This window comes from Lissotriton vulgaris, chromosome 7, assembly GCF_964263255.1.
Source record: "Lissotriton vulgaris chromosome 7, aLisVul1.2, whole genome shotgun sequence".
NCBI classification, from domain to species: Eukaryota; Metazoa; Chordata; class Amphibia; order Caudata; family Salamandridae; genus Lissotriton; species Lissotriton vulgaris.
The window spans coordinates 1,200,832,011-1,201,120,368 of NC_141695.1; the positions used below are offsets into that span (position 1 = coordinate 1,200,832,011).

Genomic DNA, 288,358 nt, shown 5'->3' on the forward strand with positions numbered 1-288,358 from the left:
GAACGACCAAGTAGGCGTCCTTGAGATCCAGTCTCACCATCCAATCCCGAGGGAGGAGCACGTCTCGAAGGAGGTGGATCCCCTCCATCTTGAAGTGACGGTAGACCAACCACCCATTGAACTCTTTGAGATTGATCACAGGCCTCTTGCCCCCATCCGTCTTGTCTACTAAGAAGACGTTGCTGAGGAACCCATGTGGGTGGCGCGTTGCTAGACGGATGGCTCCCTTGCACAGCAAGTCCGAGACCTCTCCGTCTATCAATCGCGCGTCGGATTCTGAAAAAACCATCGGGCGCGGGGGCCTCGCCTGAGTTGGCTGGTCGTAAAACTCGATATGGAAACCTCTTACAGTTTGCAAAACCCAAGCATCGGCAGTGAGCAATTCCCACTCCCCGTAAAAGCTTGCCAGCCGCCCCCCAATCGGAACCTGATCCAAGCAAAGCACACTTACCGGGGGCATTTCCCTGTCCAGAGTTCTTCTTGAACCCTCTGCCACCGAAACGTTGTCCCCTGGTGGGGTAGAAGTTGGTGTAGTTGGCCGAGGTCTGGTATTGACCTCTTCCGGAGCCTTGTCCCTTGTTGTTGGTCTGCTGACCACGGCCGATCGCGCGGCCCCTACCGCGACCGGCCCCTCCAGAGAAACGCTGGTGGAACACCCTCTTGATGCTAGACTGGGCCTTGTCCAGCGACGTGAACGTATTCACAAACTTGCCCAGCTCGCGGATGAAGGGCTCGCCGAAGAGGCCACCCTGGGCCACAGCACCCGCCTCCGATGAGGCCAGGTCCCCCAGCTTCGGATCCAGCTTGATCAGGAGCGAACGCCGCCTCTCAGTGGACAGGGCACAGTTGGCGTTGCCCAGGAACACGATCACCCTCTGGGCCCAATTCGAGAGCACCTCCGGTGATATGGCGGTGCCATTCGCTCGAGCCTCCTCCGCCATGTCGAGGATCTTCGTGGCGGGCCCGACAGCATCCAACAATTTGTCCTGGCAGGCCCGCCAGGACCGGTCAATCCATTTCCTGGGGTCCTTCATAAACTTCGCCAAGAAGGTGGCCATCTTGGGGTCCAATTCCGGCGTCATGGCCACTTTCCCTTCCAAAGTTGGCCGAGGGCACTCCCCACGTAGGCAACCCCTCGCCTCCTTTCCTAGGGGCTTGCGCAGTCTGCCCGCAACAAACTTCGCCACCGTCTCCCCCGGAGCCCAGGCCGCGGATCGGGGGTGGACAATCTCGTCCGGGTCCAGCATGCCCGACTCATCCCGGGGCATCTCCTTGGCCGAAGGCGCCGGGAGCCAAGAGCGGGTCGACTCCCCGTCGTCATCCGTGTCCGGAGAGTCGTAGATCGGGGAGGCGGGCGCCGTAGTCACGTCGCCCGAAGTACCAGGGTCCACCAAGGGTGCAGGGGGCACCGCCGTCGCTTTAGCCAGGAAGGCGTCACGAAGACGCTCGAAAGCGCCCCTGTCCACGCCTTGAGCCTCCGATGAGGGCCCCTCCTTACAAGGCCTCTTCGGGGCGGGTGGCAACCCGCTGGACGTCCCCAGGAGTTCGGGGGACGGAGGTACATGCGCCGCTGCCAGCTTCGCGCACTCTTCCACGATGCGGGCGGAAAGGCGGTCTTCCATGGGCCCTACCACCTCCGTCACGCAGCGATAGATGGAATTGTCCACCGCCTGATAAAACTCGTCATCCTGCAGATAGGGGCAGGGTTCTTCGTCGTATTCCCCTTCCATCTCGGAACCAAGGGCAAATGCGGAGCACCCAAGAGGGCGGCAACCGAGAAAGTTCTCGAATGTGGGCAGGCCAAGAGGCTGCGATCACGTTTTGGGCCAACTGACGTGGCAGGTGGGCTGCACCAACCCCCAAGCGCGCAGACCCTCCTCGCCGGGACCGGGTCCACGTACCCCTCAAGCGCGCTAGGCCACACTCGGGTAAAGGTGCACAAAGGCCACCCGAAGGTGATTCACGCGGTCAGAGCCGCTATACAGACCCCAGCGGGCGTCAAAGTGGGTAAATTACAGACCCGGGTCACCAGGTGTCAGAGGGATACGCGAGGGCTGGCCCCTGCGCAAGCAGACTCCACGGCGCGGCCCCTGGCACTGCGGAGGCGCGCCGAAGGGTCGGCGAGACGACAGGCCGCCCCCTTGCGGTCTATGTACACACCGCACACAAGTGGGAATAAAGTCGCGTAGGAACGAAGAACGTTCCCGCAACTGGGGACTCTGTAAGGGAATAAACCATGCAATGAGTCCCCCAAATGATCGTACACAAGACAATCAATCACAATGAAAAAGGGAAAAATATAGGAAAGCACTTATCTGGCTGCGGGAGCAGCGAAGAAAGAGGAGGAAGATGATGAGAAGTCCGGTTATATAGTGATGATGGACAGTGTGAAAGGACTATGGACTATTGTTATGCAAAGAGACTCTTGGGAGTTGTTGTTTGATTTGTCGAACATTACGTCAATGCTTTATGTTTAAAGCATTTTTGTTCTTATTATATCTTTTCCTAAGCTGCTGTGGAGACTTTATGTTAATAAAGCGAAGGAAGATATAGCATAATCTGAAGCCTCCGGTCCTGACATAGAATCCAGTACTGTGCTCCTGGGGCCAGCACTGGGGCTCAACATAAAACAGGTAAGTAAATACGTTTCAGTATTTCATATGATTCTTAAAGAATATTTCTAGTTTTCAAAAGTAGACACTGAAGAAATTTCATAGAATAGCAGACAATGGATTCCTCTGGAGAAAATACAAGTTACTAGTAAACCCGCTAGGGATTACTTTTGCCGTTCAGTATTTGGCTACAGGGTGCAGTACTGACTCCTCTCCTGATCACAGGTGAGTATTTCGGAATTCGGATGATTTTATATGAATATTTTTTGTTTTTAAAAGTAGACACTTAGAAGATTTTTCGAGTCAAACCAGTCAATGTTATTCAATGACAGGTACGTGAGTTACCGGGTTCCTGGTGAGTACTCGACTGGTGAAGTTGGGGTTCTGGGCATAGACTCATGGGTCCCCCAGTGTCAGGTAGGTACAGTTGGTTCACCCTCAGAGGCGCTGGGGTGGCCGGGTGCAGAGGTAGTTAGGCCCAATGTTATCCAATGGGGAACAGGGGGCCGCCGGTTGGTGGCTGCTGGCTAGCAGGCTAGGCGGCTGTGGGAGCTGGGGACCTAGCAACTCACCCAGGATGTGCATTGTTGCAGGCCCAGGAGAGCGGGGGTCTCTCCACCCAGGGATTTAGCAACATGTCTGCTGTGTGGCAGCCTCTGCAGCCACATAGCCCAGACGTGGACTGTAGGTTAGGTTTTCAGGGGGCATCTCTAAGATGCCTTCTGGTGAATTTTACATTAAATCCCACACTGGCATCAGTGCTGGTTTAAGTGCTGAGAAGTATGGTACCAAACTTGTCAGTCTTCATTGTAGCCATTATGATGCTGTGGAGTTCGTAATGACAACCTCCCAGCACCATATACTCTTAATGGCATCACTGCACTTACAGTGCCCAGGAATGACCCTGGGTACTATAGGGGCATAGGGCTTTGGAACCTGTGCCCACACCTCTGGCATAGGGCACCCAGCTAGAGGGGTGGCTGAAGTATGCCAGGGCAGTGGGTTCTGTGGGCATGGCACACAGGGATGTGTGCCATGTCGACTCTGTGTTTAGTTTTGTACTTAAACACTCAGCCTGCAAAGGCAGTGTGTGGGTGTCAGGGTACCGGGCCCCTGAGGGTGGCACAATAAGTGCTGTAGTTCTCAGGGGTCTTCTCTGGTCACCATGCCCTGGGTACTTAGGGTACCATTTACTAGGGGCTGATTGGTGGCCAGAGATGCCAATTGGGTTTTGTTTCACTACAGTACAGTACGTGTGGCTCCTGTGGCAGGGGAGCCACAATGAGCTGTCCGAATTCCATGAATGGTTAAATTTGAAACATCAGGACATAAAATTTTCTATAGACTCTAGCTGTGTGAAGATGACATTCCTTGATGTTGAAATAACGTGTGCTGAAGGCCAACTAAATTCTTCCCTTTACAAGAAACAAACTGATAAAAACACCATCCTCCATTATAAAAGTTTGCATCCCAGGAACTTGAGGGCCAACCTGCCGTATGGGCAACTTCTTCGCATAAGAAGAAATTGCTCAGAGGTAGGGCAGTATGACCAACATGCACAGAAATTTTGTGATGAAATGACCCAAAGAGGATATCCGAGGAAGTTATTAAAACATTCCTATAAGAGGGCACGCTACACTCCACGAGAATGCCTACTTGAAGCCAAAGAAAAACGTGAGCTTGAAAATATGGTGTGTGTCACCACATTTTGTCCAGACACCCACAAAATAAGACAAATGGTTCTCAAGAACTGGCATCTTCTAGAAGAACTGGAAGTGCCTTTCCCTCGTCCTATATTCGCATATAGGAAGAATCAAAACATTGGCCAGCAGATTGTCCGAGCGGACATCTTGTTGCCCAAACCCAAGAACGATCTTTTGTCACAATGGGGAATGAAACCTGTAGAAGGACATCATAGATGTGGAAATTGCGTGGCGTGTGACGCCACGATCGAAGGAAAAGTGTTTCAACATGCGAACGTCACTTGGAAACATGAAGGCTTTTCCAACTGTAGGACTAGAAACGTAGTGTATGCCATTGTGTGCCCCTGTCTTAAAATCTATGTTGGCAAGACGAACCAACAAGTAAACGCACGAATGACCCAACACAGATCACGCCTAAAAAATAAGGTCTTAACTGCGCCTCTGGTACAGCATTTCACGGAAAACAAGGATGGAGAACATGACTTTAAGTGGACTGTACTGTTTAGTGTAAATCAATCAAAACACTCGACAGAAATAGAGCAAGTCTTGTTGAAAAAGGAGCATATCTAATCTTAAAATTTAACAGTACCCAGACTGGGTTGAATTCATTATCTTAAGTATCAAGACTCTAATTCATTCTTAACTGCCGACATCCAGACCGATTGCAATGTATATAACTACATTGACCAGAATGCATCTCTATGATTGACTATATGGGAGGGACCCAACATGGCCGCCACGTAGACAGCTTGTTTGCAATTCCGCTTTGTTGCAGAAACCGACAGGTGAGAGAACGCTCTTGTAAGGAAAGTATCAAACGCGAGTGAAGTTTTCGGCTTAAACTAATGAGGCTGCGCTTTTATACAGGAAAGCCGCGTTATTATGAACCGCTGGTGAAAACAGCGTGTTGAGGGGAAAAAGTGTCCAGCAAAAGAAGCTTGGCGCCCGGCATGAAGTTATTGAGGTACGTTGCTCTTTAAGGGCTATTGATAGAGACATGCCGCAATTGAAATTGAGTACTAAGGGCCGTTTCCGATTATTATTCCAGATCGGGCTGAATGCTACACATCAAGACTAGAAGCCTTAACACATGCCCATTTTCAAAAGAGGTAGGAACATGAGGACCTTGGGCCTCAAGAAACTCTCTGACCTATTCAAGATTGAGAAAGGTAAGTAATTTTTTCCTATTTGCACATTAGGAGATCCCTCCCCCCAAAAAAACAAAATGGAGTATGTCTCGTTAATACAAAAAGAAGTGGACCCGCGGGACCGCCCGTCCAAGATAACAGGTATTTTTAAGCTAAGATGTGACATCTATAGATAAAGGGTTTTTGTAGAAATAGAGAATTCTATTAAATAAATTCCCTTCTTCTATATTCCATGGACAGACAACCCAAAACGACAGAGCCCTGATGAGAATCTGGCAATTGCTAATACCGGATTCGAAACGCGTCGGCATAAAGAAAGGAGAAAAGGATTGCATTGATTGTGACTTTGATTAAATATCTTAAAGTCATATTTGACCTTTCTTTTAGCAAGACTTTGCTCATTTTTTTGTGGTTTTTTTGTTGAACTCTTACTACTTGACAATTATCTTGCAAAGAATAATTATTTGTGGATAAAAGGTAGTGAGTTACAGAAGAAGATTGTATCTATTGTGCATATATGTATAATGTGAAATTGTGTTGTATATATGTGTAAATGTGTATTTAATGTACAGTGGTCTTTCTCATTCATGAAAATTGAAAGTAGTATTCTGATAATATAAATTCAGAGGGGTAAAAATAAACATACCCAACAAACATAAGACTAGGATTGGTTTGTTTCTCTCAGCCTTGGAGATAAAAAGTTAAGTGTGGGGGCAGCAACTTGTTTATGTGTATGTAAGGCAGAAAGCACACACACTTGGAACTGCTAACCAGCGCTTAAGTGTCCAACGTCCTACAACTACTCATTTAACAACAGCAAATAGGCTAGGGGGAAGGTGAAAATGTTTGGGATGACCCTGCAAGCAGGGCCAAGTCCAACACATATACACCCAGTCACACACCCACTTGGACACTGAAACACCCACTCATATACCTACTCAGACACTCCTACACCTATTCATAGACCCAGCCATACACTCTCACACTCATTCACCAACCAACTCAAACACTCACACACCCACTCAGAGACCCACTGAGACACTAACTCACATACCTACTTGGGCACTCTTACACCTACTCAAAGTCCCACTCAGAGACTTTCACATCCACTCACTTACCCACTGAGACATTTCCACACCCACTCACTCAGACACTCGCACCCGCTCAGACACTCTCATTCCCACTCACTGACCCACTCAAAGATTCACATACCCACACACAAACCCACTCAAAGACTCACACGCCCACTTACAGGACCAGACATCCACTCACACTCACTTGTACACCCATTGTCACACATACCCACAAAACCACTTACATTTCCACTCACAGACCCATACAGCTACTCACACCCCCATACAGCCACTCACAGACCTATACAGACACTCACACACCCACATAAGCACTTACACACTCACAGACACATACAGCCACCCACAAAACCACTTGCACACCCACTCACTGACCCATACAGTCACTCACAGACCCAAACAGCCACTCATAAACCCACTCACATAACCACTCACACACCCACTCACAGACCCATACAGCTACTCATACACCAACTCACTGACCCACAAAGCACTCACACACTCACTCCCATACCTAAAGCTACTCCCACATCTACTCATACACCCATACAGACACACACACACTCATAGACTCATACAGACACACACACCCACTCACAGAGCCATACAGCTACTCACACACCCACTCACTGATCCATACAGCCACACACACCTGCCCACAGATCCTTTCAGCCACTTACACGCCCACTCAGACCTATACAGCCTCTCACAAACCTACTCACACACCCACACAACCACTCAGAGACTCATACAGCCACTCATACACCCACTCACAGGCCCACAAAACCACTCACACATCCACTCACAGACCCATACAGCCACTCACACACCCCCTCACAGACCCATACAGCCACTCACACACCCACTCATATACCTATACAGACACTCCCACTCATATACCCATACAGGCATACAGGCACGCCCACTCATACAGAGACTCGCACACCGACTCATAGACCCATACAACCACTCACACACAAACTCGTTGATCCATACAACCTCTCACCCCCCACAAAACCACTCACACACTAACCCACAGGACCATACAGCCACTCACACATCTAATCACAGCCCCATACAGCCACTCACATACCCACTAACAGACCCATACAGCCCCCCACACACACTCACTGACCTATACAGCCACTCACACACCCAATCTCGAAGGTTAGAGGTAGGAAATACAATTTTAAAAACCTTCAAAATTAAAGAAAAAAACAAAGGTTACAGGGACGTTATAGTTAGAAAATAACACTCCAAAAACATAAATTCACAGAGAAAATCACAGAGAAAAAGAAAGGTTACAGAAATGTTATTGTCCGGAAATAAAATTTTAATAGCCTTAGAAATTCACAGAAAAACTTAAGGTCACAAGGACATTATAGTTAGGCTCAGATTTCACTCATACAAAACCATAGAAATTCAGCAGTTATAGTTACCTGAGATAACTATAACGTATGTCCCCACAATGCACTGCTTATGACCTCACATATTACATCACTCATGATATGGTCAGTGACATCACTGATGATATCATCCAGTGATTGTGAGTGTTTTCTAAATGTTTGAGTGTTAAACATATATATTAAGGTACTACAAAAGTTAAATTAGTATACTGTGGGGGATATTCTCAAGAACATGCGATAATCGTCGCCAAAATCGGTTAACGCAATGTTTCCTATCACCGTCTATCGTGGGAAAATAACTCTCTGTTAACGTCCTATTCACAACATGGCAGTAACATGCGATATTTTCCTGATATCGCGTCAATTGTCTGCGATAAAGCACCGGAAGAGCAATAAAAATCTAAAACCCAACGTGAAAAAAGTTGCGATAGGCCCAACCGCGATAAAATAATCTGCGATAAGCTGCACCAGGCCTGCAATTCACGCACGTCAGGCGGGGGAAAATCACTATAAAAGTAGGAAAAAAATACAAACGAAAGCAAAACAACTGCGAAGCACAATGGAGGTAGCCGGAGCAAGTACAGAGGACAACCAGAACCCCACAAGCCCCATGGAGGACCAGCCTGGGGCCTTAGGGTTAGGGAAGGGCAAGGACAAGAAGAAGAGGAAGACACAGTTCAGTGCGCAGGAAAACAGGATCCTGATAACGGATGTGATAGAACACCATCAACTACTGTTAGTCACCTCCACTGTGTCATTGGCAACAAAAAATGGAATATGCCAGTCCATCGTGGACAAGGTGAATGCAGTCGGAGTGCTGAGGAGGACAGTGTAAGAGGTCAAGGACGCTGGAATGATGTGAAGCGTAAAACCAAGCAGAAACCCGCGAACAACCAGAAGGCAGCAATGCAGACTGGAGGTGGGAGTCCAGCGCCACAGGAGGAGCTGGATGAGATGGAGGAAATGGTGTCCACATTCATCAGTGTGGAGATGGTGGCAGGAGTTGGGGCACCGGCACTGCTCAACATGACCTGACACAATAGCAAAAGGGTGAGTAAAGACCAGGGACTGGGGGGACGGGGGGAGATGGGCACAATTGCACACATGCACAATTAAGTATATCACAGTGCACACCCACAATGACTCTGGAGCATGTCTCTGATCCCCTTGGCACACTGCAGTACACCTAGAAATAGCAAGTAGGCTCCCGTCAACTATGTGCCCAGAAGGGGCCCTTTCCACACACCACCAATCTCACAACCAACCCATGCACATGTGTTAAACCCAGCAAAGTGGCGTGTCTATGAACAACACTGACAATGCAAGTGACACTGCATGACGAATAGCATTGCTGCAGTCAATATATCATTAAATGTTGCACGCCATGACACTGAGGTGGCTAAGTGTGGACCACATCTGTAAAGGAGCAGGTCACACTCTGTCACATCCATGTGCACAAACAACCCCTAACGTCAACAACACATCTGCTGACAAACCATGCCCCAGACTCCCAACTCCCACCAAGAGACCAATGTACCCAAGTATACAACATCTCAGCACTGTATAAGCACAGACGTCAAAGGCACACCGCATGAAAGGGATAAGGGACAGCAAATCAGAGCTGCAGGGGTGATTTTCCCAAAATGCAGCACACACACATAGCATGCAGAACACATCAACATTGACAACAATGTGGTACAAACCGCAACATGTCCACAACAAAACAGAGGACACAACTGGTGCCGCTTGTGTGTAGAAATTGGCCAATCACATTTGCCATAGCAGGGATATGTGGGTTAATAATGTACAAGTACAAACACACATCCATGATGTTGTCGAAATGTCCACTGTCCCGCATCAAATAGGCAGCTCCTCCCAAACAGTCACAATGTACCATGTCATGCAGTCTGTATGTAAACATGTACAATGCGTCAACATACATGTGAACACAATGGTAAACTGTATCTCCCTTTACATTGCAGAGGGAAAACCAAACACACCTTGCACAGACCACACAGTAGGCAGCACCCACCACCATGACTGCCTCCCAGGACTCCCACAAACAACACATGGCCTTCCAACACCATGTGTTGGGGTGCCAGGAGCAAATGGCTGACAGGTGCGGGTGGGGTTTGACCGCATGGCATCCAAACTAGATGCCATATGTGGGTGTCTAAGTCCCATCAGGGACCTCTCACAGTCCCTAACGGACACCCACAGTTCACTCCATGCACTCCAATGATCCATGGCTCACATTGCTGTAGTTCTGACTCGGAGACAAGAACAACTGTCTAGTCAGAGTGGCTCCAGCGATGTCACCCGGGAGTTGGGACACATGTGGAGGATCATGGAGAACATGGAGCGGACGCGGGCGGAAAGAGTGGCTGCCCCGGCTGCACATCAGTGAGAGGTAGCTGGGGGTTTCCATGCCCTGCAGACCCTCCTAATGGCATTGCAGCCACAAGGTCTGGCGCGGATGAATGCTGCTGATACCACTCCATTCAAATCTCCGCCCCATGGAGTGTCAGTGCCACACAGTGCGGCAGACATTCCACCTCCGGCCCCTGAGGTATCACTGCCACACAGTGCTGGAGACAGAACACCACCACCCACAGGACGGTGACTTTCAGTGCACTGAGATAGGGGCATCTTAAGTGCTGAGCAGGTGTGCAGCCTGCGATGACGCTCCGTCCTTGCGGTCCGGACTGGTAAGTATTTGTGTGAGCCCTGCTGGATCGCAGTGTAGGCCTGAGCCAGTGGGCAGCACGGGCCAACCGCCACGTGGTGTTGCCCTTGTGGTTCACAGAGTAAGTGGCACCTATAGAGCTGAGAGGGTGTGCAGCCTGCGATAATGCCGTGTGCACTGATATGATCTCTGCCATTGCGAAATCAAGACCCAGAATTATGTGTGTGACCTGGTGGCCGGCGGTGCGGGCTGCATGATGTGGAGGCTGCCAAGGTTGAGGGCCCCGGGCTTCGTGCTTGCACTGGAATGTGGTGGGCCGTCTTGGGTACACGCCGGTGGCGGAAGGTGAGCAGTGAGGCCTGGAGGCACAGGGGCGGGCAATCACCACTGGACGTCGGAAGGGGCTGGGGTGCAGCAGCCTGTGTGCGCAGGGGCGGACAAGCGTCAATGGCGTGTGCAATTATATGAACTCTGCCATTCATAAATCTGGACTCTGTTTCAGATAGGGGACCTGGTGGACTGCAGTGTATACCGGAACGTGTTTGGAGTCACACCGGTGGCAGCAGGTGAGCAGTTAGGCCTGGGTACGCAGTGTTGGCACTCTCCCTCTCCCTCTATTCCTATCACTGTCTCTCTCTCTCTCCCTTTCTCTATTCTCTCTCTTTCTCTCTCTCTTTCTCTCTCTCACCCTCTCTTCCATTCACACTCCCTCTCTCTTTCTGTCCTTTGATGAGCGCATGATACACCTTCCTATCTTGAATTTTGTCATACAGGCTGTGACTTACAGATTGTCCAGAATAGACCCGCCATGACTCTTCCAAATAGTTGATTTGAGTTTGAATAAATGATGGTTCTCCTTTTACTGACCACACATGAATGTTTTTTTTTTTGTTGTTGTTTTTTTTGGAAGACCTTTATTGTACATTATTCATATACACAGCGGTGTGCCTACAACCCACTGGTAGGGCCGGCCGCAATCAGTGTACCATACGAGACATATGAGCCTGATATCATACGCCAGTAGCACAAGTACATGAACCAGAAAAGTACAGCTCACGAAGGCACCACAGTTGATCTAAATGCAATGTTCATAGCACACCCGTAAATTGTGGCTGTATCGCCCCCATGTGATCTTGGTCTAATTTTCAAGTTTTGCAGAAATAAAGGCAAGCAACAACAAACCTCAACCCCCCCCCACCCTTCTGATCCTGGTCCCAGTGAACAGTCCGAGTCCGGTAGGCATAGTGTGAAAGAGGCAGCCGATTCAACAGATGTCTAGAAGATCAGCACCAGGGTAGGCAACCTGTACTCATACTCCGCAGCCGGTCATAAGCCATAGTGGGGCTCTGCAAGGCAGCCATGCCACGCCAATCCTTTATAGCCCACGTTAAACCCCCTACTAGCTCCACAGTGCAGACACTCCACACAAGTCAGTCATGTCTCCCGCTCTCAGGTACCACTCAGGCAGATCCACCCTCTCCTTCTGACAGAGCATCAGTCGCACTCCTTTCGCTGTCAGTGTCAGCTATGGACAGCATATAGAGCGTAAACGGAGCCCACACGTCCCCCGGGCGAGATTCCGCTGGCAGTCCCTCATAGTAACAATTCAGTTGGTCCCTGCAGTAAGCCATATCATTCAGCCATAGCTGCACATCAGGCGCTCTCCTCCCGCCCCATCCCATAGCAACCCTTCTTTTAGCTAATTGAAGCGCCAGTACCACCAGCCGTCGCGACGGCGCTGCCACACCAGAAGCAATTCCCAAAAGACATAGGCGCACATCCAGCTTCACTTCAGTCGACGTCATGACAGTCAGCCTTTCAGTCACCTCCTTCCAGAAGTCATAGACACGCGAGCATCCCCAGGCCAGGTGCACAAAGTCAGCGTCCTCAGTACCGCACCGGACACACTGAGCAGTAGACCGAAGACCATATCGAACCAGTTGAACCGGTGTGTAATACCACTGTTGTAGAAACTTATAATGCAGAAGGCGGAAATTGCCGTTGATCACATACCCCCCGGTCATAGCACAACATTCGGTCCATTCGTCATCACTCAATGGTTCTGGGAGACTCCTATCCCACCGCGCCCTAGCCAGGACCGCACCCCCTCCTTCATCTTACTGCGCAGCTTTATATAGTTTAGATAGTAATTTAGTCCTGTCCTTAGCCGTGTAGAGCAATTGTAAGGCCCCGAGTGCCAACGGCTCCCCGGGTACATCGGATATAAATCACGCACGGCAGCCCGAAGCCTGACATAAACAAAGGTAGACATAGCAGCATTTGTCGAACGGGCTGTCATCGCCTGGGAGGAGAGAAACGACGCTCCTGGAAAGAGGTCCCCCATTGTTTGTAGCCCAGCTTCCCGCAGAACCTGTAATCCTCCGATCTCGCCCGACACGGAAATAGCCGAGTGATAAAGTAGTGGCATAGCCGGGGCGTATAACGGCAACCTGGCAGCTCGTTTACCCAGGCTCTCCCATGCGGTCGCTGTGAGTCGCACAGTATCAATCTCCCCCCTTTCAAACACCGAGTGTTCGTTGACAATCATGGCCCTCAGTGGATACGGCAGAACCGCACTCGCCTCTAGTGCTACGTGCGGGGTATACGGTGGAGCATTCATCCAGTAAATCGCGAAGTGTGCTTGCGCGCAAAGATAATAAAGCCTCATGTCCGGCAGGGCGAACCCTCCCAGTTCATATGGCTTGATCAGCACCTCCCAAGTTACCCGTGGCTTCTTGCCGGCCCAGGTGAGAGATATCAAAAGGGACCGCAGCCTTGCAAAGAAATGCGATTTCAGCGGGACAGGAATGTTCGTAAAAAGATAAAGACATTTCGGCAGCACTACCATTTTTATCAAGGATACGCGATCCGCCAGGGTCAGTGGAAGCCGAGACCATCGCGCCACCTGGTCCTCCAAGTTAGAGACGGCAACGCCATAGTTGGCCTGTATGACTTCCTGACAATCCCTATGTACCCAGATGCCCAGATATCGAACCGACTCTGTCGCCCATTCCAGCGGGAATTCCAATGGAACCCGGTGCGTTGCATCCGTGAGAGGTAACACTACGGATTTGTCCCAATTTATGGTCAGTCCAGATTGGCGACCAAACTTAATGAATTCTCGGAGAATGTTTTCTAGATGGAGCACCGGGTCCCTGACATATAGGACCATGTCATCAGCATACATTGACACAGCCAACGATCTAAGAGGGAACTTCAGCGCTGCTTCCGCATACCTCTGCCGCAAGATACAGGCCAACGGCTCCATCATGATGGCAAAAAGCAGGGGCGAGAGAGGGCAACCCTGCCTCGTCCCCCTCTGAATCGGAAATGAGGAGGAGACGTGACCGTTGACTCTAACTCTCGCCGTGGGCGCAGTATACAACAGGGCAATCAGCGACGTGAAAAAGAAAGGCACCCCCATCCGGTGTAGGACAGCCAACATATACTTCCATGCTACTGAATCAAAGGCCTTGGCGGCATCAAGCATGACTGCCACTGCAGCCAGTTCTGGTTTAAGGAGATGTAGCACAGCAAACAGCGACCTCAGATTGTGAGTGGTGGACCTGAGGGGGATAAATCCCGATTGATCCGACAGCACCATAGCCGGCAGGAGTAAACGCAATCTCGTGGCTAACACTTTGGCAATTATTTTAACATCAGTGTTCATGAGTGAAAGGGGACGGTACGAATCGCACTTGTTCGGAGGTTTCCCTGGTTTAGGCAGTGCTACCAATAGCGCCTCTCTCATAGTCGCTGGAAGCCGTCTGCACTCAAACGCTTCCTCCAAGACCATTGCTAAGTGCGGAATCAACAAATCTGCATACGTTTTATAGAATTCGGAGGGCAAGCCATCCGTGCCAGCCGCCTTCCCATTCGGGAGAGCTGCTATTGCATCCCTAAACTCCGCCTCAGTAACATGATGCATTAGGAATTTCTGTTGACCCCTGGAAAGCCACACCAGCGCCACGTCCTCCAAATACCGATTCACGTCCTCCTCATCCGCCATGTCCCTGTGCTCATAGAGCTGTGCATAATGTTTCGAAAAGCAGGCGAGTATACCATCCGTTGTAGTCACCACGGTCCCCTGATCCTCAATCTCTAATACCGTGCAGTGGCGTGCCCAAGGGTCCCTAATCCGATCCGCAAGCCCCTTTCCTGGCCTACCCCCTTCTCCATAATACCTGGCTGTAGCACGTTTGGACAGGAATTTCACCACACATGAATGTTAATTGTTGTAATTGTGCGACATCAGGTGAATTGTTTTGTTCATGATTTCGTAAAGTTGATGTAACATATCTTTGTCCGGTGGGGGTGCCGGGGGGGGGCGGGCCCTGGGTGTGATGGCAGTGGATGTTGTGGCCCTCTTGGGTGTCCGAGCTGCATGATCAGTAGATCCATGGCATCTGTTGTTCTTCAGGTGTGGCTCTGGGCTGGGCTCCCTTTTATGGTGCAGGTTGTCGTCCGACTTTACACCAGGTAAGAGCAGGTGTTAAATACTTGCTGCTAACGCACCTTATCGCATGTTTTGGGATCTTACCGCCAATCTGGCTGGTGGTTGAGAATGTTGCGGAGTGGTGTTGTCGCGACTTTTTCCATGGAAATGCCGACTTTACAACTCATTAGCGATAGTTTCTGGGGTCATCTGTGGCGATGTTTTTTGCGGCTGCTATCGCGGGGAAAACTGGTGATATGGGCTGTTAGCACCAGCTTGTGAATGAGGAGATACATTTATTGCGACTTTGACTGCGATAAAGTGCCGATAATTTGGCGATAGTTCTTTGAGAATATGCCCCAAAAGGTACAGATCCCACTTCTCCCATTACACCTGAGGCAGTGATTTTAATTGCGCTGAATACGAGCGGAATACGAGCTGATTTTAACATTGCTTTTATATTGTTGTGCTTTATCTTCTGCTGACTTTTAGCACTGTACTTCATCTGCTGATTACTAGCTGTTTTATTCTGTGTCTCCCATCGTTGCACTTTGCACTTTTCTTGCTCTCCGTGGCACCTGAGGCGGAAAGCCGGGTGACCCTAGGCCTTCTCTGCACTATTTTAACTTTCATTCTATCACTCACCTAGGTTTGCGCCGGGTTGCTTCGCTTACACTGTCCTCACCCATTCAGCCGATGAGGTGCTGAAGGGCACTCTGGGACCTGTAGGCCGCGCATTTCCTCAGCGGACATCTTGGGGGTAGGCAGGCTCGCGGGGCTGCAGACTAGTGGTGCTGCCTCTCGCCGGCCAGCGGCGCCTTATAACTAGGTGCCCTCCTCTTGGCGCAGCGGACGCGCCTAAGGAGCGCCAAAGGAAAGCCCGTCTGCGCCCGTCAGCGTCCCGGAGGCGAACGGGCGCGGGTCGGGCTGGGCTATCAGGCAAGGATGATTAAATACATGCAGGAGGAGCTTCTTGCCCTGAGGGACCACAGTAACAACTGTCTCACGGTCTTTCCCAAACCTCCCAAGGGTAACAGGCGCTGCCCTGGTTGCAGCTGGCTACCTGGTATGGGCGTCATTTCTTCTTCTAAGCCCATTACCAACAAGAGTAACTGCCTACTACTTAACACTAGGTCCTTGGGGAAGCATGCTCTGGATGTTTATAATCTACTGACAGACATAAAACCCTCATGTCTTTTTCTGACTGAAACCTGGCTGGGAGAGGGCTCGGGACCAGATATTGCTACTGCAATCCCCCCCAGCCACGTGATCTTCAGGAAAGACAGAGCCACTGGGAGGGGGGGCAGGGTCACCATGGCGGTTGACAGGCGCATGGCCTGTTCAGTCATACTCACGGACAACATTCAGGGTTGCGAGACTCTGTGCTTCTCGCTCTCCCTGTCGTCACACCAATCATGCATAGGGCTCTTGGTCTACAGACCTCTGGGCCCGCTGGGCTCCTTTTACGAAGAGATCCACTCTGTAATATCCACGCTCTGTCTTAGATCAAAACATTGTCTCCTCTTAGGAGATTTTAATATTCATATGGACACTGTGGATGCCCCAGACAGCATCAAGCTGAATGACATAACCTCTTCATTAGGGCTCACTCCTTATCTCCTGGCCCATATGCATAGTAAAGGTTACATTTTAGACAAAGTATTTTCCACGATCCCTATTGACCTGTCCTCCCTTGTACCGGTTCTTTGGTCTGACCACTATTTAGCGGAATTTCAGATCACTCATGTCAAGAAGGGCTCCTCCAATGGGCATGTCCGCCAAGCCCAAGATGTCAGAGCGTTCCATAGGGTTTTGCCTGCCATGTTGACTCAGGCCCTTTGAATCCACCCATGCCAGCTGACAGGGTTGCTGGAGACGGACCTCGAGCACCTGCAGATCTGGCTTACCCAACGATTAGATGAATTGGCTCCTCCCCGGGCCCATCGGACCAATTCCGCGAAAGCATCCGGCCCCTGGTTTTCCTCTGCACTTGCTGAAAAGCGGCGGCAATGTAAAAAAGCCGAAAGAGCATGGCGCAGGCACTATGACTCTAGTTCTAAGGAAGCCTATAGAGAGTTCATTAGAGAATACCACCACGCCATTACCGCAGGTAAAAAGTCTTATTTGGCAAAAAGAATCGAAGCAGCCTCCAACTCCTGCAAAGAAATCTTTAGGGTAGTAAAGGATTTCATCTCCCCTTCCTGGTGTACCCCCAGGACCTTGCACTCTGAGCTCTGGATCACCGAGCTTGCCAACTTTTTCGCCAATAAAATAAAAGACCATACAGGCCTCTTTCACTGCAGCCGGTGTGGCCGGAGCACAGGAAGTGCCCTTGCCCCTTTCGCTCTCGAACCCTGAAGGCCCGCTCTTTGGGACTTTCCACCGCTTACCCTTCAGGCCTCCCTGGACCTTCTTTCTAAATTAAAATCTGGCTCCCCTTTAGACCCCTGCCTCGCTAAACTCCTCGCTCAGGTGGCACCTGTGCTAAATCCCTTAATTAATCCGCTGTTTAACCTCTCCCTTAGCACAGGGGTGGTCCCTCAGCCGTGGAAACCGGCCCTGATTTTGCCTCTCCTAAAAAAAAACAACCTAGACCCCAAGGTCCATGCAAATTACAGACCTATTTCCCACCTACCAGCACTTGCGAAAGCGTGGAGAAGCATGCTCATCTCACTCTCGCTAACTTTCTTGACACACACGATATTCTTCACCAGTCGCAGTCCGGGTTTCGTTCCAACTTGAGCACTGAAACAGCTTTGCTTGAAGTCACTGAGGCCATCAAGGAAACACTGGACTGTGGAGGTAAAGCCATGTTGGTAATGCTTGATCTCTCGGCGGCCTTCAACACCGTCCCCCATGACTGTCTCCTTTTTAGACTCCGGGAGATCGGCCTGAGGGGGTCGGTGTTTAGTTGGTTCAAGTCCTTTCTAGATAATCGCCAACAAACGATCTGGGCTCCTCCTTTCTGTGCCACAATGCCGCCACTGGAGGTGGGAGTTCCTTGGGGCTCTATTCTGAGCCCAACTCTCTTTAACATCTATATGACCCCTTTGGCGGCACTGGCAGAGGCGCACGGTGCTCAGATTGTGTACGCTGATGATACCCAGCTCCTGTTCACGTGCGACAGAGACTCCGACTTTGATGGTGTGAACATCAGGGGTCGCCTTGAGACTGTTTTCAACTGGTTTGGTCAGAACAGCCTCAAGTACAACTCCAAGTCGGAAGTGCTCTTCTTCGGCTGCCCCTCGGACCCCAGGTGGAAAGACTGGTGGCCTGCAGCCATGTTTCCCCCCGCCAGCGACTCTGTGGTTGCAAACAATTTGGGAATACAGATCGACAACAGCCTCTCTCTCAAACCCCAGGTTCTGCGCTTGGCTGGCAAATGTTTTGCCATCCTAAAGATGAGTAGGAAATTTCTGCCCCTACTGTCACTGGACCATAGAAGAGTAACGGTACAGGCCCTGATAGGCTCGCGCCTCGATTACTCTAATGTGTTGTATCTGGGCCTTCCCGAGTTCCTCTTGGCATGCCTGCAAGTCGTCCAGAACTCTGCGGCACGTGCCATTTTCGGCCTCAACAGGAGAGCCAGTGCCAGTGATCTGCTCAAAACTCTTCACTGGCTCCCAATCAGAAAGCGTATTGTGTTCAAGACGCTAACAATGGCATTTAAAGCACTGCATGGCGTGGGCGCCAGGTATCTCCGGAAACGGATGATGTTCTATCTACCTTCCAGATCACTTAGATTTTCCACTCAGGCCTTGGCCGTTTTTCCTGCGATTCTGCGCGCTCGGTGATGTGGATGCTCTTTTAAACGCCTCGCACTGCAGCTGTGGAACGCTCTACCTCTGTCCCTCAGAACTAACGGTAATCTGCTGGCTTTTAGGAAAAAATCTTAAAACTCTGCTTTTTGTTCAGTAGGTGCCTTTTCTCGCCCCCCATTCTGTGCCTGTGAGGATCCTAAGCGCCGGGACACTCCTCGGAGTAGCTGAGCGCTATAGAAATCCCTCAATAACATAACATAACAGGGATGTTATAGTTAGGCTCAGGTTTCACTCGGTCAAAACCATGGGAATTCAGCAGTTATAGTTACCCGAGCTAACTATAACGTATGCCCTCGCAATGCACTGCTATGTCTTTTTGTTTAAATCTTTTTATTAACATTTTTCACATTTTCAGCATACAACTAGAACAATGCCTATAGACTATGGGTAGTTGTTTGCAAATGTTACATTATCCAGTACTCATCTGCAAAGAAAGGAACAGATGAGTTGTACAACAGAGGCTAAAAGGAGTCTCATGACCTATGTTCCCTCTAATTGTTTTCCTCTGTGTGCGGCAGTGGAGGGTCTCTGTGCGCTGCAACCATGGCTATATGCACCAGGCACCATACCGCGCTTTTGTGCAGTGCCAAATGTCACTCCAAACGTTTACTTAAAAAAGTTAAAAGACGGTACATTACTTGCAAATACATTTAAACAAAACACAGAACAAGTCACAGTAGGGCAGCCTATTCAAGGGAGTTCCTCAAATACTAAAATAGATGCTTTCATCTTATTTTGCAAAATAGTTCAAGAAACGCATGCCTTCGCCCAAGTAGCTCAGTATTGGCAGACCGCAGACCTTTACTATTTCATCTTTTTCATGTAATTCAGATACAAATTCATGCTGCCTATCTTCTCCAGATGGAACTGACGTGCTGTTTTTAGAAATAAGGCCAAAATACTGAGAAACGATAGAGGAATCTGAACTAATACCGTAGTCAAAAAGGCAGAGACTGCTATACTGCAAGAACATTCGATTACTCGCACAGAAAGATTGCAGAGGTGAATCTCGAATGGGGAGAAGTCAATTACTCCCTTCAGTGCATCACATAGTGTGAAGCAATAACTGCCCAATGCTGTATAGCCAGTGATATTTCTGATTTTTATATATTTACCGCATCTTCATTGCTTTGATTTTGTTCACAAGAAAGTGTCACTCTTAGGCTTTGAATGATTGTCATCATAAGTACATTGAAATTATGAAAATGTCACACGTAAGCAATCTGAAACCTTGGCAGCTATGCTCACTTTTCTAAGAAAAGAGTACAGCAAGTTTAAAAACAGGGCATGTGCTTTCAGAATACATTGCAAGTACAAGCTGTGTTTTTAAACTTGCTGTACTCTTTTGTTAGTAAAGTGCGGTGCGGGGCAGATGGTGTGCTTTTCTTTAAGTATTCATGTTAATTGCAGTTGTGATTAACATGAATACTTAAACAAAAGCCCACAATCCTCCGCAGCCGCGCTTTACTAACTAAAGAGCACAGTAAGATTAAAAACACAGCGTGGGATTTCAGAAAGTACACACTGTGTTTTTAAACTTGCTCTACTCTTTTGTTATTGACAGGGTTGCCTCGGCTGCCCTTCTTGTTCAAAGGGACAATTATGCGGGTTTTCACAAACAAATTCTGTAGGAGCTTTTTAATTGGAACTCACACTAGTCCACTTGTTAGCTTCTCTTCTCACCTGCCTCACTACTTTGTGCTAGAGATTGTTGCTGCATTTCCAAGGCCAATGACAGAGTTCTGGGACTAGACTGCCTGTTTTGTGGGAAAAAGATAAGCCCAGCATAACAGTGTACCAAAAAAACACGCCCTCACTCTAGCATTGAAGTTTTACCGCCTAACAAAGCCAGTGTGCTTTAAACATGGGTATTAAAATATTCTCTGAAAGGGAAAATAACGTAAGTTTTGGGCTACCAATTGGGTCTCCAAAAATAATTGAAAGCTTGCATGCACTAGACCTCACCCTGAAATCTCACCAACCATATTAGTGCAAAAAACTAAGAGGTATGTTTGCTCTTGAGGCCACACAAATACTCAGCTGGAACATCTCAGGAATAATCCCTAAAACAGAAGATCTATTCTAGCAACCTTTCGTCAAGCAGAATGATATCTGCTGCTTCCAAGGAACCTGGGCTATGTCATAAATCTCAGTGGATGGGTTTGTGGAACAGTACATCCCAGCAGTTAATCCAAAAAATACAGGCCCGCGGATGGGCAGGTTAGTAATTTGGGTCACCACGAAGCTTTATTACACAGCCCAACAACACATTGTGGTGATCACTCCTTTAAATATCCAGTATGTCAGGCTAACTAGGGTCTCGATACTAGCAGAAGAACTAGGGGCCAGATGTAGGTAAAATAGACTTATCGATTTTTAATTACCGAAAATTACCGAATTTTACCGATTCAGTAATTAAGAATCGGTAAATCTGAGGGGTGGATATGTAGGTATTCCAGATGTGCTGGAATAACGAATCGGAAAAATTCGGTATTTACCGATTCGGTAAATACCGAATCGGTAATGCCCATTCATTCCTATGGGCTTTGAGGAGTGCTGGAAAAGAAAGCAAGATCTCTCTTGCATTGCATCACTACTCAACCAAGGACAAGATTAACTTTTGTCAAACTCAGAACAAAATATGAAAAGCTAACAGTGGCAAAAAACATCAAACTTATTAGAGAATGTGGGATGAACTCATGCAGGCAGATAGAAATCCAGAGAGATTCTAGGAACCCATATCCCATTGCTTGAGAGGATATGGAAATCTCCAGGGGTCATATATAGGTGCACACTAATTAGCCAACAATTTGAAACAGCTATGTGCAGTGAGCAAAGGGGAACAAACCCCCCTCCCCCACCAAAACTTGCTAAGCAAAATAAGAAGATGGCAGGAGCATCAATTTGATCATCCTACTGCTGGAGGTAGAACTAGCTATTGCGATTCAAAAGCTGAATACAAATTCTAATTTAGCCCCAGCAGACCTCTAGCAAGTAGAACCTACAGTATGGCGATTGCCTGATTAAGGTGTTCAGTGCAGCACTGGCAACCAGCGCCTTACCATGCTTGTGGCAAAAATGTGCCGTTACTAAAGCCATTTTCCTACCTCTGAGGCTAAGGTGTAAAAACACAGCGTGTACTTTCTGAAAGTACACTCTGTGTTTCTAAACTTGCTGTGCTCTTTAGTTAGTAAAGCGCGGTGATGGGCAAATAGTGGGTTTTTCTTTAAGTATTCACAGTCCTGTCAAGACTAACGCATTTCAGTGTGGTGCTCCACATCACGGCACTGAAATGCATTGTCACGCATATTCGCGTATGGCAACTACCACTGTGAAGCTTGTGCAAGGAACTAGAGTGTGTTGGATTTGGCAGCTCGCATTTTGTAGCTGCGGAGTGGTGCTCTGTTCCAGCAGGCTTGGGGTGCTGCTGGCAGGCTCACAGTGCTACAATGTATCAGCAGGTTTGATTCCGCTGCGCTGCTCTGAGTCAGACAACCTGACTTCAGGGCCAAGCCCAGCCTGGTTGTGATCCAATTGGCTAGTGGCGCCACGGGGGGTAAGGGTGTCATGTCCTGCTGGCAGAGCGCTGTGGGAAATTTGTGAAGAAGGCGCAGGGGCTCACCGGTTTGCAGGCGGCAAATGGCTCTCAGCGTTGCTCTGTGCACCGTGAAATAATTAGCCAACTCTTGTGTTTCTGGGATAAGAAGAGGTAATGTGTGTGAAGGGTACCGTGTTCATATCCACCCACTTCTTCACAGTACTTTTACTTTTTGTCTGTAAGTTGTACTAGTTCATAGTGTACGCCAAGAAATAATGGTGTAATTTCTGGTATTTATAGGTTTCTCTTGTCTTCATTGCTCGATTTTGCTTACAATAAAGTGTCACTCAGTTGTTGAAATGTCACTCATAATTACACTGAGATTATAAAATGTTACACATGGCAATCTGAATCCTTGGCAGCTATGTATTCTGTTAATCATAGCCTCTTCACGAGCTGTGATTAACATGAATACTTAAGCAAAAGTCCAAAATCTTCCCCGCACCGCACTTGACTAACAAAAGAGTAGAGCAAGTTCAAAAACACAGCGTGTTCTTTCAGAAAGTACATGCTGTATTTTTAAACTTGTTCTACTCTTTGGTTAGTAAAGCACGGTGTGGGGAAGACTGTGGGCTTTTGTTTTAGTATTTGTGTTAATCACAGATTCTTCACGAGCTGTGATTAACATGAATACTTCAGCAAAAGCCCACAGTCTTCCCTGCACCGTACTTTACTAACAAAAGAGTAGAGCAAGTTTAAAAACACAGCGTGTTACATGCTGTGTTTTTAAACGTGCTCTACTCTTTTGTTAGTAAAGTGCGGTGCAGGCAAGACTGTGGGCTTTTGTTGAAGTATTCATGTTAATCACAGCTCATGAAGGGGCTGTGATTAACACGAATACTTAAACAAAAGCCTACAGTCTTACCCGCACAGCGCCGCGCCAAAATATTCAGCAAGTGCCCCAAGCCACCTTACCTGCACTACTGCTGGCAAAAAAGAGCTTTTCGCGCCGCTCAATTTTTAAAGCGGTGGCGCAAATTCTTTTTTGGGATGTCCTGTGTGTGCTCGCTCCAAACACAGGAGTGCGCGCTCACAGGAAGAGAGGTGCGCGCACGCACATTAGTGGGAACAGTGCTCATGACAGCGCCTGCATAGACGGCGTAGCGGTGCCTAAGAAATTTACCACTGGACGGGTTGTGGACATTTCAGACATGGTGCATCTTAGGCCAAACTGTGGATATAGGGGACAAGAAAAGGAGGACAACTTAAGCCAAGGAGGGCCAAGGGAGTCGCATGAGACCTGCTGCCATGCCTATTATGACCGGGGAGCCAGCCCTATCCGGGCCCAATGACCTCGACAACGACGTACTATTGGAACACATTGCCCCTGAAGCTGCACTCACATTCATGGACGAGTAACTACGTTCCAGCAGCCACATCGGATTGTCACCCACAGCATAGGTCCCAACACCTTGTTGCATCTTGGGGAATGCTCACATATCCCACCACAACAGTTGACATGTCTGCCTTTGCTGGACTCAGAATGCATGTACGTGGAACTACGCATGTGTATCCACACCTGTGCACGGTGATGCAGTTCCCTGGGCGGAGTACCACAGCGTTGTTTGGCAACATTCCTAATTCGAACATACTGCTGGGGGAAAGTACACACATGGCAATATAGCACGACATGTGACCCTGTCAGACCCTTTCACCTGATCACTGTCAGCAGAGCAGACAATCGGCGCAGTCCGGTGGTACAGCACTATGCAGATCCCATGAGCTGTGAGTTGTGTCCCCTCACACGGGGCAATGAGCAGACGCCAAATATCACATGACTCGTCCAGCAAGGCAAGGTGGGCTGAGACCGTTGCCATCGGCAATGGTTTGTGTACATTTAGCTTTCCCGTTTCTTGCACCTCGACATGTTCCCCTGCTGCGTGTAAGTGTATTAGGCATTTCCCTGCATGTTGTGGCCATTGCCTTGTCTGTACTGACACGCATATGCCAATAAAGTCTACGCAACTTCACCAGTGTCCAATTGTGATGAGTGTTGATGAGATTGACAAATTGTGTGCCTCAATGAACATTGTCCCCACACAGGGAGGGACGGACTGACGCATGTACAATGGGGTTGGGTCCCTTTTGACAGCTACACCTCTGTGAGCCAGACATTGTGTTTGGGATATTTGCTGCCAGACCTGTGCACTTTCTTGAATTCAGCAATATGAGTATGGTGTCCAACCTCTGGCCATGTGGAGCAATGTTATACATCACAACAGACTGTGTCCACACAGATGTGTGTGCGTAGATATACGAAGTGACGTTCTGTTGTCACATGTGATGGAAGACACCACTTCTGACCTGCTACCAATTTCGTCATTTCTGCACACATCCCTATTTAACACATGGACGTGTGCCTACGTTGGGGGGGTTGCGAGATTGTTGCAATGAGGCCACAGCTAGTTCACACCTTCACAGTCATCTAATTGGCTATATGGCTCAGGGCCAAACATGCGCATTGATGTCATTTACCAGGGTGTACCTTCTTGTGCAATAAATGTCCCTACATTCATCCATACTTTCATACTTGAGTGAACATAGACATGACACATCTGTGTGATTTTGAATGTTTTATTCACATTATGGTGAATGCTGGAGCTGGAGCTGTACATGGCCATGCCAAGCCCACATTACATGGTAGCCCAGTGGTGGGCCAACCAGAGTCCTTTGGGGATTGAATAGTGAATTCCAATCCAATCCAAAATTCTTTATTTCGGCCATCAAGGCCATAAAAGATACAAAGACATTTAAAAATCATTCCATGATTTCACAGTTACAGAGAGATTTTTACAAGGAAATATGCACAGCCCATAAAACACAACGATTTACATTATATAGTTAAAATCCACATTTACAAAATACTAGATAGTAAAAATACCTCCTCCAGTTTCACCCTAGCTAGGCAAAAATTTTCGTCTTACCGTCCACATAGCTAGCAGGTACTTGGAGACTGCAAAAACAATAGAGCTTGAAGTGCTAGTTTTTAGGATTCTGAAGGACTGTAAACATTTTTTGAAGCCTAAGTTTTTGCATAGTGGTGCCAACCAATACTTCCTAGATCTGCTATATGCGGGGCAAAAGAAAAGCACTTGGATTTCATCCTCCACACTTCCACTGCAACCTGGGCAAGCTTTATCATATGAAGCAGACCATTTGCATGCAAAAGCTTTAAGGGGCAAGGTACCATACCTCCATTGAATAAAAAGCTTTCTTGCAATTGTAGGAAAAACAATGTGAATTGGAAGAGGGAGAGTGCAGTCTGCAGCAGGATTGCTGTGTAATTGGTAACCAGTGAAGACATCTCAGTCCATGTCATGGTCCAGGTGAAGGTCGCAGAATGTTCTTGGAGTCTTTGGGAGGTGTTGTCCCAGGGCATGATGCATAGGGCTGAACAAGACAGTGACAGACCATATGGGGGGGTTGGATGCTACTACCTCCTTCCTCGCACAGTAATTACCATCCAGGTCTTATTCCTCGGACACATCTTCTGTGTCCGGTGTGTATGGTGTGTGTGCCACTGACTCATCAGGGTGCGAAGGTGATAGGGCTGCATCACTGTGTGCTACTGACACCTCAGGGGTCGGATATGTGTGTGTCGAAGTTCCCGCAGCAGTTATATGGGACAGGCTCAGTGGTAGCAATGGCAAGATGAGGAACTGCAAGGCATGGAAGATCCCAGCTACATCTCGCTGGTTTTCAGCCGTGGCAGTCATACTTCCAGCCTGCATGTGCTCCATGGTCTCCATTGTCCTGCGCATCTGTGCCAACTCTATGCTGTCATCGCTGGTGCCTGTCTGACTAGACAATTCTTGTATCCGAGTAATGGCCCCAGCGATGTCAGCCAAGGATAGTCAGGGAGCATGGTGCGGACAGTGGGTGTCCGTTAGGGACTGTGAAGTGGTCCCTGATGGGACTCAGACACCTACGTATGGCATCAAGTTTGGTTGCCACGAGCTCAAAACCCACCTGCAGCTGATCAGCCATCTCCTCCTGGCAACCCAACACATGGTGGTGGAATTCCATGTGTTGTTCAGGGGGGTCCTAAGAGACAGCCGTGGTGGTGTGTTTCCTGCTGTGTGGTCTGTGCAGGAGGTGGGGTCACCTTGAGGCAGCTTTGCTGCCCTGCTCCTGGGAGTGGGGTGCGGAAGCTGTCCATTAGCCATTGGAGGGTGTTTGGAGGGTGTCTGAGCATATGTGCAGGTTGTCCTCTTCATCGTCACTGATTAGTTTTGTGGTCTGCTCTGTAGTAGGTGTTGATTGTCCCTCTGCAATGTAAAAGGGGGGGATGCAGGTTAACCGAGTGTCCCATGTATGCTGACACATTGTAGATGTTTACATACAGACTGCATGACAATGTACATTGTGACTGTTTTGGTGGAGCTGGCTATTTGATGGCAGACAGTGGAAATTTTTACTACATGACGGATGTGTTGTTGTATTCGTACATTATCATCTCACAGTGTCATGCAATGCCAGATGTGAGTGGACAGTTACTACGCACAAGCGGAACCTGTTGTGTCCTCTGTCCTGTGGTGTAGGGGTTGCACTTTGTACCACATTGCCGTCAGTGTTGATGTACTGTGATTGCCATGTGTGTGTGCTGCATTGTGGGAGAGTCACCCCTGCAGCTCTGATTTCGTGGACCCTTATCCCTTTGAGGCGTTGTGCCTTTGAATTATGTGCTTTTTGGGGGCTGGAATGTTTGCGACTTGGGTCATTTGTGGTCCTGGACAGATTTTGTGCTCTGGTGCATTGTTTGTCTGCTGTAGTGTAATGGCCGTCATGGGTTGTAGGTGCACATGGATGTGTCAGAGTGTGACCTGCTCCTTTATGGATGTGATCCACACTGTGATCCACCTCAATGTAGAATCGTGCACCATGTCAATTATTTTGACAGCAGCCATGCTCTTGGTCATGCAGTGTCACTTGCATAGTTAGTGTGGCTCACACAGACGCTGCTTTTCTGGATTCTGCACATGTGCATGGGTAGGTTGTGTCAATGGTGATATGGAGGGGGCCTATATGTGCACATTGTGGACGGGCCCTACTTGGTATTTCTATGTGTGCTGCAGTGTTCCAAGGGTATCAGGGACATGTTCCACTATCATTGTGCGTGTGCTACACATGATTGTGCATGTGTGCCATTGTGCCCATCTCCCCCCGTCTCCCCAGTACCTGGTCATTACTCGCCCTGTTGCTCTTGGGTCCGGTTATAAAAAGCTGTGTCCAGAACCCCAACTCCTGCCACCGTCTCCACGCAGATGACTGTGAACACCATTTCCTCCAGCTCATCCAGCTCCTCCTGTGATGCAGGACTCCAACCTCCAGTCGCCTTTGTTAATGTTAATGTTAATGTTAGGCTGCATTTATAAAGCACACTGACACCGGAGGTTTCCTGGCGCTGAGATTGAAATTGGGGCAGGAGAAAAGAGCTAATGAGAGTTTGAAAAGAGCCAGGTCTTTAAGCCTTTTCTGAAGCTCAGCAAGGTGTCAGAGGTTTTAATGTGTAGGGGGATGGAGTTCCACAGCTTGGGTGCCAGGAAGCTGAATCTCCGGCCGCCCAATTTTTTTAACTTGATCACTGGGGAGGTGAGAAGATGAAGGTGGGCAGAGCGGAGGTTGCGGGTCGGACGGTGAGGGTTGATGAGGGATTTCAGGAAGGTCGGGCATTTGGTATGCTGTGCTTTGTAGGTTAGGCATCCAATTTTGAAGGCAGCCCTTTGCTCAATGGGCAGCCAGTGCAGCTTGGCCAGGAGAGGTCTAGCAGATTGCCATTTGGGGACTTTACAGATGAGTCTTGCTGCCTGGTTCTGCACCTTCTGGAGGCGGTGAAGCAGGGACCTGGAAAGGCCCCAGTAAAGGGAGTTGGAGAAGTCAAGACGGGAGAGAACAAGGGAGATGACAATTTGCACCAAGGCCTCGTGAGAGAGCAGGTGAGTAATTTTCCGGATTTTGCGAAGCTGGAACATACTAGCAGAGATCATGGCTCCAACGTGGGTTTTCAGGGAGAGATCTTTATCAATGGTGACGCCCAGACTTTTTACTGAACTCGAAGGAGTAGGGGCAATGCCCAGTTCAGCTGGCCAGAATTGGGGTCCCCAGTAGGCAGAACTAGAGCAAGGCAGGAGGAGTTCTGTTTTTTCCGGATTTAGTTTAAGCTGATTAGATATCATCCATTGTTGGATGTGCAGCATTACAGCCTGGAAATTGGATGTCGCATCCGGGGTGTCTAAGGGAAAGATGATCTGCATATCATCTGCATAGTTGAGGACAGTGCAGTTCCAGTTGCTTAGTGACTGAATTAGCGGGCGAAGATACAGATTGAAGAGTAGAGGTGAAAGGGAGGATCCCTGAGGGACTCCGCAGGTGGTGGGTACCTGAGTTGCAGTGAAGGGGCCTAGGTGGACTGTTTGCACTCTGCCAGAAAGGAAGGACTTAATCCAATCCTGTGCAGGGCCCTGGATGCCTGCTTGTCCGACACGGTGGAGTAGGATGTCATGGTCCACCGTGTCGAACGCGGCCGAGAGGTCCAGAAGGATTAGTGCCTGGGGGGACCCTCTATCGGCATTCTCCCGAAGAGTATCGAAGACTTTTAGAATGACTGCCTCGGTAGAGTGGGCTGGCCTGAAACCTGCCTGGTTAGGTTCCAAGAAGCCGGAGCTCTCAATGAACGCTGACAGACAGGTTGTGACATGGGCCTCCAGTAGTTTAGAAGAATAGGGTAAAAGGGAGATAGGCCTATAATTGGCTGGGTTAGCAGGGTCAGCTCCAGCTTTCTTTAGAAGGGGAACCAATATGGCCTGTTTGAACGCAGAGGGAACCGTGCCAGTGCTTAGGGAAGTGTTTAAGAGAGGGAGAATACTGTCTGGTAGAGCTGAGAAGACTGCCCTGAGGACCGAGGGGGGACAGCAGTCCTCGGGAGAGCCTGATTTAATGCGGGTTGTGAGCTCAGTGAGAGTGCTGGGAGTGATAGCTGGGAACTGGGTGAAGATGGAAGGGTTGAGGGGGGAGGGGTCAGGGCAACTAGGGGGAATGGACGAGGAGATGGCGTTCTTAATGTCAGCGATTTTCTGAACGAAATAGGTGTTGAGCGCATTACAAGTATCTTGGGTTGGAGCCTGGGTGGGAAGAATTCTTTGGTCAGAGGAGAAGTCATTCATGATTTTAAAGATTTCTTTAGATTTGTTAGAGGCTGAGTTGATTCTTTCGGAGATATGTGAGGCCTTAGCTTTTATGATAGCACTATTGTATTCATTACGGGCTTTCACATACTCCGCGCTGTTCTCTGTGGAGTAACCCCGTCTCCATTTGCGTTCGAGGAGGCGCAGCTTTGATTTATGGGTTTTGAGTTCCTCAGAAAACCAGCGGTGGGAGTTGCCACACCTCGTGTGAGCGAAGCTGGTGAGAGGGGCGAATTTGTCGCTGGCCGCTAGCAGCCAGGTGGAGATTATGCCTTCCATAGAGTCGGTACCGGATGTTGGATAGATGGTAGGGCAAGTGTTGGCTGCAAAGTCAAGGAATCCCTGGGCGTCATAGGAATTCCATTTGCGGCATTGTCCACCAGGAAGGGTAGGGGCCTTAATGCTCCCTTTAATAGTGATGGTAACCTCTATCAGATAGTGATCTGACCAGAGACAGGGGGAGATGTTGGGGCGGGACAGGGCAAGGTTATGGGTCCAGACGTGGTCTAGAATATGGCCTTTGGACTGTGTCGGTGAGGTAATGTGCTGGGTAAGGTTCAAGCTGGTCAGGGTTTCAAAAAGCTCCATAGCATGATGCCCCGCAAGATCACTGTCGTACCAATAGTTAAAGTCCCCAAATATGGCGATTCTGGAGTTATGCGTGAGCAGGTCAGCTACCTGTTCACTCAAAGATAGAGGAAAAGATGGCATCGACAGAGGGGGACGATAGAGTAGTACTAGTGCAAGTGCACCACCAGCGGTTTCCAGTGTAATGACTATGTTGTCAGTCCCAGGTAGAGTAAGTGAGGCAGAGGTGAGAAATCTGAACTCTTTACGGATAATAGCCGCTACTCCGCCTCCAGGGCGGTTCAGAGGGCGGTTGACGTTAAGAATATAGTAGTCTGGAAAGAGGGCAGCTAAGATGTCAGGATGGGAGTCTGAGGTAAGCCAAGTTTCGGTGAGTAGCAATACATCAGGTCTATCCGTGGTAAGCAGGAGGAATAAGTCGAGCTGATGTTTCACCATGGAGCGAGTATTTAGATAGAGTACTCGGAGGTGGGAGTCAGAGCTTAGCACCCGTGGGGGCAATGTGGGATGGGGGTGACTGATACTATGGTCAGGTCGGGTGTGAGGACGCGAGGGATGTTTAGAGATATCGAGGAACGCTGCGCGTTCAGTCGCATCTGGTGGGACCGGGGGGGGGGGTGGGAAACTGCAGTTCCCTGAGTGCAGTTGCGGAGTAGGTGATAAGTTGGCCAGGGGTCCTGGCCCCTGGGCCCGGGCGGGCACGGACGGGCGAAGACGGGCTTGCCTTTGGCGCGCCTTCGGCGCGCCGCCGGCGCGCCCGCTGCGCCCGTCCGCTGCGCCTCCGGGGAATAGACTCCATTTTTGTAGTGGGCGGGGGCGGGAGGGTGGGAGGGGCCTAGCGCTCAACTGGTGTCCCTGTCCCAGCTCCTCACGCAAGATGGCGACCCTCCAGGCAGCGTCCAATCGGCTGCTGGAGGTAGAGTCAGGCAACAGCTACTAGTTCTAGCCGTCCTGGAATACCTAGCAAGTTCCGCTTTTGGGGAGCTAATGAACCGCTGAAGCTGCGGTATTGTAAGAGCTGATCAGGGGCACAAGAGTCAGTGACTCGGGCAGAAAGTACAAACAATTTTGCTGCCTTCCTGTTGGTGGCGAGTTTCTGTTTGGCCTGGCTTTGCACATCTTGCCAGTGCCTCTTGACCTCCTCGACACTCCGACTGCATTGCCGTTGTTGACGATGGTCTGTCATATTTCCGTTTGTGTTGCCAGTGCCGCAGTGGCGGTGACGAACAGTTAGTAGTGTTTTGTCACCTCCATGACAATGATCCGGTCTTCCTGCAGACTGAACCCCATTTTCCTCTTCTCCTTGCCCTTGGCTGAACACGGGGTTCCTGGCTGGTCCTCTGTGGGGCTTGTGGGGTTCAGGTTGTCCTCTGCACTAGGTCCGGGTGCATCCATGGTGCTACGCAGTTTGCTTTGGTTTTGGTGTATTTTTTTTGTTGCTTTTATAGTTCATTTGCCCGCATGACTCGTGGGAATTGCAGGCCTGTCACTGTTTGTCACTGATTTTTGTATCGCGATTTGTGGCATCGCAACTTATTGGGCATTTGTGTTTCGCATTTGTTGTGCGTCTCGTTGATTTTTATGCGATCATTTAGCGCGTTATCCTGCTACTGTGTTATTTTCTTGTGATAGACTGCGATATGCAAAGTTGGGTTAGGCTAAATTTGCGATGTTTATCACACCTTGTGAGTATGCTCCCTTGTCTTTTTCAGTAAATATATATAGATATATTAGGGGTGTGTGGTAAACTCCGCTCGCCGGCAGAGTGCAGACTTTTTTTCACTCTACGCTCCGCTTTGAGCACGAAGTTCTGCAAAAACTAAGCCAACGCTGGTGGAGTGGAGTTTATCAGTGCGTACTGCTCATTAACACTTTTACAGTGTGTGAATAAAAATATACCTGGTTATCATTGTACTTTAGTGGCAAAAATAAATATTTCTGATGTCGCTTAGTCTTCTCTCAAGTGCAAACTAGGTACCTCATCCAAACACAGGAAAGGAGTGGAAGTGCGTTGGGAAAAGAAATATATAGGTCTTAGATTCATTTCTTTTACGTTATACTTGGACGCTTGCAGAGGAAGCAGCCTGGATCCAGTTTACTTTCATGTGGCCTCTCTGCTCAGTGGTGGCCTACTTGTCTGCGCACTATCAACCACCCGAGCTGGTCAGCGAGGCCAATGAAGGTGCATTTAACGACCAGTGTGTGCATGGCCACAGAAGTGATTCACAGAGTGTGAGCTTCTGCTACACAAAGCTTTCTATACTGCTCTTCTTCTTTTTCCCCATGTAATCATGGAGGATCTAGCTGCACTTCCACGTACTATTTCCTATTTGACTTGTTTTGAAAAAGGACACTATGGGGCATATTATCAAGGGGGTTTATCTCTGCTTTTTTGGCTTTAAAAGCCAAGAAAACGGAGATAAAATTATCTCCCTATTACCTAGCTGTCGCTAACACCAGTTTGCGACATCTAGTAGGAGATATCGACCATCTTGGGCCCCGCTTTGCATGTCAGTGATATTTATCACTAATGACATGCAAAGTGGGCGTGCCAAGATGTTAGTGACTGGAAACAGTCGCTAACATCGCTATCTCCTATTACCAACTTTTAGAGATATTTGCGCTAAGTGCGAATATCTCCAAAAGCTAACACCGGCCCTGAGCAGTTCTTAGCCATGTTATCCATTGGGAGGTGGATAACATGGCTAAGAGCATTAGCTCGGTAATGCATGAATATCGCTGACTTTACAGTGATATTCATGCATTGCGGCCGATTTTTATCGCATTTGCGATAAACCTTGGTAATACCAAGGTTTATCTGCGATAAAAATTGCTGCAGGTCGGCGATACATTTTTGTCTCTAACCAAGCAATAGCGATAATTATCGCTATTGCTTGGCAATATGCCCCCTATGTTTTAAACTGACAACAGCTTCAGACATTTAAGCAAATTTTAATTTTGTTGTTTTCTTTTCTCAGCTTTATGTAGGTGTTATTGATTTCACACTGTTTTGCTACTGGCGGGGTGGGGGGGTCCCACTCTGCACCGAAGCAGTAGCTGTGCTGCTCCGAATAACTTTTATTTTGCCTCTTGTTTTATTCTGTCTTTGGCGCTCAGGTTACTTTGCAACCACCCAGGAAGGTCAGCACTGCCCAAGTAGGTGCATTTAAGTCTTAAGGCCACTGTGCAGCTAGCTGCTTGTTTCTTTGGAAGTCCGCTTGCGAATGTCCACCCTTTGACTGCAGATTATGGAAAACAGGGTTAAACCCACTAATGTCAAAGGGACCTGGGTAATTACTGGTACAAAGGGAAGGGGTCCCAGACAAAAAACAAAATATTGCAAACTGATATCATTAATACATGATTAATTCAAGGAGCAAAGCTAGTGAATGCAAACAAGTTTTATTCAGATTTGCATGATTTCCTTTCACTGGTTAGAGTTCATAATACATTTGATTATATACATGACAAATTTGTATTAAATGTACGTGCCCACATTCACAGCAGGGGGGGGGAGTGAAGGAAGTGTCAAGGACAGGGTGGGGTCAAGGGATAGTCAGATTCATTCAGTGGCAAGTATTAATCGCTATTTGGAGACTAAGTACATGTGGTCCTTTTAGCCAAAAGGCCACACCATAAGGCTCTTAGAGAGTCCAACATATAACTGATGCACAAAGGAGAGGTGTGGCTCACTGGTTAGAGGCGGCAGACCCGAGTGCAGAGAACGGCCCGGGACCAGGGTTCGATTCCCGACGCGGCAGGGTCTTGGACCAGGATCAGCGGACTGATAATTCTCGCATCGGTGCCTACTCCGACCAGGGAGCACACTCGGCAACTCTGGGCATTAGCTTGCCTCATCTCCACAACGGCCCCACACAAACGCCGGGGATGCCTGGTTTCACCTTGGAGACCCCCAGGAGGGACTATCTCACAGGGAAAGCCAGGACGGGTTCCCCAGCGGTCTATAGCGCTACGAGGCCTCCGGGTAGCAGTGCGCTTTACAAGACACAACAATTTACAATTTACAAAACCAAACTCCACTTCAGCCGTTAAGGTCTTGCTTGGGGTAGGAGATTGGTCGCGATTGTGTAGTCGACGTTTTGACCCGGATTATAGGTAGGAAAGTAGTCCTTACAAGGCGGGTCTTCTTCAGGACAAAGGAGTTGTGGGTGGGCATTCTCCTGGGGAGTAATTAAAAGGAAATCAATTAACACACACCCATCCTGTTATTTATTACAAGGAGGGCGGAATTGGAGAGAGCAATTGAGCAATTAAAAACGTGCTGTCAAAGCTTTTGTCACGAACTACGTTTATGCAGTGTGAAACACAGAAATACAGAAGACCTGTATTAGTTACGATAGGCTCGTTACACTTGATAATTTGGGACAGAGGGTTGTATCTACACTCCACAGTACAGACGTTATCTGTCCTCATGTATTGGCATTTTGGCCAAAATACAGCCCAGGTCACCCTAGGTTAAGATCAAATCAAGAAGTTGGGATCAATTCAGGTGCTCATGGCAATGGTAGATTCCCTACTACTGAACCCCCTCACTGTGGAGATTAGATTGATACAACATTGCTACTGCCGGCCTATAAATACACAACTTCGAAGGAGCTCCCCCATATTCTATGAAAAAAGGCATACCTATAGGTTCTGAAGTTCCTCAAAGCTTCTTGTCAGTGGAGACCAAGATCCTTAGCGCTAGTATATTCCGTCACCTTAGAATTTAGGAAAAGGCAATAATCATTGACGCACTAGTACATAGGGTCTTGAATGTAGAGTAAGACGGTATCAAGCTTACCACTATTATTTGATTCTGTTACAGACAGAATGGATCAATTTTATACGGCACTCATGCAAGTACTCCAATAACTGGTGCTATTCAGTTCAGATTTGTTAGGAACGAATGGGATACGTCTGTGCGTTGGAAACATGAAAATTAGAAATTTAAAAAAAATGTGAAAAAGATAATGGTATTATGGCCCGGGTTTCAATAAGGCACGATTTCAGAGAATTGAGGGAGGGCTTACCACTAATATTCAATTATTTGGCAAACAGAGTGGATCTATTTCATACACGACTCATTAGGGTGCTCCGCTATTTATTACTGGCCATTTTCAAGTATAAGCAACAGTTGTATTATGCCTGTACATCATTTCTTCTGTTTAATTTGGGAACTTGGTCCCTTTATGTTTAATGAAGTAAATTTCAATATACCTCCTGCTAATGAATTTTGGACACAATTATGGCTTGTGAAATACAATGCCTATAAGAATGGGCGTTACTTTCATTAAATACTCCTAGTGGCTGGATAGTTCCCATATAGGACTTTTGCTCGCAACAACTACATGAAGTCCATTCCTGTGGAGAACACTATATAATTTTAGACAGGCTAAAAATGGTTTCGACTATTGAACCTATGCTCGTGTCTATCCCCACAAAATAGATATACTCGGTTCACTCGGACCAACATGAATCGCGTGGCACGAGTCTTTCTTCGACTTTCATTTCGATCTGGGCTGTAGCTCCACCCCCTTAAAACAAACCAGGAAGCAAGCTTGGCTACGCTGTTTGTGGCTGAACGTTGTGGACCTGAAGACTTCGGATTTTTTCCGGTTACGCTCTGAACTCGTCTAAGGTAAATCGTGCCTCGCATTTTGAGTAAACGCGGCATGCAGCAACCGACGATTTAAACTTAGTGGTTCCTTTATTGTCTTTCAGGGGCCCCTGTCTAATACACACGATCGACTCTCCCTCCTGATAATGTTGAAATATTGGCGGTAAGCCTCATTTAACGCATTGTGACTGTTTTGGGTTAAGTGTGGGGAATTATGGCATCATTTCTAATCATTGCCCTTCTCTTCATTTCCGAAGCAACAAAATGTAAAGAATCACCCCTGAAAACCTAGCGGTAGACACCATATGAATCCTCCATGATTAGAGGTATGTTCTTCTAGAATGAATCCGCAACCAGGCCCTGTCCCAAACCTTCCAACTTTGTGCCATATCAGGTGCTTGCACTAATTTTTAAGATCCTTTTCCTATTTGTGTTTCCTGTGTACAGGCATAATACAACTGTTGCTTATACTTGAAAATGGCCAGTAATAGATAGCGGAGCACCCTAATGAGTCGTGTATGAAATAGATCCACTCTGTTTGCCAAATAATTGAATATTAGTGGTAAGCCCTCCCTCAATTCTCTGAAATCGTGCCTTATTGAAACCCGGGCCATGATACCATTATCTTTTTCAAATTTTTTTTTTAATTTCTCATTTTCATGTTTCCCACGCACAGACGTATCCCATTCGTTCCTAACAAATCTGAACTGAATAGCACCAGTTATTGGAGTACTTGCATGAGTGCCGTATAAAATTGATCCATTCTGTCTGTAACAGAATCAAATAATAGTGGTAAGCTTGATACCGTCTTACTCTACATTCAAGACCCTATGTACTAGTGCGTCAATGATTATTGCCTTTTCCTAAATTCTAAGGTGACGGAATATACAACCGCTAAGGATCTTGGTCTCCACTGACAAGAAGCTTTGAGGAACTTCAGAACCTATAGGTATGCCTTTCTCATAGTATATGGGGGAGCTCCTTCCAAGTTGTGTATTTATAGGCCGCCAATAGCAACGTTGTGTCAATCTAATCTCCACAGTGAGGGGGTTCAGTAGTAGGGAATCTACCATTGCCATGAGCACCTGAATTGATCCCAACTTCTTGATTTTATCTTAACCTAGGGTGACCTGGGCTGTATTTTGGCCAACATGCCAATACATGAGGACAGATAATGTCTGTACTGTGGAGTGTAGATACAACCCTCTGTCCCAAATTATCAAGTGTAACGAGCCTATCGTAACTAATACAGGTCTTCTGTATTTCTGTGTTTCACACTGCATAAACGTAGTTTGTGACAAAAGCTTTGACAGCACGTTTTTAATTGCTCAATTGCTCTCTCCAATTCCTCCCTTCTTGTAATAAATAACAGGATGGGTGTGTGTTAATTGATTTCCTTTTAATTACTCCCCAGGAGGTTGCCCACCCACAACTCCTTTGTCCTGAAGAAGACCCGCCTTGTAAGGACTACTTTCCTACCTATAATCCGGGTCGAAACGTCGACTACACAATTGCGATCAATCTCCTACCCCAAGCAAGACCTTAACGGCTGAAGCGGAGTTTGGTTTTGTGCATCAGTTATATGTTGAACTCTCTAAGAGCCTTATGGTGTGGCCTTTTGGCTAAAAGGACCACATGTACTTAGTCTCCAAATTGCGATTAATACTTGCCACTGAATGAATCTGACTATCCCTTGACCCCACCCTGTCCTTGACACTTCCTTCACTTCCCCCCTCCCTGTTGTGAATGTGGGCACGTACATTTAATACAAATTTGTCAAGTATATAATCAAATGTATTATGAACTCTAACCAGTGAAAGGAAATCATGCAAATCTGAATAAAACTTGTTTGCATTCACTAGCTTTGCTCCTTGAATTAATCATGTATTAATGATATAAGTTTGCAATATTTAGTTTTTTGTCTGGGACCCCTTCCCTTTGTACCACCCTTTGACTGCAGCACTAGATGAACCCCTGATTGTTTTACCCAACAGATGTTTTTATAGGCGCCAATCACTCCTCCGTCTATAATGCTACCACTAGCCTACCAGTACCAAGCATACAGGGGGGCTCTCACGAACACATGGACTCCCTCCTCCTGGGGCTCACCATCTCATTACCCCGTGCCCAGCTGCTTTATACAGAAACTGATTTAATTTATTCTCCAGCAACTAGGGTATGGAAATTTGAATCCTCTCTAGCAGCTTGTCCCCTCTTCATTTCAAATCGAAGTTAACTCCGACGCCTCTGTCTCGTCAGATTCTTTTCTTAAACATATTTTGAATGGGAAAAAACATTGGGGCATATTATCAAGAAAGAGCGTTAAAATTGGTGCCAATTTTCCTGGTACTAGCCCTGGTAGTGGCCAAAAGGGATGTAGCCAGGAAATGGAGAGCACCAGACACACCGCAGATAGAGGAGTGGAGGAGGGGTATGGACCTCTACATGGCAGCCGAAAGGGTCACGTACAAATCCAGAGGGTGGCCAAAGAAGTTCCGAAAAGTGTGGGGAAAATGGCGACAGTATCATGGACTAGATGGAGGGCTATAGGGGGTCGCAAACGTTTGCACGTATGATTCCCATGGGGGGTATGGGCATCTGGGACCAGGAGACACTCCTGAAGTGGACTTGGAGGACTGTAATGGCTGAACACTTGGAAGATGGTATTTGGGTCCTGAATCATGAGGGGGGTGGAAAGGGTGGGGCGGGAGGACTGTGGGAGTGTGGCTCAACGTTGACATGCTTGTTGCATGTTTTTTCTTGCTGCAAAAACAATAAAAATGTATTTTTTTTAAAAGAAAGGGCGTTAAAATGATCGCTGCTTTAGCGGCAGGAAACTGCAGCTAAAGTGGCGATAATGGGCTTGACAATATGCCCTTGTGAATTCCCATAGAAGCCCATGTTCACATGGGAATTCTCTAGGGCATATTATCAAGCCCATTATCGCAGCTTTAGGGGCAGTTTCCTGCGGCTAAAGCAGCGATAATTTTAACTCCGTTCTTGATAATATGCCCCATTCAGGGCTCGAGTCTGTGTACCAAGCGGGTGGACGGCGCCCCCCCACTTATTTTACCGGGTGGACGCCGTCCCCCCTGCCAAACAGCTGGACTTCACTCTTTGGCCTCTCTGGGACGAGGCGCTCTGAGCTCACAGCACGCTGCTCACTTGCTGACTTCTCAGATGCAATCGCATCTAAGGGGTGATCGAGGGGAGGCAATGAGCCCGATGTTGCAAGCCACCTTTCGTGACTTCACTTCCTGTCGTGACGTCACTTCCGGTGACAGCGTCCCCCCCCCACTTATTTTTAGGTCTCGGCCTGCAAAAGACTGCACACATGCGCAGTCGAGCTGGCGGGATTTAATGAGATTCAGTAAGTTTCATTAGCGAGGTTAAGCCCCGCCCTTCTTTTCCATTGGCTGGCGTCACCGTTCAAGCTAAACGGTGGCCAGCCATTGGGGAAGAAGTCCTAGTGACGTTCTTCTTTCTCTTTTAGCCCCATCCCTTTCAGACTGGGTGCCTTGACTTACTTCTGTGGTAAAAGCTTTCTTATCTTCTTTATGGGCCCATCTTTTTCGCCCCATAAAGAAGATAAGAAAGCTTTTACCACAGCAGCAAGTCATGCCGAGCCCGTCCAAGTGGGACAGCTCTAAAAGAGAAAAGACTGTGACAAAACCACCTAGGATATTTGCTTTTATATAAGGGTTCACTGCTGGTCGGGACAATGGGAAAAGCTGTAGTGACAGAATTGTACATCAAATTGGGTGATATATGCATGCAGTTGGGCGCGTAAAGTCTGTTTTTTTCACTCCTGTTATTTAAGGTTATTTTAGGTTGTATACTCGTGAGCGTGTGGTGCGCGTGGGGCTCGAGCCACCCTCCCTTTGCCCACGTAGGTCCCGCGGCCGTTGGCTTCTTGTTATTGTAATGGGTCTAAAGCTTCAACTCTCCCAGACCATTGCTCTCAACTCCGCCTCATTCGTTCCGTCCAGCCCCTATTCGCTGTCACTTTTACCTCAGGCACAAGGCGGCAGCAACTTCCCTAGAGAAGAGAGAGCAACAGGCAGAGGCAGCTCGGCTGCAGCAACAGGTCCCCCCTTAACGTGATCTGATGGAGTGCAGCCCGGAGCGGGGTGCCTGTTCCCATCTGAGGGAGCCCGGGCGGCGGGTGCGAGCCACTTGGGGACCTTGCCAGGCCCCGCGTTGCTGCCCCCGCCGCTGGGGTGCTCCCCTGGGCTGTGGAAGCAGACGGGCACCTTCCGCCTGAGCGAAAAGTTTGCGCTATTGCTGGTGTTCAGCGCCTTTGCGACACACTGCTTCGGCGCGCTTTTCTTTCTGCCGGACTCTTCCAAGCTGTTGAGCGGGGTCTTCTTCCAGCGCGCCCCGGATCCTGGCGCCCCGCCGCCGCCTCCCCCTACTGCCGCGGGCGACCTGGAGGAGTGGCTGGTCCGTATCCGAGAGGAGCACGCCCGAGCGCTGAGGGAGGCACAGGATACTCTGCAGCGGGCCCCCGCAGACATCCGTCGCGACAAGGAGCGGCTGGCCGCCGGCGTGGGGGAGCTGCAGATGGTGGACAGTGAACCCCCCCAAGGGGATCATCTTTAAACCGCCCGTGGGGGCCGCCAGGGGACAGCCGGACGATCCCAGAGTGCGGGACAAGAGGAACAAAGTGCGGGAGGTGAGTGACCTGGAAACATCACCTGGGGCTGATCATTGGGCGAGTGACAGTTCTGGTCAGCGAGGCTTCAATCCTAATGTTACACTCCTCCTTAGTCTCACAGGACCTTTGCGCTTGTAAAGCAACCTACAACTGTCTCTCCCAAGAGTCATCGAAGTGCAGTGAAAGTTCAGCATGCCCAAGCCACTCGCCCTTGAGAGCCTGCCTGTCTTTGACTACTCTTACTTTGCCTCCTTTGTAGTCTTCAGTCCGCCACGCCGTTGCCCCCCTTCCCTCTTTTGTTTTTAAATCTGGCTGCCTGTCACAGGGCCGTTTGGGTTTTCTGGAGATCCCTCTTAATTGTAAACCACAGGGTAGCCTCAGTTATGCTAACATGTAAACATCCTGAAAACACCAAATGAAGACGAGGAGGACTAAGCAGCCTACACCCCGCCAGTACATAAATCGTATATCACATGCAATTAGGGTGCCTATCAAGTAAATCAAATGTGTGGAGATGCCCCTGTCCTGCATTCAGAGTGAATACATGAGCGGGCATCTCCATACATCCAATTTACTTAATAGGCATCCTACTCGCATGTGATATATGAACATGTGTGCATCCAACAGATGCAGTTTGCGGTTGCGCTTTGTGTGTGCTTTTTTGTGACAAGGAGAGCAACGTAAGTTTATCGGTTACGTTTTAGCTTAATTGTAAATGATACCTTCTGAATGGCTTGTTTGATGCATGTGGTTTGCCAAGCACGCTTGATAGTGTGCTTTAGTCACACGTGTGTTGGGGGGCAGCCACGCTCCTATACATTTTCATAGCTAAGCCCTAGCACAAGATGCCCATCCTCTGCATACCCAGACTGCTCTTATGTCCCATCATACCAGCTGTTCGTCCACTGTTATGGGCGGAGTCCCGGCTTCCCGCACCGCTAACTGTTCTGTGTTGCTCTTGGTTACATTAACACCTTAACTGCGGCGGTTTTTCCGCCGCGTTGCGGGCGTTCTAAAGGGTGGGCGGGGCTTCATCGGCCGTTGGCCGACGGCAGCACTGAGGAGAGAGTGCTTCCGTCGGCCAACGGCCGACGGGAGCACGGAAGGGGCTATAAGCCTGTTCCCTATCGCCACCAGTCTTTTGAGCTGCCAAGACGAACGTGGTCCTTTCATATGCTCATGGCGCATGGGGTGCTCATATCTGTCAATTGCACGTTTCCTGTGTTTACCCCAGGCAGTGGTACTACTCACTCTCTACTACACACTACTACTCTACTACACACTCTCTACTACACACTCTCTACTACTCAATCTCTACTACTCAATCTCTACTACTCAATCTCTACTACTCAATCTCTACTACACACTACTACACACTACTAAACACTCTCTACTAATCTACAACTCAATCTCTACTACTCACTGTACTACTCTCTACTACACACTCTCTAACACTCACTCTCTACACACACTCTCTACTACACAATCTCTACTACTCACTCTACTACTATTTACTACACACCCTCTACTACTCTACTACACAATATCTATTACTCACTCTACTACTCTCTGCTACACACTCTACTACACTCTCTACTACACAGTCACTACTCTACTACACACTCTCTACTATTCTCTACTACTCACTCTATACTACACACTCTACTACAGACTCTACTCTCTACTACACACACTCTCTACTACACACACTCTCTACTACACACACACTCTACTACACACACTCTACTACACAATCTCTACTACTCACTCTACTATCTACTACACACTCTACTACACTCACTACTACACAGTCACTACTCTACTACCACTCTCTACTATTCTCTACTACTCACTCTATACTACACACTCTACTCTACTACTCACTCTATACTACACACTCTACTACTCTGCTACTCAATCTCTACTACTCACTCTACTACTCCCTACTACACGCTCAACTACACACTCTCTACTACTCACTCTCTACTACTCACTCTATTACACACTCTCTACTACACACTCTCTACTACTCATGCTACTACGCTCTACTTCACGCTCTCCACTACACACTCTCTACTACACACTCTTACGAGACATGAGGGCAAAAGGTCATGAAGAGGGGTCAGGCTTTCGGCCGAGATTTGACCCCCAACATCCCTCCTTCCAAAACAAAAGCTTCTGAAGCTACCACTAATGCCCTGGGGAGTATGTAAAAAATAAATACCCATGAAACGCAGCATCGCCTCCCCTCCAGATATGAGCTGGAAACCCACATCCCAGAACGCACACCTGCAGTGTGAGAGAAAGCAGTGGTTATTAGAGGCAGCAGTGTGAGAGACAGCATTGTGTGTAAAAAAGACAGCAGTGTGAGAAACAGCATGTTTGTGAGAGAGACAGCAGTGTGAGAAACAGCATATGTGTGTTCTAAGGAGAGACAGCAGTGTGAGAGAGACAGCAGCGTGAGAGAGACAGCAGTTTGAGAGACATTTTAATTATGTTTTGGTTTTTGAAACATAAATAAAACGCATTGTTATTTGCAATGTCAATAGCTCAAACTCGCGTAAATACGTGACCTATTGTATTACAAATGCAATAGGTCTCGCATTTGCGAGAGATTAAGCTATTGGCATTGAAAATGACAATGTCATTTATTTATCTGTTTTCAAAACGAACACATAAATAATAATTGTGTCATTTACAATGCCAATAGCTCAAACTTTTGCAAAGGTGAGACCGTTGCATTGTAAATGCTTGTTTTAGGACTTGTGCCCTGGCCTCATTGTTTCTGAAAACCCGCCTGTGATGCCTAGCAACAGGGCTCTGCTTTTCTGCTCAACGGCGGTGTGATTTGTGTTTTTATTTCCGTATTTGTGGCTTTACATCAGCTGGTGTGTTTTTCTTCAATGAATGCATCACTGAGCTTTAAAAATGCAGATGACCCACTTTCGCCCTTTAAAAGTTTGCATGCTTTTTTCAGGGCACACGCTCCCCCAAGGTTGACAGTGATGAGCGTGGCGCTGGCACGTTTGTTCCTTTCGCATTTGTCCCAACCTTTCACTGTGGCCGCTGACTGAAAGGTGAGCCTACTCCTCCTGCAGGAACAGCGATGATTTTGCAAAACAGATTATGCTGAAGCGTCATCGGGATGTCCCGTGCCCCCAAGGCCCAGGGCAGTGACACGAGGCTCTCTGCAGTGCCAGCCTCCCTGTCCAGAACTGTTGATACTTTATTCAATTGTACTTTTATATAGTGCCTTGCACGCAAAAGACATAAAAGTGCTTTGTACTCGGGTCAAATTGTGGATATATTGTATAGTTTGAGTTTCAATGACGGGGCTTTAAGTGAGGAAGGGTCCTTCCAGGTCAACGAGACAGCAGTAGTTAAAACAAACTTTAAAACGGGTCGATAGGGGGCCCTATGTTCAAAGTATGACTGGTTGAGCAAAACTCAGCCCGCTCGGGGAACTTCGCCATAGTGGCGTTTTTTGGGCACTTTGCGGAGCTTAGCATAGCGCAACTCTGCGAACTCCGCCCAGGCCTAATTTATATCTATATAAACACATACATACACACATACATACACACATACCTTAAATTAGCTTACCTTCCGTTGTAAATGTATTGCGTTGTAAAGGCATTGTGTGGTAAAGGCATTTCGTGGCAATGCCTGCGGTGTAAAAGCTGTTTGCCAAAAATCTGTTGACGAAGACTAGAAAGAGAGTTTAGTAGTTGTAGAACAGGAACACACTTCTCACACCTAAATGAAAGGACAACATGTGTAGATTAACATATGTAACCGATTACACCACAACTAGTAATCGACTCAAAAAACGAATCAACAGAAATTGGTTGTACTAAGTTCCCAAGACCCTACTTTAGAAAAGCTGTTCTTTCAAAAGGGGCAAAAACATCAGCATTCACTTGGTAAAATAAAAAAATAAAAACATGTCCTGATCGCTACTGAATCTAATACAGATGCGTGGTGACTGACACCGGTCATTGTATGGTGTGCTAATATACAGTCAACACCAAGGGGAAGATTTACAAACATTTTGCGCCATGTTTGTGTCAAAAAAGTGATGCAAAACGGCGCAAAATCTTTTTTTCCTAATTAACTTTCCAGCGCTAAACTTGTTTAGTGCTCGAAATAACGTAAAAGTAATAAGAAGCAACGCATAGCTCTGCTTTGAATTACTTTGCACCGTGGAGGCGTGCCAAGGGTGGGGCATGGGCGTTCCCATGCACCCACCCAAGGTTTCTCACGCTAAACCCAATTTACTAACAAGAAGAAAAGATTGTTGCCTTCTCTCAAGAATAGAAACAATGTTATCCTGAGCACTCTATAAACAACTTGGTCCAAAATATGGAGAAGGTTCAGGTGGGTGCCCTCGCCGTCGCACGTAGCCCAACGTGCCTTAGAAACAGACAGGTGATGAGGATAGAGGCCTAACCTCGAGACTGGGCACTCAATTCACAAAGAAAAGCGATGCTTTTTCTTAGAAGTTCATACGTTTTTATTCAATTCTTCTGAATTTCAATTGTGCATCTTTTCAAACGTCATATTGTATACTTCATCAACATAATAATCGTCTTATGTCGAATTTTGTCAATGCATAAATCCACTTGATAACAACACCCAATGCATTTCGGGTCATAACAGAACATGACCCTTCGTCAGGGGTCTGCAATAAATGAAGATCAAACAGGACCAAAGTTAGTCACTCACAGGGATAATCAACTGAAAAGCTACGTGCCATACATGAAAACGGAAGGTTGAAACAAATGGTGATGGATAGTAAAATTGCCAACGTCCCAGAGGAAAGTCATAGCTGAGTTTAAAAACGAAACATTAATCTATCTATGAGCGAGAAGCCGCTCCACCTCAGTATTGAAAAGAAAACAGAAGTTCTACCGGTAACCTACAATAACGCATATCGAGCGATAAAGCCATAAACACTTACGAGAAAATAAACGCGTTCGCGCTTCCGTGGATTCAAAGGTTTGAGCACAAACTAACAACAATGAATCTAATAGGGTGTGGACTCGATCACATGACCGCGACCACAGCCAATGAGGTAGTGGTTCCCCGGTCACGTGAGGAGGGTATAAAGGCTTCAAAACAAATAGCGCAAAGTTACAGCAACCGAGTGAAAACAAGAGGCAAAATAAACAGCAAAATAAAGCATAATGGAATGCGCTCAAAAAATTCAAATATATGATTAAATTGGTTCAACAACAAATACAGGCATAAATACGCCAAATTTGCATAGCAACAGGTAAAATGGGATCAGGAAATAGCAAAAAGCAATGCTTTTGTTAAATGTCTTATAAGACCCACAAGTGTTCAATACGATCATTTAAACCCACGGGGTGGCTAGAATTAAGTTTTTTAATCCAATGAAACTCAGCTTTAAGTCTTTGTTTCATGGGATCCATGTCAGGACGCTGATGGATAACCTCAACAACCATGAATTTAAGTTGGGATACTTGATGATTCATTTCTTTCCAGTGAGAAGCCACTGATGACTTGAGGTTATTAAGCCTAATGTTACTTTTGTGTTCCATGATGCGGACTTTCAATTTCCGTTCCGTTTGTCCGATGTATACCTTACCACAAGGGCATTTGATGAGATATATACAATTCGCAGTATCACACGTGCTTGAGTGATGTAGTTCAATGGGAAAACCCTTGGTGGGGTGCATCAATGTATTGCCGCTGATTACGTTGTTGCAGTGTGTGCAATTAAAACATTTGGACATTCCTTTCCATGTTTTCTTCTCCATGACAGGAGTATTGAGCAGTTCTTTCAGATTTTTAGATCTTTGATATGCAAACGTGATGCGCTCATTATATAGATCCTTTAGATCAGGTTCTGACTGTACCAAATGCCAATGCTTATTGATGGCTCTTTTGATCTTTACCGAGTCGGATGAATATTTAAGTACACATACGGTTTTCTCTGTAGTTTGTTTGGTTTTGGAAAACAATAAATCAATCCTTTTCATTTTGTCAACTTTCATCATGGCTTGTATGAGAATATCATTGGGATATCCCCTCTGTTTATACCTTACAGTTTGTTGCGCAATGGACTCTCTGGCTTGATCTTCAGACAATGTGATTCTCTTGAGTCTTATGAATTGAGACACAGGCAAATGTTTTTACAATGACTCCGGGTGGAAACTTTGGAAGAGGAGACATGAGTTTCTGTCAGTAGGCTTATGGAACACTTTTGTGATGATTTCTTGGTTACATATAGTGATTTGCACATCTAGGTAGGATATACTGTCCTTGGAGATGGTGTGAGTGAACTTGATCCGTTCATTTAAGCAGTTAAGATTCTTGATGTTATCTTCCAATTTTTCTTTCGCTCCACACCAAATTAAAAAGATATCATCAATAAAACGCTTGAATATGATGAGACCTTCAGTCCAAGTTTCATTCATCAGGATGTTGTCCCTTTCGAACTTTTGCATGAAAGTATTAGCATATGAGGGGGCCCCCCCAAAGCCCATTGATGTGCCATTGATTTGATTGAAAAATCGTCCCTTCCATTCAAAATAACTATGATACAGGGAAAACTGCATCAATTTTAGTATCAGTATTCTCTGGTATTCCTCCAAATCGCTGTGTAATAGGCTCCATTCAAGCGCCTCAATACCTTCACTGTGCGGAATAGAGGTATACAGTGCCACCACGTCTATAGTGCATAACCAGTATGTCTTGCCTTGTGACAGGTTCACTTTGCCCAGCATGTTAAGAAAGTCAGTTGTGTCCCTGATGTATGTCTCACTCTTTTGGACGAGAGGTTGTAGGTATTTGTCCACAAATTTACCCACTGGTTCTGAGATTGATCCACAGGTCGAGACTATGGGTCTAAAGGGAGGTGTGATCGGGTCCTTATGTATCTTGGGCAACATGTAAAGTTGCGGTCTCCTTGGATATTTTAAATGGAAAAAAGCATGGGTTTTTTGACTTATCCATTTCATAGTTAAGGCATAATCCACAATGTGGTGAAGGACCTTTTGATACTCCAGTGTGGGGTCTGAGGTGAGAGGCAAAAAGATTCCTTGATCATTCACATGATTGTTTACACTGGAAGTGTAAAATTCCGTGTCCATGACTATAAGGGCACCGCCCTTGTCTGCTTTTTGAAAAGTTAAGTCTTTATCATAGTTCAAATTTTTAAGCGTGTTCCATTCTTTGGGATTCAAATTGTTTCTCTGAGGTTTATTGAAAGGAATTTTTTGAATATCCGCCATTACTGATCTTTCAAATGCCTCTAGGGTCTTGTGCGTGATAGGTGCGCAAAAGGTGCTAGGTGGTCTGAATTCGTGATCCCATGTTGGAATGTTTGTGGTTTGACTCACATCCTTGAAAAAATATCTTAATTTTAAGTTTCTGAAAAACTTGAACAGAGTGATTTCAGTCTCTCCAACGTTAGATCTGTAAGTAGGAACGAATGTGGTACCTTTATTCAATACTGCCAGCTGCATGTTGGTGAGTGGTTTAGAAGAAATATTAATCACTAAGTTATTTTCTGTACTTGACTCCGGGTTCGCCTGGCGATTTCTTCCTCTGTTTCTTTTTCTCTTAGCCCTTCTTGTTGTGACGTACCTGGTGGTTTGCCTGTGTCTCAATTCATAAGACTCAAGAGAATCACATCGTCTGAAGATCAAGCCAGAGAGTCCATTGCGCAACAAACTGTAAGGTATAAACAGAGGGGATATCCCAATGATATTCTCATACAAGCCATGATGAAAGTTGACAAAATGAAAAGGATTGATTTATTGTTTTCCAAAACCAAACAAACTACAGAGAAAACCGTATGTGTACTTAAATATTCATCCGACTCGGTAAAGATCAAAAGAGCCATCAATAAGCATTGGCATTTGGTACAGTCAGAACCTGATCTAAAGGATCTATATAATGAGCGCATCACGTTTGCATATCAAAGATCTAAAAATCTGAAAGAACTGCTCAATACTCCTGTCATGGAGAAGAAAACATGGAAAGGAATGTCCAAATGTTTTAATTGCACACACTGCAACAACGTAATCAGCGGCAATACATTGATGCACCCCACCAAGGGTTTTCCCATTGAACTACATCACTCAAGCACGTGTGATACTGCGAATTGTATATATCTCATCAAATGCCCTTGTGGTAAGGTATACATCGGACAAACGGAACGGAAATTGAAAGTCCGCATCACGGAACACAAAAGTAACATTAGGCTTAATAACCTCAAGTCATCAGTGGCTTCTCACTGGAAAGAAATGAATCATCAAGTATCCCAACTTAAATTCATGGTTGTTGAGGTTATCCATCAGCGTCCTGACATGGATCCCATGAAACAAAGACTTAAAGCTGAGTTTCATTGGATTAAAAAACTTAATTCTAGCCACCCCGTGGGTTTAAATGATCGTATTGAACACTCGTGGGTCTTATAAGACATTTAACAAAAGCATTGCTTTTTGCTATTTCCTGATCCCATTTTACCTGTTGCTATGCAAATTTGGCGTATTTATGCCTGTATTTGTTGTTGAACCAATTTAATCATATATTTGAATTTTTTGAGCGCATTCCATTATGCTTTATTTTGCTGTTTATTTTGCCTCTTGTTTTCACTCGGTTGCTGTAACTTTGCGCTATTTGTTTTGAAGCCTTTATACCCTCCTCACGTGACCGGGGAACCACTACCTCATTGGCTGTGGTCGCGGTCATGTGATCGAGTCCACACCCTATTAGATTTATTGTTGTTAGTTTGTGCTCAAACCTTTGAATCCACGGAAGCGCGAACGCGTTTATTTTCTCGTAAGTGTTTATGGCTTTATCGCTCGATATGCGTTATTGTAGGTTACCGGTAGAACTTCTGTTTTCTTTTCAATACTGAGGTGGAGCGGCTTCTCGCTCATAGATAGATTAATGTTTCGTTTTTAAACTCAGCTATGACTTTCCTCTGGGACGTTGGCAATTTTACTATCCATCACCATTTGTTTCAACCTTCCGTTTTCATGTATGGCACGTAGCTTTTCAGTTGATTATCCCTGTGAGTGACTAACTTTGGTCCTGTTTGATCTTCATTTATTGCAGACCCCTGACGAAGGGTCATGTTCTGTTATGACCCGAAATGCATTGGGTGTTGTTATCAAGTGGATTTATGCATTGACAAAATTCGACATAAGACGATTATTATGTTGATGAAGTATACAATATGACGTTTGAAAAGATGCACAATTGAAATTCAGAAGAATTGAATAAAAACGTATGAACTTCTAAGAAAAAGCATCGCTTTTCTTCTCTCAAGAATCCCTTGATCAAAGCCGACCTGCAGAAGGATTGCCAAACGGGCTGTACAAACGCTTTCAAATTTATTAATTTATTTATTTATTTTCTGACACTTATAGAGCGCGAACAATTACCCTTGGGTGTCTCGGCGCTAGACTGCAGTAATGTCATTCCTTAGAGGTGAGGATGCGGTGGGTGTACTGTATTATTGGTTGAATAACCACGTCTTCAGATTTTTTCTGAACTGTAAGAGCGATGGACTGGCTTTGATGTGGTATGGTAGGGTGTTCCAGATTTTGGGGACCGCAACTAGGAAGCGGCGGTCACCCCATGTGACTGTTCTGCTACGTGGGACCACTAATTGGTTAAGTGATGAAGATCGTAGCTTTCTGGCAGGACTGTAAGGTATTAGGTGATCTTTTAGGAAGCGAGGCCCCTGATCCTGCATTACCTTGTAGACTATGCACATAGCTTTAAACTTTATCCTGTTTTGGATAGACAACCAATGGTAGGACCTCAGAGTATCTGAGATGGGTGCGAATTTTGGTTTTTTGGACAGCAGGCGTGCGTCCGTGTTTTCCTAGGCCGTGTTTTCCTAGGCTCTGCAAGTAAAAATAAGTGCGTGCACGGAGACAAAGTGAAAAAAAAATGAGTTCGAGTATTGGAAAAAGGCTCTGCAAGTAACAATAAATGCACGCACGGAGACAAAGTGAAAATAAAGAATGGCAGCCGAAGCAAATACAAACAAGCAGCAATTGGCCACGGCCGCTTTCAAATGTGTTTTCCTACTGTTCCTCGGTGCTCTCGGCTTGTAAGCCAGCTGTGTTTACTGGCAACGAACACCTCCAAAATGATCACACGAGTTCATGTATTGGAAAAAGGCTCTGCAAGTAAAAATAAATGCACGCACGGAGACAAAGGGAAAAAAAAATGAGTTCGAGTATTGGAAAAAGGCTCTGCAAGTAAAAATAAATGCACGCACGGAGACAAAGTGAAAATAAAGAATGGCAGCCGAAGCAAATACAAACAAGCAGCAATTGGCCACGGCCTGCCTGCGAGGCTCAAAGTGTTAGAAGGCAGGTCTTGGGCAGAAAGGCTCTGCAAGTAAAAATAAATGCACGCACGGAGACAAAGTGAAAATAAAGAATGGCAGCCGAAGCAAATACAAACAAGCAGCAATTGGCCACGGCCTGCCTGCGAGGCTCAAAGTGTTAGAAGGCAGGTCTTGGGCAGAGGCAGAGTACTGACTTCGGAATGACTGTGAGGCGCATTGGTGTGAAGCACATCAAAGGGCTTCTCCTCCCCTAATTAGGTGAGGAGAAGCCGTTTCGGGAAACTGAAAGTACGGCCGGCCTGCGGCCGGCCATGAATAATTAGGGGAGGAGAAGCCCTTTGATGTGCTGGGCTGGCCCTGAATGCGCGTGCATGTTTAATCACGTGGTTCACGTGAACTACATGAAAACCGCGGGGCTGAAAGCCCTTTGGCTTGAAGATGTTTTCGCCACTTGAATTCTCGCTCCGCTCAATGCGCTTGCGCACATCGATAGGTCGCGAGACCTAAAAACAGTAGATTGGGTTTAGCGTGAGAAAACTGAGCCCTTTTCAAATAGGCGCGAGGAAGGAGAAATGCTTTCATTTCTCCTTCCTTTTCTGACTTTGCATACGTGCTGCACTGCGCAGCATGTATGCAAAAGTGGGAAAAGCTTTGCATTGTGCCTAGCATAGTATTTTGTACAGGTACAGGTATTTTGTACCAAGGGTACCCTTTCTGTACAAAACCTATGCTACACTCATGCACACACCCTAGCGCTGCGGCGCTAAGGTGACTGCATGGTGCACGCCAGCTGAAATCAGCGCCATTGCAAGGAAAGGGAAGGAGAGAGCCATATCTTTAAAAATATGGCCCTCTCCTGCTCCCACCCTGTCTAGCAACGCAGCGCAGCCTTGCGTGTGGCTGCGCTGCGTTGCGCGACTTATTTGTAAATCTCCCCTCAAGTCTGTTGTTCCCAATAACATTGTAAAGCAACTTACGGTTCACAGTAATTGTAAAACTACAACAAATGTGGTATACACAACATGGTGCTTCTGTAAAAATACTTATGCGACACAGTCTGTATTCAATTTTCAATTCTATTTTTCTTGTTACACTACATGTATTGCCTGTTATAGTATTCTTACAAGACATTGGGTATTTTTTCGAATAGTCCTATACCTCGTTAGTCAATTCCTCTTATAGCTTCATTTTCTGTATTCTGTATCTGTATCTTAAATAATTTCTAAACCTTCCTCTGCCATAATCCATACATTCACCACTTTCTTAGGCCACGAAAATTCTCCTCGGAGTTTTTTCCCCCACTTTCCATGACCTTCTGTGCTATTGGGGAACACGTGTTAAGGTGAGGCCACACGTGCTCCCTTTTCACTTCCCGTAATCTCTGCCTTTGCAGTGAATGGTGTACCGGTGCTCCAAGTATGGCTACATACCATCTCCACTAAGGTATGAGGCGCTCCCGCCTTTGGCGTGCTTTCTTCACTGCAGAGACGCTGACGGTTGCGCTTTAGGACGCGACCGAATACTTGCAAATGTGAGAAAATCCCACTACCATTCAGATTCTGAGTCTGTAGCCTTTTCTAGTTCTCTACGCGAGTGACGTATGCGCCGTCGTGTAATTTGTGATGAATGCCTTCACGTGGTTTCTGCTCGAATAATTGGTCAGTGAATGTTTCCCACATGCATACGGCGCCCAAGCTTTTTTTTTTTTTAGTCAAGTATTTTTTATTAAAGATAAAAGGGTAATAAACACTACAAAAAAATAAACAAATAATACCTTATTTAACAAAGTTGAACCTTAAATAGGTAAATGTGAATACGTGGTACCATAAAAAACAAACATGTTAATATGGAATATAAGTATAGCTATAAAATAGACCAAACATGAAGGAATATTAATGCATTAAAGGAGTTTTTTTTTAATAAAAGGGATAGGAGGCGAATTGAAGAAAGGGAAAAAGAGAAAGATATAAAAGAAGAAGGGGAAGAAGAAAGAAAACAAGAAAAATACTATTAGGGAGGAGATGAGTGTGAAGATAGGAAAGTAGTAAAAGGAAGCCAAAGTAAGTCAGATTTAATTTTTTGAGATAGAATATCAACTGTTTCTTCCTCTTCTCTATGTTCATCACAAACAAAGTTCCACCATACTATATTAGATAACTTACGAGTTGTCTTTCCAACATGCTAAAATAACGTTAAAAGCAAGAGCATTAAACAAGTCAAATAAGATAGGTCTTGAAGAGAGATTTTCAAAGCCAGTAGATCATATAGGTATTAGGTACCAATATGCGACCATCCACATTTACAGCACCAACCACACCATATTTATTGATATATTTGCAACAGTGTACTCCAGCATGTGCCACTGGCTACAAACCACCCCTTTACCACTCTCCTGCTGAATGGATGTGACTCATTTGCTACACTAGTTCTTTGTTAAACAATTGGATTTTTCACATTCCATATGACGTCGGTGAGTTAGCACAGATGCAGCACCCCCACTCTGAAAACTGTTCCAGCACAACTGGCAAACAGTTTGTTAAATTAGTAGACCTAGGACTGATGTAGTTTACTGCAAGGGCTATATTAACCACAATATTGCGTTTAAGTGAACATATCTTGTGACTGGGCACTTCTCCCCCACCCCAGGTGATATCCAGTTCAACAGCTTTTGTACTAAATTGAAATACTAATCTTGTCGAAAAAGGGAGCTGAAGAATACTTTCAGAAAAGCGATTGCCTAAGAGCACACGATTTGGCAAAATTGGAGTCTCTTTGTCCCACATTTCCAACGAGTCCACTATACCACTACTGGCATGGCAGTGATTCTGAAGGTAAGGCCTGTGCTTAATTTGAGCCGGTGGTTGCAGATGTGGCCCACAGCCTCTCATTTTTGGGGACCTGCACTTATTTTTCCTCATCCGACTTTGACTCAGAGAGAAAAACATAAATGGGGGAAAGAAGGAGGAAAGCAAATATGGATAAAGAATGATTTAAAAAAGCAGTGATGAAAACTAATATGAACAAGTAAAATAAAGGGGCCGAGGGCCTCAGAATTCTAGTTAGGAAGCATGAAATGGCATGGGCCACTTGACTGGCACTGGCCTTTGAAATTTCATACACTCAGTCTATGACTAATATTCTAAGGAACAAAGCTGAATGGTTCAGAGATGGCTGCAGCCTTGAGACAGCCATCTTGCAAATTACTGACAATGCTCTCTAACTCGTAGACAGTAGGGGCTTCTGTCTTCTAGTTCTACTGGTCCTTTTTGTGACTTTTGATACTGTCAGCCATGAAGCACTCCTTCACACCGTACTAAATTGCATGAGCTTCAACAGGATTGACCTAAATTGGTTTAAACTTTACACTGAGAACCGCGTGCAACTGATTAAAAATCAACTATGCCCTGTCGCACCAGATGCCATGTCTCAAGGGGCCGTGTAAGGCTCCATTCTAGGTCTGCATTGTTCAATCTATACCTCAAACTATAAGGTGATCTCATTAAGGACTCAGGGATTTCCTATCACCAACATGCGGAAGACACTCTGTTATACATGGAAGTATCTTTCCCTAATTATGTATCCAGACTTGACTGGATAAGAAACAAACCTGGATGACACTACACCATATTAAGTTAAATTCCCAAAAGACAGAATTCCTCTTCTCACCACAGGCTCCACACGTGACTGTCCAACTTGCAGTGTCCTACAGGTAACGTTCTAGTGTTCAGGATTATGTTTTACCTACACTCACCCATCACAGGCGTCACTGGTCAGGTGACCCTGCTAATAAAAGAGGCGGGCGCACATGCCCTCGGCCAGTTTCAGTTACTACACACCTTGTGTCTGTGTGATCATTCGCCCTGCATGAGGGCCTAGGGCTCTAAACCCTACACAAGTGTGGTTGGATTTAATGAAGATGCAAGGATTAGCATGTCCCATCCCCATTACTGACAATACCAAATCCTAGGTAGTACGAAGGCGAAGGCGAAGGCGAGCTGGAGCTCCTTTTTATCACGGAGACATGACTTAATGGCTCGTGCGCCCCTAGTATTGAACTTGCTGTTCCTAGAGGGTTTAAAATTGTTAGGGTGGACCGCCCGACGGGCAGGGGAGGTGGCTTAGCCATTATTCACAGAGAGGGATGGAGCCTTTCCACTGAACAGGCTGGTGGTTTGGCGGATGGAGAGGTGCTCCACTTCTCCCTGGTGATTAATCCTCACTTTACCCTGGGGGGGTCTCTAGTCTACAGACCACCAGGATATGCTGGCCCCTTTATTGAGTCACTGGAGGAGTGTATAGTGCCCAGAGTCTTGAGTTTTTCAAAGTACCTTCTACTGGGGGACCTTAACATCCACATGGAGGCCAATGATTCATCTATGGCCAGCCGTCTGGCAGAAATCTTGGAACTGGCCCAACTCAAACAATGGGTGGAAGGTCCGACTCATGTGGGGGGTCACTTACTCGACTTGGTCTGTTCCAACTTTCCCATTGTGGCACTTAGATCGGATAGAGTGACGTGGTCCGACCACAAACTGGTCCGTTTTGCCTGGCAGGTGGATGGACTCGATAGAGTGAGTACGGGTCCGGTCCTGGACCTCCCTCCAAAGATCAACATTGCCTCCTTTGAGCGAGCCTTAATTGAGTCCTGACCAATAATCAGCGGGGAGCTGGTAGAGGCGGTTAGTGGCTTTAATGGGTGGATGGAATGTGCGGTCAAAGAATCCACAAAGCCTAATGCCCCGTCCCGACCTCGCTGCATCCCTTCTCAGCCATGGTTTTCGCCCGATCTAAGGGATTTGAAACGTGGCTGTAAGAAATTAGAGCAGGCTTGGAGACGAGACTATCAGCCAGAGGCTAAAGCAATCCTGAGAACTGCCCAGAGGGAATATCATGCCGCCATCAGATTAGCTAAGGGCGGTTACTATGCTGGGAGGATTGCTAAAGCTAGTAACAATAGCCGTGAGATCTTTTCTATTGTCAAAAGCTTTTTATCCCCTGTGGCAGACTCACCACTGCTTCCCTCTTCCTCTCAATGGTGCGAGGAGCTATCCTGTTTTTTCAGTGAAAAAAATGAAAAAATTCAAAGGGATTTGCTCGCTGCCTTGCCCATAGGCAATATTCTGATGACTACTGCCTCTCAAACAGTCCACTGCCCCGCACAGCAGTTTCTGGATTTTTCAGTGGCAGAGGAGCCTGATGTCCAGGCTCTCCTTCAGTCCCTGAAATCGGGCTCACCTTCTGACCCTTGCCCTGCCCGGGTTCTCTCTGGAGTGGCGTCTACTGTATGTACTGAGGTCACCCAGATTGTGAACCTTTCACTGTCTTCTGCCACGGTTCCGGGATGCTGGAAGCAAGCTATGCTGCTCCCTTTACTGAAGAAGTCAGGGCTTGAGGCTACGGTACCAGGGAATTATCGTCCTATATCTTTGCTACCTGCCCTGGCGAAGATCTGTGAGAAGGTGGCTTTTCGCCAACTGGACAGCTTTATCGAAAAATCCAATGCCCTGCACCCGGCGCAGTCAGGGTTCAGAGCGGCCTTTAGCACAGAGACAGCTTTGGTGGAGGTGACGGAAGCCATTCGAGAGTGCTTGGATGGTGGCGGCAGAGCGGTCCTGATTCTCTTAGACCTCTCTGCCGCGTTCGATACCGTCCCCCATAATCTCCTCCTTGCTAGACTGTCTGAGATTGGCATTGGCGGCAGGGTACTGGCTTGGTTGTCATCCTTCCTTTCTGATAGGACGCAGCAAATATGGATGCCGCCGTTTGCCTCAAAGGCCAAACCACTCTGCACAGGGGTCCCTCAGGGCTCCACTTTGAGCCCGTTGATGTTTAACGCCTACATCACCCCTGTGATATACCTGGCCGAACAGCTTGGGGCTAAGGTCATCGGATACGCTGATGACACCCAGCTGCTCTTTACCTGGCCGGATGACCAGCTGGATACAACGGCTGTTCACCTCTGTCTTTCCTCGGTGTTTCATTGGCTGGCGATGGCCCAGCTTAAATGCAACGAGGATAAGTCAGAGGTCCTCTTCTATGGGTCCTTCCCCTCCAACTTTAAGAATGAGTTGTGGCCCCCTGATTTTCCTAGTCCCAAGGTGATGGGAGGCCCGGCTAAGAACCTCGGAATTTGGTTTGGAGAAGACCTCAGATTTGAGAACCATATCAAGAAGCTGTCAGGGACCTGTTTTGCTACGCTAAGGGCTTTAAGAAAATTCTTCCCTCTGCTGCCCAGAGAAGCTAGGGAATCGGTTGCGCGTGCCCTCATCTTGTCCAGATTGGACTATGCTAATGCTTTGTTTTGTGGTATCCCGGCGTATCTGGTCAAACGACTGCAGGTTGTCCAGAACGCCGCGGTCCGCCTTTTGTTTAGCATTCCGAAATGGCAGAGTGTTCGGTCACACATGCGCGCACTTCACTGGCTTCCTGTAGCTCAGAGAATTGTGTTCAAATCTCTCGTGCTGTCATTTAGAGCTGTCCACGAGCTTGGCCCCGGCTACCTGAGGAAGCGCTTCTCTTTCTACACTCCCTCTCGCTGTCTCAGGTCAGCCTCGCTGGCCAAACTGACTCTTCCCCGCTATAAGCGGGCTAGGCTGGGCGGCCAATCTATTTCTGTGGTAACTGCGAAGGCTTGGAATGCTCTCCCTCTTCATTTGCGTACCGCCCAGTGTCTATCCAAGTTTAAGAAGGATCTCAAGACCCATCTGTTTGTTTGTTAGGTCTAGGCTGTCTCTCTGTGTTATGTTTGGTCACCTCCGCAACGCGCCAGGATACTCCCCAGTAGCAGAGCGCGCTACAAAACAACCTATAACATAACATAACATAACATACTTGAAACAGCAGGCTTAATTCCTACAACCATATCAACTGGATGGCAAGAAATGCTAGATTCCAACGGAAATTCATCTAGTGGATAAAACCTTCCTCACTGTACATGACTTGAAAAAGTCATCTAAGCGATGGTCTTCTCTAGGTTGGGCTATGGGATAGTTACCTTTGCTAGGTTTCCAAAAACAGTTAAAGCCTCTTTGCATGCTGCAGATCACCTTGCCACCGAGGTCGACCACATTAACTACATCACCCTCATCTTGTCTTTCTGGTGTTGGCTAACTATTGAGGGAAGATCCACACTCAAAGTTGCTTGCTTAGTACATAAACCTTTACACTCTGATCAATTACACTACCTGACCAACCACTGGCGTAGCAGGGGCGGCTCTAGGCTTATGGCGGCCCTGGGCAGGGAGCGCAGGTAGGGGGCCCCGGAAGAGGGGGTCCCGGCAGGGCGGAGCGCAGAGACCAGTGAAGAGGGGGGGGTCAGGATGTTTGGAAGTGAAACAGAGCTGGAGGCCGCCAAATCCCTGCCAGGGGCCGCCACACAAATATGTATCCATCCTCAGACAATTATTATATTAAGGATATATATTGGCATGGTGGCCCCCTGGGGTTTGGTGGCCCTGTGCAGGTGCACAGCTTGCACATGCCTAAGGCCGGCCCTGGGCGTAGCAAAACTTGAGGGAGCCCCCCCTGAAAGGTATGTGTAGGGGCCCCCTCTGGACTCAATCAGGAGTTCTCCAGCCAGAGCATTGTGCTAAGGGGTCCCCCTGGAGCTTGTGCTTCCCCAGCACCGAAGGGCTGTGGGCCTGTTTTACGCCACTGTGGCCAACAAGCAGTAACTGTGGTGGATCTGGTCAGTTCCAAAGTACAGACTAATTTCTTCTTGAAGTCCTATCTTTCAAGAAACAACATACATTAAAACAGTCATATTTGGCTGCAGATCAGAATATAGAATTCTATCCGCCTGGAAACTTTACTTCCTTTTCAGCTTTCAAAATGCAACTAAGGGTCAGATGTACGAACATTAGGAATATCAATTTCATAATAGCGATTTTATCCGAATCTCTATTAGGAAATCGGTATTCCTAATGTATGAAACTCTTGAGTTTCATTAGCAATTCCTAGTGTGTCGCAAATAGATCTACCATATACATATTAATGTGGTAGGTCGCAATTTGTGACCCATTAGGAATCACGGCCATCACAGTGATGGTGGCCTGCTGAGGTCAGCTGACCACCATGTCTGCGATTGCTTTTTTAATAAAGCAATTGTGTTTTTTTTACACGCAGCCTGTTTTCCTGAAAGAAAAACGGGATGCGTTTAAAAAGAAAAAATGAAACTTTGCACTTTCATTTTTTTTTAAGAGTAAGCAGTGATCCCTGAGACCACTGCACGCTATTAAAAAACATATTTGTTTTCCATTCTCAAAGGGGAAGGTATCCCCTGGTAATCCCGTCCCATTTCAGAATGGGTTACCACCTCCTTCATGGAGCCAGTAAAATATGAAAGTTTTGAGACCATAAGTTGGTCACCAAATATTCATACATCTAATTCAGATTCTGTATTTGGAAGGGATGCCCTAAACACGACCCTTCCAAATACCGAATCGCAAACACAAATTGTGATTGATAGCATTTGTTGGCCTCCCTCCAGCATTGGAGCACCACGCCCGTGTGCGAGGGCAGATCCCTTTGTTGCTTCCGCGAGTACAGCAGAGGTTCGCAGTTGCCCTCAGGCATGGCATATATATCAACCCTATAGGCCGGTCCCGACCGCACCCCAAATGTCCAGTCGTTAATGACCAGCAAATGGCATGCCCAATAATACACTTGCACGTCCGGGAGGGCAAGCCCCCAGTCGTACACCCCTCGTGTGAGCTTGCATAATAATATTCTGGGGTTTCCCCCGTCCCAAAGCAGCGTTCTCAAGGCCTGGGATATACGCTTAACCCCCCCCCCCCCCCCCCCCCCCACCACCCTCCCAGGACAGGATATGGTGTGTTCTGCAGGATATAGAGAAGGCGCGGCAGTGCCAACATCTTGAATAGCGCGGCACATCCCATCCGGGAAAGAGGCAAGGTCCTCCAGTGGGCACCGTCCGATGCTAACCGTGCCAGATGCGGCTCAAGATTTTTCGCGAAGAACTCCGTCCTGTCCCTAGTGACGTACACCCCCAAATACTTAAATCCCTCAGTGACTATCGAAGCGGGACAACGCATCGGAACTCGCGGGGGAGGGCCCGATAATAAGTAAATCAGGGATTTGGCCCAATTAATCGTGTTGCCGGAATAGCTACCAAGGAGCTCAAAGAGATGGAGCCGCTGCGCCATTGAATAGTAAGTTCTGGCTATATAGAGGACGATGTCATCGGCGTACAGGGATATTACTTCCTCCCACTCGTCAGTCAGAGACAAGCCTCAAAACGACCTCTCTCTTCGGATCCAGTGCGCCAACGGCTCATGGGTCAAGGCAAAGAGGAGTGGGGAGAGAGGACAACCCTGCCTGGTACCCAGTCTCAGGGGAAACGTCCGAGATATCGCCCCGTTAACCTTCACCCTTGCCACTGGTTTGTCGTACAGTAACCGCACCCAACTTCAGAAGACAGGCCCAAATCCCAACCACTGCAGGACCATGAATAAGTACGGCCATTCGATGCTGTCAAAGGCCATGGAGGTGTCCAGCGCCATTAATGCCGTTTGGGTGTCACTGATGTCCTCCGTCATATATAAGACTCCATAGAGCCTACATAGATTATGCCTAGTACTCCTGTGGGGCATGAATCCAGACTGATCCATATGGATTAGGTCCGGCAGAACCAAGAGCAGTCTAGTCGCCAAGGCTTTAGCCAACACCTTGGCCTCCACATTAAGGAGCGATATCGGATGATAAAACCAGCATTGGTCCGGTGGTATCCCGGCCTTGTTTATAACCACAATCGTAGCCTCACGCTGGTCCGGCGGGAGCCTCCCCGCGCCCCTCGCCTCAAGGAACATTCGTCTGTGGGGTTCAATCACAACACTGGCTTACCTCTTGTATATTTCAACTGGGAGCCCGTTGGGCCCCTGCGCCATCCCAGCTTGGAGTGCATTAAGGGCTTCCCCCCGTTTCAGTGCCCGTGAGGTCAGCATCTAGGTTATCGTTCTGCTCCTGGGACAGCGTAGGCAAGGCAAAGTCCCGTAGGAACTCCTCGCAGTCCGATTCAGATCTGGCGCATACCGGGGTGTAGACCCCCTCATAGTAGGCTGCAAAGGCCTCTGCAATAGCAGCACGGGAGGATACCAAGGATCCTGACTCGCCCCTCACCTCCGTCACCCAGGATTGCTCCCGGTCCCTGCACTCGAACCATGCCAAGAGCTTCATACTCTTACCCCGGTGTTGCGTGGCGAGGGAATAGACCCGCGCCTCACCCTCCGCCAAAGTGCGGAGTTCCCTTTGCTTGAGAGCCAGCTTGTGACTATGCTCTACCGAGGGGGCCCCACCCATCTCTCGTTCGAGTGCCTCAATTTCTCGCTCTAGCTGCGCAATTCAAAGTGCCTCTTCCTTTTTCTGGGCCGCGTTTACAGCCTGATTCATGAAGTAAAATTGCGCCCGCAATTGCTGCGAAAATGCAAATGCGGGCGCAATTTGCGTAATCGGCATTCAACATCAAAATAGCGAATTCGCAAACACATATCTGCGATTTCGCTAATATATTCGCAGAATCCCGGCAGGTGAGCATTAGCGAATCGGAAATAGCGACACCACGGATTCTGCGAAAACAATAGCGAAATCGCAATATAATCGCAATCGGTATTCAAGAAAAATCGCTATTAGCGAAATACCCAAAAATCGCTATTTGCACAGCGCAAAATAAGGACAACTCAAAGCAGGTTGTAACCATGAAAGCCATGCAAAAAAACATTCAAAAAACCGTTGACCTATCACCAACAGGTACTGGCCTGACCAATCACACATAAGGACCATCATCAGCAGCAGCATTAGGAGTCCCACAATGCCAGGAATGTACATGGTGGTGAGGCGTCGCAGGCTAGAGCGATTAGCACGGAGGAGACGCAGGATCCAGGACAGGATATTCCGCCAGCGGGTCACCTTGCTGGGCCAAACCAGAGAGCGGATATATGCTAAATACAGGCTGAATGGGGAAATGATAATGCAGCTAATACAGGACCTTGACCCCCTGATGCAGCACCCAACAAGCCGTACCAATGCTGTGCCTACACATGTGCAGGTATTGTGTAGCCTGCACCTCCTGGCCTCCGGGAGTTTCCAGGGGATAGTAGCGGCTGCTGGGGGGATATCCCAGCCCACCATGTCACGCTGCCTCCACACTTTTGTTGACGCCTTGCTCACCCAGCTACACCGTCACATCAAATTCCCCGCCAGCCAACCGGAATTGGACATGACCAAGCTACAATTCTACAATGTAGCCCATTTTCCACATGTGCTCGGATGCATAGACTGTACCCACGTCGCCATCTGCCCACCAGCTGGCATGGAGTATATGTTCCGCAATAGAAAGTCCTACCACTCCCTCAACATCCAGATGGTCTGCAATGCTAAGACATACATCACTGACATTCTCGCACAGTACCCAGGGAGTACCCATGACTCCTTCATTTTCCGGCACAGCGGCCTCCACACACGACTGGTCAGGGGAGAGTTTGGAGAAGGACACCTACTTGGTAAGTACACTTTGTTGGAAATGTCACATTGCTAAGATGTAACAGCGCAGCACAGGCAATCACCATCTGCTCCTCTCATTCAGGTGACAGTGGCTACGCCCTCCGTGAATACCTCCTGACCCCATACCTCAACCCTGCTACACCCCAGCAACGGCGCTACAATATTGCACACATACGGACAAGGAATTGCATAGAAAGGACATTTGGCCTGCTCAAGAGCAGGTTCCGCATACTGCACAAGACAGGTGGGGCCATGTATTACAGTCCTGAAAAGTGCTGCCGCATTGTGGCTGTCTGCGCAATACTACATGACATTGCAACCAAGCGCCGGATACCTGTTGACATCTCTGGCAGTGAATCTGAGGGGGACAACCGGCCACCTGTACATGCGCGCCATGCACATGGGGAGAACCCAGCAGAAGGGCACAGACGTCGCAACCACATCACAGTGAACAGTTTCTAGTACAACCACTTCCATCACCCCACAAATCAACAATGCATGCAAAATGTAACGATGACACAACGCTAATGTGTGTAGCAAAATAAATGTATTTGTTCAATTCACAAAAAAAAAAATAAGGTTCCAGTCCAAATAAGTACAACAAACAGTATTACGCCATACTGCTGTGCATCACTACATGGCAGGATTAACCTCAGCCTGTGCCATTGATTTACTGCAGTTCTCAGGAGCACCTAGTGCGCATTCCCCCATAGCGCCTCTGAGGGGCATCCTCCTCCGGGGCTTCAGGCAATGGGGTGGGCCTGGTGCTGCGGGTGTGTGGTGGGACCTGTGAGGCAGATTGAGAGCTGACGCTGGACGCCCCCTCACTCGCATCATCACCCCCCACAACAGATGGAATAGCTGGAGGGTGAAGAGCAATGACGGCCGTGGTGAGGGTCTCCAGCACCCTAGTCATGTCCTCGCTGCACTGAATTATTTGGTGCTGCTGGGTCAGGGAGCGCCGCGCCAACAGAGAAGTAGCATTTGCTGCTACATAGGTTGCCCTGCTGTAAGTGGCCAGCCGGGTCAATAGTTGGCGGTGGCGCCGGCGTGCTCCACTGCGCTGTCTCGACATGGCAGCAGTGTTGGCCTCCATGGCTGCAGCCATGCGGGCCATTCCCTCACCCACACCGGCCATGACTGCAGTCATGTTGTCCAATCGTTCTCCCACACCTGCCATGGCTGCCCTCATGCCGTCCATGTGGCCTGCAACAGTGGCCACATTGCGCCCTATCATATGCAGCTGCAGCTGTATAGCTCCTTGCTGCTGTGCCTGGCGCTGGTGAATCCGAAGCATGCGTCTCTCAACGCTGAGCCGCGCCAGTCCCTGATCATTGGCCCGCCTGCTAGCTGGAGTGGAATGCTGGCGTGACCTGCCACGCCTGCCCTGCTGGCCTGAGTGTGTGGCTGGCTGCAGCGTGGAAACTGGCGCAGCCCCGGATGTAGAGGCGACAGCTGCTGGGCGTATGACCGCAGGTGTTGCAGGTGCGCCAGATGCAGGGGGTGTGACTGCTGGTGTGGCTGGTGTAGAAGATGCAGGGGGCACAGTGGTGACTGCCCTGGCTGAGGCTCTAGGAGGAGCAGCGGTAGCAGGTGGCACGATGGTGGCTGGCCTGGCAGCGGCTGTGGGTGCTGCACCAGTCGCAGGGGGGACACTGCAGGTGGTTCTTGCTGCTGGTGTTGATGCAGCGGCAGGGGCTGGTGCCTGGGTTGGTGGTGGCACCTCCTCCTGGACCCCCTCATCGATTTCCAGCCTTTCGCTGTCGCTGCTATCGCCACCTGTGGGGGTAAGTGGTGGATCATTAGTTGCATGTATCTGGCAGACGTGCAGTTGCTACATGCATGCTGGGTGACATTCCCTGAATGGCAGTGGCTTTGTGTGCTTTGGGACCTGTCTGGCTGCATTGTGGTACTACAACATTGTGGCCAGACTACATCTCCCACAATGCTTCAGGACATTCCTTGATGTGCAACTATGGCATGCCTATGGGACATTGGGGGAGCCTATTTGGTCATGGACATCCATAGGGGGCAGGGTCGCAGTCGCATGCCACTTACCTTGGGTGTCTTGGGTGGTGCGGGATGAGTCCAGTCTTGTAAAACCAACACAGGCCTCCTTCTCCAGGGTGTCCTCCACCTGGTCCTCCATGGCAGTATTGGGGGGTACAGTTGGTCCTCCTCCTCCAGTGCCCGAGGACTCCCCAAGGCACGCCGCCACCTTCTCCTTGGCACGGCCTTGGAGGTCGTACCAGCGCTTTTTTAATTCCTCGAGGGACCTGTCCGCCACTCCCACGGAGTTCACCGTCGAGGCTATCCCCTGCCATATCCGGCGCTTCTCCTGTTCAGGGACCCTCCTAGAATCAGTGCCAAACAGTCTGTCATGATTTGCCACAACCCCCTCTATGAGGTGTTCAAGCTCCTGCTCCGAGAATTTCAATTTTCTTTTGCGCCCAGACGAGCTGCTGGTGCCAGGTGCAGGTCCCTCAGCCATTGTACCAGGGTTGTGGTTCTGTGGTATTTTTCCAGATTAGCTGCAGCTCTCCAAAATGCTCCCTCTCTCTCAGCCTCACTGTGGAGAATGGTGGTGGGAACCGGCAGCTTCCTGGTTGTGATGTCATCACTGGGCTCGAAATGCGACTTCCCGTTTTCCCGATCTCGCGAGTTTGCGATCTCGCAAATAGCGATATCGCAAATAGCGATATCGCTATTTGCGAGCTCGCAGTCCAGGCGCGGGTAGCCGGAAATAGCGATTATTCTGCGATTATCGGTCATCGCTAACGGAATTTGCGATCGCGTGCGAATCGCTTTTTTTATCGCAATTCTTCATGAATTCGGATTTGCGATTTCTGAATAGCGATTCGCTTTTTTTCGCTATTACAGAATCGCAAATGCCGATTTTCATGAATATGGCGGTTAGTGCCTGGGCCTGTCCCCTCAAGAAAGCTTTAAAAGCCTCCCACTGGGTTAATAGGGAATCGACCGATCCCTGGTTCTCGGCAAAATACAGTTGGGAGCCTTCACATAGCTAATCCGCTATAGCATCGTCTTTGAGACGCCATGAATCAATCCTAGGAAAGGCCGCCCTGGTCGTCACCGCCCCTCTGAGAGTAACCCCCACTGGCGAATGATCCGAGATTCCCCGGGCTAAAATGCAGGAGTCCACAAAGTCGCCCAGTTGGTCTCCCCGGGTCAAGAGATGGTCTATTCTGAAGAAGGAGCCGTGCCTTGCGGAATAGAAAGTGTAGTGCCTTTGTGAGGGATGGTGTATGTGCCATATATCGCTGAGGCCCAATGCTGCAGTAAAGCCTGCTTCCCCCCTGTTCCCCTGCCTCTCCCCAGAGCGGTCAAGGTTTGCATCCATGACCACGTTGGTGTCACCTCCCAGTATCAGGGTGCCTTGGGGGAGGTCAGCCAAATGGGTCCCTATTTTGACATAGGTCTGCGCATAAAAAAACTGGTGGGATGTAACAGGAACGGAACACTAACGTGCGACCCTCCCATCTGACCGCCACTGCCACTATACAACCCGAGCCTTCTGCCCATGTACCCGTGACTACCATCGGAAGGGCTTCACGCACAAGGATCCACACCCCCCTGGAGCCAGACGTGAACCCCGAATGAGCCACCATCTTATAGCCGAATCGATCCAGAGCCCGGCACGTATTGCCCCCAAGGTGAGTCTCTTGTAAGAGTAAGTGTGGCGTTTCAGATACTGCAGGACTAATGTTTGCTTTATTTTATGTCCCAACCCGTTGACGTTCCATGACCAAATTCTGATATATGTCTGGTCGCCCATTAAGGTACCGCCACTTGGACGGTCAATGATCCCTTCCCCGCCAGTGTCTGCCATAACAAGATGTCGAAGAAGCATTTACATTAGAGTCGCCATGAGCCAAACATGAACTTTCCCAAATGACCCTTCCTGCCCTTTTCTTTTGATGCAGGGCAGGGCATCAAGATTCCTTGCAGCACTTCCCTAAACTAAAAACTCATAAATGAGGCCCTTTGTTTTCCTCCTTTGAACTTCTCTATTGCTGTGTGCATGGCCTTAACACTCTAGCGGCCACATGCATCATCCCGGCCTTTTGCGAATTCCAAATTGCGAAAAATAGGGAATCGCAATTTGGAATTCGCAAAATGGGATGCATGTATATTTTCGCAAAATATTTGCGATTCGGTAAAAATCGCAATTTTTACCGAATCGCAAATATTATGCGAATTCCAAAGTGCAAATTTGCAATTCCCATTGATTCCTATGGGCCAAAAGGCTCATAGGGATCAATGGGAAGGCTTTAACAAATTGCGATTTTCTTTTTGAAAATCGCAATTTGTTAATGCATTCCAAGGGTGCAAAGGGGGTCCAAAGGACCACCCCCTCCACCCCAGAAATGTAATTTGAAGTGCATGTTTCACACATACATGTCCTAAGGACATGTGTGTCTGAAACATGAAAGTTTAAAAAATGCATTTTTGAGCATTTTCAAAACTTTTCGCAAATTACCACGAGGTTCAACCTCGAGGTAATTTGCACCTCCTAATTGCTAATTCGCAATTAGAAAAACAATCATGCATTGCTTTTAAGGAATCGCAAATTTGCGATTCCTTAAAAGCAATCGCATTTTTGGAAATCGCTAAAAATAGCGAATTTCACAAAAATGCATGATGCATCCCAAAAACTTATTTAGGAAGTGCAAACGGCCGAATTTACCGATTCGCACCGTTTGCCCTTCCTAAATAGGTTGATGCATGTGGGGGTTGGAGTTCTCTCTCCTCTGATTATTGTCCAAACATTGTATATAGTTTGCAGTCTTACATGGAAAGCGATCAGAAGTTCCATGCTCTAGTACACACTACGTAAAAACCTTAACAAATAAATACATGATGTGATGCATGACTAAGATTAATTATTATCCTGCAGGACAGCTTTGCGGGAAATTATTTTTATTGGCACACTGCATCTGTAGTACAATATTTGTCTGGCACAATAGAGCTGTATGTGCAGCTTAGTTTACACTGGCGAATGATTCATGATGGCTAATACATTTGGCATAATATGAATGGTGAGCATTACTTATGCTGCGGCTCAGTGTTTGAGCACGGATGAATTTATGAAACTAAGGGAAGTGGACCAATCAATGTTTCTACTAGACGTGGTCTTGGAAAAGCTTTTGAACTGCAGAGGAATAAAGCATGGAGGGCATGTCAGGACATGGCGGCTTTTTGAATATTTTTCGAAGCTGGCTAGGGGAAAGGAGGGTGAGGCCTGGAAGCTGCTGCACCTCTACCAGCAGAACCATGTCTCCACTTTCTAAATGGCAGGAGCCAGTGAATCGGGAGCCCGTATTTTTTATGCCACATCTATGCACCTAAACCTGCAGAATAGGCGGATTCCCAGCAAAAGCTAGTTCCAGTATCTGGTAGCCTTGTGCCTCAGTCACAATGAATTAATGTTCTAGGTGCCACATTCCTGAGGAAGTTTCGGTGAGGAGGCACATTAATACCTAACGGAGCAAAGAATGCCCACAATGAAGCAGGTGGACATAACATTACGAATTTAAACTTGCTCTTTCCCAATAAAAAACTGAGGGCCTCATTTATGAAAACAGTTGCATCTCTTTGATAAAACGGCGATGCAACACTTTTCACTGCACCCTCCTTGCGACACAATAAATGCTCTGTATATACTGTACAGCGCTCCATGTCGCAGAGATTGACAGATGCACCAGGAATCCTGATGTATCTGTAGGCGCAAACCTCACGTATTGCTGAAGTTGTGTCGTAAGCATGATGCAACTCCAGCAAAACATGGGAGAGGCCTATACCTATTGCGTCACACCCTTATGCTGGCTATGAGGCAGGTGTGAGGTTTTGATGCAGTGGCGCCCTAGGAGTGGCGCTGTGAAATCTGATAGATTTCACTGAGCCACTTCTACAAGGCTTTCTTGCAGGGGGAACATCCACCTTGCGTACATTATACCCGACGCTGGTATAATGTGGCGCAGGTGTTTACAAAGTGATGCATCTGCCTAGATGCGTCACTTTGTAAATATGGTGCAATATGTCTCATTATTTACGCCGCTGCTGCGTCACGAAATGTGATGCAAAAGCAGCGCAAAAGTGTTGCAAGGGGTTCATAAATAATTCCCCAAAAGTTTAGGAACATGTTGCCACCGTTAGTGCAGCAATGCCTGGTTCTGATCTACTAAGACTTGCTTTGCAGTTGGTCCCAGGGTTCAATTGCAGGGAGCTGAAGGAAATGTGCGGGGGCCTTGGCTTATCTCACCCATATGTAGAATACCTTTATACCAAAAAACCCTGGAGCCACTAGGCTGTCATGGTGCTGTTGCTCAAGAAATGGCCCATACCTTGACTGATGACGTTCCTTCTCTAGAGAAGGTAACTCCTTTGTCTGGCTGAAATTCCAAATTCCCCATATGAATGAATCGTATTGCACCAAGAAGGATTTTGGGCAGTTCACTGAGAAACTTAAGATTGTATATGTGCAGAGCTAGTACAAACTCTGCTTCCATTCTTGACACTGCTTGGATGAGGCTGTCGTCCAGGTGAGGGTAGCAGTGGACCTTCTGCTTTCTCTGAAAGACTCTCATTGGCAGAGGCTTTTGTTAGATCCACTAAGGGACCACAAAGACCAGGTTGTTGGGTCCTCTTGCAGCGATATTGGCCTTTTCTTCCTTATATCTGAGGGGCTTCCTATGTCCCTGCAGGATATCTACTTAGAAAACGACATCCTTTATGTCAAATGAACACAGCCAGTCATTGTAGCAGTGGTGATCTTGGCCTCCTGACCTTCTGCAAGGGGGGGGAGGTATTGTTGGGTAGTCCTAGAACACACAGTCCTCCATTCTTTTACCTTACAGGGAAATAGTTGGAGTAGTATTCCCATTCCTTTTCATTTTGTGGGACAGGTTTGATGACTTCTCGAAGAAAAAGGCTTTCCGCTGCCTATTCTTGGGTAGCTGACTTGGGCAGAGATCGGCACGAATGAAGGTGGTTGTAGAGAGCAGCTATTTCTCCACATGGAAAGATCTAAAACACATGTGGTTACCTGGGTTAAGTAGTGGCAATGGAGAGAATGACTTTCTTCCACTGCACTGGAGTGTGCTTCCTGAATTTATTCAGATGGCACCTGATCATGGTGTAGAGGAGAGGAGCAGGCTTTCTCTAATCTCTGAACATCTCTTATTCAAGTGTTGAGATCCTGAGAAAGAGGAGACTTCGACCAGCGACTTTTAGTAAAAGGAACCCTTAGCAATTAAAGACTAGAAAGGCCTTCCCCACCTAGAAACAGAGGTGGACTCAAACTTACTGCTAGAACATCATGCAGCAGTTTAGCCATGACACACCTGTCTTGCACTGCTGGATGACATCAACCAAGTACTACCCATCGAAGGAGAGGTTGATTACTTGGTTATGAGCCTCAAACTTAAGATCTAAGGAATTTAGCAAATATTCCTTTTAGAGAATTCTAGCTGCAGCTTATTACCTTTTGAATATTCTGCAGGTGTCAGACTGGACCCAGAAACGTTTTTCTTAGTACTTCTGCGTGCCGGAAGGCAGTGCCGTGCAGCTACACCCTGACACTATTCTGCTCCAGAAGTAAAGGAAAACTGGTATGAGGACTTGAAGATGGCTAATTTACTGGATACCAACCAAGAGACAGCCCTCTTCTCCTCTACTGGCCCAGCCAGAGAAGAATCTACCTCCTACGCTAAGGTTATGCCTAGGGTGCCTAAGTCCATTACCTCCAGCTCTCCAGCATGGAGGTAAAAATAAAAGTATTGACTGAGGTCCTCCCCCGGGCCAGACTTCTTTTGAGCCTCTCCTACCTTTCAATGAGGCCCTGACAGATACCCTCTAAGGTGCTTGGGCCAGCCTAGCACTGGCCCCCCAGTTAAAAGACAAATTTGCAGGCGCCATCACCCTTTTCTGGGCTACCCGGTCTTTTTGACGCAATATCTTTCTCCTAGGAGCCTTGTAGTGGAGGCCTTCACTAGTCAGACCAACTCCAACAATTTTCGCACCACTCCCCCTGTCAGGGAAGACATTTGGGAAGCGCCTCTTCTCTACCAGTTTGAACCTGTGTTTGATCAAAGTCTCCTTTTTGTTGGGCTGTTATACTCAGGCCCTCTGGGACTCAGTGTTACAGCAAACAAATGATGGACGGAATGCTGACAATGCAAACCTTCTCCCCAGTCAAAACATCTGGGTTAAATCCAACGTTCTTTTGCCCACTACGCCACCCCAGTTTAGACCCAGCCACATGCAAATCAGTCTTGACCATGTGCCCCATGGGAACAGTCCAGACCAAACTGTCAAGCCAGGTCCTCCCTGGACCGGAAACAAGCATCCTGGGACTGGTTTCAGGGTATGTCACCCTTCTTCAGTCAGGCCATCTTGAATCCGATGGCACAGTGCACAAGGGACCCACTTCTGGGCATACCCATCCCACTCAGAGCGAAAAGTGTTACAGCAAACAAATGATGGACGGAATGCTGACAATGCAAACATTCTCCCCCAGTCAAAAGATCTGGGTTAAATCCATTTTTCTTTTGCCCACTACGCCACCCCAGTTTGGACCCAGCCATATGCAAATCAGTCTTGATCCTGTGCTCCATGGGAACAGTCCAGACCGAACTGCCAGGCCAGGCCCTCCCTGGACCGGAAACAAGCATCATGGGACCGTTTACAGGGTATGTCACCCTTCTTCAGCCAGGCTAGCTTGAATCCAGTGGCACAGTGAGCAAGGGACCCACATGGCACAAGTCCTCCTTGGTGTGTGAGAAGACCTTCACCCTGTCTTTTTGCAGGCAATTTCAGATGGTCGGGACACAGCAAAGTTCACAATTTGTTGTGTCTTGGACACCACCGACTATTGGGCGAGATCTAGGCACCAGCATTGCCATTCGTTGCTATGTGTGGCTAAAACCAACTGGGTTTTCAGGTGCAACGTCTTGTCCTCTGATTATTATGCCCTGTTCGAGGACACGGCTGACTCTGCCCGTGAACGTTTCAAGAAGAGTAGAGCTACTGCTTACTCTCTAAGCTTCAGACCAGCCTCACCAACTGCGCCAATTCCATCATTCCTTTCGTGGCTTTGGCCGAGGCGTCCCTCCTGCCACCCTGTTCTGCCCCTGCAGGAAACTCAGGAGTTTTGCAGGAGAGGCTGAAGTGCCTGCAGCCCATGCGGCTGAGGTCAGCGTGCGCTTAGTCTACTGCATTCCTCCCATGCAGCCGTACCCACCAAACCTCTTTAGTGTGCCCATACTTGGTCACAGCAACCCAGTGGGAGGTAGAATCCACCAATTCTATCCGGGTTGGCAAGCAATCACCTCAGACTGATGCATCCTGCTGATAATCCGCAAAGGTTATGCTTCATAATACCTTCCGTCCAGACACGGACGTGAGTGCCATCTATTTTGCGGCAGGAAGTGCAAGCCCTTTTGGCCATACGGGCTGTTGAGAGGGTGCCAGCGCCAGAAATACATAGTTGTTTCTGGTGCCACAGAAGGAGGGAGGTCTTCAGCCTAATCTAGATCTGTGCCCTCTCAACGCCCTCCTCTGGAAAGAAAAATTCACAATGCTCACCCAGGCCTAGGCCTGGTCTCGACTGTGGAAACTGGATGGTAGCGTCAGACCTACAAAGCGCCTATTTCCATATTCATGTCCTGCCGGCCGGCCCATCATCACTACTTGCGGTTCATGGTGGGAGAGGAGCATTTTCAGTTTGCAGTGCTTCCCTTTGATCTCACCTGCAGCCCTTGGGTGTTCACAAAAGTGATGGCAGCTCATCTTCGGAGGACTGAGATGTCACAGTCTTCGCCTACTCAATGACTGGCTGCTGAAGGCGGGCTCATCCCAGTTAGTCGTCAACCACCTCGACTATGTCGAACATTCTGTCATCTTTGGGACTCACTATCGACATTCCGAAGTCACACCTGACCCTTTCTCACACATTCCCTTTCATCAGAGCCATTCTGGAAACAGTTTGGTTTCGTACCTTTTCTGGGGAGAGTCCATACATTCAGACTATGATCCTGATCTTTCAACCACAGTCCTAGATTTCAGTGAGGTCGACTCTGAGGCTGCTGGTGCTGGTGGCCTCCTGTATGTCAAGCAAACCAGGTGGCATATGCAGGCTCTGCATTGGGATCTGAAGTCCTCCCGCCCAAAGATATTTGGCAGCCACTTCATGCATATTTGTTGATGTTAGAACCCACTGCCTCGAACTAACTTGGGATAATACAGTGTACATGCATGGGGCACAAAATGTATTAGCATAGCCTACATATGTAATGTTTTCCTCTAAAGCACATGCATTTGTCACTGTCTCCACAGCACAGTTTTTTATTGTATTCTCTCCTGCCCTGCTTCTGGGGTAATTGTTTGTGCTTTGATCCCCTCGTTTATGTATGTTTTCTGTAGTTCATCCAAAAATGATAATGTTTAAAAAAAAAAAGATCAGGACCAACTGGGCCCAAATCATCTTAGTGTCTCTGGACCGGGCACGAAGAGTATGGTATCCAGAACTCCTGGGCTTGAGCATCTGCCCTCCAATCAAGCTGCCTTCCGGGGAGGGGGGGAGGGGGGGGGGGGGGCCTGCTGTTGAAGCAGAGGGGCGAGGTTCTCCACCCCGGTCTCTGCAAACGCCACCTTCATGCATGGAGATTGAGCAGCACCAGATGAATGACAAGCTTGTGCTTTGTTAGGCAGCACGCCAAATTCACCCCCTCCAGGCCAAATTGTCTATCCCTCGCCGGACAGGCCTCGCTTTGGGTACTATTAAAGGTTATCTTTCTCCCTTCTTGTGATTGCCTGATCAGCCTTTGTTATTTAAATCACCAACTGTGATGAGGTTTTTGAAAGAGTTGCAGCATCCGTTTCCCCCTTCTCTTTTGTGATGCCCTTATGGAATCTCAATTTTCCCTTACCTATTTAATGTGCATTCACTTTGAGCTGCTCCACAGTTGTCCAGTACAGCTCCTCACCCCCATAACTGTGTATGTAATTGCCATCCCCTCAGTAAGGAGTGTGTAAGCTTCAGGCTCTCCGTTTATCCACCACATTTTTACCCAAAAAGCGGGCTCTGCGAACTATCAAAAGTTGTGACACCGTTTCACATCGGTCAAACCATCGCCATGCTGGCATACTATGCTCTTCCTCATCCTCTCAAAGGGGGAGGAAAGAATTAGTCGCTTAAACCGCCAGGAGAGCACTAAGCTTCTACACTGATCATACTAAAGAACCCGTGTGGACAATCAGCTCTTTGTGGGGTTCGCCAAATCGAAGGAAGGCAAGGCTGTGCTGAAGTGTACCATCTCACTCTTGATTGTGCTCTGCATTAACTTCTGCTATGCTCTGATGAAAAAGCAGCTCCCAGAAGGTTTGCAAGCCCATTCCACCAAGTGCAAAGCAGCTACCACTGTGTCAACATGCCGAGTCCTTGTTCTAGACACCTGCCAGGTAGTTACGTGTGCATTCCTCCACATGTTCATGAATATTGTCTGGACAGCCAGGTCCACCAAGGCACTTTAGCCACTCGGTTCTGCAGGACCTTCTGGTTTGATTCCATTCACATCCCATCTCCTATTGGTGTCTATTCAAAAGGTGAGGAATCTGCTGCCAGACGACTCTCTCCGAAGAACAAGTTACTTACCTTCAGCAACACCTTCTAGTAGAGACTATCTAGCTGCAGATTTCTCACCCATCCTCCTCCCTATTCTGTGATTGGACTCTGTTAATAATATCCCATGTCTAGGACTCTGAACAGTGGTCTACCACTTTGCTTTTGGGGCTCTACATCTTGAGGCAAGGACAGTCTTCATTGCACTGGGGTGACACCTTTATAGGCACTACACATCACTTCCGGAGTGGAACGGTGTCAGTTTGGGGCCGCACGGTGCCACCTTCCGGCGAGCAGAGGTACTAAGAAAAAACTTTCATGTTTATTCTGACACTTGGGAAATACACAAAAGATGAAGTATCTGTGGCTAGAAAGAGCCTCTACCAGAAAGAGCATTACAAAAGGTAAGTAACTTGTTCTTCTGGCACAAGGACAGACTTGAGTTGAGGTGGTCCTGGCAGCTGTACAGATGAGCACCCAGTACAGTTTTCCTGCCCATATGGAGCATGAACCTGTTCAGCAGTCTTGTGGCAAGGCGTATTGGTTGAACTCACGCCATATATTGTCTTTGCCCTTCTCAGAGACATACCACTGATCTGGTACATTTTCTTTCTCTGGGTCTCCGGACACTTTCCCTTTTTTACACATGCAAAGACATTGCCTTGCCCTCCATAAAAGCCACCATTGCCACAGCACACTGAACTGGGAGATGTGGATTGGAGACAATGCTGTGCTTAATTTCTAAGGATTATGAGTTTAGGGAAAGATTTATTCCAGATTCATTGAGTCAGTATGAAGACGTGTTGCTCTTCGGAGGAATTGCCACTAGTGCACAGAGCAAAACACTTGGGCCAGAATTGAACACTTGGGCCAGAATTGATAGTTTCCAAAGCCTGTGTGGTAACACCCTTGCTAGTCTTTGAGGACATCTGTAGTTCTCCCCCTGGCAGTGTCTGATTTTCACAAGAGGGCCCTATTTCTGAAAGCACAGCTGGGGCCATTGAGTTCAGGGCCACCTGTTGACAGGAACATGTTTTTTGAGCCTCTGGACCTGCAGTGGCTCAGTGGGAGCTGCATCACAGAGGACTGGCATTGCATGGGCACTAGAGGTAGATGATTAGGGTGGACGCCTTACCCTTCAGTTTTGCACTCAGTGCATCCAAGTCCGAGCAGAGGATTGAGGAGGGTCATGAAGGCGAGGCTTTACACCAGTGCAAGGGAACCTGTGGGAGTCTCAATGGTACAATCGATTAGGTGAGTCTTACCTGTCCACCATGGAGACTTATCTTGGAGGTGTACAAGGAGGGCTAGCCAGGACATTGTAGGTCTCAAAGGCTTCTGACAGAACATCATTGAACAGCCACTCATCTGCTTTCCAACTTTGAAGACCTGGAAGATGCACTACCGTCAGACTGATGTCACTTGCTTGAAACTTGTGCAATACTACTTCCCTTTAGTAGACTCTAGATTTGGTTCATCCTTGCTTGTAAAGACAGCAAAAGATAACACACGTTTTTTATATTGTCTGCATGTGTATGTGTATATGTTAATGATACAGAAATCAATGGGAGAAACAATTTAAGGGCTTGGTGAACTACCCTCTGTTCTAGCATGTGGTACAAATTTCCTGGAGGTAGCAGACTATTTCCTTGGGTCAGAAAGCTCCTCCATGTGTGCTCTCTGTTCTTCCATCAATGCCAGTTACTACTCTGAGTCAAAAGTGGAATGGAACTCTGAAACATGTTTGAATTCTTGCACCACCATAAAACGACGAGATGGCACGGTTGGACTTTTGAATCTTTTCCTCCGAGTCTCCAATTTTCTCAAATCACTGGTCTTCTAGGAGATTCTAATGAGGACGCATGTGAGTCTGGTATTAGAAACTAAAAAAGCCATGCTGGCCATGAGGGAAGATATCTGTATGACTGGTTCTTTCAACATTGAAGCTTCAGGAGTGTAAATGATCACCTGGTTTTTTTAAGCAAACACTATTCTCATTTTTGTGTCAAACCAGCCTTTCTGATACTGAGAACTTAGGACAGGGAGGAGTATTGACTTGGAAGAGATGATCGATAGGGTGAGATCCCAAAGAAGATCTAAGGTTGACTGGAGGTCCTACTGGTGTTTTGGTAACAAACTGGCTTTCGTTCACACACAGGTAGCCTTTTTTTCTTGGGGCTGCCGCTACCACTATCATACACTGGATTACACCTGGCTGGAGATCGAAAGATAGGATCCTGGAATCGTAATGAAAGCACAAACGAATGCAAGATCACAATAATCTCCTATGATCTTTGCATATAGGTATGTGAAAATAAACGTTTTTTTAGACCTGTTCATGCCATTTGATATAGATGTGGAAAGACTTGATTTATGGCAAGTATTCTGGTTTGTTTTCCTTTTTCAGCCACTTGTTAGCGTGGGAAACATCCTTTACAACGCAACTTTTACCACGCAGTGCTTTTACATCGCAACTTTTACAGCGAAAATCATAACAACGCATTGCACTGGGGGCGCTCTAGAATAGGGAATAGATTTAATTTACTATCCAACACCTTCCCTACTATCCACGGGGACTGGAGTTGGATTAGTAAATTAAACTATTCACTATCCAGCACCCCTCAACACTATGCATTGTAAAGTTTATAGCACTAGAACAGGGTATAGGGTGGGACACTTAACTGCACTCAGTCTAATGAGTCTTGGTCACGTTATAACTAGGGGTGCCAAGAACCTGAGGCCATATACCCCTAGGCCTCCAAAATTACTGTGGTGTGCCGAACTATCTCTGTGAACTATGCATTGTAAAGGCATGCGTTGTAAAAGTTGCGATGTAAAAGCATGCGTGGTAAAAGCATGCGTTGTGATGTCATACATCCGTTAGAGTACTTCAAGTCTAAGATTAGTAGATATTCCAAATGTGCCTACTTACAAAATAATAAGAACAGAACTAAATGCCTTTGTCTTGAGTTTGAGTACACATTCAATCACTTCTGCTGAAAGGGGGATTGTACCTCCTGCAGCACTTGGTCCAGGAGTAAAAATCTTGACACTAGCGAAATGTTAAATGGAGAACATGTTAAGATTTTGGATCCATTTTTGACAATATCTAGCAATTGTCTTTTCTTCTCATCCTTTTTTCTCCATGTATCTTGGCACATGTTTAATGGAGAATAGTGTCTGGAAGGTGTGCATGGTAGGCTCCATCAGATCAAGTGCCAAAGCTTCCAAAGGTCTTGCGAGGGAAACAACTTCAACGATGGGCTTGATAACGGCTCTGTTGGTTATTTCTTGGAAAGTACCCACATCATCCTCCCTACAGATACCAGAGAAGTATGTAACACATTCTGAGTGGGTAGTTACTTAGGACAGATTATAAGGAAGAAGTGGGATGTGGAGAGACTTCTCTAGTGGATGAGGAGGAGAAATATCTTTAGTCCCATGCTCCTGTCTTCGACACTCTGGAGGATCTGAGTTTCTAGACCATTATTTCCTTTTTGTGTACGTTGAATGAAGGCAATTATACTCCTTACGTCTGTACTCTTCGATGTGAAGGAAAAGACAGCAGTGAGGTAGGATTAGAAGGAACCATGAAGTAGTAGGTATTGCTAGCAAAATGGTGGTCCCTTTAAGAGCCGATTGCGTTGCTTCAGAGATTGCTTGACCAGACGACTGCCTTCCAAGAAAGAGATGCGGAGGTTATAGAGGTCATCGGTACATGATGAATGACACAATAGTCGTAATTTAAAGATGGAGCGTTGAAGGAAACTATCCGAGTTGAATGAAAAAGGAGGAAAGAACAGTAAAAAAAAATCCTAGAAAGATTGAGATCAAGGATAATCAGGGACAGGGTCCTGTATAAGGAATTTCTAAAGATGACTGCGACAGGTTCCTATCCACATCACTCGTAAGAACAAAACAAGCTGGCAAAGGTGAATATAGGAAAGGCATGTAGCGTATAAAGCTTGTATATGTTGTATGTGTACATAAAACTCCTAGTTGGAAGCTATAGAAACTGTTTCCGGTCCCAACATCAAGTGGTACCCACAAGGTGAGAAAGGGAAAGAGCTAGGACATACAGTACAAAAATAATTTGTGATAAAATATGCTGTAACATTAGTGTGTAAATGTCGACAGAAAGCATTTCAAATAATCTCATGTGAAGTCAAAAACAAGGAAACTACAATAGTTGCAGGCAAATTGAGTAATGTAGCTGCATGTATGAACTAGTTCAGCTAGTGTGAACAATCCCCTTATAGCGCCAAAACGGTTTTAAAAAATCTATTTTTTCTTTGTTGTGCTTCTCATATTTGCCGTACAATTACCTATACAATGCCAATGCCAAAATGAGGAACAAAGAGGATATATTTTGAGACAGACCACAGAAACCATTCCAGTTTTGTTATTAAATGTGTTTTATTTAATTCAAGTGCTGAGGAACACGCAACAATTCAAGTTTCTAACAGACAGTTCTCTTGGAAGAATAAACACTGGTATTAATGAGGTTCAAGGTTTTTGGAGAATCGCAGGAATCGGTGGCATGCTGGCTTTTGCAAGCCTCATCTAGTGGAAGAATCGCCGACTGGCGTTTCCATACCCTGAGATTGTATACATGAATATTCATCTAAAAACCTTGCTTTCCATGGACCCCACCACTATTAAAGTATTCCTATTCAGATCATAAAGCATATACATTTCCCTCTGCAAACAAGCCTGTAATGGAACAGTCTCCAAAAGTGTTTCTTCGACAGACCCACACGTGGTAGTGACTATGGTTAGAAAGCCTTAGTCATTGTTGGATGAACGTTTCTAAAGGGACAAAAACAAAAGATCACACTTGTTTTACATCTATTCTGTTAAATAAATCAGAAATTAGAAGAGGTGTGTAGCTCACTGAGAGAAGTAGAGATAGACATTGGTGACAATGACAATTACTTTTACTCCAAAGGGAGTAGATTAAAATGTAGCAGTGATAGTAAGTGTATGGTGTGAGCGGAGTTCTTAAAGGAAACGCAGACACTGGTATAGCAGGGATATGCCACAGTATGTCATTCAGCCAGGTCCTCAATGGGTTATACATAAATAATGTGGCTGGGATACTCAGAGGCCAGTCACAACATAGCATAGAGGGAGGTCAACATGGGAGAACAAGAACACAGGGACAGTAAAGACATCCGCTGTCTGTCACAGTATGGTTCTGGAGGGAATACACCAAATGGAGTGCTTTGGCTGCAGACACCAGTGCAGCACTAACACCTAGTAACCTCTGATAGTTTGGCATTAGCAAGGTCAATGCTGTAAGTGAAGATGTGTTACTCAGCAGACATTCAGAGATTTGATGAGGTCTTAGACAAGGCAAATGCTTTCTTCTCAGGACTGTTTTCATTGTATGAAAAAGGAAGACTTGCAATTTCTGGTGACTGTGTGGTTTCCCAGTAATGCTTTTAACAGAAAGGGTCTCTCCTTCTATAAGGCTTCCATGTTCACATGCACATCAAGCTACACTTGCCATCACTCTATGGCTTAATTTGGGAAGTCCAAACCTCAAGAATGTCATCCTCAATTGAGGCACACTGCTGATCCTAGTTTTGTATCACAGAGATAGTTGGGGGGTGCTCACAGTCGAATGCTTAGCACGTTGAGTTGCCAGCCACTTACCACAGCATTAATGAAATCCTCAGATCTTCACCTGACGAAACGTTTGTCGTTGGCCACCTTTTTCTTGATCATACTGTCTGATATATAGTGCAGTCATCTGCTTGGCCTGACAAAGGGTGTTTATTGCTGCTAATAGAAAGATTTGTTGGCATCAACAGTTTTTCTTTAATTAAAAAAAAAAGGACAAAAATGCAACAAAGTGCAAAAGTATATTCAAAGAGCTAGGTAACCTGCGGGCCCGTCTTCGAGATAAAGACAACGCAAATGACTAGTTTGGGTTGATGATTACATCTCAGATAAGTAAGAGGCTGTACTCGAAATAAAAATTGTGACCTTATACTTAACAGCATAAAGAGGACTCCCCAGCAAATCAAAATTGCAAGTGCTTGCTTCACGTTTCCACAACAAAAGAGGATACATTTATAAAACGCATGCAAGCCACTAGGATATCCCTAAAAAATAGGAGCAGAGAGATCCTGGAAGAACATTTTTATTGAAGTAAAAGGATCTTAAAGAATGAGTTGAGATTCACTTGAAACAGCAAGGAGACACTGAAAAAAGTAGAGGTGCACTTGAAGGAACAATGATACTATAAAGGTAAAGGAGAGCACATTCTCCTGAATGGCCAAGTCGCCTTTCATGATGGAGGGCCACAGCGGTGCCTCTGTGAGGCTTCCTGGACCACAAGCGGACTGGGGCTGAGGGAAAGAAAGGGATGTCAGATAACAAACACAAAGTGGATCACTAGAAGCTCCAACGCCCACAGCACTCTTCCTCCATTATACGCCACACTGCAAGTATGCCTCAGTGGAAGCTACAGCAGGAGTTCGAAAACCCTCTGTCCGCTACTGTGTAGGTGAAGTGGAAAACCAGAGACCATTAAGACTAGTACTTTAAATGGGTAGTAGTATTAGGCACTCGGTACCTCCACTTCTTTAATTTGGAAGGTATAGTACTGGCACTTCTCAGCAGTATCTCAATGCTTTCAATGGAAGTGTACTTACTGGCACTTCTCAGCACTATCTCAATGCTTTTTTCCGAAGAGTACTGGCACGTCTCAGCAGTAAACAGGTACTCTAAGCCACGGAGTACCTGCACTTCTAGATTTCCATTCAAACACGGATTGGGACCAAAAGCCCAGCAGTGGCTGGGGAAATTTCAGAGCAGGAGTCAATACACGCTCTTCACATAACTGGAGACTGGCTGGTGGCACACACTTGACGATAAGGTTCACAAGCCACAAACTTGCATTGCTCCTGCCTTTCTGTGTTTGGCTGGACCAGGATCTGCATCTCTGAATTCCACGATAGTGTGTGTCCGTCACAGAAAGCAGGGGGACGAGAAAGAGCAAAAGAACTCTGAAAAATGGACTATGTTGGTGGGGGAGGGGAGGGGCTGGAAAATATGGTGCACCTTGTCTTCAATGAGTTGGACGTTAGACAGGCTGAAGTAAAAGTGTGATCACAAATGTACATTCGTCATGTGGCAGATACAGTGATGTGGCTTCTTCATGCATTCTTCGTCGACATTCAACAAATACTGGCACATTTTCATAGCTGCCTATTAGGTCCATCCTTAAAATGTGGACCAAGCCAATCCTGCAAACTAGAACATCAAAGAAAAAGAGGTAGGTGCAGCACTATGATATGTCACATCCACGTCATCCCGGTGCACTGCTGGTGTCTATGTTAAGATACGGGGGCCAAGAGGGAAGTGGTTTGGGATGAAGGTAAAGGAAAATACACTTTCACACACTACAGAACTCTCCGCAGCATAACAGAGGTCTGCTTCAAGCCTTTCATTACTCTACATTGCCAGGCTAAACATTTCACCATGCCAAGAGAACCTCGACCATCCAATGCTGGGAAACCAAGGAGTATACATACTCAACTGTTTCCTACCCTGTATAGGGTTCTTTTTTGGGTGGAACCCTCATGAAACCTATACAATTAATCTTCATGGGGGTTAAAAGTGCAAAAAATTAGATATGACCCGCACCAGGATGAAGCAGAAACAGAAAACAACATTAAATCAATCATGTAGAGTCATAGCTGTTCCACACTGCCGTTTCATTTTTCAGAAAAATCAACATATTTGCTTTTACTTCCAGGGTAACCATCCACTGCTCCCCCACCCATGTTACCAACTTTCTGCCTTTCGCTAATTTGTTCAGCTATCTCACTGGTTGAGAGGGTTCCATATTCTGTTAAGTCATATGTTTGCAACTGTTTGGTTGTAGCAAGTTATCTGAGAAGCAGCCGACAGAAGGGTGCGCTGCAGCCAGCACAATATGGAACCTGTGTCTTATCACAGTGATCTTACTTGGAAACACACTGGGCTTGGCGCCAATAGCGGGACCCGCCTTTTGGCACCTGCAAAGGGAACCTGGAGCTGGTTTCAGAATGGAGGGGGCGAGTATCTCCCTTTGCAACTGGCCTTCTTGCTCTGCATTTTCTTGCTACACCCGGAAGGCCATATCTGTGTACAATCCACTCTGGGAGGAGCGCGTGCAGCCCCACCTACGAAGCAGCTGCCCTTCTATCATATAACATATTCTGCTGGTATAAAGCATCTGAAGTGGCATGAGATAATAAAAATACATCCGGAAACGTTATTCTGAAGGTGCACTGCCGTTTGAGCAAGCACCCGCAAACAACTGAATATTTATGACACACACACTCCTCGTGGTCTGTCCCATACACACACCTCTCACTCGCACTATGATGGCAATATGTAAACACTATTTTAGATACTAAAAATGTGTATATTTATCCACCTGTCCCAGGGATCTGACCTGGGCCGTGCCTCCCATAGAAAAGGAAATCTCAAAAGCGATTTGAGAGCACCAGATATTCTATTCTTCGTTACCCCAGAAAAGAAACATTGGTAGGGACCACGGTCCCAGTTGGAGCTGGTCACCTGGGAGGGTGAATGTCACGAACGGAGACAGAGAGGGACTTTTGTGACTCCCCATCCACTTTCAACACCCTAGAGAACATGTCTGGCTGGGAAGGAGGGGTTTAGACTTCCGGGATCTCGGTCATGCTGCCCATAGCCCTCACACCGGTCACAAAAATCCCTGAGGTCAAGTTTACTTCTCAGTTTCATACTGGTATGTTGGGTCAGAACGAACTCCCAACCCTCAAGTCAAATGTTAGAACTTGTATTGCGTGGCTAATCTTTGCAGACACCTAAAACGCTGTAAGTACATTACTTGGATAACTTCTCTTCCCCTTCCATTTTGGGGGGTGTTTGATCCTACAAGGGCTCGCAGCGCCCCAATACGTGTGGACCGAAATGTTCTTTCTTTGCTGCTGTGCGAAGCAGGGTCAGTCCCCTGGGCAGACATGGGTGGTGACCCACAGCAGGTCAGACACCACTCCCCAGTGCAGATATGTGATGCTCAAAACCGCCAGCACGTGCATGATCTGGTGGCTGTTGAACCAGTAGTCAAACTTGCCAGGCTTCCAGCGCTCGGGAATGCGGGAGATGTTGATCATGCCCCCGAGTAAAGCCAGGGAGTCCATCACCAGGTAGCTTCGCAGTGAGGAGGGATGCCCCGTGCCCAGACCCACCCATCGCAGGTAGAAGAACAGGAAGCGGAAGAAGGCCTGCCACGCGAAAGAGCGCAGGCGGGTGACATTGCTGCTGGCGGTGATTGCACAGTAGATGGCGTAGCTGGAGAGACCGGTGTACGTCAGCAAGGCCGCACTCCGCGTGGACGGGTAACAGAGCAGTGTGACGTAAATGATGGGCAGGGCTCCTGGAAGCAAGAAAAAGAAATCACTGAGTGAGTAGAAAATACAATTTTAAACACTTAAAATTAAAATTAATTCAAAACAAATATACGGAATTGGTCTAAATCAGTTGGGTTAATAGGTTCACGTATTTTGTCTTAGGCAGCGGAGAATTCATACCTGCATCTGACAGAAAACATTTCAGTTACTGACTGAAGTAAGATAAAGTTATGTACCTGTAATATTTCCATCGTTGAGGTATTGTACATTCATAACCTCTGCAAAATTCCCTGTTGCTTGTGAGTACCTTGCCAGGTAGGTCGCTCCCCCCCCGCTGCACATCCACCAGCGCTTGTACCCTTGCACCCTCGGTTCTGCTGCCCATTCTTCCTGGGCGCTGTCTTTCCTCGCCCCCTGTGCCCCTGCTCGCCGTTCCCGCCGCTGCTGCCCCTGCGGCCCGCCCCCACGCCCATTCGCTATCCCCTACCTACCGCCTCCCAGCTGCTCCTTCCTCCCAGCACCCCTTAAAATGGCGGCCGCTTCGAAGGCGCGCCTAAAGCAAGCCCGTCTGCGCCTGGACCGCGCCCAGCGCCAGAACCCTTGGACCCCGCGAACGCCACAACACCAGACTCCACTACGACGCCAGCAGCCTCCACGCACTCATCGCTGGCCGAAACCACACCTGCTTTCAGGCCACCCCGAAACGGACCCACGGACCCTTCTCCTGCCGCATCTGCAGCTTCACCTGTGACAGAACCACCAAAACTCCAAGGACTGGACCCAACCACCTCCGCTGCATACTCAACACCCACTCCGCACGCAAACACGCCGTCGAGCTCTGGGATCTGCTCGACACCTCCACCCCAGACGTGGCCTTCCTGACCGAGACCTGGTGGAACGACTCCTCAGCGCCCGACATAGCCATCCCGGACGGCTGCAAGATCACCTGCAGGGGTCGCGCCACTGGTAATGGAGGAGGAATAGCCATCGTCCACAAGTCCACCCTCAAGGTCGCCACGCACACAGACGACACCCTCAACACCGCCGGACACCTGCACTTCCGGATCCACACCGACCCCAACACTACCCTCAGAGGAACACTCATCTACAGACCCCCCGGAACCCAGCCCAGTTCAGCCACTCCATCGCCGACCTCTCCAGCACCCACGCACTCGCCTCCACGGACTACATCCTCCTCGGGGATCTGAACTTCCACCTCGAGAACAACAACAACGCTAACTCCACCACCCTAATCGACAACCTCGCCAACCTCGGCCTCAGACAACTCGTCACTGCACCCACCCATGCCACCGGCCACAAGCTGGACCCCGTCTTCTCCACAAGCACCCCCGTCGCCTTCAACCACACCACCAACCTCCACTGGACCGACCACCGCTGCGTCCTCTTCACCTTCTAGAAACCAACCATGCACTACTGCACCAAACAGCCGCCTCGCCGCTGCTGGAGCAAAGTCACCGAAGACCAGCTGATCACCACCCTCGCCCAGAACCCACCCACCAACCCAGACACCGCAGCCCGCAACCTCAGACAGTGGATCGACGACTGTGCCAACACACTCGCCCCGCTCAAGAAACCCTCCAACAGCCACACCAGCAAGGCGAGGTGTGGAGGCAAGGAGAAGTGTGGCTCAAGTGGTTGGAGCGGCAGACCCTGATGCAGAGGTCTGGCCCAGACCAGGGTTCAATTCCCCCCCTCGGCGGTTCTTGGGCTCAAATTTCCCCGGACCTGACAATTCTCGCCTCGGCGCCTATTCCAATCATGGAGTCCCACTCTGCAACTCTGGGCAATAGCTTGCTTAATCTCCACGACGGCCCCTCGCAGCGGGATGCCTGGCTTTCACCTTGGGGATGCCCAGTAATGGGTTATCTAACAGGGGAATACCAGGACGGGTTCCCTAAGCAAGCGCTTAGAAACCGGTCGGTGATACAGCGCTATATAAATGAATCTACATTTACATTTACATTTACAAGAGAGCCCCCTGGTTCACCGACGAACTCCAGACCTCCAAACTCGCATGCTGGAAACTGGAGAAAATATGGCTGCACGAACGCACACTGGACAACCACGCAGACCACAAGGACGCCACCCGCAGACATCACCACCTCATCAGATTAGCCAAGAGATCCTCCTTCAAATACCGCTTGGATAACAATGCACACGACAGCAAAGAGCTCTTCAGCATCGTAAAGGAACCCTCCAACCCCAGCGCCAACGACATCCCGCCCTCACAAGAACTGTGCAACTCACTAGCCATCTTCTTCCAACGCAAGTTTGCTGACATCCACGACAGCTTCAACACCACGACCGCCCCGAATACGCCAGACTCCACCACCCCTGTGAACACCACCAGCGCCATCCACAAGGTCATGAACTCCATCCACTCAGGATCTCCGTCAGACCAGTGCCCACACCATTAGCTATGCATGAAGTCAAGCTGCTGGAGGCAAAAACATTGCGATTCAATGGCAAGCTTCTTGGATTCTGTTTGGAAGGGACAAAGGAAAAGCCTTTGGTTTTTGAGGACAGTGTCTAAACCACCAGACTCTCAGCTGACAGATAAAAGATAAAAAGTGTAGGTCACCCTGAGCCAATATATGGTGTCTGGTGATCTGTCTACAGACGGCTAGGCCTGAAAAGATTTTCTCCATTGCGGTGATTACAGGGTCTAAGTCAACCATGTTAAATGGAAGTAAGGGTTCTGCGAAAACTTTAGTCACAATATTCACTACACTACTGAAGAAGGCAATCTCAGTTCCAAAGTCTTTGCAGCCTACCTAACAACTGTCATGAATAAACTGACCTCCTCCTCCTCACCCACTTCTGAAGAATAATCTAGGCCACTGGCATTTTCTACATTTAAGTAAAGGCAAAAATAGTATTATAAAAGTAGGAGTTGATCAGCTTCTGAGTTATCATCCTTCATGCACCCATAGCACTCACCCTCCATAGCCAAGGCATATGACTAAAAAACAAAAATCGCCTGTCAACGGGTGGACCTTTGTCTCTGGGGAGTGGTTCACATGGAGGTTTATCACTGAAGGTAGCCTGTCTTTTCCCCCTTGAAACATGAATGAAATTTTCATCTGTAAATTCCGTGCCTGGCACTAGAGCCAGTTCCATGGGTGCTATCACTACCGACCTGAGGGTTGGACATCAACTAAGAAACACAGCACCTTGGTTGCATTGGACTTCATCTTAGGCATCATGGGCCCTAATACATAGAGTGCCCCGGGGGTGCAACGGGACACTTTGGTATTACAGAAGGGGCTGCAGACGCGCAGGTGACCATAAAGCGCCATCGCTATCTGCAGAGGGCGTTCCCTACCTTGCATGGGGGAGTGCCCCATGCAAATGAAGGAATTGCTTTGCCTCTGCACCCGCGCTATATTACAGATTTGGGTTCCAAAGGCAAAGAAGCCCGCAGGAGGTGCACTTACAGTGTGCCACCTAAAAGCTGCTGCACTGTGAGTGCACCTCGTGATGGCAGCCATCTGGCAGGGGAAAGTCCCATTGACCCCTCAGACATTCCCTTGCAGGTAGGTGCAGTCACTGACAGCACCCGCCTGTAAGAAATCTCTAATCCCCTGTAAGCGAACTCTAATCCCCTTTAGAAGTGCAGGCGGGTGCAGCCTGCACAGTGAAAACACAAAGCGGCTGTATAACAGCTGCTCAGGTTTTCACCGGAATGCGCTGTCTCCAGGGCAGCACAAGTTTGCGGCTGCCGTGGGGTTAGCGCATTTCAGGTAATAAGAGTGCATTTTCACTGTTTGCGCCCAGTGCACCTTTTCAAAGGTGCGCCCGGTGCAAACATGAAAATGCACTTTTACCATAATACAGCCCCAGGAGTGAAACCAATGAAGGCGTTGCCACAGAGCCTCCAGAGTTGCCAAATGCAGAGGAACAAACTTCCTCTTGCAGAGTTGACCAGAGGGTTGGTTAAAAGGCTGTCCTGAAAATACCCAGCCCAGCATATTTGAATGGAAGGCCTCGACCTGCATGGTGTCGACCGGAGAACTCCATCCACTTCTTTTAAGGCACTAGTAGTTTTCCAGACATCAAAGTCTATCATTGGCAATGGTGTGGATCTCTGAATGGTCTCTGGTTTAGGACCTCTTTTTTGAGAAAAAAGGAGAATTTCTCCTTCGTGTACAGCGCTTTTTCTGTTTTGGGGAAAGATTTATAAGGAGAACATTCCCTGGTGGGAGACTTACCTTGAAGAAAAGAAGTCTGCTCGGACATCTCCCTGCAGACTTTATCCCAAAACAACTTTGCATTCTATTGGCATGATGGCCTTTGGGCGCACGGATGCGCAAGAGTCACAGGCCGGGGTGTTTAGTGCCGACCCCAGACATCACAGAGATATGGTGGGTATCTCAAATAGACATCTTACTGTACATTCTACAAAGCTTGAAACGTAAGGCTCTTTGAGGAGACATTTAAGCAAACCGCGGTCAACAGCTGATAATTTTATTAGAGAGACATAGAGAAAGAGCTCCTGACCAAGTGGATGAGACACAAACAAACAAAAAGAACCGATGTCAGCACAGATGAAACGGAGTTGCAGCTGGTGCCCCCTAGCACCCGTGGCAGCACTTGATCATTGCTGCAAATCAAATATTTCTGATGCAGGATCTGGAGAAAGATGTATCCATCAGAAACATTATGGATTTATTATTTACAGAGGTCAGTGCAACTAGGAACATGTTTTGATTGTCATCTTCCAGGCCTCCTTGGGCCTGATCATAATTCTACATTGTCATCCTCCACCATGTTTTGATAATCAACCAAAAGTTGTGTCAGGCTTGTTTGTAGCATGGCCAAATGGACTCTCAATTTGAGATTTGTACCCCATTTCCAGAATCTTTTGCCGTAGAAGAGGTGATACCTTGCTCGGTTTAGTATCTGAAAACTATGAAGCTTTAGGAATACCTTTTACTGACAATTAATTCACTGTGTCTTACTTGTTCTGGGATCTATTTAACAGAATTGTCAATTTTATTAGGGTCATTGACTGTTGTGGATAGTGAAGTTGTCGACGGTGCCTGACCTGCCAATGATGAGTTTGTTGGTGAGGCAATCGTCTACAGTGAGATAAGGATGTGGTAAAAGAAACAACAGGCAAAACAATTTTAGAAGCCTTTTTGTCAGACTTCTTTACAGCTTTACATGGGGGTTCTACAGAGATAAACTGCAGTTACTCTGCTGAGGCTTCTCGCTTTGAAGCCTTACCTTCCTCTAATTGACATATTTAAGTTCTTTCAGCAGCAGATTGGGTTGATTTCCTCTCAGGAGAAGGTTCTGTCTCAATTCTGATGTCACCTCAGAAGACAATTTTCACAGCCATTCAGTGTACTGAAGACACTTTTCTGCATATCTTACAGTCTATGAGCTTATATCTTTATAGATCTAGACAATGTATTTCTTGTAAGGATCTTCCAAGTTTAGCCTATTTTATCCCATAGGAGCTCCAGTTCCTGAAGACGTCTTTTCTTCTATGAAGAAAAAAAAAAAAAGAACACCTTCCATGGGCCATAGTCCAAATACAGCAAATTCAGAGAAAGTGTCATTAGAAATGGTAAACATTTCAGATAAGTACTAAAACTGAAATAGGAATGACAAGATGGAGCAGACCTCAGTAACATGCGTTAGAAATCAGAGGTAAGGTCGAATCTAGAGGGAGTGATGTGCAGAGTGCTTTGTTCTCATTTGCTGAAATTTGAGTCTTCCTCTTTGAAGGTGTCTTGTTACTTACATGCCATTGGGTTAGGCCCTCTCAAGTCCTTATCACAGTATACAGCCGCTTCAAGGCTAACGTGAGACTGTCAGCTATGATAGGGAAAGATTCAAGTATGTGAATTTATGAAAGATCCAATACTGGGAAAGAAGAGCAATCTAATAAATATCGCCCATCCCTTCCTAAATTAAAATGCCAAGGACAACCTGCCCAATTCTCCAGATAAGAAGCTAACCATCAGCTCCACACAGCAGTGAAAACTATTTTAGTGAGTACAGCCCAGGAGGGAAAAGGGGATTAAGTTTAAGAGTGGATAGGGCAGACTATTGCCAGCAGTTGATCTAAGCTTTGAGCTCTCCTAGATTGCTAGGGTATCTGATGTATTACTGCCCAATAAAACAAGGCTGTATACTTGCACTTGATGGGGCTGGGAGGTAAGGCTAAGAACAGTATCTCACCTTCTGTGGTACAGGAAAAACATGGGAAAATAACGGGATTGTGCACATGCCCGCTCATCTTGTAGCATAGTTTTCAAGTTGTATCCACTGGCTCTTGGCTTGAAACGTCACCATGAGCTTGCAGAGCGAGACTGGCCGATATACAATGCCGAACTGTGCAGATTTTTTTCTGTGAACGGGAAATACGACACCCGTAGTGCATACCATCCAAAGTAGATGTCATGCAGGTCACTGTATCCCCCTTTCCTCTTCCCTCATCCCTTGTGACCAACTGTATAGCAACACTCACCAAGTGTATTCACCATGCAGACGCCACACATGTCCACTGTGAGGAGGGTGTGGTAGACAGGGGCACCTCCCCTGTGGTTCATGAAGAGATGGTAGAGAACACTGCCCAGCTGCGGAGTGATGCAAGCCAAGTAATGGACCACACCCAGCCACGACACCGTGATTTGCGACCAGGGCATGCTGAGTGGAAGCAGGAAGATGAAACCGAGCAGCGGAATACCTATAACATAAAAAACAATAACAGCATAGTGTTAGAGAGAGGGGGGCACGGGGACAAGCAAATGCACTCAGCAGCTACTCTCAAACATTCAGTCTGCATCCCCCACCTTCACACAAGAAAAGGCTGCATGCTTTTACTGGCATGTCAAGTGCCACTTTCCCCAGGTTCACAGTCAGTTCTCCTTGCAGATCAGGAGAGTGGAACATCTTTTACACCTAAATTATCCACAAAATGGCAATAATACTTATATGCAAGCATACCCAACATAATTTCCTTCCCCCTGTATGGTTCAGCTTCCAGCAGCTGTCTGTTTCTTCCACCAATCTGGAATGGATGTCCTTAGCACAAGCAGCAGTTCTTATCTGCTCAAGGTTCTTGTCAGACCACAAACCTTCATGATGTTCTTCTCCTACTATGTATGTCTTTATGACCAGCTTCTAGAAATGCTATATGTGCCAGACTCAATTCTCCAAAGATGACACTCACTGCATATACCTGCATTGCCTGTAACCAGAGAATCCCTTGTCTGACTGCGCTCTGCCACATCCTTTTTAGGTCGCGCATGTGCTGCTCTGTGAGGCATGCTGTATTCAGGTATGGACTTGAAGCTCCGCCCACTCTCCGCACATATTTTTCATTGGCTTGTGTCATTGTCCAATGCAAACTGTGGTTTCCATTGGCCAATAGACGTAGTAGTCCCTCCTTAGTACCGCCTATTCTTATTTTGTAACTTCCCATGAGGACATCCACTGTTCCGTGTGTAACTGGGTTGACTATATCTATAGCCTACACGCATTATTTCCTCAAATAGCTTTGTCCAGCCTGCTGTTGCAGGCAGGACAAGCTCTCTCCTAACGCTTTAAAAAAAATCTTTATAGCACAGGGCCCAAACGCATTTGTGAGAGTTTAAGCTATTGGCCTTGTAAATGAGAATGCCTTTTATTTATCTGTTTTAAAAACAGCATGTAAACAAAAGGCATTGTTATTTACAGCTCAAATGCTCGTAAATGTGAGACCTATTGCATTGCAAATGATTGTTTGACAAGGTTCCATGTGTGCCTTTCCATTTACTGTTTTGCCATCCAATGGGCCCTTCAGGATTTTTTCATCTAGAAGCAGGCTTTCAACAATTCAGAAGGAGCTTAGCAAGCAAAGAGCATGTCAGTTCGATTCACTTCTACTGAAGGAAACTCATTCATAGAAAACAAACTGGTATCACATTAGAAATGCCCCCTCTCCAGTACCTCACAGACTTTTTCGTACCAACCCAGACCGTTAGAAACCTCCCTTCCAAAAAAACACGGACCCCATCACCACCAAATTGCAAAGACATGGTGAGAAATGCCTCACCACAGCGGGAAAGATCTATGGAACAATGCCCGCTCCCTCTTTTTACAGAAATGCCTTGACACTTAAGGGCTTCAAATTGTCCAGGGAAAAAAAAAACATTCCAAACAAGATCTCTTCTGATACCTAATTTACATCTGAACTTTGATATATGTCTTTTTTGTCCATTCATCAATTTTACTTCTGTTGTTCCCTTTCCTCATCTCCTCTTAACCCCCTCCCACTACTCTCCTTGTATCTTGAGCCTCCATTTGTTTCCTGGTACTTACTGCGCATAACAAATAAATACTGATACAAAACTTGAAGACGGCATTGGAACCTAATAGAACCGGAGTTCCCTCTAAAATGACTTCTAAACCTAATCCCAATGGGGTTTAATTCGACGAGATCACTCATGACAGTACTCACGCATCATTCTTCATCTAAAGATGCCCTTAGTATTGTCTATAAGGTGCTGTCTTAACATACACAACGTTTCACAGTCTGATAATCTTCCTAGGTAAAAACAACAGTTGATGGACAGAATGCAGAACAATGTCATACATTCACCCCAGTACAGAGATCTGGGCCTAAATCCATAGGTTTTTTGCACTCCACACCACCCCAGTTCAGACATGACATTACGAAAAGAGTTGGATATGTTACAAACCTATAATGGGCCTAGGCCTGGTTTCTGTTTTGGTAATGGTTTCTATTGCTATTTTATGTATACCGGGAACTTCCATTCCGATGTCGGGGAATGATACAAGAATGGAATTTATGAAAGTGCCAATCCTGGGGTAAGCAGTATGATTTAGGGAACTTCAGTCATGTACCGCTGCTTCAGAAAACCTGCATGAGTTAGTCATCTCTTTAGATTAGGGAGACGTACACCAGACCCCACTTCCAGTGGAGTTTAACCTTCAGTGAACTCCAGTTGGAAAGGAATGCACAACAGCAGTTTAATACCTACTTCTCAGTCAGGATAAATGATAGGGACACTATTCCTAAATACCAATATGACAGAGGGGTTCTTTTTAGGTCGAGAATACTAGACAGCGCATATACTGTCTGTTGTGAGGCATACTAAGGCTCACCAACAACATAGATGGACTTGGAGTCCACCCACTGCTTACCATTGATTGACTTTCCTTGTCACTCATTTACCTGCTTCTGATTCGTGTGCCAGCATGTCAATCTTGTGTTTGCCCCTGCTATGGAGCACTACTGCTTTCCAATCTTCTTGATTGGCTGGCACCTCTGCTGGCTTTTCAGGCCCTACTTTTTTTCTCGTGTGGAGCACTGATAGTGCGTGTATTTCTGAGCTGACCATCTTGTATTTATCTTCCCTGGGGTTGCTCTCGGTCACCGGCTTCCCTCACTGTTGCACTTGCCCGAGTACTTCTCCCCATGGCTTCCCAGTACCCGCACCCTCCGTGTCGCATCTCGCCTGGCTTATTTAAAAAAAAAAAAATTAAGAAGCTTTTGTACATTTTAGTTTGTTTTTAATTACCGATCCAATTTGGATCGGTAACTTAAAAAAAAAAAAAAGCATGAGTCGTTTTGAAGGCATGCTCATAAGTGGTGCATAGGTGCATACAGCTACAAATGACCTCAGGTGGCGTTCTCAAGGTTTTTTTTAAAATGTTTTACCTTTAGCCACGCTGCAGCGAATCAAGGAGTTCAGCGTGGCTAAAAACGGTTGCAATGCTAATTGGTCCCAAAGACGAGGCCTATTGGTGTTGCCAATGTTTGCTTCAACTTGCAAGGTCAGTTTCAGTAGTTCCATGAAGTGACGATATTACAAAAACTTACTAGGCATCGTCATAGACAGTCCTCCAATGATGGCACTGTAACTGTAGAGACATTGGAAGGTGGACACTGCAGATCCATAGCCTGACTGGGACAAAGACACAATGTACTTAGACATCAGGCCATGTGTCACGAGTGGCGTCGATGTAGGCATTTTTGTGCAAAGCCGTGTGATTTTGTCTGCACCTGCACAAGGACGCGCAGCTGTGTCACTGCTCAGAGCGACTATATAGATATATATAGATATTTTTTTTAGCAATTTCCTAGGACCACAAAAACGGGAACAGTAAAAATAGACAAAAATGAGGAACGTAATATGGCAATTCCGAACTAGTTCTTTGATGTAACCTTGCTATAGACACAAATCACCAAAGGCACGCTGGTCAAGGAGCATTTTACAGACTACACACAAGAGGCACTAAAGGCACTTGTTAACCACAGTGCAGCTCTACCTAAATCATACCAACCCCTAGCCCAGGAATGGGCTCAGGAAGATGGGTGCGAGCACATTGTTTTTTGATTCGTGTTGTTTCTTCTGACACGTTCAGCGTCTGCCACTTGCATTGTTCTGGTAAATAAGGACTATGTAGCATGCAGGTTTATTTTTCCAGGGAGTGTTATTGTTAGCCCATTAGCAGTATGATGCTCCCCTCTAGATGTGATAGGCTATTTCTACCTTCTTACCCGCTTAACTGTTTAACACTTCCATTGCCTAAAAGGAAATCAAGTATTGGTAGACCCAATATGTCTGGCCTTGAATGCTAGCCTTTTAGCTTTGCCAATGTTTATTTTGTTATGTTATGGAGTTTCTACAAATGCACTGTTGAATGAGGGGACTACCCCTCGCAAATATTATTAAACAGTGGCTAAAAGCAAAAATATTTTGCTCTGAAAAAGCACATTCTGCCATAAAATGTCTGGCACTGAAGGAAACTACTTTGTGTGTGGATGTGTTCTTTCTGAAAGAGCAGGATGCAGTCACTCAGAGTGAAGTTAGCCAGAGGCAGATAAGATGCACTATGCTGCAGGTTCTTATGTGTGGAGGAAACAGTCTAAAATACAAGAGGACAATGAATGAAGAGGGCTGACTGAAAGCCCCTACAAGTATATTACAGATATCATTTTAGTAAAATCAAAAGAGCTTGCATTCCACCAGTCCTAAAAAGGCAAAGGGTGAGTAATTACATGTAATTTTTGCGTTTCAGAAGTCTGCCGGCTTTTCAGACAACAGCATTTTGCATGGAGGGCTTGTCGCTTTGCTTAACACACATACAAATGGTACTCTTCCTTGTCTTTCCATTATTCCCTCATACATTCCTCTAGCACATCTCCCCGTCGCATAATTTCAGTCTCGCCCCACAAGCTTCTGTCAAAGATCCTCTTTTCTGTCTCACACATCTCTTAACACCTCATTCTCAATCACATGCATACACACCCTAATCTCTCAATGAAATGCTAATCTCACAAGCGTATATATCTTTAACGTGCTCTTTTCCCTCATAAAGCCCACTTATTGTGACTTCTCACATATAACTTCCCTTACACTGTATGCCTTTTCGTGCTCACATACCTCTCCCTCAGCTCGTTTCTCACAAGAACTTTCTCTTTCGCTCTCTTCTTGACACAGAACACACATATTGCTGTAAGGAGAAAGCGAGAAAGGAGGTAGTGGTGTCCCTCTAAGAGGAATATCCACACAATCACAAGCACATGTAGAGTTAAAAACAATTAGAGGACAATAAATATTAGACTAGTATACTAATACTAGCGGAGTGCAACAACAACCCACGTCACTCACTACCAGGGGTGACCAATATGTTGAGAAGGGAACTCAGCATGTAAGTATCAAAAAAGAAGAACTGGGTCAAGCGTGCACCATCCTAAATAACAATAATACGACTAGGGAATCTAGTAATCACCATCAAGCAATATATTGTATGACCATTAATAGAACAGGACAGAAAAGATCAGTCAAAATCCTTCAGAATCTGAGAATCTTCATTTCTTTTTATTCTTCAAATGATCATAATGAAAACAGCCGACACGTGTTTCGTAAGTACTTGATAAGTACCATAACTTTCTCAAGGCTGAAGAAAGATAATATCTGCTGTGAAGACAAGCTGTCGGAGTTGAGGCAGAAATCGTCTAATTCCAAAGAAGCTAAAAAGATGTATATTCACAAATCTTCACAACATTAAATCCAAAGATGCACCATATGTAGTTGCGTCAAGTAATTGGTGTCTGTAAGTTAATCATCCGTATGGTCAGGACGATTACAAGCAAGCTAAAAAGATGTATCTTCACAACATTAAGTCCAAAGATGCACCATATGTAGTTGCGTCAAGTAATTGGTATCTGTAACTTAATCATCCGTAGGGTTAAGACGATTATGTGCGCTTGTGAGTCCAATCAAATAGAGAGTGGCGAAGTGTATAGCCACTCAAATATAAATTGTTGGGGCTCCGTAAAATTCCAGGTGATCTTATCCGATACCTTGGAGCTTGTGTCAGAAAAACGGCATCCCACACGAGGAATGCAAGCACACGTAATCGTCCTAACCCTACGGATGATTAAGTTACAGATACCAATTACTTGACGCACTTCACTCAATAGAACTCTACTGTATGCCACTGCGCTCTTCGCCACTTAACTCTTCTTGAAAACAATCTACTCTATTCCACTCTGCGCCACTACAATCTACCCTGTGCCACTTCACCCCACTGCACTCTACCCCACTTTCCTTAACTCCTTCGGCGCTCATGACAAGCTCAGCTCGTCATGAGGCACAGTGGAGCTGTGCTCATGACGAGCTGAGCTCGTCATAACGGACGGATAATTCCCCTCCAGTGCGAGGCGTTCCATTAAGTGGGCAGAGTCATGACGAGCTCAGCTCGTCTTGAGCACAGCTCCACTGTGCCTCAGGACGAGCTGAGCTCGTCATGGTCGCCGCACGCGCCCCCCCTCCCCCGCGTCACGGGTGAATTAGCTCTGCGGCGAAGGGGTTAAAACCAATCTACTCCACACCACTGCGCTGTACTTTACTATATTCTACAACACTCTATGCCAATGCACTCTATGCCACTCTACACCACGGCACTTTACTCTGCGCCACTGCTCTCTGCGTCACTCTACCCAGCCCCACTGCACACTACTATGCACCACTGTGCTGCACTCTATGATACTCCACTCTGACACAACACTCTACACCACTTCACACCTCTCTACTCTATGCCAGTGCACTCTACCCCACTCTACTATGCACCACTATCCTGTGTACCACTCAACTCTACGCCAATGATTCTATGCAACTGCACTTAATAACACTGCATCCTACAACACTCTACTCTGCAAAACTGCACTCTCCACCAGTGAGCTCAACACCACTCTACGTCACTCCACTTTATGCCACTCCACTCTTCATCACTCTTCCTCGATTTATTCTACCCCACTACACTCTATGCCACTTTGAACTGCATCACTCTACACTATGCCACTCCAATCTATGCTGCACCACTGCACCCAACGTCACTGCACTCCACACCACTGCACTCTACCCTGGACCACTTTACTCTAAAACAATCTACTGTCACTGCAATGTACTCAACTGCACTCTATGCCACTCTACTCCACTCTGTGCCACCTCCCGTATTTGCACACTACGCCACTGCAATCTACTCTGCACCACTCTATGTCAATGGACTCTACACCTCTTTAACCGAAGCCAATACACTCTACAATCTACTCTGCACCGCTGTAATTTACACCACTTCACACTAGTTCACTTCATGGCACTCCAGGACGCTCTACTCCATTAAACTCTACCCCACTCTATGACACTGTACTCCACTCTACAATACTCTATTCCTCCGGATGCCACTCTACGACACTACTCCACTCTAATCAATTCCCTCTACACCACTCCATGCCACTTTACTCCACTCTATCCTACAACACTACTCCACCCTATGCCACTTCACTCTTCGCCAATGAACTTTCATATTTCACTATACTAATTCACCGCTAATTCTTTATGGGTTCCGGAGTAGCCTGCTACTCGCCAAAAAAGTGCTTCTCAACACCCCATCAGGGGCAACAAGTGCTATATAAATGCAAACCTTTTTCCCTCCTCTATCCCTCCGCTATCCTTCTCAATCCAAATAACTGACTAATATCCACTACTCTAATTACTTTCCTATGTCACTATACTAATTCAACAGTAATCCTTTATGGGTTCCGGAGTAGCTTGCTACTCGCCGAAAAAGCTCTTCAACGCCTCGTCAGGGGTAGTAAGCGCTATATAAATACAATTACAATACAATACAACTCAATAACACTCTACCCCAGTGGTTCCCAAAGTTTTGGCTCCTGAGGACCCCCATTGAATCAGCACTGGAAGCCGGGGACCCTCTAGCAATCTGTATAATTTAAATTTTAAACAGTAATCCAAAAAAAATAAACACAGGTGTGAACACAAAACAAATAGTCAAATTAATAAGGATTTTAGTATTTTATATTGAAAGAATCTGCAAAAAACAAAAAACTTTATTGGGAAGGTTGGTGTTGCATCTCCATAACTAACTTTTATATGGTTGGTTTTATTTCACACTACGAGGCTCCTGCTCCTGCCAGGGCCAGTCTGGAAAGTCAAAGCAGCCCGGGCAAAGGTTTTCAGACCAGTCCCCACAGGGTGCACACCAAGTGCAGTGAGTGAGTCGAACCACTACAAAGGGGACTTTGGGAGGTTCTTCCCCCAAGACAATTTAGGAAACAATAGTGCATTATACAACACATTTATCATTATATATTGAATTGCATTAGCTTTAAAAGAATAGTAATTGATGACTTTACTATGCACTAGGATACAATAATCTTTGTTCGGGATCACACTTCAACAGTGCCTCCCGTCTCTCCATAGTCCCTCTGTCACATGTATTTTATTTGTTTTATAGCATCTCTCATAACATTGTAGGATGTCAGAGCACTTTACAACACACACACATATAGGGCAGATTTACAAGACCCTTGCGCAACCGGTGCGTCACAAAAAGTGACGCTCCGGCGGCGCATTTTAGTGCCCCAAATTTATAAGAACAGTAATAGCCACCCTGCGTGACTTTTCCTGTTCTTATAAATATGGCCCCTGACTTTGCGCAACGTTTCATGGGTTTTGCTGTGAGTGTTCCCAAGCAACACCCATGAAACCAGACACATTTCCAGATTTACGAGAAATCATGAATCTGGAAATGCGTCCGAATGCTACACCTCCCCAAGGGAGGCGTAGGGAAGTGCAACAAGAAGAAATGTATTCATTTCTCCTTGTTGTTTAGGGAGATGAAATCCCCTCTAGTGATTGTTTATGTTCAGGTAGGATTCCCTTTCTGCACATAAACAATCTGCCCACAACGCAGGCATCCTTGCACCATGGTACCAGGGTGCCTGTGCCGGCGCATGGCAGCAGTTTGTGCACCAGTGCAGGGAAAGCACTGAGATGTAACATACTATGGTAAATATGTTGCATCCCTGTGCTTTGAAAGTGACTAAGTGCAGCACAGCCAAATGGCTTGCAGCACTCACTGAGTCCCTTTCTTTGTAAATCTGCCCCATAGAGACAATGAATCATACATGTAATAACAATGAAACTTTATTTCCATTCAAATAAACCTTTTTAGCAGCATCAGGATAATGAAAGACTGGGAAGAAACTTAAGTTACTATCTTGTACCATGCAGTTTGCAAACATCTTTTTGATGCTAGTTTATACGTCTCTGTGCTAGATCACAATTGTCACTTATAAACTGCACAGTAACTAAAGAATCTCTGTGACAAAAGCAGTAACCCATTGACCTATGCAGATCAAACACAGTTAAAAAAATAAATATAGGCACACTTTCTTTGCAAGAGGCATATTAACCCTCTGTGCTACATTAAATAAGTCCAGCTGCCACTGGACAAAACTCATCTCTCTCCAGCAGGAACATTAATCACTGGTGTTATCTTGGTCTTGACACTTTTATTGTTGCTCGAAAACTTCTAATTATACTTGTAACATTTGCAGTGCTTTTAGAACTGCTGCCTGTGCGGACCCCCGGGGAATGTGTCACGGACCCCTAGGGGTCCGCAGATCACAGCTTGGGAAACACTGCTCTACCCCACTAAATGCCATTGCACTCTCCTAAACTACTTCAATCCACTCTACAACAATCTACTGCACTCTACTTTACAATAAACTTCTCCACTGTACGCAACACCCTCTATCCCATTCCACTCTGTTGTCAACACTCTACTCCACTCAAATATACTGCACTCTACACCCTTCCACTCTGACACTCTACTCCCTCCATGAAACTCTACACCAGTCCACTCTATGCCACTTCATGACGCTCCAAATGACTTAGCTCTCCTCTACACAACTCTACACCACTCCACGCGACTCTACATCTCTCCATAATACTTCATTTTATGACACTCCACTCTCCTTTAACCCACTAACTTTTAGCCATGCTGAAGAGCAGCCACGCTGCTGTTCAACATGGCTAAAACATATCAGCAAAGCCAACAGCTCTTGCATAGGCGAGACATGTTGGCTTTACCAATGCTGGTTTGTTAATTGGCGCAGCAAAGCTACAGTAGGCCATTATATACAGCAGCCTAGCTGTATACCGGCACACAATAGGTTTAGAAAGCACACCCACCAGGTGATATGCAATCCCAGCCGTGTTGCACCTCTTCAGAATGTTGACGTTTGCCACAGCACTCACAAAAAATCTCCACTTAGGTAGTCACAGAGCAGCCTTCTTCCTCTACCACCCCCAATTCACGTCCTGAGAAAGGTTTAGAGTACATGGCTGTCTGATATACTTCCATATTCCACAATGAGATTCTTTATGATATTCGTATCATAGAACATCCCTGCATGTGTGGGATCCCGCAACCTATTTGGAAATATTTAGGTAGTTCTGAACATTTAAATAACAAAAGCAAGATAGCAGGCATCCTATTTTTTCTTTTATTATAGTAAACTAATAAATCAAATCAGTATTTTAAAAAAGTGCATTTAACTAAAAACCTCCCTGCTTTAACATTTATCACGCTGAACTAAAGATAGAAGGAAATGGTGCAACCATGCACAGGTGTAACATGAGTGAAAACTCAACACTGCTCCATAAATGATTTCAGAATGTGCCCTGTCCTATCAGGCACAACTGAACCACTCAAGTCGGTTTGTTTTTTCCACTCCCGGAGCACCAATCCGAGAAAATTTAGATCTTTTTGACTAAAATTATTGTTGGGTGATGGGGTGGTTGCATTCATTCACAGCAGTGCTTCCCGAGCTTTTTAGAACTGCATCCCAATTTTTGAAGCGCCAAAGTTTCACAACCCATCCCGCTTTGATGGACATGAGGTTGATTTTTTAAATGTAACTAAAACATCGTGTGATAGCCCACTGTCATTTACAGTCAGCACATTTTCCATTGAAATGGTCACTAAGTTTGCACGGACATACAGTTCTACTGATACAAGTACACTGCACACAAATTATAATGTGTGAAAATGGGGCTTCCGTTAATTTTTATCAATTGTGCATCACCAAGAAGTAAAGTGTCCCGATTTGTTTTGATCTTATTAAAATGTTTGTTTTCATCACACTTCAGGATTACAACGATGTGCTTCATTTTTGCTTCTTAACTGCTGAATGTATACAGTTCAGGTATTTACATTTTGTTGTGTGTTACAAAAAAGGACTTCTTACAGCTTTAGATTTCACAGTGTCTATACGGATTAGTTACTTACCTGTAATCCTAGTTCTCTTCCAGGGGTATCCTCATCAAAGTCATAAGCATTAGAATATTCCCGCCCATGCGCGGGACCCCGGAAACAATATATTATATGTGCCCCACATATACATATATATATAAATATATATATATATATATATATAAAATTAAGCAATTGCAGCCAAATAAAACAGTAGAGCTGGAATATGCTGTGAAGAATTTCCACCATACATGTGCATTAGCATTAGAAACATGAGAAACAACACCAATGCTTGTTTAGAAACTGTTTTAATGCTTAGAAAGCAGTAGAAATTCTTATAACACACTGTAAGCATATACAGCTCCCAGGCTGCATTGCAAATACCCAGTCTAAAAAGACTGAAAAGCTAATCTGTAGCTGCATGCACTAAAACTGACGCTGTGCCTTTAAGGCACCTCTGCCCCTAGCTTCCCATCATGCCTCAGGGGTTACAGTTAGGTCAGTTGTTCTTTTCGGAGACTGAAAACCAAACCATGGTAATAACAGGTTAAAACATCTCCTATTTAATAAACAAAGTCCTTTGCCCGGGGAGGCGGGAGGGTTGCTTATGACTTTGATGAGGATACCCCTGGAAGAGAACTAGGATTACAGGTAAGTAACTAATCCTTCTCTTCCAGGGGATCCTCATCAATAGTCATAAGCATTAGAATAGAGTAGCGAGCCTCACCTCATCCCTGCAGGCAAAGGAATCAACAGATAACATTCATAGTCGTAGGCCCAAAAGTAGGCCTTATTCTACCCAAATAGGTTTCTCAAGGAGGCTTGCCCTACTTGAGACTCCGCTCTGGAATCAGACTCTAGGCAATAATGCCTTGTAAAAGTATGGACTGATTTCCATGTCGCAGCCTTGCATATTTCTGACATAGGAATGTCATGTAAAAACGCTATTGTGGCTGCCTTCCCTCTAGTGGAATGAGCTTTGGGTGATTGTAACAAAGGTTTGCCAGCCAGCTGGTATGCTAGTTTGATACATGAGACAATCCATCTGGAGATGGACCTTTTGGCTGCTGCAAACCCGGTCCTCATTGAACCATAATTGACAAAGAGTTGGTCTGTCTTTCTGGTGCCCTTCGTTCTTTCTAGGTAAAACTTTAGCACCCGTTTAAGATCCAACGAGTGCAACGACCTCTCAGCTGGGGTCGATGGGTTAGGAAAGAACGAAGGAAGGGTAATCGTTTGGTTTATATGAAAATCCAATACCACTTTTGGAAGGAAAGATGGGTGAGCCCTCATTACCACTCTGTTGTGGTGAAACACAGTGTAAGGTTCCTTGGTGCAGAGTGCTTGAATCTCGCTAACCCTGCGCGCAGAGGTTATTGCCACCAAGAAGGCCGCCTTCCAAGTGAGATGCTGCAAGGAGGCCTTGTGTATAGGCTCAAACGGTGTAGACATCAGCCTGGAGAGAACCAGGTTCAACTCCCAGGGAGGAGAAGGATTTCTCACAGGGGGATAGACCTTCTTTAATCCCTGAAGGAAATCCTTAACCACTGGGACCTGAAAAAACGATGTTTGCGTAGGTGATTTTCTGTACGCTACTATGGCAGATAGGTGAACCCTAATAGAAGCGTATTTCAACCCTGATGTCGCCAAGTAAAGGAGGTATGGAAGGACTACCTCTTCTTGTCCTTTGGTGGGATCAAAGCCATGGTCCTTACACCAAATGAAAAAAAATTTCCACTTGAACGCATAAGACGCCCTTGTGGAAGGTCTCTTTGCCTCTCTTAAAATATTCATACATTCTGGAGGCAGATTTAAGTGTCCGTATTGCAAGACCTCAGGAGCCATGCAGTCAGGTTCAGCGACGGGAGGTTGGGATGCAGGATCCTCCCGTTCATTTTGCTCAACAGGTCTGGCCTGCACGGCAGGCGTCTGTGTGGACACAGCGACAGATGTAACAGGTCTGGATACCACCATTGTCGCGGCCAATCCGGAGCAATTAGGATCATGTCCATGCTCGATCTGATGAGCTTGGCCACCACCTTCGGAATCAGTGCTAGAGGAGGAAACGCATAGGCGAACATTCCTGTCCACTCTAGCAGGAGAGCGTTCCCTTGCGTCCCTGGCCGGTGGAACCTGGACGCGAAGGCGTGGCATTTGGCGTTTTCGTCGTCCGCGAATAAGTCTGTCTGGACGACCTCAGCAACGGAAGAGTTCTTCGACTACTTCGCCGTTTAGCACCCAGTCTGGCTGATCTTCGAAGTGCCTGCTGAGTGCGTCCGCTTTTGTGTTTAGCTCGCCTGGAAGGTGTACTGCCACCACCGACAGTCCCCGAGCCAGAAGCCAGTGCCAGATTGACTGGGCCTCCTGAGACAGCGGGCGAGATCGAGTTCCTCCCTGCTTGTTCAGATAGAACATAGTTGTAGTGTTGTCCGTCTGAACCAGGATTTTGTCCGTCGTTATTGCTGGAAGGAACGCTTTGAGCGCCAGATGAACTGCTCGAAGTTCCAGCATGTTGATGTGGTATGTCTGAAGGTTGGTCGACCAGCGACCCTGAATCTGAAGATGACCCATGTGAGCACCCCAGCCTTCTAGAGATGCGTCCGTTACCACAGACAGCGAAGGAAGAGGTTGCTGAAACGGGACTCCCTGCAAGACATTCCGAGGGCGAGTCCACCACTGTATTGAGGTCAGTGCTGCTTGAGATAGGATGATTCGATCCTCCCAATCTCCAGTCGCTTGGTCCCACTGATCTTCCACAGACTCTTGTAGAGGTCGCATCCTCAACCTGGCGTTCGGTATTAGGAAGATGCAGGACGCCATGGAGCCCAGTAGAGACGCTACTTCTCGCACCTTTGGACGAGGAAACTGAAGTAACTTTCTGCATTTCTGCCCCATGGAAGATAGTCTCTCCTGCGAAGGAAACGCTCTTCCTAAATTTGTGTCTAGAACTGCTCCCAGATAGTGGATAGTTTGCGTGGGATGCAGGACCGACTTCACTGTGTTCACGTGGAGGCCAAGACTGTGTAGTTGTTGAAGACACAGGTGACAGTCTTTGGTGGCTTGACGAGGGGACGGACTCTTCAGGAGCCAGTCGTCTAGATACGGGTACACAAAGAGACCTTTTTTGTGCAGACATGCCGCTACCACTGCCATGCACTTGGTGAATACCCTTGGTGCGGATTTTAGTCCGAAGGGAAGCACTTTGTACTGGTAATGCTTGTTCCCTACCAGAAATCTCAAGTACTTCCGATGACCTGGTGTTATAGGAATGTGGAAGTACGCGTCCTGTAAATCCACCGAACACATCCAATCTCCAATTTGTAGATGAGGACATATCTGATGAAGTGCCAGCATGCGAAACTTCTCTTTGACCACCACCTTGTTGAGGGTTCGAAGATCCAAAATCGGTCTGAACTTGTCCTCTTGGTCTCTTTTGGGGACTAGAAAATACCTTGAGTACACTCCTCTCCCCCTTTGGGATGGGGGTACCTCTTCGATTGCGTTTTTCTTTAAGAGGACGCTCACCTCCCTTTTGAGGAGGTTTAGATGGTACGAGCGAGTCTTTTTTGGAGGAATCGGTTGTGGTCTCTTCCGGAAACGTAGCGCATATCCATTGCGCAGTATATTCAGCACCCACTGATCTTTTGTGATGCTGACCCACTCTGCCAGGTGTTGTGAAGCACTTCCTCCCACTGGAGTGGGTAACGGCGCCAGAGGAAGCCACTGCTCAGGCCTTGCCTCCTCTAGGCGTGGTAGAGGACTGATGATGACCGCCTCTGCCCGATTTTCCTCCTCTGTATTGCGCCTTCCCTTGTGGCTTGTTTTGAGACCATTGAGGGGTTTGAACCCTCTGTTGGCCTCCCCGGTTCTTGTTGGTCTTGAAGCGTTGCTTGAACGGCTCTTTCTTTTTCTCCAGACCAACCGCCTTCACTGTGTCCAATTCTGTTTCCATGCGGGTCATTTCCTGATCGGCATGTTCCCCGAAGAGTGAAGATCCTGAGAAGGGCAGATTGAGGATGCGTTGCTGGGCATCTGGTTTGAGACCAGTTAAACGCAACCAAGAAGATCTCCTCGCACATACCCCATGTGAGTAGGCATGTCCTGCTAGAAGGGCGTTATCTGCAGATGAACTAATCATTTGGTTCGCCACCAAACAGCCCTCCGTCACTGTTTCCTCAAAGTCCTTCTGGTCCTCCTTGGGCAATTTCTCTTTGAATCGTTCCATGGAGTCCCATAGAGCTCTATCGTACCTGCCGAGAAGTGCTGATGCACTAGAGACTTTCAGGGATGAAGCTGCTGTGCTGCACACCCTGCGTCCCCAAGAATCTTGGGTCTTGCTGTCTTTGTCAGGAGGAACTGAAGAAGAAGGAGTGACTGTGTGATTCTTCTTAGCTGAGACTACTATAACTGAGTCTGCCGCAGGCTCTCCTTTAACAAAGATGGGATCCGAGTCGGCCGGCCTATACTTTTTCTGGATACGTGCCGGTACCGCCCTGATCGTTGCTGGCGTGAGGAAAACCTCTTTGATTGGGTCCATTATCCCTGGAACCAATGGGAGCAAAGGCCGTGAATATGATTTGTGACGAAGGGTCTCAAAAATCACAGTAGTGGAAACTTCTGGAACAGTCATTTCTATTTGAAGTTTGTGAGCCCCCCTCTGTAAAACGTCCAGGTATGTGTTGACGTCGTCAAGCGGGGAAGCTCTGGAGCGAGGGCTGTCTGCCAGCGTTGGGGAGTAATCCCCTTTAGAAGATCTCGAAGAAGATGAGGAGGAGGATGATGGCGTTCTCCTTCTCCTGTGGTGAGTTTTCTCCTTCCTCACTGGCGATCTTCTCGGTCGTTCTTCCCTTAGAGGAGAACGTGATTCTCTCTGATGCTCCCTTCGTGGAGATCTCGATCTCTCAGTCCGTACCTCCCTTCTCGGTGTTCGAGACCTGGGATGCTCCCTCCGTGGTGATCGGGAGACCGTGGGGGTATGCGACCTTTCCGCTCTCCTTTCCCGAGAGCGCGATCGGTGCCTGATAGGACTCTGTCTGTCTGCCTCTTCTATCAGTCTCTGAAGAGGTGACCTGTGGAGTGGGCTTACATATCTTCGCAGCCTCTCCGTCGCTCCAGAATCCTTCTACTTGCTCAACGGAGCATTCCATCTTGGCGAGAGTGTTGTCTTTCGCTGGGGCAACGGACTTCTACTCCTGGAAGAGGACCTCGATGAGCTAGAGGTACTTGTGGAATGGTGAGAAGCCGATTGCGTCACCAGAATAGTTGAAGGCACTGAAGGAGATTTTCGTCTCACCGGTGTTGGAAGACGTCTCAAAAGTCTTTCCCTTGACGTTGAACGCCTCTGCGGCGTCGACGGAGTGATAACCTTCGACGTCGAACGCCTCGACGATGACCCGTGTTCTATCGACGTCGACCGGCGATGTCGAGCCGATGACGGAGTCTTCTCCCTCGACGTCGAACGGCGTTGCCCTGCCGTCGACGGAGCTCTCGACGTCGACCGACGTTGGTCTGTCGGCGACGGAGATGGCAATCGACGGTGTAACTGTCGTCGACGATGCCCTTGATGTCGACCTGGCATGTGGCGACGACAGAGGATCGGACATCCTCGACGTCGAGCGCCGACGCGCCTTCGACGATGATCCCTTCCTCGACGACGATCGTCCGAGGGGGCTCTTGCTCCTCGACGCCGACCGCCTCCGTGGAGACGTCGGCGGAGTAGTCACACTCTACGAAGCCTGTCGATGTTGAGACGACGGCGAGTGTGTTCTGTCTCTCGACGCCGACCGTCGCCTGGTTGACGGCGGCGGAGTTGACTTACGTCTTGACGCCGATCTTCTCGTCGACGGCAATCTCGTGGCTTCTCTCGACGCCGATCGTCGCCTAGTTGACGACGGCGGAGCTTTCTTCGACGTCGGTGAACTTCTTTTCGACGACGATTTCCTCATCGACGCCGGTCCCGACGTCGACGGAGCTTTTTCTCTCGAACTGTCCATCAGATGCTGTTTTTTCAGCGCCGAGCCCGGTGCTGAGGTTGATGGACGCTCTGACTTGCCTTTGGAGGGAGTTCTGGGTCGCTTTGAACTCTTCCTCTCTGTAGATCTTCCCCTCATGGATCTCTGGGCCAGACCATAGAGCCTGTTCCTCTCTCTGTCTTTAAGAGTTCTGTCAGACAGATTTTTACAATGTGAACAGTCTTTAGGATCATGATCCTCTGGCAAGCATAAAATACAGACCTCATGAGAGTCCGTTTTTGCCTTCTTGTGGCCACAAGAAGGGCAATCATCAAATAATGAGGGCATCCTGACAGGAAAACCTCACAAAAAATCGACTGCTAAGCAGTTATTTACTTGACCCTGATGTTAAAAGTCAAAGTAAATCAAAAAAATTGTTCTTTTGAAGATTTTCTGACTGAAAAAGGCAGAAAAATGTGGAGCTGTGTATCCAGGGTCCTTCCTGAAGGAGCCGGAAAGAACAACTGACCTAACTGTAACCCCTGAGGCATGATGGGAAGCTAGGGGCAGAGGTGCCTTAAAGGCACAGCGTCAGTTTTAGTGCATGCAGCTACAGATTAGCTTTTCAGTCTTTTTAGACTGGGTATTTGCAATGCAGCCTGGGAGCTGTATATGCTTACAGTGTGTTATAAGAATTTCTACTGCTTTCTAAGCATTAAAACAGTTTCTAAACAAGCATTGGTGTTGTTTCTCATGTTTCTAATGCTAATACACATGTATGGTGGAAATTCTTCACAGCATATTCCAGCTCTACTGTTTTATTTGGCTGCAATTGCTTAATTTTATATATATATATTTATATATATATGTATATGTATATGTGGGGCACATATAATATATTGTTTCCGGGGTCCCGCGCATGGGCGGGAATATTCTAATGCTTATGACTATTGATGAGGATCCCCTGGAAGAGAACCTAACAATACTTTCAAATGCTTTCCTTTACTTTCTCTGACTGCAAAGTTAAACACCAATCCCCATGTTTAAAAAACATAACTAGCAATTTTGCAGACGACATAGCCTGACATTTGACCTCTGTCTTTGAAGCGCAGCACGTAACAAGATAAATATATACATTAAAAGCATCTTTATTTATTGCTTCTACTTCCGTGACCCACCAAAAATCTGCTTGTGATCCACATTGAGGTTGCTACAGTAGCTGACCTCAATGTTAAAATCCTATTCATGATCATTGTTGAGTAGCTGGTCACAGAAGACTTGTTCTGGCAGAGTCCTTGACTTATATGTTTCTGCCAATTTTGGCACTGGACAATGATGTTCTCCCTCAGCATCACTAGAACGATCCCTAGTAGTGTTCCTACTTCCCAGTCCAAAAAGCACTAAAACGTGACCGGTAGGTTCACCAAAACTTATAATGATGAATTTGAAAATGATATGCCAACAAATTATTCACTGTTGGTTATTATTTTAATATTAACAGTTGCATATCACAATATGCATCTCCAATAGCATTAAAATGCCATCTCTTACATCCTCAAGATGACCATTGGCCCAGACAGAATGCATTTCGGGCCAAACAACCCTTCATCAGGGATAACAAGGTAATTTTACACTAAACGATGCTTTACGTGTACTGGTGTGAGTGGCAAGTGTAGAATAATAATCGAAAGCAGCAAAATTGTTGGCATATTTTCAAATTTGTCGTTATAAGTTTCGGTGAACCTAAAGGTAATATTTTACTGCGTCTTGGGACTGGAACATGGGCACACTATCAGCGATAGTTAAGTTTTGAAGGTGTGCAAATTGGGACAGTGCACATACCAAGATGGCACAATAAATCAGATACATTTCTGGAAATATTTGTAAATATTAATTTGAGTGCACACACAGAACCTGGTTTCTCTCCCTCTGCATCAGCCACACTAGGCTCTCATGGAGTCGTGCATCTATCATTGGAGTTGCTGGCCGTTCCTCCTCTAGCGCTTCCTTGGCCTTTTGCCCCTCAAAGAAGGGAGAAGAGGCCTACATCGGAGACACCTCAAAATATGAAGGATCTATATATGGACACCCTAATGACAAATGATCCAAAGACCCCTCAACAGTTGAGCACATCCAAAAGGATAATCTCAGAGAACAGCCACAAAGGAGCAACTAGTAAGGCAGAACACCTTTCAGAAGAATAGCCAGGAGGCTCTTATTCATCTAAATAGAAACATCCAATGGCTTGACGACATCCTCAAGATTTCCCCAGAGAGTTCACTTTGGACATTCTTCCCAGAAGACACCATACGACTCAGGACACACATTTGTTGTCTGGTTGGGATTCCTTTCTCCTCAAACTGTGGAGCCAATACCCCTCACTTAGAGGACTCTCCCCGAGATGGCCAACAAAAAAAAAACTAAAAATCGAGGTCATTGCCCATCCAATCCAGACTGATTCTTTTTTTAGTTCATACAAACTAAACCGCAAACCAGGACCACAGGGCCCCTGGTTCGGGACCTTCTAGAGCCAGCAATTGACATGTTCTTCACTTTAATTTCAGCAGACCTGTCCAAAAGCAGCAAGAGAAGAAATACAGAGCTGCTGATCCAGATCAAAAGTTTGTGGGGAGAACCAGACTCCAAATTCATTCGTCGATGCTGCATCAAAGAAAAGGTACAACAGACTGGGTCTTACTTCACCCTTCCCAAAAAGTGACAGAGGAATGTATATCCTGGGCAAAATAAGCAATATTATCAGTGGAACCACGTCCTTTGCCCTTCTAGGATTGCACTTAATGGGTCTTCATGGAGCAACCCTTAAAGCAAAAGGGGAGGATTGTATACAAGTCCTCAAACGGACATGTAACTTATGACTTGATAACAAATGTTGAAAAAGCACCACAGAACTTTCGACTCATGATTACTGCTGAAGGCATTCTACATAACATCCTATTGGTTGAGCCTAACACCCTTGGCACAGCTGGAAATGATGGATCTTCTTTTTTTCAAACTCCACATTTTGCAAAATACAGAACATATACTCTGGAACCAAAACGAATCTGCTGGCTTGGGGAAGTGGAAACATTTCTGCTAGATTAAATTTTAAAGTTTTGGCAGAAGCCAGCAATAGAGGTTCATGCCCACTATTGGCAAAGGCAGCTGAATTGCCAAAGACAGCTGAAGCAACATCAGTTGCAAAAGCAGCAACAGAAGCCCCCTAACTGATGGCAAAAGACAACTACGAAAATAGTGAACCAATAGTTTTCAACAGCCTTGGGTAAGCCCTCTCATCCTAATAAGAAATTACTGTCATCCAATTCCCACAGACGAGCAGCCCCATTGCCCACCCCCCAACATCCCATTCCCGATGGTTTGAAGAAGGTTTTCCAAACATCTTCCAGCATGGCACATGGTAGCGAGAGAAAGAGACACTAAACAGTGTTCACAAAGGAATGCAAGATCAGGTTTGGTTGGTCCCTACCCAATTTTCCATCAGTTTTATTAGCTGCGTAGAACAAGAGGTACATATTCCTAATCAGACAAAGCAGGCTGGTCTATCCAAACATCTAAGGTTTAAAAGGAATCAATCTCTGCCAGCTGTCAGTCAGGAAAAAAATAGTCCCAGGACTTGTATCTCAAAAAGACAAATGCATAGAAGAGAGAATTTGAGGATGTGGACATTGCTCCAAATCTACTCTAATCAGGGAGAATGTTTGAACACTATAGACCTGCAAGATTTTTATGATCACATTTCAAATTGAATAAGACAATAGAAAGCATCCAGACGTTTTAGAATCTCAAAATCTATGAGGGCTGGGGGCAGCCTTTCTTCACCACAAATAGATTGTCTTCTACCCACGCTAGGATAACAGGCAGTCCAAGTCCAATTCACAGATGAAGCTACTAGAAGGTATTGAGACTAGGACAAACTTTATTCAAGACCTAGATCTCCACATCAATAAAGAGACATGCACCCTCTTTTCAGTTCAAGTATTCAATATATACGAGCAATATTGGCCAAGGTGGAGGAGTTGCTGCAACATTCAGAGAATAAATGCTCTTTTACTCCTGCAGAGGCGACTGGTATCAATGATTATGTAAACAACAATAAGAGCATCACCAATGGACCAAAAACATGGTCTCAAAAGGGGAAGAAAGGAAATGGAGACATAACAAAAGAGGAGGTTTATCTTTTGTTAGAAAACCCCTCACTCACCAAACTGGTTGGTGACCTGCTTCATCATCGGGGTCCCACCCGGATAGCTGAATGCCATCCGGGTGTGCTGCGACACCTGATTACAGTGGAGCGGGTTTTTTTGTGAGTGTAGTGCATAAAAAGTGATGTTAAAAACTGTCCTAGTGTATCTTCAATGGACATTTTTTTATTCTGAAGTCACTGGGCGGTATTAAAAGCAGTGAAGAGACACTAGTGTTGGTTATAATGACCAACTTTATCTATGTGTTTGCGTGATAAGGTCTACATGTTTCAACCTGTAGTGGGATTTGCCAGGTTTTCGTCAGGACCAAAAAACGTGGAACCTGAGCGGTATACACACACTAACGTGCACCCAGCCCTCGGTCCCAGATACCAAACTGTGAGAGGGCAGTCGGTGTCCTCACAGCCTAATCATGCGAGGAAAAAACAGAGAAACTCGGGGGGAGAGTTTCAGGTACTTCACAGGGGTGGGAAGGTAGCTTGTTCAGCTTGAAACATATTAGTTTTGCCAAAGTCAGTGGACGTTATGCCTACTAGCTATCCAGATCTCCCCGCAGCTCACAGTTTGGTATCTGGGACCAAGGGTTGGGTGCACGTTAGTGCATGTATACCGCCCAGGTTCCACGTTTTTTGGTCCTGACGAAAACCTGGCAAATCCCACTACAGGTTGAAACATGTAGACCTCATCACGCAAACACATAGATACAGTTGGCCATTATAACCAACACTAGTGTCTCTTCATTGCTTTTAATACCGCCCAGTGACTTCAGAATAAAAAAAAATTCCATTGAAGATACACTAGGACAGTTTTTAACACCACTTTTTATGCACTACACTCACAAAAAAACCCGCTCCAATGTAATCAGGTGTCGCAGCACAACCGGATGGCATTCGGCTATCCGGGTGGGACCCAGATGATGAAGCATGTCACCAACCAGGTTGATGAGTGAGGGGTCTTCTAACAAAAGATAAACCTCCTCTTTTGTTATGTCTCCATCTCCTTTCTTCCCCTTTTGAGACCATGTTTTTGGTCCATTGGTGATGCTCTTTTTGTTGTTTACATAATCTTAGGTCCAGGGGACCAGGAGTATCTCCTTCCACTTCTGTGGATAATCCCTCACACTCTTCTTTTGATATTACATAGACTGGCATCAATGCACAGTACTTTCAGAACGTTGGCCTTGTCTGCATGATTGCACCTGCCTTCATCTGCCCAAGATAAACAACAATTACATATATATATGCGAGACTTACAAAAAGAATATAGTTCAGTACAGAGACTAACAATCCCTTCTCACAACCCCGACCTGCACTACAGTAAGAGCACACTGAAGAAACTGGTATTTGAACTCTGAGTTTCACATTGTAACATTGTAACACTCATAGATTCTGATTGACCGTCTGAATCCTACAGTCAATTCACTGGCAAGTGCTAACCCAAGTCTACATTCTAAAAGACCAAAAATCCATCACTACTTTTGAGTGGTAATAAAAAAAAGCTTTACATTTTCACAGAAAATCACACTGGCTAAGGGTCTATCTAGTCAATGATCAAGTACACGTTACCTAGGGAAAGTTAGCGACTGGCAAGAAGTCTTCACTGGTATAGCTGTTTAAAATCCCACGTTTCGGCTGAAATCATTTCTGCATCCCAATAAAAAGTGGAAACTCTGAATTAGAGGTTTCAGGTCTGCACGCCCACTTGATCTAAAGTCTGTATATTAAATGATGAACATACACTCTGAGGTGCGAAACTTACATTAGGTGTCCTGTAACCGAACAAAAAAGGAAACTCTGATGCCACTTGCATCCTTTTATTGTATTCAGTGGGCCGGTCAACCTTGTTCAAAGATAGAAACGTGAGAGGTTAACCGGTGAGCAAAGTGAAAGCTCCAGCATAGAAGGAGGAAAAAAAACAGAGCACGAATAATCAATAGCAGAGAATTGTAAACACCTTCCTTCACGATCCACCCAAACCTGCACCACTTCCAATTCGGCAAATAAATACATAAAATTAATCTTTAGGCTAACAGCGGCGGCTACATACCTTGAAAGAAGTGTCTATCTGTATGAAACACACAACATCCTCGTGGTCTGAGTATAAACCAGAAACAAGCGCCTGGATAACAAAGGGTTTAGGCACTAAAGAATAAAAATACTGGTTTACCCTAATGCTGTAACGGAATGTTTGAATGACAGGTTCTATTGTTTAACTAGGGAAGTGCAACGGATCCATATATTACACTGATTGATTCATTAGCAATTTATAAAGCACACAATGACCAGGAAAACTTGTAAGCTGCTGCTAAGAACCCGAAAAGAGCACAGTAATTAATCCTGTGATAACGCAGAGGTATTAAAAGGTTTGTGGCGCATTATAAGGAAGAGGCAACCCCTAAAGGAAGGAGCAAACCTTAAAGCAAGCAAGCAAGGGAAGGTAATCATAGTAACTTTATTCGGTTATTGCAAACCACAGAGCATAATAAAACAATACATGAAATGCACGCAATTCATCGGGATGAGGCGTGAAAAATCCAAACCCGAGCTAAAACATCATGAAACAAGGTCAAAGGAAGAGCACAATATTAGGCTACCACGTAGAACAGGTGGCCCTACGACAGCATATAAGAACTAAAGTGCAGATGCATGTGCAAAGACACAAGAAAGTTCAACAGTAATACAATTTTTTTAAATTACATTAACAAAAGTTCTCCGTTTATAGGCCATGCACTATGAAGGTTCTTCACTACAGCACATAGATCTAGGGAGTCTACAATAGAAATAAAATTACAAATAAAAGTCTACAATAAAAGCCAACAATGCGGTCGCCCGATCTAATAGGCCTAGCTTATGGCATGCTGAGGTGATCAATTTAGAACGGTTTGTGGAGTATACTGGGAGAAAAAAAAGAAAAGGTTTGTCTGTCTCGTTATAATAAGAGCAGACACAACATGCCACAGAGCTCTCAGAGTTGGCTGAAGAGTGCTTGAAAATACTGCAAAGGGAAGATGATGTGGCAAGGTTTTAAGTACAAAGATCTCACAAATGGAGGGCAGAGGGTTTCTAAGAAATGTTAATTTAAAAAAAGACACTTTGAAAGTTCAAATTATTTGGGTTAACACACCTGAGCTCCAGGGGGCCTATGTTTAGCGTAGTGCCTTCCCCAGAATCTTACTTTTAACAATTCCAGGGTGCCCTGGTCAGTAGGTTCAGGCAAGTTCCGAAGGTCTTCCAGGCCAAGCTCCATCAAGGTCGTCTTGATGGAACTTAGACAGGAGATTCCCTAAAGCTCCAGGTCTACCAATGATGTCAACAAGACCCTCCCTGTATGGTTTCAGAACATCAAGCTTTCAGATGTGCAGCTAGTAAACTAATGTGCGTAACTTGGCCACCAGGCCCAATGGGCTTAACCCAAGATGAAGTCACACAGGCGACAACTCTGGAGGGAGTTTTAATAATAAACGCACAAACTTGTTTTCCTCACAACCCAGTTTAGTCAAGTCAGAATGTGCCCATAATTCACTTCCATATAGTGCTGCAGTTAGAGCCTGTGCCCTATATATTTGGAGGGGGCGGTTTATGGGGTATGACTTGGCAGGTTTCTCAAACCGAAGTAAGGCCCCAGTCCTGTGTTTTAATGCAATAACACTTGCATATCAGCCTCCCATGAGTTGGAATCTGATATCCAGATGCTGAGGTAGTCGAAGTCCCTCACTCTATCAACGGAGACCCCATGCAGCAATATGCTGCCCCTGTGGTTTTTACATGGGTTAATGATCATGCACTTGGTCTTAGCTGTGTTCAACTCAAGGCCACGCTGATCGCAACAGAGGGGAAATTACTGCAACAAAGTTGACAACTGCCTGAAAGTGTAGGAGGAGGTCATCAGCAAATAGAGCAGGGACATTAATTCTATTTAAAATGGGAGAATCATTCTGGCAGTCAAGTAAAAAAAAATAACAAAATAGTGCAACCATTAACAAATAGTAATAACAAGCATTGAAAATGCAATAGGTCGCTCCTGTGATGGTATGGCTTTAACGATTCAGAAAAGGGGGTGGTGATGAACAGAGTGTCTGAATTAAGCAGACCACTCTTACCCAGTCCAAAGATCAGGGCTTGATCCATCACCGTTATTTATCTCACTGCACCATCCCAGCTCAGAACCTGGCTATATGCAAATCAGTCTGTCCCTGGCCCAGTGCATCATGGGAACAGGGCAGACTAAACTACCAAGCCAATTCTTCACCAGAAAGGAGACAAGCTACCGGGGACCGGTTTCTGGCATTTCAGCCGTCTTCGGCCCGGCTTGCTTGAATCCTGATAGTGCAGTGAGAAAGGGACTCATGTCTGAGTATACCCTGCCACACCTATAGTGGCCAAAAACGATTCCGAAAAGGGGGTGGTGATGAACAGAGTGTCTGAATTAAGCAGACCACTCTTACCCAGTCCAAAGATCAGGGCTTGATCCATCACCGTTATTTATCTCACTGCACCATCCCAGCTCAGAACCTGGCTATATGCAAATCAGTCTGTCCCTGGCCCAGTGCACTGGGATGGTGCAGTGAGCTAAAAAACGGTGTTGGATCTAGCCCTGATCTTTTGACTGGGTGAGAGTATTCTGTTTAATTCAGAGACTCTGTCCCTCACCACCCCTTGTTGTAAATATTTTTGTCCACCCTAAGCGTGGAAGGGTATACTCAGATGTGAGTCCCTTGCTCATTGCACCATCAGGATTCAAGCAAGCCGGGCCGAAGACGGCTGAAATGCCAGAAACCGGTCCCCGGTAGCTTGTTTCCTTCCCAGTGTAAGAATTGGCTATTGTAGTTTGGTTTGCCCTGTTCCCATCATGCACTGGCACAGGAACAGACTAATTTGCATACAGCCAGGTTCTGAAACTGGGATGGTGCAGTGAGCTAAAAAACGGTGTTGGATCTAGCCCTGATCTCTTGACTGGTTGAGAGTATTCTGTTTAATTCAGAGACTCTGTCCCTCACCACCCCTTGTTGTAAATATTTTTGTCCACCCTAAGCGTGCAAGGGTATACTCAGATGTGAGTCCCTTGCTCATTGCACCATCAGGATTCAAGCAAGCCGGGCCGAAGACGGCTGAAATGCCAGAAACCGGTCCCCGGTAGCTTGTTTCCTTCCCAGTGTAAGAATTGGCTTTTGTAGTTTGGTTTGCCCTGTTCCCATCATGCACTGGGACAGGAACAGACTAATTTGCATACAGCCAGGTTCTGAAACTGGGATGGTGCAGTGAGCTAAAAAACGGTGTTGGATCTAGCCCTGATCTCTTGACTGGGTGAGAGTATTCTGTTTAATTCAGAGACTCTGTCCCTCACCACCCCTTGTTGTAAATATTTTTGTCCACCCTAAGCGTGGAAGGGTATACTCAGATGTGAGTCCCTTGCTCATTGCACCATCAGGATTCAAGCAAGCCGGGCCGAAGACGGCTGAAATGCCAGAAACCGGTCCCCGGTAGCTTGTTTCCTTCCCAGTGTAAGAATTGGCTTTTGTAGTTTGGTTTGCCCTGTTCCCATCATGCACTGGGACAGGAACAGACTAATTTGCATACAGCCAGGTTCTGAAACTGGGATGGTGCAGTGAGCTAAAAAAACGGTGTTGGATCTAGCCCTGATCTCTTGACTGGGTGAGAGTATTCTGTTTAATTCAGAGACTCTGTCCCTCACCACCCCTTGTTGTAAATAGGTATGGCTTTAAAGCACCTGCAGATAGGTGGTGCTTTGATTAAATAGCATAAAGGCTCTTTTACTCGGCCAATTTCACCACTAGTTAAGATTTATGGTTCAAAGGTTCTACCCTCAGTTTTATACGGGGCAGAACTATGGGGCTTTAGCAAATTGGACCCCTTGAGAACAGCCCAAAATAAATTTCTCAGGGTGGCAACGGGTCTGCCTCAGTCAACTCCGCGGATCCCGCTTTTGTACGATCTCGGGTGCCAACCTGTGGAGGACCAAGCGAGATTTCGTCCATTGGCATTCTGGAGACGTCTATGGACGATGCCGGAACTCCATTTATATGCTAGGGCTTGTTTGGAGGTTAAAGATCTTCCTGGTTCTTTAAACATAGGCTGGTTTAAGGACCTAAGATCAACCCTGTATGCCCTGGGGTATGGTGATCTGCGGTCAGATCCCGAATCTGTAATCTTTCGCTCTAAAAAAGATTTAAAATTGCACTATTGGGACTGGGTGGTTCATAATAGACATCTGCGATTGTGCTCCAGCAATCTTACTAGTCTATTTATCGTCTTTAAAGACGTTCCCAAGCTCGAAAAATACTGGGACATGATAACAAAGCCCCTGGATCGTAAATTATTCCACCAGTTCAGATGTGGTTCGTTGCCACTAAGGGATTTCACCAAAAAGTGGGGTTCTGGTGGGACCAGGCACTGCCCACACTGCCATGGCCAGGGTGAAAGTTTAAACCATTTTATGTTTGTCTGTCCTTTGTATATTGCCCCTAGAGCTAAATGGTTAAGTCCGGTCTGTAGAAGCCTAGGTACTCGCTCGGCTGATGATGCAAGTAGAATTTTAAAAACTAATCTGTCCCCATTAATTGTAGCGGGTGTAGCAAAATATTTAGGTTGGGCTTGGATTCTTAGAATAAGGTTCATCAAAAACAAACAACTAGGGGTTTAACAATGTTTTATGCTTACCTGCTTATGAGTAGTTCACTATATTTTGTGACCCTTTGGTAATCTTTGTGTTAATGCTAATCTTGTATTCATTCATAGGAAGCCTGTATAAGTGATTTAATATGGTCTTAGATGTTTTTATAAAAAATGTTATTGATGTATATATTGTAATTTATGTCTTTTATGATGCATCAATTGAATAAAGACTTCTTTGAATTGAATTGATTAAGCTAAAGCCATTTGCTTTGCTTATTGTATTGTATAGCAAAGCAAATGGCTTTAACTTAATAAAAGGCGAGACCTGTTGCATTTTCAATGCTGGTTTGTTTATGGGTTTAATTACCATTCCTTCCAACTATCCAGGAATCTTCCTGTCAGGAGGATTTCATGAAAAAGGATGTGAAGCTAGCTGGACCACCAGGTGATATTTGCTTTTATTATTACTGCAGATAAATTATCTAGTTTTAACATTTCAATTGTTTTTTAATTGCTGATACAGAAAACCTCTCCTTTGTTTCTTCATTAACAAGAAAAATTATCGGGCCCTGGGTTACTATAGTATCTTTATTATAGGTCTCTTCGAGGATCTTCAAATCCGCAAAGTTCAACTGTGTCTGATTTTCTCTGCACTCTGGATCTTAAATGCCCTGTAGAAACACTACATTTTCCAGTGCACAATTTCAGCGTTGTACTTATCTTATGCATTTGCTCACTACTACACCTGATTTTAAAGTTCTATCTTATCTCCTGAAGGGGTGACCACAATGGGCAAGATTATTTTATGGCTTAGGCAGCACCTTTGTGTCTGCACTCGTCATCCCACTTAGCCCGTACATATCTGTCCTGTTATTTCAATAAATGATCTTGATTCTGCACCTGGCCTGGCCTCAATGTCACACATATTCTGGGCTCTTTACCTGCCTTTCACGTAACTAAGATCACAGTGAAGCACCTTGTTAAAGCACCGCACTATGGCATATGAAATACCCATCGAAATGGAACCTCCTCACCCCTGCACTTATTTGTCTCTACCTCGAAACCCATCCCCAACCCTAAACTTACCGCTGGTGTTTGTTTCCTTCCACCACGGGCGGGGTCTGCCTTGTTGCTCAGAGATCAGGAGCCCCAGGACCGCTTCATCCTCCTCCAGGGGAACGTACCGTCACCGGGGCAAGGCCGCCAGTCCCCCCTGCGAGACCGTTAGCGGTGTCAGGGGAGACTGGGGAAGCACAGCCAGCTCGAAGGATGAGCGGCTGCAGCATGGGGGAAAGGAGCGTGGGCCGTGGGCAGTCAGCCCGGAGCACCTCACCCCTCCCCCGGCTCACCAGGCACCGACGGCGGCGGCAGAAACAGCAGGGCCTGTTCAACGGCCCCTGCGAGAATCCAGCGAGCTCCGCCAGGCAGAAGCAGACAAGTACCAAGCTACAGCTTCTCTTCTTCCCCTCAGGTTGCTTAAGTGCGTCAGCAGCGCTAGGTTTACCAATCCATCAGTCGAACCAATGTTTCGATGCCTAACGTCAGACAAGAAACAAGTGACCACCTCCCCCTTCCAGGTTGCTGTGAAACCAGGCCGTTGCCCCACAGGCCTACCTTTTTGGGTCAAGGAAGAAGTATCTTGAGATTGTCTAACAACTGTGAGCTGTCAGGGAAAGGTCACACACAAAGAGCCATTTTGAGAACTGCTGCTATTTTCCGAGCGATGTTTTTGGCTGTGCTAGCCGATGGTACAACTCACTCCAATAAGTTTTATAAAAGGCTAAATCTGCAGACATAACTATTTTGTAATTATATTATTAGAGACTGTTTTTCGCGTCACCAGTAGCCTGATATAATGACTTTACTGCGTGCCACGCGCTGGGTGCCCCACACTCCTCGAGCTGCTTTTTCAGTGGTATTTGGCACGCGCCCCAATATGTGATCCCTCCTCGCACCTGCACATCAATAGCAACTAGGAAACCGCGCGCTTTTCTCCCGGAACGCTGTAATTGCCAATTTGTCGGTGTGGGAAGTGGTGCAGGGCCGCGGGGGCAGGGGACATGCTGCCGCACCTGCCGCGGCGCTCACAGGCCGGGCTGCAGGTAGCCGCCGCGGCACAGTATCGAGCGCTGCAGCTCCCAGAGAAGACGGAGGATGATTGGTTATCGATCGTCGAGCCATCACATCGTGTCTGCACGCGAGGGGGGAATGGATTCCTTCTGCTGACTGAGTGCGCTGCTGCGCCACGGCCCCTCAGTCATCCTCCTCAGTGGTGCACGCCGACTCGGTCCTTTTGAGGAGTCCACCTTCGCACCTGTATCTTCCACCGCACAACGTCAGAGACGCCGTGAGGATGCGATGTCCGGAGTCCGATTTAAACATATTTTACAGTGTAGCAGGATTAAACAAGCGCCCGCCCGCCATGACGTAGGCTTTCCTCTTTTTTGCAGTCCTACTTGGACGGGCTTGGCCTGACTTCCTTGTGGCGTAAAAGGTTTACGATCTTCTTTATGGGGCCATCTGTTTGGACCCCTAAAGAAGACAACAAACCTTTTACACCAGCAGCAAGTCAGGGGAGCCAGTCCAAGTGGAACGGCTCTAAAAGAGAAAAGTGTACGTCACTGGAAGCTCTTTTCCAATGGCTGCCCATCGTTTAGCATGGACGGTGACGCCAGCCAATGGAAAAGAGGGGCGGGGCTTAAAGCTGGCTAGTGAATCTCCCCAATATCACTAAATCTCACCAGCGAGACTGCGCATGTGCGCAGTCTTACGCTAGGCTTCGACCTAAAAACAGGGTGGGGGCCAGAACACAAGGAAAATTAATTATGTACTTTATCTATGGATTAGAAAAATGCTTGCACAACTTTTCAGCCATGTCGGATTTTAGGTATACAAAGCAGACTGTTTCAGAGTGCAGAGATCAGGGAGAAGATCGAGCAGAAAGCGTCGGGTGGTGTACGGGTGCTGTATGTTGAATCATTAAATCACCTTGTAGCAGCGATAAAGAGATTTGAATCAATATGGCTTCCATATGGGGAATCAGTGAAGTCTGGGGAGGTGATTTGAGAAATTAAAAGAAAGAGCAAAAGCTAAGGATAATGCCCAAGTTCTGTGCAAATGTAGCAGGAGAATATATACAGCCAGATTCACCAAACCCCTATCCAGGACCCTATGGACTTCAGTTTTACAGGTGATGGGGCAAAGAGGGTTGTCACCCATCAAAAATGCTACAGCACAAATGCAGTCTATGAAATGCAACTGAATGCTGCTTTTGATTTCATTCAAGTGAAGAATGAGTTTTGGGATCATCCCTGTATACAAAGACGATCAGGATAAAGGAAAAAATTGCTAACAAAAGGGAGCCTGTCGAGCAAAAAGTTACTCACTCCAATCTAAAACAATTATTTTTGTAGGAGTGGAGACGCAGTCCATGTCAAAAGCTGCAGAGAAGTCTTCAGGCTGCTTCATGCCCTGCATCAAGTTTTATACAAATGTATTTTATCTAAGTTTAGGGCCAGGTGTGCTCCACTACGAGTCAGAGTGGATGGTGGAGGGTCATGGTGACCTCTGACACAGCCATTCTGCAGACCATGGTGTCTGATCTGTGGGGCCCGATGCTCCTCAGGTGGGGGCAGGGTACAGCACCTTCCTAGCCAGGTAATGAATGGGTCAGATAAACAACATACTGAATTGACTAATGATTGCACAAATATGAGCACATTGGGACTAGCCCAACTGGTAATAGGGCCCACTCATACCGCTGGTCACACGCTTGACCTACTGTTTACAAATTCCACAGAGGTTAAGGTTGAGCCGCCATCTCTATTATTATGGTCAGATCATGAACAACTAAAATGTGTTATTCCAGCTCACACCATCAAAACTGAGCACAGAAAAGAACCAATCTGGCAAAGGTCTTGGCGTAGTTACCCTACCTCTTTTTGCAACCTATTTTAGCCCCACCCAATTTAGTCAAAATGTCAACATTGATCAGGCAGCAAATTCCTTTGAGAGAAAAATAACTAACATGCTAGACAAAATTGTCCCTCTTACAAGGGTAAAAATTAAATCTAGAGCCGCTCCTTGGTTCACGGAACAACTAAAGTCAGCAAAGCTCTCCTGTAGGACAGCGTAGCAGAAATGGAGAAGAAAATAAAGATCTGATAGACCGTGAAACATATAAATGTATCCACCGCAATTATATGGAAAACATTAGACAAATAAAAAAAACAATTTCTCCTAAATCAGATCGAGAAGGCAGCAAACTCCAGCAAGGGGCTTTATCAAATCTTAAAAGAATTTACAACACCACCTGTTCAGACTCAAGTCTCCACAAGATTGGATTGACTCCCTCTCTAAATTCTTTGACGATAAAATCGTTGCAATCCATAACTCCTTTCCACTCCAAGACATCATTAATGTCTCAGGAAATCCTCCCATGACAGCTCCAGGCCCTCCTCATATCCTGGACGAATGTATCCAGTGTAACTCAGAAGTGACCAAAGTCATGCCAAAAATAAAATCTGGTTCACCTACAGATCCCGTGCCACAGAGATTCCTTCCATTCATAGCTCCAGCGTTGTTAGATAGCCTCACTGACCTATTTAATAGGTCACTGTCACAATCCAGCAAAGCAGACCCTAAACTCCCTTCTAGTTATCGTCCAATCTCAGTGCTCCTTCACTTTGGGAAGATGCTCGATTCGCTGGTTAATCAACAACTCGTCCATCTTGAGAGCCAGGGATTACTGGACCCCTCACAATCGGGTTTCAGGGCCACCCATAGCACCGAAATAGCTCTGGTGAAATAAACTGATAACATCAGGTTGGCATGGGACAGAGGGCAGTCATCTATTCTCGTCCTGCTAGATCTATCAGCAGCTTTTGACACCATCTCCCACAGCATTCTTGAACGTCGGCTCTGGGAGATTGGTGTCAGGGGGAAGGCCCTGCAGTGGCTCAGGAGCTATCTAACTGGCCGAGCTACGACAGGACAGGTGGGAAACACTGTCTCATAGTAGATCAGTTTGGATTGGAGTGCCGCAGGGCTCCATTCTGAGCCCAACACGCTTCAATCTATTCGTGACCCCATTGGCCAAGGTGATCAGACCTTACTGCTTTGATGTTGTGTCATATGCCGAAGACACTTACATCTTGATCACCCTTTGCCCGGATCCAATGGAAACAAAGTCTTGTTTTAAAGATTGCATGTCCCACATTGACAGGTGGATTAGCACAAATCCCGTTCAATTAAATGTAGGTAAAACCAAGATCATGCTCTATGTCAAAGCTCATGAGCATTGGTCACATGATTGGTGGCCTCCAAATCTTGGCCTCTGCCCAACTCCAACACAGACTGTACAGAATTTAGGATTCCAAATGGACAATAAATTATCAATGAAAAATCAGATCAATAAAATAATTAGTTCCTGTTTCGGCATCATGCGTAATTTATGCAAAGTTTTAGTCCAGGGATTATCTTGGACTAGGGAAATGCCCTGTTGGCATCAATAAATGAAGACCTTCTTTCAAGGCTGCAGGTTCTGCAGAATACTGCAGCCAGGTTAGTACTAAATCTTCCACCAAGATCCCAGTTGGCACCCCTCCTGAGACGTTTGCATTGGTTGCCTGTCGGAAAACGAATACGTTTTAAGATTCTTTGCTTAAAGCACAAAAATATGTACAGAAGAGGTCCGGGCTATTGGGCCAAAAAGTTACCCTGCAGAACTCTGAGATCCAGCAACGAATCACTTCTCACATCTCTCAGAATTCGTACTACCAAAAAAGGAGAGAGATCCTTCTCCTTCCTTGCTCCAGCTTTTTGGAACAAACTGCCCCCACACCTATGCATCAATGACCACAACTGTTTTTGCAGGAAGTTAAAGACATGGCTGTTTGACATCTAATTGCATCTAACCAAGATGATCTTTTGGAGTTATCCGCTAGCGCTATGAGACTTTTGAGTGATATGTGCGCTTAAGAAATATCCCATGATTTGATTTGATTGCTGTACCATGTTTGTCTATCTGGATTGGATTATCTACTGTCTTGTTACATAAATTAGGTAGGTCTTTATATAACATGGTTATATGTGTAGTTCATCTATGGCGTAAAATGATTTGCCTGCATAAACAATAACAGTACTTCATAGTATTGAAAGTACTGCTGTAGTAGGTACACACGTGTCCTTTTGGAGTTTCCAAGTATTTATAACATTTACAGTGGGGTGATGAACACAACAGCTTTCTCAATGGTGTAGTCAAATGGTTATGTTACTTCAGTTCTAAATCCCTTAAAAAACAGAAGAAAAGAGGTTTTCAAAACAGGAACAATTTGTTTAATTAAACATTACGGTCAGGAGAACAGTTACAGGCACAAGGCCTAAGGACTGTCTCCATTTACAATAAGCATGTATCCTCCTTCTATACAAAACATGATGGGTTATAACAGTTTCTGGCATATCATATATGGTGAGGAATGTTGATCGCTGCCTTTGGAGTCATAAAATAGTTATCTAATGGTTACCACAGGTGGGTCTCCATCTTGCGTGGACACAATATGGTCAGTGGATAGCAGGTACAGATGTACGACAAGGGGAGCGTGTGATTACTGCATGTGCTAGATCCTGATTGGCTGTGTGTTCCTAACTCATGTGGCATCTGACTTTTTATTGTGTTTTAGGAGTGCTGTCCAGATGTGCTTTACTGGGGCAATCTCACTTGTAATGTTGCTATGCCTATCCATAGGATTGATCAAGAGTTTCCTGCCCGAGCATTTGTCTGTCAACTATGCACCCTCCCACCTATCAGCAATCCCGGACCATGGTCTCAGGGCATCCTTGACTATTTGTGAGTTGAGGTTGATGAGGAATTCACAACGGGCGATTTTGTTAATAGGGACGAGATTTTATTTTCATTTATGAATGTATCGATTTCCATATGAACATTTATTACTGGTACTGGAATGTGCTTAAACGGTGCACCCTTTGACAGTCACTCGCAATGTAGTCTCAACAAGCACTGGACTTACTTTTAGTGGTGAGGTAAGTATCTGTCACCTCTTTCAAACTTAAAATGTCTCTAGAAAGACTAATAAAAGCCAAATCGTTTCTTTATACAGGTTTACATCCACAGATGCGTGGACTCCGAGGACTAATGTCAACCTTTTGGCATTTAGGAAGAAACTCAAATCATGGCTGTTTGTTCAGTAGTTTCTTTTAGGCCTGGCTCTCTCGCTCCGTACCGCTTTTGGGTTTTTCTAGTGCCGGGACACTCCTCGGAGTAGCTGAGCGCTATGTAAAACAAATTTTAACATAACATAACATAACAAAACAGATTGCATGCTATCGCTAAAAATCAAAGCTGTTCATGAAAATTTGACCTTGACTTAAAACTTCCAATTCTTCTCCCACCTAGTTATTTTGAATGCCCATCTCCTTTCCTTCTAGCTTCTGCATGCCTTTCTTGTATAAAGACTACTATAAATTGCATACATTTCTTAATTTCGCCGTCTTTGAATCCATATCCCTAAAACCTAACAATATCTATTCATTCCATCAACCATCTGCTTTTCACATAACCCCCTATAATGATCGCACCAAAGTCATTAATGAGTACCACAAAGAAACTGGACTAAATGCATGGAATTGTTTATTTGAGAGAACATGATTAATCACAATAACCAATGGACTGACCACTAGGCTCGGGCTCCCTGTAGTGTGCTATTCGCTATAAAGCACTCCAATCGTCCGGGGAAGTAAGCACTACATCAATGCAATTTCAAAACAACTGAAGTGATCACAAAGGCGGAAGCTTCCAAAGTTTAGATATAATCACTGTCACTGAAATTATGCGACTGTGCAGCCACTGTGTTTTTCACATTATTATGGTTCTGCCACATTATCCATCGCCTGTTGCATGATCTGCAGATCAGAACTAAATAAAAACATTTGATCCTAGCTCAAATGGTTCAAAAGTTGCTACACAGCAACACGTCTTGCCATGCAGTGCCCTTTGCAGAGATTGACTGGTCACCTTACTGTTGCTTATTTCTCTGTTTAGGTGCTAAACTGGTAATAATGCGGGGCGACATGTGCCTATACAGTGTTAACAAGTGTAAAAATGTCGAAATAATGAAGTAATACCATCAAGAAATGTGCCACGTAATTTGGCTTTCCTTGCCGCATAATTTACTCAACCCTGCAGCATAATTTGTCCCTCTCCTGACGCATAATTCAAGTGACCCTGGTAATAAATAATCATAAACCAAAATGGATTTTTTCGAGTGTGTGACAATATACACTAACCAAGCACCTATTAAGCCACCTTTTAACGGCGCCTTTACGCCATGAACAGCTACAATCAGCATCGGGGGTATTTGCTACCATTCAGTTCCAGGGTCAGGAAGGGGTGGCTAAGGATCTTTGTCCACATGACGTCGTAAGCGCTTTAAGCCTTGTTAGAAGCGTTTTGTTTAAACAAAAGCTTTTTCAGAGATTCTGGCAACTTCAAGCATGACACATACCCCTCTCTCTCTCGCCGCAAGTACTTATCTTGGTCGAGGCGGGGGAAGCGAAGTCGCCTTTCGATGAGTAAGCGCGGTGCAGTATATACATAGGAATAATCCTGTCTTTGCACTCGGAGGGCTAATTGGTGGAGACAGGTACCGCGAGCGCAAAGCTCTTTTAGCTTTAGCTCCTGGAGATCAACAGGCTTACTTAGAGGATCGCAGGGCGCGACGGAGACATCCCACATCTGAAGGGCCTGCGTCAGCTGGTGGGGTGATTTGTCGCGCCACAATGCACTCCCTTCATTGGTGAGGTGGCCGGCAGACAATGCACAGCGAGGCCGGGAGAAGGCCTGGACAGTAGCCAAAAGAACGGTGGCTTGACAGCGTTGTTCCAGACTGCTAATTAGTCTTGGCAATTATCACCTGCAAACAGTCAATCTTCTTTGCAGTTAGGACGGGCTCTGTAACTTTGCTTTAGCACGCAGAATGACATATGGCAGCATGCGAAGAACGCTTGGCATTCCTAACTTAGTGTCCAAGCAACACTACTAACGTGCGTGTCTCAGCCACAACGAACAGGTTACCTCCTTGTCTGTCTTTCTTGTTCCATTCCTGCGCAGGCGAGGCGGTTAGCTTCCATGAGGCATTTTGACCTACTAACTACAAAGGGGAAGTAGGGTTGGACTGGGCTGGCCTATAATGCAATCAGTAAGTGCCCAAAAGGCTAGTCTGATGTCAGTGTGTGGTCCGATTTCTGGGCTGTTTTTGTCTAGTGGGACGGGTTTTACTGTTGATTTTCCTGATATTAAGATAAACATTACCTGCAGCAAGCTCAAGTCCAAATAGCCCCCCATACCTTGCAAAACGCATAGCGTGCCTTTATACGTTTAAAGGGCCCGAATTTACTAAGATGGGCCACTTTTTTTAGCTATCTAATTCACTGACAGACACGTTTATTTTCGTTCCCATGTCCATTTATGTCCCAGTCCAAGTGAATAGAAAGCTTTGCTACCTTACTTGTTGGTCTTTGTTTCCTTTTTACTGTTTTAACGCAACTATGTCCAACTCCCCCAAAAACACAAAATAACACCACCAGAATCATGCAACGAGAAATTCAGGAATGGATTATGAGTCATCACACCGAACATGGACTGACATGCCATGGACAGTGAAAATTCCTAGAGCATACCTCTTCCACGTTAGATCCATCCCTCCTTTAGAAGATTGGCTTCACTGCCCTGCCAAGTTCACATATGCAGACTTGCAGCCACTGTAATGATGGAAGTGCATTCCTCATGGAAGGCCTTCAAAGCCAGTGTAATGTCTATCAAATTTTTAATTATTTTAAATATATCCTCCCTTTTTTCAGACCAGAGGAACTTCTGCTCCTTTCTAAGTAGCATTCTCAATGGTTCAACTGCATGAGAAAAAGCTGGCATGATCCTTGCTTAGTATTTTGCAAGGCCCAAGAAAGAATGCAAGGCATCTCTATCAGTGGGGGCCTTAGCATCTTTAATTGCTCTGATAAGGGAAAACGTAGGCTTTATCACAGAAGTGGATATTGTGTGACCTGGATACTCTAGTCCTTTGCTGGCAATTTTACACTTGTCACGCCTGACCGTCATTCCCCGATGCAACAAGATTATGAGTACTTGTCTTAGGATCTAATTATATTTGTCTTGACTGTCAATGAAGACTAAAATGGTGTCTGGATAGACATGCACTCCCTTGAGATTACTGAACAGATTGTCCTGAAGTTTTTGGACTACACTAGCAGCAGACAGTAGTCTTCACTGTAATCTCAGGTACTTGTAGGCACCAAACGGTGTGATGGAAGTTGTTAGCTCTTGGGATTCCTTAGACAAAGCCACTTGGTGGTAGGCTGGTCTTAAGTCGGTAATAGAGAACCACTTATCCCCATCAAAGTAGGCCAACAGTTCATGGACCCTGGGTAGGGGGTGGCAATACACCAGATTGTTAGAATTGAGAGCTCTTCAGTCCGTACATAATAGGATTTCTCCTGACTTCTTCATCCCAACACTATTGGTGCTACCCACAGGGACTAATCCCAAGGTTCTTTAATGCCTTCAGAGCATAGATTTTGCAGAGTGCAATTTTTCTCTGACACTTAAAGGAATAGGACATGCTTTGAGTATGACAGGTTGTGCTTGGATTTTTAATCTAATGCAGTGTTCAAATCCCTGCACCGTACTAATCTGGTCACAAAACAGATCAATAAACTCATCGAACAATTCCTTCACAGGATCCACCAAACTACTGATATCCATAGGTAAATCTCCTAGCGCTACTGGGTTATCAGACACTGGTACCAAATATAAACACATTCTTGCCAGGACTTGTCACCCCATAATGTCCTTTCCTTTCATGGCCTCATAAACCTTTGTGTACGTTTCTCTCCCTAAGCAGACCACTTTGATAGTAAAATATCCCAACCTTTCAATCTCTTTCTCTCCAAATGCCTTCAGATTCCCATCAGTGGGTTTTAGCGGTCTACTCCATTTTTCATAAAATGTGGTGTCTCTTAGGATGGTGATGAGAGATCCTGAGACAGCCATGATCTGTAGAGGGATGTCGTCTATGTATGCTTCACAAGTTGGACCCTTAATTGGTGTACATACAGAATTACACTCAACTGTCAGTACAACATTGTTAAATGACCCAGCACAGGACTCAACCTCCACTACCTATTCTTAAGGGGGTTTTACCACTCCTGCATAAAAACTGAAAGTGCCCCGTTTTCTTACATAACAGGCACTGTTTGCTGATGGTAGGACTCCCACTAAAATTGCTAAGGTGGATTCTAGACCCACACCTGTGGCATGCACTTTAAGGACTCTTGTTTCCCTTCTTGTGCGTTTTCCCTTTTGTGTTCACAGCACACACAGGCTCCATTTGCTGATCCCCATCAACAGGCGCAGCTTTGACAGTAGTATCTGCCTCAAGTACTTTTTTTTTGTCAAAAAGAAGTCGTCATACAATCGCCAAATATTAAGAAACATACATAATATATAAAGCAAAAACAAAGCAATAGGAAAGCCCAGCGGTAGGAACTCTCTAGCAGTATTACACATCCCTATATCCCTATGGCAATCAATAATCTTTTAGCACATGGTTTATGGCGCCTCTAAATAGCCCCATATGGTCCTCTACCTTCTTAGAGCCTGAATGCCCCTTACTTTAGCCAGGGCTGTTTCCCTTTCCCCTATTTCTTAAAGAATTAACCACCATTCCATCTCAGTAGGGGGGTTAGGAGAGATCCAGGCTCTAGCTATCGCCAGCCGGGCCACAACCAGCATAATTGTCAAAATAGGCCTATTCTGACTGCTATCTTCCTTATGCCCTAACATTTTTTCAGTTATCGAAAGCATGAAGTCTCCGCCAAGTCTACCTTCGATTGTTACTGTTATCTTATCCCAAAACTGCTTTAAGGCATGACAGAAAACAAACATTTGAACGATACCAGCCGCACATCGCCTGCATTTAGGGCAATTCAACCATGACCCTCCATGGATCCCCCCCAAACCCGACCCGCCATGAGACCATCTGGCAATCCTTTCCGGGGAATAATAAAGTAAACAAAGCATCCGAAATTGCTGCAACCGTAGGTTCACAGAGTGTACGGAACGGGTAATAGTATCCAAAGCTATCTTCATATTCTCAATAGCAATATTTACCCCTAAATCTCACTCCACTTGGAAGCCAATTTCTCCCAGCCCTTTGCTCTGCTCTGGCAAGGAATTAGATATGCTTTGCTGATGATGGCTTGCCAGGTCTGAGCATACATGCATTCCCACATATCTGATCCAGAAATACTCCTAACTGCCAAGTTTCTAACAAAGTAATCCCTAATCTGTAAGTATTTGAAAAACAGGCGTTGAGGGATTTCGAACATCAACGGGAGATTCTCAAATGTCTTAAAACCATTACAGTCATATAATTGTCCAAAAGAATGCACCCCATACCTAGCCCACTGACTAGCAGTAGCGTCCTGGAATATTCCGGGCAGCATTGGATTGCCCCAAAGAGGAAGTCTGCTATGTACCAAAGATAGGGAAAGACTGTTTTTAATGCCCTGCCAAATATGTACACAATCTCTAATAGTCTTGAACCGTACACGTTTAAAATAGTTAGGGTCGTTAATTCGGTATAAGAACATCTGACTCTCACCCCCAAGAAGCAACCCATGCCAAAAGTCTGTTTGCTCGGGGTTCAAGAGACTGCGTAGATGGCCAACAAAAGCGGCCCAAAAATAAAGTTTAAAATCAGGGAGATCTAAGCCACCCTGATTATAAGGTAGCTGCGTCGCCCAAATAGCACGCTTTGACTTCTTATAGCCCCAAATGAAGCTACTCAAAACTCCATCTAGCTTCTTAAAAACCCATTTGGAATTCGTAGTGGGATGGAACTAAAAATGTAAAGAAACTTGGGAAGTATCTTCATTTTTACAACATTGCATCTGCCTAAGATGCTTAAGGGAAGCTTGTGCCACAGCTTCAGTTGTCTAGTAATTGTGGCTAATAAAAATCATAATTTAATGAAAAAACAAGCTCAATTTAAGATGAAATTTGTACCCTGAGATATGTAACCCTCGGGCACGCCCCTTCGATCGGGGCTTCTGGTTGGAAGTTAAGAAGGACTTCAGTTTTGTTGCTATTCAGCTTATAGCCGGAAAAACATCCAAACTGCTTAGCCTCTCTGTTAATACTTTCTATAGCCTCCCTTGGCTTTTCTGTAAAAATAGCTATATCATCTGCATATACCTTAAGTTTAAGCGGGCGCTGTCCAATATTCAGCTGGCAAATCAGATTGTTACCAAGCAGTGCCCGTATGAATGGCTCTATATAAAGAGCAAATATAAGAGGAGGAAGGATGGCAGCCCTGCCTCATACCTGCAAATTAAAAAAGGAATAGTTTTAACATTTAAATACTGTAGCCTAGCCATCGGTTTATAATACATAGCCCTGACCAGTTTCAGAAAAATTTCCTTAATCCCAAATGCGTTGAGTGTTGCCCAAAGATACTCCTAGGCCACCCGGTTGAATGCCTTTTCTGCATCCAATAATACCATGCCCAGTTCAGTATTTAACTTCCCGGCAGCATCAAAAGCTTCTATTGGCGTGTTAACATGGGCAGTAATATCTCTCCCATGAATAAACCCATGTTGTTGGGGAGAAACCAGGCTGGCCATCGTTGGAGCGAACTGGGCGGCCAATATCTTAGCGAACACCTTTGCCTTAAGTACTTTCGATGAAATAAGGGACCGCTCTATGCAAGATTGATGACCTCTGTGAGAGTTGGTTTCCTGCAACTCCACTCTTTTATTTTTCTGAATGAGTGACTGAATACGAACTGGTCGTGAATGTAGTTGTCTAAGTTCTAACCAAATGTACACGTCGCTGCCAAAATCCTGAAGGCAGATGTATATTCTTCCACCGCTTCCCGAGTTGATTGCTTCCCTTTGAAAAAGTTAAGTCTTTCCGGCAAGAAGCTGGGCTCTTCTGAAAATTGTATGCACCATCTCTTCACGGCTTCCATGTACACATGCAGTTGGGGGGCCTGAACCAGTAGCAAGTTAGCAACATTTTGCACTTCAATAAATCTATTTAGCATATTGTTAAAGTGGGCAGCATCTTATAGATCAGACAAATATATCACTGTGTGTCAACAAAAATGTAAATTGAGCTAGTTTGATGTTTATCTCATTCCACAGAAAACTGTATAACTTGCAGGTTATAAATTCCAACCCAACTAAGACCGCTCAGGATGTTGAACCTCTATTGAAGCAATCCATGTTCAATATGAAGTCCAAGAGTACGAATACTTTTACATTGCTTGCTTCGTTAAGGTACCTGCTGCAGAGATGTGTTAATTGAAGGTTACATGCTCCAATCCTGGCATGATAACATGTTACCGTAATGTGACAGTGACAGAGAGGTCTGTGTAATTTGCAAATTATTTGTTCCCACGCTAGCCAAACAGCTCACGTTATTAATGTACCTACTATAAGATCTAGTTTACCCTGCCAGTCAGTTTCAAGTAACTACTACACAATTCCACTTATAACCAGCACGTAACAAGTTCCAGCTCAGTGGGCACAAGAATAACCTGCTGCACAGATCACTGTACAATATGCAGATCACAGGTTTACATGCCTACATCCTGAGCACATTTCAACCCTCCCCAACCCAATTATAACATTGTACATCTAATTTCTCTCAAATAAATTTGAAAAAAGACCTGTGAAAGATTTATACTAACTGAACACGAAAGAATCAAATGAACTGTACCAAAAGTGAGCGTTTTTAACCTCTCCAAGGTTTCTCTTAATCACAAGAAAAGAGGGGAAAGGGGAATACTAACTTAACATACTTCTAAGGCACAGGGAGAAGCATGCTGATGTAATCTTTCTGGAGTGCAACAGCAGACATCCCGAAGGACCTGTAGCAAACATACATCACTAGGTCGCTCCCACTTTAACCTCGAGTGCCAGGAGTATCAGGACTCTATTGACAAGGATACGCTGTAGTACTTAAGATGGGTAAATTGAAAAGTTTTGGTAATGTCCCGTTTATACTGTACTGCAGAAACTACACCTTTATCTGTTGATACGGAGCTTTTGCCATGCATAAATCATACACAACACACCCCTTCATGCACATAAGTTTACTTTATTCTAAAAGGACCAATCCACGTTAATTTACAAATCGATGGCTGAGGGGTTTGTGGGAGGACTCTGCCAATGAGAAAGAGTACGCACACTAAGAAGTGGAGTCACCTACAAGTTAATTTTATCCATCTCTCACTGCCTGGCTCTTCCCCATTCTGATTCCAAAGCAACTTAGATTTAGAAAGACAGCATTCCGTTGCTTAGACCCAGACAAACGGTTTGTACAGAACGTCTTGGCCAAACGTTTCATCGCTGTGTGAAACCTATAGAAAGTATTGATTGCCGAACGAATGTGGGCTTTTCTAATGTAGCTCCCCAGGTATATCTGACAGATACAAGCCTAGAAAATGACATAGAACACATCAGCCTTGGCAGAGTGTGTCTTGACATTGGATGAAGGTTAGGCTGCCTCTTGACTGCAACATAGGTTATGCCTGGTGGCGTATATCTGGGATTTGTGGCTTTAGCAGGTGCAGACTGACATCATTGGCCCCAAAGGTTACAAAAGCTGATCTAACAAAAAAAGAATCTTGTTTCAAGGCAAACATAAGTACAAGGAGCATTTGATATCCAGATTGCAAAAATCTCCTCAGGAGAGGAGACATGGGGATATCCTCAATAACATCAGAACAATCTGTGGATCCATTTTGAACAGTACATCACGAATGAAGTAAGGATGGGTCCGGAGAACTAACCAGTCCCTTTAGGACAAGTGTAACAAGCTCAGAGACTGCAAGAGCCTCTTGAATATTAGCCCTTGTTCAAAATTAGGTACATTATAAACAAGGCTCCCTGGTTTCTGTTTTTACTGAATTTTACAGATAAATGCTGACAGAAAACATTCATTTTCTTGTCTGTATTTACTTTTAAATGTGGATAAAATCGGAAATGGAGTTGTTTTTTGAGTAATTCTAATTACTGTCTGCCATGACTGCCAGGCCAATAGATGGGTGTATTGATAGATAAGGGTGTTAAAAAAGAAAGGGATTTTAGTAAAGAGGCTTTAACAGCAGTAGATATGCACAAGGTTGATACTGAAATTTGCATATTTTCATATAAGTGCATTGATTTATCTTCTGTGGTTGTTCACAGCACTGAAACCTGGCAGACATTCAAGCATGAGTGCATACTTACCGGTTAAATAAATATGGAAATATACAAATTTCAGCTACATTTTTCTACAAAACCCCAAATAACTATGAATAAATACAGATAAAATAAGCAAACAAGAAATATGGATAAATACAGACGGAAATGGCAAAAAACAAATACCATAAAACCGGGAGCCATAATTATAAATGGGCAAACACTGATATTCAATGAAACTTGGTGGTTGGAACAAGCATTCATGACTCAAATCATCCCCAGACGATGGAACTTTTAACTTCTTCATGCAAGTTAAGGCCTCTGGACTGAAACTCCTGGGTGGCTGATAGTACATAGTGGTGCACGTCGGGCTTGTGAATAGCATAAACTTGGACTAACACAGCAGAACAACAAAAAAAAATACCAACTTACCACCGCAAAGGTCATGGATGGTAGGATTGGCTAATAATGCACATAACTGTTCTATTTACAAGAATCTAAAGCAAGCGAGATGCTTCATCATTCAATTAATTACCTTCTAGAACACAAAGGCACCTATAGATTTTTTGGCTCAGATACATGTGTTGATACATTGGTAATCACGGAGGCATAAATGGCTGCTTTGAGTCTCTAGGGACAAGCCTCCTGACCTCACCCAACCGCGCCTTGCTGTTCAAACGTGGTGGTATTTTCTGTCAAATCAGTACTGACTTTGAAGGGATGGAAGGGGTACTGAAACTCCTAAGGCCATGTGAACTCCCCACTATCCTTTGTAATATTTTGTACCCCCTTGAATGATTGCAGAGGTTTCCACCCGTCAGAGTGGAGAAGGAATTGTTGGCCAAGAGCAGAGTGCAATCATTGCTGTTAAGACGATCTTTGCTGATGTGATTTCTATGAAGGAGTTGAATCCTATGTACAGGGAGGGTGTTGGCTGGGACAGCAGTTAGTTCTGTTTTATTAATAGACCTCACCTATTCCATCTATATGATATATATATATATATATATATATATATATATATATATATATATATATATATATATATATATATATATCCAAACCAGTGTCTCTCAAAGTCGGTAGGTCTCATCTCTGTCTCATCTATGAGACCCACATGCTAGAACATATGTCATAGCATGTAGGCAACAGGCCTTCAAAGGACAGTAGTACAACTTTTCAGTTACTCACATTTTACAACAAGCATCAGAATAGCCAATAGGTCCTGCCTTTGCAAGAGCCATCAGCTTTGGCATTGTGTTTTAGTTATGTTGTACACAGCATGGGTGCAGTTCAGTATAGCTAAAGTTTAGTGGTGAAGAGAAGAGTGCCACTGAATGTCAGAGTGGAATGGTGAAGAGTGGAGTAGAGTGTTGTGTATTGGCGTGGCATACAGTGGAGTCGCATAAAGTGTTGCAGAGTAGAGTGGACTGGTGTACAGCGCATTGGTGTAAAGTGTTGCAGATTATAGTGGTCTTACAGTCAGTGACATAGAATTCAGTGGTGTACAATACAACATCGTAAAATGCAGTGGCATAGATAAGCTAACCACCTGGCATGGAGTCAAATTCTAGAGAGGACTGTAAAAAGCTCGGGACAAAGGGTCAAAATTCAGGACAAAGAGCCAAAATTCAAGACAAAATGTCAATTATATGGGCACATCCAAGAATAGGCCATACCCCACTACTTTATCTGGGCATTTATTTACTATTTTCTACAAAGCACAATTTATTCATTGTGGTCTTTATGCCTTTGTCAGTGGCATGCTGCGTGAATCTCAAAATCGGGGTATTTATTTGTTGACAGCAAGCTACTAGATTTCTAAACCCTGATGGCAGACTACAGTCTCCCCCAGGTCAATTACTTTCTTAAGAACACCTTAAACAAGTATTAAATGCCCTATTTCATGTCCACCATCTAGCACCAAATCCACACGGGGTATACCAGACACTCTACACCATAGGGACTGGCATCAAACCGAGGAGATGGGTGTACAGAGCTTTCCAGCAATATGGGCGGGTGCTAGTGAGAGGCAGTGCTCCAGTGGTGCTGCTTTTGTTACAGGGGGGCCGATATTGCAGCACTGCTGCAAAAACGGCTCCAGTAATAAAACCGGACTACACCCTCTGGCTCACCTGGAAAACGCTGGGTGCTTGCTATGGCCAGTCCAGCCAGGCCTACTTGCATCCCTCCCCCTTCCCTCACCGTACTGCATGCCTCAGAAATGGAGCAAAGGGAAGAAAAACATGATGTAGCAAAATCCCCATTACATATGACCTCATTGTCAATCCTTGCTTCAGTCCTTTCATAAGGAATATTTGTCTCAATCCACAGACCCTGTTTACCAATTCAGGCAAATTTAAAATCACTCCGCTATGCCTTCATGACCACATTCTCCTAGTGGAGATATAATTGCCTTTTTCAGGAAAATTAGACTGAAAAAGTTCTTCCAAGACAAAGAAGATGATATATATGATTCCCCAACACAGAGACAGATTGAAATCTCATTACCCTCCACCTTTACTCCTGCGTTAGAACAGTTGGGGCCAGAAGTTGCGGCCTTTGAGCTGGTTGTAATGAAAAAGTTGGAAAAAACTTTAGAATATATCCCTAAACCTAAATATAACCTTACTATGAATGAGTCACACGCCCTCAAAGAACTTACACACAATAAAGAATTAACGATCAAAGGAGCGGACAAGGGAGGAGGCATCGTTGTCCTTAACTCTAGTGACTACGAACAAAACATGAAAAGAATGTTAAGTGATAGGTCCACTTACCAACAGGTGAAATGTAATCCCATTAACACTACTATCAAAAAAACCAGCACTCTAATGATGCTCTATCTAATGGTGATATCAACATCAAAGATCACGAATTTTTAAATACAAATAAATTCAAAACTGCCTGTATTTACGGTCTTCCAAAAATACATAAGAATCTAGAAAACCCTCCGTATAGACCGATAGTGTCTACCATTGGCACCCCTACAGAACCGCTTTCTAAATTCGTTGATCATTTCCTAAGACCTCATATTCCAAAAATCAAATCTTACATAAAGGACACTTGTCACATGATAAATACAGTAGAAAACTTAGATATCACATCAGGGAGGGACATACTTGTGACCCTTGATATAGAATCCCTCTATAGTAACATTCCGATAGATGAAGCAATTAGAGCAACAGACTGGTTTATAGATAAACATAACATCAGATGTCCCAAGAAATTCTTAATAGACTGTCTGTTTATTGTCTTAACAGAGAATGTCTTCGAATTTGGTGAGGATACCTACCGCCAACTGAGAGGCGTAAGTATGGGGGCTTCAGTTGCTCCGTCGATAGCCAACATATACATGTCCCGGTTTGAGGAACGCTTCATATACAATGAAGTAGCACCTTTTTTCGAGTCAATTTCCCATTGGTCCAGATATATTGACGACATCTTTTTTGTCTGGACCAATGGGAAAGACACTCTTGGAATTCTTGGAGTGGATTAATCTGACTGACAGCAATCTGAAATTCAGTGCACATTATAATGAGAACCAAGTTGAATTCCTAGATCTTCTAATCCGAGTCAATGTCAATAAATTGGAGGTGGATCTATTTGTGAAGAAAACAGCTCGAAATACCTTATTACATTTCAGTAGCTTCCACCCTAAATGTCAAAGAGAGAGCATTCCTTTTTCCCAATTCCTCAGGATCCGCAGGAATTGCTCGAATTTGTCGGATTACGACAAGCAAGCAGCAATTAGGCTTAAAAAATTCTGTGATCGCGGTTACCCGCACAGGCTAATAAGGAATTCTTACAAACGTGCTCGATTTTTCGATCGAGACGCGTTACTGACCCCCAAAGAAAATAAGGCGAATGATCGAATCGTGTGTGTTACCACTCATTCGACCATGAATGAACGTATAAGGCAAATCATCAATGCCAATTGGCATATTTTGAATTGCAACCCGTGTTCCACGTCTGCCATTACTAAACCATTATTTGCTCACAGGAGAAATAGGAATTTGAAAGATAAAATAGTTCATTCTAAGTTCAATTCCAGATTACCTAATGGAAATCAGACCCAGAGATCACTATTAGCGAATCTACCAGTACGGGGCACAGTTCCATGCTCCTCTTGCAAATCCTGTAAAAACATCATGGGCGGCGAGACATTTACCCACAATGGTTCCACCTTTAAAGCTACTTATCTGTGGAACTGCAAAACCACAAATGTGGTTTACTTCATCAGTTGCCCATGCGGCATGGGCTATGTTGGTGAGACGTGCAGGTCGATCCAAACACGACTCACCGAACATAGATCAGCCATTAAAACCCAGAAACTGAACGCGCCCTTTGTGAAGCACTTTCTCGATCTACAACATAGACCGGAAGATGTACACTGGCGCATCCTGGAAAAAATTAAAACCCCAGATGGTAAAGGAGGATGCACTATCCGAAAAAAACGCGAAGTCTTTTGGATTTTTGTTCTGGACACACACAAAAGGGGACTAAACAATGAGATTCCTTGGGAGAACGCCATCTGTCTCTAAATTGAAACATCAAATACATCTTCTTGGAATTTCATATGATCATCCCCTATGTGGCATAGTCCTTGAAATAGTTAGAACATTTCCCAAAAGTTATATGGGACCGTTTATAGTGTTAGGCAAAGAGGGCGCCTTTCACATCACCCTTCTATATTTCTTTCCAACCCAATGATGGAAACACACCCTCCTTTGTTCTCTCCCCTTTGTACGCGTATATATTAAAAATATCATGGGATTCATCAATGTGATTTGAGTTTCAAAGCGGATATCTTTTTAATGGGGAATTCTCCCCCGTCTAGAAAGGTCCAACAATTTCAATATAGAATATATCTATGGTCCATATGCAGATTATCTCGCATATGAGGACACTCTCTAGTATCAGCATTAGGAGATATAGTGGCGGGCCATCACGTGACAAATAGGGATCCGCCTTCCCTTAGCCGCTGCAAATACTTGTTACGACTGTTAAACTAAGAACATCTCATTAGTATTGAGATTGATTTCATTATTCGGGAGACACACCCCCATATTGTCACAACACACGCTGTTAATTGTTGCCCTGGCTCTTTAAGATATGCCTCACATGCACCATCCGCCGATTTTCGAACTTCGGGACACTTTCCCTTTAAGCAGAGGCTCTGACGATTTGACACGTCAGCACAAGCAACTTAGTCAGAAGGATTTAAGAAAGGGCGGAACAGTTGGCTAGGTTAACCACCTTTTCCAACGGCTGCGGGACGCTAACATACACGTCGAAGGTGGCGCCCGCAGGTTGATGTCAACGTTCGTCCACAGGCATTCTCGGTAAGCATATAGAAAACCCCACCCCTTATAACTTGCCCCGCAGTAGTGCCGTTTAATTATATCATCCCGATATTCTAGAGTAAATATAGATTTGTTGAACTTTCACCCACAGCATTGAAGACTTGCCAAGGGATGCTAGTGTATATTCTGAGTGCGGCTCCCCCGTTTTCTATAGTATCAACCACCTTTGGTATAGAATCGGTAAGTTTTGTCACGGTTATTTGCGATATTGCATTGGCCACTTACGCTATTTCGTATGCGCGTGCAGGCCCCCCCCCCTTGAACTTGCCCTATAACAGCGCACTCGTACCCGACACTTGAGAGTAATTGCAAGCGCGTGCAGGCCTCCCTTTGAACTTGCCTTGTAACAGCGCACTCGCACCCGACATTTGAGAGTAATTGCAGGGCGTTTGTTTCATTTTTTGCCCACAGTATCGAAGACATTAATAAGGGACGCTAGTGGATATCCTGAATTCGGCGCCCTCTCTTTTATATTAGTAATTATCCTTTTGCGTATATTCGGTAAGTTTTGTTGCCCTCACTTGCGTAATTGTTTCAGTAAACTTAACTACTTTAGCACATATTGACAAGTATCGTCCGGTCTTTCATTAACAGTACCGAAGATTGACGGAGGCTTCTTCGGCTACCCAGGCGCAATCTCCCATGTTGATTCAATACTTGGTAAGATTTTGATATCTGCAGCCCATAATAGTCCGGCATAGTCGCAGTACTCATACATAGAAGAACAACTAATGTTCTTATCGATTTTCCTTCTCAGCACTAAGACCCGATGGCCGATTGACAAAGTTAAGCACCGGAGTTATTTTATAGTGCTTTTTTCAGTGGAAATCACGAATGCATCGATTACCCTGGTAAGAAAAATAGGTTCAACATACACTGGCGCTACATAAATAGGGTATCTATAATTGCGATGTATCCTCAATAGTGATGTTCTTACCACTCTAGATCACAATTTTCGTGGAGTGAAAGGTGACTGCGCCTAGATGAAAGGAGAATATAGAAACTATATTTCTATCCATCCTTGAAATATACATAAGGAATACAGAGTGAGCATTTATCCCATGTTCTCCCTGGTCAGGTATGAATACAACTAAATAAGCATGCTCATGGTTTCTCTATCTCTTATTGTGAGCAATAGAAGTCCATTGTACTAGTTCAATTTAATGGGGGGCATTAATTCATGTGTTGCACTACCCCAATAATATAACACTGCTCAAATATAAAATATTTAGTTTGTACCTTGTGTAGCTATATTGTTTAGCTACATAAGTAGGGAGAAACTGTTTTGTAAGCACAGCCATAAGCATAGTTTTATGCATATGTATCATTACATTTATGATAGGAGTGAGAAATACTCCTCTGTTTGTTTTTAATTTATTTTACATATGTTTTTCAGATTTTAACGTGGCTCCTGAGGAAGGCGTTCTCGTTAAAACGCCGAAACGCACGTAGATGACTATTTCTGTCCGCCACTGTTTTATGAATTTTTGTGTAATTGTGTTAGAAAAATATTTTATTTGCATTTGACCAACTGTCTTCTCAAATGTTTGGTGTTTATGTTTTTGAATTAATATGTTTTTACCATGAACATGTATACTTATAAATAAATTCAATTTTGTACTTTTTAATTGGTTGTTGTGCTTCCTACATGTTTTCTCTCCCTGGCTACGTTATCCAACCGCTTGTTTTTCTTACATTGTCTATTTTCCCTGTATAACAAATTCAGTTGTCTAACAGGGGGTCCTTGTTATTTACGCCAATTTTCCCACAGCTTGTCTGTGCAGGGCCTATTTTCCAACTGTTGTGGATGTGAGTTATTGTACTATATTTGAGCAGTGTATATTAATCTACTTTTCTCTAATCTCATCTATTCCCCATAGCCATGGCCAATATGAAAACCTTCGGATTCACTGACGAGGAATTCGAAACACTAGTTGGTACAACAGTTCCAAATACCAACACTAACCTATCTATTAGAGGCCAGGATGAAGGTAAGAAATTGGTAGATCTCAAAAAGAAACTAATTCGCATGGAAGCCCATGGGGAATTCATGTTGGCTTATTTGAAAACAGGAATTATCCCCAATGGGCTCCGTGTACGGAATATACCAGGTCTTTTCGTGCACCAAAGACCGTTTTTAGAAAAATGGAGTCAAATAGCGAATCGTTGCTCTCGTGATTTGATGATACTAATAGTGGCAACATCAAAAGAATTAGCTTTAGAGATAAAAAAAGAAATAGATGAACTAGAAGAGAAATTAAAACAACTGACTTGAGTTGATGATGCTATTAAGAAAATAGAGGAATATAATAAAGATTTAGAATCATTCAGTAATTACCTCAATAAACGAAAGACGGATAAACTGAATAAAGATAGAAGATTTTATTCAGAGGAAGTTGCATATCCCTACCTACACAAGGAATTCTACCAACAGAATCACTATACTGACGAGTCTAGAAATGTCCAACAAAGAATTAACAATTTTACTGACTCTTCGGATTCAGAGGGGGAAGGTTCAAGTAATACATACTATGAACCAGATGGTGGCTTTAACACATATACCAATTCTAGACCCCAGCGACGTCCTTTTTTATCGAACAGAGGGCCTCGCCAAGGTCGCCCCAGGGTAAGATTCCAGAATCAGGGACAATCCAGAGGGAACTTCCAAATGAACCAACAGTTACAGCAAACATCACATCAACAAGTTCAACACCAACAACATCAACAACAAGAACCCCAGTTTATCAGGGAGACCCGCAACAGGCAATATTGGGGGCAGGGGATGTAATTCCCATTTTTAACCTGTCCTCCAGAGAGTTAGATGGTTCTATTGAAGCCTTGTTATCAAAAGGACTATCTTTTGTTCCCCATTCGTTTGTGAATACCTTTGAGCTTCATAAAGATATAATTGCCTTTTTCAGGAAAATTAGACTGAAAAAGTTCTTCCAAGACAAAGAAGATGATATATATGATTCCACAACACAGAGACAGAATGAAATTTCATTACCCTCCACCTTTACTCCTGGGTTAGAACAGTTGGGGCCAGAAATTGCGGCCTTTGAGCTGGTTGTAATGAAAAAGTTGGAAAAAACTTTAGAATATATCCCTAAACCTAAATATAACCTTACTATGAATGAGTCACACGCCCTCAAAGAACTTACAAACAATAAAGAATTAACGATCAAAGGAGCGGACAAGGGAGGAGGCATCGTTGTCCTTAACTCTAGTGACTACGAACAAAACATGAAAAGAATGTTAAGTGATAGGTCCACTTACCAACAGGTGAAATGTAATCCCATTAACACTACTATCAAAAAAATCAGCACTCTAACTAATGATGATCTATCTAATGGTGATATCAACATCAAAGATCACGAATTTTTAAATACAAATAAATTCAAAACTGCCTGTATTTACGGTCTTCCAAAAATACATAAGAATCTAGAAAACCCTCCGTATAGACCAATAGTGTCTACCATTGGCACCCCTACGGAACCGCTTTCTAAATTCGTTGATCATTTCCTAAGACCTCATATTCCAAAAATCAAATCTTACATAAAGGACACTTGTCACATGATAAATACAGTAGAAAACTTAGATATCACATCAGGGAGGGACATACTTGTGACCCTTGATATAGAATCCCTCTATAGTAACATTCCGATAGATGAAGCAATTAGAGCAACAGACTGGTTTATAGATAAACATAACATCAGATGTCCCAAGAAATTCTTAATAGACTGTCTGTTTATTGTCTTAACAGAGAATGTCTTCGAATTTGGTGAGGATACCTACCGCCAACTGAGAGGCGTAAGTATGGGGGCTTCAGTTGCTCCGTCAATAGCCAACATATACATGTCCCGGTTTGAGGAACGTTTCATATACAATGAAGTAGCACCTTTTTTCGAGTCAATTTCCCATTGGTCCAGATATATTGACGACATCTTTTTTGTCTGGACCAATGGGAAAGACACTCTCTTGGAATTCTTGGAGTGGATTAATCTGACTGACAGCAATCTGAAATTCAGTGCACATTATAATGAGAACCAAGTTGAATTCCTAGATCTTCTAATCCGAGTCAATGTCAATAAATTGGAGGTGGATCTATTTGTAAAGAAAACAGCTCGAAATACCTTATTACATTTCAGTAGCTTCCACCCTAAATGTCAAAGAGAGAGCATTCCTTTTTCCCAATTCCTCAGGATCCGCAGGAATTGCTCGAGTTTGTCGGATTACGACAAGCAAGCAGCAATTATGCGTAAAAAATTCTGTGATTGCGGTTACCCGCACAGGCTAATAAGGAATTCTTACAAACGTGCTCGATTTTTCGATCGAGACGCGTTACTGACCCCCAAAGAAAATCAGGCGAATGATCGAATTGTGTGTGTTACCACTCATTCGACCATGAATGAACGTATAAGGCAAATCATCAATGCCAATTGGCATATTTTGAATTGCAACCCGTCTTCCACGTCTGCCCTTACTAAACCATTATTTGCTCACAGGAGAAATAGGAATTTGAAAGATAGAATGAACTATTTTAAGTTCAATTCCAGATTACAATCAATCAAGCAATCAAAGACATTTATAGAGCGCACTACCTACCTGTAGGGTCTCAAGGCGCTTGGGGGGGGGCGGGGGGGCTACTGCTCGAACAGCCAGGTCTTGAGCTTCTTCCTGAAGGAGAGGTGGTCTTGGGTCAGGCGCAGGTCGGCCGGGAGGGAGTTCCAGGTCTTGGCGGCCAGGTAGGAGAAGGACCTTCCTCCTGTAGTGGCTCTACGGATGCGTGGGACGGCGGCGAGGGCGTGGCTGGCAGATCGGAGGTGGCGTTTGGGAGCGTAGAAGTTGATGCGGTTGTTGAGGTAGATCGGGCCTTGATCGTGGAGAGCTTTGTGTGCGTGGGTAAGGAGACGGAAGGTGATTCTCTTGTTGACCAGGAGCCAGTGCAGGTCTCTTAGGTGTCCGGAGATGTGGCTGTGTCGTGGGATGTCGAGGATGAGTCTGGCTGAGGCGTTCTGGATGCGCTGGAGTCTCTTCTGGGTCTTGGCGGTGGTTCCGGCGTAGAGTGCGTTGCCGTAGTCCAGTCGGCTGGTGACGAGGGCCTGGGTGACGGTCTTCCTGGTCTCCGTGGGGATCCACCAGAAGATCTTCCGAAGCATGCGCAGGATGTTGAAGCACGACGAGGAGACGGCGTTGACTTGCCTGGTCATGGAGAGGGAGGGGTCCAGGATGAAGCCCAGGTTGCATGCGTGGTTCGTCGGTTTGGGTGCGGTGCCCAGGGCAGGGGGCCACCAGGAGTCATCCCAGGCGGAGGGCGAGGAGCCCAGGATGAGGACCTTCCTAATGGAAATCAGACCCAGAGATCACTATTAGCGAATCTACCAGTACGGGGCACAGTTCCATGCTCCTCTTGCAAATCCTGTAAAAACATCATGGGCGGCGAGACATTTACCCACAATGGTTCCACCTTTAAAGCTACTGATCTGTGGAACTGCAAAACCACAAATGTGGTTTACTTCATCAGTTGCCCATGCGGCATGGGCTATGTTGGTGAGACGTGCAGGTCGATCCAAACACGACTCACCGAACATAGATCAGCCATTAAAACCCAGAAACTGAACGCGCTCTTAGTGAAGCACTTTCTCGATCTACAACACAGACCGGAAGATGTACACTGGCGCATCCTGGAAAAAATTAAAACCCCAGATGGTAAAGGAGGATGCGCTATCCGAAAAAAACGCGAAGAGTTTTGGATTTTTGTTCTGGACACACACAAAAGGGGACTAAACAATGAGATTCCTTGGGAGAACGCCATCTGTCTCTAAATAGAAACATCAAATAAATCTTCTTGGAATTTCATATGATCATCCCCTATGTGGCATAGTCCTTGAAATAGTTAGAACATTTCCCAAAAGTTATATGGGACCGTTTATAGTGTTAGGCAAAGAGGGCGCCTTTCACATCACCCTTCTATATTTCTTTCCAACCCAATGATGGAAACACACCATCCTTTGTTCTCTCCCCTTTGTACGCGTATATATTAAAAATGTCATGGGATTCATCAATGTGATTTGAGTTTCAAAGCGGATATCTTTTTAATGGGGAATTCTCCCCCATCTAGAAAGGTCCAACAATTTCAATATAGAATATATCTATGGTCCATATGCAGATTATCTCGCATATGAGGACACTCTCTAGTATCGGCATTAGGAGATATAGTGGCAGGCCATCACGTGACAAATAGGGATCCGCCTTCCCTTAGCCGCTGCAAATACTTGTTACGACTGTTAAACTAAGAACATCTCATTAGTATTGAGATTGATTTCATTATTCGGGAGACACACCCCCATATTGTCACAACACAATTGTTGCCCTGGCTCTTTAAGATATGCCTCACATGCACCATCCGCCGATTTTCGAACTTCGGGACACTTTCCCTTTAAGCAGAGGCTCTGACGATTCGACACGTCAGCACAAGCAACTTAGTCAGAAGGATTTAAGAAAGGGCGGAACAGTTGGCTAGGTTAACCACCTTTTCCAACGGCTGCGGGACGCCAACATACACGTCGAAGGTGGCGCCCGCAGGTTGATGTCAACGTTCGTCCACAGGCATTCTCGGTAAGCATATAGAAAACCCCACCCCTTATAACTTGCCCTGCAGTAGTGCCGTTTAATTATATCATCCCGATATTCTAGAGTAAATATAGATTTGTTGAACTTTCACCCACAGCATTGAAGACTTGCCAAGGGATGCTAGCGTATATTCTGAGTGCGGCTCCCCCGTTTTCTATAGTATCAACCACCTTTGGTATAGAATCGGTAAGTTTTGTCACGGTTATTTGCGATATTGCATTGGCCACTTACGCTATTTCGTATGCAGGCCCCCCCCTTGAACTTGCCCTATAACAGCGCACTCGTACCCGACACTTGAGAGTAATTGCAAGCGCGTGCAGGCCTCCCTTTGAACGTGCCTTGTAACAGCGCACTCGCACCCGACATTTGAGAGTAATTGCAGGGCGTTTGTTTCATTTTTTGCCCACAGTATCGAAGACATTAATAAGGGACGCTAGTGGATATCCTGAATTCGGCGCCCTCTCTTTTATATTAGCAATTATCCTTTTGCATATATTCGGTAAGTTTTGTTGCCCTCACTTGTGTAATTGTTTCAGTAAACTTAACTACTTTAGCACATATTGACAAGTATCGTCCGGTCTTTCATTAACAGTACCGAAGATTGACGGAGGCTTCTTCGGCTACCCAGGCGCAATCTCCCATGTTGATTCAATACTTGGTAAGATTTTGATATCTGCAGCCCATAATAGTCCGGCATAGTCGCAGTACTCATACATAGAAGAACAACTAATGTTCTTATCAATTTTCCTTCTCAGCACTAAGACCCGATGGCCGATTGACAAAGTTAAGCACCGGAGTTATTTTATAGTGCTTTTTTCAGTGGAAATCACGAATGCATCGATTACCCTGGTAAGAAAAATAGGTTCAACATACACTGGCGCTACATAAATAGGGTATCTATAATTGCGATGTATCCTCAATAGTGATGTTCTTACCACTCTAGATCACAATTTTCGTGGAGTGAAAGGTGACTGCACCTAGATGAAAGGAGAATATAGAAACTATATTTCTATCCATCCTTGAAATATACATAAGGAATACAGAGTGAGCATTTATCCCATGTTCTCCCTGGTCAGGTATGAATACAACTAAATAAGCATGCTCATGGTTTCTCTATCTCTTATTGTGAGCAATAGAAGTCCATTGTACTAGTTCAATTTAATGGGGGGGCATTAATTCATGTGTTGCACTACCCCAATAATATAACACTGCTCAAATATAAAATATTTAGTTTGTACCTTGTGTAGCTATATTGTTTAGCTACATAAGTAGGGAGAAACTGTTTTGTAAGCACAGCCATAAGCATAGTTTTATGCATATGTATCATTACATTTATGATAGGAGTGAGAAATACTCCTGTTTGTTTTTAATTTATTTTACATATGTTTTTCAGATTTTAACGTGGCTCCTGAGGAAGGCGTTCTCCTTAAAACGCCGAAACGCGCGTCGATGACTATTTCTGTCCGCCACTGTTTTATGAATTTTTGTGTAATTGTGTTACAAAAATATTTTATTTGCATTTGACCAACTGTCTTCTCAAATGTTTGGTGTTTATGTTTTTGAATTAATATGTTTTTACCATGAACATGTATACTTATAAATAAATTCAATTTTGTACTTTTTAATTGGTTGTTGTGCTTCCTACATGTTTTCTCTCCCTGGCTACGTTATCCAACCGCTTGTTTTTCTTACATTGCACATTCTCCTAGTGTCCTTCCTTTGGAGTCACTAAAGCAGGAAATAATCCCTAAATCTTTTTGTTCCATTCCCGTCTCAGGATACAGTGAGATTTGCCCATCCTAGTGGCATTCAGGTACCTTCCTTGCAGATCTACTTTACATTTAAAAATACGTATTGAAGAATTGGGACTTTTGCAGCCCATATTTGTAGGAATATTTCTTTCAAATTACTATCTCCCAGTTCTGACATTCAGTCCTGTGTCCCAGGTATTGCTTTTGGCAAATGTATTTAATTTTTTTGCCAAGTCAACCGTCGGGGACCTGGTTTAGTGGGCCTAAAAGTTTGAAGGATTTCTCCTCTAATAACATCACTGAGGGATCATTTGTCTTACAGTGTCTCTCCAAGTATGCACATCCACTGCATTTCCTTGTTTCTAAGATGGTGGCAGTCACACAATATTATTGTGAGACTTCTATTTTTATGGAACTGAGAACACTCCTGCCCATTCAGTTCCATGCCTTCTATGGACTTAAATAAGGGACAAAGTTCTTGTACTTTTGGACTGGGGCTGCTGCCTGTGATACACCTCTGGAGTCCCGCTCCTCAAAGCTAGAGCAACCTGTTGTGTTACAACATTTTGGTGACAATTAGCCAGCCTTTAGTCCTGCAAGCCTAAAAGCGGCACCCAGAAACCACCATGTAATGCAACATCTTCACTCTGAAGTTCTCTACATGGGGTGTATTTCAACATTGATTTGTGCTGCAGATTACAGCTGGTGCTGGCGAAAGATACCCCCATACCTGCTGCCCTCTCCTGGTAACATTGGAGTCTGCAGCCAAGCGCCTCTCCACTCCTTGGGCTGCACAGGATTAACATTGTTCTTCTGACATGTACACTGATTAGATGTGATTAGCGCCGACGTGAAGGCTCCGGATATGTTAATTATGCTCCTGTAACAGTGAGGCCTGAAGTCACAGTGGAAAGCGATGGCATTTTAAGAAGCACAAGATCTTCAGTGCGCCCAACCCTCAGTGAAATAGGTCCTCCAGCTCGAAAGGCATTCCCATCCGAATGCATACAAGAACAACTAGCTGACGTCATAGTGTCAACATGGCCACTTTTTTAGTATGGGCTAAGCTTGATTTTCCAAAGAGTGATGTAGCCGTGTTCCTGAATGTAACAGGTTACAATTTTGCGTAACCTGTGGTGCACAATGATTTTTAAAAAACTTTTTTTTTTTAATCAGTGACAGGCATAAGCAGGGCCTTCTCTGGCAATCCCCTTTGGGTGGAAGCAAACTAAATCATTGGCTTTTAGCTACCAATGTCAGAAACAAGATTCTATCACAATCTGGTCCACCTTCCATTTAATAGGAGTAGGTTGAGATTTTTGAAAACTATATTGAAGTACTACATGGAGCAAACTTTCCTCCTACTAGGAAAAAACACTATTGCTTAGTACTGGAAAGGTAAAGTAATAGTTACTGAAGTGTGGCGATCATGGAAAAAATGCTAACTGAAGTAAATGCGGTAGGCACAAAAATGGCATCCAACAACAAGCCAGGAGGGGTCACATACAACAGTTCATTGAGTAAATGATCTTTCAGACTTTGTGGTAGTACTTTTTTTTTTTTTAAAACCTTTATTTGGAGATAAGCAAGGAAAAAGGAAGTGCATACATGATACATACAGTCAGAAATGGCCATTACAATAGTACGACATACTCAAAAAAAAGTCCCGAGTACAGGGTGGCAAAGCAATCAATATATATAGCAATAATTAAATTCACATAGCATGTAGGAGAATGATGATCCAGGACGCACAGGTAAGCTGATGAAATGATACAGGATGGGCATGTTCTGTTTGCGCAAAAAGAAAACAAAGGGGAAACAGAAAGAAGGGCTAAGACCTGACAGGAGTTCGATCTCTATTTCTACCATCTGAGTGACATACAAGGAAATACAGCCCCCTTGAGCTCGCAGACATAGGATGCAGTTCAACCCCCTCCCCGATACCTTAAGATCAGCAACTGTAGAATGATATCCCAGCCCACCGTGCTGCAGTTAACCAACACCTACTCGGTCCTCATGTTCAGAATCAGAATCCTGCACAGCTCTAGTTAGGAGGTACACCTGAAGCGGGCTCCAAAAGTCTTTGGGCCTGCACCTCACAGGCATCAATTCAGAATAGACATTATATTGGTCCTGACAGTATATGAGGTCATTCAACCAATCCTGGAAGCGCGGTACCCTGCCCCGACCCCAGCAGCAAGCAACCCTACGCTTAGCCAGAAGCAGGGCCACGTCAACAAATCTACGATGAGAGGCAGGCACGTCCTTAGAATAACCCAGCAACATCACCAAGGGGTCAAACGCCACCCCATCCTCCGCCATAACCTGCAGGGCCACATGGACCTGAGTCCAGTATTCCAGAAACCCCGCACAACTCCAGGCCAAATGCAGAAAGTCAGCACCTTCTGCTCGACACCTAGCGCATCTGTCATCCTCCGATAAATGAAACCGAAGTTTCCTCGCCGGGGTGTAATAGTACCTCTGGACAAATTTGTAATGGATGATTTTCAGGCGACAACTGGAAGAAACATTGGCCGTGAGTCCACAGCAATACTTCCATTGCTCGTCAGTAATAGGGGCTCCCAGCTCAGCAACCCACTGCTCACGCACCCGATTGGCCGGGACAGAGCGCTGTCGGCGAATAGCACCGTATAATTTCGACACCAGGTGTCGCCCATCTGAAACCAACAGCACATGGAGGGGGAGGGTGACCTCCGGCTCCGAAGGGAAATCCGGTAACAAGGCACGCATGCCCTGCCTCAGACGAACATAGTAAAACAGCTCCAAAGGGGAGCAGGCAGCAACTCCAAAGAAATGAGCCGGGGTACGGAAGGCACCTTCGTGAAACACGTCACCCCACGTAAGAATACCGAGCCGCCTACACATTCGTTGAAACCCCGTTTCCAGCAACAGAGACAAATCAGGATGATAGGATAGAGGCAGGGCCGGCGAATAAAGAAAGGAGACACCCAGCAGTCATGCCACCCGTTTCCAAGCATCCACCGTGCATGTCACCGTTGTTCGAGGCGTATCCACATCTGACACCTTGCCCAATACTAACCCCTCCAAAGGGAGCGGATGGGCAACCCAATGTTCAGCCGCTATTTGGGGCATAAACGGCGTGGGGCGCATCCAGTGATAAGCGTAATGCGTCTGAGCGCTAAGATAGTAAAGCTCAAAGTCAGGGACGTCGAATCCTCCATCAGAATAGGGTAGTGTAAGGGTAGCCCAAGCCACCCGCGGCTGTTTGCCCCCCCCAAAACAATCGTATGAGCTCAGAGCGAAGTCTGCGAAAGAAATAAGCACCAGGATGATATGGAAGGTTTTGAAAGAGGTACAGGAAGCGGGGCAGAACTACCATCTTGATAAGTGACGCCCGACCGGCCATGGAGAGAGGCAAAGACATCCATCTAGTGACGTCGTCTGCCAGTTTAGTAATAGCCACACCATAATTAAGCCTGATCGTTTCTTCTCTGTCCAATGACACAACAATGCCGAGGTACCACAGCTCCGAATCGCACCATTCCAAAGGGTAATCAAGAGGAAACCTAGCCACAGCCGCAGTAAGGGGGAAGAGTTGGGATTTCCGCCAGTTGATATGGACCCCGGAGACACCCCCAAAAGCAACCAGCTCACGTAAGAGCGCATTAAGGTTGCTTTCAGGATCTTTCACATAAAGCGTAACATCGTCAGCGTACAACGAGATCCCAACCTGACGCTGAAGACAATTAAAGGCGCTCTGCTGATGTAGCTGACGAATCCTGCAGGCCAGAGGCTCAATGGCAATGGCAAATAGGAGGGGCGAGAGGGGGCATCCCTGACGAGTACCCCTTGTGAGAGGGAACGGGGGGGACAGCACCCCATTCACCACCACCCTCGCCATCGGATCAGTATATAAGAGCTTAACCCATGAAATAAAGATCCGAGGAAAGCCCATCCGACAAAGTACATCAATAAGATAGCCCCACTCAACGGAGTCGAACGCCTTAGTGGCATCAAGGAAGATGGCGGCGACCGGGATATCTGGAGCGATGGTCGAAATAAGGGAAAACAAGGTGCGAAGATTGTGGGAGGTAGCACGACCGGGCACAAACCCCGACTGATCGGGCAGAACAATAACAGGCATGAGCTCAGCGAGCCTCACCGCCAGGACCTTCGCAAGTATTTTGACATCGCAGTTGAGCAATGAGAGGGGCCTATAGGACCCCACATCCAACGGATCCTTTCCCGGCTTGAGCAGCGACGTAATAGCGACCTCCCGCATGGAACACGGCAGTCGCCCCTCCTCCAGGGACTCCTCAAAAACCTCGCGGAGGATGGGGGCCATAATGTCCACATAACACTTAAAAAATTCAGCAGGAAGGCCGTCCAGACCAGCGGCCTTCCCATTATTCAAAGACATGATGGCATTCCTGACCTCCTCCACCTCCAGGGGCCTACCTAAGAACGCCCGATGATCATCCGACAACCAACAAAGTGCCAACTCATCAAGAAATCCGCCATATCGTGTCTCACCAGTCTGCTGTGTCGTGTAAAGGTGTGTGTAATGGTCAATGAAGGTACGCTGAATCTCCGCAGTGTCCCGACAGCGAGTGCCATCCGGCAAAACCAATTCCAGCACGTCCGACCCATGCCTTGGATGTCTAGTAAGGGCAGCAAGGACTTTACCGGGCCGCTCCCCCTCACAATACCTCCTCGCCGTCCAATACTTTCCCCTATGTTTAGCCTCCCTGGCGGCCTCCTCTTCATACTCGGAGAGCTTGGTACGGAACTGGCTCAAAAGATCGGGATCCGTGTCAGCCTGCATCCTAAGTCCCGCAAGACACCCTCCAAGCCCCGAGGGTCCGAACAATCAGTTTAAGCATTCCACAACTTTTAGAGATAGTGACTCCTCGGATCGTAACCTTGAACGCCTCCCATATAACCTCGACACTGTCAACAGAACCCTTGTTTCTGGGGAAGAACGCCTCCACCTCCTCGCCAAGCTCCTCCCTGAACACAGGGTCAAGCAAGGCAGTCGGAAAAAGGCGCCAAGGCGGGCGCGGCCTTTGCAGCCCGGGAACAGATAGAACAATCTTCACCGGGCAGTGATCAGAATACGTACGAGCAAGATGCACAGACTCCCGTAGGCCAGCCGCCAACCCCCTAGAGAGAAACACATAGTCCAGCCTCGCCCATGAGCGCGCATGTGCAGTGTAATGAGTGCCCTCCGTAGTGTCAGGGTGAGAGTACCTCCAGCTGTCAATCAGTCCAGCCTCCTCTACAACCCCACGCAGAACTTCTCTAGCTTGCACATTATACTGAGGACTCCCGTCCGACCTATCCAACTGAGCATGAAGTGCAAGGTTGAAATCCCCCCCCCACACAATGTAAGTGGCATCTACAGCAAGCACATGACCCCACAATGTAACAAAAAAGGTTGGCGTATCAACATTGGGAGCATAACAATTAACAAACAGCACAGTGACCTGCCCAAGCCGCCCCCATAGTAGCACATAGCGCCCCTCAGGGTCCCCCATAGATCCCAGTTCTTGAAATGCGAGCGATCTTTTAACAAGGATAACAACCCCACGAGCATAGGAGGAGTATGAAGCAAACATCCTGGCCGCAGCCCACCTCCCACCAAAGCTGGGGGAAGGTCCGGGTCGCAGATGCGTCTCCTGGAGGAGGGCAACATGAATAGCATGCCTGTCCAAATACTGGATCACATTACGACATTTTCTGGCATCATTAAGACCCCGTACATTCCAGGACACAATTGATATCTGGTCTATGATGACAGTCGACATTAGCCATTTTCAGGGCCCCACAGGACCCGATGAGCAAAGGCGGAACGTCCGACTCCCAGCAACAGCCAGCAGCAGGACACCAATCCAGGACGCAGCTGTCCCACCACATACACTCCACACACATCCCAGCCATCTCCAAACCAAGCAACCAGAACCATAACAACCCCCCCCAGCTGCACCATCCGTGCAACAGGCACCATGGAAACACATCGCGCAGCACGCAGCAAACACAGCTCATCCGGCCCACAACCCGCACACGCGTTCCTCGTGTAGCGCGCTCACCACCACGCGGTCGCCAAAGATGGCGGCCGTTCCTCTCAGGCCCACAACGGACGAAGGCAAGGGCCCCAGGACCAGTGCCGCCCAAAATAAAAATGGACCAGCCGAAGCAGCGGGCTCGGAGCCGCGCCTGTACACACAGACAGCAATAGCAATCTCCGCAAGGACCCATGAGGCCTGGGCGAGCACGCGTCGTCAGCATCAACCCCACCCCACCCACCCACCTGATGACCCCCCAGCTATCAGGCCATGCACACCCCCCCCCCCCCCCCCAATTCCCCAACACACATCCAGTCAACCAACAAAGGACTAGAATCCAAACCAAAGGTACAAGTGGGGTACACCCTCCGGGGAACCCTCTAGAGGTGCACGACACCACTCCCACACACCACGCCAGTGTCCGAGCCAACGAGTCCCAAATGGCCCCAGGCGCAGCGCGGGGGGGTGGGTGCCCAGAGCGCGAAACCAAATAGCACCATCCAGCGGTTCCATACCGACCCCCCTTAAACGCCACCCATACATACAATTGCAAACTGACAAGATAAGGCCCCCGCCTCAAAAAAACGGATGGCAGTTAGGCCTCCAATGCGGTTAAGGAAGTCAATGCAAAAGACATACGTCTAAAATGTCTCAATACAGAAAAAAAAGGGACAAAGTCACCACAATCAGGCGGCCTCCTCCTCAGCCGCCGAATGTTCACCCTCAGGGTCTCGATCACCTCCTCGATCTGCAGCCGCTCGATCGCGCTTGAGGCGCTTTGCAAAATCCTCAGCATGCTGTGGGTTAGTGAAAAAGTGTTGCTTAGCCTGGTGCGTCACCCTAAGCTTGGCAGGGTAAAGCAAAGCGTAATCTTCTTGCAGTTCCCGAAGTTTCTTTTTCACCCCCAGGAACTTACGACGCTGGTCCTGCACCATCGGCGTGAAGTCGGGGTACATGGTGAAGGACACCCCATCAAAGGAGAGGGCCCGATTGGTGCAGGCAGCCTAGAGGGCAGCGTCCCGGTCACGATAGTTTAAAAGACGATCAATGATGGGGCGCGGAGCGGCTCCAGAGGCCGGCGGAGGCCCCAGTGACCGGTGCGCTCTCTCGACGATGAACTGGGACAAGAAAGCATCCGCACCAATGGCGCCCACCAGAAGTCTCTCCACATAAGTTTCCATCTTTCCAACATTCGTTGACTCCGGCACACCTACAATACCAACGTTATTGCGCCTACTCCTCGCCTCCAACTCCTCATTCTTAGCGGCAATCACCCGCAATATATTATCCATTCTCGCCAGCTGGGTGGTATGAGTGGCAGCCGTGTCATCGTAGTCCGAGATGCGCTGTTCCGCCGTTGTCAGGCGTTCCTCGTGCACGTCTAGCTTCTGGACCACCGCATCCATGCGCGACGATATCTTGTCCACTTTGTCCACTATCGTGGCAAACCCCTGCCTCATCTCCTGCATCATCTGGTGAAAGTCCGGAGTTGGTGGCTGCGGCATAGTATCAGCGACAGGCGGGGGGGGGAGACCGCGAAGTCCCAGCATCCTGGAGCAGTCGCGTCCCCCTCCTAGCCCCTCCAGAGTCAAAGGACAACTTAGATTGTTTAGTGTCCGGCTTCCCCATAATACAGCGCTAGTAGCTCAGCGGGGCACCAAAGTCAAGAAGAGGTAGGCCGCAGGCCGGCCCAAGTTCTAGGCCAAACGCCGAAAAACGGGGGCACGAGCAGACATGTACGCCCCGCCACTCCCAGCGAAGAAAAAATGGCCGCCCCCGCTCCCAGGCCCAAGGGTTGTTCCCCAGGCGACCAGACGATGAACCGCTGTGTCTCCGTAAGCAATAGGTCCTGGGCAGGCAGATGTAGGAGCCGAGAAATCAGTTCAAGGACAGGGGAGCATCCAGCAGCATGCCCGACCGGCAGGCAGGCCCGGTGGAGAAAGGCAGAGCAGGGCCTACACCCCACGTGCAGAGCCGCGGGCTAGCGTGAAGGATGACGCCGGGCGACGGAACACCCGACCTCCAGAGCGCAAGTCGGGGAAACTTGGAGCCCTCGTAACTTCGGCCAGCGACCTCCGAATGGACCAGGAGTTGGACCGTGGGTGGTCAGTCGGTATCACAGTAGATCTATAGGGTCAGATCAGGGCGCAGCGATGGTAATCAGGATCCCTAGGCGGATAATAGCTCCGGGCAGCAGGAGCCTCACGACAGTGCGGCCATTCTGCAGTGCGCCCTCTAGCGCCCCCGACTTTGTGGTAGTACTTACCATGGTTTGGACTCAAAGTTCTGTTCTGTTTTGGCATATGTATGTATTGCGATTTATATGTATTGCGATTTATATAGCGCACGTATCACCCGAAGGCATCAAGGCGCTTGCCTTGGGAACCCGTCCTGGCTTTTCTCTGTGAGATAACCCCTACCGGGCCTCCCCAAGGTGAAAGCCAGGCATCCCGCAGCGGGTGGGCCACCGTAGTGGAGATTAAGCAAGCTATTGCCCAGAGTTGCAGTGTGGGACCCCATGATTAGAATCGGCACCGAGGCGAGAATTATCGGGCCCGTGGACATTTTGGGCTCAGGACCCTGCCGCGTCAGGAATTGAACCCTTGTCCCAGGCCAGACCTCTGCATCAGGGTCTGCCACTCTAATCAGTGAGCCACACTTCTCATACAGTCTAGAAAATGCGTCAAGAAAGGCCGCTTTGCATTGATGTGTTTAGAAGGCAGAATAAACAGGACAGAACGGAGGACATGCCTGTTAGGATGCTGGGTGTCGATGGAGCCTTGAACAATCAGAGTAGGACAAACAAGAAAAGGGCTGAGTTAGACAGAAGCAGGAATTATCACCATATTGGCAGCTATGTCTGAAGCTAAAAAAAACCTCAAGAAGTGTCCTGGGCTGGTGCTGGAGCCCAAAAACATTGACTCTAAAGGCTATCAGTGAGGTAGCCTAGAGGTAATGGATTATGATTTGGCTGAAATTGTGTTTCAAAATCGACTTCCCACAAAGTACATATAGCCTTGGACGGCACTCCCATTCAAGGCTGGGTCAATCAATACGATCTACACATAATAATCAATCCGTGTGCTCCTGATCAGGTTACAGTCATTGAGGATACCCACTTGAAATATATATGGATTAATACTAAGTCTGTTTTCCAGTCAAAGTTAGGTATCTTGAAATGGTATGACCGCAAAATACTCAAGAGAGCATTCAATCTGTAAGTCATAAAGCTAGATGAATGACAAACTTAAGAACATTCTGAAAGAGATGGTTTTCATCAGCTCAGTGGTCATCTTCAAGAAAGTAGATGACGGATTAAGATCCCGCATCAACCTGCGGTGCCCCAACCAGTGCACTCAGTAGAACTGTTTCCCAACAACAATTAGGTGGTATTTATATTGAAGGGAGATAGGCACTTCTCAAATCTAGTTTTGTAAAGTACCTAACATGAAATAAAACTCCTTAAAGTGTCCAGATTATTGACAGCATATCACCACAGAAGGTGACCTCCTTCCTGCCCAGGGCTTTGTTCCTGACTCCTATGAGTGATCACACTGCCTGGCAGGCGGTTAGAATCACGTCTTGTCAGAAGCAAATGCGGGATGCCACCCAGAGGACAGAGAAGCTGGGGCAACCAGGTGGGCAATCTCTACGGTAGCCACCCGGGTGCACACCACCTCACCCTCAACATGCGATTCGCGTTAGGGTTGAGAATGCATGTTGTTTGAGACCAAAAATGGCATATTTATGTGGTACCATAATAGAGCTAGTAACATCGGGTTAGCCATGGTGCCAGCCAATGTTAACCTTTGGACTGCCTATCACCTATATTTTACTTTAATTGAAAAGGCAACTACAGGGACATACCTCTATGCCCACAACTTTGATATAAGGCACCCAGCCTCCTTGGCTCAAGAGGCCTACCTTAGAGGTGACTGGCATATATTAAAAGCAGTGCACTGACTTTGCCACACATGCAGAGGGCAAAGTGGAAATTGGGCAATTTACACTGTTCCTGTAGTCTGCAATGGCAGGCCTGCTGTCATTAGTTTACTAGGGTCACTCAGGGAGGCACAAACTGCTGCAAGTCCTGGGGACCCCTTTACCACCCATTTTGTTGGTACAACTGATATCAAATACTAGGGACTTATCAGGGGTAAATTCCTTGTCAATTGGGGTTGCCAATTTACACATATCAGTTTTTGGAAGAGAGCACTGGCACTAGGGCCTGGGTAGCATGGTTCAGTGCACTGTTAGAGTTGATAACCAGCATCTAATAGTCCAAATGGAGGCATAAAGTGGGGGGATATCTGCAAAAAGATATGTTGCCTGCAAAAATACACTGTGTCGTCCCAGGTAAGAAGTGCGAGAGACAGCATTGGTGTGGTTTCTCATGGAGGCAGTGACATTGGTCCTACTGAAGTTCCATGTGTGTATTAATCTAATCTAGGGAAGGATTTCTTGTGCAGAGTGGATGGGGCTACCTGCATTTTTTTTCTCCAATAAAGCCTGAATGAATATTCACTCGTGTGGCTCTACTTTACTTCACTACATTTATGCAAACTTCGTTCTATGGGCAAATAGTTAAAGCAGGAAACGTTTCCACAGTCTGCAGGGGTGAGAATCTGCACGTTGCAGAACTTCCTAAAGAATTATGGAGCAGCCAATCAAATGCTCTAGAAATGTATGCCATATCAAAGGGTTATGTTAGGCTGTTTCTTCTTTTCCTTTATTGATATGAATATTGATACTTTGTCTTACGATGCTAGCACCTGCTGTTAAGGCGCTGACAAGGTCATATGTACATTATTGCTGGAATACAATAACGGACACTGCGAGACACTTTGATTGGCTTCCTTCTGTGCAATGTCCTTATATGCAGAACGATCGCTGTTTTATCCAAGTCTTGGAATTAATTGTGAAAAATCAATAAAGTGTGTAAAAAAATTGATATAGAGATATATATATATATATGTATATGTATATGTATATATATATATATATATATATATAGATATATATATATATAGATATATATATATATATATATATAACCTACTGGCGGTCGCCAGTAGGTATATATAGTTAGGACCTAGTTTCCATAGGAAATCTGCAACATTCTATTGGGAATAACTTTGGCGCCGATTGATGAATCTTCGCAAATTTCTCAAAGAAGATGGCCCGTTCCGCTCCGCTCCTTCCCTGAAGGTTTTGGGGTGATTCGTGAAGTGGGGGCCGAGAAAAAAGGGGGGTCCCAAAACGTGTTTTCCCCATGTTATTTTCCATGGGACGATTAGACACGGCTACAGCCCGAACAGCTGAACGGAATTACAAGAAATTCGGCAAAATGGTAGAGTCTGATTTGCAGATCGCCCTTTTGCTTAAATGGTGTAAATCCCTCCAGCAGTTCCTGAGAAAATCAAAAGAGAAAACATTTATATATCTATAGGCGCGCACCTTCCCGTGCACGAGTTGCATGCTGAATGGCTGCACACACTGTCTGTCAACACTCCAAAACAGAAATTGATGACAGCCATCTTGTGCTCAGTAGACCGAGGCACAAGAAAGCAGAAAAATAAACGTGTATAACACAAAAAGGGGTCAGGGTAGAAACCCCCTGACCCCCTAGGCCTGCCCAGGTGGTCCCACAAGGACCCCAATTTTTATTTTTTTAAACCCGTTTTTTTTTCAAAATTACCCCCCGGGGGACAAAATCACGGGGGCATAGTGATAAAGAAGTGTGGGGGGGCCCAAATCCCCCCTACACTGCCCCGGGGACCGCCGCCTCCGGGGAAAAACAACGCAGCCCCCTTGCGCATAATGGAGGCTCATGGTGGGCTAGTTGGCCCAAAGGGACCCCCAGTATGCAATGGAACTTAATCCCCCAATTTAGAACACTCTACAGGGCGCTTTTGCAGTTTAAGTTGGGGAATTAATTCCGGTTCAATCCAGAGGTCCCCTAGAGGGAACTAGTCCAACGGGTATCTCCAGTAAGCGTCATGGAGCTGCGCTGCAGAGTGTTGTAAAAAGGGGGCGTGCCCTCTGAACACCTGCCTGCAAAAATGTAGTAAATCAGTATAAAAAAATAACAATTAATACATTTAAAAATTGTCATTTAAAAAACCTACGAAATTCAATGAAAAAAACATAGGTTTCAGTCCTGATATAGGTTTTTTAAATGCTAATTCCTAACTATATAAGGCCTGAAACCTATGGTTTTTTCAGTGAATATATATATCAATCAAAGGGTTGAGTTCACCAAATTTTCTTCCTGCTGTAGGAGTCAAACATGCTGCAGGTTATGTCTATAAAAATCAAACTATTGAACAGGCTGTGGCTACTTTCTTTTTAGCCAAGGAGGGTACCTCAGCTCCAAAGCCTTCAAGGTAAATCTGGTTACTGGTGTGGATACCAGTGAGCCAGACAAAAAGGATTTAAAGGAGAGCTTTTCAGGGGGCTGATTTGACAGTTTTTAACAGTCAATCACCTTTCCTTGAGTCAACTTCACAGACGGACAATGATGTTTTTTCCAGTACCATAGAAGGAAACCTGAAAATCTTCCTCTATGTGTCAGAATTTTGCAGGATCCTTTCCCATGAGTGGAAGGAGGTGGAGCATCATATTTCTCTGAGATTTCTGACAAAGTGATATTCTTTGCATGACTTTGCAGATGAGTTTCTTTTCGTTGTCAAGTTAAATGCCTTAATGATTGGACTATTTTCCTCAGGGGATTATAATTTCAGAAGAAGCTACTCACTCCGATCCTGTGGACAAGAAGGTAGCGGTGGCAGTGCAATTTTTGCTAGTACTTATTCAAATGATACGATTCAATAACTTTGGAGTGATTTGCTAATACTAGCAGAGCTGATGCAACTTGGAAGTGACATTTACTTGACACTTTCCATGATGGACAAAAAAGAAAACTTGCTTTCAGACATTTCATTCATTACCATTGATTGCCTCAGAGTCATCAATCGCAAACAAAATAAATATTTGGTTGTGCTCTTAGAAAGCGGATGCAGACCAGTAGTCTTTGCTCATGCATTCGCTTTTATGGGGGCAAAGTTATTTGGTTTATAACTAGGAGTTAGTAAAGCCATCAGCGAGGACTAGAAGTTGATGTCGCCAGTATGATTGCTGGTAGAGGGTCACAGTTTTGGATCCAAGTCTTTTTGGTCCTACCTGCACATCTAAAGGTTCTAATCAGCAGCGCTTTCAAGTAAGGGGTCGTGGCAGGGGGTCCATTTTTCAGACAAGCCCCACTTCCAGACAATCTCTGCATCCACCTTGCTCTCTCTCTCCATAAAAACCATACTATGCCTCATATTTCTTTCAGTTTCAGAAGTGGGGAAGGCTCAGTGTTTTTCAGCATTTGAAATGCCTTGATTTCAGACAGATGGATCTTGGAGATCTTACAATGGTTCATTTGCCAATTCCAGTTGCCAGCAGCCCTAAATAAACTCTTCCATCAGACTCCAATACTTCACTGCACTCTCAGGCAACTAGCTCTGAGAAAGGAGTACATTGAGTAAGGCAGCAATCGTCCAAGTGCCATCAGCGGATGAGCTTCAGAACGCTTCTCACTCATAATCCTGGTGCAGATGTCATCAGGTGACTTTAGACCAGTTCTGGAATTAAAAATGGTAACTGCATTCACCTTATTCTAAATTTTAAGATAATCTCCCTTCAGTTCTTTCTTTATAAAGGAGACTTTGCGTGCAATTCCTACCTATGTGCCCAAGTTCCCTTCTAATTTTCATTGTGCTCGGGATTTAGTTATGCAGATGTATTTCCTTCCCTCTCTTTTGCAGTCGAGGCCAGACTCCATTTATTAGATGTGCATAGAAAACTCACCATTTATTTGCATAGAATCGTCTCTTTAAGGAATATTTTGTCTTGGTTTATAACTTTTGGAAGCTTGGGGTCTAGGACTTCGTCCTTCTTCAACTCTTAGTCTTTGGGACTGGCAGGCCTTATTCCTTTCTTATAATTCGGCAAGAATTGATCTTCTTAGGTTCATTGAGAGCAGATTTATTAAGAGCAGTGGCCATGTTATTGGCAGTTTTTAAAGCAGCATTGATGAAAGATATTTCTAACTGCTGCAACTTAGGCAACATCACATATTTATGACAAATTTCCATCTACAATTGTGTGGTGGGTTCTCGTCAGATTTGGGTCCTTCTGTTATAGACTCAGTCATTGCTGAATAATTCTAACTACAGCATTAAAAACTGAAAGGTTATCTCAGAATTTGATGGCAGTCATATTTTCTTTTTTATCTTCGGTTAAGGTCTATTCTAGTTGCCTTGGGTATATCCTCATTATATAAGAGCCGGTGCAAGTATGAGACAAGGAGGCCTATTACTCACAGGTATTCATTTCTCAAAGTCCCAGACTTCCTCATCACAGTGCTAGTCTCCCCACTTCCAAACCTAGGAGTAAGAGGGCATCTGGTAGCCTAATAATGCTTGGTGTCAAAGGATGTTGAGCAATGGTCGCCTCCTTTAATTGTTCATAAGGGAGGAGAGTAGAGGTGGGGTCACAAGGAGGTGGCCATATAGGAATAGTTTTAAGCTTTTCTTGGTAAGGTAAGAAATATCTGTTGACTATGACAAATGCTCAAAAGTTAAGGACTGTGAGGAGAAAGACCAGGACTCAGATTAATGAAGATTACCAGTAAGTAACCGGGCCAACTCTGCAAACAGTTCATCCCCCTTTGCATTAAAAAAGAACACTACTCATTTGGTAGTCAACACTTACAAGTCAAAAAGCTCCTCACTGACAAAGTACCAAGTTTCCTGAATGGGGTTAGCGATCTATATGTACAGTTCACATCTCAATCGACAGACATCTGTTGCAGGCAAGAACTCCATAGCTTCTGTGACGATTCTTATTCAGTACAGCGACAATTGGGGAGTCATTCCAATGTGCCTTTTTATTATGAATTCATTCAACCCTGAAACAAATAAAATTATGGTAGTAACATTTAACTGCATTTAGACTGTGACCCACGCCTTTTTCAAGTTATTTCGACAATTAGCACAAAAGAAGTAGAGTACACTACAACTTACATGTCTGGAATATCCATTTCTCCCAACTCCGTCTTAGGTCTCTCCCATGATAGCTTTTGTAACCATAAGTTTTTATTGACAGCAATAGCATTTCTCTCATGTATCTCACATTCAATGCAGTTAATTTAAAAGTATATAGTGCCATTACTCCTAACATATATTGTCGTGAATAGTAAGTTCTCCCATGGATATTGGTGTTCTTAACTTTTGTCCTTCGTTTAATTCATGTATTCCCCTCTGTTAGAAACTGGGTAGGCGGGTCCCTTATTTATCTAGGCCATGAAGAGGACGGTAGCATTGCTGCATAGGTCTCAATGTTATTTTTGCAGTACACCAATTCTGATACCCAGTCTTTAATAATAGGCCTAGGACCTCTGCTCTAGAGCATCACTAACCACATTTGGGCCATCTGGCAGGCCAGAGCTGTACATTTTCTGACCTGCCTTGGAATTTCTTTGAGATCAGAAGAAAGGAGATGACCGGTACTGAGACTAGTGTGCCTTTAAAATTATCTGCAGCAGGCAAAGAGATTAAAACATGCGAAACACTAGAACTGCGATTCTAATTCATTCCACACCCTGCATGCCTTCTTCATAACGCTAGAAGTCTGTACTCACTGAAATAAAGTCCCATTGTAATAAAGATGGTGACAAGAACTACCGCCCCATCTCACTGCTCCCATTCCCTGCAAAAGTCATCGAGAAGACCGTCAACAAGCAGCTGGCCGCCTTCCTCGAGACGAACGGATCCCTCGAACTCTCGCAGTCTGGCTTCCGGGCCAACCACAGCACCGAGACCGCCCTGATCGCAGCCACCGATGACATCCGAGCCCTGCTTGACAACGGAGAAACAGCAGCCCTCATCCTCCTAGACCTCTCCGCGGCCTTCGACACTGTCTGCCACCGTACACTAGTGCAGCGCCTCAGCAACGTCGGAATCCAGGAGAAGGCACTGGAGTGGATCATCTCCTTCCTCGCCGGAAGGACACAGAGAGTCCGCCTCCCACCGTTCAGATCAGAAGCCACCGAAGTCATCTGCGGCGTTCCTCAAGGCTCCTCGCTCAGTCCAACCCTCTTCAACGTCTACATTAGCCCCCTCGCAGACATCGCACGCCAGCTCAACCTCATCTCCTACGCCGACGACACCCAGCTGATCTCTACCTCACCAACGACCCCGCCACCGCCAGAGCCAACCTACACGAAGGGATGAAAGAGGTAGCCGAATGGATGAAGAACAGCCGCCTGAAACTGAACTCGGACAAGACGGAAGTCCTCATCCTGGGATCTTCACCCTCCGCCTGGGACGACTCCTGGTGGCCCCCCGCCCTAGGCAACGCACCCAAACCAACAGACCAGGCACGCAACCTGGGCTTCATCCTGGACTCCTCCCTCTCCATGACCAGACAAGTCAACGCTGGCTCCTCGTCGTGCTTCAACATCCTGCGCATGCTACGTAAGATCTTCCGGTGGATCCCCACCGAGACCAGGAAGACGGTCACCCAGGCCCTCTTCACCAGCCGTCTGGACTACGGCACCTCCCTCTACGCCGGAACCACCGCCAAACTCCAGAAGAGACTCCAGCGGATCCAGAACGCCTCAGCACGACTCATCCAGGACATCCCCCGCCGCAGCCACATCTCCGGACACCTGAGACCTGCACTGGCTCCCGGTCAACAATAGAATCACCTTCCGTCTCCTCACCCACGCACACAAAGCCCTACACAACCAAGGCCCAGGATACCTCAACAGCCGCCTCAACTTCTATGCTCCCAAACGCCAGCTTCGATCGACCGGCCACGCCCTCGCCGCCGTCCCCCGCATCCAAAGAGCCACCACAGGGGGACGGTCCTTCTCCTACCTCGCCGCAAGACCTGGAACTCCCTCCCGACTCACCTCCGCCTGACCCAGGACCATCTCGCCTTCAGGAAGCAACTCAAGACCTGGCTGTTCGAGCAGTAGCTGACCCCCTCCCCCAGCGCCTTGAGACCCTCTGGGTGAGTAGTGCGCTATATAAATGCTTTGATTGATTGACAAGAAAGACCTGTAAGCACTGCCATCGCACGTTAGAGCTTGTAATACTTTTTATACATGTTTGAACTGTTTACCATATACAGAACTAAACGAACTACAACAAGAAGCAAATCCCAACTTTGGGTCCGGCAGTGCACAGGTCCTAGTGCATGATCTTCAAACAAAGTGAGAATCTACATCTATCTTTTCACTGCTTCTGGAATGCCAACATCCTCCAACTAGGAGCGGAGAGGCTGTAAGTCAGCAAAAATGTATTACACACCACATCCTCTCAAAAGAACGTCTATCTTCATCTCCCAGAAGATTTTAAGATGTTACTCTTTCAGTGAAACTCTGGATTCACTACACAAATCGAAGGAGATCAACATAGCTAAGGAATGAGAAAAAAGTTAGACCATTCTTTCCAATCCAACAACATATACCATATCGGTCCCATTTCACACACACTGGTGGCTTGCGTGACCCTCGCTTGATACTTTGTCGGTCCGCATACAGGCATAATCCCACGTACAGCCCTTAAACCGTGGTGGGTAGAAGAACGTGAAATGTGGAATCTTTCCAATCCTGTGATCGAGGCCTCACTCTGCCACGCAACTGACTCCAAGACAGGTAGGACCTTTTACCCCCTCCTCCTAAGCGGTCTTGCTCTCGAATGTCCAGTTTACACTGAAGTACACACACGTGTTTGTAGAAAAGCCTAATGTTAGAGACCACGTTCATTTCTGGCTCAGCATTTTCCAATAGACTGCCAGATTAAGACTGATGAGAGAACCATGACGCACAACAGAGTCTGGTAAACGTAAGAGAAATTGTGCCGTTCTAGCTTAGGAAAAGAAGAGATCCAAAGGAACCACGTAGTCAGGGGCACTTGTGGGAGCACGTTCCCAGCCAAACCCCGACAAAAATATAGGTTTCATTTGCACGCAGTAAATATTGAAACAAGCCTCGGCTGTTCGGGGTTACCTTTGGCGAGGAAACAAAACCTGTTCTGACGGCACGCGAGCTCAGTTGCATATTTGCCTACAATGACGTGCAAATAAACTGCACCTGCGCCCCTTCCTGGTAGCCTATATATATATATATATATCTCAGGGGCCATGTCACGGGCCATGAATTGATCTTCACTTCAGCTTGCCGACGTCAAATGCAATTGAAATGCGGCTTACTATACCCCCAACCTAAATCTTTATTTTAAGTCATAGCATCACCAGGGTCTTAAGATTTGAGAGGCTCTTCATAAAAAAAACAACTAAAAAATATATATATATTATTTGTTAGAGTCTATAAAAGTCCACTGCGGTAGCCCTACATTTTTTTGTTTTTAATGTGACTCGAAATAGTATTTGAATCAAACATGCCTTGACGTAACTTCTTTGCACAGGTCGAAGTATACCCAGCTCCTTAGGAAAAGCTTATATTATGCAACAGTGTGGGGGTGGTCTCAAAAACGAAGTGATTGTTTTTATCATGGCATGTCTTGAAGCCTGGTATGGTCCCTTCTAATTTTTGCAGGCAGTCACATGCCTATAGCCTTACCCCTACTACATTCCTGCATGCCTGGGTGAATATAGGGTGTTTAAATGAGGTGCAACTGATGCTCAGACAGTGTTAAAAAGTACAGAAATGGCAACATAATTAAATACTCTCAGAAAAAGTGTCGCATTACATCACAGAAAAATTTCAGGCCGCATTATTTACTCAACCGTGTTGTATAATTCTGCCCTCCCCTGCCACATAATCCCCATTGGCCCTGTCTACCACCCACAATGTAATATCTAGTAAACCATTCCACATAGTGGGGACTTATTTTTATCATGCACTCAATTTGCAAGGGGAGGACAGGTCTAAACGTGTATGTCATTTGAAACAGAGCTGCCTGAATGCCATAGTGAATGCGTACTTAACATCATAACATGGTTCCCACTGCTGCAGGTCCTGGAAGGGTGATGGCAATGGCTGAGAGACTTCCAAATATTCCGAGCCATACCTGCAAAACCTGAACTGTATCAGCAAAGGCGTTGTTTTTCTTACACTAGACTTGGGTATGGTTTACACATCACCTCTTACAAAGACTGTTCCTAAAAGTCTAATGTGATAATGCTCTGTGAAGAAGAGATTGGCTGGTCCCCAAAACACAAACAAGAACAGGCCTTGTATTGGCCGAGCTCTATTACGCAATTATTATAGACAAGCAGAAATCTAACTCTAGCAACCAAAAGAGGAAACCTCACCAGACCTTTAAGATGCAGCTCTAGTTTCCTATAGACTCAGTACTGCATGCTGCCAGATTCCCCTTAGTTAGAGGTCTTCAAACCGGGGGGCGGCTCCTCTGGAGGTGGGGTCTTATTTGATTTGGGGTGTGGGGGGCGTTGCCCAAGAGAAGCATCGCCCTGACAATAGTGCTTTGTTTTAAGTGAAGAAAAGAAATGGGGGTGGGGGTAGTAAGCCACTTTGTAATGGGCCATCGCTAACATCTTTTTTTTCCATTAGTATCCTGGCTCGAAGTATGTGTCTAAGGGGAATTGACTGCAAATAATCCTCCACATCCCCTCCTTCGTTTCTGATAAGGAATCACACTTTTACACCTTAGTACTTGGATATTTTTACACCTTAGTGAGGCCTACCCGACGATAATAGTATGTTCACAGTCGTCTATTTTATAGCATTGAAAGGATGAACTGAACTTAACTGTAATGTTTAAATATGATTAGACGAATTTAAACATTGTCAGTGTTGCACAATTGTGAAAAAGAATCATTCTGGGGGGCCCTAAGGATTTGTATTTTAAACGGGAGGGGGGCGGCATTAAAAAGTTTGAACACCACTGTCCTAGGTTGACACAAAGCCAAAAGAACATCTGCTATGAACCTCTAATTTTGCCAACTTGCAAGAGATTCTCTGTCCAGTGAAGGAACATCCGAGAAAGCCACAAAAACTCTGCAGAGGATAACTGTCCAATGAATAAAAGTGCAGATGAGGAGTGATGGTTAATCCCCTACACCACCTCTAACCCTCTGTGGAAGTGGAGACCTAGTCGAGCATTGCGCCAGCCCCATCAAAAGCCCCTCAGTATGCCCTTGCCACGACCAGCCTAGGGTCAGGGTGTCAGAATAGAGTTCCTAAACCATACCTGCAGCCCCTCTATCTGTGCTAGGCTGTGCAGAGATCCAGCAACTACCCAGCTGCACTGCACCAGATCAGGAGCTCATTCAAAAGGACCAGATGATTCATCTGTCACTGGGCCAGCCGAAGAGGGATAGACAATCTTTCTTTGGGGTTTATCAGACTTGCAACTACCTTCATCTTCAATAAGGGTTCTAGGGACATATGTTCTTTGGAACCGAGGGGGTGTACCGCTAGTTCAAGAGATGTATTGACTCTTAGGTCACAGGGTGGCGACTGCTGGAGTTTCCCATCACTGGAGGAATGTTGTTACCATGCTGAAGATGAGATCTGCTCAAAGTGGTACTCCATATGACCTCTGTCACTACCTCCCCATGGCCAGGCCATGAAATGACTACTGGATGGGTGCCACTGATGAAATAGTTGCAGGATGTATGCCGTTTACCAAGCCCAACTCGTGAAGATGCCTACAGGCTCTCCATAGAAAATCTGTGTAGCAGGTCCCTGAAATAGCTCACTTCCCCAAGTATGTGACAAGTGTGTATAGAATGGTGGAAGCGTAGTTGCATGGCTGAAGTGCCTCAGGCTTGTGGTCCCTTAGTGTAGGTGTAGCCCTATGGAGAGTATAGTATAAAAGGTAGAGAGTAACCCTTTAACCCCAAGGGAACTGGGTAAGTCACAGTAATTAAACACAAATTGTTCCCTAGGCGTAATTCTACTAATGCTCAAGACTATCAAATGAGCTATCTCCCTCACAATCACTATTATTAAGAGTGCATATATTCAATAATCATCACATTCACACCTCGGAACCTTTTTTCTACCCGCCCAGTCGAAACTAGAACCACAAAAGCACTATGTGCTTGCAAAATTTAACCTGACAATGTTATTTGCTTTTACATTCTCTTTTATTAAAAACATATAAATGTTATCATTAGTACATAAAAACAATCAATGTGGAATTAATCTTTCTTGCACATTCCAACAATGATGCATTACATTAATCATTTAAATCAAAAACAGTTTCCAATATACATTTAAAATACCATATGGGGTTAGACAGAATCTCTATCAGAAAAAGAGCTACCAAAAATAACTTGTTCTTCTGACAGAGCCTTCTAATTGCAGATTCAGCATCTTTTGAATAGATACCAAATCAATACCTATTAGGATGTGGGTATGTGAATTGGCTCAACCCAAAAAGTCCTCTAGGACCAAGCAGGTGAAATGCCCCTCTCAGCGAACCTGTCTAGACAGCAGTGTTTTGTGAACGTATAGAGTAAAACCCATGTAACTGCCTGGCAGATGTCCAGGACAGGAACTTCTCTTACAAAGAAGTGGTATCAGCCTTGACCCTGGTGGAATGAGCTTGCAGTGCTTCTGTAGGTGGGTTTTGGATAATGCACAGCAGATCTTGATGCAGAGCACGATCCAGCTGGCTGATGATCATTTTCTGCATGTCTTTGCATGTTTTTACTGTAGTAAACTCCACAAAGAGCTGATCGTCCTCCTGGTGTTCTCTGATACAATCAATGTAAAAGCTCAGCGCTTTTTTGAGGCCCAAGTGATGGAGTATCTCATTCTCAGAGGAATTAGGCAGCGCATAAGACGCCAGCATGGTGATGGTTTTCCCAATGTGGTAAGGCGCCATAACTTTTGGCTAGAAGGAGGTTTGAGTCCACAGTTTGACTAAGAACAAGGTAGTACAGCGAGTCAAAACAGAGGGCTTGAAGCTCGCTCACTCACCGAGGTGATGGCAATGAGGAACACCGACTTTATGGTGAGATGCTGCAATGGACAGATGTGAATTGGCTCAAAGGGAGTGCACATCAAACACGAAAGGACCAAGCTAAGGTCCCACTGTTGCAAGTGAAAAGGAGATGGAGGAATCAAGTGTTGCAGGCTTTTAAAAAACACATCACAACCAGTTATTTAAAGAATGAGGGCTGGCCTGGCAACAGTAAAAAGGCCAAAACAGTTGACAGGTAACCTTTATTTAACTGGGCCCAAATCAAAGCCTTTGCTGGTGAGGGACTAACAATAGAATGTTGGATAACTTGGCATGGAGTGGGTCAATCTGGCGTGTGTCGCACCAACCAAAAAATGTGTCCCATGAACAGTTTTTGTTGAGGGACACTTGGCTGCCAAGATGATATCAACCACAGCTGTAGGAAGGTATAAGGATTCCAGCTGTTGTCGCTCAGTTTCCATGCATGATTGTGGAGATTACAAAGCCAGGGTGCAGACCCTGCCCTGATGCTGCAACAGCAGGTCAACTCAGAGGGCCAGCCTGATTAGAGGACAGATGCTGAAGCCCATATTCTCCTTGCCTAATCCAAGGCCCCTAGGATGACTTCAGCCCACTAGGTCCTACTCTTCTTCCTGAGTAGGGCAGAAGAGGTATCAGCAGTAAGGAATACAGGAGTGCTAAGTTCCATTTTGGGCAGAACACGTTTCCTGGCAAGAGACAGCTTAGAAACTCCAACGAGCAGAACTATTGAAATTGTGTGCTCTTACTGACGGCAAACAGATTGAGCCAAGGTTCTCCCCAATCGCGGAAGAGACATTGCACGACTCCGGGATAAATTGCCGCTCATGATCTGCTAGGCATTACTGACTGAGTTTGTCTACCCTGCCATTTAAAGATCCTGCCAGGTTGCTCACCACCTGGAAAATCCCTTCATGGTCCAGTTATTTCCAGGTACATACTGCCTCCTGGCACAACGCCCATGACCCCACTCAGCCTAGTTGGTTTCGATACCACTTGACCGTGTTGTTTCTGTGAGCACCTGTACCAGCCTCCCCTCGATGGACGGAAGGAAGGCTGTCAACACCAAGCAGATGGCCCAGATCTCCAGAAGGTTGATATGGAGCCGGGCCTCCGCCAGTCACTAGAGACTCTGATCTCTACCTCTCAGGTGGCTGCCACAATCCAGAATTTACGCACCAGTCTCAACTGTCACCTCTGGGTGGGGTAGGGAGATCGGTCTGCTGCTGACCCAATTGCCGTCTAATAACCCACACTGCAGCTCTTTCATAGTCTCTTCCGAAACCTGGTCTTGGTCAGTGAGGTTCTCTTGATGTTGGATCCATTGAGACTTTAGATTCCACTGCAGAGCCTGAATATGCCACCTGAGTATGCAGAATGCCATCAGTCACAGCAGCCTCAGAGTCAACCGCACTTAGATCAAAGTCAGAGACTGAAAGATCAGGCTTATAGCCGTAAATGTCCTCGTCTTTCCTTTCTAAGGGAAATGCACAAAACAGAACCATGTCCAGAACGGCTCAGATGAAGGAGAGCATCTGAGAAGAAGTATGACATTGGCACATTGATAGGGAAACCCACAGAACACAGGAGTTTTGCTGTAGTCTAGAAGTGGTTGACGACTACCTGGAGCAAACTAACCTTCAACAGCCAATCGTCAATGTGGGGGGGGAGACTGGGACTCCAAACCTCCGAAGGTGTGCTGCAACTACCACCATCAATTTTGTTAACACTCAAGATGTGCTGGCGAGACCAAAGGGGTGCACAGCAAACTATAAATACTCCTGCCCCAACACGAACTGCAGGTAGCACCGTTGGGCCTTAAGACCTTGATATACAGAAATAGGCATCCTACATATCTCACACCACCATTCAGTCTCCAGGGTCAAGGGCAGACAAGATCTGGGCTAGTGTGAGCATCTTAAATTTTTCCTTCTGGGGGAAAGCATTCGACAGGTGGAGATCTCAAATAGGACAACTGCCTCCATCCTTCTTTGGCAGTAGAAAGGATCTGTAATAACCTTCTCATGAAGGCACCCTCTTCATAGCCCCTTTGAGCAACAGGGCTAGCATTTCCTGCCATAAAATGGCCAGATGGCCCTCTGTCAGTTGTTCTGAGGACGGTGGAATGTGCGGTGAAGGCAATGAAGGGCAAGATGTTCGCCTTTCAGACTATTTGCAGGGTCCTCTTGTCCAATGTTATCGTCTGTCAACCCGGTGAGGATCGCTGAATCCTGCCTACAACTGTGTGCTGTCCTTGACCGCGAAACTGCGGGACATCCTGCTGAGGCTGAATTTGCTGCCGGTATGGAGAACCTCTGCCGAAGCTGCAAAAGGATGGCAGGTCTGGTGCAGCTGGAGAGGCAGGGCAGATAAGCCCCAGGAGCGTGTTGCAGCCCTGCTCCCTTTGATTCGCTCCAGATTAAAATCTGCCTGATCCCCAAACAAGGCATGTCCATGAGGGACGACTGAACATTGTCTGAAAACCCCATTTAACACAGACATGCGTGGCGGTGACCACGCTGGTTCCAAAGGGTCGCCAAATGGAACCGGTGTTGTCCAGGCCACAACAAACTGCGAACTTGTCCGCCTCATGTCTGACCTGTATGATTTGGGTTAGGACAAGTCAGATCTTCCAGGACACCTGGCCTGACTTGAACCAACTAATCAGAAAGAGCTTGGGGATAGCACCCAAACAGGCAACTGGCATCAACGGACCTGGGGTCCAAGCTGGTGGAGACTTGTAGCGGCCTTGTCTAGGAATCTTTCGGTACATTGTGACATAGTTTTGCCTTGCAGTCTTGTATGGTCTTCGGTTTCATCGACACACAGTCTCTGCAGGCCTTCGAGTCATAGCTCAAACCCAGGCACCACACTCAAATCTGATAAGGATCGGCCACAGACATCTGTTTGTGACAGTCTTTACTTGGCTTAAAACGTGGGTGACATTTCCCTTGCACACACAATTTTTTGGGGAGGTAACGTGCCTTAAAGAGGCGGGAGGCAGCTCTGGGTCGTATCTGGTAGAGCAGAAAGAAAGGAACGGAGGTCAACGCGCAGGAGTGATGCCTATTTAGGCCCTGCACATCATTTCCCGGAGTGGAATAGCATCAGTGGGTATGCAGCGTTTAGAACACAAGCATTACCACGGAATACCTTTACAACGCGGGCGTAACAACGAAAGTTGTTACCACGCATTGCACTGGGGGGCGCTCAAGGATAGTAAGGAATTAGTTACTTACCTGTACACTATAGTTCTCCAGTATTATCTTTCATAGATTCACATGCTTGTATCTTCCCCGTCGTCATGGTGGGAGTCTCACGGTAACAGAATGACCAAGCAGTATCATAGAGATGAAAAACTGCATAGAAAATGCCCATAGGGACTGTAGTATTTTGTAACCAGACCATTTCCTTATTTTGGTCCAAAAGTCAGCCAATCAGCATTGCTGCCCTGCCCTCACACTCCCCAGCAGAAGCTTCCTGCCTCAGATTTCCGTCCCCGAGTGAGAGACATGGATAAATACCGAGAAACAGGTTCTGCCTGAGAAACGGGGAGGCGGGCGGGCGCATGTGAATCTATGAAAGATAATGCTGGAGAACTATAGTGTACAGGTAAGTAACTAATTCCTTCTCCAGTATTACATCTTTCATAGATTCACATGTTTGTATCAGAGTAGTAAGCAGTGCTCACAAAATTTGCAGCGTTTCCAGGACAGAACCCAGAAGGAAGCTCTGCAGCAAAGCAATGATATAATAATACTTATCAAAATAATACAATAAATGCTCAAACATGAATCAAAGTACTGCATAGAAGAATACTCAGACAATTAAAACATACCTTACTGAAATAGGCGTTTCAGAACAGCTTGTCCCACTGCCGTGTCCTCTTTCCACGCAGTGTCTAGACAGTAGTGTCTTGTAAATGAATGCACGCTCTTCCACGTTGCTGCTCTGCAGATGTCAGGCAGCGACACTCCTGCGAACAAGGCCATTGAAGTCGCCATCTTCCTTGTGGAATGTGCATTCACTTTAGAACAGAGCGGCTTTCCCGCTTTCTCATGACATTTCAGGATAGCTGATGATATCCATCTGGCAATACTCAGTCTGGACAGAGGAAGGCCTTTCCTTTGACCCTCGAAAGAAATAAATAATTGATTGGATTTGCGGAATGTCCTTGTTCTTTCAATGTAGAACTTCAAGCATCTAGAGATGTCCAGAGAGTGCAATGCCTTTTCTGCTTCCGATGAGGGATTGCTGAAAAAGGTAGGCAAAATGATAGGCTCATTGAGGTGAAAAGACGTAGGAACTTTGGGAATAAAAGTTGGATTTGTCCTTAATATAACTCTGTCCTTGCGAAATTGTAAGAAGGGCTCTTCTACTGAAAATGCCTGAATTTCGCTAACCCTCCTTGCTGATGTCAGTGCAAGCAGTAGGGCTGTCTTCCAAGATAAGAATTGTAAGTCTGTTTTGTGTATAGGCTCGAAAGGTGGCCTCATAAGTTGAGATAGGACTGTATTGAGGTGCCACGGCACTGGTAGACGCCGAATGGGTGGATAAACTCTAAAAAGTCCTTTGATAAATTCTTTTATTATCCTGGAAGACCAGAGGGATGGCTCGTTTGGCTTCCTCCTGAAACGTGATATTGCTGCCAAGTGCACTTTAACCGAGGCATGCAACAGACCTGCCTTAGATAGTGACAGCAGGTAAGGTAGGATACCTTTGGGGTGAACTTCAAACGGATGTAAGTCTTGACTGTCGCACCAGTGGCAGAAACGGGTCAATTTCGCTGCATATGTTTTGTTTGTTGACACAGCTCTGGCTTGCGAGAGAATATGCCTCCATTCTTGCGGAATGTCTAGGTTTTGAAATTCCAGCTCATGAGGTTCCATGCTGACAATTTTAGTGATTGCAGATCCGGATGCAGGATCTGACCGTCTCTCATGGAAATGAGGTCCTGGAATGTCGGAAGCTGGATCTTGTTGCCCTTCGACATATGAAGTAGGTCTGAAAACCACGCCTGTCTTGGCCAGGCTGGTGCTATCAGTATGACATGGCACAGTTTCGATCTCATCTTGCGAAGAACTCGCGGTATCAAAGGAAATGGAGGGAACGCGTAGGCAAACCTCCCCGTCCAGTCCATGTGGAATGCATTTCCCTTGGATCCTTGCTGATGGTACCTGGACGCAAACTGAACGCACTTTGAGTTGTTTTTTGTTGCGAACAAGTCTAATGTGGAACAGGTTGTGAAGCTGAGTGTCGTGCAGTTCCCACTCGTGCGTCACCTTGGAAGTGCGACTCAGGGCATCTGCCCGTATGTTGAGGACTCCTTGTATATGTTGAACTTGAATTGAAATGCCGTGGGTTATCAGCCATTTCCAGATTCTTTGCGCCAATGTCGACAGCTGTTTAGATCTTGTCCCACCCTGTTTCAGCAAGTAAAACATAGTCGTGGAGCTGTCCGTTTGGATAAGTACCGACGATTGGCGTATCCTGGGAAGGAATGCTTGGAGCCCCAGAAACACCGCTTTGAGCTCCAACATGTTTATGTGAAGCTGTGCTTCCCAGTCTGACCACAGGCCCTGAATCTCCAGCTCCTGAAGATGCGCACCCCATCCTTTCAGCGAAGCGTCCGTTGTCATCACGAAGTCGTGATCTCGAGGCATAAAGTTCAAGCCCTGGTCCAAGTTCTTTTGAACCTTCCACCATGACATGGCCACCTTCATACGGGTCGTGATGATAATCTGATCCTCGAAGGTTCCTTTGGACTGAACCCACTGCTTGTCCAGTTGTTCCTATAAAGGCCTCATACGAAGGCAACAGTTTGGCACCAGTGGGATGCAGGATGATATCATCCCCAACATGGACTTGTACACTCTCACAGAAGTGGACCTTTTTGTTTGAAGTGACGCCGTTAGACCCATGATCTTTCTCATTCGTTCCTCGGAAGGATAGGCCTTTCCCGCTCTGGTGCATATCCATGCCCCTAAGAATTGGATGCAATGGGCCGGAGTCAGCGAAGATTTCTCCAAGTTGGTCCGTAGTCCCAAGCGCTGAAACAGTCGGATGCAGCACTGGAGCGATCTCGTTGCCTCTCTGAAAGATGGACCTGTCACCAGCCAGTCGTCCAGATATGGGTAAATATAATGCCCTTGCAATCTTAAGTGGGCCGCCACCGGGGCCATGCATTTGGTGAACACCCTCGGGCCGATTTGAGTCCGAATGGCAGGACTTTGAATTGAAAGTGGCGACTCTCCACGACAAATCGTAAATACTTCCTGTGCTTCCGATGAATGGGGATGTGGAAGTACGCATCCAAGAGATCCAAGGACGCCATGTAGTCTCTTTCCTTTATCATTAGTAGGATCTCTTGCAAAGATAGCATTCTGAAGGGTATCTTCTTTATGTATTGATTCAGATCCCTCAAATCCAATACCTGTCTCCATTTCAGGGTTTGTTTCTTTTTGATGAGGAAGAAGTGCGAATAGAAGCCTTTCCCTCTGAGATGTTGTGGCACTTCCTCTATGGCTCCCTTTTGCAGAAGTGAGTGCACTTCCTTCTGCATTTCCTGACGATGTTTGTTGAGCCTGAGCACTGGGGGATGATTTGGTGGTATTTCTAGAAATTCCAGAGTATGACCCCTGCTTATGACATCCAGAACCCATTTGTCCGAAGTTATGGACATCCAGTTGTTGAAGTATTGAGACAGATAGTGGACGTTTTCCGGGATCTGTTGTGTGGGGAGCGCCTGCCTGAAATCATTGACGTCTGTTAGACTGTTGATTCTTCCCTCTGGTGTTTGTTTTGCCCCTAGACTGCTGCTGATAAGAGGAGTTGGAGGACCTGTACTGGCGGTTGGCATTGTATTGTCGATATCCCTGTTGGGTATATGGTTGATATCGATAGTTCTGAAAAGAGGGTCTTTGATTAAATTGACCTCGTGCACCCCTTTTTCGAAAGGACTGAAACCTTCCCTGTTGAAGGGATCCCAGCGCTCTAGCTGTATCCGTGTCAGATTTGATGCCTTGCAAAGCCTCGTCTATATGCTTCCCAAATAAATTTTCGCCATCAAAAGGCATATCGACAATCTTCGCCTGCACTTCCGGGCGAAAAGAAGTCACTTTTAGCCAGCCTTACCTGCGAAGCGAAACCGCCCCAGCCATCTGTCTGAAGGCCATAGACGAGACATCCATGGCGATGTCGATAGATTCGGCAGCAGATTTAGCTCCGTCTTTAAGGATGGCTGCCGCCTCCTCCTTTCTATCTTCCGGTAGTGCAGATAGTGTAGGCGCAAGATCGGACCACATTTGCCTGTTGAAACGGCTAATAAGGGCCATCGCATTTGCCGCTTTAATAGTAGAGGCTGCCATTACCGCAAACCTCTTACCGGCACCATCCATACTCCGTCCTTCCTTGTCTGGTGGCACTAAGGAAGTAGCCACCGGGTTTTTTGAATTTCTCTGCGCCGCCTGCGTCACGACTGATTCCGGTCTGGGGTGCCCTATGAGACAGGCTGCTGCAGACTCTGGCGCTCTGTACTTTTTTTCAATTCGAGGAACAGAAACCGCTATGGAAGCCGGTGTTTTCAAAATCTTTAGGCCTTCTTCCCAGATATGAGGGATAATAGGAATTGAGCGAAGCGATCTTTTGGCATCGTCCTTGAAATCATACAAGAAACAATCCGTCTCTTGAACTTCTACCTCCAAATTGAACCTCTTAGCCGCTTTTTCCATGATATCGTGGAAACCTCCGATGTCTTGAGGAGGGGAGGTAGACGGTAGTGGGACAGGTGACGGAGCCGATGGCAAAATGTATTCATTCCATTCCTGCCCCGAAGCATCATGAATAAGTTCTCCTTCTTCAGGCTGTTCATCCTCGTCGGATTCCGTTAGATCATCCCTTACAGTAACAACTGGCGGTGATCTCACCCTCTGCTCTTGTGAGGCAGTGTTTGTTACAGGCGTCTGTGAAGACGGCACCTGCGTAGATGGTTGAGAGGTGTTAGCCTCTGGGAAACGACAGTAGTAGTCGTTAATCATTAACCTAAGGTCAGACACAAGAGACACGGGTATGGAAACCGACTCTTGGCGCTCTTCCTCACGTGAGTCCTCAAGTTGCTCCTCTTCCTCATCATAACCACCAGATTCCTGAAAAGACTCGCATCTGGAAGATTGGGGTCTGTCCTTGAAGGAATATACTTCCTCTTCGTCCGTGTCTTGGCTCTTTATCTGGAGCTGAGAGGGACTGTAGGCGGCACCTGATGACTCCTCTCCATCTGAGTCGTGCTCTAACAATGAGGATGGTGGCAAAGGTGAAATCTGCGTCCATGAGGTGAACTCCGCAGATTTACTGATAGTAGCCGAACCCCTGGTCGACTGAAAAGACCGGATAGAGATCATAGTCTTCGACTGCGGCGATTTGAATGCTTTCTCAGTTGTTAAAATGATTTTCGTCGACGGTGTCGTCGACGGGGCCGTCGACGGGACCATCGTCGACGGGCCCATCGTCGACGGAACCATCGTCGACGGAGCCTTCGTCGACGAGACCATCGTCGACGGAGTCGTCGTCGTTGCCGGTGTCTTCGTCGCCGGCGAAATCCTACTCATCGATGTTGTTGTCGTCGACGTTGTCGCCGTCGACGCAGCCTTAGATCCCATCGTCGGTGAAGTCGTCGACGGAGCTGAAGTCTTTACCACAGATTTTGGAGCAGAAGTTAGGGAACTGGTCGATGGAGCAGACCCAGGCCCTTTCAGACTTGACTGTTTTTTTAGAGGAGTAATAGGAAGAGATGAAGTAGATTTCTCCTTTGATTTACTCTTTTTAGGCTCCACTTTCTCCTCAGAAACAGAGGCCTTCCTTTTCTTGGGTGTCAAATGAGAAGATTCCTCCTCAGAATCAGAGCCTGCTGTGGCCTTCTTCTGAAGCCATAACAGCAATGGAGCCTCTCTGTCTCTTTTAGTTTTGTCAGAAAATTTTCTACATAGTTTACAATCCTTAGCCACATGTTTAGGATGAAGACAGTAAAGGCAGTCCTTATGTGGGTCCTCAGAGAAGAGCCTGGCCTTCCCACAGGATCTGCAAGGCCTGAACAGCCTCTTTTTAGAGCTTTCGGCCATAATGAACAAAATAGGTACACACAATACCTTAATCCAGAAGACAGTAAAGTAAGATTCCAAAAGGTCAAAAGTTCACTCAGGAACAGAAAACTGAGCAGAGCTCAGGGAGACTCCTTTCTCACACGAAGGCGGTTGGAAATCTGAGGCAGGAAGCTTCTGCTGGGGAGTGTGAGGGCAGGGCAGCAATGCTGATTGGCTGACTTTTGGACCAAAATAAGGAAATGGTCTGGTTACAAAATACTACAGTCCCTATGGGCATTTTCTATGCAGTTTTTCTTCTCTATGATACTGCTTGGTCATTCTGTTACCGTGAGACTCCCACCATGACGACGGGGAAGATACAAGCATGTGAATCTATGAAAGATGTAATACTGGAGAAATGATTTAATTTACTATCCCAACACCTTCCCTACTATCCACGGGGACTGGTGTTGGAATAGTAAATTAAATTAATCAATTTTGCGCCCCCCAGCGCAATGCGTGGTAACAACTTTTGTTGTTACGAACGCGTTGTACAGGTACGCATTGTCAATGTATGCGTTCTAACGTCATACATCCGCATCAGTGTGGAGCCACAGGGCACCACCTACCGGCGCACAAAGGTACTGCTGAAAAAAAGGTTTCCACAACAAGTCTGATGCCTAGGGAATATTCAAAAGGTAAGCATCAGAAGATTGGACAATCCATAACAGCAGTGGAGCCGACTTCTATGACTGCAGGGAGAAGTGACTTTGCTGTGTGAACCTGTCTTACCAGCCCTGAAAAATCAAGGTTCAGCTGCTCAATTGCCTGCCGTAATTAGCAGCTGAAGGTTTAATTAGTGCTGAGGTGAAGAAGCACCAACTGCAACTTCAAGACTTTTGTCGCAGAGAGCAGGTGCTCTCATTTATCACAAGTGTCATAAGGTAGAACTAAAGGTACAAACAATACGAATCACTGATGCAGAGCAGCTACCTCAAGGTGCTCTTTCTACATGTATTTAATATTGTGGAAGCCACTTGCTCACCACGAAGGTCACGCTGTAGCCCAGAGGACTGCACCCCCCCCCCCTTTTAATGGTCAGCCGCAAAAGTAGGATTAAGGCACAGCGTGCCCTTTGTTAGAGGACCACGGTCACAAGAGTGTGAGCCCAGGCTTAGCCCATCTTGCTAACTGCGATCGATCCCTTGCATGCCCCAGATGCTGTTAACGAAACTGCCTTCATGCACTGCATGCACGAAGGCCTTCTTACATAGCTTGAACCTTGTGCATAAGAAGCACATGCTGCCTGCCCAAAACCCAATGCACAGCAGCACAGATATCAAATCAATGATAAGACTGCTAACCATCACCTCACAGAATTCTCACTCTACACTACCGGCAAGACCGAATACCTACACCATACCATGGACAGGATTAACTTCTTCAGCCATAGTTAGTGTGAATGTGCTCATTTGACTCCTGGCAAACTGGTAAAGAAGACTAGGCAAGTTTAGTGTTCAAGCAACTTCTTGTGAGGCTACAAAGAGCATATTACTGTGCTACTGAACCTTTTACTGTGAATTAAGTTTTACTACTTTTTTATAGTCATAGCACTGTCTACACCATATACTGGTAACATGAACACAATATTTTACTGTCTTGTTTCTAAAAAATAGAATGTCAAATTTCTCAATGGCTAACTGAAAGCTGTACTTCAATCAAAACAGCCAATTAACACTATAAAGTAAGACATCAAGGTAATTAATATATATGTAAGTTGTAACCCATCAATTACAGCCAGCAGACATCCTGCAACCTTAAGAGGTGTTCAAGCGAAATAATAACACTCATGTAGACTGTATGGGTCTCAGACTTCAAACGGTCTAGCAAATGCATGCGTTTGATATCTTTCCATCTCTGACAAAGTACCCAGCGCCTAGGACTAAGAGGGAAAATGCAGTCTTACCTTTGATATAGTTACATAGTACCTAAAACCTGTAGGATCATGGAAATAATCAAGCATTGTTCTAAGAACAGAAGAGCATTTGCATTCTAACCTACCACTAAATTTAAACTTCAGGGTAACAATGTAGGGCCCGATTTAGATCTCGGCGGACGGGTTACTACGTCCAAACGGAGACAGATAACCCGTCCAGCGCAAAATAAATCCTATTGAATATAATGGGATTTATATTTCTGCAGATGGGATATCCGTCACCGTTGTGGAGTAACCCGTCCGCCGAGATCTAAATCAGGCCCTTAGTCTACCTGCATAAGTTAAAAAAATAAATGTTTGGGTTGTGGATGCCAATTTCTTATATTGAGCCTACCAGAAGGAGCAAATTCTCTGATTGCCAAATACCTACTTTCAGCTTACCAGAAATCTTAGCATGGACTCAAAACGCACCGATTACTAATTATTAGATGGCTTTATTTTCGTTCATGTGCTTCTTTTATATTTAATGGCTTGCCCTGTCCACTTTGTGTTTGTCCTTCCCCTCGAACGTAGCCTCTTTACTTGTGAACATCGAATGCAGACTTAGAGCACTACTTTCTTCTCTATGCTTAGGCATTCCACAAAAGTGTATGTTTTCCAGATGTCTCCCTGACGTGTTTCTCTTGCCCTGTTGCTTGCTGCACTCTTCGGTTTGCTATTCTGTCCCCGAGCTGTACTTTAGTTTCTTTTTTCTTAAGCAACCCAGGAGTGCATGCTTTACTGCTGTCTTCCTTGTGTGCTGCTCTTTCCCTTCCTGCTCCATGTCGCTATGTCTCGTCCCTGTGCAGCCCTCTTTCGTTTATGTTTTTCCCCCACATCGCGATCCATGTTGCTCTCTTTTGGCCATGAGGTTCTGTAGAGCACCCGCACTCTTGTGATTGTCCCCCATCACCCTACATATACTGTTTTTCCACTTCATCCCCAACCACCTGCTCCACCTTCCATCTCCACCTCCGGTCCTTTTTTTTCCAGTTAGCATTTTTTAAACAAAAATAGATCTTTTTTGATTTACCAAGCTATGTAGTGCCCGCCTTCTTGGATTAATAAATACAAAAATGGAATCAAACGGCCCCGGCATCATTCCGTGTGTACGTGTTCTAATGCATGCAGGTGTCAGTGGAATGACAACCACCATCCCTTTTTTTTATTCTTACAATGCTGCACAGCATCTAAACACTGAACAGCAAAGTCATAGGTCCTCAACGTTTAATAATATTGAAAATGGAATTGCAGGGTCCTAGTTGGGTTGGTAATAAATAAATGTAAATATTAAATATGGGTTTTACCAAGAGACCCAACTAATTATCCCTGAAGCTTAGATCAGCCTACTAGATTACAGAAGGCTGAATCTCCAACTCATACTACAAATCATTTCAATTCTTGAAGGTCTATGTCATCCACTTCATTACAACGAGATGAATATGGAGTCTGGTCACCTTATGTCTTGTACAAAGCAACTGCGGTTCACTCTGGTTCAAGAAACTCTAAATAACCTCCCAGACAATGGATCACTTGGACCAGAGTTTCAAATGTATCAAAAAGGACCCCCTGAATCTGCTAGATGTTCCTAGGACAGGGAAACAATGCTTGAAGTGGTAACAATTCCTAGGCAACTAAACACCCGTCTAATGTCAGGTCTTACACATTCAGATAAATAGACAGAACCTCAGTGTCCTTGTTAGGACACTGAGGTTCTGTCTATTTATCTGAATGTGTAAGACCTGACATTAGACGGGTCACTTGGACCCGAGCACAGCAATTCAACAAAAAATGTACTGGGGATTTACTACCAAATGTCACACACCATAGAGATCATTATGAAATGATCCAATCGTAGCAGCTCCTTGCAGAAGTCAAACGGCAATCCACTACACCTTTCTTTGCCTCCTATTACCAGCATCACCCATTCCAGACCACAAGCAGGTTACTATGGCGTATTAGCTAGCCTGAGGCACAAATGTACATTGACTTACTTCTCCAGAGAGCCTATTGTACCAATACCATCATCACTTGCCACTGGGCCCCTAAACAGAACATTTTGGCATGGTCAGATGATCTCAAGTGAACCATAATTGAATGTGGCTTGCTCACATGCCCCAGCACAGTATCGCCAAATCAAATGCAAATTCAGATACACATACTCCACTTGTCAATTGCAAATGTGTACAAATCCTGGACTACACTGTACCAGTCTGAAGTGGATAACTGCGGCTCTTCTTCTCAAATGCAAATTACCTGCAACTCACGCTCCATTCTAACATAATATATGCCCCATTCAGGGCAAAATACTATTTGCTCGACTTCTTGAAATAAATGAAAGCGCTTAATTGCTTCCCCAAACAACATCACTCACTGCCAGACCTCATGTCATACCAGCTTCTCACCAGATGTAAACGTAGTACATTTTTCAAAAGCCTATCTCACCCATTCCAAGACCACCTCTCATTGGGGCCTAGCCAATGATCACTGCTCTTGGTACAATTGCATCGCATCACTTCCACACACATCTTGGTACTCCGACACAGAAATACAGACATGCGTTTGTATAGCCTTGTCTAATAGCCCTCTTATGAGCTTTACCTGCAACAGCACAAGTCAAACGTGCTGCACAAAGCAGTGTAATAAAAATGCTTTAAATCACTCAACACGTCAAGTTGGTTTTATTTTGATGGTTGCATTCCAACTACAAGGAAGCTACCTGAAGATGCCGTCTGATCAGTTATCACATTTACCCAAAGCTATCACATTAACACTCAAACCTGCAACAGTTGTTTAATGCAGGCTTTTAGACACCTGATTTAAGGGCATGGAGAAATTCAAATAAAACTCACTGATGGTTACAGGCTACTAGTAATTGAGGTCTGTGGTATAAGTTAGGACGTTTTTATAACTGAATACTGAAGGGAAAAGTAGGAAATTGTGCGTTTCTACAATTTACAGAGGAGGGTGTTACAAGTAGTCGCCTAGTCAGGTCTTCGATTTGCAGCTGAATCCGCATACTTCAAGAAAGTTAGCAAGCTGAACAAGAGGAACAACAGAAAATTGACAGTTTGGTCAGCATCCATATTAAGTGGAAGCTGGAGCCTCTTTTCTGGGGAGAGAGGGTGGTATTTTATTATTCATTTATCGCCTTAACTATACTTCTACAAGGCAAAATATGTTGTGCTGTTGAAAACGTTGAGACGTTATCTTGACTCTGGGTTACGAAATGTCAAGTGTCCAAGGGGCAGGAGAGAAACTAAATTGGTGGCTTTCCTACACCTGTAACCAAAATTCAAAGAGAGGGGGACGTGGAGCCTCTGGAAAAGGTCCTGTACCGTAGCTTCAAAGGACAGTGTAAAATACAAGAGGAGGTACTAGTTCCTGGGGTAGATAGAATAAAGTGCAGCCTGTTGTGGTTGCATAAGGGGGTGTCTCCGAAAAGGAATGAGAGGGTGAGTGGAGAGAATGATCTTCCTGTGTATGTTGTGCCCTCACACACCCTTTCGAGTGTAAAGCGTCATCATTGGGCACTGCTCCGCGTGGGGGTGGCGCTGCAGTCTCTCACTGGCCCTTTGGTGGAGATCTTTTAGGCGGTGCTGCAGTTGTGTATGTGGGTAAGTGGGGCCAGGTGAGGGTAGATAAAATAACCAGTTGTGACCCAAACGTATTTATTGGAGGGTACACATAGTTAAGCTAATTCAAGACAAGGATGGAAATGCTGGTTCTGCTAATAGAGTGGGGATAGAAACAAATGGATTCTCACTTCTCTCAACCTGTGTGTGGAAGTGCTACCGGGCCGACATGTTTCGCGCTATCCAGTGGTCCCTAGTGAATCCCAGAGCGCTTCATCAGGACCATGAAAAAGAAAGAGAAGGGAGAAAATAGGGAAAGAGACACCCTACGATCCTCCCACACCTACAATGAGGAATGGATGATATTTAAAAGACAAACGGTTTGTTCGTATGGGTCTGTTGCAAACCCTTTCCTGGTAAGAATAAGACCGCGTCGGCGGAAGGTAGACTCAAGAGGGAGCTGAGTGTGTACTCGCCGCTGATCTCCAGGCAACCTAACAGCCTGCCCAGTCCGCCGGTGACTGTGTATTAGATGACGCTTTACACTTGCAAGGGTGTGTGAGGGCACTACATACACAGGAGGATCATTCTCTCCACTCACCCTCTGATTCCTTTTCGGAGACACCCCCTTATGCAACCACAACAGGCTGCACTTTATTCTATCTACCCCAGGAATTAGTACCTCCTCTTGTATTTTAGGCTTTCCTACACCACCATTTCTGAAAGTGCCTCATTTGTCAGGTGAAATTGCTGAACAACCTGCGGATAGGCCCTGCAGCAAGGAGGTATTGGGTAATGTCTATTTTTGGAAGCTAGCTCTCAAATTAAGGAGCACCTGGCACAGTTGGCTAAGCCTGACATTGGTGACCACATTGACGGAAGGATATGCACCGCCATTGTAGGTAGAATTTTTGTGTACTTAATGGTTTGCGACTGTAATTCCAGTCACAAACCACTGATCTGTTACTGACTCCCAAGTTGGGGTGGTAACTGATTTGCAAAGGGAAAGGATTCAACTTTGACCCCCTTTCCCTATGGTAATTGGGATGGCAGCTCTACAGGGTGTAGACAGTTTTCCAGGTACCACTGCCAGCTCTCACTAAAGTTTTCCAATACTGAAAACGTTTTTCTTTTTAAAATAGACAAGGTTTCTCCAAGGAGAAGCTCTGATTTTTTTTCTTTTTGAAAGCATTCCATCTTGGAAAGCAATCACAGGGATGGCAGTTTGCTATTCTTTGCAGGCTCCCATCAGTGTGATTGTAGCCAATCCTACGGGGTTTGGATGTGGGGGTGAGGGAGGCAGGTTTGCGCAAACTGAAATTAATTAGGCAGGTGGTTCTGCGACCCCTTGTAATTCGGTATTTTGCGAACCGACCTTTTCCTACATTCGTTTGTTCACAAAATCAGACTGCATTTGCAAAAACGTAATCTTTGTACATCACGTCCATTGTTTTTTCTCTCTCCTTCTTGCATCCTTTTTATTCATTAGTGCATTTGACAGCAACTTTAACTACATCAGTTCAGAATATGCACTGTATAAAATTCTCTCTTGTTCATGAGTTACATATAGGAGGCATCTGGCACCTTACTTACAACTCAGTTCAACTAGCATCGTTTGCAGGGCAGATGGTGGCAAAAAAGTTTCTTAGTTCATTGTAAGTAAATTATCACTTCTAGCAAATGACTCAGTTCAGCGACATAAACTAATGCATTAAAGTGAAACACTCCCACCTTCAAAGGAATACTTATTTGAAATTTGAAACTTCTGTTCTGTGTTTACATGATATTTGTTGCAACATTTACTTGACAACTATTTTGCTGAATCTGCTTGTGCCTCGGTTCCTGGAGCACAGAATGACCCCTGGCTTGGCTCTCCCTATTAATTTGCTGGCTCGCCCACTTCTGGTCCTTTTCCATTCCAGAGCGGATGCCCGACCCGCTTTGCCACTAGAAATTAATCCTGAATCGCAAAATCTTTGGTTACCCTAGAGCATGGAGCTAGATGCATATCACTCTTGCAATACACCTCAACAATGACATTGACATGTAGCACACTCTGCTGTACTAGTTCTGAAGCACATATACAGCTTTATCAGTGCGCCTCAGTCATGACCTACGGCACCCACTTGTGTGAGTAGCAGTACCAGCAGCACACCTCTCAGTCCTCTCCATAAGTCTCACACACAGCTGATGAATTCCCGTGAGTGCTAAACTGCACCAGCCATTGCAAATCACGTCCGAGACCCAGATGTGTTGATGCACTGCAGCACCCCTTATATTGCAGTCCTCATTTATATTCGAATGAATTACTGGAATCCAAGAAGCTATGACAAAGCACCTCAAACCCGACCTCAGGGGCTTAGCTTACTGAGAAACGAGGGATGTGGATCTAAAATTTCCCATCTAAAAAGCATTGGATTGCAAGGTAAAAGGGTGGAATGACCAAGGTTCAGGATGGACTGTTCCCATGAGGAGCAGGGTCAGTACTGATTTTCATTAGGTAGGCTTCAAGAGTTGATTTAAAGTTTAGCAACAGCTTACCCTGTCCACCAAAGTCAAGGACCGGCTACCAGATTCGAGGTGGGCGGACTGCAAATTTTACACTCGCAGAGTAACATTTATTCCATGGGTGCAAAACTTCCTCTGATGACCCGACAGAGATGGGGCCAACAGAGGTAAGCCACCCAACCGTCCCCCATATTTAGTAGCTGGTCGGTGGCATGTCAGTTATCACCAGGTAAAAAAATTACTCCCACACCAGGAGAGAAAACTCTGCTGGTGTGTGGTGTGAGAAGTTGGCCTGGTATATGATGTTCACTATTCTAGTGAGCACCTTGCACCAGTCCAAACAACCCTTATGGTGATGGTTGTAAAGTCAACCTTATAGACCAGCTATCCTAGTGGTAGCATGGACAAAGCAGTCTTAGGCTAAACTCAAGAGGGCATGTGAAGCCAGCTGTTTTACCATATGTAACCCCTTTAATACCAAATGAAAGGACACCACACAGGATATATATAAAATATATATGTGATTTATTTCTAGACAATCCCTCTGAACTCTTTATGAGGTCAGAGGCACAAGCACAATACAAGATATTCAATTAAAATACAATAAGTTGCACAAAATAGAGTAGGGCCTTAGGGGCACGCTAAACCATATACTAAAATAGTGGTATAAGGACCACTACACGGAATGTGAATAGGCCTAGGGAATCGCTGGGGCTAAGCTGAACTACCAAGAGTTAGGAAGCAGGAGGCCCACGGGATGAGTGTGCAGTGTCTAAACACACACGCGGGTTACCATAGAGAATGAATGGGAACGTAAACGATGGAAACTAGTTCTTTTAGGGCACTTCTGACTGGACTCGATGAAAGTTACTTGAAACCTAGACAGTTGGATAGTCAATACCCACAGGAGCACCGGAGTACTCGAGTTACCTCACCCACAGGAAGCGGGTGCATAGGTGTCAAAGTGTGTGGGGTTTTGTCGCTGAATCCTATGGAGCCTGGAAGAAAGATGCTGCCGGCGACCAGGAGAGAAGTGTCCAGTTGGATCCAAGGGTGGATCGAGTATGAAGAGGACCTGAAAGCAGAGGGGACAGAGTCTGGGTCACTAGCCAGTGACCAGGAAGGAACCAGGCGATGTCGTGAAGCAATCAGGTGATGTCGAAAAGCTTGTCTCTGCAGCGCGTGGACCAGGCGGCGTCGACGACAACCAGGAGTCAGGCACAACTTGCCCACGAAGGCTCTCGCTGTCGGCGTTGTCGGCTTCCGGATTGGAGTCAACAAGCCTTGGCAAAGGCAACCCACTTAGGAATCGAAGTCAGCTTCTTAATCAGACCAGCAAGGTCTGATGGGCTGCTTCTTTTCAGGGAAGCAGGGGCCAGTCTGGAGCAACCAGACCAGCGGTGTAAATTCAAGGGTTCATCGCCAAGATGGCCAGTAGCCAACGGGCAAGTGACCGGGCAGACGCGTCGAGCAGGAAAATGCTGAAGGGCCCCACCCAGAACTCGTGAAGTGTGCAGGGCTAATCTTCAGTGCAGATGATGCTCGGGGCTGGGGCTTCTCAATCCCCAATGCGCAGCTTCGAGGTAGCCTTGGGTGCTGCATAATTAGCAAGTCGCAGACTTTTCAAGATGGTCGGTCCCACGTCTCTCGTCGCCTCCACGGGTCTCAGCTCTGCTGGGACTGTGGATCGGGCTGTTGGAAGTCCGGTTCTTGTCAGGCTCTGTGCTCGGGCTCCGGCGGGAGCGTCGACAAAGCAAGCCGTTGACCGCAAGGGAGATTCTTCAGTCGTCTTCTTGCAAAGTAGATCTTCGAAGGTCCAGAGTTTCGTTTCAGAGTTTCAGTCAGGATAAATCTAAAGTCTTGGGACTCCGCTCCTACCTATATACCAAATCTAGGGGCTGGATTACCTGCTAGATCCCTCCTATGGGTGGGACCAGGGAAGGGGGCGGTTACACCCCTATCCCTATGTCCAGTTTCGCGCTGGACTGCCCCAGCACCAGTTTGAACTGGACTATGCATGGGACACCTTGTGTGCCCCAGGCAGTGTCATTTCTTTCAGCCCTCCCTGCCCTAATACACAAGAGCCTGTCTGGGATGGTGCTAGCACCTCCCAAGACAGGAAAACTATTGTCCAAGCCTCCCTCGCTGGAAGGACTCCCGGCAGCAGGAGGTCAGACTTGTGTCTGTGGCAGCAGCATCCATTTTGTGAAGCTGAGGCTCTGGTTAACTTTAACCCCTTCCATGCTCATGACGAGCTCAGCTCGTCATGAGGTAGCCTGGAGCTGTGCTCATGACGAGCTGAGCTCGTCATGACACCAGCAAAATGGCAATTCCCAGCACAGGAGGGGGAATTGCCTTAGCAGCCATAGTGTTAACCGGGAATAGTAGGAACAACATGTCTTCTCCCTCTAGAAGGGTGGAATGCTACCCCTGTCGCCAGAACTGGCGAGGGGGTAGTATTCCAAAACGTATGACACCTTACTCGACATGTTTTGATAAAGCCAAACCAGAGTTAGCATTTAACCGCGAGGTTCATAATGCACTTAAGAGTATCTGTTATGGCAATATCCTAGAACAGCGATAAGGACATTGTTCCGAAAGCTGCAGACAGGCTCAGCTCATGCTAGAGCACCATCTCACAAAAAGCCAAGCACTCTGCCTCCAGGATTGTTAAGGCCTGCCATAGGAGTGACTTATAGGTATATATGTGTCTAGATATAAGGTTAGATATAGGAATACTATATCTAAGCAAGGGGTGATTACACAACCTGGCCCCAGCTGAGTGATCAGCCAGTTGTGTCAACGTGAGTGGCCAGCCAGGGGTGGCATAATACATGATGCAGCCCCAGGATGCACCTATGCCCTGGGTACCTATAGTACACTGTACAGGGGCTCATAAGGTGACCCAATACCCAATTGGAGATGTACCTAAAGTACATGGAGTCCATTTTACAGAGAGCAGATAGTTGGCCTGGGATCCTGCTAATCAGGGCCCCAGACTAAGTCAAAAACCAGCTAAACACTAGGCAAAAAATCTGGGGTAACCACAGTCAGGTATCCACCTTCCTACATGTGGGTCAGTTTTTTTTTTCTTCTTCAAAAACTCTATTGGGACCTCAATCTAGCGTGGCACACTGGGTGGAAAATAATGGGTTGAAATGCAGCCATGAGCGATTGACCGTGATTAGAGTATTTGCAAGCATTTTGTTCCATTAACTATTAGGAGTACGATTGCCAGTATATGCTTGAAAACCCAAGACTGATGCACCTTTTGTAACCTACTACTGCCAATATTTGTGAATTTCAAAACGTATCACATTAGCATCCATTCAAGTTACTTCTACAGGTGCAGATTTACAGCTTTTCATGGTATGGCTTGACAGCAGAGGCGTCCCCAGACAATTTAAGTGAGAATCACTAGACAGGGGCTTTTGCTCTGCCCAAAAGCTGGGAGCCAGGGGTTATAAAGAAGGGTAGCAGGAACATGTTATCTTTTTTCAGGGGAGTTTTATATATCGCAAACTCAACCCAAAGGTATCAGAGAGCTTTACATGAGCACCAGTTGCATTACAGACAGACACACTCAAATTGTTAGGCAACAGGAGATTAAGTGATTTGCCCCGAATCACAGGATATTGCACGTTTCTGCCGAGACTCGAACCCAGTTCACCACCTTTGCGATCAACAGCTCTAATCTATTTTTAGCACTTGGATTTATGGTGTCTGAAGAGCAGCAACTAGCAACATTTTCCCAGGTGTGGAGATGGAGGTTTCTTTTTTGGAGGGTGGCAACAGGAGCCCTCCCTCCCAAAAAAAAAAACACTCAGACAGTTATTTGGTCAGTCCACACAACCAGAGAGTCGGATTGGGCCACGGCTCTAAAGACTAGTCTGTTGCACAATTGAATGCTTGAGGGCCGTATGTCACTTCAGCGCAAATGGATGATGTAGTTCAGTTTCGCCAAAAGCACTCAGCAGTCTTGCCTGGAATATAAATTCTTTGAAAGGTTTGGCGAGATGTCAGTGTTAACCTTGAAATCAATTTTTCACATGAAAAATATGATGTGATAAATATTACCGAAAAAGTAGTGTTCTGTGTTAGGGAGAGAGAGTCTGTCTACAACCTTGCAATGTCCGATGCTTACTACCAATAAATACATAATGTGTAGCTGTAACGGGGTCGGGAAGGGAGGCCGGGAGGACTGGTGGACTCCTGATTATACCTCCCCTTCTACCCTGCAGACTGGAACAGCAAGGATGATTGGGAGCTTCAGCAGGACACGAGCGAAGAAGCGTCCACAGGTTCCTTTAAGTGGGCGTATGACGACGGTGAGGAAGCCCCGCCTCCAAATGACGTGTACACTCCTGGATGGTTGAATATGGGGGAAGTCCTCTACACAACATGTGACGACACTGGAGGAGTGAGGAACGCGAGGAGAACAGGACCGGAGAACAGGACGGAGAAGCGAGAAGAAGACGGAGGAAGCGAAAGACCAGAGAGTGGAGGAAAGCCAGGAGGCCAACGACCCTGTGTTCCGCCGTGCCATACTCCCGAGGGAGGAGTATGGCTTAGTCAGGTACGGCGGCGTTTGGCGGCCTGGGTGGGGAAAAAGAGTGCCCCTGTAAATAGTGTATAGATTCCCCAGTGTGCGTCCGTCCTCTGTATTACCCGACACCCTTTACCCGTTTCCCGTTTCCCCTTACCTTTTCCCCTACCCTTATTCCGCACTTCTCTCCTCCCTTCCCTGAGCACTATACACGAGAGAGGCTGAAGTAACACAGGTGCTCCTTCACAAACACCGGGTCCCCACTGGGTGTAAACCGATACGAGTTAAGCGGCTAACGGCCTCCCTTTGTCCCTCTTCTTTCCCCTTGGGTTCCTGAGACGTTGCCCCAGGGAGAGACGACCCCGGAGGAAGTCCAGCACCCAGAGACACCCACGCAGAGAAGACCACCACCACCACGGATGACTTAGATTTTGCCAGGGAGAGACTAACATATAGAACATGACAAACTATGAAAATAAAACCCAGTTTAAAGAAGCATTCTAGTCAGCCTATTACTGCTGCGGCACCGGTTCCTCACCTAGAGACTGTCCCTAGCCCCCCTCCCACGCCTACAGTGGTGTCAGAAGTGGGATCTTGTCCCTCCGTGTCAGAGACATCCATGGAACGAGTGGTGCAGCAGCTCATAGAGGGTCAGCAGAAATTGGAATGGGCCATTGGACAACAGATGTCGACGGCGGAAGCTGACCGCGACTTGTTTAAAAACACCATATCAGCCCAAATTGAGGGTCTGCAAAAAGTGGTACAGGGCCCCGGTCTACCTGTTCCACTGGAGAGACGGAATTTTGGCCCCCATCCCTCCGGAATGCGATTACAGAAATATGTACCAGGGGAAGATCCCGACGCCTTCCTCCTCAATTTTGAGCGGGCGGCTAGAGCCTGTGGATGGCCTGAGGAGAAATGGCCTTTCTTCCTAACACCCCTGTTATCCGGCGAGGCACAAGCTGCCTACCAAGTAGCCAACCATGCGGGGGTGACTCCATATGCCACAATCAAGGTGGTGATTTTAGACCACCTAGGGCTAGATGCAGAAGCCTACAGACTGTGATTCAGAAAAGAAAAGGGGATTGCTGGAGAACACCCTAAGACATTGTATCTGCGGCTGAAGATGGCCGCTGATAAATGGTTGAAACCAGAGAGTAGGAGTAAGGAGGAAGTGATGTCCAGTATATATCTGGAACAATTTATGGAGGCATTGCCCTATGGTACACAGGGGTGGCTCAGACAGCATTCGGGCATTACCGCTGAACAGGCCATTGAGATGGCTTCGAACTACAACAGAGCCATGCCCCGTACCTTTCCTTGGTAAACGGACAAAGGCCCCAAAGGAACCCCAGGGGTGGCGAAACAGGAAAGAAAACCGAAACAGGCACCAGAGACTATGAAGATACGCCCCATGCGATATGAGATGCCACCCACGAGGGGACCACAGTGTTTCGAGTGTGGGGAGTGGGGGCACATAGCCAGAATGTGTCCCCGGAAAAGACCAACAGAGGAACCTATGGAGGTTGGCTACATCCCAAAGGCCGTGATGTATACAGCAGAGATGGGACCCTCCTTCTATGTAAGGGTACAAGTGAACAGTAAATGTGTGAAAGCCCTTTTAGACTCCGGCTGCAAACAGTCGGTCATAAAGAAGCAATTAGTCCGACCCTCCCAGTTAGGTCCCAACTTGGTGGTACACATTAGATGCGTACACGGAGACGTGAAACCATACCCTGTGGCTCATCTCACCCTAAGACCGCTGGGGGGAGACCCTTGTATAGTAAAGGTGGGAGTAGTGGAATCTTTACCCGAGGACCTGATCATAGGGGTGGATAATCCCGATTTTCTGAGTCTATTCAGGAAAAGGATGGAACAAACACGGGGAATGTACTTAACCACAGAGCCCTGGGAGTTAGATCGGGGCTTCAAGTTAGCACAAAGCAATGACCCAACCCTTCTGAATGCATGGGAGGCAGCTCACCTAGGCGAGACAACACAGAGACAAGGTTACCCCAGATTCAGAATTATAAACGATCTGTTGTACAGGGAAGGGAAGGCAGACGACCCTCCACAATTAGTCGTTCCAAAAGACTTTAGAGACCAGATACTGTTTTATGCCCACGCACACTTAACGGCAGGGCATAGCGGGGCTGAGAAAACCCTACAGAATATCACCAGACTCTTTTTTTGGCCTGGTATTTACAAAGCAGCGGAGGTCTATTGTCGCCAATGCGAGGTATGCCAAAAAAAAAAAACATGAGCAGACCACCTGCGGTGCCCCTTCAACCTCTGCCCATCATAGGTAACCCCTTTGAGAGGGTGGGAATGGACCTTATCGGCCCCCTTCCTCGTACAACCAGGGGACACATCTACGCTCTAGTCGTTGTTGACTACAATACCAGGTTTCCCGAAGCCTTTGCTATCAGCGCTCCTACAACAAGAAATGTGGCAGATAAACTGATCGAACTGTTCTCAAGAGTAGGGTTCCCCAGGGAAATACTTACGGATCAGGGGACCCCCTTAGTCTCTAAAATGATGGCGGAAGCATGCAAAACCTTAGAACTACGACACATACGTACCTCAGCATACCACCCCCAGACGGACGGTTGGTTGAGAGGTACAATCGCACACTCAAGACTACCCTAAAAAAATGCTAACAGACTAAAACAAGCACTGGGACAAGTTGTTGCCCTTGGCTCTCTATGTCTTAAGAGCCCAAGTACAGAGTAGTTTAGGGTATTCCCCATTTGAGCTGTTATATGGGCGTCAGCCGAGATCCCTCTTGGAAATAACAAAGGAAGCCTGGGAGAAGGAAGAGATGGCAGAACAAAGGTCCCTGTTAGAGTACACCAATCAATTAAAATCCAGATTGGGTAAGCTAAGGGACCTGGCGTACTCCAACCTAGAGAAATCCCAAGAGAATCAGAGATACCAATATGACAAGGGCAAGAAATGGAGGATCTTGAACAAGGGAGATTGGGCATTAGTGCTTCTCCCGTCGTCCACTCAAAAATTAAGAAGCGAATGGAAGGGGCCCTATGAAGTGGTAGAGACTATAGGAAAAACAACATACCGCCTACAAGTCACCCCAGGAAGGCAACAAACCTTCCACATCAATATGTTGAAGAAATGGATAGGGTCCCCCCCCAAATCAGCCAACCTGACGTTGCCAACAAAAGACGAAGGCACTACTCTAGAGATGCTTCCCATTAACCCAGAATTGACAGCATCTGAAAAGGGAGAACTCCTGCAAAGGCTGCAAAGGTTCTCACCTATGTTTTCGGACGTCCCAGGTCGCACACATTTAGCAGAGCACTGCATAGACACTGAACCAGGCAAGGTGGTCAAACAGAGAGCCTACAGTATTCCGGCGGCCCGAAGAGCCGATGTAAAAAAGGAAGTCAGGGACATGCTTCAACTAGGAGTCATCAGACCCTCAAGAAGCAACTGGGCTTCGCCCATAGTGATGGTACCAAAACCGGATGGGTCCACCCGGTTCTGTATGGACTTTTGCGCTTTAAACGCTATATCCTCATTCGATGCTTTTCCAATTCCCAGAGTGGATGAGTTAATCGAGAGAATAGGAGAAGCCAGGTACATCACAACCCTAGACTTGACCAAGGGTTACTGGCAGGTTCCATTTCGAGAAAGAGACAGGCACAAAACAGCCTTTGCCACCGATGATGGATTATTCGAGTTCACGGTGCTACCTTTTGGGCTCCATGGAGCCCCTGCAACATTCCAGAGACTATAGGCCACCTGGTCCCTACAAAAATTTTTCCAATAATCTAATTGAACTACTTGCCCCACATATTAATGATGACTGTGAGTTTACACTAGTTGGAGATTTTAATGTCCATGGTGAGAAACATGACTGCAATGATGCTCAATCATTAATAACAGACCTATCAACTTTAGGTTTGACACTAAAGAATAAAGGACCTACACATCAGGCTGGTCATACTTTAGACCTAGTTTTTTCCAATATTCACACGATTTTATGCCCGCCTGCTACCCAGGTGAGCTGGACTGATCATTTCGTTGTGGAATTTATTACCCCCCCCCTCAGGCGCCCAAATCCACGCACCTCAGCACTTTACCCTGCATCCGCAGACAGTGGCATAAAGTCACTAATTCCACTTTTAAAGATAATTTTAACCTTCCTGTACTACGACATTCAGGTGACATTGAAGCAGCTCTCAAGAAATTTGAAGATGAAACCAGGAAAACTATAGATAAAATTGCTCCACTAAAGCTTTTTAAATCCAGGCCAGTCAGAAAGCAAGAAGTTTGGTTTTCTGACAAATTAAGAACTCTTAAACAAGGAGCCAGGAAATTAGAAAAAAGATGGAGAACATCCCATCTTCTAGAAGATAAAGAAAAATATTGGAGTGCATTATCCTCCTACCATAAAGCAATACGATGTGCACGAGAAGCACATATTGCTACTCAAATACAAGAAGCGGGAAACTCCCCTCGAGTTCTTTTTCAAATAGTACAGACATTTGCTAAACCGACAGCATGTGAAGCTCCTGATACTTCATCCCAGCAGCTGTGTGATGAGATCTCATGTTTCTTCACGAACAAAATTGATAAAATCTATGATAAAATTTTATGTACCAATCAGGCTTCAACTACAATCCCTATGACCCCCTTATCTATTCTCTCTGACTCCATACCAGACTCACAATCCCTGGACACCTTTCCCCCTGTCTCGCTTCAAGAAATATCGAGTCTTATAAAACAGATTAAAAGTGGTAGTCCAGAGGATGCTATCCCTGCTAGACTAATACCCACTTTGGATGAACAACTTAGTCCACTGATCACAGAATTAGTGAATCTCTCACTCATCTCTGGCACTGTCCCCAAGGAATGGAAGCGAGCTCTCGTCAGACCTTTGAGGAAAAACACCGCCCTACCATGGTCTGACCTAACAAAACTTAAGACCCATCTCTCTGCTACCTTTCTTGGGGAAAGTCATAGAAAAATATGTCAATCGACATCTATCCAGACATATTGAACAAGTACAGGCCTTGGATGAGTCCCAATCAGGATTCCGCCCCAAATACAGTACCGAATCCACTTTGTTGTCGGTTACTGATGATCTCCATGCCTACCAGGACAAGGGCCTAGCAGTCATCTTGGTTCTATTAGATCTATCGGCAGCGTTCAACACCGTATCTCATTCCATCTTAATCCAACGATTGTTGAGCGCTGGCCTTAAGAACAAAGCCCTTGAATGGCTAAAGAGTTTCCTAGCTGACCGTACCCAGAGAGTCACCATGGGTAGATATCGCTCGGTGGAAATTGAGATCTCTAAGGGGGTGCCACAGGGCTCATGCTTGAGCCCTACGCTCTTTAATATCTATGTGGCACCCCTGGCAGGAGTGTTGCGTAGATACGGCTTTGTTGCCGTATCTTACGCAGATGATACTCAACTCCTGTTCCCCTTCAAATCTCTTTCCGCCGAGGTTAGGAACTCTTTCTCAGCTGGCATGAAAGAAGTGGCACATTGGATGTCCTCCAACTATCTCCAATGTAATGTCAGCAAAACGGAGATCATGCTATTTGGGGAAGCTAAGATACTCTGGACTCCAGATTGGTGGCCTGCAGAGTTGGGGGCTGTCCCTGAACCCAAGCAGATTGTGAAAAACTTAGGTCGTGATCAAGCAGAATACCCATCACTTAAACAGCATACCAGCTATATATCAGGGATATGCTTCCATACTATCGGCCTACTACGCAAAGTCTTCCCTCTTCTACCTAACTCAGTGAGGAAAACCCTCGTTCAAGCACTTATCCTGAGTCGGATAGATTATTGCAACGGTCTGCTACTATCCGCCAATGAAGGAGTGCTAGATAAATTGCAGGTCATTCAGAACACGGCAGCCCGCCTTGTTCTGAATGCCCCTCCGAGAACTGCCTCCAAACCCCTCCTGGAGCAATTGCACTGGCTCCCAGTTAGACAAAGGGCCAAATTAAAAATTTGCTGCCTTATCCACAAGTGTCTGAACGGACAGGGACCCACCTATCTTGAGCGGAGATTTGTTCCGTATGTCCCAGCACGGTCCCTCAGATCAAGTACTAATCTCTTACTTGTGGTTCGCCAGGTCAAAAAAGCCAGGCATGGAGGTAGAGCTCTATCTACTATGGGCCCAAAGCTGTGGAACAAACTACCACTGACCTTAAGACAATGCAAAGAACACCTAGCATTCCGCAAGCAATTAAAAACTATCCTATTCAAAAATGAAATCTAAACTCATCCCTCAGTATGCCCAGCAGATTTACCGGTCAAAAGCGCAGAGATACCCCTGTTGGAGTGATTCTAGCGCTATACAAAACCACAAATAAATAAATAATGAACACGGTGTTAGCCCCACACACCGAGTATAGTTCAGTGTACCTAGATGACATTGTCATCTTTAGCAAAACCTGGGAGGGCCACCTAGAGCACATAGACCGTATATTAAATGACTTACAAACTGCAGGTCTACACATTAACTCGAAGAAATCAAGGGCGGCTTTTCCAAGAGTGAAATATCTGGGGTTCATGTTAGGGGAGGTGGTCATTGCCCCTCAGGAGGAGAAGATAAGAGCCATCACGAGTACGCCTTTTCCATCTTCAAAAAAAGAACTTCGGGCTTTTCTAGGGCTGAGATTGCCGCTCCATTGACTGATCTCCTGAAAAACAACGCCAAAAACAGCCTAGGGAAATGGCCATCCACAGAAGCTACCACAGCTTTTGTTCGCTAAAGAGGGCCATTACATCAAGCCCAGTGTTAATACCACCAGACTTTGAGAAAACATTCTCCCTATCTACAGATGCCTCTGACGTTGGGGTAGGGGCCGTTTAATCACAAACGGGTGAGGATGGGCTAGAACACCCCATCCTCTTTATAAGCCGGAAACTCCACCCTAGGGAATGTAAATACCCCACAGTCGAGAAGGAATGTCTGGCGATTCGCTGGGCTGTGGACAAGTTGAGATATTATCTGGAGGGAAAAACATTCACTCTCTTCTCGGACCACGCACCTCTGCAATGGATGGAGAAAACCATGTCTCGGAATTCCAGGGTATTACAATGGTTTTTGTTTCTACAACCCTTTGCCTTCCAGATAGTGCACAAAAAAGGGGCAGACAATGGTAACGCAGACTGTCAAGGGCACCCATTCTCCCCGATCGGGAGAATCCAAGGGGGGAGGAGTGTAACGGGGTCGGGAAGGGAGGCCGGGAGGACTGGTGGACTCCTGATTATACCTCCCCTTCTACCCTGCAGACTGGAACAGCGAGGGATGATTGGGAGCTTCAGCAGGACACGAGCGAAGAAGCGTCCACAGGTTCCTTTAAGTGGGCGTATGACGACGGTGAGGAAGCCCCGCCTCCAAATGACGTGTACACTCCTGGATGGTTGAATACGGGGGAAGTCCTCTACACGGCGTGTGACGACACTGGAGGAGTGAGGACCGGAGAACGCGAGGAGAACAGTACGGAGAAGCGAGAAGAAGACGGAGGAAGCGAAAGACCAGAGAGTGGAGGAAAGCCAGGAGGCCAACGACCCTGTGTTCCGCCGTGCCATACTCCCGAGGGAGGAGTATGGCTTAGTCAGGTACAGCGGCGTTTGGCGGCCTGGGTGGGGAGAAAGAGTGCCCCTGTAAATAGTGTATAGATTCCCCAGTGTGCGTCTGTCCTCTGTATTACCCGACACCCTCTACCCGTTTCCCGTTTCCCCTTACCTTTTCCCCTACCCTTATTCCGCACTTCTCTCCTCCCTTCCCTGAAAACTATACACGAGAGAGGCTGAAGTAACACTGGTGCTCCTTCACAAACACCGGGTCCCCACTAGGTGTAAACCGATACGAGTTAAGCGGCTAACGGCCTCCCTTTCTCCCTCTTCTTTCCCCTTGGGTTCCTGAGACGTTGCCCCAGGGAGAGACGACCCCGGAGGAAGTCCAGCACCCAGAGACACCCACGCAGAGAAGACCACCACCACCACGGATAACTTGGATTTTGCCAGGGAGAGACTAACATATAGAACACGACGAACTATAAAAATAAAACCCAGTTTAAAGAAGCATTCTAGTCAGCCTATTACTGCTGCGGCACCGGTTCCTCACCTAGAGACTGTCCCTAGCCCCCCTCCCACGCCTACAGTAGCGTTTTTTTTATTCCGTGGGTGTCGCTTTTCACTTAATTAGGTTACGCCTGCAGAGCGTTGGTGCTGTGCTTGAGAAATCTATTGTTTTTAACAAACTTAAAAAGGGACTTACATACTGCCTCCTCTCGTGTCTGGCTTCTTATTGGCTCCTGTGTATGCCACTTACTTTTCCTCCATTTCTATTGGCTGTACCATATTTTCCTACATTTACCAATGCTTGTTCCTAGTCTGCTTCTCATCAGTTTTCCTCAGCCGAAAACACTGTTAACATGGCCTTTGGTGGAACTATATTTTCATAAAGTTTTGCCTTTTACTATTGCAGCATATTTACATAAAAATTCATCACCTGAAGAGATTTAGGGCCAGATTCATCAAACAAAAATCCGCTCGCAAAGGGCCAGATTCTGAAAATCTGGCCCTTTGCAAGCAGTATTTTTGCATTTTTTGATGCATCATCCCAAATGCAAAAATCGCAATTTTAGAAATCGCTAAATTGCGATTAATTGCATTTAAGGAATCTCAAATTGAGATTCCTTAAATGCAATGCATGAAAGTTTTTAAAATAGCGAAATCGCAAATAGGGCACCCAAATTACCATGAAGTACAACTTAATGGTAATTTGCAAAAAGTTTGAAAAATACATTTTTCAAAGATTCATGTTATGCACACACATGCCCTAAGGGCATGTGTGTGCGCAACATATGTGCACATATCAATTTCAGGGGTGTAACAGGGTGTCCTTTGGACACCCCTGCACCCTTGAAATCGCAATCTCAATTTGCGAATCGCTAATTGAGATACGCAAATTGAGATGGTCTTCCCATTCATTCCTATGGGCCTCTAGGCCCATAGGAATGAATGGGGAGGTATTACTTAATTGCGATTCGCAATTTGCGAGTCGGAATTAAGGAATTCTAATAAATAGCTATTTTTTAAGTGACTTCTTGATGCATTCCATTTTGCAATTCCTTAATAGGGAATCGGTATTTTTCGCTATTAAAGAATCGCAATTTGGGTTGTTGATGCATCTGGGGGTAAGTGATTTGCATACAATCACAGAATATTGCCAGGAGCCTCCGAGACTGGAACAAGGATCCTCAGCAGCTCTGGCCGCTGCACCACATTCTCTCCTCTTCCCCCTCCCGTGTTATCTGTCAGGGAGCTCTTTCCTTCACCCGGACGACGATTGATGAAAACTATTTTTTATTAATTACATAGGCGAAACCGATGCATTACCAATGCTTCTTTTTATATTATTTTCATGTAAAAAAAACTTTAATATCGATTGGCAGCAAAACGTAATTTAGGACAGTACCATAGGTAGAACTCCATTTGTAAACAATACGTTGATGCACACTTAAGTGAGGTGAAGTTCACATAAGTGACGTGTTTTTTTCTATCCTGCTACCAAAACGTACTCCTAGAATTGCACTCGTTGGCGCCTTGCCACCGACTTGTACCTAGAAAAATACGGCACTTTTATAACTAATGGAAGGCGTTCGAGCACTCATCTGATGAATATGTTCATGCTGCAAAAAAATACCACAGAGAATGAAACGATGGTTGAAGTAAGTCCGGCTTGAAAGGCTGCCAGGAGCTTGAAGAGCGAGCCCAGGCCAAGCTCCCAAGAGAACGGCAGAGGCGATCGGATTCGATGAGATCAGCAGATCTAATCCGGATGCGTGGTGCGGCCTGAAGGGTGTCCTTGTCCTGTTCAGAGTGTAAGTAACAGTGCACCGGTCGTGACAAAGAGCTACAGCGGTTGAACAATGACCGAGCACACCTTGCAGTATTACTCACAGACAGAAAATAGGGCACATGCGCTCTGGGGCGAGAAACCAGAGACGCGATGCATCTCCTGCCAGCAGCATTGCCGACACCCTCGGAAGGTGAGACCTGATTTCTGTGTCGGGTGAGAAGCGACATCCATCAGACAACGATCAAACTAGGGACCCTTACTCAATCCCACGGGAAGAATGCACTTACTCTCACCAGAACGGAGGGATGGGCGAGCCTAAGAATGGCTAGCGCTGCCAAGGTGCTAGAAGACACTCCTTCTTGTGAAGGCGGCACTCACTCTCTATGGAGGGCTAACCTAAGAGGTAATAACTTACGCTAAGGACCCAAACCAATCAAGATGAAACCAGCACTCACACTGCCAAGAATGGCCCGGGATCATCTGGTCTAAACGATGCCACAAAGGTGCCACGAAAACTGTCACTAGTGAAAACGGTCCTCGCACCCTCCCTAGATGAGAAATGAGTGCCAAATTGTTACGATGTTAACTTTCCTTCATTTCCCTCGCCCCCCTCCCCTACCGTCCCCTTGCTATTATGTCCCTCTTCTGCTCCCTTCCCCAACCTGTCCTTCATTTGCATAAATTACGTCAAAGGCTGGGTCCGGCTTCTGAGAGTTGTAGGAACGGTTGACAGTTACATCTGTCATTGATTGAGCTGGTGATCGGGCCCTCCACCCGGTGTGCCGTGTAACTTATAATAAAGAGACATCTTTAAGAAGTACCTGGTGTCATCTTTACAAATTGGCGACGAGGACGGCACGCCGGCGAACCCACCACATGAGAATTGATAAGAATTAATCTTTATGGTGCTGAGGTCTCTCACATGAAGAATACGAGTGAGGAAAAGGAGGAGCCTTCGTAATTCCAGCAATACTGATATTGAGTGAGTTGATTGTGAAATCCCTTGAACATTGAGCTATTTGAATTAAACCAGGAAAGTACAGTATCGACTTTGGGCGTTCTCGCTATTTGAAATTTGAAGAAAAGTAAGACCCAAGTGAACTGGACTGGAACCTAATTGAGCTCAATAGGTGAATTTGAGGATATGAAATTGAGTGAGTAAATTGTGAAATCCCTTGGACAATAAGCTATTTGAGTAAACCAGGGAAGAACAGTATCAACCTTGGGCGTTCTCGTTATTTGCAATTTGAAGAAAAGTAAGACCCAGGTGGACTGGACTGGAACCTAATAGAGTTCAAGAGGTGAATTTGAGAATATGTGAGCGGAGCAGCGGACGAGGGTATCTGGTTCTGCATTTATAAGTTGATATGAATCGGCGATCTGTAAAAGTTTCGGATAGTGTAATTCTCTTCAGATCCCTTTGAGCTTAAAGTAAGCGTTATAACGCACTGCCATCTAGTGGCCTTGGTTAATGATTACACCTCTCGTAAGTCATCTGTCATTGAGGGAAGACTTTCGACAATCGAATGAAATAAATTGGAAACGGAGGTGCGAGTGTAACACGGTGTTAAAAGAATAAGCAATACAGGAAAAGAAAAGTTCAAGATAATTAAGTGACTTTATATTCTGAGTTGCTATCTGTAGGCATTAACCGGAGTGCTGTCGTTTAGGTTGAAGTCCTTGGCGCATTGAACTGAAAAAAAAATTTTAAGAACTAAGCAGGAAGCAAGTAGCTTCACATTGATAACTAATGGCATATAAGTAAAACATCGTGATTGTAAACAAAGAAAAAAATAAAGAAATAAAGAAAAAAGAATATAAGGCTTTAAACTCACTTCGATTTTTATCGTGTGAGGAAATCTTGAAGGGAGCCTTGTGAGGAGGAGGAGAACTGCGCATCGGCGCGAGTGACGACATCGCGCTGGGTGCCATCTTAAGTGAATTCTCGGAAAATTTAAAGAAACACGCACTTAATCCATTGCGTGCAACGCTAGTTGTGGAGAACATCGGGAAAGTGTCAAGGAAAATAAACCAATATTTTTTTAAGAGAAGACACGGAAATCGATGTATAGTGAGTGAACTTTATCGATTGGAAGGAAAAGGAACACGCACAGAATCTAAAGCGGTCAACGTGTTGACAGTGGAATTTACTGTGAAGAGAAATCTGTATCCTTTAATAAGTTAACGCCAAGAACTGCTTGTTGTGTGTGAATTCAAAGAGATAAGGGATAAGGGAAGCGACATTATCCTTTAATAAGTTTGCGCCTAGAACTGCTTGTGTGTGTGAATTCAAAATTTGATAAGAGAAGCGACATCATTTGTTTTGTTGCGCATCCTAAAACAAACAGAGCAGTAATATATACGTGCGTCCTAGTTTTATCCTGCACAGGATATCGTAGTTGCTCTGACTTCATTGGAAATCCTTGTTTAGGAATATTGGAAATTCTAACTGTAAGAAACGGAGATACTGAGGCAAATAAAGGCGAAATTATTGGAAAAAATATAAATGGATGTAAAAGATATGTACAATTTACCACCACCAGAGTTGTTCATGGAGGAGGAAGGTGCAAGTAAAGTAGGGTGGAGTGAATGGAAAGAGTATTTTGAAAATTATATATCCCTTGTTGAAGAAGTGAGAAGACCATTGAGTCCCGAGGAAAAAGCGGAAATATTACTGTTCAGTTTAGGTGCTGGTGGACGTGAAATGTATCATAAAATCGGAAAGGGAATCTACAAAGGAACTGACCGAAACATATTGGAAAACATCATGCATGTACTTGATGAACGTTTTAAGCAGGTGGCATCGGGGGAAGTGCAAAGGTATGAGAAGTACATAGGTGTAAAGGTTCGCAAAGAAAAAAACTTTAAGTGTGAAATGAACCCAAAGTGTGCCATCATAGTAGGAGGAATAAAAATTAAAATCATCGCAGATTCAGGGTCACACTACACGGTTATCAGCGCGAGCATGTGGAGTAAGAAATTTGCAAAAATACATGGGTTCGATTTGAAGGTGGCAAATGTATCCCTGAAATCGTTCACGGGGGAAGACATTATATTGATAGGGTACAAAGTGATGGATTTATGTTACAAAGAGAGGAGCACTAGGAGTGCTATATACATTTCATATAACCAACTCTCCATGCTTGGGTGGAATGATCAGAGGAAATTGAGAATATCTCTTGATCAAAAATGGAATGAACACCAAAATGATCTGGCGCTTTGCAAAAGCATACAATTGACAAAGTGCGAAATGGAGAATGAAAGAACGCCACCATCTATGAGCCTAGTTGAGTTGAGTTCAAGCAAGTGGTATGAAAGAATAGACAGTGAAGGGAATTTTGGGAAAAATGGTAATTGCGAGAAATCAGGAAAACAAAATGTTAAACAATCCAAAAATGGACAATCAGAAAGAAAATATGAGAGTAACCCTTTCAATTTCCGGGCAGTGCGGCAAAGTGCTGCATTCGCAGGACTCAAGTCAAACACAGGAGATGTGTATGGGGGTTGTATGACTAAGGATAGGGAAGATGGTTTGAGTTTCGAATACTTGAAGACTAGACACAAAGCAAATTATTCTAAATGGTTAAATCGTGGTATGCTGAAGGATAAGAGCAGGGAAGCACAAGATCTCTTCCAATGTCCTCCAAATAAAGTTGCATCAGGGAGGAGGGATGTGCTCGATGAGTACCTAAAGAAACATGAGTCATCCAGTCCAGTAGACCCAACGGAGTTTTTCCACGGAAGTCATTTGAGGGAACTGGAGGATGGACTGTTCACAGTTGAGGCTAGTACTAATGTAGCAGAACGGCCTGAAGTGAAAAGTGATAGTGGCGTTGATAACGTCCAATACCAAGGAAATGAAGCAAGAAGTTGGTCAAATCCAAATACAGAAGATGACATTGAAAAGGTGACCGGTCGCATTAAAGGACATAGACGCAATGTAGTGGATACTGAAGTAGCCCACATTTCAATGCTATTCTTACCACGTGACGACCCCCAAGGTGCTCAAGGGGTGCTTGATGTCGTTACAGGAGAAGATGTGTCCCGGAAATCTAAGGTCTCAGCAACATCCACTAATGAATGTCGTTCATCCAAGTGGGAGGTTGGACCGGTCACTGCTTTGACCCTTGCAGAACGTATGAACCTCTTGTTCTACAATGTCACCAGAGATTCCAGTGCTGATAATAACTAGGAGTTATTTAGGCTATTCTGAATGTGACTCTTGAATAAGAATACACTCTTATATGTACATGGCCTTACCATGGTTGGATTGAGTTGTCATTATTGGTCTATAAGATTATACTGTTGTTGTTCCTTCTTTGTTTTTTCTTCCCATAGGAAGGAGATGTGTTACGATGTTAACTTTCCTTCATTTCCCTCGCCCCCCTCCCCTACCGTCCCCTTGCTATTATGTCCCTCTTCTGCTCCCGTCCCCATCCTGTCCTTCATTTGCATAAATTACGTCAAAGGCTGGGTCCGGCTTCTGACAGTTGTAGGAACGGTTGACAGTTACATCTGTCATTGATTGAGCTGGTGATCGGGCCCTCCACCCGGTGTGTCGTGTAACTTATAATAAAGAGACATCTTTAAGAAGTACCTGGTGTCATCTTTACACAAATGCACAGTCGGGCGGGAAAAGTGGACACACTAGTGATGGCAGGTGTACACCAGCCTCAGAAAGAACGAGCGGTGGGTGCACTAGGAGCTTCACGGAAGCTTTCGCTGGGTATTTTTAGAGGACCCACAGAGAACTGAAGAGCAATGGGCTGAGCTAACAGGCTGCTCCAGTTTACAGATCACGTATTGTTCTGGTTTAATTTGGAAACCAGCCCCATTCAGAGCTCAGCGGGAGGAAGGCGGAGCCGTGCAGTACACCTAGCAACTCTCACAGTTCCGCCAGCATTTCTGAATATTGACTAAGAACGCTCTGCCCCCCCCCCCCCGCTCTGAAGCAAACATGTAGTCCTGCTCAGTGTGTCCCACCCGTCCTGAAGTCCTTTTTAACGGTCGGAGAGTCACTGAAGGCTCAAGCTTAATGTCTGGCTCGGTTCGAGGTCCTCTTGGACCCTCGAGCTCAAAACGAGCCGAGCTTACAGCAGCCCACGCTGTTAACTCATTGCTCATTACTGCTTTCCCATCTCCCTTGCTCTGCAGTCTTTCTGCATGAGGTCTGCTTCCAACCATGCCCGTAGGGGTAATTTAAAATGGAGAAAACTTTCACAGCGCAAGCACCTCCATGAAAGTCTAGTGTCAGAACTGTGCAGTGTGAATCCAGAAAAACGCATCAATGCCAGCTTCCTCACTTCAGCTGAACAAACTGTGTGATCCCAGGCAATTGTTTTACTTTACTCTTCCTGCTTTTTATTCATGCAAAAAGAACAGATGATGGACGGAATGCTGAATCAAACATTAACCCCCATCTGGGTTAAATCAATCCTGTTTTTGCATGCCACGCCATTCCAGATTAGACTCAGCCATATGCTAAAACGGTCTTGACCCTGTTCCCCATGGGAACAATCCAGCCCAAACTGCCAGGCCAGGTCCTCCCTGGACCAGAAACAAGCATCCTAGGACCGGTTTCAGGGTTTCATCCCTCATCAGCCAGGATAGCTTGAATCTGGTGGCTTAGCGAGCATGAGACCCACCTCTGGGCATACCATTCCCACTTAGGACAACAAATGCAAAAGGAACAGATGATGGACAGAATCCTGAATCAAACATTCACCTCAGTCACATATCTGGGTTAAAAAACATCTTTTTTTGGATGCCACACCATTCCAGTTTATACCCAGTCATATGCAAATCAGTCTTGACCCTGTTCCCCATGGGAACAGTCCAGCACAAACTGCTAGGCCAGATTCTCCCCTGGACCAGAAACAAGCATCCTAGGGCCGGTTTACCCCTCACCAGCCAGGACAGCCTGTTTCTGGTGGCCTAGCGAGCACGGGATCCATGTCTGGGCATACCCTTCCCACTTAGGGCGACAAATGCAAAAAGAACAGAAGATAAACATCCATCATCTGTGTGTCTTTTTCTTTCTCACCTTAGGTGCAAAGGGTATGCCCAGATGTGGGTCCCAGGCTCACTGTCCCAGGATTCAAGCTAACCTGGCTGATGAGGGGTGATGCCCCGAAACCGGTCCCAGAATGCTTGTTTCTGGTCCAGGGAAGATCTGGCTTGGCACTTCGGACTGGACTGTTCCCATGAGGCACAGAGTCCAGACTGATTTGCATATATCAGGGTCTAAACTGGGGTGACATGGTGAACACAATCACCAGATCTATTGACTTGGAGTGAATGTTTGATTTGCTCTGCATTCCGTCCATCATCGGTGCCTTTTGCTTTCTCAACCTAAGCGCGTCAGGTATGCCCAGACGTGGGTCCCGGGCTCACTGTGTCACTGTATTCAAGCTAGCCTGGCTGATGAGGGGTGATGCCCCAAATTGGTCCCAGGATGCTGGTTTCAGGTCCAGGGAGGACCTGGCTTGGCAATTCAGGCTGGACTGTTGCCATTTGGCACAGGGTCAAGACTGATTTGCATGTGGCTGGGTGTAAACTGGGGAGCAAAAGAACAAAGGATTTAACCCAGATCTACTGACTGGGGGTGAATGCTTGATTTACTCTGCATTCCATCCATCATCTGTGTGACTTTTTCTTTTTATTAATTAGCGCATTTGACAGCACCTTGAACTACATAAGTTCAGGATATACGCTGTCGAAAATTCTCTCTTGTATGTTAGCTACCTATAGGAGACATACGACACCTACCTTGTTACTTGGTTCAAGTGGCATAGTTGACAGGGCAGGTGGTGGTATGAAAGTTTCTATGTTTATCTTAAGTAAATTATCACTTCTAGCAAATGACTCTCTGTTCAGCGATATAAACTAATGTACTAAACTGAAACTCTACTACGTTCTGAGGAATACTTTTTGGAAATGTGAAACTTCTCTGTTCTGTGTTTACATGGTATTTGTTGTGCAATTTACTTGCCAAATATTTTGCAGGCTCAGCTCGTGCTTTGGCTCTTAGAGCTCAGACTAACCCCTGGCTCAATCAGAGTACTATTAAAGCGCGCTACTTACCCGTGAGGGTCTCAAGGCGCTGAGGGGAGAGGGTGGCGCTACTGCTCAAAGAGCCAGGTCTTGAGGAGTCTTCTGAAGGCGAGTAGGTCTTGGGTCTGCCGTAGGTGGGAAGGGAGGGTGTTCCAGGTCTTGGCGGCGAGGTAGGAGAAGGATCTGCCGCCGGGGGTTGTTTGTTGGATGCGGGGGACAGCGGCAAGGGCGAGGCTGGCGAATCGGAGCTGGCGGGTGGGGGTGTAGAAGCTGAGCCTGCTGTTCTGGTAGACTGGTCTGGCTTTGTGGAGTGCTTTGTGTGCGTGGGTGAGAAGCTTGAAGGTGATCCTCTTGTCGACGGGGAGCCAGTGTAGGTCTCTCAGGTGGGGAGTGATGTGGCTGCGGCGGGGGACGTTGACGATCAGTCGGACGGAGGCGTTTTGGATGCGTTGTAGTCGTCGTACGTGTTTGGCTGGGATTCCTGCGTAGAGTGCGTTGCCGTAGTCCAGTCTGCTGCTGACGAGGACCTGTGTCACCGTTCTTCTTGTTTCGGTGTGGATCCACTTGTAGATCCTGCGGAGCATGCCGAGGGTGTAGTAGCAGGAGGAGGAGACGGCATTGACCTGTTTAGACATGGAGAGGGAGGAGTCGAGGATGAATCCTAGGTTGCGTGCATGGTCGGTGGGTGTCGGTGCTGTTCCCAGTGTGGTCGGTCACCAGGGGTCGTCCCAGGCTGAGGGGGTGGGTCCGAGGATGAGTACCTCCGTCTTGTCCGAATTCAGCTTCAGACGGCTGTTCCTCATCCAGTCAGCAACAGCCTTCATTCCCTCGTGGCGGCTGGTTTTGGCGGTGTGCGGGTCCTTGGTGAGGGAGAGGATGAGCTGGGTGTCAGCGTTTGAGATTATGGTGGTCGTGTTGGCGGGCCACTTGTGCAAGGGGGCCATGTAGACGTTGAACAGCGTCTGACTGAGGGATGAGCCCTATGGGACGCCGCAGATGATGTCGGTGGCCTCGGATCGGAAGGGCAGGAGGCGGAGTCTCTGGGTTCTGCCGGAGAGTAAGGATGTGGTCCAGTCAAGGGCCTTCTCTTTGATTCCAGCTTCTAGGAGGCGTGTCTTTAGAGTGCAATGGCAGACCGTGTCGAAGGCAGCTGACTGGTCCAGGAGGATGAGGGCTGATGTTTCGCTGTTGGTGAGTTGGCGACTGATGTCGTCTGTGGCGGCGATGAGGGCTGTCTCGTGCTATGGTTTAGTCTAAACACGGACTGGGACGGGTCCAAGATGTTGTTGTCTTCCAGGTGCAGGGCCAGTTGCATGTTGACGATTTTCTCGATGACCTTCACCAGGAGCAGGGAGATGGGCCGGAAATTCTTGAGGGCCTTGGGGTCCGCCTTGGGCTTCTTCAGGAGGGTGTTGATTTTGGCATGTTTCCAGCTTTCCGGGAATGTCGCTGTTTCGAAGGAGATGTTGATGACCTTCCGTAGTTGGGGTGCAATGGCAGCATTTGCTTTGTTGAATACGTGGTGTGGGCATGGGTCTGACGGAGATCCTGAGTGGATGGAGTTCATGACCTTGCGTGTCTCGTCGTCGTTGACGTTGGACCAGGAGGTCAGGCAGTTGGCGCTGGTGGTGTTCACAGTGGAGGTGGGGGTCTGGCGTAGTCGGGGCGGTCATGGTGTTGAAGCGGTCATGGATGTCAGCGATCTTGCGGTGGAAGAAGATGGCTAGTGAGTTGCACAGTTCTTGTAAGGGCGGTATGTTGTTGGCGCTGGGGTTGGAGAGTTCCTTTACGATGCTGAAGAGCTCTTTGCTGTCGTGTGTGTTGTTATCCAGGCGGTCTTTGAAGGATGATCTCTTGGCTAATCTGATGAGGTGGTGATGTCTGCGGGTGGCGTCCTTGTGGGCTGTGTGGTTGTCCGGAGTGCGTTCATGGAGCCATATCTTCTCCAGTTTCCGGCATGCGCGTTTGGAGGTCTGCAGCTCGTCAGTGTACCAGGTGGCTCTCTTGCTGGCGTGGTTGTCGGAGAGTTTCTTGAGTAGGGCGAGGGTGTTGGCGCAGTCGTCTATCCACTGTCTGAGGTTGCGGGCTGCGGTGTCTGGGTTGGTGGGGGTCGGTGGGTGGGTTTTGGGCGAGGGTGGTGATCAGCTGGTCTTCGGTGACTTTGCTCCAGCAACGGCGAGGTAGCTGTTGGGTGCGGTGGTGCATGGCTGGTTTATTGAAGATGAAAGGGATGCAGCGGTGGTCGGTCCAGTGGAGTTCGGGTGGTGTGGTCGACAGTGACGTGGGTGCCTGTGGAGAAGACGGGGTCTAGCGTGTGGCCAGTGGCGTGGGTGGGTGGGTGCGGTGACAAGTTTTCTGAGGCCGACGAGGTTGTCGATCAGGATGGTGGAGTTGGCGTCGTCGTTCTCGAGGTGGAAATTCAGGTCCCCGAGGAGGATGTAGTCCGTGGAGGCGAGTGCGTGGGTGCTGGCGAGGTCGGCGATGGAGTCGCTGAATTGAGCTCGGGTCCGGGGGGTCTGTAGGTGTGTTTTCCTCTGAGGGTGGTGGTGGGGTCGTTATGGATGCGGAAGTGCAGGTGTTTGGCGGTGTTGAGGGTGTCATCTGCGTGGCTGGCGACCTTGAGGGTGGACTTGTGGACGATGGCTAATCCTCCCCCAATTCCGTTGACGCAATCCCTGCGGGTCATTTTGTAGCCATCCGGGATGGCTATGGTGATGTTGGGCGCAGAGGAGTCATTCCACCAGGTCTCGGTCAGGAAGGCCACGTCTGGGGCAGAGGTGTCGAGCAGATCCCGGGAGCTCGACAGCGTGTTTGATTGTGGAGCGGGTGTTGAGGAGTATGCAGCGGAGATGGTTGGGTCCAGTCCTTGGAGATTTGGTGGTTCTGTCGCAGGTGAAGCTGCAGGTGTGGCAGGGGAAAGGTCTGTGAGTCAGTTTCGGGGCAGCTTGGAAGCAGGTGTGGTTTCGGCCGGCGTGGAGTGCGTAGAGGGTGCTGGCGTCATAGCTGAGTCTGGTGTTGTGGCGTTCGCGGGGTCCAGGGGTTCTGGTGCTGGTCGCGGTCCAGGCACGTACGGGCGCAGACGGGTTTGCCTTAGCGTCCTCCATAAGAGGGGGATAATGAGGGAGGAGCAGCTAGGAGGCGGGAGCAGGGTGTCCAATAGGGTGCGGGCCTCAGGGACGCAGCTGCGGGAGGGAGCAGGGAACGGCGGCAAAACAGGCGAGCGGCAGGGAGCAGGCAGTAGGGGAGGGGGGTGGGAGCAGAGGAGTGGGTGGGGGGAGCGGGGCGGGGTCGCAACGGCGGGAAATGGAAGAGATTACAGGGACAGAGGCAAAGTACAGGGACAGTGAATGATGCACAATACGGTTAAAATACAGGCAACAGTCACGCAGCAATAGGTGTCGGTAGAGGGAGAAAGCGGCAAACACCGGGAAGGAGCAGAGCAGCCTCGAACCCAGGGAAGAGAGGCACAAGGCTCGGGCGAGCCGGCTGACAAGCGGCGCTGCTGGGAAGAGTGCTACCTTTGACCAGAGGTCAAGGAAGCACACGCGCTCCCTGCAGCGGTCGCCTTAAGTAGGGGAGGGGGGCGGGAGCAGAGGAGTGGGAGGCGGGAGGCGGGAGCGGGGCTGAACGGGGGTGGGGTCGCAGCGGTGGGAAATTGAAGAGATTACAGGGACAGAGGCAAAAGTACAGGGACAGTGAATGATGCACAATACGGTTAAAATACAGGCAACAGTCATGCAGCGATAGGTGTCGGTAGGGGGAGAAAGCGGCAAACACTGGAAAGGAGCTCGGCTCTCCCTGTTAATTTGCTGGCTCGCCTGCCTCTAGTCTTTTTCCATTCCAGAACTGATGCCCAAACCTGCTTAGCCAATACAAATTAATTCATAACCACAACACTTTTGGTTACTCTAGAGCAGGGATCTACATGCACACTCACTCTGGCAATGCACTTCGACTGTGACATTGACATATAGCATACACTGTTGTAGTAGTTCAGAAGCAAACATACAGCTACTCCAGTGTACCCCAGTCATGACCTATGGCACCCACAGCCTTTCCGTTACTGACACACACAAACACACACACACACACACACACACATCTCTGCCAATGCACCGTGACAGATTCCACCAGGGGCTACAAGTAGTACTGGGACCCTCAGGCCTCTGCACCTCAATCCTGAACTGCAGAAGCCAGTCTGTGTCAGTGATGGGGCTCGTGTGTGTAGTAGTACCAGCAGTGCACCTCGCTGCCCTCTCGAAAGTCCCACACACGATTGATGAATGCCTGCGAGTGCCCTGCAAATCACGCCAGAGATTCAGAAACGTATTGATACACAGCAGTCATTCACTGCAGCCCCCCTTCTATTGCAGTCCACAATTACATTACTGGAATCCAAGGAGCTGTGACAATGCACCCTGGGGTGCATGGTAAGATTCAGGGGGTGTGGATGTCAAATTTTCAAACTAAAAAACGCAGAGGGCTGCCGGGTGAGATGACCACGGCTCGGGATGGACTGTTCCCATAAGGAGCAGGGTCAGTACAGATTTGCATTAGGTGGGTTTCTGGAGCAGATTTAGTTTAGCAGACAGCATAACTTGTCCACCAAACTCAAGGACAGCCTACCCATTTTGGAGTCTAGCGGACTGCAAGTTTTACATCAACAGAGTAAAATGTACTCAATTGAAGTAAAACTTCCTTTTGAGGCCCGAAGAAGGCGGGGTCATCAGCGGTAAGCCACCCGACCGTCCATCCTATTCAGAGTGGACGGTTGGGTAGCTTTCTTTTTCTTTAACTGTCTGTCATAACCAAGTACATCTTGGCGATGAGGTATAGTAACAAAAGCAAACAAAGTTTGGCAAACCCCATACATCACACCTATGGAAAAGCTTTTGGCATTAGCAAATGGATTTCAGTAGATAACAGGTTGGGAGTGTAACGGAGCTATTTAAAAAAGTGGTACGAAGCAACCAGCTTCGATGCATTCTACTATTTGCAGTCCTGTTTGTCCAATTATAAAATCAGGATTCTCAATCCCAGAGTGCAAATAATAAATATGGACTGTACAAGCCAATCGCACAAGGAACTGGGAAATGAGGGATTTTTAACTGTGAAACTGCAGGTCACAGAAAGCAGTCAAATGTTAGCTAACAAACCAGTGTGGTGTTTTCAAAAAACATGGGAGCTTTGCAGCTAAACCCCGAGGGTTTTCTTCTTAGCTAGTTTAGAGCTGGTTGTGTCTATTTTGCCAGTTCTTTCGTTAAAATGCGGAACGTCAGCACTATACAATTTGTATTTGCCTCGGTCTCACCTAGTCAAGTGTGAAAGCTGTTTACATGAGGCAAGAACATAATAAAACCTGTCTGCTAATATGTTGAAGTGAAACTAGTAAACAGATTGGGTGCTACATTAAAACCACTTCAGGCAGCTACCTTGGGGATCCACTACACATGACCACAAGACAAAGACAAATTTAGAACAAAGGTCTTTAAAAAAAATAAAAAAATACCCTGTCCTAGGGAAGAGGGTGCACCGAAAAAATGAAAATGTCATTTTGCTTTGGACTTTGTAAACCCTTCACTGGTTAAGTCAGAAATTATTTATGTACCACAGCATTTTACTTTTCATCTCTCCTGTCTGCCAGACCTCGAGCTGCAGCGATTTAATGCTGTCTTATGGTGCTGTAAACCCCTGTACAAAAAAGTAGCATTTCTGGTCAATGACCCCCTATCGGATATCCAAGCGGTAACTGAAAGTTAAGTTGCAAAGGGCTAATGCAATAAAATATTACCCAAATCACAGCGCGAGCAGCGGATGGTCGCAGGAGAGACACGAATTACTCTAATCTGTGCTTGGTGCATGCACCACCAAAAGAAAGGGAAGTGGCACATGGCAAGCACTGCCAAATTAGAAGGCATCAAAGAAGTGTGACAACACAGCAACTGAATGGTAACCAAGCGGCCGGTTCCACCCCCATTATTGAACACAAGAGTCTTGCCAGCGAGAATGCATGCCCTAGCACAAGCGAGACCTAAAAATGAACACCAGGCCGTGGGAGAAATGTCTGGTGGTGTGTATGGGTCATTATTTTTCAAAAACAAAATTAAGCCTTCTATCTAGAGTAGCATTCTCTGTGAGAAATGATGGGCTGGAATGCTACCACAAGACACCGACTGTGATTACAATATTTGCCATCATTTTGTTTCATTAACTTTAACGAGTTTGATTGCCAGTACATGCTTGCAAACCTGAGACTAGTACAGCTTTCCGAACCTACTACTGCCAATATTCGTGAATTCCAACAAGTAGAACATTTGCATCCAATCAAGAATTATTTATACAGGTGCAGATTTGCTACTTTTTATGGTCTGGCTTGACAGCACAGCTTTCATCAGACAATATGTGAGAATCACTAGAGACGGGCTTTGGCTCTGCCCACATGCTGGGAGCCAGTTCATGTTTCGATTGGGCAGTTGTTTGCTTCCAGAAAAAATGTGCTTACCTTCCACGCAGCTGTGATCATTTTGTTTATCCAGCAGCCAAAGCTTGATCTTTCAGGGGCACACACATGATATTGCAATGCTATTAAAGTGTCTCAGATAACGAAATAATTGATGTTGATTTCTCTAGCAGCAACACAGATAGGAGGGCAATAATTAAACTACATAGATTTTTAGATCTTGCTTGACAGTGCAACTGTCACCTTACCTTTTAACCCAGACCGTTATTATTCTACAGTTATTTGCTTCCACGCAAATACATATCTATTGCCATGCTATTTACTTGTAATGCTTCACATTACCATACAACATTCCTTAAAAAGCAGACCTACTGGCATCGCCAATGCTTTTTTGATAAACCGGTCACTATGTATATTTAAGCTGCTGATCCAAAAAAATGAACTCATTAAAACAGCTTAGTGAAATCAAGACAACTACAAAAAAAAACAGACATAGAAGACCGGACTCAGCCCCCCTCGCCCATTGCCATGCCATGTATGCATTTGTTTTGGGGGCTGTCATACACCGTCGCTACACCCCTCACTGACATACTCCCATGTTACTCCAATGCCACGGCCACCTGCACCTTAATGGCATTAAGAGGTAGTTATTTTGGTGACAGGCTTTTAACTAGCTCTGCCAATGTACATTATTAGTGATCCTAACTCTTAAGCCTTTGTGCCCCGCCCGTATTAGGCCTCACGTCAACTCCGCCAATGAATCCCAGATACAGACGCGACCCACTTTGGAAAGTACACCGCAGACCAAACGATCTGCTTTGCACTTTTGGGCAAGAAGCATTCCTGCCTGGAATTGAAGAAAAGCGCATTTCTGTCTGATAAAATCGATTTGCGGGATTCAGAGCCTAGTTTCTACCCTTTATGTAGCAAGTAAACCGTATCGCCGTCCTTAAAAAAAAAAAAAAAACACTGGACAGAAAAAAAAATTGTTCGTCCCTCAAAGTAACGTTCTACACATTAAAGACTCTGGGCCACAATAAAAGTGCACTCTCAAGCTAAGACATCCAAATCCTTAAAAACAGCAGATGTATTAAAAAAATCACCACACAGCTGTCCATAAAGGGCAACGCTGGCGTTTCATCCATTTAAACCATCATTAACTTATTGATCTGCTGAAACTAACATTTAGAAGTTGAACACAATCCTCGACAAATCGAGTCAGGCACTGTAAGAAATGTTACCTGAATACCTGTCTCTGCTAATAAATTATAGCGTTTAGGTGTAGCGCTCACACCCCGCCATAAACGTAACTGAATTTGCTTAACTGCTTTCAATTTAGCAAGTTTCATTCACGCTAGGTGTCCTGCACAAGCATCAGTACAACAATCTCGTTTGCTCTTACTGTATCCAAAAAGGTCAGACTGTTTGACTGGCGACTTCGCCAGCTAAAACAACATGCACAAAAGCCCGAATGAGTAATGCTACACAGAAGTTAAACGCATACCATGCCTGAACAGGACACCCGTAGGCAGAAATTCCACACTTGAAATACACTTGACAAGGCTCAGGGCCTCAAAACAGGTTCCGTGTACGATCTTGCTGCAGTAATAGCAAACTACTAAAACTTCAAATCCGAACTACTTTCTCCTTCTAAAAGAGCCGGGTTCTTAACTTCGGAGTGACTGCCAGACTCTGGGTGTAGTTATTCGCCTTTCACCATCTCCCTCTCAAACATGATGGCCCAACCCCTGGAACTCGTTTACCCAACCCTAAAACGGCACACGTGGAGAATTGATAGTGGCTGCAAGGTGTGGGGTGACTAATCTACCACGTTTGGAATCAGATCGGGGGTCAACCCACAGCATCCTCATTTCACACACGTTCAGTGCTCCCGGACAAATCATCCTGCCCCAGTTCTGCTAGAAGCACTCCATTCAATCGCAGTCTCTCTCGTGGAAGCAGCAATTTGGAGGGGGGGTATTTACGTTTCAGTTTTACTTGCTGAGCTGCACATTATCGCAGTAACACCCTACACCCCAGATTTTTAGGATGGCTTTCGCAATAGGCGAATCCAGCTTAAAGGACAGAAGTTTACGTCTGACCACCAGCCGCAGGTAAAGGGCTAAAGTGCCATCCTGGCACAGGAATAGAGCAACGGGAAGCTGTTCTGCACAACTGCACTTGATCAAAATCGTCATTTAGGATACTTCTGACGCTTACCTACTGTTCCTAATATGCAAGCCAGGTCTAAGTGTCTGAACTCGTCCTGATAGGAATACATGGCGTTACTTTTGTTTCTATGCACCCCGCAAGGGGTGCTGTGGTTGCCCAACACATTGAGGTCAGATGCGTGGCACTGCTTGTGTTTCTATGCCCCCCCCCACCCCCCCATGCACCCTCAGAGGGTCCTCACAATAGGTGTAGATGTTGCCCAGACTTCACCATGAGTGTAGATGTTGCCCAGCTCGTTGCACTCAGATGTGTGGCACAACGTTACCCCACTTGTGTTTCAATGCCCTCCCCAACACGCGCGCTCAGCGCCAGCGTCCTCACCATGGCTGTAGATGTTGCCCAGCTCGTTGTGAAGGTAGAAGAGGCTCCGCACGCACTCGCCGCCGCTCGCTTCCGGCCGGTATCCGGTCAGCACAAACTTGTTGAACTGCAGGTGCGGGGGACAGCTCGCCCAGTCCAGCAGCCTTGGTCCAGCCAGGAAGGCCATGCGCGCCCGGGACACATGGGATGCTGCTCTCCCCGGCTCCTGAGCCCGAGGGTCCCGCACAGGGCGCTCGCGGAGGCGCAAGGCGCCTTCGCCATGGGCCGGGCGCTGAGAAGTCTCAGCCAGCAGAGAGCAGCGCTCCGTGATGGGCACGGCCGGAGAGCGGACAAACCCGTTGGCAGCCGTGGTGATGCTGTTGAAGCCGGCACGGAGTGCGCAGCAGTCGCAGGGAAGTGCCGGGGCCCGGCGGGTGCACTCGCAGCAATCACCTGAGTAGCCTACCATGGGCAGGGCGGAGGTGCAGGTCCCCTGCAGGAGGACCCTCCCACCAGAGCGCCCGGGGAGGAGGCGGGCGTCCTCTTAGCTCCTTAGTGACCGGAGGTCAGCCTCTGAGACGCATGCCGGGGGCGCAGGCGGACACGTCTCTCAAGTTCAACTGGCACAAAGTCTCTTAGGGCCAATGAGCTGCAAGCCCCCTGCCCAGACAGCTCACGCCGGCCATGCCTCTGGGCCACAGGAAAGGCGAAGATCCCACGGCGTGTGACTGGGGTCAGGCGATGTCCGACTCCTCTGCAAGTAACCACCCCGGGACTGTCGGCGGCAGGTGCAAGAGAACGGGAGAGGAGGCGGTGCTTCCAAACGTTGTGCTGGCCAAGCGTTCAATTCAATGCCAACAAGACCACGAGTCTTTAAAGATCACTGGATGATTCGCTTTCCAAGTGGACAACAATTCCCAACACTAAGCACTAGCAAATGCTACCCCATGGAAAGGGCGGCAGAGGTGCCCGATGGGCTACTCAATGTCCAGAGAGCCTCATGTATTCAAAGTTGGCAGCAGGTGTCAGTCGTTCGAGGGTCGGCACTGGTAGAAACTACTGGTTATCTGAGCAGAGCAGGCAAGTGATGGGCATCCAAGGAGCTTCTTGGGGCACAAATTTCGATATATGGTGGAGGACAAGTCTCAACACTAGTAGTGGGCGACAAGCAGTCAAAGTGTAACCCTTTAAGTATGCAAAACATCAGTGACAATTGAGAAGAAGCACTGAAGCGAGGGTTCTGTCAAACATGGCACTAGGTACAATTCTTTGCAAGCCTGCTCAGAATTCGCTGTTCACTGGCACAAGCAGACGTGAGGGTGGCAGTAGTTTGTGGACGCAGAGGCTGCCAAAAGTCAACTAAAAAGCACCAAATATCAGGCAAGGCAAGAGAAAGGCTTTCTGGACTAACACTGTTCAGCGCCTGGCAAGGTCTCTCCTGAGGTCCTGATTATATGTACACAATTCCCAATAATTTAAAACATCCTCTCGAGGGGCAGAATACAAAATTTGGACATCAGATACGGAGCGGAGAAAGGAATTTCACATGTCAGGCATACAGTAATAATTCTACCAATGTCAAACTTGGACAAGGGCCTCCACAAAGGTCAGAAGTTTGTTAAGGATCCTCCTAAAGTTTGGTATCCAGCTACAAATTCTGAGTGTTAGGCCTAGGGTCAGAGGTGCTAAATTCAGGCACTGGTTTACTAATCCGTCAAATGCTGTGCAAGTTTAAGGGGTTTACCACTGACTGACGCAGGGTAAAGACTTTCCTAATGTCAGGGGTGGGAGTAGGGGCTTTCTAAATGCCAAGAAGGTTTAAGGACTCTCCAAATATAGGTTTACAGACATTAACTATTCCAATAAGAAGCTCTCTAAATGTCAGGTAGACGCCAAGAAACATCAGGCTTAGGCACATGGTAATTGCATTTCAAACGCCACGCATGAAAAGTGGGTAGACACTCCAAATGCCAGCCATGGGTAAAGTGAGAGCTCTCTTTGTGAATGTCAAGCTAAGACTTGAGGAGACAAACCTCAATGCCAGTTGCGAAAAAGGAAATATATATCCCAATCCCTTGCATAGGCCCAGGATGCTGTCCAGGTGTTGACAAAAGAAACAGTTGTCCCAGAGGCAGAGTAACACCACTACGTGATAGGAGCTGGCACGCACCTCTCTCAATGTCACACCTAAAAAGAGCTAAAAGTTGGCTTTAAAGCAGGATAATTACTTTCTAATGTCAACCCTAGGCACATAATCGCTATGACCATAAGCTGGGGAACGGAACAAACACAGAACAAGTGCCAGCTTTGATAAAGCACCAATGTTCAGAATAGCTGACATGGGGTACTGGCTGAAGGTTGATTGTGGTGTCCAGGTGAAGAAATCACAAACACTAGACATACCATAGTCAATGTTCAGTATCAAAGGTGGAAAAAACTACAATAACAGTACAGAGCAACAGTTGTCAGGCAAGGAAAGGTTGTGTAGAAGACACGAGTACAGCAAAAGGACATCTCAACGAGTAACGAGAGTCCGATGTAGGAAGAGGTTCTCCGAAAGTGGGCACAGACATAAAATGAATCATCAAGCAGCCAGAGACTGGGCATATAAAAGGTGGGTGTACGCACATGTCCTAACCACTTTTCCTCTTAGAGGAAGAACAACTGTACCACAAGGGCTTGTCTCAGGAGTGTGATTCTAACTGCTTGTCATGAGTTGAGAAGACCATTTATAAGTGCTTGCTGAAGGACAGTAGCTCTAGCACAACTTGTAGGGGCAAGATTTTGTCTCCAACAATGATTAAGGCTATCAAGGGACAGTCCTTAACACTTGCGCTCACCGTGAGTCAAGAGAGAAGAGTGAATGATGCAGTAGCTCTAAGAATACACACCCCATACAAGAAATGGCAGCTCTACTAAAGCTCTGTGTGCCAAGGAAAGCGGATCTACCAGTGCTTGTAACAAGAAGAATATTTTTTCGGTCAGTGAGTCGGGTGGTGAATGGTGCTCAGAGTGGTTTATGGAAAATAAGGGTCTGTTTAAGAAAATAAGGAATTGTTATGAACCAAAGTTGATTTTATCAATGCTGGTCAACAAAAAAAAAGTTTCTTCTGGAGCTTCTATGGATGTGCAAAAGCAGCTCTATTGCGCTCTTTTCTATATTTTGTCTTAGTTAGTGCTCGTCATGCACCACTATTGGTGTTTTAGTCACATAGATAGTCCTCAAAAAATTTGTGTCAGATGGAGGTTTTGAAATACTACCAGCTGGATGGAGGATCTACTAGTATCTTACTGTTGGAGAGAAAGTTCTTATTGCAAGGGAAGAGTGGCTAGTCTTGCAATAGTGAAGGAAGTCAATTGCTTGTTTGGAGAAAATATCTTTCTGCCATATTCTGTTGTGAGATGCCTTTGCATCAATAATAGTCTTCTATGGATGGCACTTCCACCAGCGGTGTTCTGTACACAGCATCTCTAACTCTGCTTGTCATTGATGGAAAAGTGATGGCAATATTCGTGGTTAGATGGCGGATTGGCTATTTTTTGTAGGAAAGTAGGTTTACCAATTTTCACTGTGTTCTAGCGTCTCAAACAGCAATTGTCATGGAATTATATCTATACTACTCCACAGTGTGAGATCGTACCTCTATTTGTTGTCAAAGGGAACGACATTCTACAAGTGCTTCACAGGATGTCAACTTTCAATGCTAGTCGTGAGCCCGAGTTTAATAGGTCTCTGGCACAAAAACCTCAGACTTGGCAAAAATCGGATGGGAACTTCCTCAGCAGGGACAAGGCTCCAAACGCCTGTGAACAACTATTGGGATGAATCAACTGCTCCTGAAATGGGCGTTATAAACTGTTAGACTGCAATCAGGTCCACGTTCAATACAGCGCACCCTCTTAGATAAGTCTGATGCCCGTAGATACTTGAGTACTCCCCTTGGGTGGGCACTTGAGGCTCAAGGCCTTGCCTCAAGTGGTGTTCGATACCAAGAGATTCCACGCTGATGGTCGTGCAATACCAACGTGCCGTCTTCGATCACCGATTAATACATATTAAGGATTGAACCAAAGCAGGCATGCAGTGCTAACTTAGTCTGGCAGGCGATCTGTTCTCCAAGGGTTCACGACCGGTTTGTGATCCCAGTCTTCAAGGTATTCCATGCTCCTAAAAATTTCCAGGACATGAGAGGATGTGTCCTCAAAGGTTAGAAGCAGCTTGTGATCCTATGGCATTCCGAGGACCCACTGTCTCAAGGATAGCTTGCTGGACACCAGCAATCTGCATGGTGTTCTATGGCGTCTGCCTTCCAAAATGAGTGTGCATCCGGAGCCGGTACCAGGCGCTCCCAGACAGAGGGCGGCCTCACCTCCCGGTACCGGCCCCGGTGGGTCGCCTTATACCCTTCGCTCTACGTCAGGCTCAGTGTCCTCCTTGCTCTGTGTCCCTCAGGCCGCCGGCCTGACACCTCCGGCTCCCTCTTCGGCCCCAGGCTCTGGCTCTCCGGCTGGACCCGGCGGCCCACCGGCAACGCCGGCCCTGGGGGCCGGTGGTGGACCCGGCGCCGGTGGCTCAGCTCCTGCAGACCCCTCGCCGGCTCCACCGCGGTCCTGCTCCAGCTCCCCGGGCCGGAGACGGCTGGGAAAGGGAAAGCTGCAGTCGCCCCCTCGTGCCTTCAACCGCAGCACCCACCGCCTCCTCTCTTCGGATACCTCCTGCCCGCCCCCGGCGCGCGCTCCCACAGCAGGAGCAGCAGCATCTTCCTCACAGAGCGCGCGCTGGCCCCAGACTCTCCAGGAAGCGCGCGCCCGAGCGCTCGCGGCGTGAAACGCTCACTGGCTCTAGTCAAAAGTGCGCGCCCAGGCCGTTCTCCAGAGGAAGCGTGCGTGGAACGGGCGCGACAGACTGTCGTTAGGAAGGCACGCGCCGGAATTCCCCTAGGGTTCGTGCATTCGTTTTTAACGGATTTGACGGGCGCGAGAGTCGAGGCTCACCTCCTGTGTGGAGCGAGAGCGAGCGCCAACATGTATGAATCCTGACGAGAAACCGAGTGCGCGCGTCTTGGTCTGCTCCACTATCCTCTGTGCTGGTGAGCTTTTGCAAATTCGCTTTTACTGTCCGATAGCGGATTGGATACTGAAGTCAGCCCTTGCAGGAATGTTCCTACCAGCACCTACATTGCCCACCATTGTATTATAAATTGCATTTATATAGCTTACTACTTCTGACGAGGTGTCAAAGCGCTTTTTCGGCAAGTAGCACGCTTCTCCTGGACCAATAAAGGATTAGTGTTGAATTAGGATAGTGAAATATTAAAGTAATTAAAGGGGTTGTATAGGTTAGTCATTTATTTGGATTCGGAGGTATAGAGGAAGGATAGAAGAGGAAAAAAGGTTTGTATTTATATAGCGCTTGTTGCTCCTGATTGGGTGTTGAAGCGCTTTTTGGGGGGGGGGGGGGGCGGGGCAGTAGCACGCTACTCCGCAAGCCCATAAAGGATTAGTGGTGAATTAGTATGGTGAAATATGAAAGTAATTTGAGTGGTGGATATCAGTTAGTTATTTGGAATGAGAAGGATAGCAGAGGGATAGAAGGGGGAGAAAGGTTTGCATTCATATAGCTCTTGTTACCCTTGAAGGGGTGTTGAAGCGCTTTTTGGGGGGGCAGGGCAGTAGCACGCTACACCGGAATCCCATAAAGGATTAGTGGTGAATTAGTATGGTGAAATATGAAAGTAATTTGAGTGGTGGATATTAGTTAGTTATTTGGAATGAGAAGGATAGCGGAGGGATAGAAGGGGGAGAAAGGTTTGCATTCATATAGCTCTTGTTACCCTTGAAGGGGTGTTGAAGCGCTTTTCTGGCGAGTAGCACGCTACTCTGAAACCCATAAAGGATTAGTGTTGAAAATTAGTATAGTGAAAAATGAAGTCATTTGAGTGGTGGATATGTTATTCAGTTATTTGGATAGAGAAGGGTAGCGGCAGGATAGAAGAGGGAAAGAGGTTTGTATTTATATAGCTCTTGCTACCCCTGATGGGGTTTGAAGCGCTTTTTTTGGTGAGTAGAACGCTACCCTGTAACCCATAAGGATTAGTGTTGAATTAGTATAGTGAAATATGAAAGTAATTTGAGTGGTGGATATGTTAGTCAGTTATTTGGATTGAGAAGGGTTGGGGAGGGGTAGAAAATAGAAAAGGTTTGCATTTATATAGCGCTTGTAACCCTGATGGGTTGTTGAAGCGCTTTATTGGTGAGTAGCACACTACTCCTGAACCCATAAAGGATTAGTGTTGACAATTAGTATAGTGAAATAGGAAAGTAGTTTGAGTGGTGGATGTGTTATTCAGTTGGATAGACAAAAGTAGCAGAAAGATAGGAGGGGTCATACTTAAAATACAGTCACACTCATACACAAATAGTTTAGCATGCACCTAAGGTTATCTGTAACCGCTGGGCAAAGGGTAAGTAAGCATGCTTCAACAAACCTTTTATTTGGTAGGCATTGTTACCCTTTCTGTAATATACGCCCTCTTTTAAAGCACCATTCCTCTAAAGATGATTCTTTCCGCTTTCACTGTATTTGAAAGTCGATTAGTTGAGGGCACAAAACAAAACTTGTCAAAAATGTTCAGACCAATTATACACAGCACAAGGGGGTAGTAGTAGAAAGAACATGACTCAGCATGTGTGACAAGGTGCTTCTTTTGATATTGGTAGCCCCCCACTTTGTGCCTCGAACATGATGTGGTTTTGATGGAAAGTGCACAGGGTCTCTCTTAATCAAGCCCCCTGTTACAGAGCTCCTTCCCTAAAACAGTGCCACAATTGGCAACTTCAGACCCCCCCCTGAAAGTTCCAGGTAAATGGCCCTTGGGACTGAAGAGGGCCTCCTAGGAACCCATCACCAAGGCCATGCAAACTGCCACTGCAGCCTTCATGCCTTGGTGCAGTCAAAAATAACAAAGTCGGCATGGAATACTGCCTGTTTACCATTTCTAAGCAGCACTATCTAAGGCATGGGTAAGTCCTCACTCTAGCAGGCCTTACAAGCCCTAAGGCAGGGTGCACTATATCTTAGGTATGGGCATATCTGTGTGAGCAGATATGCCCCTACAATATTTAAGGGGTCCCCGTGGAAGGGAAATTATTTCTGCACAGACAATAAAAAATAAGTTCTCCTTGTGGTTACTCTGCCTAATGCGAACTTCATGGTTTTATTTAGACGTGCCCAGCAGTAAAATTATTTGAAACAGGCAGCCCACACATTTGAAATTTCCAAAGTGTGGTTTTTCTACCACAGGTATTTGCTTATAGTTTTCTTTATTTAGTTGCCGTGCCCTAGTACTAAAATAAACGCAATCAGAACCCCATTTGATTTAATTGCCCACATGTGATTTAGGGCTCATCTGAGCACTACAAGTACTGCCAATAGGTTCAACCTATGTGAGCGGACACCGTTTTTCCCTGGCTAATGTGCCCCTGATGTATTGTACTAGACAAATTAATTTCACAAGCGTGTTTATGGATTAATTGCGTATACAGCTTCTGGTCCCCTTGTCTAGAGGTCCCACGACCCGGACACCATGGTTTCATTTTGTTTTTACTAAGTCACCTCCTTGGTGCACAGTACTAAGACTGTTTGGTTTCTTATTAATTGATACTCCATCCCCTGACACGGGTTTTCATTTTTTCAGATAGGACGGCCCCTCCTCGTCCCTTTCCCTCCTACAATGGTCCTGATGAAGACCCCGGCAAAGGACTAAACTGATCCTAGAAATAGGGGTCGAAACGTCGACACCTCTTTATCTTGGGACATCCGGCACTTTTCCAGTACTTGATTGATTTGTACACGTGACCGTGGAATGCCCCACTCTTTTTGATAAAATTGCCCAATACTTGCCTTAATTGATGTAGGCTGTTTTGTCTTTTGGAATAATTTGCAATTCCTTGTTGATTGTGTATATGTACAGTTTGTTTAAATCTGTGTACTATCTTTATAACTTTTCACACAACCTTTGAGCACCCCCCTTCCCCTTCCCCCCTTGGGGCCCTTTCAAACTTTCGATTTCTCGTTTTCATCTATAAATGATCACAAACATTGCTTTAAATTGTTTAATGTGTTGTTGTTGAATAAATGACAACATCCTTGTCCTCTGAGTACTATCTTAGTTCTTTTTGAATTTTTTATTGTCTGTGCAGAAATAATTTCCCTTCCACGGGGACCCCTCTATACATTTACTACTTGACGCCCAGGTCCCCGTGACTGCTTGGGTTCTACCCCCCTTCATAATGTCTTCTGAGCAGGTGCCTACCTGCGAGGTTCACGTAGATTAACTCTACTTTCGCCATGGCGGATCCCGAGATCCTATCCTACACAGAAGTGTACATTAGCCAACTTACCAAAGACCTATCCACCACTTTTCTATCCACCACTGCACCCATCATTGATGTCACTTTGAACGATAAAATATCTCGTCTAGAGAGACTAGAGAAGAAGCTTATACGTACAAGATTACATGGACACCTGTTCACTAAGTACTTGCAGGAGAACATTATACCAGTGGGGTTACAAATTAAGATTGAACCTGCAATCTTCATAGACGTTCCTAAATTTAAAGAAGGGTTTAGTTACGTGGCCAACAACTGCTCCCGGCACTGGATGGTGCTGGGAGTGGAGACAGCTGCTGAACAAGTAGTGTCACTCAGCAAAGAAATTGCGGATTTAAAGGCTGAGATACTTGGAGACAGTACCCTGACCAAAAGCAAGGAAGCCCTGGAGAATCTAGAAGCATCCATCAAGGAATTTGACATAACTGCCCAGACCAAAAAATTGGAGAAATTAGCAAGAGACCTGAGAACCTTTGACAAGAAATCTGTGTATCCATATCTTCAGCCAGATTATTATAAGCAGGACACACAAGGTCGTTTCTCCAATCGAGGCCGCGGGGGTTTTAGAGGACGACGGAACTTTTCCACCTTTTCGGATTCTTCATACAGCTCCGGCAGTGACAGTGAGGCCGGACCCAGCACCTCCTACAACTACCCACCCGGGGATTCCAACTACCAACAATATCCCCCCCAATTTCAACCTCATTTTTTAGAGCAGGGCCGTGGACAATGGCGTCCACCCCGAGGGAGAGGTACCAATTGGAACCGGGGTCAAGGGAGAGGCCAGCAACAGAACCAAGGCTGGGACGGCAACAGAGGCAAATCACCGAAACAGGTGACATTTCGGGCGGAACCACACGGCGAGATCTCGACCCGGAGGAACACATATCGGTGGTGATGGCAACAGCTACGAATACCCTTCCAGTGTCCCTTATCAAGGATAACCCTGTGATTAACATCTCATCTTACCAACTCAAAGAGGATGAAGTCAAGGTACTCAGCAAAGGTCTCTCTTACGTGCCCACAGCTACGGCCAACAAATTCCAACTGAAAATTGAGCTTTGTAGATTCTTTAGGAAGATTCGCCTACGGTACTTTTTCCGGAATCAAACTGTGAGACGGCAAGGATCAATCACTGGCCTAAGGGAGCCATCAACATTCTTTCCACCCACCTATGCCATGAGCCCGAGAATACTTGCATTTGAGGATATAGTCACGCAAGCAGCTGAACAGACATTAAACACCAAAAAGTTTGTTAGATTCAATCTCAGTCAAAAAGAAAAACAAGCACTCACGGATTTGTCCTCCAACAAACAAGTCATCATCAAACCCGCCGACAAAGGCGGGGCAATTGTTGTCCAGGATTTGTCCGAGTATAAAGAGGAAATCCATAGACAACTACACGACGGAGTCAGCTACCAAGAGATACCTAATGATCCATCAAAGGAGATAGCCAATATGATTCTTTCCATCACCCAAAAAGGCTTGGAATCTGGTTTCTTGAGCGACCAAGAGTTCAAATTCTTGAACCAACAATCCCCGAGATTGGCAACTATTTATACCTTGCCCAAGGTCCACAAAAACCTTGACCACCCCCCCGGGCGACCAATAGTATCCGGGTGCGGTTCAATATTAGAGCCGCTATGTAAATACATAGACTTTTTTCTAAAGCCACTTGCCTTAAACACGAGAACCTACTTACGTGACACAACCCAGGTCATCCAATTAATTGATGAGAGGCCTTTCGATCCTAACACTATGCTTTTGGTCACATGTGATATTATATCACTCTATACTAGCATCCCTCAACATGAGGCCCTAGACGTAATGGAGGTTGCATTAAATCACAGACCGGCTCCCTTCCAGGTTCCCACGGAATTTATCATCGATCTACTGAATATAGCCATGAAGAAAAACTTCTTCATTTTCCAAGAGAAATTCTACGTACAATCCAAGGGCGTAGCCATGGGCGCCACATTTGCTCCGAATCTGGCTATAATTTATATGGATCACTTTGAGCAGGAACACGTTTTCTCGTTGAATAACCCCTTTTCATCCATGCTGACCCTTTGGGTCAGATACATCGATGATGTCCTGTGCATATGGCAAGGAAACAGCGAGCAATTGAATGAGTACCATATCTGGTTGAATCAACGAAACACCAATATCCAGTTCACCCTTGAGTCGAGCAAAAAATCAATACCTTTCCTTGACATCTCCATCTATGTGGCAAATGGACAGCTCCTTACAACGCTGTACAGGAAACCTACTGAAAGAAATTCTCTATTACAATATGGCAGCCACCATCCTAGAGGCCTCAGAGACAATCTTCCTGTAGGACAATTCCTGAGAATTAGAAGAAACTGCTCCTCTCGTACTGACTATCTCAAGGAATCAGAGATCCTCAAGGATCGCCTTGTGTCACGGGGGTATCCAACACGTATGGTGAGACGCGCGAGAAAACGAGCCTGGTATAACCCGAGGGAGAATTTGTTGAATCCTGAGGGTCGCATAGATCCTGAGATGAACCGGATGATTTGCGTCACCACCTATACTACAAGGAGTAATGATGTTAAAAAAGTGATTAACAAGAATTGGCCTTTGATAGCCCAGGAAATTGATCAACCACAGCTTCCTCTCCACTCTTTTAAGCGATCTAGAAACATTCGAGATATGGTGGTTCACTCATACCTGGAACCGGAGAGCCCTCCAACACTCACAAGCCTATGGAGCTTACCACCTGTGGTAGGCCACTTCAGATGCGGGACCTGTATTGCCTGCGAGACAACTATCCAGACCAAGACCTTCACCCATGGACAACAGACTTTTAGATTAAAACATCACACTAATTGTAACACCGAAGGTGTGATTTATATAATAACATGCCCATGCAGTAAAGTATATGTGGGGCAAACTCAGCAGAAAATTAAATCTCGGATCTCTGCTCATTGCAGCAGACTGCGTTGCAAGGTTCCAGGCGCCCCCCTGGTAGACCATTGGCAGACCACTGGACACACCGTGAAAGATCTACGGTGGCTTGTAATCGAGAAAGTATCCTTAGGGAGAAGAGGCGGAAACCTAGCTGTGTTGCTAAATGTACGAGAATGCAAATGGATGTCCCTTCTGGACTCCATCAAAAATGGCCTAAATGAACAGGACGGCAGCTTTGCACAGCTGGCCGCCCTGAGATGAATAACCAACTTATTGCCATACATAGGCCATATTGATACTTTCGAAGATATCCCCATTCAGATATCCCCGCATATGACAAACGCACGTAACTAGTTTACACTATCCTGCGAGACAGGTGCACGAGTATTTCCCTACTAGGGTAGACAGCATATCAAGTGCTAACATGGAGTGTTCATATAATGTGATCTTATTCCTTCTCACTAACACCTACATCTTCTAAATAGAACTCGCCTTCACTCCCTTACATGGGCTGTGCGCGAGTCCCAATTCTCTGATAAATTCCCTTTCTGAATGTGTAATTTCATCTTTATACGCCCAAATGGCGAGTGTTATCATGGAGTACTTATATAATGTGGTCTTATCTCTTCCCAATAACTCCTACTTAATTGACACCTTCTAAATAGAATGATCCTGGTGACTACTCGCCTTCACTCCCTTGCATGGGTTGTGCGCGAGTTCTAATTCTCTGATAATCTCCTATTCCAAATATGTAATTTTATCTTTATTCACTCAAATGGGTTGTTTGAAAGCGTACTGTCTCTGAATGAAATTTTTAAAAAAAAAATTTTTTTTTTTTAAATGAATTTTTAAATACACGTGTGAACCACAATATGTTAATACCTTTGCGAAAAGGCTGTTTTCCACTTCTTAGCCTCTGAGTGTTCCGATCACACCCGAGTCTTTCCTTTATTACTTCTATCGACCCACGTCACACCGCCAGCCCCGCCCCCTAACTCCGCGTAGTGGTTTGCAAAGTTGGTGTTTCACCACGAGAAGCCTAGTTGCCTCGCGTAGTGGTATACAGTATACGGCGATAGGATTGCAGCAAGACGCTCTGCTGACCCGCGCCCTGACTTCAAAGTAAGTGGAGAACCCTTCGGTCCCGCTTTTCTTGGCTGACGCAATACCGAGTAACTGACGAGCGTTACTGATTATTTCAGGTTCCGAGGGTGATTACACGGAGCCGATCGAAAAAACCATCATTCAGCTCCCCAATCCGTTAGGCACTGCACGGATCAGATTAAGGTATGGACCTACGCGACTGTGGAGTCCGCTTGTCAGACTTCCGCGTTGTGCCTAGTTCTCCATTAACGTGTATATATATTTTCATTTTTTCATTCACAGTTGATTGAATATAGCACAGCGCCTAAGCCGTTCTGCTACAGTGCAGCACAATATACTGAGGTAACCCCTTTTTACGAACCGGCTTAGCCAAATAAGTTCTCCTTGTGGTTACTCTGCCTAATGCGAACTTCATGGTTTTATTTAGACGTGCCCAGCAGTAAAATTATTTGAAACAGGCAGCCCACACATTTGAAATTTCCAAAGTGTGGTTTTTCTACCACAGGTATTTGCTTATAGTTTTCTTTATTTAGTTGCCGTGCCCTAGTACTAAAATAAACGCAATCAGAACCCCATTTGATTTAATTGCCCACATGTGATTTAGGGCTCATCTGAGCACTACAAGTACTGCCAATAGGTTCAACCTATGTGAGCGGACACCGTTTTTCCCTGGCTAATGTGCCCCTGATGTATTGTACTAGACAAATTAATTTCACAAGCGTGTTTATGGATTAATTGCGTATACAGCTTCTGGTCCCCTTGTCTAGAGGTCCCACGACCCGGACACCATGGTTTCATTTTGTTTTTAACTAAGTCACCTCCTTGGTGCACAGTACTAAGACTGTTTGGTTTCTTATTAATTGATACTCCATCCCCTGACACGGGTTTTCATTTTTTCAGATAGGACGGCCCCTCCTCGTCCCTTTCCCTCCTACAATGGTCCTGATGAAGACCCCGGCAAAGGACTAAACTGATCCTAGAAATAGGGGTCGAAACGTCGACACCTCTTTATCTTGGGACATCCGGCACTTTTCCAGTACTTGATTGATTTGTACACGTGACCGTGGAATGCCCCACTCTTTTTGATAAAATTGCCCAATACTAGCCTTAATTGATGTAGGCTGTTTTGTCTTTTGGAATAATTTGCAATTCCTTGTTGATTGTGTATATGTACAGTTTGTTTAAATCTGTGTACTATCTTTATAACTTTTCACACAACCTTTGAGCACCCCCCTTCCCCTTCCCCCCTTGGGGCCCTTTCAAACTTTCGATTTCTCGTTTTCATCTATAAATGATCACAAACATTGCTTTAAATTGTTTAATGTGTTGTTGTTGAATAAATGACAACATCCTTGTCCTCTGAGTACTATCTTAGTTCTTTTTGAATTTTTTATTGTCTGTGCAGAAATAATTTCCCTTCCACGGGGACCCCTCTATACATTTACTACTTGACGCCCAGGTCCCCGTGACTGCTTGGGTTCTACCCCCCTTCATAATGTCTTCTGAGCAGGTGCCTACCTGCGAGGTTCACGTAGATTAACTCTACTTTCGCCATGGCGGATCCCGAGATCCTATCCTACACAGAAGTGTACATTAGCCAACTTACCAAAGACCTATCCACCACTTTTCTATCCACCACTGCACCCATCATTGATGTCACTTTGAACGATAAAATATCTCGTCTAGAGAGACTAGAGAAGAAGCTTATACGTACAAGATTACATGGACACCTGTTCACTAAGTACTTGCAGGAGAACATTATACCAGTGGGGTTACAAATTAAGATTGAACCTGCAATCTTCATAGACGTTCCTAAATTTAAAGAAGGGTTTAGTTACGTGGCCAACAACTGCTCCCGGCACTGGATGGTGCTGGGAGTGGAGACAGCTGCTGAACAAGTAGTGTCACTCAGCAAAGAAATTGCGGATTTAAAGGCTGAGATACTTGGAGACAGTACCCTGACCAAAAGCAAGGAAGCCCTGGAGAATCTAGAAGCATCCATCAAGGAATTTGACATAACTGCCCAGACCAAAAAATTGGAGAAATTAGCAAGAGACCTGAGAACCTTTGACAAGAAATCTGTGTATCCATATCTTCAGCCAGATTATTATAAGCAGGACACACAAGGTCGTTTCTCCAATCGAGGCCGCGGGGGTTTTAGAGGACGACGGAACTTTTCCACCTTTTCGGATTCTTCATACAGCTCCGGCAGTGACAGTGAGGCCGGACCCAGCACCTCCTACAACTACCCACCCGGGGATTCCAACTACCAACAATATCCCCCCCAATTTCAACCTCATTTTTTAGAGCAGGGCCGTGGACAATGGCGTCCACCCCGAGGGAGAGGTACCAATTGGAACCGGGGTCAAGGGAGAGGCCAGCAACAGAACCAAGGCTGGGACGGCAACAGAGGCAAATCACCGAAACAGGTGACATTTGGGGCGGAACCAATCTGTGTACTATCTTTATAACTTTTCACACAACCTTTGAGCACCCCCCTTCCCCTTCCCCCCTTGGGGCCCTTTCAAACTTTCGATTTCTCGTTTTCATCTATAAATGATCACAAACATTGCTTTAAATTGTTTAATGTGTTGTTGTTGAATAAATGACAACATCCTTGTCCTCCGAGTACTATCTTAGTTCTTTTTGAATTTTTTATTGTCTGTGCAGAAATAATTTCCCTTCCACGGGGACCCCTCTATACATTTACTACTTGACGCCCAGGTCCCCGTGACTGCTTGGGTTCTACCCCCCTTCATAATGCCTACAATATTTAAGTCTTTTTTTTAATATTGTAAGTGCCAGGGAAGCCATAGAGAGTACATGAGCTGGAAAATTGACAACTCGAGTTTCCCAGCACCCTGATGACTTCACTGAACCAAGGAGTATTTGGTACCAAACAACTCCTCTTAATAAACCAACACTGATGCCAATATTGGAATTATTAAAACATACTCAAAGGGCACCTCAGAGGTGCCCCCTAAAATCCTGCCGACCCCAGTGTGGTCTCTGACTGGCTTTAGGCAGCCTGCTACCACCAGACATGTTTCCGGACCCCTGGGTCGAGAGCCCCTGCTCTTTGAGGCCAGAAACAAACCCCATCCTAGCTGGAGATGTCACACCTCCTCCCCCAGGAGAAGCATAGTGCTCAAGAGGGAAGCTTCAAAGGCATCGCCGCCTTTGAAATGCGACCCCAGCTTCTGATGCTAGCAGCAGATGTCAGTCCCCGGTTCAAACCCCCACTTTTGGCAGGAGAACTGGTGGGAAAACATAGTGAGAAAAGGAGGTGTGCCCTCCTTCGCCAACTCCACCCCTCAGGTTCTGGAGGGGAAGTGAAACACATTTTTCATTGCCCACCATCTTGAAGACGGGCTAGGGCTATGTCCCCTACCCACAAGAGGCTGACATAATAGAGGATATAGACACCCCAGGTAAGGAACTCATTGGTCCCTACCTATCACTCCCCTGTAACACCCCTAAATCTAGCATTTAGGCTCCACCCCGCCCCAGACCCTGAAATCATTTTCCTGATGACCTACAAAGACCAGTTGCCGAAGAGTCGCCCCAGCAAGAAAAAAGAAGGACCAGTGGCTGACTCTGCACCAGCCCTGCCGACCTGTCTGCTGCTTTTCGCCCTTGCTACAAAAGTCGACTCCTCCTGCAGGCCCAGCAACCTCCAAAACACTGGGAGGACTGCCTGCTTTCCATAAAGTTCACAAAACTCCAGTGGACATCAGACCTGCCCAGCTAAAAAACAACTTAAAAGAACCAAGAACTCTGCCCTGAGGAACCGCAAAACCGCATCCAGACTCACCTCTGCACCAGAGTCCAAGTGGCCCACCGATCCCGTGTAGGTTCCCAGCGATTCTGAGCCAGAGTCCACCGTGGGCTGACGCCTGCAGCCTCAACCCGTAGACTCCCCTTGACCGCGACCTGCTAGTAAGCTGCCCCTGACGCTAAAAGACACCCCTGGGCCATGGGGATCTTGACCAATGGCGTACCTACTTCCCCTAGCATCAGAACTTACCTGGGAAGCTGTGGGTGTTCTTCGTTTAGCCTCCTGGCCTGAGTCTGCAGCCACTTTTCAAAACCAATCTCCCCCATTGAATTGCATTGGACGTCGTACTCTCTGTTGGCACTCTGCACCTGGCCGCCCCGTGTCACTGAGGGTGTAAGTTTGGTGCTGCCTTATAGCCCTCTAGTGCCTACCTTAACGCCAGGAGATTGACCCCTTACACCACTTTACTTACCTGTGAGCAGTGCATCTTCATCTCCCCCAGTCTCCATTGGTTATCATTGGGCTACCAACCCCGAATTAGACTTCTGCACCCGGCTGCCCCTGTCCCGCTGGCAGTGCACTCTTGGTATGAATTTGAACCATGCGTGGTGTTGACCTGACACCCCGAAGACTGGGATTGTAAGTTGCGTACTTACATACAAGACTGCGTTGTCGTTTTCCTCCCATAGACACTGAGTTCAAAATAGCCTTTACGTTAGATCAACTATAGTTGGCAGCCACGACCTCCAAGCTAGGCAAGACTCCAGGTACTGATGGTTTACCAGTAAAAATGTATTTCAGACCGTGGGACCTGATCGGCCCAAAGTTGCTGAAGCTTTATGAGAGAATGTTGGAAAAGGGAAGTGTGAGGAAAACCCTTGAAGGCATGACCTTTTTTTTTTTTACAAGCTGAAGGGAGAGTGCGAAGACCCAAAGAATTAAAGACCAGCCTCACTCTTTAATGTGGCCTACAACATTTTAGCAGAGGGAGTGGCTAACCACTTAAAGAGGTTAAGCACAAAGATAATCCGCTCTGACAGTCTTGTGGCATACTGGGTCAGCTAATTGCAGATAGCATGGCCCTGGTCCAAGACTCTATTAAGTACACCAGAGGTTAACAGATCCATGCACCCTTAGTCAGTCTTGGTCAGAAAAAAAGCTTTCAACCGCTTTTCCCATGAGTTCATTGGCCAGACACTCAAGACACTGGCTATAGGTGGTATACAACGTTTAGCACACATTTTTTACAACGCACTACCATTACAACGCAGGCATTACCACGCATACCATTACAACGCATTGCGCTGGGGGGCGCTCTAGGATAGGGAATACGTTTAATTTTATATCCAACACCTTCCCTAGTGTCCACGGGGACTGGAGTTGGAATATAAAATTATACTTACCACTATCCAGCACCTCAAAGTGCTATGGTAGTAACGGTATTCGTTGTAAATACCGCGTTGTAAAGGTATGCGTGGTAATAGTATGCATGCTAACATCATACATCCCTATAGGTGAGTTCTTCTGTGACATGGTGTGCACAATGAATAGATATAGCAGCCGCTGCTGATCTTATCGCTCCTCCCCCGCCTTCAAGCCGTTCTTCCTTCCGTTGTCAATAGTGAAGTAGAGAGGCACCGAGACGCTGAGGCATCGAAGCCTGCCTCGTTGACGTGACACACCATGTGAGAGTGCTTTGCCGGGAGTTCTTTCTCTGATCCTGAATGGACCCCTGATCCTTAGAGGGAGTTACCTGCTATGGAAGAGGGACGGTTGCGGCTGAGTTCGGTCTGCCCAGCTGAAGTATCCAGCTGTGAATCGGCTTGCTCAGGGAGCTGGGAGTGCACTGTAGACCTCTGCTGCTCCCCCACGGACTGTAATTGGAAGATGAAGGTGAGCAGACTCTTAAAAGCCCCCCAGAGACAATTTGTTGTTTTTTCCATTTTTTTATATACTGCTGGATGCTGGAAGCTAATTGGAGCTCTACACCTCACAGTCAGGTTTCCGTGCTGCACATAGCACGGAGACAGCCCTGATCGAGGTTACTGACAACATCAGATGTGCCCTTGACAAACGTCAGTCATGCATTCTGGTACTTTTAGACCTATCGGCTGCCTTTGACACCATCTCCCATCACATCTTAGTCAGACGGCTGTGGGAGTATGGTGTCAAAGGGGAGGTTTTAAAGTGGTTCATTAGCTATCTGTCTAATCGAACTACCACACTGCAAACAGATGAAACCTTAGCCAGCACACGGCCAGTTACAAGGGGTGTGCCACAAGGCTCTATCCTTAGCCCTTCGCTTTTTAATATTTATATGGCCCCTCTGGCCAATCTCATTAGGGCACATGGATTTGACGTGTTATCATATGCGGATGACACGCAAATACTTGTTACCCTTGGCCATGACATTAATGATACCAAAAAACGTTTAAAAAAATGTTTGATAGAGGTTAAAAATTGGATGAGTCTGAACCACCTACAACTGAATGGTGCAAAATCTGAAATAATGACTTTCGGTCAAGCCAGTGTACACTGGACTCAGGACTGGTGGCCCCCGGAAATGGGGGAATGTCCGGTCCCAAAAGAATCCGTCCGCAATCTTGGAATCCACATGGATAATAAATTATCCATGAAGGACCATGTGAACCACACTGTTGGGACCTGTTTTGGAATCATGCGAAGCCTACGCAGAGCTTTCAAGTGGATACCAAAAGAAGCACGCAAAGTTCTAGTTCAGGGCCTCATAATAAATAGGTTAGATTATTGCAACTCCATCCTGCTTGCCATAAATGAGTGCCATATAAAGAAACTACAAGTTGTTCAAAACACTGCTGCTCGTCTGATTTTGGGACTTCCAAAACGATACCCTTCCCTGCCAAGCCTAAAAAATCTACACTGGCTCCCCATAAAAAAGAGCCATCTTTAAAACCATGTGTCTGGTTCACAAACACATGCACGGCACTGGACCTAAATACTGGAACCGAAAATTGACTTGGTACCAGCCCGGACGAGAACTGAGATCTAGCTCTAAGTTCCAACTCACGCCATCTAGAGTACAAACAGTCAGAAATGGGGGACGTGCCTTTTCCCATATGGCACCACTCCTATGGAACAAACTTCCCCTGAATATCCGTGCAACGATCGAACACATGAGTTTCCGAAAGTTGTTGAAAACATGGCTTTTCAGCTAGGTCTTGCCTCTGCAGGATCTTTCACCTTTTTTTTCTGGGATTGTCCGCATGCGCCATGAGACTCCCTCACGCGATGTGATATGTCTGCGCAATACAAATATCCAGACTAGACTAGACTAGACACTCCTCCTGTATCATGCTGAGGACTTCTGCTGTATGCCTGTGTGCACACCCCAAAGGGACGGATGTGCTTGATTGGCATGCGGTAAACTACAGGTTCGCAATGAGAGACCTTACTGACTGTAACTGGAGTGTCCCTTGGAGCAGGGGAACAACTCTTACTTGCTGTACCTTACCGGCGTTTGAGTTAGGGATCTCCCAAGATTTGAAAACCACAACTTTAACTACAACAAGGCTGGGAGTTCAGGCTCTTATCGACTGTTGAGGCTGACTCTGGCAAGAGGCTTTCCTGAGGGGTATGCTGACTGCGGGCAAGAGATTAATTGAAGCCTTCAAGTACCTATGTCCGTGCCAGTGCAGCACTGAGATACAACATAAGGCACAAGGCTTGTTTGTAGTTTTGTGTTCCTTTCCTCTCTGGCCGCTCCCCTTCGTTCGGGCCAACCTGGTAATGGTTGTGAAGTCTCACTCTTTACAAGATGCCTCCAAAGGTGAATAATTTGCTGCTGAAGAACAGAGGTACCTCCAGGTTTCACACCAGAAGTTAAAGAACCTCCAAAGGAGCCAATACTTCTGAGGGAGGGTCCTGGCAGTGGGTCGCTGGTTTTGCTCCTCCACCCCCCCCCCCCCCCCCCACCCCCGATCCAGTAAAGCACTCTGGACTCGAAACAATGGGTAAGCACTTAAAACTTTCTAATTTAATGGCCAAAGTGGACTCCGCTGCAAGCCAAAAAAAAAATACGGTCTGCTTATATGAAGGCAGCATCAGCCATGGCAAGAGCAGAGCGTAGCCAAAAATCACGGAGTGGATCTGCAACAATTTTAAGCCCTCTGAGCTCGGAAGAAGATGCAATGGAGTCTAGAAGGGAGCACGGAACAGGAGTGGCCAGTCATGGAGAGTGTAACACAAGGGTGGATGGATATAGAACCAGGGCCAGAGGAAGAGCTCAGCACTCAATCTGAAGCACCAGAAATTTTCAACTCAGCTGTCTGTGCTCAAAAGGACAGAGAGGGCAAACAACATGAGCAGCTTATAGAGGCAGTTCAAGGGGGGAAAAGAAATGTGCCCTCCACACAAGAATACAAAGGGGAAGATAGTTAATCAGACCTATGGGAAAACAAAGGAATCCCCACTATTCTCCAAAGTTAAAACATCACTAGCTGCACCATCTATATCGCAAGAGTCTCCCGCTGAAACACAAGTTGGTCTTTTGCTGAGCGACAACCCCTTCATTGTGCATCCGGCTCCCTTAGAGTACAAGGATATCCACAGTGCGCTTCAAAAAGAGAGTAGTGTCTCTACAGATTTTCAACTGCATCAGCAGACACCACCACAGCAGCAGCCACAACCTCAGTCTTTAAATAGAGAGGCAGTAACTCCCGTAGGGCAGCAAGCACGGATACAGAAAGAAATTGGCAGGCTCCCTGGCAGCAGGCTGAGCAGCTGCAAGGTGAGGGAACTCTCCTGCAATGCAACATAAAAATCATGTTAAATCTTATCTCAGATGAAATAAGTGAGCTCAAGACAACACAAGCAAATGAGATAGAATTCCTTCATCATCGACTGTCAAAAATAGAGGAGGCCGTGGGTAGCTTCCCAGTAAGAATCCAAGAGGCAGAGTCCAGGATCTCGCAGCTTGAGGACCAGATGAATACTATGCAGCAACAGGTGAACTTAGCCAGGTAGGAGAAATCCTCACTAGAATGCAAACTTGAGGAGCTCGTTAACAACCCTCAAAGGGGGGGGGGGGGGTAGCTACGCGCGGATCCAAGATGGACGCGTGAGCACAGGGCTCCCGAGACCCTTTCCGCCTCCCACATCTATCCTGCTAAATATCCTGATTCAGGCGACGGGTTATGGTAGCTGATGCCCTGCTGACATACTGTCGCTTTTCAGAAATTGATTTGGACGCTGGGAACTGGACTCTCTGCGCCTTCGAACTTTGGGGCCTACACCGACGGACCTCCACGGCCTTGAGTCTCTGAAGTACCCAGGTGGCAATTGAACAACAGCGGCTGCTGGCACTCATCTGTTGCCCCTGTGGTACTTTCGGTTTCGCTTTTGGTTCATCGTCCACTATGATTCACCGACTGCTGCGACTGTTGACCTCGCTCTGCGGCTGGCCCTACGTCTCTCTCCTTTTGCCCTCATCCCTGCCTTTGTTGGTTGGTGTTTTGGGGAGACATTCTCACCAGATCTCGAACGGCCCGGCTGGGCTCACTCACCGGTATGACGGGTAAGCCGGATAGTGAGAAGAGAGCCACCAGGGGCTCATTCCGAGGAGGTGCAGCCCAGTCTAACACTATCGACCGTTTTGCCCGCCCGAAGGGATCCCCAGGTGGGGTGGGCAAGGTTTCGGATGAGACTGGAGATGGCTCTCCTGGAATGGAGGACTTGACACTGCGGGATGTCATGGGCGCCATTGCCGGCGTTAAGACTTCAACGAGCCAGCAATATGAGACCCTGGTTTCAAAAATAGATACGGTTGCGATTGAAGTCAACCTTATCAGAACGGACCTTGCGAAAACCAACGAGCGGGTCAAGTCGCTGGACATTAAAACTGCAAGCCTCAAGACGGATGTATCGGATTTACAAGCGGAGGTTCGTACTCTTCGATCATCAAACGACTTGTTTGCTCGCCGGCTGGATGATTTTGAAAGCCGTGCCAGGCGTAACAACGTTCGTATCATTGGTGTTCCGGAAAGTTCCTCAGAGCTCTCTATGGACCTTTTGGTGGAGGATCTTGTGTTGAACCATCTCGCGCCTAAGGGACTAAGCAACTTTTTCACTGTGGAGCGTGCTCACAAAGTCCCGGGTGGTAGGCCTAAACTGGGCGCCGCGCCGAGGCCTATTATTGCCAGGATTTTCAACTTTCGTGATAGGGATGCTATCCTGCAAGCCTCGCGTACCAACGGACCTACGAAATTTGATAATGCATCGATCAACTTCTACCCGTATTTCACGCAGGCGGTGCAGAAACAGCGTATGAGCTTCACTGGTGTCAAAAGGCGCCTCAGGGACATGGGACTAAAATATGCCATGCTCTTCCCAGCTCGCTTGAGGATCCAGTACGAGGAGCGTGTGCTCTTCTTTGACCGCCCTGAGGTTGCAAGTGACTGGCTGGATACTTTGCCGGCACATCGTGAAGGACAAGATCGGTCGACGGGAGCCGAAGGCGGCCCGGAGGAACAGGCGGAGTGAGCCCTTACCGGCGGGCCATCTATCTAGACTTTCAGCAAGGGTTTGATTATTATTCTCGTATGACCTATTGATTGCTAGGGGGCGGGAGGGCTCGGGATTCTTCCTCCTCTAAGGGGTCTTTCTCTCTTTCCGTAGATTAGTTTAATGGGGCGACAGGCACACTGCAAGTTGGGGTGGCTTTCGGGTCTAACGCAGGGGTGCAGGGTGGGGGGGGGGGTGTTTTGCGGGTGTGGGGGGGGGGGGGCTTTTTGTCTATTTGTTTATCCCGAGAGTCTGTTTTGCTGCATATTTCGATCACTGTGTCTGTTTCCTTGAGGGGGGGCATTGCTCATGCTTTGGGAATGGGGGGTAGGGGGCTACTGGTACTGAGCTGGAATGTTAAGGGTCTGGGTGACAGGATTAAGCGGGGGATCGTCTTACAGTATCTGAAACGTCTTTCACCTGATGTAGTACTATTGCAGGAGACACATCTTATAGGAAATGCGTGCCAGGCAATGAACAGAAGGGGATACCGCTTTGTGGCGCATTCAGGATTCACCACTGGATCGAGGGGGGCGGGCGTCATGATTTGGAGTTCCCTCCCCTTGGAGATAGATGATACTGTGTTAGATGAAAGAGGCCGGTACGCGGCCATTACAGGTCGTTGGGAAGGGAAGACGATCACTATTCTTTCTGTATATGTCCCACCGGGTTTACAGTCTGTCACCTTTGCTGATCTGGGTAGAGTGGTGTTGAATTTCCCATTGGGTATGATGGTGGTTGGTGGGGATTTTAATTCGGTTGTTTGTGGTAGCGAAGATCGTCACCCACCCCGGACTCTTTTGAGGTCGCAGTTATGGATGAGCAATTTCCTGAATGCATTGGGTTTGGTAGATTGCTGGAGGCACTTACACCCTGGGCAAGCACAATATACTTTCTACTCGGGGCACACAGAAGTCTTTCTAGGCTTGATTATATCCTATTGCCAGCGGCGCAGATGGTCTCCGTGAGGGAAATTCGCCATCTTGCTCAGGGGATCTCGGATCACTCGCCTCTCTGGCTTACGATAGATGTACAAATGGAAGCCGGAGGCCGGGTTGCCCCAATTAACCCCTGGCATCTACGTCATCCGAAAACAAGGGCTGAGGTAGTGAAATGTGTAGACCATTACTTTGTGGAGAATGCTGGGTCGGTGTCCTCTTCGGTTTCCTTGTGGGAGGCCTTTAAGACTGTTGTCCGGGGTCAAGCCCTTTCTCTGATTGCTAGCACGAGAAAGTAAGAATGAAGAGGTGATGAGATTGGAGACTGAAATTGCGTCGTTGGAAGAGGAGTTGGGATCTGAAGTTACACCCGAGGGTTTGCATGTTTTGGCCCTTAAACAGGCCGATTACAAGGCGCTGGTGACAGATGCGGCGAGGATGATGAGTCGTGAGCAACAGGGGCGATTGTATGACGTCGGAGATAAGGCTGGGAAGTTGATTGCGTGGTTGGATAAGAGAGAAAGGCTGAATCGTGTGGTGCCTGTGGTGGTGAATGAGAACGGTGAACGAATCGTGGACCCTGAGGGTATAGTCGCTGTGTTTGCTCAGCACTTTCAGAAGGTTTACTCGCCGGTTTCCGACAGGCCTGAGGAGGATTCACACTTGCTTTTAAGAGATATCGCGTTGCCTAGCCTCTCGGAGTCTGATAGGGAGCTTATGGAGGTGGATTTTTCTACTGATGAAATAGCGCTCGCTATTCGCTCCCTTCGTTCAGGGAAGGCCTCTGGTCCGAACGGTCTCCCGATAGAACTGTACAAATTATGTCCGGATAAAATGGCGCCATACCTTCGCCAAATGTTTTTGGAATCACGCGGTCTTGGGCTTTTTCCCCGAGATCAGAGATTGGCTTCTATTGTTGCTATTCATAAGGATGGGAAGCCTCGTGATCAATGTTCTTCATATCGACCGATCTCACTCCTGAACGTTGAACCCAAGATTCTGGCGAAACTCCTGTCGAATCGTTTGATCACAGTTATTGGCGATCTGATCCACCCGGATCAATCCGTGTTTAGTCCTCACCGGAATACGGCTCTCAATTTACGCCGCCTCCATGGTGTGCTTGCTAGGGCGGGGTCGCTTCGCGAGTCGGCCATTTTAGTTTCGTTGGATGCCTAGATGGCCTTCGACACGATCGAATGGCCGTATTTGTGGGCGGAACTTGCTAAATTCGGTTTCGGGCCTCAGTTTATCGGCTGGGTTAAACTCCTATACGAACAGCCAATGGCCCAAGTGGTCGTCAACGGCAGGGCTTCGGAGCCTTTCGTTCTTGGTAGAGCCACACAACCGGGATGTCCATTGTCACCGCTCCTTTTCGCGCTTGCTCTTGAGCCCCTGGCAGCGTGGCTTAGGTGGGAACCGTCGCTAAAGGGCATTAGGTGGTCCCCTGATTTTGAGGATCGTATATCCCTGTACGCGGATGACATCCTGCTATATCTTACTTCCCCTCGTAAGTCCCTGGGAGTGCTGTTTGACGTCTTGCGCTCCTTTGGCAGAAATTCGGGTTTAGCCATCAATTGGTCTAAATCCTGTATCTACCCGCTCACCGCGGAGATACCACTGTTGCCCCGTTACTGTCCGATACCAATATCGCATGACGGCTTTAAATACTTAGGGATATATATCTCCCTGGACTCAGCTGTACGATATGAGAAGAATCTGCTCCCGCCACTCCTCCGGCTCCGATCTGACATAGTGGCATGGTGCGGATTGCCGTTGTCCCCGGTTGGGAGGGCGGCCTTGTTTAAAATGATGTCCCTCCCTCGCTTTTTGTATGCCCTTCAGAACACGTTTGACCTGGTGCCTGCAAGTTACTTTCGGGAGATTGAGGGCCTCCAGAGGAAACTGATATGGGGTGGGCGACCTCGCATTGCGTTGGCGAAACTGACCCTACCCTGGTACAACGGTGGTATTGCGCTGCCTGATATCAAGAGTTATTACTGGGTGTCGCAACTCAGTGCCATCAATCACGCAATGTATGGCCCGGTCCCTAACCCGGCATTTGAGATGGATAGATGGCAGCTCCCGGGAGGAGATTATAACAGGGCGTTGTACTCTAGGTCGGCGGGAAAGTTTTTAACCGGACCCACCAGGGTTGCGATACGAGTGTGGGGCGCGGCGACTGCTGCCACGGGGTGGGCAGATCGGCTGACCAGAGCTACTCCGCTTTATGCGGCTGAGCGACTGGGCTGTCTTTGGAGAACGAAGGGGTTTGACAAGTGGGATCTCATAGGGATAAGCAAGGTGGGGGACATCTGGGTTAAGGAGAGGATCAAATCTTTTATGGAACTCCAACAAGAATATAGATTGGGCGATAGGGAGCACTTCCGCTACTTGCAGGTTCGCCACGCACTCGTATCCGTCTTCCCTGTCGGTACTGATGTCCCGGAGTCCTCTCCCTTGGAAGACAGGGTGCTTGACGGGCATGTCCCGGATAGCACCATCTCCCTTATTTATAAAAAGCTGATTAATAATCGCTCAGATCTTCTGGTGCGGCTTCGTGAGGCCTGGACCGGTGATGGGCTTGAGCTGGACGATGAAGATTGGCAGGCTGCGATAGCCTCTCCTAAGGAAGTGGCGATCCCGGCGCGTCTCTGACTGGTGCAATTGAAGATTCTACACCGCGTGTATGTCACGGGTCCACGTTTGCTGCGTATGGGTTATTCTCTGGATGGATTGTGTAGGCGTGGCTGTGGTATGCTTGCTACTTTTCTTCACATTCTGTGGGAATGTCCGGCAGTGGTGGAATATTGGAAACGAGTGCATGAGGTTATGGATGAAGTCACGGGTGTTTCGCTTTTACCAGAGGCCAGGAGATGTTTGTTGAATGTGTGGGAGCCGAATGACTATAGCATAGCGCAGACTCAATGGGCCTCCCTTGGCAACATGATTGCGAAGAGAGACATCGCCCAGCTGTGGGGGTCTCCACGTGTGCCTCTGGTTTCCGCGTGGGAAGACAACATGGATTGGTGCATGTTCCGAGAGAAAACTGTGTACATCGCCCGTGGACGACCTAAGAAATGGGGAAGGATATGGGGTCAGTGGAACTCGTATCGTGGAGAAATCTGTCCCCCCCCCCCCCCCCCTTTGTAGAAATGAATGTCATCCCTCGAACGCGTGACCGAACATTCGCTGCGTCTCTGTCCTGCTGTTTCTTACCTGGTTGCCTGACCCTGACCCCCTCATTTCCCCTATTCTGTTTTCAGATCCTTTTATAGTTGTCATCTTGAGTCGCTCCCCCTGCTATCTGGAACAGTCCCACACCTTACACATCACCTCGGGATTAGGTTGTTTTGTTTTGTTTTAAAAAAAATAAAAAATGTGAAACCTTTCAATTATCCTCTTTCCACTTCAAGGATATCGTCTGGGAGTATTTTATCGCTGCTGGACCCCCGGGTTGCCGGCTGATGAGCTGTGTAATACTGATGGAATTTGATGCTTGCTGTTACTGGCCGGCCCCTGTGGTTGTAGGTCTGTATTTGTAATGCTTTCTCGAAATAAAGTTTTTCAAAAAAAAAAAAAACAACAACCCTCGAAGGTCTAACCAGTGTCTAGTTGGAGTCCCAGAAGGATGTGAAGGGACCCAAACTCTTCAATGGGTCGAGACTTTTATTAAAAAGAGTGTTTTGACAGAATTTGCAGGAAACTTTACTATCACAAGAGCACATAGGGTACATGCACAGCCATTCCCCAATTCAAAGCTGCCACAAACAATTCTTGTGAACTTTGCCGATTACCGCATTAAAGAGCAGATACTTTAAAAAGCTATTTAGAAGAAACAATTTATGTTCAATGAAGCATCTAGCTGACGCATTTTATCTGACCTGTTAGCGGCTGCTGCACACCGGCGAAATGAGTTTGTTAAATTGCGGTATCTTTTTAAGGCATAGGGCGCGCAGGCTGCTATAGCACATCAGTCTAAGTTAATGGTTCTAGTGAGAGGCAAGTTTCAGATGTTTGCTTACATTGATGAAGCTCAGAAACTGCTGCAAGAAATCTGCACTGCAAAATAGAAAAGAAACATTAAACAAAATGTCGAAATATGATAGAGGGCGGGGTGGGGGGTCTGATCACTTAGGGTGCAGCTCCATGGCACCCAGTAGGGGCGCTAATCAGGGGAGGGAGGAGAGGGGTACTGAGGGCTATTCTCCATCTCCTGGTGGGGGACTTGAAGGGCACAGGGGTAGGTGGGTGTGAGTAGCAAAAAAGATAAGCAGAATCATAGAGGAAAAGGTTTTGGAGAGTAGAGTACTGATGGTGACGCCTCAACTTCAAGGGAACAGTCTGAGGGTTGGGTCTTAAACTGCGCATAATCACGGTCAATGTAAATGGTATATCTAATAAGCAAAAGTATGGCAGGTTAATAAGATGGTTAACTTCGTTTTCGCCACAATTTCTTTTTCTTCAGGAAACCCACCTCAAAACAAATACTCCAAAGCTCTTGATCCAAACATTTCTTTCCAAGGTGTATTTTGCCTCTGTCGGGTTTGCAATAAGGGGGGGGGTTGCTATCTATTTCAGTCAAGGGATAGATTGGGAGATTACCCAAGTCCAGAGAGACCCTGATGGTAGATGGATATGGGTCATGGGCAGGATAAACTGCAACATCTTTAATTTTGTTAATTAATATGCACCAATTATAGATGATCCCACATCTATTATGAAGATTATTGATTTACTTAGAGGGGCTATGGGCCCTATCATCTTGTTGTGTAGTTCCTATATTACCTATACAGGATCTGCACGTTTGGATAACATAAACTGTGGGATTGTTCGTAGACTGATTCTATGCACCCCCACCGGATACGTTAGCCTGTCTGTATCAGCTAGCTCACAGTGCCTCTAGAATCTTCTCTTATTGGGGAGAGAATAGTTCTTGGCAACCTCAGAACATGAAAACCTTGATCCCTCAGAATTGTGAAAACAATATGCTACCTTTCGCTCAGTCACTTGTGCTCACTTAGTCTGTCTCAGAGATACACAGAATAAACATACTAGGCATTTGTCAATAAGAATTTATTGAACAGTTATTATTCTAGTGTAGAATAGATGAGCTGCAACAACCATTAGACAGTAGCAGAGATATATGATTAGCAATACTACAAAAGTAAAGGGATGGTATAGTTCTACCATCTTGGAGAATTCATGAATATATACATGTACATAAAACACATGATAAAAAGTGCAACCTAAAAGTGCGTACTCCTACGATGCCTCCCTAACAAGATGTACCTAGCATCTGTGTAGGTGTTATGCCAAGAATCCCTTCAGGCTAGTGGTTCCCAAACTGTGTGCCGCGTCACCCTGGTGCGCCATTAGGAGTAGCCAGGGGCACCATGCACGATGTGTGAAAGATAGCCTGTGGCTGTGCTGAGGAAGCTACTAATGTAGTTTTGAGAATGTGCGCAATTAACAAATGATGCGTCTTTTGACGCCCTACCTGTCAGCGGTCAGCTTGAAGGCAGCAAGTGAATCTTAATTAACACCCAGCCGCCCCCAGCGCAACACACAGGGGAGCTACAATTGCCACCTGTGTAATCTGGAATCATGGTCTGGCCTAAGAGTGCAACAACGCGCTTACGACGTCCTTTCATGTAGCCTCCGCTTACGCACAGCAGACTGTTGAGCGTTATTGCTGCCCGTGTTCTGCTGCGCCTCTGAGGACCCTTCACAATTTACACAGGTTGGTTGCACACTAAAATACTACTTTCTTACTGCAAAAAAGGGGGACATGAAAAACTTGTGAACGGCCAAGCCACTGTAATTATGCTGGCTGCTGTTCCTGCACTTTGTACTTGTCTGCGGCAGAATTTAAAAGACAGAAATTCCAGTGGGCAAACTCGCTGCGGCTGTGGAAATGGGCCGCATTGCAGCCTGGATTCGTTTCCCGGCCCCAGTCTGACCCTCAGCCAAGGCCAGGCACGAAGCATGTCATTATTAATATTGTAATAAATAAGGTAACCCAGTTTCCTTCTCAGCCTCAGTGAAAGAAGTTCCCCCTTCTTCCCTCCGTATATTTCTCCCTGTTAGTAACAAGAGTAAGGCCTCCCAAATAAAATGAGTATTTTCAAACCTTATCTACGATCACACACTGAGGCGCTGTCAGGAAAAGTATTATTTTGTTACAACAAATATCTAGATGGGCCCTTATTTAGAGGCAAAAAGAATATATGGAAATGCCTTATTTAGAATTCTTTCTTCGATTTATATTCACGCTTAAAGACTGATGGTACTTTTAATAACGGCTGTCACTTCGTATTTAGCAGTTAATTAGAGCCAGCATAGCAGAAGGAAATGCTAAAGAATTTTGTAAAATGGAAACGATGAGGAACAGACCGCTGCTAAAAAAACGCAGAGAAAAACATTTCCTTAATGAGGATCAGAGATTGATTTTAGATGCTCGACTCAAACTTTTCCTTGAGCAAGGGGATTTCAGTGTTACTAGAGTACCCAATTGTGAACGAGGGTGCAGTTAACAGTAGGAGCATGTTTCACACAAAACAGAATATACTAATTTAACAAAGATGTAGGACCTGTTTTACTTGGAAGGAGCCCTGCAAGGAGTGATTTTCATTTCACCTGAATACTTTGCTCATCCTGTTACCCAGTATTTAGAAATACAAAAGAAAAAAAAGTACTTTACACAGAACATGGGAATGCCCTCCAATTTCAGGATAGACTCGGGTCTGAAGCTTTTTAGGTGGCAAATAGAGGGATATGCATCAAAGCCACCTATAGAGCCAGGAAAATATCAATGTGATAAGTTGCAAATTGAAGATGAAATGCAACATGTTGGTAAAGTTGACAGCTTGAGGTAATTACTAAAGAGGGCCCGTTTTTTACACTACAGACAGAGCATATATGACCAGAGTGCATGATGATGGGGAACATACCTGGCAGAAGACACATATCTTCAAAACATGTTGGTGTTTCCTAACCTCTTTCCTTATCAAAGCAATCCTACTGTGTGTGTTTAGGTGGCGCTACACTAAACAAGATTGAGAAAATGTCATGATCAATTTGTGATACAAGTGACAGAGACACCCTGCCTTAACACCTTAGCTGCGTGTAAACATCCCTCCCCAGTGCTGCGTTGTCCATTGGAACCAGTGCTGAATGGACGTCCAATGGTCGTGCGCAGCACTGGGGAGGTAGCGCTGCTGACGACCGTTGGCCGTCAGCAGCACTTAAGGGGTTAAGGGAAACAATCGTGGTGCTTCTATCCTAACTGCAGAACTAGTAACCGTTGCACCTTATGTAAGAGGTGTGCAAACATTGGGTAATTTGCTTTTATGTAATTACATGAGATCTCAAGAAAACTAATCAAAATCATGCAAAATACAAATGCATAGTTGTGTGCTATTGTTTAGAGCAAAATTCTTCCTCGCATCAATTTGTGACTCAACAACACATTTTGCACTAAAAAACACAAAAGCACCATGAACAGCTGAGCGCGTTTTGTTGCTTCCATGCATTTACAGTAAAGTTATACTGCAAATGCCTTATACACAGTAAAGTTTTACAGTAACTGGCATATAATTATGTGAAGCTGCATAATTTTGGAATATTCACGTAAAAAATGTAACATGATATTCTCAACATGATGCAAATTACGGCATCAAAATCTAAATTTCACCCAGGTCTATCTTGTATCCTATTCAACGAAGAATCACAAATACAAAGCCATTTGAGCGACATTACCTTGAAATTTAATTTACAGACCACAGTCGCAGCAGATCAAACAATTATTCAAAACACCCCTGGCCCTCTGGCAATCCGGGTACATAGACTTTGATTGAAACTCATTAATATCAACAATGTCTTTCACTCTCCAGTCCTGGTGGCTCACTCATTCAAGTGTGGGAAAAACACACCATTACTCAAAATCTGCAGTCACACAGCTGTGCCACTTCTGGATGTCCAGACACCTGCGTTTTATTAATTGTTCAAGGTCCGGATGCCAAGACTTTGTGAACTGTTCTCGCTACCCCAGACTCTGCAGTCTCCTGATTGCTCGTGTTGGGTGCCCAGCTGTTGCAATTCCCAGACTGCTCCAGTTCTGGATGCCCAGACTCTGTGGTCTCCTGACTGTTCTAGTTCAGGGGTGATGAAGTGAGGTTCAGAAATGAATTATATTTTGACTCGCGGAGTTAAACTTCCATAATAAATAATCGTATTAATGAGTTTATGTACGAAAATGTACTAATCAACCTAGATTAAAATACATTCATGACACACGGGACTAATTCATATGCTCTATGTTGCATTTGCAAGTATGTTGAAAAATAATAAACTAACCTTGTCTATTGAGTTTGTCAACATTAATTGCGGCTGTTTAATTAATGGCATGTGCCTATTTTAAATGTGCTTTTGTCTATGTCGTGTCTTATATGTGGCAAAGGCTCGTGAAGAATCCTGTTGGCCTAAAAAGAAGATGGTAAATAAAAAAGCTGCTTTAATGTGCAGATGACATAAACTAATGGGTTAACTTTAGCAAAGGGGGTGGGTAACAGAATAATTTTCATTACTCTAATTAATTAAAGTTTTGTGTTTGTTTGAATATTAGTTCTCGAACGGGCCCAAAAGAAAATGGCTGGCAGTGCTGAAAGAAAATATGAAACTTGACCAGAGTGAAACCTTTACTCACGTGCAGGAAGAGGAATTCTCTTTTGCTGATTGAACAAAGAATAAATCAGAAGCATTATGGTCAAGACGAATGTGTTCTTGTTAATAAGACCAAGGACAAAAAGCCTGGAAAGCCTGCCAAGAGTAGCAAATGAACTTTGCATTCGGATGAATGTTGCTCTTTTGAGGAAGCTAGAAGGATGGTAAATCTATGAACAATAAGGGCTTATGATGTGCCCGGACTTGGTCAGAAATGAATGACCTAATAGTGGACTGACGTGACACAGCCAATTAGAAGCATGGATTTTGTTGAAGGAATGCAGAATTAGTAAGTTTTAGATAGAGAAAAGGTATAAAACCTGACCTCATGAGAGGAGGTCTGCTGGCTCGTTCCTGATTCCTGAAAGGTGTGATGTGCTATCGGACTTTTGACACACGTAAGGATAGCTGATTTAATGACTTTTTCTTTTCGGTTTAATAAGTTTAGTCAGGGAAATAGAATTTAGGGAATGAGACCTTTACTGCTTTAATTCTCTGTAAGCTGATTCTGTTTTGAAGTGTCAGTCTAATATGCCTTTACCTTGAATAAAATGATAATTTCGTTGCAAATAAAAAGATTTCTAATTCTAAATATGCTCTTTGTTTGATAATAAAATTAATAAATAAGATTTGAAATGACAAGCTGGTCTTGTTTATTCTTAGTCTAGTTACCATCAGTTGATCCATTTACCAAGTGACTTAATTAGATGTTTCCGTTATATTTTCATGATTAAGATGATGATAAACTGCAGTTGTATGTAATGTGTAAATAGATTGTGAATAGTTCTGATTAATTAGGTCACATGATTCAGTTGCCCAATATTTGTCTTGGTTACTTATGGGCCTTGCAAGAGTTTATGATTAATGGTGAGTATCATGGTGTTGGGTAGTGTTGTTGAGACAGATTTTCTGTAGGGGCGCTGGATAAATTCTTTGGTAGCAGAGTTACGGTTACTATGGTAACGGACGGGTTTTGTAATGTGAATGTTTGCAGGTTTTGTAATGTGAATGTTTGCACATTTCAAAGAAAGGTGTCCGATGGGGGAAGATGGCGGCTGAGTAGGAAGCTCAGTCGGAGAGCTCCCGGAACACCCGTGATGCAACGACAGTAGCGGTTGAAAAAAAGCACCTGCAAGCAAGATGTACGGAGTTAAATGATTACAAGAGCCTACCTTCTCTGAAAATCTTTCCTGGGATGGTGTGTTCCCTCGTTTCTCTCTCTCCCCCGTCGGATCGTGGGGTGACGAGTGAAGTTCGGCGTTTCCCGCATTCCGCTTGGTGTCCGCCTGGTGTCTACGAGGAGGACGTGGTTTGCCGCCTGGGGGTCAGGAGGGCGTCGACTGGTGCAGGCGGGATCCGTGGACGGGGTGAGTTTGACCGGGAGCCAGAGAACCTCATAGGAGCCGGGGAGCAGCTCCACAAGTGGGACGCTGCAGCAGCAGCAAGATCGCGCTGCCGCCGTGCCTCTGGAAGACTGAGCTATCCGTTCCGGGGCACGAGCGGTAGAGTCAGAGGGGAGCGGATTCAGCTCCTTGATTCTGCTGGCAGTGCAGGGATTGCCTTGAGTGCCTTTACTGCCGCAATCATAGCGAATGAGCACAGAGAGAGCCCAAAGAGTGTTAAAAACATAACGTGGCAGAAACAGTCAAATGATAAAAATACAGAGAGTTGGGAAATAATAACAGAAACACTCAAAACTGCAGTCCCCCATAAAAAAGATAAAAGAGAATCAAACAACTCTACTCAAACGGAAAGGGTTTGGACATCCAAAAAAATAAATTGCTTATCACCACAAAATAACACATGTAACAATATCAACAATTGTAACAATCGGTTCACTGCTCATTCTGCTTCCCTAGAAGGACAAACACCTGCAAACTATCAGCTTATGAGTAATTTCATAAAAAAAGCACAGGAGGAAAAAGAGGACCTACTCCAAGATCTAGAGGAGAACCCTGGTAAAAAAAATCGAGGGGGAGTTGGAGAATCATCAGAATCCCAACAATCAGAGAACCAGGTCAAACAAGTTAAATCCTCCTATAGTCTGCGCAACAGAAACTTCTTGAGCCAAGAGCAATTCCCCAAAGGGATTACACCGAGAGTAAGTAGAAAAAGACAAAAAACCATACCAAAAGGCCACCTCAAGAGCACCTCAGAGAAGGAAGAAAATAAATTGGATACAGCTCTAAGAACAAAAATAAAGGTCACTCCCTCATTAAGAACCTATTTTAAAATCCAGCAGCAAGGGTCAAAGGCTGAGTCTCAAGCTTCTACGCTAATACAGTTCGCTTCGGAAACTTTGAGGGGAGAAAAAGAGGAGACTATCAAACTTGCAGAGACTTTCTCTTTGGAAAAGAACCCGCAGACGTCCCCCCTCCGAGTTGGAAAAATAGGTTCAAGCAGCATAAGTAAAAGGAGAAAATCCAGAAACAAGAAAAAGAGCTTGTTAGAAGCAAAGAGCTTGGAAGATATTTGGAAAACTAACAAAGGAAGCAGAACAGTAGAAAGAGCTGAAGTTCAAGAGACACACATGGCGGAGGGGGGAACAGAACCCTCAGTCGCAGCAGTGCATACAACTGAAGAAGACGAGGACAAAGAAGAAGAAGACAAGGCGAAATCTCAAGGGAGCCACAAAGAATCCTCGAAAACCCATACAGACGAACTTCTTGAGAGGATATGGGCAGAAATGAAAGAGAAATTCTCCATCTCAGAAGCAAAACAAAACAAGATCCAGAAAGTTTGCGAAAAACTAGACAACAAGTTAAACGCGCTAGGAGCCAGAGTCTCAGCAGTGGAGAATGAAGTTGTTGTGCTAGACAAAAGGGTGGGAAAAAATAGAAAGGAAATAAACTCACTACGGTCAGAAAACAAAATCATGAACGATAAATTGGAATCCTTGGAGAATCAAGCAAGGAAAAACAATATCAGGGTCCTAAATGTGCCGGAGAACCAAGAGGGCAAGGATATTAAAACATTTGTAGTGGCACTTCTGGCAGAATATTTCCCATGGGCAGATAAAACGACACTGGAAGAAGACATACAGAGAGTACATAGAGACCCATATGGAAAGAGCAAGGAAAGAAAAACCCCCAGGAAGATCCTAATCAATTTCAAAACGTATTTGCTGAAAGACAGGAACCTGGGAGAAGCTCTCAAAAAAGGAACCTACAACAAGGACAGTTGGACTTTTAAAATAAGATCCGATATGTCAAAAGCATCCCAGACCAGGCAATGGGAATTGGGAAACTTAGTGTCAGAACTACAACAACTAGGTGCCACGGTGCAGATGAAATTTCCACCGTCGTTACGTATCATGTGGAGAAACAAAATGAGAAACATGAGAGAGCCAGAAGAGGTGAAAGCCTTGATAGAGCAAATAAAAGATCAAGGGCCATATGTAGGTAAATGGCATTTACCGAATCGTAAATACCGAATTTTACCGATTCGGTATTTACAATTCGGTAAATGCCATGTAGGTAATTATTCTGTAAATATTACCGAATCGGTAATATGCGGTAATTACCGAATCGGTATTTACCGAATCGGTAATTGCCATTGATTATCAATGGCAATTACCGAATCGGTAAATACCGATTCGGTAATTTTACCGATTTGTCAAGGGGGACAGGGTGTCACTTTGACACCCTGTAGCACCCCTGATTTTGGCATGTGTGCAATGTCACACACATACATGCCCTTAGGGCATGTATGTGTGCCACATGGCACAGGTGTACATTCACAGATGTGCATGTACACAGAAATTCGTTATTTACCATGCCATTGTATTTCATGGTAAATAACGAATTTCTAAGGGCCTGTGGAACTGATTCCAGTGCCACCTACATCCCAAAATTCCGATTCTGTACATTTACCGAATCGGTACTTTACCGAATCGGTCAAATTACCGATTCGGTAAATATACAGAATCGGTAATTTTCAGGCCCCCTACATCTGGAATTACGAATACCCACCTACATATGGCCCCAAGTGCGTTCAGAGGAACCCCTGAGCTAATGATCTACTGAGCTAAATGAACTTATGTAAAGAAAATAAAAACCCTGATGGGAAATCATATGAAATCATATGTAATCCAAAACATATTTGAGCACAAAAGTAGAAAAAGAAAACAAAGCATGAAGGTGTTTTCAACCAATTAACTTTCTATTTAACTGTATATAGGCAAGAATCACGGGAACGGGAAGCTAAAAGGGTTACGAAGATAACCGAAGGAAAAGAAGATGGAGGCTTCCCCGTGGAGGGCAACTCTAAAGCACAACTAAAAGAACATAAAATCACACGAAAAAGGGTGGGGAGCAAAATAGGGAAAAAAAAACAAAAAATTCCTCATCTGCGAAAACTTAGAAATTTAAGACAAATCGGAGTTATATCGCACAAAAAATCACAACAAATAAATAAAATAAATGGGAAGTGCAAGTAGAGGAGTAAAAATCTTATCTTGGAAAGTAAATGGCATGAGGACAAAAAGTAGGAGAAACAAAATTTTGGAATACATTAGAACTGAAAAAAGTGAGATAATAATACTACAAGAAACTCATCTCTTAAAAGAAGAATGGGATCAAATAATCAAGAACTTAGGGTGGGTAGACACCCTTGTATGCACTACACAACAGTGTAACATTAAGGGAATCGCGATAATATTTAAAAAATCCCTAAAAGCAACTGTAACTTCCTTAGAAGTAGACAGTAAAGGTAGATGGGCCATAGCTAGCATTAAAATAGGAAACTCTCCCTTCACCATTGCAGGTTACTATGGGCCCAACTTGGATGATGCCGATCCTTTGCGAAAATTATACTCGCAGTTGTTACTAGCCACCTCTCCCATAATACTGGGAGGTGACTTCAATCTAGTGCTAGATCTAAAAGTAGACAGATCACCACCAGGGAGACAGTCTAATTTGAAAAAAATGAGAGAATGGATAGGGATCTACAAAAGAGATCTCGACCTAGTAGACATTTGGAAAATTAAAGGAGAAAAAACCCACCCTTTCACCCTGCATAATAAAAAACTGGGGCAGGCAGTTGCAGGCCGTACCCTCCAGGAGGTCCCGTTCCTGCGGCGCATTCATCGCCCGCCTAATCTCTATGCCTCCTTTATCACCCGGGTCCCGCTAAGAGTGTGGGACGCGGTGTGTGAGCTTCGGGAGCTCACCACTTTTCCATCGCCGTTCACTCCCATTGCTGGCAACCCGGACTTTACTCCGGGTCTGGAGCCGGGGTCCTTTTCCCACTGGGTGAGTGCGGGATGCAGAGCGCTTTTCCAGATCTACGGACCGGAGGGCGTGCTCCCCTTCCAGCAGCTCCGACAGGAGTTTGGCCTGACGGAAGGGGACAGACTGCGTTATATGCAGGTCCGCCACTGGGCTCTTCAACCCCCAGTGCGTGATGTCGCCGCCCGTTCGATTACGCCCTATGAGCGATGGTTGGTAACCCGGGCCTCGGACGCCAAACTCATCACTGATTTGTATAAGTTTCTCCAGCCCCCGCCGTTTCATTACCATAACCCAGGGAGGGAGCGCTGGCACAGGGAACTGGGCAGGACCCTGAGCCACAAGGAGTGGGACAAGATTGCATATCGGGCGAGGCACTCTGCGTACCACACTGGGCTGACGGAAACCTTCACTAAAGTATCCACCTATTGGTACTACACCCCGGAGCGGCTCTACGAGATGCGCAAAATAGGCGATAAGGGTTGCTGGCGCGGCTGCGGACAGGAGGGCACCCTCACGCACATTCTCTGGGAGTGCCCGGTGCTGTCGGCCTACTGGAAGGAAGTCTTAGATGAGGTGGATAGGCATTTTGAGATCGAGCTTCCGCGCTTCCCCGCGTATGTCTTGCTTGGCCTCTCCAATGACCTGATGTACCCGTTGAAATCCCGCAGAGGCAGGCAGATTGCGATTGCGCTAGGCTCCGCCGTTCAGAACATACTTGTACTTTGGCGCACCCCCACTGCCCCCTCTATCACTGGTTGGTTGCATAGGCTCTGGCAGGTACTGGGCATGGAGAAGATGTCGCTGACGGTGGCTGGGAATGTTGACCAGTTTGAGGAGCTCTGGCATCCCTTTTTGGCACTGCTGTCCACGGAATTTCGCGAGGTTACGTGTCCACGGTACTTGCGCCTCCTTAGGCTGACGCCGCCGGCGCCAGCGGCGGAGTGAATGTGCGGATTGGGGGCCGAGGGTCGGGGGTGGGAAGTGGAGTTATGTGCTTCTAATGCTGACTTTCGGACGGGGATGTTGGGGTGTTGTTTTCTTTCCTCTCCTTCTTTGCTTTTCTTTCTCCTTCTTTTCTGGGGTCAAGGGGCTGGTGGAACGGTATGCTTCTCTTTTACTGTGTCGCGGAGTCCTATTCTGGCTTGGCCTTGCCTAGGGAGTGGGGGCCTACAGGGGGGTCGTTCACAATGCCTTATCGCCTTATGTCTTTGCCTTGTTACCCTCTGGGGCATCCTGCCTCCCTCTTTTGCTTCTGACTCGCTGCAATGTTTTGCTTTTTGTACTGTATGTGTACCTGACCTCCTGATCCCCTCCCCGTGTTTTTTTTATGCCTTAATAAAATACTTTAAACCTAAAAAACTGGGGCATAAATCTAGGATCAATTACTTTTTGATCAGTAATGAATTAACAAAGAACGTAGATAAAGTATCCCACCTACCAGCTCATTTGTCAGATCATTCGGCAGTACAATTAGCACTACAAGTCATAGTGAAAATAACGGAAAGTAGATTCACAGTCGAGAGAGCCTTGCTACAAGACGATCAGTTAATAAGAGAACTGAAGAGTGAAACAAATAATTTTTTTGAATTAAACGCCTCAGGTACCACAGAACAAATAACTTGGGACACCTTTAAAGCCGTTATAAGGGGCAAACTTCTGAGTCTAGGGGCTCGCAAAAACAAGCAATTAAAACAAGAGATCTCAGATTTAGAAAGTACTATTAACTCCTTAGATATCGCTATTTCTATGGAACAAGAGGAGGTAAAGAAACTAGAACTTTAAAAAAAAAACTGCGGCAAAAGATAAAATTGATCACATCTTGGAAGAAAGATTGAAAAAAAAATGGGACTCCAGCAAACTAGCAAGGCATGAATATGGCGAAGGTTGTGGTAAATGGCTGGCATGGAAACTTAAAACGGACTTGGCAAGAAATAAAGTGGGAAGCATAATTCCGGACGATCAAACTGTTCCAAACTCTGACGAAAATATCATCAGGCAAGAATTTTGGAAATTCTTTAAAGAGCTTTATACGGAGGATATAAATCCATCAGATGAAAAGATCAACTCCTACTTGGAAAATGCTGCGCTTTTAAAACTAACAGAAGATGAAAGAGAAGGTTTGGAAAAAGAAGTCCTCGAAGACGAAGTGGCGGAGGCCATTAAAAGCCTGAAAAAAGGAAAAGCAGCAGGGCCTGATGCATTACCGAATGAACTATACATGATACTAAATGACTCTATACGTCCTCATCTGACCAAATTAATCAATACAATTCTTATACATCATAAAGCTATACCTGACTCTTGGAACGACGCCATAATTACAATCATCCTGAAACCCGGAAAGAACCCTGCCAAATGCGAGTCGTATCGTCCGATATCATTGCTGAACGCTGACTATAAAATATTTGCAAAAATATTGGCAGCTCAGTTAGGGAAAGTATTGTCAAAATTGCTACATCAGGATCAAAAAGGGTTCATCAAAGGGAGAAGCCTACATGAAGTCACTCATGAATTACTAACTGCAATAGATATCGCAACACATGAGAAAACTTCTCTCACCATACTCACCGTTGATGCCGCCAAGGCTTTCGATAGGGTCAACTGGGCCTTCCTTGAGAAAGTTATGGGTAACAACAACATAGGATCAAACTTTATACATATGATAAAGCAAATTTATAAGGATCCAAGATCTAAGGTTCTAATAAATGGTAATCTCACAGAAAATATAAAGATAAGCAGAGGAACGAGGCAGGGTTGTCCCCTTTCTCCTTTGTTATTCAATTTATACATTGAACCACTAGCGAATAAACTAAGAAATAACAAAAACATCACTCCGTTTAAACACCGCACATGGGAGAAGAAAATCGCACTATATGCGGATGACTTAATGATCTTTACGGATGACTACTTAAGAGCCAAGGATTCAATCGGGAAAACTATAGAAACATTTGGGAAAGTCTCAGGATAACTTGTAAATCAAACGAAAACGGAGATCATGACATGGAATACTTCCTTTCAAAGTAACAGCATAAAAAAAGAAATCAGATATCTAGGAATCCTAGTGAATAACGATATAGGGAAGATTCCACAGCGCAATCTGAACAAGGTAGCCGGAGATGTAAGAAAATTGCTTGAGGCTTGGGCCTCTTTACCATTAAGTTTGATAGGGAGGTCAAATATAGTCAAGATGACCATCTTACCAAAGTTTACTTTCCTATTTAACGCAATACCATTAGAATTTGGAAAAACTGAGCTAGCACGAGCACAGAGAGACATCACAAGCTTCATATGAGCCGCAAAAAGCACGAGGATTGCTTGGAAAAAAATCAGGAGGGGGAAGAAAGATGGAGGGCTAGCCAGCCCAGACCTGGTGGAGTACTGCAGAGCTTTCCAATTCAAGAATATCAGAGTACTACTAAAAAGCCATGACTATTATCCAACCTACTTACAAGCAATCACAAAATCAGATGATCATGTACTGTTTAAATTTGGACACCCTAAGTACTTCAAAAAAATAAAACTTAAGACACTAAGGGATGCAGCAAAGTTGTGGGCACAAATAAGAGGTAATTTGAAAATATCGTATTACAGCAAATGGGCCCCCATCTGGGACTCGCCTGGAACCCCAGATTGCTTCAAAGACATACTTGCACTTCCAATAAAGAGAGCCAACGTAAAGTACTGGGGGCAAATACTAAACGGACCCAATTTGAAAACATGGTCAGAGCTTCAAGAGTTGACAAACCATACACTATCCAAATTCAAATTCTATCAAATTTCAAGTTGGTTCAAGACTTTACCCGGTGTAAACAAAGGTATTGACAAAGTAGAAAACGATATGGTTAAAACAATACGAATACCAAAAGAAGTAGCGAAATGGTACTGGGCTATGATAATGGCCAACGACATAAACCTCAACATAGAAACACAAATATGGGGGAAAGACATATTAACAGCAGATCTTGATCTAATCTGGGAAAAATCTGTGGCAAAGTGTTGGTCAACTCTGAAATCCGCGGCCTTGAAAAGGAACCATCTGTACACAATTCACCGGGCATACTGGACACCAAGAAAGCTCTCCAAATTTAGAAATGCAGGAATAAAGAAATGCCCAAAATGCGGGGAGGAAAGAGCAGACGACATCCATATGTTCAAAACCTGCCCCCGACTGAAAGAATTTTGGGACCAAGTTGGTAAGACCCTGAGCACTATCCTGTCCAAGCAACTAACTGTAAGTACAATTCTAACACTTTTTGGGATTGTAGACCCAGGAAATGGAGGGGGGCTCACTAAAGGGCAAGAAAACCTCCTTTTTTTATTAATAGTTCTTGCAAGGAGGGAAATTTGTATTAAATGGATAGGATCTTCTAGCCCAACCCATGCAGATTGGTTGAACTCGGCCATAAGAATTAACAAACTAGACAGAATAGGAAATGCAAGTAAGAGATTTAAATTCTGGGAAAGTTTTGAAAGTTTCTTAAACCTCAAATAAGATCTAAATGTAAGTCCTATGATTAATGTGATACTTCTTCTGGTGGACAAGTATGATACTTGTCGAGTAGTCAAGATGACTAGCTCCCCCCGATCCAAATCAGAAGTAATGGTATGTAGCGGGTAAAGGAAACTTATCAAAAAACAACCAACAGGAGGAAGATAAATACTCCCCAGACAAGAGAGACCGAGGGGCAGTGTCGGAAAAGAACCAGAGGCAGACACCTGATACTCCGTACTCATACAGATATCGCAAGATGAGGACAAAAAAAAAAAAAAACTATGGTAACGGACATGCTACATGGTAGTTACATAGGATCCATGTCTAAAACATGTTAAGTTCGTTTACTCGTTACATGTAGTCGAAAGGTTTTTTCCAGCAGTGTGAAAATTCCTGGTTGCCGGCAAAAGAGTAGTGTAACAGAAGAAGTTACACAGTGCATTTGTTCTGTTTCAAAATAGTGGTATTGACATATCGCTAGTGTTGTGGACGTACAGCACAAGTTTAGGGATTTTAGGTGTGATAGGTTGAATGTATAGTGAGGATTGTCTATGAAATCGTAGCTTTGAGTATAGGGACTAGGAGCCTGTTTTAAAACTCGCTGTGAAAAGAGTAATAGGATTTATCCAAGCTTGAGTGAAGGGTAAGGAAGCGTTGTCTATTCTTACTGGGGAATGAGGATTTTCTATTGGCAGGTTAAAGTCCTACCAAAGATTTTATGTATGCGTGGTTAGGGTTTTCTGTTTGAATGTGTATAAATGATTTTGTGAGAATAGCGTTGTCTATTTCAGGAGAAAGAATACTCGAATGATTGAGAAAATTATTGCTTTATTTAGCGATACAGACAAATGGTTTGTTTTTCTGTAGTTACTAATTGAATTTCATTGGAAGAATTGTCAAAATGGCGCTGTGAAAATATTTTGTAAAGGAGGGGTGAGTTTACGGAGCGGAGACAGCGAAGCTGCAGCGGCAGCATGCGTCACAAGGTTCGCACTGTGATTGGTTAGCATACGTCACAGCAAGCGCACTGATTGGTTCATGTGACCAAAACGAGCTGATAGCTGATTGGTCCTTTCTGAAAACAGAACTTCTATTGGTTGAGCAAGGTAGTGACGTGGCTTAACCTGATTGGCTTGTTGGTGAGTTTCGCGCGCGGATTGGCTAGAGTAGCGGAACGACAAAGATATACTTATGATCTTTTCCAAATTAGGCGGAATAGTTTTTAGACATGAGTTATTGGTACAGTAAAGAGGAAAAGAAGCCTACATGGTTTCAAAAATTTATTTAGCCCCGATAAGAAAATTAAAACGCGTGGTGGAAAATGACTTCATAAGTACAAAACACCCGCAGCATATATGCAAGGTGAATATGGTTATCATAGTTGCCTTTGGTTTGACAATTGGATGCAATATACCAAAGATGATGGTGTATTAGTATGGCCGGAAGATGGGTCATTTAATATTAACGTTTTGAAAAACTTGAGAGAAAAAATGACGGCTCTTGTGCCAAAGCCTAGACCTATTCAATTTGAGGCTTTAGTTGAATGGGAGGATGAGATGATTGAACTCGAGCGAGAAACCAGAGGTATAACAAGAGGTCCTAAATTAGACATATATAGGGAAACTCATGAGGATAGAATGCGTCGATGGAAACGTGCAGACATGTGTGATGGTTTGTACCCAGTAAGAGTGATGATTACTGAAACACCAGGTCAAAAGAATACCCAAAAGAAAAGTAATATTGATGAAGAATTAGATGATGCGGTTTTAGAAGAAATTTATATTACAAAACGCATACCACCACCTTATCAACCAGATTTTTCATGGTCTACCCCGAGAATTTCTTCAGGAACCTCTCCAAGTGCACCTCCTAGAGAAATTGATAAAAATTTACCCAGTTTAAATCAGAATAACGAAAAATTACCTGAAAGAGTAGGGACAAGAAGTAATTCTAGTTCATCAGGAGAGAACAGAAATTATCCTGAGATTCCAGAACAGATAAATGAATTCTCAAGGAATGTAATAAGAACAGAGAGACTTGGGAATATACCAGAAGTTTCGGAATATTTAAGAACAAAAGAGGAATTAATACAGCAATGAACTGAAGGGATGGAAGCAGTAACAGTACCAGTAACAATTGGTCCTGTTGTACCGTTTTTTGACCAAAGAGAAAATAGACACTCAGCTCTGACTGTTCCATTAAATGCGGAAATTCAGAAAGTGGCTGAAAATTTTTATTCAGATTTATCAGAAATACATCGAGAAAAAACAATGCCAGATTTAACTTTTAATCGAAGTTTGTCAAATGATCAGACACCATCTGTTGCAGGATCTGATTCTGGATCTCCAGAAGAGAGCATGAATAAAATAGATTTAACACAGACTCCACAGACCCTACAGACTCCTGAATTTAAACTACTTGATGTTGCAAAATTGAAAGCAGATTTGGAAGAATTAATTATTGGCACAATTGGATCTGACAATTTAATTATTGTTTATTTGCAAAAGCATACAATGGAAAACAAAAAACAAGTATGATCAATTAGAGGAAATGGCTGCTGAATTAGAAATAGATTTGAGTAGACAGAAACAATTACAAAAACATTACAGAGTGGATTTTTCTGAAAAAGACATTGAAAATTTGAACACCACAGGAAGGATAACTCATGTAAAAGAATGAATTGCGTTTCTGAAAAGATTAGGTGAATTAAGTAAATGGAGAGTGAAATGGACAAAGAAAAGAGAGGAAGACAAAAGAGAAAAGGGAGAAATAGTTACTGAATTTCCAATGAGAGAAAAAGCTGGCGGAGGGTATGTCCTTGTCCCTTGGACAAGACAGGACATTCTACTGTTTACAAATGATTTTCCTCGGCTGAGAGAAAAGCCAGTAAAATGGTATCGCCAGGTAGACAGATTCATTAAAGTTTCAAAAGTTCTGTGGATTGATCTTGATGGATTCTTTGACATTGTTGTCCCATCAGATCTTTGGACAGAATGTAAACTTTCTGTAAGTTGGCCCAAAGAAGAACCAGCTCCAGATAAAATAACAGGTGCTCCTTCAGCAGATGTCATGGATTTATATGACAAAGTAATTGTGTGGTTGAAAAACAAACTTGCCTCAAAAGAAGTAGATTTGGTTAAAATTGACAGAACAAATCAAGAACCAAAAGAGTCAGTACATTCATTTTATGAAAGATTACTGCTGGTATTTAAACAATACAGTGGCTATGGAAAATTAAGTGAGAAAGACATGAGCCACTTCATATACAGGTTTGTTTATGGCGTGAGACCTGAAATTGGTGAAATGATTAGAAATGGAATTGTCGGTTGGCAATCACTCACAGTTGACGACATTCTGAGAAAAGCAAAATACTGCAGTGACGAGATAGATGCCAAGCAAAAGAACCTTAAGGAAAAAGCAATGTGGGCACAGGTGAAGGTAGCTGAACAGCAAATTGCGACCTTAGAAAATAAAAATGTTCACCAGAATCAAGGCAAATTTAAAGGAAATTTCAATAAACCAAAATGTAATGTGAATATTGAAGAGCTCAAGCACAAGCTCCCATGTTTTAATTGCGGCGAAATTGGACACTGGAAGCGTGAATGTAAGAATCCGCCCAGAAATTTAAAAAATACATCATTAAATCCACAGATGCAGAGTGAGATAAATCAACAGCGACAGTTAAATGAAATAAGTCAGCAGCAATAGCTACAGCGACAGTTAGTGAATCAGCAGAGCCAAATTCCACAACCGCCACTTCCAAACTGTGTGAATGGGCAGAGATACAGTCCTGAAACAGGATTCTGCAGAGGTAAACAGGTAAACAGATCGCCAAGAATGAATGTGTCAAATGTTTCTCAACAATTTTGGTTAAAAGAAAATGAAGGAAGTGATTCAGAGGATTACTCATGACGGTGCCTGAGAGAGGAGGAAGAGTGTGTTCTTGGAGCCACTCTTGAGGTAGATCAGGTTGGTCCATTTGTAAATGGTAAAGTGAATGATGTAGAAATCACTTTTCTAGTGGATGCAGGTGCTACCCGTTCTACTGTTAGATCAATGGAAATAGAAAACCTTCCTCTCTCTGGTGAGACCATCCAAGTAGTTGGCGTAGCAAATCAACAGATTAAAACAGATTTAACTGAACCAGTTAAAGTCGAAATTGGAAAATTTAAAGATAAACACAGATTTGTAGTCTGTAACAACAGTCCTGTAAACCTATTAGGGAGGGACATTTTATTTAAAATGAATTGCAAAACATATTGCTCATCGGATGGTATTGAGCTCCAAACTTTGGAAGAAGATGGTCTGTACAAGCTAACAATGCTAGTGGTTGAAGAAGAAAATAAACTATTTCCTGCTTTTGATAAAAATAATTTACCTGAAGAACTGAAAGAGACAGTTAAGGAAAAAATCTGGGATTTAACTGGAAATGAAATGGGTTTAATGAAGCATGTGGACCCAGTAAAAATGACTGTATTTATTTATTTATTTCAAAGGTTTTATATAGCGCTGCTGGACCCGAGAGTATCAGAGCGCTTTACAAGGAAGGTGCAAAACAAACAATGAGGTAGAATAAAAACAATCAAGAAAGCGTTTCATTGTGGTAGAGAGTTCAGACATGGCTAATGCGGAGGAGAAGCATGGAAATCGAAATTTAAAATCTATATAAATAAAGATGGAAGGGGGAGAGAGGGAAGAGGATCGAGGGTGAGACATAGTGGGAAGGAGTATATTGGAGGAGGAAAGGGAGAGCATAATAGGGGAGAGAGGAGTGACCAGGGATGTTATCGTAGTGCTAGGTATCATGATACTTTGAACATGAATAGTGTCAGTGACATTAGATACCCCAGTATTTGTTAAGAAGCAGTATTTTAAGTTCTTTTTTGAAGAGATGGTAGGAGGGGTTGCAGCGGATATCCTTTGGGAGAGAGTTCCAGATTTTGGGCGTGTTACCCGAGAACGCGCAGGATTGGGTCTTATGATATTTAAGTCTTGGAGGGATCAGAACAAGTGAGTTTGTGCTTCTCAGGGGTCTGGAACAACCTGCTTTCTGAAGTTTTGTTGTAAGGTAGGAAGGGGTGTTTTGGTGGAGAGCTTTATGAGTGATGCAGGCAATTTTGTAAGTGGATCTTCCTTCTATTGGTAGCCACTTGAGATTTTTGAGGATGGGGGAGATGTGATCAAATTTTCTGCAATCTGAGATGAGTCTAGCAGCAAGGTTAAGGACTGATTTAATTGGGGCAAGGTGGATTTTAGGGGTGCCAGCCAAAGTGGCGTTGCCGTAGTCGATCCTGGAGAGTACCAGTGATTGGACAAAAAGTCTGAAATCTTCTGCTGGAATGAAAGGTTTAAGTTTTTTGAGGTGGAGAAGGGTGAAAAGGGCGCTTTTGGATGCATTTTTAATGTGATGTATGAGTTTGAGATTTTGGTCAATACTGATGCCAAGGGACTTAACAGTATTGGAGGCGGAGAGAGGGCAGTTTAGTGCTTTGATATCGTTTAACCAGAGTTGGATGGGAAGGGGATTGTTTTTGGGGGAGAAAATTATGATTTCTGTTTTTTTGGGGTTTAGTTTGAGATGGTTCAGATGAAACCAGGTTTGAATTTTGGTCAGTGTCTCATTTAGGTGAAGGATGTCTTTGTGAGATTTGATTTTGTAGTATAATTGGGTGTCATCAGCATATAGATGGTAACTGATATTAGAGTGTTTGAGGATGAGGGTGAGTGGTTCCATGAACAAATTGAATAGGGTAGGGGAGAGGATGGAACCTTGAGGTACGCCAAGTGAAACAGGTTGGGGTTTGGAGAGGAAATGGCTGAGTTTGATTTGTTGAGATCTGTTTTGTAAGAATGAGGAGAACCATTTGAGTACCGTGCCTTCAAAACCGAATCTATCATTGAGAGTGCTGAGAAGGGTGAGGTGGTGGACGGTATCAAAATCAGCTGAGAGGTCGAGAAGGATAAGTATCGAGGATTCTCCTTTGTCAAGGGAACGGTGAATATCGTCTACGATATTAAGCATAGCAGTTTCTGTACTGCATCCCTTTCTAAAGCCGGACTGGAAGATATCAAGGAGGTTGAATGAGGCAATATGTTTCTCTAGTTGCATTAGGACACATTTTTCGAGGGCTTTGGAGAGGAAGGGAAGGTTAGAGATGGGTTGAAGGTTGTTAGGATCATTGGGGTCAGCTGTGGTGTTTTTGGGAATAGGCGTGATTTGGCCAAGTTGAAGGGAAGCAGGAACACAGCCGGTGGAAAGAGAGGAGTTGATAATTTTAGTCCATATAGGGGCAATGGTAGATTTAAGATCTTGTGTTATTGAGGCGGGGAGAGGATCTTTGGAGTGTACAGAAGGTTTGAGTTTGCCCATGATATTAGTGATCAAAGATTCAGATACTGGACTGAAATTGGTCCAGGAGGCATTGTTTTTAGTGGGGGAGTTTGTTATATGAAAGGTGTTGTGCAGGGGTAGATCCGGTGGGGGATTAGAGGTATCGGGCGAGGTGGAAGAACTGATCGGCGTAGAATTATGAGTGATAGGAAGAGTGTGTAGGGTAGTGGTAGGATGGGGCGAGAGAGGGAGGGAAGAGAAGGATAGTTCAATCATGTTGATTTTGTTCGTAAAGAAGCTAGCAATTTCTTCGCATTTGTCAGTGGAGGCTAATATTTTAGGAGGGCCAGTGGATATTTGTTTTTTTACAATATTGAAGAGTTCTCTAGGGTGGTTTTTTGCTTGATCTAGTTGAGATCGTAGAAAGGAGGCTTTTTCGTTAAATATGTATTTTTTGTACTGGGCTCGAGCGGTTCTAAGGATAGTCAGATTGTCAGCGTTAGGGTGGGATCTCCAGATCCGTTCAGTATGTCTACGTGACTGTCTTTCATTGTTTAGTTCGGAATTGAACCAGGTCTTAGGGGGTATTTTTTTTGTTGTTTGAGTTTGATAGGAGCAATTTTGTTTAGGGCTTCAAGAATGTAGTTGTTATAATGGTCGGTTAGGTCATTTGTGCTGTCAGAGAAAGGTGGTAAATCTAAGTGAGCTTTAATTGTTGTTTCGAGTTCGCCGTGAGGAATACGGTGAAGGTTGCGAGTGGATTTTTTGGATAGTAAATTGGAGGGGGCTGTGCGAGGAGTAGATTTCCCAAACATTCCTCAGTATAAAATGAAAGCTGAAACTATTGAAGGTGTCATTCCTGTGATTGAGAAATTTATAAAACAAGGTGTTTTAAAAGATATTGAGAGCAGCCCATGTAATTCACCGATTATGGGGATCAAAAAGCCAAATAGAACTTATAGGATTGTTCAGGACCTGAGAAAGGTTAACCAGATAGTTGTTCCATGTTGTCCAATTGTACCAAACCCAGCGGTAATTCTATATAAGATTCCGCATGATGCAGAATGGTACACGGTCATAGACCTATGTAATGCTTTCTTTACAGTTCCACTGCATCCAGAGATCCAACAAATTTTTGCGTTCAGGTTCCAAGATCGCATCTTAGCATGGTGTCGTATCCCTCAAGGGTATACTGAGAGTCCATCTATTTTTAATCAGTTGTTAAAGAAATCTTTGGAAGATCTAGATTTACCTGGTAAATCAACATTGGTGCAGTACATTGACGATCTTCTGGTGGCTGCAAAAACACGAGAAAATAGTATAACAGACACCATTACGCTTTTGAATCGTTTGGCAGATGAGGGACATAAAGTGTCACCAGGAAAATTACAGTTTTGCAAACAAGAAGTAAAATATCTTGGTCACAGGATTGCAAAGGGAATCAGACAAGTGACAGTTGAGAGAATAAAAATTATTCGAGCAATACAACCTCCAACAACACAGAGACAAGCCAGAATGTTTCTAGGAATGGTAGGCAATTGTCGTCAATGGATTAGTGGATTTTCAGTAATTGCGAAACCACTGCAGAGACTGACAAAAGCACACATAAAAGACCCGATTACCCTAACAAAAACTGAGTTAGAGGCTTTTGAGCAGCTAAAAAGAAGTTTGTGTGAAGCTCCAGCATTGCGGATGCCAGACTATGACAAAGAATTTGAGCTGTACTGCAGTGAAAGGGAAGGTTGTGCATTATCAGTTCTGATTCAGAGACATGGAAAACAAACTGAGAAAGCCAATAGCTTATTTCTCAGGTGTTCTTGATCCCGTTGCAAAAGCATTGCCAGGTTGCTTAAAAGCAGTGGCTGCAACAAGTGTAAGCCTTGAGCAGAGTGAAGGAATCATAATGGGGTTTCCTGTAAAAGTGTATGTACCTCATTCGGTTAAAATTCTTCTTACCAGAAGCAAAACACAACATTTGACAAGTAACAGGTTGACCAAATATGAGAAAACTATTCTGGGATCAGATAATGTCTCAATAGCAAGATGTGTGAATTTAAATCCTTCCACATTGTTGCCTGATGGTACTATTACTGAAATCAGAAATGAGACTGATGTTGACCACGAGTGCTTGAATGTTTTAGATTACTGCACTAAACCCAGGCAAGACATAAAAGATGTACCCTTGCCAGAATCAGATTATGTTTACTTTTTTGATAGCTCCTGCCTAAGAACAGATGAGGGCATTCTGAGAGCAGTATATTCTGTCTGTACAGTTGCAGAAGTAGTTGAGGGTTCCTCTCTTGAGGGAATTCGTTCAGCTCAAGTGGCAGAATTAATTGCTTTAATTTGTGCATGTGAAAGAGCAAATGGAAAAAAGATTACCATAGTGACTGATAGTCAGTATGGATATGGCGTAGTCCATGACTATGGCCAGCTTTGGTCCCAAAGAGGTTATTGGACTTCTGCGGGAACACGGATCAGGAATGCAAAATTGATCAAGAGATTGATTGATGGCATTCAGTTACCAGAGAAAATTGATGTAGTAAAATGTGCAGCACACAAAAAGGGCGAGGACTATATTACTAAAGGTAATTCCTTTGCTGATGAGATTGCAAGATACTGTGCGAAAAACAATTTTTCAATTAATCGGGAAAAAGACAATGAACATGTTTTGAACTCACTTATGCTAACATCTGTAGTTGAGACGTGGCAAGGAGCAAAAGATCTAAAAGATGAGGCAGATGATGAAGAAAAAGACACATGGCTAAAAGCAGGTTGCAGACAGCGAGAAGAAGATTTTTGGGTTTATAAAGATGACAGACCAGTAATGCCAAATTGCATGATTGCTGACATGGCACGGATGTACCATGGTCCAGGACATTTAGGAAGAGACTCTATGATCAGGTTGTTTAGACAAACATGGTTTAATCCAAAATTTAGGATTATTGCAGAATCAGTTTGACAGAGATGTTTGATCTGCCAACAAATTAATCCAAACAGAAAAACAGTTGTGAGCATGGGAACCATAGGACGGGAGTGTGGTCCTTTTACCAGGTTGCAAATGGATTTCATCGACATGCCACCCCACAACAGATTAAGATATGTCCTAGTGATTGTCTGTCTGTTTTCAAGATGGGTGGAAGCGTTCCCAACACGTCACAATGACTCAGTTACTGTGGCAAAATTGCTTTTGAGAGAAATTATACCCAGGTATGGATTTCCAGTTACAGTTGAAAGTGATCGTGGCACACATTTTTTCGAAACAGATTGCTACAAATGATTTGTGAAGCCCTGAATATAAAACAAACGCTACACTGTGCATTCAGACCAGAAGCGTCAGGTGTTGTTGAACAAATTAATGGGACAATAAAAATAGAATTGCCAAGATGTGCCTAGCTACAGGAATGAAGTGGACAGATGCACTTCCACTTGTTCTAATGACTTTGAGAAGTACACCCGATAAAAAGACAGGTCTAAGCCCTCATGAGATCCTAATGGGCAGAGTCATGAGACAAGCATTTGTTCCAGTTAATAAGCTATTAAGTATTAATGAAAGTGTAATTATGGAATATTGCAGGAACTTGTCTGATGTGGTGACTTCTGTATTCCATCAGGTGGGAACTAATGTGATTTCAAAAGAAAAGGAGCAAGCTCATGATCTGTTACCAGGAGACTGGGTGAGAACAAAAGTACACCGGAGAAGAAACTGTTTAGTACCCAGGTGGCAAAAAGCAAGACAGGTGATATTAGTCACAACAAATGCAGTTAAATGCAAAGGTTTGAAAAGGTGGGTTCAAGCGAGTCACACCATTCGTGTACCACCTCCTGATAATCCTGATGAGGATAGTGACACGACAACTGATTCAGACTCTGAAGAAGAACCTGAAGAGAATCCAGATTCTGAAGATCGACAAGAGGGTCGACATCTGGAAGATTCAGATGCGAATCAGGCATTGAATGAAAAAGATCTAGAGATTGTGATTCTAGATTCAGAAAACGAGGATCTGCTAGAAAAAGAAGCAGAAAAAGATATGAGTCAGAAGAGAATCAAGATCAGGAGAGTATTGAAAAGCAGTATAAAAGCTCTGAAAGCAGGAACAAGAATTCTGAAACTGGGAAGTTGGAAGTAATTCCAGAAGAAGAAGAAGACGAATTACCGAGTACCAGCTATAAGGATGATGTTCCTAACGGAGTGAAACTGCAGAGTAAAGTAGATCCTAGATATAAATTTGAAGTCTCAGAGACTGATTCAGATGAAAGTGATGAATATTCTGAAATAAGAAAATTCAGAAAAAGAGCTTGGAGAGCTGAATGTAATGAAACTGAGCCAAAGAAGAAATTCATAAGAAAAGGAGATAATTGGCCAAAAGAAAGTTTAAAATTCAAATTAGTGAACAAGTCAAAAGAGCAAATTAATGAGATATCAAGTCAAAAGGGTGACTCTGATAAGAAAAATCAGATAGGAAGTGGAATTTAGTAGCAGTAGTCAGGAGGATTTAGAAGAAACCAGTGACAATGATTGAAATTGTTTTCTTATCAGGTTGAGGTTTATTTTTTTGGCATAAGGCTGAAGAAATTGTGTTAGGTGACACAAGGTCGAAGAAATTGTGTTAGCTGGAAAAACACATTGATGTAAGACGCAAGGTCGAAGAAAAGCTGTTAGATGGTTACTAAGTTAAAAAAAAAATTAAAAGGGGAGGTGTATATATAAAAAAGTAAATAAATTATTGTTTTAGAATTTTTGTTTTTGATTTAAGTAAAAAACTCTTGTTTAAAAAAAAAAGATGCCTAATACTGACAATTGTAGGTGTGCTATTTTTAGAAGATGCTGTAAAATGTCTTCTATTTGTGTGATCCTAATAATTTTGGTTTGGTTGATTTTGGCAGTCATCTTTCCTTTTGGGATAGATAAAGAAAAATACAAAGCTAACATGACAAGTAAAGTAGAAACTAAACAAGTTAAACATGATGGCAAAACTAACAAAGTTATTGAGCACAAACCAGAGATCCACCAAGATAGATCTGTTGGTGATTTTTCTAGTAATTCTTTTTCAAGACTTTTGTCAGAATATGTAAAAGATTACGTCTGTGTAAAGCTTCCTGCTTCTGTTTCAGAGGGGGTTCCTTATAACATGCTTCCCCTTACATATGGCATTACATGCAGTGTTATAGCTAGTTTGTTCTATCAAACAGGTCGTCTGGAGTACTATTACTCAGATTATGACGAAGTTTTTGTAAATTTGAAAGTTGTAAATAGCTTTAACAAAGTAAGACCTGCTAAAGAGATGAGGGAATTCTTTATAGTGATTAATGAACTTACCTATGAGTACGCTTTTAGGTTTAAAGAATTTTATTGCATCATTGACAACAATACAAACAAACAAATACAGTTGTCTCGAAAGAGGTCGTGCAAAGAGTCCGCCACAGGGGCGCAACCAGCGAGCAAGGCGCAGCAGGTACAACGTCTCTCAGAGCCTGGTGTCAGGTGCACATGCGGTGGCGACAATTTACAGAACCAACACCCCCTTACCCAACTCCCCCCCTCCCGTCCCCCTCCTGGGTCCCTCCCACCCTCCCCCGTACTGTGATAAAGACGCCCCTCTCCACCATCTCTGCAATGTGCCCACCCCTCCCGCCTTACATTCCTCCAAGGCATCTCAGGTGGACGGAGTATCTAGGGATGTTAGCCGTAGCAGCCGGAGATACCGGGGACAGGTAATTTCCTTGAATTCCGATTGTAGTAAGGTATGGAATGGCAACCACAGCTCTTCAAACGTATCCACCTCACCCGCCACCATAAGGGACAACTTCTCTATTCCCAGGACATGCCACAACCTGTGTAACCAACCAACAGTGGTGGGGAGCGTGGTAGTGCGCCAATAAATGAGTATGTTCTGGGTCGCCGAGCTCAATGCGATCGCTATCTGTCTATCTTTCCGAGATCTCAAGGGATACATCAGGCCGTTGGGCAAGCCCAGCAGGACATAGGCGGGGAAGCGAGGCAGTTCGATTTCAAAGCACTGGTCTATCTCATCCAAAACCTCTTTCCAATAGGGACTCAATAAAGGGCATTCCCATAGTACATGAGTAAGCGTGCCAACCTGTCCACAATCGCGCCAACAGGTGTGTTCCATGTTACGATTCATTTCATGCAATCTCTCCGGCGTGTAGTACCAGTAGGTGGATATCTTAGTGAACGTTTCAGTGAGCCCGGCATGGTATGCGGAATGGCGCGCCCGGTAGGAAATGTGATCCCAGTCTGCGTGGCTCAGCGGCCTTCCCAGCTCCCGCTCCCAATGCTCCCTCCCGGAGTTGTAGATGTGAAAAGGAGGGGGTTGCAGGAGCTTATACAAATCTGAGATGAGTTTAGAGTCCGAGGAGCGTGTCGCCAGCCACATCTCGTAAGGCGTGAGCTTCCGGTCAGCCAAGTCACGCACCTGCGGCTGAAGCGCCCAATGACGCGCCTGCATATACCTCATGCGTTCGGTCTCAGGCAGGTGGTATTCCCGTCGGAGGTCCTGGAAGGATATGGCGCCGTCCGGGCCGTACATATGAAACAGTAGGCTGCACCTAGCCGTCCGCCAGAGCGCGAAGACCCTGGGCTCCATCCCAGGATGGAAGTCCGAGTTCTCGACCAGTGGTGTGAACGGTGACGGGAAGGTGGTGAACTCATGCTTAGCATTCACGGCGTCCCAGACTCGAAGCGGGACTCGCGTGATAAAGGACGCATAGAGGTTGGGGGGACGGTGAGCTCTGCGCAGGAAAGGGACCTCCTGTAGCGTTCTGCCCGCCACTGCCTGGTCCTGGAATAACCAGTGCTTATCAGATTCCCACCTGCTCCACTCCACCAAATACCGTAGTTGTGCCGCCTGAAAATATTTGTGCAGATCCGGTATGCCAAGTCCCCTGGATTCAGGTGCCAGCGTGGACAAGGCTCTCTTAAGTCTGGGTTTGCGGCCCTGCCAGACAAAGCGTGCGATATCCGCCTGAGCCTGCCTAATCCACCCCTTCGGGGGTTGAAGTGGTAGGGCCCGAAATAGATACAGTACTTGCGGTAAGAGAGTCATTTTCACCGCGGCTATTCTGTCCAACAATGACAGCGTCCCCTTGTTCCAACGGGTCAGTTCCTCCTTAATTTTCCTGCCTAAGGCTGCGTAATTGGCCGCTACCATGGCAGGTAAAGAGGGCGCCAGAAGGATGCCCAGGTAGGGCACCAGATCTTTAGACCAGCGCATGGGGAAGAGGCTCTGTAGCTCGAGTCTCGTGGCGGCGGCCAGTGAGATGTCAAGGTCCGTCGATTTCCCCATATTCATCTTGAAACCCGCCACTGCAGCGAAGGTTTCCAACTCGGCGATGCAAGCAGGGAGCGCCTTCCCAGGATCGTCAAGTGTCAAAATCACTTCATCCGCGTAGAGGCTAACGGTGTGGACATACCTCCCCATCCGAACGCCCGTCACAGCAGGGTTCTGATGAAGCCTCTGAGCAAACGGCTCCATATAGAGAGCGAAGAGCAGCGGTGACAACGGGCACCCTTGTCTGGTGCCCCGTTCTATCGCAAATTTTTGGGAGCTGCAACCATTCACTCTCACCACTGCGGACGGAAATCTATAGCAATTGAATATAAGGACGCAAAATTTCTCCCCCATGCCCATTTTACATAGCACCTTCTCCAAGTAGGGCCAGTGCACCTGGTCAAACGCTTTCTCCGTGTCAATAGAAAGAAGCATTCGTTCCCCAGGAACACGGGAGGCCTTCTCCAGGATATGAACCACTCTTTTGGTATTGTCGACTGTTTGTCTACCAGGAATAAACGCCCCCTGGTCCGGATCCACCAGCCCCGGCAGGTGGGGTGCCAGACGCGCCGCGAGGATCCTAGTGTACAACTTGAGGTCCACGTTCAAAAGTGAGATCGGCCGGTAGGAGCCGCACTGAGTCCGGTCTTTACCCGGCTTAGGGATAACCGTCGCCGTCGCCTGGAGTAGGTCCGGAGGGATAGCCCCCGGTTCTGAAAACGAGTTGAAGAGGCGCGTCAACAGCGGCGCCAATTCTGGGCAGAACGTTTTATAGAAAAGTGGGGTATATCCGTCGGGCCCTGGGGCCTTCCCGTGTTTGAGTCGGGAAATAGCCGTGATCACCTCCTCGATCCGAATTTCCCGTTCTAAGTGCTCTGCTTGTTCCGGGGTAAGGGAGGGGAGATCGACCGACTCCAGATAGTCAGCCTCGGCTTGCGCCGAGGAGGGCGCACCCGTATATAGATCGGCGTAGTACCGACGGAAACCGTCCGCAATCTGGCCATCCTCTGTGGCTGTCACCCCGTCGGAAACCGATAGCTCCTTCACCCGATGTTGCTGGTGCTTTATGCAAAGCTTAATCGCCAGGAGCCGGCCGTATCTGTCACCGCCAGTGTAGTACGCGTGTTTTAGGCGTAACGCCGCGTATTCCGCCCTATCCATGTCTAGTGCAGACAGGAGTTTCCGGGCGGCTTTAAGTTGCCTCCAGACTCTAGGGGCCCCGGTCCTCTGATGCACCTGTTCCAGCTCCCTCACCCTGCATGTAAGTTCGTCCCTCTTTTGTTGCCGTTCCCTGTTCTCCGCTGAGGAAATGGCGATAAACTCACCGCGGAGTACCGCCTTCAAGGCGGCCCACTGTGTCGCTCGAGTGGTGTCACCATTATCATTGTGCCGCTGGTATTCGCCAATCGAGTCACGTATACGTTTCACTATGGATTGCCTGTGTAGTAGGGTGTCCCTGAGGCGCCAGACCCCTCGCGAGGGAGACACTGGAGGCAGCTGGAAAGTGCCCGTCACCGGGGCATGATCCGATAGTGAAAGAACCCCTATTTCACCAGAAGATGGTCTAATCTTGCGTAGGACTTGTGCGCGTGCGAGTAGTAGGAGTAGGCTCGGGCAGTGGGGTGGAGGCGTCGCCACAGATCATGCAAATCAAGATCGTCCACGTGGGACCTGGCCATTTGCGAGATCTCCCCTGTCTGCGGGCGTCTCTGCGTCGACCTGTCTAAGGACGAGTCGAAGACCATATTCAGGTCCCCACCAATAATGATATGTCTATCCGGAGTGGACGCAACGTCCTCCAGGGCCGTGCGTAGGAACCGTTCTTGGTGGTCGTTCGGGCTATATATCGAGCCAACAGTGAACACCAGACCTCCCGTCTTGACCCTGTAAGCCAGGAGCCTCCCTTTCTGTTCTGATACTTTATGCAAGATCTCTCCCTTGAACTTCATAGACACCAGAATTGCAACCCCCGCTGTTTTGGTGGTACCGGAGGAGAAGAACTGTGTTGGGAATTTCGGCGACCGCAGCCTGTGGCAATCTTTGGCAAGGAGGTGGGTCTCCTGTAAGAGACAAATGTCTGCCTGAGTGTCATCAAGTAGGGACAGCACTGCCTTCCGCTTGACCGGGTTGTTCAGCCCCTTCACATTTAGAGTAACAATCTTAAGGGCCATCAGCGATGAGGATATGGGCAGTGCTGTACAAGCCGGTCGCGGCCCTGTGGGGGCGGCTCCAGTGTCAACAATGCGAAAAGGTGGTGTGAGGTGAGAGCAAATGCCACAACAGCACAGTACGGCCCCCTATTCCCTCCCCCCCACCCTCAGAACTACCCACCAACAGCCCAACTCCACCCCCCCTACTCTTCCTTGCAACTCCCCGGACCCAAACCCCCCCAACCAACTTCCTCTCCCACCCCCTCACACCCAACCGTTCAAAGAACTCCATTGTCCCAGTCTGGTCCGTAACGGACAAGTCCGTGGAAAGTTATGTAAGTGGACGTCCAGCCACAACACGCTCCCTCCCGCCGCCCCCCTTCCCCGGAACCCTCGCACCTGCAATGATGATGAGGCCAAGACGATCTCCCCCCGGAGTATGCTCAGGCCGTCAAGGCCACTTCACCAGCTGTCGTGTCTCTGGTTACCTCTCGTATGGCACTGTCCATTTCTGCTCGGATAGTGGGCGAGTCGGGTCTCGTGGGCGGAGGAGGGGATCGCCGCCCCTGGAGCGTCTGCCAACCATCCCTGGTGCTGCGCCTACGACAAGGCGTGGGAGCGTCTTCATCTGTCGCGGTAATTCCCAACACTCGGCAAACGTCCTGGAGGGACCGGAGTTGATGCAGAGTCCCGTTCCAGCGAAAAATGAGCCGAAAGGGGTGGCCCCAGGAGTACTGCGTGTCATGTTCTCGCAGGAAATCTGTGGCTATTTTGAATGCCTTACGCTTCTGTTACGTTATCGTTGACAAGTCCTGATACAGGGCCACCTGATGACCCCGGAAACGCAGGGTTTGCTGTCGCCGTGCCTCGCGGAGAATCCGTTCTTTCAGAGGGAAGTCCGGTAGGAAGGCCAGGATATCCGGGGCGGTGCCGAGGCGCGTCGTGGCAGGCCCACTTTATGTGCCCTATCAATTCTAACTGGGAAGTCTCCGGGTTCGCCCAGTATTTCACGAAACATGTCCCTTATTGCGCCTAGACCTGTTTTCAAGGTCCTCGGCGTGGGCCTGGAGGTCGATCTGTTGATCCCTGAGCCGCAAGACCTCCTGCTGCAATTGCGTGATCTCCTCATCTCAGGAGTGGCCGGCCTCCTCCACAGTGGTCACTCTCTCCCAGGGAGTCAACCTCTCGCCTCACCTCACGGACCTCCCCGGCCACCTCCTGCTTCAGTGTCTGGAAGTCCTCTCTGAGGGAGCTGAACAGCGACTCCAGGAAAGATCTGGTTACCGGAGGTTCCCCCCCTTCTGCCCCTCGTGAATTGGTAGAAGGGCTCAGGGCTGGCTGACCCTTATCCTGTCTCGGGGCACCCCTGCCCAGCATCTCCGGCAAGGTGCGGTCGCCTTTTTTGCCCCCTCTGTTGCCTGACATCACGGGAGTAGGGAGACGCGACAGGAGGGACTGCGCTCGCCAAGGTCCGCGTGATACCGCTGCGTCAGAGGCCAAAATGTCTCTCCCGCTGGCAACGCTGCCCAGTCTCACTCCAATCTGCGGGTCCCCAGGACAGCGGGAGCGCCGGTGCAGGGGAAGCAATAGTGGTCCGCTTCCTACAGCAGGTCACCTCAGCTGCGTCGTGAGACCGGAGCAGAGTTTTAATGGCGTTGGTAGCAGAGTAAGCCACTCCTCGCAGCGGGCGAACCTCCGCGTGTTCAGGGCAGTGCACGCTCCTCCAGGCTGCAACCCCTGCTGGAATCGGGGTCGCTCCCCACAATTCGAAAGCGAGGGGCGTCACCGCCGGCCCCCCTCTCGGTCCCCGTCGGCCAAGTCGATCTCTGTGCCTCGTAGTGCTGAGTGTAGGGAAGCCCCACGACCCTGAGGGAGTCACCAGGAGGATGCTCGCCCCGCTGGCAGTGCGGCGGCTCAGTTTGGGAAGGGCGAGCGAGCAAAGGCCCACATCCGGGCAAAGCCACGGACTCGCGTAGTGGCCCCGCTCCATGGGCCCAGTGAAGAGGACCGCCCCGGAGCCGGGCTAAGGCGAAGGACGTTCGCCGTGCCTCTGTTCTGCGGGGTACCTGCAGGCGTCTCCGGACTCACACGCGTCCTCGCGCTCCAAGCGGGGCCTCTGGAAAGGGGGCCAGGGGATGGCGTGCAGATACAGGCCTACCAGGCCGCTCGATCCCCGGTCCGGTGTAGCGGCCCTCCGCCGGCTCTTCCCCCGATCTGCTCCGATCGAAGCGCCACTCGGTCTGCTCAACGTCTCCGCTTCCAAACCCACCAAGCGGTTTGTGCTGGGTCTTCCACCTTCCCTCAGATTCCCGCCGTGGCACCGAAGGTGTTTCCGGTCCTTCCGGCCGGCAGCGGCCCCAGGCCTCTCGGGTCTCCGCCAGCTCCTCCGCTGGTCCTCGCTTCGGGGACCCTCTAGCCCTGCACCGCTGGGTCCGCAGAACACCGCGAGGCTCTGGGCAGTGCCGCTGTGTGTTCGGCAGCGCTAGGCGTCGGGTGCCTCCCGATCTGGGGGAGATCAGCGACACAGAGCGGTGCAAGGGCCCTCAGATCACGGGAGCTCACAGAGAGAGCGTCCTCTCAGCTCGCCATCTTGGCCACGCCCCCCCATGAGTACGCTTTTAAAAACAATTTAACATGCAAAATGAGAGCTGAAGAAAAATCATTTCTAAATTTGGTTGAGGAGAGAAGGGCGATTTACAAGAGAAATGAGATGCTGAAACAAACTAAATCAAAGTTTTGGCAAATTGAGGATGAAAAGCTCAATGGTGGAAATGAGTACGCTGTTATTCACATAGATGAACCTGTTAGTGGAAAATTCTGTATTAGGAGAGACAATACTTTGTATGATAATTTCTTTGTGGGTGCAAGTCAATGTGAGGATACTTATCGTATCACATGGGGATGGGGATTTAAAGGTGGCAAAGACCCAATTTTTCCTGGAATTTATTTTGTCTGTGGGAACAAAGCTTACTTTAGCCTCCCAGACCATTGGTATGGGACGTGCTATCTTGGTTTGGTTTTTCCAAAAAATGTTCATGTGGACAGAAATGCAAAAGGTTCATTCGAAATTGGCAAACACCTGAACAGGTACAGGAGGGAAAGTTTTTCAGAAATCATGGGTGACATGTTTGGTGCAATAATTCCTATGGTAGGAATAACCCTGAATGCAATAAAAATCAGAAAGGTATCCACAATTGTAGATAGATTGTCCACGGACACAGCAAGTAGTTTCCAATTAGTCAACACAGAACTTGTTGCCATGAGAGGTATGGTAATGCAGAACCGTCTTGCATTAGACATTCTGCTAGCAAAAGAAGAAGGAGTTTGTGGGATTTTACATGTCCAGCATTGCTGTACTTATATCCCAGATAAGAGCCAGAATATAGAAATGCTTATTAAAAACATCACTGAATTTCATTCAGAAATAGAACCCCTAGAAGATGACAATTTTTCAGAACGTTTGAGCAAAAGATTTGCAGCAATTGGAAACTGGTTTTGAGAAATTGGCAGTTCAATCATTGGCAAAATACTTTATCCTGTAATAATCATAGTCATAGTGACACTTTTGTTAAAAATTAGTTGCATGAAACACAAGAGAAAGAAGTATGTGAGGGAAAAGAGAAGGATTTATAAACTCAAAAAGGAACGGGAGAAGGAGATAGAATTGGAAGAGTTTCGGAATGCACAATATGAGAGTTGTAGACAAACTGCTGAGTCAGGAGTTTAGAAAAACTCACACAGAGGGTGTTCAAAACATGTTGTCTTCAAAAGTTAAAAATATTGGTATAATTTTGGGTATTGTTTGGTGATTTTGAAATCACCAGATGAGGGAGTTGATGAAGCGAGGTTCAGAAACGAATTATATTTTGACTCGCGGAGTTAAACTTCCATAATAAATAATCGTATTAATGAGTTTATGTACGAAAATGTACTAATCAACGTAGATTAAAATACATTCATGACACACTGGACTAATTCATATGCTCTATGTTGCATTTGCAAGTACTTTGAAAAATAATAAACTAACCTTGTCTATTGATTTTGTCAACATTAATTGCGGCTGTTTAATTAATGGCATGTGCCTATTTTAAATGTGCTTTTGTCTATGTCGTGTCTTATATGTGGCAAAGGCTCGTGAAGAATCCTGTTGGCCTAAAAAGAAGATGGTAAATAAAAACGCTGCTTTAATGTGCTTAAAGCTAGATGTATGTATGTATGTATATGTATGTATGTATGTATAAACCATTTTATAGCGCGCTCTATTACTTGGGAGTATCCTGGCGCGATGGAATGACATAGATGACATAAACTAATGGGTTAACTTTAGCAAAGGGGGTGGGTAACAGAATAATTTTCATTACTCGAATTAATTAAAGTTTTGTGTTTGTTTGAATATTAGTTCTCGAACGGGCCCAAAAGAAAATGGCTGGCAGTGCTGAAAGAAAATATGAAACTTGACCAGAGTGAAGCCTTCACTCACGTGCAGGAAGAGGAATTCTCTTTTGCTGATTAAACAAAGAATAAATCAGAAGCGTTATGGTCAAGACGAATGTGTTCTTGTTAATAAGACCTAGGACAAAAACCCTGGAAAGCCTGCCAAGAGTAGGAAGTGAACTTTGCACTCGGACGAATGTTGCTCTTTTGAGGAAGCTAGAAGGATGGTAAATCTAAGAACAATAAGGGCTTATGATCATTAAAAACAGCTCGGAACGGGGCGGAGCCAGACTGGCGGCCAACATGGTCGCCCGGGCTCCCGGCTCCGCCGGCCCTCTTCCCCCGCCGCCTGATCCTATCGACCATCCCGCTCAGCTCCGGTGTTCCCGTGTGTCGGAGGGGGCGCTGAGTAGATGCGTCCGACTCCGAGGAATTTCCGTGTCCCGAGGGCGGAGATACGGACCTTCGTGATTCTGGCCTGCACGAGCTTTGAAGCCGGGACCCCGCGTGATTCCACCGCTGCCCGATAGTGCAACAACAACGGCCGCACGGACTCGGCAGGTGCCGGTCAACCGCTATGAAGGTCAGCCTTCCCCCGAGAGCTTGCCCCCAGCGCTCGCCCCATGGACCTTGAGGACGAGAAATATGCCGTCCTTCATCGCTGATCTGGTGTCCCCCCTCCCCTCCCCCCCAACGGACTTGGTTGCCTAACAGCTGCTCTTTGCTCCCCTGTTGGAACCCGGTTTGGCTCGCAACGCGCTGCTCACACTCCGCGCCCCATTTGATCGGAGTAGGCTGCGGGGTAACACCATTGTGGCACCTTTTTGGACTGCGGGGGCTCGTATGTGCTCCTCCGCTGCAAAGTGGGGATGACACTCTCATTGTGTACCAACGTGGGGGAACTGATGACACCATGCCTGTTTCCACACCTAGGGCGGGCTGCCCTGGTACTTGTCGACACGGCGTTCATGCTGGGGATCCCTCCGGTGAGCGGCGCTTGTTTAAGGTATACCTGCAAATGGCGTTGGCAGCGCGCACTGTAGATTTAGGGGAGTGGATCGGATACCCCTCGCGCGCTGAAAGGGCGGGATCGGATATGGACTGCTACGGGGGCGACCCGGTGATCTTGAAATGAAAAGATGACCCGACGCCGGTGTCCTCTTTGCAAGTCTTTGTTTATGTGGCCCCAGCTATACCTTGCTATACAGGCGCTGCGGTGGGAACTTGATTTGACTCTATCGGAGGCAAGAGAGGAAAGTTTGTGGGACTCCTTGTCTGTTCCTACTGGATTGCTCCATGGTCACTTGATTTGAAGGGTACATTGTTTATTAGGAGCAACCAAAAGCATGTTTCACCATTCTCCCTCTCGCGCGCCTCTCCTGGCGACGTATTTTGCTGTTAGATTTGGAAACTACGAAATGGCTGTTCATGCTGCGTCACACATTGTTCTCCGGACCGTGAGCGGCTAAAATGGCGGCAGATGACTTTTAATTGTACAGTTTCCTGAGACATTGCAAGGTTTCCTATTCCTTTCCGATCTGGCCTGCCAGTTCACCGTGGTCTTCTGAATGCCTGATCCCGCTTCACAATGTCTGGGTCATGTTTCTGATTAGGGTTAAATATGTTAACGTGAATCAGTGGTACTTTGGTTCCTTTGTAGCAACACGGGGGGACTTCCATCTTACTCCAGAAACTTGAGGAGCTGGGCTGTAATTGCGATCCTGGTTATGCTTGTGTCTTTGATGCTTTATTGTCAACTCCTGTATCATTGCAATGACACGTGGCGACGGGGGGGGGCCGGGGGCCTGTACTGGGGACCCTCCATGTTCTCTTCTTCTCCTACCGTGGGGTTTTAGTTCACTTCTTCCTTTTCCCTTTCCTTATTTTTGTGTGGACTACTGTTTCTTTTTCCCTTCTTATATCTCTTCCTTCTATATTTCGGGTTTAGTCACTGGGCGACAGGCACGCTGCTAGGGGGGTAGGCTGTAGCCGTATGCAGGGGTGCAGGGTGGGGGGGTGTGTGGGGGGGGGGTATTTTTGTTTTTTCCCTTTCTGTTCTATGGCCTTCCTTTTTCTTGTTAAATTTTGGTTTCTCTTTACTTTCTTCCTCTTCTTCTTCTCTTTGCGGGGGCTGTTTAGAGGTAACTCTCTGTGTGATTTCCTAGTCCAAAAATAGGGGTGTATGTTTTTCAATGCTTTACGATACGGCGGGCAGACACTGTTCGGGTGGGGAAATGTAATGCTTATTGTATATCCTGATTCAACGCACTGATGCCAATATCCTGCCTACAGTGGTCCTGACTGTGAATATCCTGTATTATGTGTAACCCTTGCTTTGGTATGGTCTAATTGTGCGGCATCAGATCCTGCTCTTTCCTAACTCCTTTTAAAAAGAAAAAAAAAACCTTCTTTCATCCTGTCGCCAAGTTGGTACTAAGCTTTCCTGAGTTACACCATAGATTTTGGGAGGCGTACTTTTGCATTTCTCCTGTTTTATATTGTTTGCTTCGATCACCTCAATATTTATGGTCAACTGTGATGGTTGGTAGACTCTGAATGTAACTGTTTGATGTACTAATAAAGGTTTACCAAAAATTAAAAACAAAAAAAATAAGGGCTTATGATGTGCCCCGGACTTGGTCAGAAATGAATGACCTACCAGTGGACTGACGTGAAATAGCCAATTAGAAGCATGGATTTTGTTGAAGGAATGCAGAATTAGTAAGTTTTAGATAGAGAAAAGGTATAAAACCTGACCTCATGAGAGGAGGTCTGCTGGCTCGTTCCTGATTCCTGAAAGGCGTGATGTGCTATCAGACTTTTGACACATGTAAGGATAGCTGATTTAATGACTTTTTCTTTTAGGTTTAAATGAGTTTAGTCAGGGAAATATAATTTAGGGAATGAGACCTTTACTGCTTTAATTCTTTGCAAGCTGATTCTGTTTTGAAGTGTCAGTCTAATATGCCTTTACCTTGAATAAAATGATAATTTCATTTGCAAATAAAAAGATTTCTAATTCTAAAAATGCTCTTTGTTTGATAATAAAATTAATAAATAAGATTTGAAATGACAAGCTGGTCTTGTTTATTCTTAGTCTAGTTACCATCAGTTGATCCATTTACCAAGTGACTTAATTAGATGTTTCCGTTATATTTTCATGATTAAGATGATGATAAACTGCAGTTGTATATAATGTGTAAATAGATTGTGAATAGTTCTGATTAATTAGGTCACATGATTCAGTTGCCCAATATTTGTCTCGGTTACTTATGGGCCTTGGGAGAGTTTATGATTAATGGTGAGCATCATGGTGTTGGGTAGTGTTGTTGAGACAGATTTTCTGTAGGGGCGCTGGATCAGGGGCCAGAGTCTACACTCACATGACTGACCCAGCTCTTGATGTCTGGACTAGTCATTATCCTGTCTGTTCCAGTTCTGTATGCCAACCATCTAAAATCTCCTGACTGTTCCAGTTCTAGATGCACAGTCTGCAGTTCCTGACTGCTCCAGTTCTGGATGCCCAGACTCTGCAGTTCCTGACTGCTCTAGTTCACTGACCAGAGTCTGCAGTTCCTGACTGCTCTAATTCAGTGAACAGAGTCTGCAGTTCCTGACTGCTCCAGTTCTGGATGCACAGAGTCTGTAGTTCCTGTCTGCTCTAGCTCAGTGACCAGAGTCTGCAGTCATCTGACTGCTCCAGTTCTGGATGCACAGAGTCTGCAGTCCCTGACTGTTGTAGTTCAGTGACCAGAGTCTGTAGTCACCTGACTGCTAAAGTTCTGTGACCAGAGTCTACACTCACATGACTGACCCAGCTCTTATGCCTGGAGTCTTCATTATCCAATATGTGGTTAAAAAAGGTTGTTAAGTCATGGAAACATATTTGGCAATTAATATTGTATAATTTCTCACTTAACCAATTAAAGTTTTTATTAAACAGCTTATCTTTTTATTCTGTTACAAATATGCTTCATCCCAATTAATTTCAGGGAGAAAATTGGAAGTTCTCCCGAGGTCGGACTTACATTCTACCACCGGTAAAAAAAAAGTGACATGATGGGGAGCCATGGCCAACTGCCAATTTGGTCAAGGGAGCCACAGGTCGAAAAAGTTTGGGAACCACTGCTCTAGGACCTAGTCAACCCTATTACCTGAGAATTAAAGAATGTGGGACCCTATCCTGATCTCGAGTTGGACACCCCGCGAGGGATGTTAGAACACTGCTAGCTGGAGCGTCTGCATGCAGGAACCTCAGCGTCTCTGGTCAGTGTGTCAGCCGGGAAGTCAGGGTCTCCTCTGTGTTTCTAAGTAAGACACGTTGTATATATACCCATAGTTCTCCCCGGTGTCAAAACTCACCTATGTTCCCGCAGGAACGCCATGGACATGAAGAGGGATCGGCTACTTCCCCAAATTACCTAACACATTCAACAAAGGTCAAAGTGACAATGGTAACCCGGGGAAGAAGGGAAACAAAACAAGGAGAGATAAGGGTCTTAAGTCGAACCCCGGGCTGCAACAGGACCAGGCACGGACAAGGCACAACAAACTGTAGACAAGAGAAAAGAACAGAAAACTGGTAAGTATGTAGTTTCTGTCTCTAGTTCTCTCCAGTGGGTTATTCCGTACATTAAGAGTTTCCTTTTTCCTATTAATTCAATTAGCTATGATTGTCTGGCATGTGTCTGGTTCTGGAGGGAAAATAAAAATAGGGAATTACTGGTTAGAGGGGATTTTCTAAAAAGGAATGAAATGGAAATAAAGAAACTCCAGGCTAGAACCCACCTTTGTTGCAAGACTTTTGTAAGTTTTAATGCTTCACAAAACAAAACCTTCCTAATGACCAAAATAAAAATAGCCTTAATTTCAGTTACTAATCCCATGTCCTTTTTTAGGTCTCGCAGAGAGATCTATTGCGGTCAAACCACAAAGCTAAAACCTAACCAGCGGATTTCCAGAATTGCACGTTCTCGTGCACGAGCTTGCCCGAGCCTTCCAGCAGCATTTCTCCTCCCCTTACCATTTGCTCCTGCCTCTGAGAGCTTCCCTGCCCACTGCTTCACACTTCACGTGCCTCCAGTAGCTCTTTAAAGGTATCTGCTCCGCCCCCTGCTGCATCAAAGGCTTTCTCCCCTCTCCCTGTGCACCCCCTCCCCCAGCCTGCACACTCGTGCTCCTAGGCCTCCAGACCCCCCCCCATTTTCACTGCTAGTCCTTTCTTCATTCCTCCTATTCTCTCCGTCTCGTCCCCTTTTTCCTCCCGCTGACTGACTTCTTCCACCCGTTCTCATCCTTTTCCCGTCCCCTTCCTCTCCACACCATTCATTCCTCCATCCCTCTTCCTTCCTTTCTCTCCCTACCTTCTATCACCTTTCCCTTTTCCGCACACTTAGATCCCTTATTCTGAGTGGAGCATATGAGGATAAGGTATTGACCGAACCTGTTAAACATTGATACTGTGGTACATCTCAGCAGGGATTGGATATTTTACAGGCACCTTGAATTCTGGATGTGAGAGTTCTGCTGAACCTACCAAGTAATGCACCGTCTGCCAAAGATTCTGATTAATTCGGCACAATACAATATGGATAGCTCAAATGGATAAAAAAATACAACGAATGTTTCATGTGAAATGCAGTGCAGCTCCCGACGTTGCTGGGGTTCCCTTCCACTCTTTGCTTGTTGGTTGCTGCATTCAGAATTAAAAGAAGCAAAAGTACCTCAGATGGAGTTAATAGCCCCGATATGCCTCCTAGTAGGTTGGTTAGAAGTACTTTGTATTCTAAATATTAGTTATTTAAGTTCTACAAAGGAATAAACCTCTTCATGTTTAAACACACTTAAGACAAGGCAGATGGTACACAGGGGAGTGACTTACCTGCCTGACTCATGACGCGCACGCCCCTACCCTTATGGGTCAGTGAAAGGCAGGAGCCTGTCTGGAAATCTTGTGGTGTCCCCCTCAGAAGCGACCATTTCTCGTAGGCTAATAAAAGCTGATCTCTTCATCATCCCATGGAAAGAGTTTGCTTCAAAGTAAGAAATCACTTTCGAACTTCTTTAAGGCAAACTTTACAACAAATCATTTAGCTAAGTCTTCCTCCATCCCCTCCAACTACCCTCCGGGCGCCATTTAAGAACATTGGATAGTGGTGCTTGACTTGTCCTTCTTGCCTCTAGAGGCTTGTTGTTTACTTTCACAGTTTTATTTCACTCTCTTTTTTCCTGTGTATACATCAGCGCAGTAAGCTTCCTTTGAGAGCACAACTAGTGCTTCTCAAAGCACCTAAAATACAAACAGCAGCTATATCGCAGAGTGCAAATATTTCAGTGGGTTTTGGTCGGAACAAATTGATGAAATGAGTGCCTGCTCCGCACATCGGGTGACTTGACACTGATGATGAAAGATGGAGAAGTAGGGATTGTGTTAAGTCAATGCAAATAACGTACCATTTACCAACATCAGAAGCCAGAAACGACTTCTACATAGTGCTAACTACAGCTTTGCAACTTCGTAAGAAACCAAACCCAAATAAAGATCTTGAAAATAAATGTTATGAGTTACTTTATTCAAATGACAGAGTAAGTCACTAAGTGCAAATTTATGCTAGTCTCTGAGTGTACATTTCAGCCAGTCAGTCAGTCAGTCAAGGCAATGTTTATTTAGACCCTGGTCTTTAAACAATAGTAAAACCAATTGCAGTTAAAACATTCCACAGCACAATTTATACAATCATAACATTAGAAAAAAATAAATTAAGATAGAGTAACAATAGAGACAAAACTTCATTGGGCGACACTGCTCTTTATAAAAGTGATATATAAATTAAAACCAACAGCACTCAGGGACATCCACACACAGCACTCAGGGACACCAACACACATCACTCAGGGACACCACCACATCACTCAGGGACACCACCACATCACTCAGACATCTCTCAGACGCACCACCACACATCACTCAAACACACCACCACACATCACTCTGGAACACCACCACATCACTCTGGGACACCACCACATCACTCAGGGACACTACCACATCACTCAGGGACACTACCACATCACTCAGAGACACAACCACATCACTCAGGGACACCACTACCCCACTAACGGACACCACCACACCACTCAGGAACACCACCACACCACTCAGGGACACCACTACACCAATCAGGGCCAATACCGCATCACTCTGGGGCAACACCACATCACTTATGGGCACCACCACATCACTCAGGGACACCAACACATCACTCATGGACAACCACACACATCACTCAGGGATATCTCCACACAGCACTCAGGGACACCACCACATCACTCTGGGACACCACCACATCACTCTGGGACACCCCCACATCACTCACAGACACCAACACATCACTCATGGACAACCACACACAGCACTCAGGGATATCCCCACACAGCACTCAGAGATATCCCCGCACAGCACTCAGGGACATCCACACACAGAACTCAGGGACACCAACACACATCACTCAGGGACACCACCACATCACTCTGGGACACCACCACATCACTCATGGGCACCACCACAGCATAACTCAGGGGCACCACAGCATCACTATGCGCTAACAAAGCATCACTGAACGCCACAGCATCACTCATCGCCACCACAACATCACTCAGCACCACCACAGTATCAATCTGTGCAACCATTCAACAACAACAGGTTTCAAATATGTTCTCACAATGTTTCAAGCTTTATTACAAATGTCACAAAAAAATATTAATATTTCAACTTCTGTTCTTGGATTTTCGTCACAATAAAAAATACTGAACATAATCTTCCCAAAAGTTATTTACAAAAGTTTAAGCTGTTGCCATTATACATTACAATAACTTTTATGTAAGTATTAATTATTTAAAAAAATGTAAAGCCATTGTTATTTGTAATATCAATACATCTAAGTCACGTAAATACAAAACATGTTGTATTACAAATGCTATAGGTGTCACATTTGCAAAAGATAAAAGTCTTGGCATTGTAAATGACAAAGCTATTACAGTCGCAATTTTCAAAAACAACACATAAATAAAACATTTGTCATTTACAAGACCAATAGCTCAAACTTTCCTAATGCGAGACCTATTGCATTGCAAATGCTTGTTCTCCTTTGAACCGGTTAGTAAATCCCCAAGAGAAGGAACGGATGTCCACAGCGACAGAAACACAGCATCAGATAAGTATATGCATGGGCAATGTTACATGAAATAAATGTAAGCGCAAAGCGCTGTTACCGTCTTTCTTCAGTAATGCAGCTTTCTGTATTATGTTCTTGTCTTTCAGGACTGAAAAGAACCGGAGAGGAAGGAAAACCAGCAGGCAGAGGCGGAGCACCAAGCTGGGACACAGAGAGGAGATATCAAAGGAGAAGAACCACCCCCAACGAAGCAGGGCGCAGTGCAGACTCCTGAGGACGAATGTCAGCAGGCAGAGGGGGAGAACCGAAGCGGGAACACCAAGAGCAGAGATCCACCCCGACGA

At 46.1% G+C, this 288,358-nt stretch overlaps 1 protein-coding gene across 1 annotated transcript; it reads right to left on the reverse strand.

Annotated features, from left to right (window-relative positions):
• Positions 1 to 78,446: 78,446 nt before the first annotated feature.
• Positions 78,447 to 222,287, reverse strand: PAQR4 (progestin and adipoQ receptor family member 4). The gene is made up of 3 exons (XM_086931707.1): positions 217,532 to 222,287; positions 89,947 to 90,165; positions 78,447 to 83,470 (listed from the first exon to the last, which is right to left on the reverse strand). Exons 1-3 carry the CDS (start codon positions 217,977 to 217,979, stop codon positions 83,037 to 83,039), a joined length of 1,101 nt encoding a protein of 366 aa, XP_086787833.1. The 5' UTR covers positions 217,980 to 222,287; the 3' UTR covers positions 78,447 to 83,036.
• Between the last annotated feature and the right edge of the window lie 66,071 nt (positions 222,288 to 288,358).

Coding starts and splice junctions, on each gene's coding strand:
- PAQR4 (XM_086931707.1), bottom strand. CDS start 217,979: ATGGTAGGCTACTCAGGTGATTGCTGCGAGTGCACCCGCCGGGCCCCG. Junction 90,166..217,531: donor GGGCAACATCTACAGCCATG/GTGAGGACGCTG, acceptor TTTATGTTATAG/GTATTCCGCTGCTCGGTTTC. Junction 83,471..89,946: donor CTGCATGGTGAATACACTTG/GTGAGTGTTGCT, acceptor TCTTGCTTCCAG/GAGCCCTGCCCATCATTTAC.